At 44.6% G+C, this 288,358-nt stretch overlaps 4 protein-coding genes and 1 long non-coding RNA gene across 10 annotated transcripts; 4 read left to right on the top strand and 1 right to left on the bottom strand.

The window, feature by feature from the left end:
- The first annotated feature begins 5,418 nt into the window (after positions 1–5,418).
- On the top strand, positions 5,419–7,364 carry LOC141075843 (uncharacterized). The gene is made up of 2 exons (XM_073562991.1): positions 5,419–5,655; positions 5,766–7,364. The coding sequence occupies exon 2, from the start codon at positions 6,001–6,003 to the stop codon at positions 7,183–7,185; it is 1,185 nt and encodes a 394-aa protein (XP_073419092.1). The 5' UTR covers positions 5,419–5,655; positions 5,766–6,000; the 3' UTR covers positions 7,186–7,364.
- A 93,390-nt stretch (positions 7,365–100,754) lies between these two features.
- On the top strand, positions 100,755–139,811 carry TMEM156 (transmembrane protein 156). The gene is made up of 5 exons (XM_073562988.1): positions 100,755–100,850; positions 113,051–113,293; positions 113,931–114,167; positions 121,859–121,977; positions 138,429–139,811. Exons 1-4 carry the CDS (start codon positions 100,763–100,765, stop codon positions 121,969–121,971), a joined length of 681 nt encoding a protein of 226 aa, XP_073419089.1. The 5' UTR covers positions 100,755–100,762; the 3' UTR covers positions 121,972–121,977; positions 138,429–139,811.
- A 13,823-nt stretch (positions 139,812–153,634) lies between these two features.
- Positions 153,635–214,864, bottom strand: FAM114A1 (family with sequence similarity 114 member A1). Of its 5 annotated transcripts, none has more exons than XM_073563003.1 (14): positions 214,530–214,864; positions 203,603–203,886; positions 199,694–199,781; positions 186,297–186,404; positions 184,528–184,619; positions 181,315–181,449; positions 179,207–179,359; positions 178,964–179,087; positions 177,075–177,160; positions 176,525–176,695; positions 174,905–175,044; positions 169,490–169,562; positions 161,138–161,191; positions 153,635–157,172 (listed from the first exon to the last, which is right to left on the bottom strand). In XM_073563003.1, exons 2-14 carry the CDS (start codon positions 203,879–203,881, stop codon positions 157,077–157,079), a joined length of 1,599 nt encoding a protein of 532 aa, XP_073419104.1. In that variant the 5' UTR covers positions 203,882–203,886; positions 214,530–214,864; the 3' UTR covers positions 153,635–157,076. The 5 variants fall into 5 exon arrangements, with proteins under 5 accessions (XP_073419104.1, XP_073419102.1, XP_073419103.1 ...); XM_073563001.1 differs by having other exon boundaries at positions 203,603–203,889; positions 214,530–214,862; XM_073563002.1 differs by lacking the exon at positions 214,530–214,864 and adding an exon at positions 207,754–207,940 and having other exon boundaries at positions 203,603–203,889.
- Positions 172,797–182,669, top strand: LOC141075849 (uncharacterized). Its single transcript, XR_012227348.1, has 4 exons — positions 172,797–173,690; positions 181,177–181,278; positions 181,708–181,759; positions 182,478–182,669. It is a non-coding gene; the product is annotated as an uncharacterized lncRNA (long non-coding RNA).
- On the top strand, positions 214,254–285,075 carry LOC141075847 (toll-like receptor 1). Of its 2 annotated transcripts, none has more exons than XM_073563000.1 (2): positions 214,254–214,397; positions 282,497–285,075. In XM_073563000.1, exon 2 carries the CDS (start codon positions 282,540–282,542, stop codon positions 284,922–284,924), a length of 2,385 nt encoding a protein of 794 aa, XP_073419101.1. In that variant the 5' UTR covers positions 214,254–214,397; positions 282,497–282,539; the 3' UTR covers positions 284,925–285,075. The 2 variants fall into 2 exon arrangements, with proteins under 2 accessions (XP_073419101.1, XP_073419100.1); XM_073562999.1 differs by lacking the exon at positions 214,254–214,397 and adding an exon at positions 268,939–269,062.
- Positions 285,076–288,358: the final 3,283 nt, after the last annotated feature.

Genomic DNA, 288,358 nt, shown 5'->3' with positions numbered 1-288,358 from the left:
GATCTTTCTGTATGAAAGCTCACTAGCGATCATTTAGCGATGCACCAGCGATCCTGACCGGGTCGGATCGCTGGTTGGATCGCTGGTGCATCGCTAAATGTAAAAGGGCCTTTAGGCCGAATACGACTGCACAAATGGTAAGGCCACAAGATCTTGAAAAGGTGTTACATTGGATGGCTGAGAATGGCTCCAGTTCCTTTGCATTATATTCCACCCGATCCACTGCAGAAAGTGCAGCGTTGGCACCTGAGAACCCAGGTCATCTGTCTTCCACCTCACCCCCTTGCAAATCAGCCAAGCAGTCTGAACCCAAGTCATGCAACTGTCTCTTCTGCTTTTTGATGACTCTGCTGGCTGTGGTTCTGTGGCCCATCTGTTGGAGGGTGGACTGACATGTGGACCTGTCTGGTGAAGAAGGAAATGTAAGATGTGCTGTGTACAATGCTTTATTGTAATTTGTATAACGATATGGGGGAAAACAGCAGGAATTAGTTGGAGACGGCGCAGTACTGAGTTTTAGCCACTAGATGGAGACATAGGACAGTGAGTAAAGGCCTTAACAGCAGCTGAAGCTGGGAAACGCAGTCATGGTGGACGGAGTTACAGGACTGAGCAGGGGATTTCCAGATGAAGGATATAAAAGGAAGGAGAGTCCCAGGGTCAGAGAGAACCCAGGAGGAGACAGAGGAGAGAAGAGCTCAGGAGAAGATGGAGGAAGGAAGAGCTCAGGAAGAGACGGAGGAGAGAGAGATGGATAGTTGGGGGGTGGCTCTGACAGGACAGCTGCAAAACGAAGGACGCAGGATAAAGGAGGCCTGAGGTACTGGACGGCTGGATACCGAAGGGGTAGTAAGTGTCGCAGCGGGCAGACTCAGTCGGGGAAAGCGCTGTGGCCGTGGGCCTTACAGCAGCCACGGTGAAAGAACCCAGAGGGTCATCGCTAACAGGAGTAGGAGGAGGTGATAGGTACCTGGGCCAATGTGCAGAAGCTGTCGTATTGCTGCGGATGTCAAGGAAGACACCCAATAAAGTGGACCTGATTGAACGATTCTTGCGTCTGACTCCAGTCTGTTCCGCAGCTGAAAGGGACCACCCCCCAGTCGGCACACGTACTACACATCCATCTGGCCCTGCCCCAGAAGTGGAAGAGACTGAGTGTACTGATGCTTAACCACTTGTTAGATTGGAGGATGAATACTTGAGAGGGCTAGTGTACAAGGTCAGTGGACCACCAATGCACGTCAGAAAATAATAAATTAATTATAATATGGTAATTTTATTTTCATAGTGCCAACATATTTCACAGCACTTTACATTTTAGAGGGACTTCTACAGACAATAGACATTACAGCATAACAATCATCACATAAATCAACAAGTACCAAAAGGAGTGAGGGCCCTGCTCGCAATCTTACAATCTGTGTAGGAAATGGGAGACACACCAAGGGTGGATAGTAACAATTACTTGCACTGTACAGGCCAAAAATCAATGTGACAAATAGGGCATTCCTGTAATTCTGCATGAACCGGTAACCAACCAGTATGTGTAAAAGTACAGACACAGAGAGCAATTAATTGCATGAAGGGTGTGAGAACAGGTAATACAAGGGTCCAGGTTTTGAAGAATTTTTTTATGGGAAAAACAGGGATAGTTAGATAAGTATGTTGAGGCGATAGGCCAGACTGAAGAAATGTATTTTTAGGCCACGCTTAACCCCTTTACCCCCAAGGGTGGTTTGCTTGTTTATGACCAGGCCAATTTTTACAATTCTGACCACTGTCCATTTATGAGGTAATAACTCTGGAACGCTTTAATGGATCCTGGTGATTCTGAGAATATTTTTTCGTGACATATTGTACTTCATGATAGTGGTAAAATTTATTTGATATGACTGGCATTTATTAATGAAAAAAATGGAAATTTGGGGAAAATTTTGAAAATTTTGCAATTTTCCAACTTTGAATTTTCATGCCCTTAAATCACAGAGATTTGCCACCCAAAATAGTTAATAAATAACATTTCCCACAAGTCTACTTTACATCAGCACAATTTTTTAAATAATTTTTTTTGTTAGGAAATTATAAGTGTTAAAAGTTGACCAGTGATATCTCATTTTTCCTACAAAATTTACAAAACCATTTTTTAGGGACCACATCACATTTGAAGTGACTTTGAGAGGTCTATATAATAGAAAATAATCAACAGTGACACTATTCTAAAAGTTGCACCCCTCAAGGTGCTCAAAACTACATTTAGGAAGTTTATTAACTCTTCAGGTGCTTCACAGTAATTTTTGGAATGTGGAAAAAAAACAACATTTAAGGTAACTTTTTCACAAAAAATTGACTTGAGACCCAATTTCTTTTATTTCCACAAGGGTAACAGAAAAAAATTTGTTGTGCCATCTCTCCTAAGCATGCTGATACCCCATATGTGGGGGAAAACAACTGTTTGGCCACACGACAAAGCTCAGAAAGGAAGTAGAGCCATTTGACTTTTTGAATGCAAAATTTGCTGGCACAATTAGCGGACACCATGGTGAAAATCCACCACAAGTGACCCCATTTTGGAAACTAGATCCCTCAAGGCATGTATTTAGATGTGTGGTGAGCACTTTGAACCCCCCAGGTGCTTCACAGAAGTTTATGACGTTGAGGCGTGAAAATAAAAAAATCACATTTTCCCCACAAAAATGTTTTTAGCCCCAAATTTTGCAGTTTCATAAAGGTAACAGGAGAATTTACACCATACAATTTGCTGTGCAATTTCTCATGAGTACGCCAATACCTCATGTGGGAGAAAACTACTGTTTGGGCGCACGGCAGGGTTCAGAAAGGAAGAAGCGTCATTTGACTTTTTGAACCCAAAATTTGCTGGAATAATTATTGGACGCCATGTCCTGTTTGGAATCCCCTGATGTGCCTAATTAGTGGAAACCCCCCACAAATGACCTTATTTTGGAAACTAAACCCCTCAAGGAATGTATTTAGATGTGTAGTGAGCACCTTTAACCCCCAGGTGCTTCACAGAAGTTTATAAGGTTAAGCCTTGAAAATAACAAAAAACACAGTTATCCCCAGAAAAATGTTTTTTAAGCCCCAAATTTTGCATTTTCAAAAGGGTAACAGGATAAATTGCACCATAATTGTTGCTCAATTTCTCCTTAGTACGCCTATACCCCACATATGGGGGAATACTACTTTTGAGGCAAAGTGCGAAGCTTAGGCTGGTTTCACATTTGCGTTTTTTAGCGCTGGAAAAAAACGCATACGTGCGCATGCGATTTTTCCCCTATATTTAACATGGGTGCGCATACATGCGCGCTTGTAAGCGCATGTATGCGATTTTCATGCGCTGCATTTTTTTGGGGTGTGCGTTGGTATTTTCCAGACGCTGCATGTTGCATTTTTTGGCCCTGGAAAAAAGCGCATGCGCACGTATGCGCACGTTTTGCGCTAAAAATGGCCATTATAGCCTATGGATGCGCATACGTGCGCACTGGCATGCGCAGGTATGCGATTTTTTAGCGCTGCGTTTTTTGGGTGGTGTCCACTTTTTATCCTAGTTAGAATCTTCTAAAGTCAAAAAAAAAAAGTCTATATAAAGGAGGTGCCTGCCAAAACTCTGCCACTACTACACTGAGAGATTGAAGAGCAGACAGTCAACCAAGAACCCATTATATCAGCGAAGAATGTGAGTATATTACATTATATGCCTGTCCTTTTAAATTATGTATGTACTAATGATTTTTATTATTTTTACATGCAGTATGTCTTCAGAATCCGAGTATTCCCCATCGCGGCAGGAATTGGCGCAAGCAGACCGTGAGGTGATTATTTTCGTGCATCTGGTAAGTATATCTGCTGCTTCTCCAAATCTCTTACGTTTTTTTCAACTTTCTTAAGACATCGTCATCATCATCTGCGGACGGCACTAGTGAGGGCGAAGAGCAGGAGCAGCGAAGCCAAGTCCCGGTGGTGATACGGAATGTAAGTATCAAATGATTTGTAATGTTCTTTATTTTTTATCTTCTATTTTTACTCATTTTTTTGTTTCTTTTTTTGTAACTTTTTATTCAATTTAAATTTGATTATTCTAATGAATGTGTTTTGTCTAGGTTCCACAACGGGATGAAGACGTCTACCTGGATAATGAGCAGCTCATCAGCCTGGTCCAGGAGCGTTCGCCGTTGTGGGACAGCCGTGACCGGCTGTACAAGGACAATGTGGTGACCCGGCGGCTATGGAATGAGGTGGCCGCAGCGTTGATGGATGGCTGGGACAGCGCCACAGCATCCTCCAAAAAGGCGTTTAGTGAGTATTTCCCTGCTCTGTATTGTGCCGCAGTGACTGTTGTCCTTGACGGCACTGTTGGGTTTCGTGCTAGGCGTATTCTAGCAGGAAACCCAACAGTGTCATCGGGGTCTACAGTGACTGCTTTGAGTATTGTATTGCTACATTGTGCCGCAGTGACTGTTGTCCTTGACGGCACTGTTGGGTTTCGTGCTAGGCGTATTCTAGCAGGAAACCCAACAGTGTCATCGGTGTCTACAGTGACTGCTTTGAGTATTGTATTGCTACATTGTGCCGCAGTGACTGTTGTCCTTGACGGCACTGTTGGGTTTCGTGCTAGGCGTATTCTAGCAGGAAACCCAACAGTTTCATCGGGGTCTACAGTGACTGCTTTGAGTATTGTATTGCTACATTGTGCCGCAGTGACTGTTGTCCTTGACGGCACTGTTGGGTTTCGTGCTAGGCGTATTCTAGCAGGAAACCCAACATTTTCATCGGGGTCTACAGTGACTGCTTTGAGTATTGTATTGCTACATTGTGCCGCAGTGACTGTTGTCCTTGACGGCACTGTTGGGTTTCGTGCTAGGCGTATTCTAGCAGGAAACCCAACAGTGTCATCGGTGTCTACAGTGACTGCTTTGAGTATTGTATTGCTACATTGTGCCGCAGTGACTGTTGTCCTTGACGGCACTGTTGGGTTTCGTGCTAGGCGTATTCTAGCAGGAAACCCAACAGTTTCATCGGGGTCTACAGTGACTGCTTTGAGTATTGTATTGCTACATTGTGCCGCAGTGACTGTTGTCCTTGACGGCACTGTTGGGTTTCGTGCTAGGCGTATTCTAGCAGGAAACCCAACATTTTCATCGGGGTCTACAGTGACTGCTTTGAGTATTGTATTGCTACATTGTGCCGCAGTGACTGTTGTCCTTGACGGCACTGTTGGGTTTTGTGCTAGGCGTATTCTAGCAGGAAACCCAACAGTGTCATCGGTGTCTACAGTGACTGCTTTGAGTATTGTATTGCTACATTGTGCCGCAGTGACTGTTGTCCTTGACGGCACTGTTGGGTTTCGTGCTAGGCGTATTCTAGCAGGAAACCCAACATTTTCATCGGGGTCTACAGTGACTGCTTTGAGTATTGTATTGCTACATTGTGCCGCAGTGACTCTTGTCCTTGACGGCACTGTTTTTTTTTATCAACAGTGGACAAAGTCCGAACACGTTGGCGTTCGATCAAGGACCGCTTCAACAGTGATGTTCGTGCTGAGGGCCAGGTTCGCAGTGGATCTGCGTCAAGGACCAGAACTAGATACCGTCACTATCATGCGTTGCAGTTCCTAAGACCGGTCCTTGCCACAAGATCGTAAGTATTATACATTTTGGGTTTTTATTTTTATTAATCTGTGTTTTTCTAATCCACAGCTGATGCTTCTTGTAAAGGCATGGTAGTAAAGATTTTCCTTTCTTCCACAGCACCTGGAGCAGCACCCTGCAACCTGGCCCTGGAGCGGTCCTTCCTCGGACGTCCTCTGACCCGTCCCAGCCATCCGACAGCCAGGAAGCACCTTGCAGGTCAACCACACACACAGCTGGTGACCAGGAAGCTGGGCCATCAGGTGTTCCCCTGTCCCAGGTCTCTGCCACTGGTTATGCGGGCACTACCCGCCAGCGGCAGAGGGCCTTGGACAGGAATGTCTTGCCCGAGTTTATGCATTTGAGCGAGACATTTAATTCCAGCCTCAAGTCACTGTCCGACAGAGTTGAAAGCGGTTTTGCCCTCATGGAACGTGGTTTTAACCACTTTGAACACCGCTTCAATTCTGTAGAACAGCGCCTTGACCGTCTGGAGGCCGACCTCAACAGACCAGCACACCATTTTTTTAGTAAGATTGAAAAGGGCATGGCGGAACACCTTAGTCCTGATCAACAGCTGAATGTGCTGCAGGCCTGCAACAATGCTTTCTTGCAGGCTATGCAGCATAATCGGTACGGTCAGCAGTCAGTGGTGTCCTTTCCACCTGTGCCACCATTGACTCGCTTCACCTCACTACCGACTTGTGCTGCATACCACTGCACGGACACCTCTATTCAAAGCCAGGACACCCACCGTTACACCACCACAAGTCTGAGTGCAGCTGGTCACTTCACCGACACCACCATGGCAAGCGCTGCTCCTGTCTGGAGCACCACCGCCAATCCCATGCATGCGTGGAGCTCAGCCACCACTAGGCAAACATGGAACAGCCCTGCCGCTACAACAACATGTAGTAGCCCTGCCACCACCACTCTGCAAACCTGGGCCATCACTGCCGCCACCAGTCCTCCTGCAAGGACGAGCACTGACAACGAAGAGCAGCAGCAGCCACCTCAGCAGCAGCAGCCACCTCAGCAGCAGCAGCCACCTCAGCATCAGCCGCCACCTCAGCAGCAGCAGCCACCTCAGCAGCAGCCGCCACCTCAGCAGCAGCAGCAACCACCTCAGCAGCAGCAGCCACCTCAGCAGCAGCCGCCACCTCAGCAGCAGCCACCACCTCAGCAGCAGCCGCCACCTCTGCAGCAGCAGCCGCCACCTCAGCAGCAGCAGCCATACCAGCAGACGGGGGACCTACATTCCATATTTGCCCCTACTTCAAGGCGAAATCAATCAAGGCGGGCATTGGGCCAAAGTCGGTCCAGGCACACAAGCCTACGGCGACATGCCTTTACAACTAATGTAACTGAACAGATTTCCTCTCCTACAAGTGTTCCAAGTTTAATTCCCTTAACTGGACTACCTTCCCCCACAAGTTTTGTTGCCCCTTCCCCTCAAACACCGTCTTCAACTGCAAGTGTTGCATATTCCCTGCACACCCCCAAATTGAAACCATCTGCCCCCAAACGCCGTAAAAAATAATTTTTAGTTTTTTTTTTGTGATAAAAAATAAATTTACATTTGTGGTTCACCATTAATAAGTTTCATTAATGTTGTTTGCGCCGCTCACACACACTAATGGGTAAATACATGTTAAAAACCAACCCAAGGGCTAGTATAGTCATATGTGAAATAACATGGACTAGTATAGTCATTCCAAGGCCTAGTGTAATAACTCTAGTTTTACCAAATAGAATCTGGTTTCATGAAAAACAAACTGTTGAAACTTGTCTAAAAAATAAGTTTCTTTCTAGTTTCACCAGTTTGTTTTTTGTGAAACAAGATGCTAGTTGTTAAAAATCGAGTTATTACAGTAGGCCTTGGTATGACTATACTAGGCCGTGGTATTTCACATATTACTATACTACTAGCCCCAAGGCCTACTATACTCATATTTGAAATACCACGGCCTAGTATAGTCATTCCAAGGCCTAGTGTAATAACTCTAGTTTTACCAAATAGAATCTGGTTTCATGAAAAACAAACTGTTGAAACTTGTCTAAAAAATAAGTTTCTTTCTAGTTTCACCAGTTTGTTTTTTGTGAAACAAGATGCTAGTTGTTAAAAATCGAGTTATTACAGTAGGCCTTGGTATGACTATACTAGGCCGTGGTATTTCACATATTACTATACTACTAGCCCCAAGGCCTACTATACTCATATTTGAAATACCACGGCCTAGTATAGTCATTCCAAGGCCTAGTGTAATAACTCTAGTTTTACCAAATAGAATCTGGTTTCATGAAAAACAAACTGTTGAAACTTGTCTAAAAAATAAGTTTCTTTCTAGTTTCACCAGTTTGTTTTTTGTGAAACAAGATGCTAGTTGTTAAAAATCGAGTTATTACAGTAGGCCTTGGTATGACTATACTAGGCCGTGGTATTTCACATATTACTATACTACTAGCCCCAAGGCCTACTATACTCATATTTGAAATACCACGGCCTAGTATAGTCATTCCAAGGCCTAGTGTAATAACTCTAGTTTTACCAAATAGAATCTGGTTTCATGAAAAACAAACTGTTGAAACTTGTCTAAAAAATAAGTTTCTTTCTAGTTTCACCAGTTTGTTTTTTGTGAAACAAGATGCTAGTTGTTAAAAATCGAGTTATTACAGTAGGCCTTGGTATGACTATACTAGGCCGTGGTATTTCACATATTACTATACTACTAGCCCCAAGGCCTACTATACTCATATTTGAAATACCACGGCCTAGTATAGTCATTCCAAGGCCTAGTGTAATAACTCTAGTTTTAACAAATAGAATCTGGTTTCATGAAAAACAAATTGTTGAAACTTGTCTAAAAAATAAGTTTCTTTCTAGTTTCACCACTTTGTTTTTAGTGAAACAAGATGCTAGTTGTTAAAAATCTAGTTATTACAGTAGGCCTTGGTATGACTATACTAGGCCGTGGTATTTCACATATTACTATACTACTAGCCCCAAGGCCTACTGTACTCATATTTGAAATACCACGGCCTAGTATAGTCATTCCAAGGCCTAGTGTAATAACTCTAGTTTTACCAACTAGAATCTATTTTCAAACTGTTGAAACTTGTCAAGTTTCACAAAAAGATACTAGTTGGCCAAAATCGAGTAGGCCTTGTTATGACTATACTAGGCCGTGGTATTTCACATATTACTATACTACTAGCCCCAAGGCCTACTATACTCATATTTGAAATACCACGGCCTAGTATAGTCATTCCAAGGCCTAGTGTAATAACTTGTAATGGAGCAGATTACATGAGCAGATTACATTCATCCACTCAATGCTGACTTGTATTCCCCATGGACTTTCATTGGGGTTGGGTTTTGAGGGTTGTGTTTTGAGAAAATCACATACTTTGTTTTAAACTAGTTGCACAATTTTCTCTTGAAAAAAAATGGTTTCCTGATTCATGGCCTGCAGCTTTGCTCATTCCAATATATTTCACGCAGACTAGCAATGCTGCATTTTAACTCGTATGTGTATTTACCTGCCCAGGTGTGTGAACATAACAAAATTCAGTTATACATGGGAAGTTTTTTAATTAATTGGAGTTTAAAAAATATAGTGCACTCAGTAATGGTATCAAATAAGGATTTTTATTACCATAAACAACAACATTACACCATTTCATCTTGCCAGTGCACCCGTCCTACATCAGAAATAAAGTAGGCCGCAAATTTGTCCCTCATTTGGCCAACTTCAACGGATGACCTGAGAGTGTGCTGAGTGAATTCAGGCAATGGGTTAGGAGCATCATCGTCCAGTTCAAAGGTCGGGTGCTCTTTAGCCATCACAAAGTTATGTAGAACCACACAGGCCTTCACCACCTCATCGACTGTTTCAAGTTTAAGATTAATGGCCGTGCCCAGAATTCGCCATCTGGAAACAAGAATCCCAAAAGCACACTCGACAGTTCTTCTGGCCCTGGTCAGCCTGTAATTAAAAATTTTTTTGGTGTGGTCCAAGTCCCGGCTGGAGTAGGGTTTCAGTAAGTTTCCGCACATTTGAAAAGCCTCATCGCCAACCATTACAAAGGGCAGTGGCGGAGCTTCGGTGTGAGGAAGAGGCCGTGGCATAGGGAAATTAAATTGGTTGCCATACAACCTCCGGCCCATGTCTGAGTTTTTAAAAGCCTGCGAGTCATTACCACGGCCAAATGCTCCAATGTCCACTGCTACAAACATACATCCGGCATCCGCAATTGCAATGAGTACTATTGAAAAGTACTTTTTGTAATTATAGTACTCAGATCCCGTTCTTTGGGGTTTGATGATCCGTATGTGTTTCCCATCAACAGCTCCCAAACAGTTGGGAAAATTGCATACTGTCCAGAATTTGTCAGCAATTTCCATCCACTTTTCAGCGGTGGGCAGGGGCATAAATTCTGGGCAAAGAACATTCCAGAGAGCCCGGCAGGTGTCAGCAACAATTCCAGACAAGGTAGAGATTCCAATACGGTACTGGAAGTGTAGTGAGGATAGGGTTTCTCCAGTCGCCAGGAATCTGTGAACAGACAAAGAAGTAAAATTAATATTTATGTATATTATTTTTAAAAACTATAAAAAAAAATATTAGTACATTCACGAAAACTAATTACCCAAGGTTTTGAATACTAAATTTACAAAAAAAAACATCAGACCACACCCCTTTGTTTTTAAAACATACCGTAATGTCACCAGTAGCCGTTCCTCAGGAGGAATCGCACGACGGAGCTGTGTGTCCTGTCTCCGGATGGATTGTTGGACACGAGCAAGCAAATCCATGAAACTTTCGTGGGACATCCGGATATAATCAGTAAATTTCTCCGGGTTTGCACGTAGCTCGCTGTAGAGGGTGTGGTATGCCCCACGGCTCTCCCGGAGTTCAACAATCGGATGTATCCACATACGCCGCCGTCTTCGCTGCCTCTCTCTCTTCCTTTGTTCATGGCAAGCAACTGCATACGCCTGAGCCATCGCGATGTCCAAATCCAAGTTGAAGTGAAAACTCTTCCAGCGCAGATCCATGGTCACGAGAAGAATCAAGCAAATGTGAAGAATACTGTAGACAGGGTCTATATATATTAACATACCACACCCACAATGAAGTCCCATTGGTCTTGTGTGTTGTTGAATGGTTGTTTTTTCTTTTTTGTGGGGTTTTTCAAAAATCTGTAAAAAAACGCAAACGCACAAAAAACGCATACAAACGCGCAAAAACGCTGCGTTTTTTTCCTGCATGCGCATTAAAATGCTGGAAAAAAACGCAGCGTTTGTATGCATTTGTATGCGTTTTTTTAATGCGTTTTTTTGCGGGAAAAACGCGCTGCAAAAAAAAGCAAGTGTGAAACTAGCCTTAGAAGGGAAAAAGCGCCATATTGGAGTTCAAATTTTGCTGGAATGGTTTGAGGGTGCCATGTCACAATGGCAAAGCCCCTGAGGTGCCAGAACAACAGAAACCCCCCATATGTGAACTCATTTTACAAACTACACTTCCCAATGAATTAATCTAGTGGTACAGTGATCACATTGACACCACCTGTGCCTCACAGAATTTTATGCCATTGAGCAGTGAAGTGTTGTTTTAGCCCCAAGTTTTTAATTTTTCTAAGGGCTAATAGGAAAATTTTCTGCAAGAAACTTAGGTCCATTTTTTTCTGAGTACATGCAATCGGGAAATATTTTTCAGGCACAGTGCAAAGCTCAGAATAGAAGGTGCGCCATTCTATAGTGCAGATTTTACTGCTATAGAGTGCCGGTGCCATGACTCACTGGGAGAGCCCCTGAGTTGCCAGAACAGCAGAAACCCCAATAAATCACCCCATTTAACAAACTACACCTCTCAATGAATTCATCTAGGGTGCAGTCATCATATTGACAACACAGATATTTTGTTTTAGCCCCAGATTTTCCATTTTAACATAAGGAGTGAGTAAAAAGGCACCAAAATTTGTCCCACAATTGTTACTGAACGTGGCAATACCCTATATGTGGCTGTACAATTCTACTTAGCCATACGGAGAGACTAGGGAGGAACTAAGAGCTATTTGCCTCCTGCAGCGCAGATTTTCCTCAAATAGTTTGCGGACTCCATATGCAGAGCCCCTAATTACTAGAAGAGCAAATTCCCTCCCTCTGGTGACCACATTTTGGAAATTCTGCATGATTGCAGCTGGATATGCTTTCCTCTAGAATACTGCAGTACTTCAGAGAACACAAAGTTGAACAGCCGGCTGGGAACTATACTGACAGAGGAGTCTTGGGCATGCGTCATAGGAGGAATCATCACTTAGGGATGAGCTGACGATTTCTCCTATGACGCTGCACAGTAGGAAAGAGGCGGAGGGATTTGAGGGAGAGCCACAGAGAACTACTGCGCATGCCCACGATTCCCAGCCCCGCAGTGTGAATAAATGAGAAGAGACTACGGGGCGGGATCTCTGGCCGCGCGTCCACGCAGGCGCGATAGCTCAGACATCATGTAATGTCAGAGGACGGGCAGCGATAACTGCGCATGCCCAAGAAAAGATATTACAGCACAGGCCCAAGGAATTGAAATGAACGCTGAGGAGGCGGCGCCAAATTCAAAAGGAGGACATGACTGATGGATGTGAAACGTCTGTGTCCGAGGGGGAAAGACCTGCCCCACCGGTCAAACTTCTGGTATGTCAGACAAATTTTAAAACGCTTATTTATGCGGTGGAAGGGACGCCAAAAAAAAGAGCCACCTTGACAGAATGCAGCATTAGTGCTGCACAAGGTGGCTCTTTGACTTAAAAACGCCTGGGGGGGTGGGGGTGACAGGTTCCCTTTAAACGTCCAAGTTACGCAAACAGTTTACAATTTTTTAAGGTGTTTTACGCTGGAATTCTGCAGTAATCATACGAATCAGACCCATAGTTCTCCAAGAGCTTTTGTAACATTACAGATTTATAAATATTTACAATATCCTGTTTGGTTAGTAGGAGAGAAAAAATCAATATGCTAACTAAAGAGATATGGTTATGCCAGGAAATGAACAATTACATGACTTACTCCCCCGCAGATTTTATTGCTATTTAAGTTTTTTACACGACTTCCTTCTATGCCCTTAAAGCGTGGTTGCTATGATCCCATCAGAATGTAAACTGTATCTTACCTGACCTGCTGCTCACCTGGCCATTTCAGTATGTTACAAGCTAATCCCCATTCCATGGAAACAGGATATGTGATCAAAATGTGTAATGGAAAAAGCTGAACATAGTATTTGTGAAACAAAAAATGCTTTTAAAGGGAATCTGTCTCCTCATTTTTCGCATATAAGATGCAGCCACCGCCATCAGAGGCTTATCTACAGCATTCTGTAATGCTGTAGATAAGCCCCTGATGTAACCTGAAAGATAAGAAAAACGAGTTAGATTATACTCACCCGGGGGGCAGTCCGGTCTGATGGGTGTCGCGGTCCGGGTCCGGTGTGTTAGGCGTCGGATTTCTGCGCTTGCTCCGCAGGGATCCAGACCCTCACATTCTGCAGTCTCCTGCTGTTTACCCTCTGCAGAGGAGATTGCAGAGGAGATTGCCTTGCAGCAGATCTCTCCTGAGGCTAAAGGCCCCGTCACACATAGCAATCTTGCTAGCGACATCGCTGCTGAGTCACAAGTTTTGTGACACAACAGCGATCTCACCAGCGAGATCGCTGTGTGTGACAGCGATCAGCGATACCGGCAGGGGGGGCGGTCGCTGATCGCTGTCACACCTCTGGATATTTCTTTTGTCGCTGATCTCCCGCTGGCCAGCACGCATCGCTGCGTGTGACAGGCGGGAGACCAGCGATCAGCTGGCAACTAACGTACACATCGGGTATCCAAGGGACGCGCGTCCCTTAGATACCCGATGTGTACGTTAGTTACCAGCTCCCTGCAGCAGCACGCTGGTAACTAACGAACACAGCGACGCCGCGCGCTCGGCGTCGCTGTGCTGATCGCTGGTGAAGCTGTCTGTGTGACAGCCCACCAGCGATCACATAGAGACTTACCAGCGATCCTGACACATTGATATCTTTGTAGGGATCACTGGTAAGTCGCTATGTGTGACTCCAGTTTAAGTCCTTCTGTCCTCCTACTGAGCATGCTCATGGGACGATCTCCCATTGGAGATCAGGAGTCATGTGCTCAGGTCCTGCTCCAAATCTCATTTGTCCATCTCAGAGATCTGGAGGCGTGCGGAAGGTCCCGGCTGCTATAAAAGGCGCGCATGGCTGTTCCGCCATGCGCTAGTATAGACTTACTTGCTGCTGTGTGTGTGAGGACGGATGCATGATTCTGGTGACTGACTCATTTGAAACCCCCTCCCTCTGATATTACGCATGTGGACAGGGACTGAGTTAGAAACAGCGCCAGTGCTCCTCTGCTTCCACAGCTGCTAGCGTCCGACATTGCGCTTGTGCCTTGCCTTTGTCGTTTAGCGGCTGTGTCCATGCCGCGCTGCAGTAGCAGCCTCCTTTGTGTTCGCAGTTGCAATGCCGCGCACACGGTAGGTCTAGACGGACGTAGTGCCGCCGTCTTGTGCTACGCCTGTGACCTTATACCGTGTGTGCATTTTTTACTGAGTACTGTGACTACAACAGGCTTAGTCTTTTGTGTTTGTACTTATTTGGCACCTCTGTGAATTAACTGAGATTGCTCTGCGCACCTGGGTGAAGTTTAACCCTGTGCGCATTTCCGCCATATTGCTCCTGCCACCACTTAGCAGCGGTTATATCACCTACTGCCCGGTGGACCCCGAGCGGCGAACGCACTTTATTATCATTTTTATTTAGAGCGTTCCGCCGTTCCTAACATTGTGCCTCCCATCTTCTAGCGATGACATCCTCTTCCTTGCTTCTCCCTTGGCTCCTGCGCAGGCGTAATTCTCTGCCCTGTTGAGGGCAGAGCTGAGTACTGCAGTGAGCAGGCGCCAGGAAGGTCATATTAATCCTGCACAGACCTTATACTCAGTAAACCTAAGAAACAGATCTTAGAATTGGAAAAGTTATTCTTGCAGCGTAATAATAATAATAAATTTTATTTCTATACCGCCAACATATTCCGCAGCACTTTACATTGCAGATGTATAGTGCAGGTTTACATTGTATGTGTTAGAGTTTGTACCAAGTATGCAAGCTTTTCCGAAGCCATCGCCACGATACCCACTGAGTGTTAATGAATATTAAATAAAAGGATATTTTTAATTCACACTGGATTTTGCAGCCAAATTTTCTTTTTTTAATACTTTGACTGGGCAAGCCAATAGGCCAGCCGAGATACCAGTACTATACGGTTGTGACAAAAACTGAAGTGGGTAGCTAATATTCCCTTTTTTCACATGCTGGTTAACATTCTTAATCATGGTGCATTGTTTGTTAAAGGGTCAATTGCAGACTTAGTGCTCTTTCACACGTCCTGATAACACCGGTACTGGAAAAAACAGTTCCAGAGATATCCATGTCCATGTGTGTGTTTAATATGTGTGGCATACATGTGGTAATCATGTGTCACCCGTGTGCTGCATCAGTATCGCATGTACCGCCTGGGAATCAGTGGTACTGTTTGTGCTGTACCCCACATCCGGGTGCAGAAGACAACTCTCATCATTCTCCCTTGCTTGCACTGCGATCAGCGCTAGCAGGGGAGAATGTTGAGAGTTGTATTCAACTGATAACAGAGAGAGCAGCGACTGATCGGAGTATTCATCAGCCACCTATGCTATAAATAAATGAATAAATAAAAAAACTGGCTTGGATTCCCCTGTATTTTTGATTACCAGCCAGGCAAAACTGACAGTTGGTTAGCAAAGTTGGGTAGCAAGAATAGAGGGGTCCTCACAGCTATTTATAGGCTAGGAGACAATATTCATGATCCTTTATCAGGCTGAGAATACAAGCCCCCAGCTGTCTGCTTTAACAAGGCTGGTTGTCAAAAATGGGGGGGGACAACCACAGCGTTTTTTAAAATTATTTATTTAAATAATTTAAAAAACCCACGAGGACTCCTCTATTCTTGTTAACCAGCCTTGCTGATGCTGACAGCTGAGGGTTGGAGCCCGTAGCTGTCAGTTTTGACTGGCTGGTTATCTAAAATACAGGGAAGCCCACGTAATTTAAAAAAAATGTATTTATTTATAGCGCAAGTGGCGTCTGATGAATACCACCTGTTAACAGTTGAATATAACTCTCAACATTCTTCCCTACTGGTGCTGATAGCAACACAAACAGGGGAAAATGTTGAGAGCTGTCTTCAGCACTTGGCACCAGGAAACAGCGCAAACAGTACCGCTGCTTCCCAGGTGTCGGTACGTGTCACACTGATGACACACGGATGCCATACTTGTGTCATCAGTGTGAACGTGTGCGGGACATTTTGCAGCCCATGCTGCTGTTAAAAAATGGACATGTCAGCGTGTTTTGCCCACGGACACACGGTCCCTGGTAAACACACTGACGTGCACAGTGGCGTGTGTAAGTGTCACCACACGCACTGGACACACAGACGTCTGAACGTCTGAAAAAGACCTTTTAGAGTGAATAATTACAGTAGGTGGCACTATAAAAAGTTTACTTCCTTCTACAGGAGAACTAATATGCATGTTTTTTTTTGCTTTAGAGCATTGCTTCTGAGACTCTTTATTTAAAACTCTGTATTTTAGCTGTATCTTCTTAATAAGAACTAGTATCCCCCAAAATATATTTATTTTAGGTGTTGTATTCCTGCTGCATGAACTATGTTGCATTGTTAAACTGCATTTACACCAAAAGAAAATCATGAATTGCAATATGTTATCTGCATCATTCATCGTTCTCTGCAGCACATCATCCTATATAAACAGGACTCGCATTGATAAGAACAATGGCAGCCTATGTGCACTGAGCAAGCTATCTATGATAAATCGCTCTGTGTGCACTGCTTACTGCAGACTGCCTGTGTAAACAGGCGATTTAACGACCAGTGGTCATTTAGTGCGCTCCAACTGGTCAATGTAAAAAGACCCCAAAGGTCCCATACACATCAAACTAATGTTGGCCAAACCCACTTGATACTGACAGATACGACTGACGATCCAATGGGTATGGGGGCACCGGCGACTGATGGTTGGGAAGATATCGGTTATGCATGTCCGATTTTGGACTGATCGCAAAGTTCTCCCAGAGATATGCCTCTGGCTGACATGTCAATCTGCGACTTTCTCATAAAGAGCACAGGCACATTCAACTGAGTGAGCCCTCTGTTTGGGAGAGTGGGCTAAGATGGCTGTCGTCCAAACGATCAGTCAAAGTTCGGCCGACATCCATCTAGTGGGTATAGCAGGGTTTACTGCGTGGGGCTTTTGTAAATCAACCATTTATTTCACATTCATAGCTAGTCATCTTATGCCAATCATCCCAGGATAGCCTGAGCCAAGAGAGGAGATGATGAAGGAAGGACACCTGTACATGTTCAGTAAATATTACGAGTCTTCAGTCTGTTATCGATCTTTCGAACAGCGTCATCAGTGTTATATAAAATAGCCTTTGTTAATCCCTGCAGGGAATGTTTTCTGCAGTACAGAAAAGCTGAGAACATTGTGTTTACAAAGCAATTTAAGATTACAGCTCCTTGGTACCAAATGTTCAGTAACACTTCAGGTGATTAGATTAAGGGCCCCGTCACACATAGCGACTCACCAGCGATCCCGACAACGATATGAACTTGCTAGGATCGCTGGTGTGTCGCTTCATGATCGCTGGTGAGCTGCCAAACAGGCAGATCTCAGCAGTGATCAGGACAGCGACGTCGCTTAGTTACCCACTGTGTACCTTAGATACCAGCATACCACGGCGCTTAGAAACCCGATGTTTACCTTGGTTACCAGCTCCAGCTCCCTGATTGCTCGTCTCCCGCCTGCCACACGCAGCGATGTGTGCTGGCCAGCGGGAGACCAGCGATCAAAAAAATGTCCTGGCCATTCCAGGACGATCAGCGATAGCTGGCAGGGGGGCCGGTCGCTGGTAAGTGTCACACACAGCGATCTTGCTGGCGAGATCGCTGTTGCGTCACAAAACTTGTGACTCAGCAGCGATCCCGCTAGCGAGATCGCTATGTGTGACGGGGCCCTAACACATTAATATTCAATTAATTGGGAAAAACAAAAGCATAAAACTAAGCCTGATTGGCAGAACAGATGTATCGTAATTACATTTGAGATACTGAATATGATCATATCCTTTTTCAACGGGTTACTTGCTGTAAGTGGATGAAGGTGGTTGTGCAACTGACCATGCTCAAATAATATCCAAAAATGGAGCAAAGAACTTTTCTAATGCTGAAATAAGAGCTGAGTGTCTACATATGAATTTAAGAGAGGTCTTGCTGACAGGACAAGGGGGGGGGGGGGCACTAATAGGAAATGTTCCCATATCTGTGTCCTGAGAATTCCTGGAATGGTGGAGACATTGAGACAGGTAGTAGAAAGTGACCATCTCATAGGCATACATTGTTCTCCAGCGAAGTGTGAGATCAGCTACACTACAGTTTAAAGTGGTACTCCTGGGAGATAAAAATGTATTCCTATCTATATATCTTTATAAACTATGAAGGCTTAAAGCGAACCTGTCAGACACTGTCAGGTTGACAATGTTAAACTGACTCAAATAATACCTGTGGTGTAGAAATCCATCTTGTGGTTCTTGTTTAATCAGTGTTAGAAGTTTTCAGGTAATGAGATGCCCGTGCTCTGGGGCAGGACTGTAGGCAGAGTCTTATCTTCCTGCTCTAGGACACAGGAACAACAAGGAAAGACCTATCCATGGGCCACCCCGAAGCAAACACATGTTCCTCATCATAGAGACAGACTTTTGTTGTTCCAGCGCTGTGCGCCCCCCAGCCCCGGGATACTTACCTCACTCAGTGTGCCACTGACCAGGCTCCTCTGGGGGTTTCTCCTCAGCTTCCGGCTTGGCAGGCACGTCTGGGATCCCATCCACCGGGCACATGCACCCGGCTGCTTAGGCCGCGGCCACGCAGTTCCTCCGATCATTATGCTGCCTGACCTGGAAGTACCTCAGTGGCAACAGGCAACAGATATTTCAGGCTGCTAGAGGAAGCAATAATAAAAAAAGAAGTGATCCAGCTGAGTGCTCTGGTGATTTATTGAGTGCTGTTCAGACAATAGAACGTTGTTTACGCGTTTCTGGCTAGACGCCCTTAATCATGGTTATGGTTCTATTGTCTGAACAGCACTCAATAAATCACCAGAGCACTCAGCTGGATCACTTCTTTTTTTATTATTGCTGTGCGGCCAGGGCAGGGCCGGATCCGAGTCTGAGGTGTGGTGAGGTCAGACGGTGGTGAGCTGGACTTTCAAACAAATTGCTAGAGGAAGCGCCTGATTATTACTTCGGCATCTGTGCTGGTCTCAGTGCAGGTGCTTCTCTATGTTCAGGTCCCACAGCGTGCTTCCCAGTGTGCGCTCTGTACTCTCTGTATCTCAGCATGCTCCCCAGTGCGCGCTCTGTACTCTCTGTATCTCAGCGTGCTCCCCAGTACGCGCTCTGCACTCTCTGTATCTCAGCGTGCTTCCCAGTGCGCACTCTACACTCTCTGTATCTCAGTGTGCTTCCCAATGCGCGCTCTGCACTCTCTGTATCTCAGCTTGCTTCCCAGTGCGCATTCTGCCCTCTCCTGTATCTCTGCGTGCTTCCCAGTGTGTGCTCTTCACTTTCCTGTATCTCAGCATGTCCTCAGTGTGCACTCGGTGCTCTCCTAGACCCCGCGTGCACCCCAATTTCTTGTAGCCCTCTTTGTCTTTTTCGAACCGGCCTCCTGGTACCAGCAGTCGCGGTACTTTACCCCCCTGGGTCTGCCCCTGATGCTCCCTGTATAGGGGGTGGTTCTATTAGGTCAGCTTGCTCATGGTGGGTTGGTATGATGGCCCAGAGGGTCCACTCCAGCAGTCGTAACAGAATAATCAGGCCATAGATCCCGCTGGTGCCTCTGCTTCTGCTCAAAAAGAGTTGGTATATTTGCGGGAGAATCAGAGTCACATTATGTCCTTCATGAAATCCATGGATTCTCGTTTGTCGGCCTTACAGGCCGCTGATCCAGGGAATGCTACTCAGCTTGCCAGTCTCCAGCAGGAGCTTGTTCATCAGTGCGACACTCAGGCCCATATATTGAGATATATCATATATGACCTCAGTGGATGACCGTCTGCTCTCCCTACAGTCTGCTGCCTCGGCTTCGGTGCAGGTGCTTTCCCGGGCTCCTGATTCTACTCCTCACCCCCACATCGCCTTGGTAAACTGCATCAGCGAGCCCAAACTTTGCAGGGGCTTTTTAAATCAGTGTCGCCTACATTTTGAGTTGTCGCCACAGCAATACCCCACCTATCGGGCTAAGGTGGCGTTTGTAGTTTCGCATCTGGAGAGTGAGGCGTTGGCGTGGGTAAATTCCTTGTGGGAACTTGACGACCCAATAGTCTCACAGTTGCAAATTTTTTTGGACACCTTCCATAAGGTGTTTGATGAACGGGGTCGCCTGGCTTCTACTACTGAGTCCCTCTTTAATCTCCGCCAGGGTTCACTTACTGTTGGGCAATATGCCGTTAATTTTCGCACTCTGGCCTCAGAGTTAGGGTGGAATAACAAAGTGCTGGTCAGTGCCTTCTGGCGTGGGTTGTCGGGTCGGATTAAGGATGAGCTCGCTGGTTGAGATGCTCCCACCTCTCTCTCTCGAGGACTTAATTTCTCTCGCTATGCATATTGATCTTTGATTCCAGGAGCGTACCAGTGAAGCTGCTTAAGATAGGAGATCTAATCGCTCATCTCCCACCGTCCACAGGCCCCTTAGTCCACGTTCTGCGGTGTCTTCTTCTGCAGCAGCTTCTGAACCGATGCAAGTGGACCGACTCAAATTGGCGGAACAACGTTGTTGTGAGAGGTTCGCACAAGGTCTTTGCCTATACTGTGGATATGCTTCCCATTTGCTCCGTTCCTGCCCAGTGCGGCTGGGAAACTCTTCCTCCTAGGACAGGTAAGAGAGGCCTCCCTAGGTGTATGTGATTTCTCTCAACCTATAACCCTAACTGTTCAGATATCTTTAGGTTCTGAACACTTTTTTAGGTGGCTTATGTGGATTCGGGCGTGGCAGGTAACTTCATTAGGCTTGAGAGGTGGAGAAGTACCAGATCCCGGTTAAGACTCAGGAGAATCCTCGGTGGATTGCTTCTGTGGACGGCAAACCTTTACCGGAGGCTGTCACTAAGGTTCCTGAGGAACTAGACTTGCAAGTTGGGGTTCTGCATCGAGAGAAGATCGCCTTCTACGTTCTCTCAGAAATGTCCCACGCTCTTCTTCTTGGTCTTTCCTGGTTAAGGACACATGAGCCAACTCTCGATTGGCGTTCTGGTAACATACTTCGTTGGGGCCAGGGTGGCCAGGAGAGGTGCCTGCTGCCAGTTTGACCCATTGGGACTTCTGTTCCTATTGGGTTACCCGCTGCCTACTGGTCTTTCACGGACGTCTTCAACGAGAAGGAGGCAGAGAGTCTTCCTCCGCATCGGCCATATGACTGCCCAAATGAACTCATTCCCGGTTCGACCCCTCCTAGGGGCAGGATTTACCCGGGCTCACCAGTGGAGATCCAGTCCATGTCTGACTATATCCAGGAAAATCTGGCAAGGGACTTTATTCAATAGTCCTCCTCTCCCGCAGGAGCAGGATTCTTCTTTGTGAAAAAGAAGGACTGCTCCCTCCGTCCCTGTATTGACTATAGAGGCTTGAACAACATTACGGTCAAAAACAGGTATCCTCTACCACTAACTCCGGAGCTGTTTGATCATTTAAGGGGAGCACGGATCTTCACCAAACTAGACCTTCGTGGTGCCTACAACCTGATTCGTATCCGCGCTTGGGGACGAGTGGAAGACCGCGTTTAATACAAGGGACGGACATTACGAGTACCTAGTCATGCCCTTTGGCCTCTGCAATGCACCTGCAGTATTTCATAAGGTCGTTAACGACATTTTTCGAGACCTCCTGTATTCTTGTGTTGCTGTATACCTGGACGATATTCTCATTTTCTCTCCGGATCTGTAATCTCATTTGCTTGACGTTCGCCAAGTACTGCTACGTTTAAGTGAGAACCGTCTCTATGCCAAGTTTGAGAAGTGTGTTTTGAGCGGACCTCTCTACTGTTCTTGGGATACGTTATCTCGGATTTTGGTCCGAAGATGGATCCAGAGAAGGTATCAGCCATCCTCAACTGGCCACTGCCTCTCGGCATGAAAGCCATCCAACGGTTCCTTGGATTCGTGAATTATTACAGGCAGTTCATCCCACATTTCTCCTCGCTATCTAAGTCTATCTCGGCTCTTGTCCGTAAGGGAGCCAACTCCTACGTCTGGTCTCCAGAGGCTAAAGACGCCTTCTTGTCTCTGAAGCAAGCCTTTCATTCTCGAGGTGGATGCCTCCTTCACAGGTGCTGGAGTAGTGCTTCTCCAAAAGTCCTCTTCCGGTCGCTTAGTTACCTGTTGTTTCTTCTCCAAAGCATTTTCTTCTGCTGAGCGCAATTATTCAATGTTAGACAGAAAGTCGCTGGCCATCAAACTGGCTCTCATGGAATGATGGTACCTTCTTGAGGGGGCGGTCCATCCTTTTATAATTTTCTTGAACCACAAGAATTTGTCCTATATCAGGTTGGCTCATAGACTTAATCCCCGGCAAGCCAGATGGTCCCTGTTTTTTGCCCGCTTCGATTTTGATCTTGACTTCCTACTAGGCCATAAGAATATCAAAGCCGATGCCCTGTACAGGTCATTCCAGCCTGCTGATGGTGACGAGTATCCTTCTCACATCTTCGATCCCTCCATGAGTATTATGGTGACTCCCCTGGGTTTTGCTAATTTACCCCCAGGGAGGACATTTGATGCCGAGAATGACAGAAAGATGGTATTACTTTGGCGCCATTCATCCAAGATTGCCGGTCATGCGGGGATTAAGAAGACTCTCTCATATCTCGCCACTATTGGTGGCCCTCTCTACGCCAAGACATCGAAAATTTTATAGCTTCCTGTCCCTCCTGCGCCAAGAACAAGATTCCAATGCAACTTCCCACTGGTACTCTGCAGCCTCTCCTGATACTTTCGGTCCCATGGCAACATATAGCCATGTATTTCATCACTGATCTCCCTCAGTCCTCTGGTTGTACGGTAATCTTGGTGGTCGTGGATCGGTTTTCTAAGATGGCCCACTTTATCCCTCTGCTGGGTTTGCTCTCTGCCTCTGAGTTGGCTAAGATGTTTATCGCTCATATCTTCAGGATACATGGATTCCCGCAAGGCATTGTGTCCAACAGAGGAGTACAGTTTACCTCCCGATATTGGAGCGCTCTCTGCAAGCTTATGAACGTGACTTTGGATTTTACTTCGACCTATCATCCCCAGACCAACTGTCAAGTAGAACATACCAACCAGATCCTGACTTCGTATCTTCGCCATTTTTCCAATGCTCACCAGGACAATTGGGTCTGTCTTTTTCCTTGGGCCGAGTTTGCCTATAAAAATCATCCTAGTGAGACTCCTCCAACAAGTCTCCTTTTTTCATTGTCTCTGGACAACATCCAAATATGCCTCTGCCGGTTCTTCCACTCTCGGGTGTACCAGCAGCTGATTCTTTGACTGTAGAGTTTTCTAAGATTTGGGAGGAGACCAAGGGATCTCTCCTCAAAGCCAGTGACAGGATGAAGAGGCATGCCAACAAAAGACAGTTGTGTTCTGCCCATTTATGTGCAGCAAGTAATTTCATAAGTGCTGTACCAGCTATGATCATTAGAAGTCATAGTTGTTCTTTGTTCCTGTTCCTGGATTTAGGAGCCTTTCCCTTTAATATCTTGTTCTGATGAGAATCGCCCCTTCAGTTTTCCCGGGCTAGGGAACTTGTAGCCATTTTCTCTCCGGATCTCTGAGTTACACACACACTTGTTCTTGGCTCTCCCTACAAATCACTGCTTCTGTCAAGCGGATTCCGGTAGGGTTAATACAGTTATGTGTTTGTGCAATGTATCTGTGCTAGCTAGCCATTATGCAGTGTGAGAAGCATGGGGGAATAGTGGATGAGGGCAGGTATATCTCGCCCAGATACCTTTCCTATGTGGCCTAGTCTGGTCAGTATCTCACCTGGTGACTAATGAGTAATGGGAGGCGGATATAAAAGGATGCCATGTGGTGTGTTAGTTGCTCAGCCTGGGGAACACAGAGAACATGTCTGTGTGAGCGACACTTGTGAGTGAAAGCTGTGCTTACGGTAACGCTGGTTTGGCTGGCTGGGAGAAGCCCTCCAGTTGGTAGTTAGTACGGACCCTGTTTAGTTAGTGCCGGACAGGCAAGGATTTGTTTTATGTTTTATTTCCTATATATTTTGCTTTCACCTGAAATAAACCTAACGCAGCGTCAGTTATGTCGGAATCCCGGCTGTGCACCTGAGTTTCATGCTAAATCCACGTGACCTTTGACCCCAGCAAAGGTGATCCCAGATTCTTTTATCACAAATTGGTGGAGAATGCAGGCACCACGTTGAAAGCATGAACATGGAGGAAGTGGTGAAAGCGCTAGTACAGTCCACCGCTGTCCAGCAAGAAGCTAATCGGGTGATGATGGCCCAGCTGAAGGAGTTGGTGAACATGACAGCTACAGATCTTTCGCTTCTCCAGCAGGTGGCGCAGCGCCTGGTGACCTTACCTGAGATTAACCCGGAGGCCGATTCGAGAGTGATTCAAGTGAGTCAGTACTGGCAGTAGATGACGACAGAAGATGACGTCGAGGCATACCTGACTACGTTTGAACGGACGGCGGTGCGTGAAAAAAGGCCGAAGGACCGCTGGGCCGGCCTGATTGCCCCGTTTCGTTCCAGTGAGGCCCAAAAAGCCTATTATGACTTAGAACCTGAAGCCGCGCAGGACTTTGACAAACTGAAAGCCGAGATCTTGGCCCAGCTGGGAGTGACAACCGCTGTCCATGCACAAAGAGTGCAACGATGGACTTATCAGTCGGATAAACCACCGCGGTCACAGATGTTCGAACTGATCGACCTGACAAAGAAGTGGCTACAACCCGAGGTGCTGCCGGCGCCAGAGATCATCGAGAGAGTCGTCCTGGACAAGTACCTGAGAGCTCTACCGCCGGCCCTGAGGAAGTGGGTAAGCCATGGAAATCCGACGACGGCAGATCAACTGGTGGATATGGTTGAGCGTTACTCCGTGGCGGAAGGACTCAGAGATGACGCTACCCCACCTCCATCTTCATCATCTCCACGTGGAACCGGTAAGACTGTTCCCGGGAGTAGGGGAGAAGGAAAAATCCCTAAGACAGTGGGGGAGGAAAACGGGACTGCTCGCATGGTGACGCCAAGAGTTACGAACTTTGGTCTAGGCAAGGGGCCCATTAGGTGTTTTCGCTGCCAAGAGATGGGCCACATCGCTGCGAACTGTCCGGTTACTACTGAACCCATGCAGTGCGACGTCACAGACTCTAAAAAACGCATGTCTATGGTTGCCCAGATAGTGAGTGTGAATGCCGGTCAAAGTAAGGTGGAAAAACACCTGTGTGATGGGAAGAAGATGGTGGCATTGGTAGACTCGGGAAGTGTGGTGACTCTGGTGAAGGCCAGTCTGCTGGACCATTAGACAGATTTTCTGTAACATGTGTGCATGGAGACACCTGTTCGTACCTCACTGCGGTCGTATGAATTTCTACTTCCTATGGGACGGTGCAACATAAAGTGGGACTCGTCCCCGCGTTGTTGCATGATGTGATCTTGGGCCGGGATTTACCCCACTTCTGGCAATTGTGGGAGAATCAATTGATACCCCGGGGTAACAGTGTACGTGATTCCTCTCCCAGGGCGCGGGTGGGTCCCGAACCCCTGGAGGAAGTTCCCCAGGAAGACTCTAGTGACGAGTCTACTGGAAATGACCTTCAGTTACCGTTTTCGGTCATGGCGGGGGATACTGAGGAGACCAGGGAGAAGGAGGCGGCAGGCAGCCGTCCACCTCCCTGTTTGCCGGATTTGGAAGTCCAGAAAGATGACTTCCAAAGCGAGCAAATAAAGGATCCTACCCTTTCTCAGGCTAGGACAAATGTAAAAGTGATAAATGGGGTGCCCGTAGAACCTGGCACTAGGCTGGCATATCCTTACATGGTCGTGGAGAATGATTTATTATATCAAATAGAGAAAAAGGGGGAAGACACGGTGCAATGATTAGTCGTGCCAAAACCCTACCGGCGGAAATTGCTGGACCTGGCCCACGGACATGTGATGGGAGGTCACTTGGGAGTCCAGAAAACTACCGAAAGGATATTACACTGTTTTGTTTTGCCAGGCATGCATCATGATGTTCGTATATATTGTGAGTCTTGTCCTGACTGCCAAGCCTCTGCGCCTAAACCCCGGTTCTGTAGCCCTTTGGTACCCCTGCCTATTATTGAAGTCCCGTTTGAGAGGATTGGGATGGATTTAGTGGGGCCCCTTCCACGGTCTGCACGTGGACACCAACATATCCTGGTCATCGTGGATTATGCCACTAGTTACCCGGAGGCCATCCCTTTGCGTAACACAGCCACCAAAACGATTGCCAAGGAACTGGTGCATGTGTTTAGTCGGGTCGGTATTCTAAAACAGATACTTACCGACCAGGGGACTTCCTTTATGTCAAGGGTAATGAGGGAGCTCTGCAGGTTGCTACAAATCGAACCGTTATGCACGTCCGTGTATCACCCTCAAACAGACGGGCTGGTCGAACGGTTCAATAAAACTTTGAAGCAGATGCTGAGAAAGGCGATAGACAAGGATGGGAAAAACTGGGACTATGTACTTCCGTATTTGCTTTTTGCCATTAGTGAAGTGCCCCAGTTTTCCACTGGGTTCACGCCTTTCGAGTTATTGTACGCCCAACATCACCGCGGACTGTTAGACGTCGCAAAAGAAACCTGGGAGGGTCAGGTCACTCCGTTTAAAACGGTGATAGATCATGTAACACAAATGCAGGACCGTATTGCGGCCATTATGCCCATCATCAAAGAGCACATGATGCAGGCTCAGGGAACCCAGAAAAGAATCTATGACAGGGGCGCCAAGATTCGTACGTTTGCCCCACGGCCGACAGTAAATTCCTTGCAAAGTGGCAGGGCCCCTTTGAGATTAAGGAAAGAGTTGGTGAGGTAAACTACAAAGTGTATCAGGCAGGTAAATCTGATAAAACACTGGAAGGATCGGTCTGCCTTGTCAGCGGATCTGGCCCGGCCCGTCTGCTCGCATACCATACCGGAGGTACGGATTGCAGAGACTCTCTCAGAATGGCAAAAGACTGAGGTCAGGCAGTTTCTACTTCACAACCAAAAGTTTTTCTCTGAAAAACCCGGGCAGACTACGCTAATGAAACATGACATCATAACGGAACCTGGGGTCACCCTCCATTTGAAACCCTAAAGAATCCCGGAAGCGCCGTGAAGCCGTTTCCCGAGAAGTCAAAGCAATGTTAGAGTTAGGGGTCATTGAGGAGTCGCACAGTGCTTGGTCCAGCCCAATTGTGTTAATTCCTAAACCGGACGGCACCATCCGGTTCTGCAATGACTTCAGGAAACTGAATGCGGTCTCTAAATTTGATGCTTACCCTATGCCTCGGGTCGACGAGTTAATAGATTGGTTAGGGAAGGCCCGGTATATTACGACCCTAGAGCTAACAAACGGATATTGGCAGATCCCTCTGGCAGAGGCTGCAAGAGAGAAGATGGCGTTTGCTACACCGGAAGGTTTATTCCAGTATGTGTATATGCCGTTTGGACTGCACGGAGCGCCGGCGACATTCCAGAGACTGATGGATCGAGTCCTGAGTCCACTTAGGCAGTACGCTTCTGCCTATTTGGATGACATTGTCATTTACAGCTTGGACTGGGAGACTCACCTCCGGAAAGTGCAAGCTGTGATTGAGGACCTGTGGGGGGGCAGGTCTAACCGCGAACCCAAAGAAATGTCACATCGGGATAGAAGAAGCCCATTATTTGGGTTACGTAATTGGGAGGGGTATTGTTAAACCCCAGGTCGATAAAATTCAAGCAGTTCAGGACTGGCCGCAACCAGTTAACAAAAAGCAGGTGCAAGCCTTTCTGGGGATCGCCGGCTATTATCGCAGGTTCATCCCCAATTTTGCAGCCATCGCTACACCCCTGACGGATCTTACCAAAGGGAAAGATTCCGTCATGGTTAAATGGAATTTAGCAGCTGAAGACGCCTTCCATAGCCTAAAACGGGCCCTTTGCTCTCAACCCGTACTGGTGACTCCAGATTTCTGCAGCGAGTTTGTGGTACAAACTGATGCCTCTGAGACCGGTATCGGAGCCGTACTGTCACAAGCGAGGGACGGAGTGGAACACCCGGTCCTCTATCTCAGCAGGAAGCTGTATAAACATGAGCAAAAGTATGCGGTAGTGGAAAAAGAGTGCCTAGCCATTAAGTGGGCTATAGACTCCCTCAAATATTACCTGGTGGGCAGAAAGTTCAGGTTGATCACTGACCATGCCCCTCTCAAGTGGATGCACTTGCACAAGGAACGGAATAGTTGGGTGACCCGGTGGTTCCTTGCCCTGCAGGCCTACACTTCTACGGTGGAGCACCGCCCAGGGGTACAGATGGGGAATGCAGATGCCCTATCCCGAGTGCACAGTTTGGCGGGTGTCATTGCTCGACTGGAGTGGTCTGAGCAGAGGGGGGGATATGTGAGAAGCATGGGGGAATAGTGGATGAGGGCAGGTATATCTCGCCCAGATACCTTTCCTATGTGGCCTAGTCTGGTCAGTATCTCACCTGGTGACTAATGAGTAATGGGAGGCGGATATAAAAGGATGCCATGTGGTGTGTTAGTTGCTCAGCCTGGGGAACACAGAGAGCATGTCTGTGTGAGCGACACTTGTGAGTGAAAGCTGTGCTTACGGTAACGCTGGTTTGGCTGGCTGGGAGAAGCCCTCCAGTTGGTAGTTAGTACGGACCCTGTATAATTAGTGCCGGACAGACAAGGATTTGTTTTCTGTTTTATTTCCTATGTTTTGCTTTCACCTGAAATAAACCTGACGCAGCGTCAGTTTTGTCGGAATCCTGGCTGTGCACCTGAGTTTCATGCTAAACCCACGTGACCTTTGACCCCAGCAAAGGTGATCCCGGAGTGTTTTATCACAGCAGCCATAGTGCAGTGTCTTATGAGAGAGGTATATGATGCAATGTATTTTCCAGCTAGTTGTAATGCTCTTTGCACTGCATGTAGATGGATGCATTTCTGTTTAGGGTAGTGCAATGCTGGCAGCCTAAGTTTGCTTTAGTTATCCCTCTTAACTGCCTTATGTGTTGTATTGCGCAACCTCTGTAATACTCCTGTTACTGATGTAATAGCACCCTGTATTATTGCCTGTTACTGATGTAATAGCACCCTGTATTATTGCTGTTGTTCTGTTATCTGCCAGTACTCATATACTGTCTATTTCTTTGTAGTTTTTACCCGTTATCATCCACCATTGTTGTTCACTGTAGCAAGTTCACATCATCATCTCAATAAACATAGACTTAAGCACCCATACAGTCTTTTTACTGGGAGTGGATGAAGGGTTTAGCTGTATGCTGGAATCCACACAGCGTCATACGTGGAGGAAGGCAGAAAAGTTTGGATCCCCCTCAGTACCTTCCCGGTGAAAAGTGTGGCTTTCTTCCAAATCTATCCGGCTTAAGGTCCCCTCCTACAAGTTGGGCCCTCGGTATATCAGTCCCTTCGAGATCTTGAGTCAAATCAATGACGTGGCCTACAAGTTGAAGTTACCTGCTTTGCTCCGTATTCCCAACACCTTCCATGTCTCCCTCCTCAAGCCCATGGTGTTTAATCACTATCATTCCTCTAGCCATCGTACTCCTAGTCCTCTTAGCCATGGGGACATTTTTGAGGTGAGGGATATACTCGCTATGAAAAGGTTGAGGGGAAAAACCTTCTTTTTGATTGATTGGAAGGGGTTTGGTCCTGAGGAGAGGTTGTGGGAACCTCGGGAGAACATCACTGCACCTCGTATCTTAGAGAGGTTTCTTTCCAGCCTCAAGAGGAGGGAATGTAAAGGGGGAGGTACTATTACAGCGCCGTGCACCCCCCAGCCCTGGGATACTTACCGCTGACCGGGCTCCTCTGGGGGTCTCTCCTCTGCTTCCGGCTTGGCGGGCACATCAGGGATCCTATCTGCCGGGCACATGCACCTGGCTGCTTAGGCCGCGGCCGTGCGCTTCATTATGCTGCCTGACCCGGAAGTACCTCATTCTGGCATTCTAGAATGTAAGTCCGCAAAGACAGGGTCCTCTCCCCTCTGTACCAGTCTGTCATTGTAAATTTGTTTACTGTAAACGATATCGATCACTTTGTATGTAACCCCTTCTCATGTACAGCACCATGGAATTAATGGCGCTATATAAATAAATAGTGCTTCCACTAGACAATCCATCCAACATGTTATTGAATAAAAAACTTACTTTTCTGACAACTCTGTTCAGCTGTGCACAAACTATGTCAAATTGGTAGCTAGACCCCAGTGGGCCTTGTCGCAGTGTCATGTTAACTACAAGCCACAGATGTTATCTAGATCCCTAATTTCACCTCTACTTTACCAGCATGATGAATTAATAGGAAAAGCACGTGGTATTGAAGGAGATGTTGTTTTCTTGCCAAAGAAATTCAGTAAGATCAATGAGGTGGTTAGCCGTACACGGAATGGAGAAATAGTAAAGATGACAATTACTTTCAAATTTCAGTTAAAACACACTTCACAACTTGCTTTCACTTTTACAACATTATATTCTGAAGCCTTGAAGAAAAAGATGAATATATTGTGAAGCAAATAGGTATGAATAATTATCACCCAAATGATGTTACATAAAGGCCCTTTTACATTTAGCAATGCACCAGCGATCCGACCAGCGATCCGACCCGGTCAGGATCGCTGGTGCATCGCTAAATGATCGCTAGTGAGCTTTCACACAGAAAGATCTCACAGCGATGCAGCAGCGACGCAGCGCACGATACTCACCTTTCACACACAGCGATCCTGACGTCCTCCCGCCCGCCTCCACGCGTCGCTCGTCTCACACAGCAGGAAGTCTCAGCAGGAAGCTGATGACGACAAATGGAGCCGGACATTCTCGCGCGATCAGCGATAACCAGCGGGGGAGCCGGTCGGAGGTAAGTATCACACATAGCGATATCGCTAGCAATATCGCTATAACGTCACAAAACCCCCTTAAGTCAGAACATGCACAACCTATCTGTGGGGAAATGATTTACCACCAAAATTTTGAAGCATGAGACTAGTGTCATTTTGTGGATTGATATGAGTCACAAAGATATATGAGACCTGTTACGGAGATACCACACTGGCAAATATGTGGCCTGTATTTTTTATTTTTTTTTAATGCAAAATAGTGCTGTATATAACTAGAGTAACAGACAGGAAAAACACTGGAATACCGGCCTAAAATGCCTAAACTTGGAGCACGCAGATTTATGATGCCTGACACGGAGATACCACACTGCCAAATATGTAGCCTGTATTTTTATTTTTTTAATGCAAAATAGTGCTGTACATAACTAGAATAATAGACAGGAAAAACACTGGAATACCGGTCTAAAATGCCCAAATTTGGAGCACGCAGATATATGAGGCCTGTCATGGAGATACCACACTGCCAAATATATGGCCTGTATTTTTGGGGGGTCTGCAAAATAGTGCTGCATATAACTACAGTAACAGACAGCAAAAAAATGGAATTTAGGCCTAAAATACCCCAATTTTTAGCACACGGATATATGAGGCGTGTCACAGATATATTGTAGTAGGGGCCCAGATTAGGGGGGGGGTCCACTGCTTACGGCGCACAGACAGCACAGAGACGAGACAGAGTCAGATTTTCGGGTACAACAGGTCCGAGTTTATTGGCTGTCCTCCTGACAACCATAGCCATACAACGCAGCACCTTCACAGCTCTCCGTATCCAGGCCCGGGTACCTGCACCATTCTTCTGTCATAGTGACGTTCCTCGAGGCTCTTTCGCTGGGGCTGCCCTAGGCCTATCTACTGCCAGCGCTTCATCAGTCCGAGGTCGTCGTCAGTTTGATACCCCCGGGGCCTTGTCTGTTCTGCGGTTCTTCGTGTCGGGGCCACCCCCCTGACTGTCTCTTCTTCTCAGTCCCTTGGTCAAGCTCTCCACCGCTGTCCGTTCTCTTGACTGTCTCTTCTCCTCCTGAGCTCTTACCGGGACAGGAACCCTCTGGAACCCTCACCTGTCCTATTTATCTCCCTCCTCGTGAAATCCCCTCCTGGGTTCGTATCTCCCCGCCCCCCATGACTAAGCATTTTCGTAGCCCTAAGCTGCTGTCAAGTCCTGTCCTCACGCTCCCCCCCTGCGATCTTGTGGTCAAACTTAGGTACTGCACTCCTATTCCATTCTCCCCCAGCTGTTTCCCTTCTGTCATTACAAACATCCGTCTACAGTGCACAAACCGTCCCTTCTCCCTACAGAAAAGTCCGTCCATCAGGTCACCTTCCCTACACTATCACACTGTAAAATATGTGGCCTGTATGTATTTTTTGGGGGTTCAGCAAAATGGTGTCAAGAAATTGTGTAAGACACTCAAAAAAAATTCTACCGTACCACAAAAAAATGACAGATTTTTCTGTGCACTCAAATGAGATATTTGGAACTCCTATAAAATTGCTGGATTTTCACGCTGTGCTAGTAAAAGGATCTGGCTATATTGCGCAGTGTCAAAAAGCAAATGGAGGAAAAAAAACAGCTCTGGAAGCTTTGGAATAAAATAATCTCTATTAACCTGGCAAAAAAAAATTTTCCTGGCCAATTATACCTGGGGCTAGGTATATACGGTCAATATATGCTATAGGTAGCAGCAGCAGACAGTAATAGAGTGGACCCTCTTGATGTATGCAATGATATCTATATACACACATACAGTGCCTGCAGGCCTTGAACTGATATGTGTAGAGCGACATACACTCCCCTCCGTACGTAACACTGCAACCTATATACTCCGGAATTAGTCCTTAGAAGGGCTGTTGGTTTAGCTGGATTTAATTAACCCCTTCACCCCCAAGGGTGGTTTGCACGTTCATGACCGGGCCACTTTTTACAATTCTGACCACTGTCCCTTTATGAGGTCATAACTCTGGAATGCGTCCATGGATCCCGGTGATTCTGACATTGTTTTCTCGTGACATATTGTACTTCATGATAGTGGTAAAATTTAATTCAAATAACTTGCGTTTATTTGTGAAAAAAATGGAAATTTGGCAAAAATTTTGAAAATTTCGCAATTTTCCAACTTTGAATTTTTATGCCCTTAAATCACAGAGATACGGCACACAAAAAACTTGATAACTAACATTTCCCACATGTTTACTTTATATCAGCACAATTCTGGAACCAAAATTTTTTTGTTAGGAAGTTATAAGGGTTAAAAATTGACCAGCGATTTCTCATTTTTGCAACACCATTTTATTTTTACAGACCACATCACATTTTAAGCCACTTTGAGAGGTCTATATGATAGAAAATACCCAAAAGTCACACCATTCTAAAAACTGCACCCCTTAAGGTGCTCAAAACCACATTCAAGAAGTTTATTAACCCTTTAGGTGTGTCACAGGAATTTTTTGAATATTTAAAAAAAAAAAATGAACATTAACTTTTTTCACAAAAAAAATACTTCAGTTTCAATTTTTTTTATTTTACCTAGGGTAAAAGGAGAAATTGGACTGCAAAAGTTATTGTGCAATTTGTCCTGAGTATGCTGATATCAGATATGTGGGGGGCAACCACTGTTTCGGCGCATGGCAGAGCTCAGAAGGGAAGGAGCGCCGTTTGACTTTTTCAATGCAAAATTGGTTGGAATTCAGATCGGACGCCATGTCACGTTTGGAGAGCCCCTGATGTACCTAAACAGTGGAAACCCCCCACAAGTGACCCCATTTTGGAAACTACACCCCCCAAGGAACTTATCTAGATATGTGGTGAGAACTTTGAACCCACAAGGGCTTCACAGAAGTTTATAACGTACTGTGGTACAATTAAAAAATCATATTTTTTCCACAAAAATGATCTTTTCACCCCCAATTTTTAATTTCCCAAGGGTAACAGGACCCTAAAAGTTATTGTGCAATTTGTCCTGAGTATGCTGATACCCCACATGTGGGGGTAAACCACTATTTGGGCGCATGGCAGAGCTCGGAAGGGAAGCAGCGACATTTGACGTTTTTGGCTGGAATTGAGATCGGACACCATGTCGCGATTGGAAAACCCCTAATGTACTAAAACAGTGGAATCCCCCACAAATGACACCATTTTGGAAACTAGACCCCCTAAGGAACTTATCTAGATATGTGGTGAGAACTTTGAACCCACAAGGGCTTCACAGAAGTTTATAACGTACAGCGGTACAATTAAAAAATCATATTTTTTCCACAAAAATGATCTTTTCACCCCCAATTTTTATTTTCCCAAGGGTAACAGGACCCTAAAAGTTATTGTGCAATTTGTCCTGAGTACGCTGATACCCCACATGTGGGGGTAAACCACTATTTGGGCGCATGGCAGAGCTCGGAAGGGAAGCAGCGCCATTTGACGTTTTTGGCTGGAATTGAGATCGGACACCATGTCGCGATTGGAAAGCCCCTGATGTACCAAAACAGTGGAAACCCCTCAAAAATGACCCCATTTTGGAAACTAGACCCCCCAAAGAACTTATCTAGATGTGTGGTGAGAACTTTGAACCCCCAAGGGCTTCACAGAAGTTTATAACATACAGCCGTACCATTAAAAAATCATATTTTTTCCACAAAAATGATATTTTCACCCACAATTCTTATTGTTCCAAGGGTAACAGGACCCTAAAAGTTATTGTGCAATTTGTCCTGAGTACGCTGATACCCCACATGTGGGGGTAAACCACTATTTGGGCGCATGGCAGAGCTCGGAAGGGAAGCAGCGCCATTTGACGCTTTTGGCTGGAATTGAGATCGGACACCATGTCGCGATTGGAAAACCCCTGATGTACCAAAACAGTGGAAACCCCACACAAATGACACCATTTTGGAAACTAGACCCCCCAAGGAACTTACCTAGGTGTGTGGTGAGCACTTTGAACCCCTCAGTGCTTCACAGAAGTTTATAACGCCCAGGCGTGAAAATAAAAAATTCATATTTTTTCCACAAACATGATCTTTTAGTCACCAATTTTTTTTATTTTCCCAAGGGCACCAGGAGAAATTGGACCCCAAAAGTTGTTGTCCAATTTGTCCTGAGTATGCTGACACCCCATATGTGGGAGAAAACTACTGTATGGGCACATGTCGGGGCTCGGAAGGGAAGTAGTGACGTTTTGGAATGCAGACTTTGATGGAATGGTCTGCGGGTGTCATGTTGCCTTTGGAGAGCCCCTAATGTAGCTAAACAGTGGAAACCCCCCACAAATGACCCCATTTTGGAAACTAGACCCCTAAGGAACTTATCTAGATGTGTGGTGAGCACTTTGAACCCCCAAGGGCTTCACAGAAGTTTATAATGCCCGGGCATGAAAAAGGGCGGGAGCGGTCCGGGTGGGAAGACCGGCGGGGTGGCTTGTCGGAGGCCGTGGCACCGGGGAAGGTGAGAGTTCCCCGGCTCTGCCGGTGGCTCTGCAGGCGGCCCCCACCACTCGGCCTTCCCGCGCGGCCTCCCGTTTTCCAAAGGCCCCGATTGCGGAGGGCTTTGCGGCCTCCGCTGGGCCGACCGACACTCTCATACACCGCCCTGAGCCACCCCGCCCGGTGGCGCATCGGCCCGCGTCGCCGGTGCGGAACCAGCACGCGACTCCGGTTGCGGCCTGCCCTGCGGCCGCATCTGCGTCACCCCCGGAGTTGGCTGCAGCCTGCTTGTCGGGCTCTGCAGCCTACCCATCGGGAACCACGGCTTCCCCTGCCCGTCGTCCAGCCCCAGCGGCTGCTGGGCCGCCAGAATCCGCGGCCGCTTCTGCCCCGCTCTCAACCACGGCCGCGTCCCGCCTACCGGACTCCGCGGCCTACACCGGACCCTCCGTTTGGGTCATGGAGGTCATACAGAAGAAGAAGGCCAGAGAGCGGGAGGTCTGGAGCCTGCTCCACGAGAGAGGGGAAGCTGGCATGGCAGCTTCCCGATCCACGGGGCTCGTGTATACCTGACGGCGGGATGAAGAACAGCAGCGGACCTCCAATGACGGGACCGGGAGCTGCGGAGGAGCAGCGGAAATCAGCGACTCCCCACACCGACCCCTGGGAGAACGGTGGAATGGCCTGGAAGGAGCTGCGGCACCGGGGAAGGTGAGCTGTTGTGAGTTCATTTTCCCCTTCATCTTTGATGTCTGATGAACTCCCTCTGCTGGTGAAGAGAGGTAGTGAAATTGATTGGGATGGGAAGAACCTGTTATCTGAACAGGCAGAGTGTGATTGGACATCTGGAATTTAGTCTGTTATGAATGAGTCACCGGAGGAGGAGAAAACAAAAAATACAAGCTAAGTCCAGAAAACCGGAGAGGTTGGTAGCTATCGGATAGCAGACCCCTGATCCTATTCACCACAACTAACAGTAGCCGTGCGGGGTTCCTACGGTGCCCTAGACCCCTCGTCACAGCCAGAGAACTACATAAGCCTAAAGAAGGAAAGGGGAAATCTAAACTGCCCCAGAGCAGACCCCAAAGCAATAGACAGTCCCCAACAAGTATTGTCGGTGAAATACAGATGAAAACACAAACACAGACAGAAAGACAGGCTGAACAAACGATGGGGCCCAACTAACTAGATAGGACAGGACAGAAAAGGTGCTGGCTGAAATCCGCAAAAAACCCTACAAAAATGTCCCAACCGTCTGATAGGAAAAAAGGCCCTGAAGTCGCTAGACTTCAGAACCACTATATCAGCACTCAGGTATATTCTGAAAACAGAGCAAAGAGATCAACTGATCAGAGACAAAAATGGAATTCAGCCAGTCCCAACCAGGACTGGCTGAACACAAACACTAAGGAAACAGACAAAATCTCATGGAACAACAGCAGGGAAAAAACTTTTAGCAGACAGGAACTAAAACTGGATGCCAGAGCTCAGAGCAGAAAGGATCACCAGCAAACCCTGCAGGGCGTCGGCTGCCTTATATCCACTCAGAAATTCCAGATGTCCAATCACACTCCGCCTGTTCAGATAACAGGTTCTTCCCATCCCAATCAATTTCACTATCTCTCTTCACCAGCAGAGGGAGTTCATCAGGCATCAAAGGTGAAGGGGAAAATGAACTCACAACAGTGAGCGTTCCCCCAGCTTGGCCGGCGGCCCCGCAGGCAGGTCCCATTCCCACACCCCATGCTCCTGAAGACTCTGTGGCCCCCGCAGGGCCAACCAACACCCTCGTCGATGACCCTGAGCCACCGCGTCCGGCGGCGCCCCGTCCCGCATCGCCGGCGCGGAGCAGACCAGCGGCCACCCCTGCCGCACTTCACACCCTGGTGGCGGCCTACCTGTCTTAGCCTGCCACTGCCGCGACCTTACTCCAGGCCTGCCCATCAAGGTCCGCAGCTGCTCTGGCTCCACTCCGGATTGCGGCTTCAGCCGGGTCATTGGGCTCCGCCGCCTCTGCAGAGCCGTCTGCCATCCACACTAGCAGGCCCCAGCTTCGCCGCTCCGCTCCTCATCGGTCAACGACCCCAGTCCCTCACCTACGGTTGGAGCTGCAGGAGCTGGGGGCCGGATGGAGCAACGCCACCACGTCGACAGAGATAAGCACGTCCACACCACCACCGGTGGTGGACTGCTGGTTCCCAAGCAGAGAACTGGCGCGGAACGCGCGCCGTGGAACCACCTTCGGTCCCTTCTACCCCTTTTGACGCATCTCTCAGGAGGGAGATGACCCCTGAGCCCTGGGCAAAGAGAACAGTCGGGCCCAGAACAGTTGAGACACCCCAGGAGTTCCACGGCTGTGGAGTTCCCTGCTGAATTGGCGTAACATCGGCCGTCAGGAGACTACCGGGATATCGCTGCACTGTTGTGCAGGTCTAAAAGGACAGTTATGCGTCCAAGTTAAGGAAAATGTTTTATTGGTTGTTGTTTTCTCCTGATAGCGGGGGTTCGAAGGAGGAAGTACTAATGCTAAAGGAAGGGGGAGTAGTTATATTCTGCTTTAAAGATGCTGTGAGAAAATGTTATGTTGAAAGAAAAGATAAAAAAAAACGAAAAAAACAAACAAATAAAAGGGGGGTTTACTCCGGTTGAGTAACTCCTATTGTTATATTATAGGCTCCCCGCATCATGTTCCCACATGCTTTATGCATCCCTTAGCCCTCTGTGTCTGTACTGTTACACACTTAACATTATGGCTGGTCCATACAATCAGGGCAACTGTTACCACCCACCTTTCGTGTCTACCTTTCGTGTCATAGACTGTAAGCTTGCGAGCAGGGCCCTCATTCCTCTTGGCATTTGTTATAATCTATGCTGTATGTAATTATTCTTATGCTGTAATGTCTATTGTCTGTACAAATCCCCTCTGAAATGTAAAGTGCTGCGGAATATGTCGGCGCTATAGAAATAAAATTTATTATTATTATTATATTGTTATTGAAATAGTGGTAATCATATATACGGTATGTTAAAAGTTGATTTAATGAGTAGTGTGTGTAACCAAAAAAAAAATGTGTGTAACAGGTCCCGGGTACGAGGTAGATGTAACGAAGACGCCGACCATGACTCTTTTAAGTGAAGGACGAAGAGAGGAGAGGTATCGAACCAGACAGTGGTCCGTCAGTCAGGTCCCTGACACCACGGACACCCTAAAGGACGGGCGGGCGCCAATGATGACCCGGTAGGCAAAAGGCCTCGGTCATGGCATTCCGGACAGGGGAAGGGGAGAGCAGTGGGAGGTACACGCCGTAGAGTAGTCCGGGTGGACCTCGCCAACCTGAAAGAAGTTGTCACGTGGCGTGCGTGCTGGCGCGTAGCAGTAGGCTGCTCGGAGCATGGTGCTCCCGGTTTAATTCGGCCCCCGTGGGCAGCGGGTTTGGGTAGGGAGTACGATTGTCGGGAAGACAATGGACAAAGGGAGGAGGAGTGTGGGGAAGGTGACTTGATGGACAGACGTGACTGGTAGGGGGAGGGGATGGTTTGTGCACTAGAGACGGAGATTGACAGGATAGAAGGGTGACAGCTGGGAAAGGTGGATAGGAGAGTGCAGTACCTAGAAATGACCTCAAGATGGCAGGGGGGAGTAGCTTAGGACTTAACATCAGCTTACAGCTTGAGAAACACTTTGTCATGGGGGGCGGGGAGATAGGATCCCAGGAGGGGAATTCCTGGTGAGAGAGGGGATAAATAGGACTGGTTAGGGTTCCAGAGAGGTTAGTCCCGGGAGGAGCTTGGTAGAAGACGGTGAAGAGAGAAGAGCTCGACCAGGGGACAGACAACAAAGAGACAGTCAGGGGGGTGGCCCTGACCCGATGGACCGCAGGACAGCCGAGGCCCCGGGGGTACCGATTGGACGACGACCTCGGGCAGGTGAAGCGCTGGCGGTAGATTGGTCTAGGACAGCCCCAGCGAAAGATCCGTGAGGGACGTTACTTCGACTGGAGCAAAGGTGCAGGTACCCGAGCCTGAAGGCAGAGATCTGTAAAGAGGTTGCGGTGCGTGGTTGTGGTCGTCAGGAGGACGACGAATAAATCCGGAACTGTTACAACTGAAATCTGTCTCCGCCTCGTCCTTGCATCGCCTGGTGTCTGTGTCATCTGGACAGGGTAAGCAGTGGTCCACCCCCCAATCCGGCCCCATACCACATCATCACAGACACAAGAGGGGATTAATTAGAAGACAGAGGCAAAAATGCAAGCAGGAAAGTAATATAACCCCCTAAATAGCTTCCATATAGTATAACGCAGTCCCATAGTCCTCTATGTAGTATAATGCACCCCACAGTCCTTCATATACTAAAATGCACTTCCTATAATCCATATAGTATAATGCACCCCATAGTTCTTCATATAGTATAATGCAATCCCTTTTGCCCTCCATATAGTATAATGCACAAAACAGTATCCTCCATATTTTATAATGCACTTCCCATAGTCCTCAATATAGGATAATGCACTCCCCCCACACTTTTAACCCCTTAAGCCCCAAGGGTGGTTTGCACGTTCATGACCGGGCCAATTTTTACAATTCTGACCACTGTCCCTTTATGAGGTAATAAGTCTGAAACGCTTCCATGGATCCCGGTGATTCTGACATTGTTTTCTCGTGACATATTGTACTTCATGTTAGTGGTAAAATTTCATTCAAATAACTTGCGTTTATTTGTGAAAAAAACTGAAATTTGGCGAAAATTTAGAAAATTTTGCAATTTTCCAACTTTGAATTTTTATGCCCTTAAATCACAGAGATATGGCACACAAAAAACTTGATAAGTAACATTTCCCACATGTTTCCTTTACATCAGCACAATTTTGGAACCAAAAATTTTTTGTTAGGAAGTTTTATGGGTTAAAAATTGACCAGCGATTCCTCATTTTTGCAACACCATTTTATTTTTACTGACAACATCACATTTGAAGTCACTTTGTGGGGTCTATACGAAAGAAATGACCCAATACCCCTTAAGGTGCTCAAAACCACATTCAAGAAGTTTATTAACCCTTTAGGTGCGTCACAGGAATTTTTTGAATATTTAAAAAAAAATGAACATTTAACTTTTTTCACAAAAAAAATACTTCAGGTTCAATTTTGGCAGAGCTCAGAAGGGAAGGAGTGCCGTTTGACTTTTTCAATGCAAAATTGGCTGGAATTCAGATCGGACGCCATGTCGCGTTTGGAGAGCCCCTGATGGACCTAAACAATGGAAACCCCCCACAAGTGACCCAATTTTGGAAAATAGACCCCCCAATGAACTTATCTATGTGGTGAGAACTTTGAACCAATTAAAAAATTAAAAAATTTTTTCCACAAAAATGATCTTTTCACCCCCAATTTTTATTTTCCCAAGGGTAACAGGACCCTAAAAGTTATTGTGCAATTTGTCCTAAGTACGCTGATACCCCACATGTGGGGGTAAACCACTATTTGGGCGCATGGCAGAGCTCGGAAGGGAAGCAGCGCCATTTGACGCTTTTGGCTGGAATTGAGATCGGACACCATGTCGCGATTGGAAAACCCCTGATGTACCAAAACAGTGGAAACCCCCCACAAATGACACCATTTTGGAAACTAGACCCCCCAAGGAACTTATCTAGATGTGTGGTGAGAACTTTGAACCCCCAAGGGTTTCACAGAAGTTTATAACATGCAGCCGTACATAACATGCAGCCGTACAATTAAAAAAATCATATTTTTTCACAAAAATGATCTTTTCACCCTCAATTCTTATTTTCCAAGGGTAACAGGACCCTAAAAGTTATTGTGCAATTTGTCCTGAACTTATCTAGATGTGTGGTGAGAGCTTTGAACCCCTCAGTGCTTCACAGAAGTTTATAATGCCTGTTCGTGAAAATAAAAAGATCGTATTTTTTCCACAAACAAGATCTTTTAGTCACCAATTTTTTTTATTTTCCCAAGGGTACCAGGAGAAAATGGACCCCAAAAGTTGTTGTCCAGCTTGTCCTGAGTATGCTGGTACCTCATATGTGGGAGAAAACTACTGTATGGGCACACGTCGGGGCTCGGAAGGGAAGTAGTGACGTTTTGGAATGCAGATTTTGATGGAATGGTCTGCGGGTGTCATGTTGCATTTGGAGAGCCCCTGATGTACCTAATCAGTGGAAACCCCCCACAAGTGACCCCATTTTGGAAACTAGACCCCCTAAGGAACTTATCTAGATGTGTCGTGAGCACTTTGAACCCCCAAGGGCTTCACAGAAGTTTATAATGCCCGGGCATGAAAATAAAAAAATCGTATTTTTTTCCACAAACATGATCGATTAGTCCCCAATTTTTTTATTTTCCCAAGGGTAACAGGAGAAATTTGACCCCAAAAGTTGTTGTCCAATTTGTCCTGAGTACGCTGATACCTCATATGTGGGAGAAAACTACTGTATGGGCACACGTCGGGGCTCGGAAGGGAAGTAGTGACGTTTTGGAATGCAGACTTTGATGGAATGGTCTGCAGGTGTCATGTGCGTTTGGAGAGCCCCTGATGTACCTAAACTATTGAAACTCCCCACAAGTGACCCCATTTTGGAAACTAGACCCCCCAAGGAACTTATCTAGATGTGTGATGAGCACTTTGAACCCCCAAGTGATTCACAGAAGTTTATAATGCCCGGGCGTGAAAATAAAAAAATCATTTTTTTCCACAAAAATTATATTTTTGCCCCCAATTTTTTATTTTCCTAAGGGTAACAGGAGAAATTGGATGCCAAAAGTTGTTTTGCAATTTGTCCTGAGTAGGCTGATACCCTATATGTGGGGGTAAAACACTGTTTGGTCGCATGGCAGAGCTTGGAAGGGAAGGAGCACCATTTGACTTTTTCAACACAGAATTGGCTGGAATTGAGATCCGACGGGGAAGAGTCTTGAGGAGATCATTTGCATATTCCCAGTGCCTTCTGGGATAAGTGAAGAGTCTCCGCGAGCTCAACGATCACTGGGTTTTGGCCGTTGCAGCTGAAAAGAGGAAATCGGAAAAACCGCGCACCTATCGGCGCGCGAATTTGGGCTCATCTTTCATCGTTTTTAAGAAATCTCAAGATGGAAGAGGCCAGGAGCCATTTGGTGAGCTGCATTTCTTGCTACATGTTCACAGACTTACCAGTGGAAAAGCCAAACTTCACATGCCACAAATGCAAGCTTGTGTCCCTGTTGGAGGAAAAGTTGCAAAATCTCGAAGAGAGGTTGGCTACGTTGAAGATCATTAAGGAAGGTGAAGAGTTCTTGGACAGAGCAGAATTATCTCTTCATGTTACAGAAAGAGAAGAAATTCGAAGTGCACCTGAAGAAACAGAGGAATGGAGACATGTGACCCAGAGAAGCAGGAGGATCAGGAGGCAGTCAGCACCCATACTGCTCAGAAACCATACCAGGCTCTCACGCAGGAAAACAATGAAGAAATACATCAGGATAAGACTTTGCCAACAAGCAGCAACCTTGTACGCCTTCAGAGTCCTCCTGGATGGAGAAAGAAAAATGTTGTGAAGAAGAAACGGAGAGTGGTGGTCATGGGGGATTCCCTGTTGAGAGGAACTGAGGCCGCTATCTGCAGACCGGATATAACTTCAAGAGAAATGTGTTGTCTTCCAGGTGCAAAAATTAAAGATGTGTCTGATAGGATATCAGGACTCTTCAGACCTACAGATGACTACCCATTCCTGCTACTACATGTGGGGACAAATGACACTGCAAGAAACGACCTGGAAACCATCTGCAGAGACTTTGAAGACTTAGGCAAGAAAGTGAAAGAACTGGGAGCGCAGGTGGTCTTCTCTTCCATCCTCCCAATGGATGGCCATGGAACAAGGAGGTGGAATAAGATTCTGCAGGTGAACAACTGGCTACGTCGATGGTGCCGTCAGCAACGATTTGGATTTCTGGATCACGGAGTGAACTACTTATACGATGGACTACTTGCTAGAGATGGGGTGCACCTTACGAAGACTGGTAAGCATGTATTTGGAAGTCGCCTTGCTACACTTGTAAGGAGAGCTTTAAACTAGAACAACATGGGAAGGGAAGCAAAAGACCAGAAAAAGCCATACACCTGACAAATGCTATTGAGAACTCTGCTATTAGAAGTGGAAAGGAAGAACAAAGACGAAAGAATCTAATTAATAAAAATATTGGAGAAAGAGAAACCAATCACAAACTAAAATGTTTCTATACTAATGCACAAAGCATGGGCAACAAACAAGGAGAATTGGAACTACTAACACAGGAAAAGAAATATGATGTCATTGGAATCACTGAAACTTGGTGGGACAATACACATGATTGGAATACAAGACTAGAAGGATACAACTTATTTGCAAGAAACAGACTTGATAAACGAGGAGGGGGTGTCGCATTGTATGTTAGAAACGCGTATATCTGCACAGAGATTGAAGCTTCAGAGACTGGGAGTTCTGTGGAAACTGTTTGGGTAAGAATACAAGGACAGAACAAAGGAAAGGACACCATTGTAGGCATTTACTACAGGCCGCCTGTGCAAGCTGAAGCTATGGATGAACTCTTTATGCATCAAATGGCCAAGTTCTCCAAAAATTATGACATAGTTGTCATGGGAGATTTCAACTATCCAGACATTTGTTGGGAATCTCTCTCAGGCAAAACTAACAGGTCAAGGAAATTCTTATCCTCTCTTGCTGACAACTTTATCTTCCAAAAGGTAAGGGAGAAAACAAGGGGAACTGCTACCTTGGATCTAATCCTTATAAACAGGGAGGAAATGGTTGAGGAGGTAAAAGTGGCTGGGACCCTAGGAGGTAGCGACCATGCTATTTTAGAATTTTGGATAACTAGAGGCGGAAGACCTGTGAAGACTCAGACGTCAAGGTTAGATTTCAGAAAGGCAGATTTTAAGGGATTCAGAAAGAGAATTGGAGGGATCCAATGGCTGGATATCCTTAAAGACAAAAATGTCCAGGAAGGATGGGAAATCTTGAAAAATGAAATTCTCAAAGCACAGTTGTTAACAATTCCGAAAAGAGGGAAGAATAGGAAGCAGTTAAGGAAACCAGGATGGATGAACACAGAACTTAAGCACATGCTAAAAAGGAAGAAAAAAATGTTTATAAAATGGAAAGAGGGAGGCATATCTAAAGAAGAATATAATGCTGTCTGCAGAACCTGCAGGGCACAAATCAGATTAGCTAAAGCTGAAAATGAATTGAGGCTTGCAAGAGATGTCAAAAGCAATAATAAAGGATTTTGGGGATATGTCAAAAGTAAAAGAAAAGTCAAAGATGCTATAGGATTTTTACAGGATGAAAATGATGAAATGGTAAGACAGGATGTTGAGAAGGCTGAACTTTTAAATTCCTATTTTGCATCTGTTTTCTCTCAGAAAGGAAATGTAACATCAACTGTTATTCACTGTCCTATTAAGGGAATAGAAGAATCCAGGATATCTATAAACAGAAAGATAGTGAGGAAACACTTAGCTAGCCTAAATGAATTCAAGTCTCCAGGTCCAGATGAATTACACCCCAGAGTACTGAAGGAGATAGCAGAAGAAATTTTTGAACCCCTCTCTATAATCTTTGAAAATTCTTGGAGAACAGGAGAAGTGCCAGAAGACTGGAGAAGAGCAAATGTTGTTCCTATCTTCAAAAAGGGGAAGAAGGTGGACCCAGGTAACTATAGGCCGGTGAGTCTGACTTCTATACCAGGAAAGATCTTTGAACAAATTATTAAACAACATGTATGTCAATACCTGGATAAGAATGAAGTGATTAAACAGAGTCAGCATGGGTTTGTAACTAATAAGTCATGTCAGACTAACTTAATTTCCTTCTATGACGGTATCACTGATTGGGTGGATCAAGGAAATGCTGTAGATATAGTATATCTTGACTTCAGCAAAGCATTTGACAAAGTCTCTCATACAATCCTTATTGAAAAAATGATTAAGTATGGAATGGACAAGGCAACTGTTAGGTGGATTCATAACTGGCTTAGTGATCGGACCCAAAGAGTGGTCGTAAATGGCTGCACATCCAGTTGGAAGAATGTCTCAAGTGGGGTACCACAGGGCTCTGTCCTGGGCCCTGTATTGTTCAACATCTTTATCAATGATTTAGATGAAGGAATTGAGGGTAAACTGATTAAATTTGCTGATGACACAAAGCTAGGAGGGATAGCTAATACTAGAGAAGAGAGAGAGAGGATTCAAAAAGATTTAAATAAACTGGAGAAGTGGGCAGCAACTAACAGAATGGTTTTTAACAGGGAGAAATGCAAAGTACTACATCTGGGCAATAAAAATGGAAAAAGCATATATAGAATGGGAGGAATATGGCTAAGTGACAGCACATGTGAAAAAGACTTGGGTATACTAATAGATCACAGACTGAATATGAGTCAACAGTGTGATGCAGCAGCAAAAAAGGCAAATGCAATTCTAGGATGTATTAACAGAAGCATACAGTCTAGATCACGTGAAGTCATTATTTCCCTCTACTCCTCTTTGGTCAGACCTCATCTGGAATATTGTGTCCAGTTTTGGGCACCACATTTTAAAAAAGACATCAACAAACTGGAGCAAGTTCAGAAAAGAGCGACCAGAATGGTGACCGGTCTGCAAACCCTGTCTTATGAGGAAAGGTTGCAGGATTTGGGAATGTTTAGTTTGCAAAAGAGAAGACTGAGAGGAGACTTAATAGCTGTCTACAAATATCTAAAGGGCTGTCACATTGTAGAAGGATCAACTTTATTCTCATTTGCACAAGGAAAGACTAGAAGCAATGGGATGAAACTGAATGGGAGGAGACACAGATTAGATATTAGAAAAAACTTTTTGACAGTTAGAGTGATCAATGAGTGGAACAGGCTGCCACGAGAAGTGGTGAGTTCTCCTTCAATGGAAGTCTTCAAACAGAGGCTGGACAGACATCTGACTAGGATGATTTAGCGAATCCTGCTTTGAGCAGGGGGTTGGACCAGATGGCCCAGGAGGTCCCATCCAACTCTACGATTCTATGATTCTATGACGCCATGTTGCATTTGGAGAGCACCTGATGTGCCCAAACAGTTGAAACCCCCAATTCTAACTCCAACCCTAACCCCAACACACCCCTAACCCTAATCTCAGCCTTAACCCTAGCCCTAACCCTAGCCCTAACCCTAGCCCTAGACCTAACCCTAACATACATAGTAACATAGTTTGGAAGGCTGAAGGAAGACCTTATGTCCATCTAGTTCAGCCTATTTTTTGGTGCAGCTGTTCTGGATTGTTGATCCTGGGGAAGGCAAAAAAACCCACAGAGTAGAAGCCAATTTTCTCCTTAGGGAAAAAAATTCCTTCCCCTAAGCTGGGTCAACCATCTACCTATAATATTCTGTTATTCGTAACCTTCTATACTGTTACTCACAAGAAAAGCATCCATTCCTTTCTTAAATTCATTCAGTGAGTTGGCCATCACCACTTCCTCAGGAAGAGAATTCCAGAGCCTCAATGCTCTTACCGTGAAGAACCCTCTTCTATGCTGGTGCAGAAATTGTCTTTCCTCCAAACGAAGAGAATGCCCCCTTGTTCTTGTCACAGTCCTTGGTACAACAGTTCATTGGAGAGATCTCTGTATTGCCCTCTGATATACTTGTACATATATATTAAGTCTCCCCTAAGTCTTCTCTTTTCTAGAGTAAATAGACCTAATTTTAATAACCTTTCTGGGTATTGTAGTGAACCAACTCCATTTATCATTTTAGTAGCCCGCCTTTGAACCCTTGCAAGTTCAGTAATGTCTTTCTGGAGCACCGGCGTCCAAAATTGCACACAATTCTTCAAGTGTTGTCTGACGAGTGATTTGTACAGAGGGAGAATTATGTTTTCATCTTGTGTCCCCAGACCTCTTCTAATGCATCCCATGACCCTATTTGCTTTGGTGGCAGCTGCCTGACACTGGGCACTCCAATTTAGCTTCTTATTGACTAAGATGCCTAATTCTTTTTCCATGTCTGATTTCCCCGCAGTTTCCCATTTAGGTTTCCCATTTAGTAAGTAATTGTAGCATCTGTTTCTCCTTCCCATGTGCATAACCTTACACTTATCTGTGTTAAACCTGATTTGCCATTTTTCAGCCCAATTCTCCAATTTACTCAAATCTGTCTGTAGTTGCAAACTGTCCTCCTTTGTGTTAACTACCTTACATAGTTTTGTATCATCTGCAAATACTGATATTTTACTGTGTAAGCCATCCACTAGATCATTAATAAATATATTAAATAGTAGGGGGCCCAATACAGAACCCTGTGGTACCCCACTAGTAACCCTGGCCCAATCTGAGTATGCCCCATTAATAAACACTCTTTGTTTTCTATCACTAAGCCAGCTACCTACCCATCTACACACATTTTCCCCTAGCCCAAGCTTTCTCATCTTACTTACCAATCTTTTATGTGGGACAGTGTCAAATGCTTTAGAGAAGTCGAGATAAATGACATCCAATGATTCTCCTTGGTCCATTTGAGAGCTTACATCCTCATAGAAGCGGATCAGGTTAGTTTGACAGGAGCGATCCTTCATAAATACATGTTGATATGGAGTTAAACATTTATTAACATTAAAATCAAACCCTAGCCCTAACCCTAACCCTAATGGGAAAATGGAAATAAATACATTTTCTTTTAATTTTATTATTTTTCCCTAACTAAGGGGGTGATAACGGGGGGGTCTGATTTACTATTTATGGCGGTTTTTATGTTTGGCAGCTGTCACACGCTGAAAGACGCTTTTTATTGTAAAAATAGTTTTTGCATCATCACATATCGAGAGCTATAATTTTTCCATATTTTGACCCACCGAGTCATGTGAGGTCTTATTTTTTGCGGGACTAGTTGACGTTTTTATTGGTATCATGTTCAGGCACGTGACATTTTTTGATCGCTTTTTATTCCGATTTTTGGGACGCAGAATGAACAAAAACCAGCGTTTCATGAATTTCTTTTGGGGGTGCGTTTACACCGTTCCGCGTGCGGTAAAATTGATAAAGCGCTTTTATTCTTCGGGTCAGTATGGTTACAGCGATACCTCTTTTTGGTCTTTTTTTTATGTTTTGGCGCTTTTATGCAATGAAAACTATTTTATTTAAAAAATAATTATTTTTGCATCGCTTTATTCTGCGAGCTATAACTTATTTTTTCGCTGATGATGCTGTATGGTGGCTGTTTTTTTGCGGGACACGATGATGTTTTCAGCGGTACCATGGATATTTATATACGTCTTTTTGATCGCGCGTTATTGCACTTTTTGTTCGGTGATATGATAATAAATCATTATTTTTTGCTTCGTTTTTTATTTTTATTTTTTAAGGGGTTCGCTAAAGGGGTTAACCAATGGGACAGTTTTATAGGGCAGGTTGTTACGGACGCGGCGATGCCAAACATGTGTACTTCTATTGTTTTTTTCTTTTTTTATTTCCAAAAAATGAATTTATTGGGGAATTTTTTTTTTTTTTCCTAATTTATTTAGCGATTTTTTAAAAATTATTTTTACACTTTTGTTTTTTTTTTAACTTTATTAGGTTGTCCCAGGGGGGACATCACTGTCCTGTGACAGATCGCTGATCTGTCTCATCACAGATCACTGTGACAGATCAGCAATCTGTCACAGGCATAGACGCAGGCTTCCTCATGCCTGCGCTTTGCAGGCACTGAGGAAGTCAGCTCCCTACAGGCCCCCGAAGGTCACCATCGCCATCTTGGAGTCGGGGACCTGTAGGGAAAGAGACCCCGCAGCAGCGCTGCACATTGCGCTGCTGTGGGGGGCTCAGGGATGCACGGAGGGAGTCCCCTCCCTGCCGATGCTTCCCTTTAACCCCCGGTACACCGCGATCGTGCTTGATCGCGGTGTGCAAGGGGTTAACGTGTCGGGGCGGTCCGTGACCGCCCCTGACACATTGTGCCGGGTGTCAGCTGTGATAATTAGCTGACACCTGGCCGCGATCAGCGGCGCTCACCATGTGGGCGCCGCTGATTGCTGTGACGTACTATCCCGTCCCTGGGGATTAAGTCCCAGGGCACATGGATGGGATAGTACGTCACATGAGATTAAGGGGTTAACCTGCAAATTAACCCCATATCTTCCGGTTAATAGCGTTGTTTCACGTAACAGGTTCCCTTTAACCCCTTTCTGCCATCTGACGTACTAGCCCGTCCATGTGACCTGGGCCTTACTTCCCATGGACGGGATAGTATGTCATAGCGATCGGCCGCGCACACAGGTGGTGTGCGGTCGATCATGGCTGGGTGTCAGCTGATTCCCACAGCTGACACCCGGCACTAAGTGCCAGGAGCGGTCACAGACTGCTTCCGGCACTTTAATCTCCGAAATGCTGCGATCAAATACGATCGCAGCATTCCAGAGCCGGCACAGGGGCTGACAGCAACTCTGCCTTTGGATCTGAGATCCCGCAGCTTGATTGGGGCCCCAATCGCTACCATGGAGACCCGATGTCGTCATAACGACATCCGGGTCTCCAGAGCTGAGAGACTTCCTGTCATGTGCAGTGATGATCAGGAAGTCTCTCAGGTCAGTGTAAAATACATGCAGCGCTGAGAGCTTCTATAGCACGCAGATCTGCATGCTATAGAAGCCATCAGCCTGCACAAAATGAGTGTCCCGTAGTGGGACTAAGTGTAAAACATAGAATGAAATAAAAAAATAAATAAATAATTGGAAAAATATTCTAAAAAAAAATTAAAAAATCAATATTTAGTCTATTAATAAATAAATATTTGAATGAAAAAAATATAAACAATAAAAGTATAAAAATACACGTATTTGGTATCCGTGGGTCTGTAATGACCCGCCCTATAAAACTGTTCCAATAGTTAACCCCTTTAGTGAACACCGTAAAAAAACAAGGCAAAAAACAATGAATAAACAGGGTACAGCTGAAAGCATCATCTTGTCCCACAAAAAACAAGCCCCCATATAGCTCCATCACCGGAAAAATAAAAAAGCTATAGCTCTCAGAATAAAGCGATTCAAAAATAATTATTTTTACTGTAACGCTTCTTCCCCGGCGCCAATGAGTGTCACATGGATGACATCCAAGTGTTATGCGTATGCACGTGTGCTGGATGTTTTGTGGCCCGTGATGGTCTGTGGAAACACACTGACGTACACAGACCCATTCACTTGAATAGGCAAATAGTGCTCCCTTCCTCCCAATTCACTAAACAAGGCTGCCCAATGGTATAAAATTCTGACACACCCATGGTGTCAATATGATCACTGCACCCCTAGATTAATTTATTGAGGTGTAATTCATAAAGTGGGGTTACTTATGGGGGGTTCTGCTGTTTTGGCACCTCATGGGTTCTCCCAGTGGGTCATGGCACCTGCAAACCATAACAGTAAAATCTGGCACTCCTTCCCTTCTGAACTCTGCCATGTGCCCAAACAGTGCTTTACCCACACATATGGGGTATCAACTTACTCAGGACAAATTGCACAATAACTCTTGGGGTCCAATTTCTTTTGTTAACTTTGGGAAAATAAAAAATTTGGGACTAAAAGATCATGTTTGTGGAAAAAATATGATTTTTTTTATTTTCACACCCAGGCGTTATAAACTTTAGTGAAATACCTGGTGGGTTCAAAGTTCTCACCACACATCTAGATAATTTCCTTGGGGGGTCTAGTTTCCAAAATGGGGGGTTTCCACTGTTTAGACAGATCAGGGGCTCTCCAAACGCGACATGGCGTCCGAATTCAATTCCAGCCAATTTTGCGTTGAAAAAGTCAAACGGCGCTCCTTCCCTTCCGAGCTCTGCCATGCGCCCAAACAGTGGTTCCTCCCCCCACATATGGTATCAGCGTACTCAGGACAAATTGCACAATAACGTTTGGGGTCCAATTTCTCCTGTTACCCTTGGGAAAATAAAAAAAAACTCGACCTGAAGTAATTTTTTTGTGAAAAAAAGTTAAATGTTCATTTTTTTAAGCATTTCAAAAATTCCTGTGAAGCACCAGAAGGGTTAGTAAACTTCTTGAATGTGGTTTTTAGCACCTAGAGGGGTGCAGCTTTTAAAATGGTGTCACTTTTGGGTATTTTCTATCATACAGACCCCTCAAAGTGACTTCAAATGTGATGTGGTCCCTAAAAAAAAATGGTGTTGTAAAAATGAAAAATCGCGGTTTAAATTTTAACGCTTATAACTTCCTAAGAAAAAAAATGCTAGTTCCAAAATTGTGCTGATGTAAAGTAAACATGTGGGAAATGTTACACATTAAGTATTTTATGTGACAAAGCTCTGTGATTTAAGGGCATGAAAATTCAAAGATGGAAAATTGCAAAATTTCCAAAATTTTCACCAAATTTCCATTTTTTTCACCAATAAACACAAGTCATATCCAAGAAATGTTATAACTAACATGAAGTACAATATGTCATGAGAAAACTTTGTCAGAATCACCAGGATACATGGAAGCGTTCCAGAGTTATTACCTCATAAAGGGATAGTGGTCAGAATTGTAAAAATTGGCCTGGTGCAAACCACCCTTGAGGGTAAAGGGGTTAACAATACTGTGTATGGAGATGTTAGGGTATAGAGACACAGAGGTCCCGATTTATCAAAGTGTTTTCAGCCAGAAATCTGGAATAAAACACTTTGACAAATCGCAAAATGTTTGCACAACTCGAGGTTGTGCAAAATAAATTGCAACTTTTGACATTTTCATGCCAGTTTCATCCTGTTCTGCCAAAGTGGACAGAGTTGAATTGGAACAGGGGTAAGACGTCGCAGCTCTCATAATTCATGATGAGCTGCAGAGTATGTAATGCCAGAAATCTTACTCCAGTCCACACATAGCATTTGTCACACGCACTAGGATACAATAAGAGGCATATACCTCTTAATGACTCCAGCACGTGTGACTCCAGCACACCCCTCATCAAGCTCTGCATGAACAACCCTGGTCTTGATGAATCAAGGCCATAGTAGCTGCTGTCTGGCTTTGTGGGGGTTGTCCACAATTAGTACAGGTCCTTCTGATCCCTATGTTTGCCCTACAGTAAAATAATAACACTTATACTCACCTCAGGTGCCGTTCCACATTATGTCACAAGATCCCTGCAGACAAATCAGCGTTGGCTTCACTTTTCGCTCTGGAATTAATTGACATTCGGAGGAAATGAGAGAGCTGCAGCTTTCGCTTCCTCCGGATGTTTGTTATGTCCGAATGAGGGAAAAGTGAAGCCAGCGCTGATTGTCTTCAGACATCCTGTGACATAATGTGGAATGGCACCAGAAGTGAGTGTGTTATTATTTAACTATGGGGGAAATAAGGATTGAGAAGGGCTGTCCGAGTAGTGGACAGTCCCAGTAAAGGGAACCTGTCATGTCAAAAATGCAATTAACCTACTAGATATGGTGTTAATCTGCATTATAATAGCATTCTAAAGCTCCCCGGCCACCACACTGACTGTCCGGCTACCAGGAGGAAATGGACTTTATACCTCCTGGTGGCCTCCAGCTTTTAGTCATAGAGTTGTGTGGCGCCCCTGAGGGTTCATTCACCACAGAGGTACTGCACCTCAACCAGAGGTGTAGTGTCCCACTTCCCAGGTAAGGTGGAGGCTTCTCACAGAACTCCAAGACCTGCATCCAACACTCACTTATAGCAGCAGGGCACCCTGGATGGCCCCTAAAGGAGGATGATCTCATCCCTGCTGGGTAAGGAAAGGGTGTTGGGAGGTGGGTGGAGCTAGGAGGTTCAGAGCAGGAGAAGAGAGCTAGAGCAGTCTTCCCTGAGGTGAGGAAGTGAGAGGACGTGTGCAGCAGCTCCCTGTCAGCAGGAGCTGCTGGAAGGAGTGGATACCGAAGGAAGCTCCCTGGAGAGGGAAGAGGATCCCAGAGGCACGGGCTGGGCAGAGGCCACCCGTGGGGCTCATTCCATGCTGACTGCCGTCAGGTGGAGGGATCAGGTCGCAGAAGGGTCTCGGCCCCTAGTGGAGTGGACAACAGGACTCAGCTAGATGTTGATCTCCATGAGTTCATTCATCCTCATTTTTCACAGTCTTCTACTAGGCATTGCTCCTACTGGCCAGTTTCCTACTCCACACTGATGAGGGGCAATACCCCGAAACAGCTGTCTGTGGATGGATACCATGTTTTGGCATAGGTGGTTTCCTTCATTGGAGACTGCCCTTCCTGTTGTGAGTTCATTTTCCCCTTCATTACTGAGGCCCGAGGAACTCCCTCTTCTGGTAAAGAAAGGTAGTGAGCCTGATTGTCAAACACCTGAGTCTGATGATTGTGACTGGCTGAGTGGAGTTACGGACTGGATATAATGCTGCTGACACCCTTCTGCTCTGCGAGTGATTTCTCTGTGGGATCCTAGGAGACCAGTCTGAATTCCTGCTCCTCCAAAGCTAAGTTTGCTGCTCGGCCTTTTGCTTTTTTGCTTTGACTTTGTTTTTGCTTTGTTTTTCTGGATTTCTGCCTTTCCCTGCTGGGGTGTGCTGAATTCATTTAGCTCTGTCTTCTGAAAATACCTGAGTGCTGATTCAGTTTTTGAAGCCTAGCTGCTTCAGGGCCTTTTTTCATATCAGCTGGTTGGCTTATGTCTTTTATAGGGTTTTTGCAGATTGCAGACAGCAGCCTTCCTTTCCTTTCCTATCTAGGTAGTTTTGGGGCCCCGTCTTTGCTCAGTCTATCTTTCTGTCTGTGTTAGTATTTTCATCTTGCTTCACCGTCATTATATGTTGGGGGCTGCCTATTGTTTTGGGTCTGCTCTGGGGCAGTTTAGATTTCCCCTTTCTTTCTTTAGGCCTATGTATTTCTCCGGCTGTGATCGAGGGGTCTAGGGCATCGTAGGAACCCCCCACGGCTACTGCTAGTTGTGTTGATAGGTTCAGGGGTCTGCAATCTGATAGTTGCCAACTTCTCTGGTTTTCTGGACTTAGCTTGTATAAGTGCTTTTGCCTCCTACGGTGACTCATTCATAACAGAATCACCCGCCATACCGCAGATTCTAAAGTACTCAATAGCAGGAAAGAATTGTAAAAAAAAAAAAAAAGGGTGTGTATAATTTTTCCTCTATATCTCTGAGGCCGTAGGGGGAATTTTTGTTTTTCTCTCAATGGAGATAAAGCAATTGTCTGATCGTGTGGAGCAGCTCGCTGCGGAAGTGCAGGGAATTTCCGCCTACCTTGCTCATTCACATGCTGCTGAACCAAAGATTCCTACACCTGATGTATTTTTTGGGGATCGGTCTAAATTTTTGAATTTCAAAAATAATTGTAAATTATTTCTTGCCTTGAAGCCTAACTCGTCAGGGAGCTCCGCGCAGCAGGTTAAAATTGTCATCTCTTTGCTGCGTGGCGATCCCCAGGATTGGGCGTTTTCTTTGAAACCAGATGATCCTATTCTGACTTATGTGAACGCATTCTTTCAAGCTTTGGGGTTGTTGTATGACGAACCTAATGCCATTGATCAGGCTGAAAAGACCCTGCTGGCATTGAGCCAGGGTCGTGATTCTGCAGAATTGTACTGTCAAAAATTCCAAAAGTGGGCAGTACTTACTACCTGGAATGATAATGCCTTGGCTGCTCTGTTTCGGAAGGGGTTGTCAGAAGCCGTAAAAGATACTATGGTGGGATTTCCTGTTCCCTCTGGTCTTGACGATTCTATGTCATTAGCCATTCAGGTTGATCGGCGTTTGCGCGAACGCAAAGCTGAACGAGAGGTGTTGCCACCTGTTACAAATGTCTGAACCTATGCAATTTTTCCAGAGAGCAGCGTCAGGAGTTCAGAAGGCGTAATAAGTTGTGTTTTTTCTGTGGAGATGCCTCGCATATTATTTCTGTCTGTCCCAAACGAGAGAAATGCTTTGCACACACGTTTTCTTTTGGGGGTGTTCAACCTAAGTTTCTTCTGGCTATTACTCTGATCTGCTCCCTGTCCACATTTTCCGCCAAGGCGTTTGTGGATTCGGGAGCAGCCCTAAACCTAATGGACTTGGATTTTGCTAAACGTTGTGGATTTCCGATGACACCTCTGCAGACGCCTATCCCTTTGCGGGCAATTGATGCTACTCCTTTGGCTAAAAATAAACCCCAGTTTTGGACCCAGGTGGTAATGCGGGTCGCCCCAGACCATCAAGAAAATTGCAGATTTCTGGTGTTGCATAATCTGCATGATACTGTTGTTCTGGGGTTTCCCTGGTTACAGATTCATAATCCAGTTTTGGATTGGAAATCTGTGTATGTGGTGAGTTGGGGTTGTCGGTGTGCCTTTAGTGAGGCTCCGGTGTTTTCCACCTCTCCTCAGTTGCATGATGTTCCTGATTATTTGGCGGACTTTTATGATGTATTTAGTGAGAATGAGTCTGCGTCTCTGCCTCCTCATAGGAGTTATGACTGTGCAATTGAACTGAGCCCGGGGTGTAAATTTCCCAAGGGTCGGCTCTTCAATTTATCTGTACCCGAGCACGAGGCTATGCGATCCTATATTAAGGAGGCGTTGGAGAAGGGTCATATTAGACCATCCTCGTCACCCTTGGGTGCCGGGTTTTTTTTTGTAGCCAAAAAGGATGGATCATTAAGACCGTGTATTGATTATCGTTCCCTCAACAAAATTACTGTTAAATATCAGTATCCCTTACCCCTGATTTCTGATCTATTCTCCAGAGGTAAAGGTGCTTGCTGGTTTACCAAGCTTGACCTCAGGGGGGCGTATAATCTTATTCGCATTAAGCATGGGGATGAATGGAAGACGGCGTTTAATACTCCGGAGGGACATTTTGAGTACCTGGTGATGCCTTTTGGGCTCACTATTGCCCCTTCTGTCTTCCAGTGCTTCATGAACGATATTTTCCGAGATTTTGTCGATAAATTTTTGATTATCTATCTGGATGATATTTTGATCTTCTCCAAGGATTGGGATTCTCATGTGGAACATATTCGGACTGTGTTCCGGATCTTGAGGGAGAATTCCCTGTATGTCAAGGGATCTAAATGCCTTTTTGGAGTACAGAGGATTTCTTTTTTGGGATTTATTTTGTCCCCGTCAACTATTGAAATGGACCCGGCCAAGGTACAGGCCATTCACGATTGGGTTCAGCCCACTTCTTTGAAGGCCCTCCAGAAGTTTTTGGGTTTTGCTAATTTTTATCGGAAATTTATAGCAAAATTTTCTAGTATTGCCAAGCCATTGACTGATTTGACTAAAAAGGGTGCTGATGTGTTAAATTGGTCTCCGGAGGCTGTTTCTTCCTTTCAGGAGTTGAAGCGAAGATTCACCTCCGCCCCGGTTTTGCGGCAACCTGATGTCTCACTTCCATTCCAGGTAGAGGTGGATGCTTCTGAGATTGGTGCAAGAGCTGTTTTGTCCCAAAAGGATCCTGTAACATCTAAAATGAATCCCTGTGCTTTCTTTTCCCGAAAGTTCTCTCCATCTGAACATAACTATGATGTGGGGAATAGGGAACTGTTGGCCATGAAATGGGCATTTGAGGAGTGGAGACATTGGTTGGAGGGTGCTAAGCATCAAGTCGTGGTCCTCACTGACCACAAGAATTTGATTTACCTAGAGTCGGCTAAGCGCTTGAACCCTAGACAGGCTAGGTGGGCCTTGTTTTTTACACGTTTTGATTTTGTGGTTTCTTTTCTTCCTGGAACAAAGAATGTCAAGGCAGACGCCCTCTCTAGGAGCTTCCTTGCTGATTCTCCTGTGGTGACCAAGCCTGCTACCATCTTAGGCGAAGGGGTAGTTCTTTCTGCCATCTCGCCCGATTTGAGACGTGCTCTGGAAGAGTTCCAGGAGGACAAACCTGAGCGTTGTCCCAGTGGAAAGTTGTATGTTCCTGACCAGTGGAAGAAGAGAGTGATGTCTGAAGTTCATTGCTCTGCTTTGGCTGGTCATCCAGGTATTTTTGGTACTAGAGATCTGGTGAGTCAGTTTTTTTGGTGGCCCTCCTTGTCTCGTGATGTCAGGAATTTTGTGCAGTCCTGTGGGACGTGCTCCCGGTCTAAATCGTGTTCTCGCTCTAGTGGGTTGTTGATGCCTTTGCCTGTCCCCAAGAGGCCATGGACCCATATTTCAATGGATTTCATCTCTGATATGCCTGTTTCTCAGAGGATGACTGTTATTTGGGTGATTTGTGATAGGTTCTCTAAGATGGTTCATCTTGTACCACTCCCTAAGTTGCCGTCTTCCTCTGAGTTGGTGCCCCTGTTTTTACAACAGGTGGTTCGTTTGCACGGGATTCCTGAGAACATTGTATCTGACAGAGGAGTGCAGTTTGTGTCTAGATTTTGGAGAACTTTCTGTTCCAGGCTGGGAATTCAGTTGTCCTTCTCCTCTGCTTTTCACCCTCAGACCAATGGGAAGACAGAGAGAACAAACCAGACCTTGGAGTCATATTTGAGATGTTTTATTTCTGCTGATCAGGATGATTGGGTTTAATTTTTGCCCTTGGCCGAATTTGCTTTGAATAATAGAGCTAGTTCTGCCACTTTGATGTCACCTTTTTTTTGTAACTTTGGGTTTCATCCTCGATTTTCTTCAGGGCAGGAGGAGCCCTCTGCCTGCCCAGGTGTTGACACTGTGGTGGAGAGAATGCACCAGATCTGGGACCAAGTGGTGGATAAGTTATCTCTCTCCCAGGAGAAGGCCCAGCGGTTTTCCAACCGACATAGGACCATCAGTCCCCAGTTTAAGGTTGGTGATATGGTGTGGTTATCATCAAAAAATATTGCTAAGAAGGTGGCTTCTCCTAAGTTTAAGCCTAGATTTATTGGACCTTACAAGATTGTGGAGATTATTAATCCGGTCTCTTTTCGTTTGGCTCTTCCTGTCACATTTAAAATCCATAATGTGTTCCTTAAATCTTTGTTGAAGAGGTTTGTTGAACCTGTTGTTCCGGGGGTGGCACCTCCAGACCCTGTATTGGTTGAAGGTAACATGGAGTATGAGGTAATGAAAGTACTGGATTCCCGTCTGGCTAGACGGAGACTCCAGTATTTGGTTAAGTGGAAGGGTTATGGTCAGGAAGATAATTCCTGGGTCTCCGCCTCTGATATTCATGCCAAACGATTGGTGCGTGCCTTTCATCGGGCTCACCCTGATCGCCCTGGTGGCATAGTTGAGGGTTCGGTGACCCCTCCTCAAGTGGGAGGTACTGTTGTGAGTTAATTTTCCCCTTCTTTACTGAGGCCCGAGGAACTCCCTCTTCTGGTAAAGAAAGGTAGTGAGCCTGATTGTCAAACACCTGAGGCTGATGATTGTGACTGGCTGAGTGGAGTTACGGACTGGATATAATGCTGCCGACGCCCTTCTGCCCTGCGGGTGATTTCTCTGTGGGATCCTTGGAGACCAGTCTGAATTCCTGCTCCTCCAAAGCTAAGTTTGCTGCTCGGCCTTTTGCTTTTTTGCTTTGACTTTGTTTTTGCTTTGTTTTTCTGGATTTCTGCCTTTCCCTGCTGGGGTGTGCTGAATTCATTTAGCTCTGTCTTCTGAAAATACCTGAGTGCTGATTCAGTTTTTGAAGCCTAGCTGCTTCAGGGCCTTTTTTCATATCAGCTGGTTGGCTTATGTCTTTTATAGGGTTTTTGCAGATTGCAGACAGCAGCCTTCCTTTCCTTTCCTATCTAGGTAGTTTTGGGGCCCTGTCTTTGCTCAGTCTATCTTTCTGTCTGCGTTAGTATTTTCATCTTGCTTCACCGTCATTATATGTTGGGGGCTGCCTATTGCTTTGGGGTCTGCTCTGGGGCAGTTTAGATTTCCCCTTTCTTTCTTTAGGCCTATGTATTTCTCCGGCTGTGATCGAGGGGTCTAGGGCATCGTAGGAACCCCCACGGCTACTGCTAGTTGTGTTGATAGGTTCAGGGGTCTGCAATCTGATAGTTGCCAACTTCTCTGGTTTTCTGGACTTAGCTTGTATAAGTGCTTTTGCCTCCTACGGTGACTCATTCATAACACCTTCCCGTGGTTGTTCCTTCTCGGGGAAAGACCTGGCTAGTCATTGCTTGCGCTGAGAAACATGTGATGGTGTCTCCGCGGCTTGTGTTTTGCATGTTTTTACATATTTCCCATAAGGGATGGGGGCATTGCTCTAGAATCACTGCGTTGAGAAACATGTGATGGTGTCTCCGCAGTGTTGGATGTTGATCTCCATGAGTTCATTCATCCTCATTTTTCACAGTCTTCTACTAGGCATTGCTCCTACTGGCCAGTTTCCTACTCCACACTGATGAGGGGCAATACCCCGAAACAGCTGTCTGTGGATGGATACCATGTTTTGGCATAGGTAGTTTCCTTAATTGAAGACTGCCCTTCCCGTGGTCATTCCTTCCCGGGGAAAGACATGGCTAGTCATTGCTTGCATTGAGAAACATGTGATGGTGTCTCTGCGGCTTGTGTTTTGCATGTTTTTACATATTTCCCATAAGGGATGGGGGCATTGCTCTAGAATCACTGCACTGAGAAACATTTGATGGTGTCTCCGCAGTGTTGGATGTTGATCTCCATGAGTTCATTCATCCTCATATTTCTCAGCTAGAAAGCCGACAGCTGTGGCAACTTTAGGGACCACGGCCACTAACCACAGTTATCTTCGCCAGAAAGGCAGCCAAAAAGGAGCAAGGAAATGCAGTGGGCACATTATCCAATAACGTCAGCGGCTGCTGGCCTGGGACACTGACTGTGAGGTGCTGGGAAGGAAAAGGAGTAGTAATCAGCACAAAGAGACGGCTAGGAAAGGAACACACTGAAGAGAGTTCTGGAAGGGTGTTCTCCATCTGCCTGGAAGTTTGCTGGACCCCTCACCTGAAGGACGCAGCACCAAGCGGGCACCTGTGTACATGAGAACTGTGAGTAAAGCTTTGCTTTGGAACTGCACTCATCTGTGTCCTCTGAATTCTTGCCTCAACACTCACTTAGCACTGCTACATCTATCATCAGCAAACATAACATCTTTAATAATAACTACTGCCCTGAGACAACAGCTCTGCCTGTGGAGAGCTATTCCAACTCTGCTGCATCACCCCAGCAGTCCCAGAGGATTTGCAGTGCAGCGCTGCTCACTTCTGACCAGAAACCACAAGTGGCGTCACAAACACTTATTACACAAACTATTAACTATTAAACAAAGTAGCGGCCCAGTACCAAGTACCCCACGGTCCTGGCAGGAGCTCCAGTTGCGGCTGCAGCAGCTTCAGTCAACACTCAATATATAGTGAGTGGCCGCTATAACAGTGCTTTGGTACTGACAGCAGGCTCTGTACTGATGCACTGCTGAGCATGCTGTTCGTCAGTGCATCAGTGCCGGAGCATGGTCACAGCAGCCGCTCACTATGTACTGAGTGGTATTGAAGCTGTACCTCTAAGGTTGAAGGCCACCAGAAGGAATAAAGTTCATTTCCACCTGGTAGCTGGACTGTCAGCTGCACAGTTTTAGTTTGCTATTAACCTACAGGATAACCCCATAACTGCAGTTTAATCGCGTGAAAAACTTCAACTACTTCTCAATGGTTAAAATTAGTATGCAACACTTATAAAGCTGTAGGCTAGACCTAAGTGACAACTGGGAATTGCTATTCTCCTTTTGATTTGGGTTTTGTCATGGTCACCGCCTCCAGTTGGGCGAATTTAAATAATAAAACGTGCAGCTGGATACGCCGCCTCCAACAGGCGAATTTCGGAAATACACGTATATCTGTAAACCCCGCCTCCAGTAAGGCGAATTTAAACAATAAGGGGAAAACCTGGGTAACAATAGCAATGGTTGCCCTGCGATAGGGAACGGGGAAGTGGAGACCTCCTGCACTCCCCTGAGTCAGTGTCGTTACACTCCTAACGTTCCCTAGGCCGGTTCCGCACCGGGCGACGATCAGGAACCTAAAAACCCTGACTCGCCCTGCACCTAAACCCTCACTAGTGAAGTGGACGGTGCGGAAACTAATCCCACCACTGCGCTAATACACACATAAGGAAAAGAGACAGAACAGGGAAACACCACTTAGCTCTGCTCTATTGCTTATGCTCCCAGCAACAGAGCCCACCACCTGCCCGCATCTTTTCCTCCAACCGGATCCAACACCATAGTGCAGCCTTGGAGCAAACAGAGTCCACCACCTGCGTGCAGCTGTCCAGAAACAGAGTCCAGCATATGAGTCCAGCTTTCCAGCAACCGAGTCCAGCATCATGAGTGCAGCTCTACACCATACCTGCCACTCCACCAAGACATGCAAGAACTCCTTGCTGACACCATAGCTGCAACTCCACCAAGCCATGCCAGCCCTCCTTGCAGACACCATAGCTGCCACAACAGGACTCTCACTGAGCTGCCTGGGACTCTCCTTCAGCTCCATCCTTCACCCAGGCTTGCTTGTAACTGAGGACTATCACCAACAGTGATTACCACACCTGACACTCTTTTTTAGAGCAATCACACCTGTTTTATAATTACGTGCACAAAACTAAAGTAACCAAAGTGCAATGACCCTAACGGCCACATGGGGGAAACTAGAACTGAAACCACCACAGCTAAAGGAAAAAAAAGGTTACCTGTGCATTTTCAATGTCATATCCAACCTGGATCATGACAGGTTTCTTTTTATTGTGAAGCAATCAACAAATAGTACAAAATAACTGAAAACTTTAGTTTGCATAACTATTCACCCCCCTAAAGTCAGTGCTTTGTAGAGCCTCCTTTTGTGGCAACTACAGCTGCAAGTCGCTTTGGATAAGCCTCTATGAGCTTTCTACATCTTGCCATTGGGATTTTTGTCTATTCCTCAAGGCAAAACTGCTCCAGCTCCTTGAAATTGGATGGTTTCCTCTGGTGAACAGCAACATTCAAGTCTGACCACATATTCTTAATTGGATTAAGGTCTGGGCTTTGACTAGGCCACCCCAAAACATTTACAAGTTTTCCATTAAACCACTCGACTGTTGTTTTAGCAGTATGCTTTGGGTCGTTATCTTGTTGGAAGGTAAACCTCCGTCACAGTCTGAAATCACTGACAGACTGAAATATGTTTTGCAAAAAAAATATGTATTTTTCACCATCCGTCTTCCCCTTGACTCGGACCATTCTTCCTGTCCCTGTTGCTGCTGTGAGTATGTTGTTCTTTTGGTGATGAGCTGTGTTGGTTTGGCACAAGATATAGTGTTTACCTTAATGGCCAAAAAGTTAAATTTTGGTCTCATCTTACCACTGCACCTCCCTCCATACATTTGGGGAGTCTCCCACATGTCTCTTGGCAAACTCAAAACAAGCCTTACAATTTTTGTAAGTACATTTTTTTTCTGGCCACTCTTCAATAAAGGCCACTTCTATGGACTGTAGGACTTATTGTGGTCACATGGACATGTGGCACCCCAGGAGTTCGGTTGCCACAATGGCCTTGCCTCCCTCCAGTGGGGAGTGATGTCTTCCCTGGAAGCAAAGAAGGATTCCCCTTATCAGGTAGTTCCAGCATACTGCGCAGTTCCTTCTCCAGGCCAGCAGGGGAGCTCTAAACCCGACTTCTGGGGAGCTGCTCTCTGGTCAGAAGCAGGAAGTTAGTAGTGAGTTAGAGCCTGAACGAGGTTGAGAGAGGACATGTGGAGAGGAGCTGGGGGACAGGAGCTATAGCTGAGCTCACCCTCAGGCTTGAGCGCCAGAGACCGGGCCCCAGAGCCTGAGACTGTGTGGGTATTAAAGCCCCAGCAGCAGAATCCAGAGGGCAGAAGACCACAAATCCTCTATCCCCAACTGATACTCGATGACACAGCAGCACGTTTGAGCCAGAGATGCCAGATAGGAGTGATCCCTGAAGCAGACTATAGTTGCCTGTCATGCGAGTGGGTTCTACCTAAATAGCAGACAGAGAGAGGAAGTTGAATAGAGTCTACAGCAGCAATTACCTCAGAGAATAGCGCTAGAAAGGAGGCCTCACAACCCACCTGAATAAGGAGATTCCCAAATTGCTTACAGGCTGACTGACTCCAGAACCATCTGAACCCTGGACTGTACCTGCACAGCTCAGTAAAAGGTAAAGGAAACTCCACTCTGTTGTGTCTTCTGAATCTTTCCTGCATCACCTTCCCTGCACCACATTCACCTCCAACATTATCTTTAATATCCTAACTGCCCTGGGACATAGCTCTGCCTGTGGAGAGCTGAACCAACTCTGCTGCATCAACAACTGTCCCAGAGGACAGAATCTGCAGCGTAGGCTAACATCTTTATTGCTGAGTACCACAGGTGGCGTCACAAACACTTTATTACAAACACTTTATTTTTCCCTTTTTCACTATTCTCCTTTTCCCGGGTCACCTCTGCCGTGACACTGCCCCTTTAAGAAGCGGCCCAGTACCGACTATCCCCACTGCCCTGGTGGGTGCTCCAGACAGACACTCCATTGTCTTCTTGGGAACTCTTCAGCTCCTTGATAGTTACGTTTTGTCTCTGTGCTGCCTCTCTAATTAATGCCCTCCTTGCCAAGGCTGATAGTTTTGGTGGGTGGCCCTCTCTTGGCAGGTTTGTTCTGGTATCATGTCCTTTCCATTTGATGGTAATGGATTTGATGGTGCTCCGGGAGATCATCAGAGATTGTTTTTTTATTATTACCCAACCCTGGCTGTTCGGGGCACATTTCAGCTGATCAAATCAGCTGTCATGTGCCGTAACAGGTGCTGGCTCATCACCGGAACCCAAACAAAACAGGGGGAGGCGTCCAATGACGGACTCTGCCCGTCATTGGATGTTAAGGGGTTAATGATGTTGCTGCCTTTGTGGCCTTTCAGAAAAGGTGTGTATATACTGACAGACCATGTGACAGATTGCCCACAGGTGGTCTTTCTTTCCATAAGCATGTGAGTTATGAAGGTAATTGCTTGCACCAGATATTATTGGTTGCTTCATCGCAAAAGGGGTGAATACATATGCACATGCCAATTTTTAGTTATTTGGTTCTATAAATGTAATTTATGTCTATATTTTTCTCACTTCATTGCAATTTAGACTATTTTGTGCTGATCCATCACACACAAATCAGGTTACAAAAATATTTAAACCCAGGCTGTGGTGTAAAAACATAAGTGAAAAGCCAAGGGAGGGTGAATACTTTCACAAGCCACTGTAGGTGTGCTGTTGCTTTCTTTCATCCTCTGGATGTATGTGATACATCCAAAGGTCGGTAGTGTGAACCCAGCGCTGTGTCACGCCACCCGCTGCCACGCTCCTCGCTGCTCCCACTGTGCCGCTCGCAGCCGCATCCTCTGCCCCGCCTCACGAACACTGGCTCACCCACCTCACCCGGCGCGCTCCCGGAAGGCGCACGCATCATCCTGCGTCTTCTCCACCGCCTCCGCAGCCGGCCTTCCGTGCCCATCGGGTGCGCCTGCGCACTGCGCGCCAGTAGTCCTGTTCCCACTGCTCCACCCCCTGGCCCCTCCTGACCCGGAAGCGCTGCCTGCAGCTCTATATCTGGTAGTCTCGCCTCCTGCCCGGTGCCTGACTATCAATTGTGTCTAGCACGGCTGATTCAGGTCCACTCTGCCCTGCACTCCTCCAGCCTAGCTCTCTGTCCTATTCTCTCTGTGTCCCAGTGTCTTCTTGTGATTGCTCCCTCTGTTCTCTCCTAGTGTCTGCCTCGTCCCCGGTCTCCAGCCCGTCGCCGCAGTGTCTACCTCTGTCTGCCTGGATCCGTTCCTGCCTAGCATAACCCTCTGCTGTCCTCCCGCAACCCTTGTGGCTATCTCTGGTCTCTCTCTACTGTGTCCCCGGGTATCAGCTTCCGCGGCGATAGTCTCTCTGAGGCTTGCCCCAGACGCTCCCTGTATAGGGGGTGGTCCACTTGGCCAGCTCGCCTCGAGGAGGTTCCTCGTCGCGGTCCTGCGGGTTCACTTCCGGTTCCCCTCAGTCCTACAGTATAACAGTATAGTCAGGCCATGGACCCCGCTGGTACCCCGACCCCAACCCAAAAGGAGCTCCTATTCCTAAGGGAGAATCAAGCAAGGATAATGTCTTTCCTTAAGTCCATGGAGTCCCGCTTGTCGTCTCTACAGGCCTCTGATCCTGGGACCGCCTCCCAGCTGGGCAGTCTCCAACAGGAGCTGGCTCAGCAGCGAGACACCCAGGCCCATATATTGAATTATATGGCTTCCATAGATAATCGTCTCCTTGCCCTGCAATCTGTGGCCTCGACCCCGGCCCAGGCGGCGGTATCCCATCCGCCGCCCCGTTTGGCAAAACCCCCGCGTTATGGTGGCGATTCTAAGTCGTGCAGGGGTTTTTTAAATCAGTGTCAGCTCCATTTTGAGCTATTGCCTCAACAGTACCCCACCGACAGAGCCAAGGTGGCCTTTGTCGTGTCCCATTTGGAGGGTGAGGCTTTAGCCTGGGTAAACCCCCTCTGGGAGCGTGATGACCCCTTGGTCTCCCAACTCTCCACCTTCCTCGACTCTTTTCGCAAGGTGTTCGACGAGCCGGGTCGCGTAGCCTCTGCCACCGAGTCACTTTTTAACCTGCAACAGGGCACGCTCTCCGTGGGTCAATACGCCATTCGCTTCCGTACCCTGGCCTCCGAGGTTGGATGGAACAATGAGGCCTTGGTAGGAGCTTTTTTGGCTGGGCCTCTCAGGTCGAATTAAAGACGAATTGGCGGGACGGGACACTCCAACCTCGTTGGAGGATCTAATTTCCCTGGCTATCCGCATCGACTTGCGCTTCCAGGAGCGTTCTCGAGAGGCCGCCAGGGATAGGAGGTTTCCTCGTGTCCAATCTGCTGCCCGCAGTCCACCTCGCTCACGCCCTGCTCTGGCGTCGGCATCTCCCGCACCTGAGCCCATGCAAGTAGATCGCCTCAAGCCGGTGGAGCAACGCCGACAGGAGAGGTTCACTCAGGGTCTTTGTCTGTATTGTGGGAGTGCATCACACTTCTTGCGTTCCTGCCCTGTGCGTCCGGGAAACGCCTCCGCCTAGGACAGGTAAGAGAGGCCTCCCTAGGTACCAATGACTCCTCTCTAACCTTGACTCTTTCTGTTCTCTTGCATCTAGGTCCCAAGCGTTCCTCCGAGTGGGCTTACATAGATTCAGGTGCGGCTGGAAATTTTATTCAGCTAGAGGCAGTCAGGAGGCTTCGTATTCCGGTCAGATCCCTGGAGACTCCTCGGCAGATTGCGTCGGTTGACGGTCAACCCCTGCGGGTGTCCGTTACGCAGGTCACCGAAGAATTGGACCTTCAGGTCGGAGCCTTGCATCTAGAGAAGATTGCCTTCTATGTGCTGCCGACCCTATCACACACTATCCTGTTGGGTCTTCCTTGGCTAAGAAAACACGAGCCAACCTTGGACTGGCGGTCTGGTGGCGTCATGCGGTGGGGACAGTTCTGTCACAGAGGGTGTTTGCTTTCCGTCCAGCCAAGTAACTCCCCTCGTTCAACATCGGTATCTCCAGATTTACCTTCGGCCTATTGGGCCTATGCGGATGTCTTCAGTAAGAAAGAAGCAGAGACTCTGCCCCCTCACCGTCCCTACGACTGTCCTATCGATCTCGTTCCCGACTCTACTCCACCCTGTCGCCGTCAGAGACCCAAGCCATGTCCGAATATGTTCAAGAAAACTTGGCCAAAGGCTTCATTCGCCCGTCTTCTTCGCCGCGGGTGCGGGTTTCTTCTTCGTCAAGAAGAAGGACGGGACCCTTCGTCCCTGCATTGACTATCGGGGACTCAACGATATTACAATTAAAAACAAATATCCGCTCCCTCTCATCCCGGAGCTATTTGACCATCTCCGAGGGGCGCAAATCTTTACCAAATTGGATTTGCGTGGAGCCTACCACCTAATCCGCATCCGTCCTGGAGATGAGTGGAAAACGGCTTTCAACACTCGCGATGGCCACTATGAATATCTGGTTATGCCTTTTGGCTTATGCAACGCACCCGCCGTGTTTCAAGAATTTGTCAATGATGTCTTCCGAGACCTTCTCTATTCTTGTGTGGTGGTGTACCTGGATGATATTCTGGTATTTTCCTCGGACCTGTCTACTCACAGAAAGGACGTCCGTCAAGTCTTGTCGCGCCTGAGAGAGCATCGTCTCTATGCCAAACTTGAAAAATGCGCCTTTGAACAGTCTTCTCTACCGTTTTTGGGCTACATCATTTCTAATACTGGTCTACGGATGGATCCGGGAAAATTGTCGGCCGTACTAAACTGGCCGCGTCCCCAGGGAGTGAAGGCCATCCAACGATTCCTGGGGTTCGCCAATTATTACCGGCAGTTTATTCCACACTTTTCCTCCCTGACCAGCCCTATCTCCACTCTGATCCGTAAGGGGGCTAACCCCCACTTCTGGTCACCTGAGGCCGAAGACGCATTCCGCTCCCTGAAACAAGCTTTTGCAGCGGCTCCCGTACTCCATCGCCCAGAGGCCAACAAACCCTTCACCCTGGAAGTAGATGCCTCTGCCATCGGAGCCGGTGCAGTACTTTCCCAGACGGCACCCTCTGGACGACTGGTCACCTGTGGCTTCTTTTCAAAGTCGTTCTCCACCCCGGAGAGAAACTATACCATTGGTGATAGAGAACTGCTCGCCATCAAGTTGGCCTTGGAGGAATGGCGGTACCTCCTCGAGGGAGCGGTCCACCCCGTCAGGATCTACACTGACCACAAGAACCTGGCGTACATCCGGACAGCGCAGAGACTCAATCCCCGACAAGCCAGGTGGTCTCTGTTCTTCGCTCGGTTCGATTTCGAACTCCATTTTCGCCCCGGCGATAAGAACCTCAAGGCAGATGCCCTATCCAGATCCTTTTTGGTTACCGACTGTGAGGAAGAGCCTTCGCACATCGTGGATCCTAGCAAGGTCATGGTGGTTGCTCCTGTAAACCTGACTTCATTGCCCCCGGGTAAGACGTTTGTTCAAGAGGACAATAGGAGGCGAGTCTTACAGTGGGGTCATGCCTCCAAGCTAGCTGGCCACGGCGGTCTCAAGAAAACCCTCTCCTTCATCTCTCGTTATTATTGGTGGCCCTCTCTTGCTCAAGATGTTCGAAGTTTTGTCGCCTCTTGTCCGTCTTGTGCCAAGAATAAAGTTCCCCGACACCTACCCGCTGGTCTTCTTCACCCACTCCCGGTTCCTTCGGCTCCCTGGCAGCACATTGCGTTGGATTTTATTACCGATCTACCTCGGTCTTCGGGTCACACAGTCATACTCGTGGTTGTAGATCGATTTTCCAAATTGGCCCATTTCATCTCCCTGCCTGGGTTACCCTCCGCTCCTGAACTGGCGAGAATTTTCATTACCCATGTTTTCCGGATTCACGGTTTTCCTCAGCATATCGTTTCGGATAGAGGAGTTCAGTTCACCTCACACTTCTGGCGAGCTCTGTGTAAACGCATTGGATGTCACTTTGGACTTCTCCTCAGCCTACCACCCCCAAACTAATGGTCAGGCTGAGCACACGAATCAAATTTTGATAACCTATCTTCGCCACTTCTCCAACGCTCACCACAACGACTGGTCCCACCTGCTCCCGTGGGCCGAATTTGCCTACAACAACCACACCAACGAGTCTTCGTCTAAGTCACCTTTCTTCATCGTCTACGGGCAACATCCCAGTGTATCTCTGCCGGTACCCCCTGTCTCGGGTGTGCCGGCAGCCGACCTTCTGATCGAGAAGTTCTCCAGGGTCTGGCAGGAAACCAAGTCTGCACTTGAACTAGCGCGGGATAGAATAAAGAGGCACGCAGACAAAAGGCGTCTGGATTCTCCGTTGTACCATCCCGGAGATAAAGTGTGGCTGTCCTCCAAGTTTGTTCGTCTCAAAGTCCCCTCATATAAGCTAGGCCCTCGGTATATCGGGCCTTTTGAGGTCATAGCCCACATCAATAACGTTGCCTACAAGCTAAAACTCCCCGCCTCGCTACGAATCCCCAATTCTTTCCACGTGTCCCTCCTGAAACCTGTCATTTTTAACCAGTTTCATGCCACTGTTGGTCACTCTCCCCAGCCAGTCTCTGGCCAGGATGTCTTTGAGGTCCAGGACATCCTGGCCGTAAAGAGATCTAGAGGGAAGACCCTCTTCTTAGTTGATTGGAAGGGTTTTGGTCCCGAGGAGAGGTCTTGGGAGCCCCGGCAGAACATCCAGGCCCCCCGCATTCTAGCTAGGTTCCTTGCCAGTCTCAAGAAGAGGGAGCGTAAGGAGGGGGGTACTGTCACGCCACCCGCTGCCACGCTCCTCGCTGCTCCCACTGTGCCGCTCGCAGCCGCATCCTCTGCCCCGCCTCCCGAACACCGGCTCGCCCACCTCACCCGGCGCGCTCCCGGAAGGCGCACGCATTATCCTGCGTCTTCTCCACCGCCGCCGCAGCCGGCCTTCCGTGCCCGTCGGGTGCGCCTGCGCACTGCGCGCCAGTAGTCCTGTTCCCACTGCTCCACCCCCTGGCCCCTCCTGACCTGGAAGCGCTGCCTGCAGCTCTATATCTGGAAGTCTCGCCTCCTGCCCGGTGCCTGACTATCAATTGTGTCTAGCACGGCTGATTCAGGTCCACTCTGCCCTGCACTCCTCCAGCCTAGCGCTCTGTCCTGTTCTCTCTGTGTCCCAGTGTCTTCTTGTGATTGCTCCCTCTGTTCTCTCCTAGTGTCTGCCTCGTCCCCAGTCTCCAGCCCGTCGCCGCAGTGTCTACCTCTGTCTGCCTGGATCCGTTCCTGCCTAGCATAACCCTCTGCTGTCCTCCCGCAACCCTTGTGGCTATCTCTGGTCTCTCTCTACTGTGTCCCCGGGTATCAGCTTCCGCGGCGATAGTCTCTCTGAGGCTTGCCCCAGACGCTCCCTGTATAGGGGGTGGTCCACTTGGCCAGCTCGCCTCGAGGAGGTTCCACGTCGCGGTCCTGCGGGTTCACTTCCGGTTCCCCTCAGTCCTACAGTATAACACGCTGATTGGCTACAGGGATCATATGATGTAACACTAGTACCCGATCCAAGAGTCGACACCCCTGCAATGGCGCTGAAACCGGAGGTGAGCATAAGTTTTTGGATGTTTAAAGGGAAAAATATTCAGATTGAGAAGGGGTTGTCAGAATAGTAGACAACTGTTTAAAGTGGTTATCCAATACTTTTAAGCAAGGGGTGTTTCAAGTAAAGCAAAATTCAGCCTGTCTGTTCTATGATTTGCGTTGAGGACACATATTGTATGTGGGCTGGTGAATTTTGTGTGCCAGGGCTGCTTTTTGGTCTCAGTCCAGTCCTGAATCTCCCCATATTATCTGAATGCAAGGAAGTGTGCGAACTTGTGATAATTGTTCAGTAACACTTTGTCATCTCTGCTCCATCCTGTCTTCCAGCGCAGGGTTAAATTGCTCCGACTCCATATCTGGCTTCATGGCTTGATCATAGATGCTGGATCCAGATTTCCAAGAAAATCCCACCAACCCAAGATTGTGAAAGAAACGCACAAAACACTTTTATTGGATGTAAAATTGAGTGAATTTTATTTCAAATCTCATTATTATTATTTCTTTCAGTGTCTGAAATTTAGAATCATCCAATTACTATGAAAAAGACACTGAAAATGGCACAACCCCCGACTCACGAAGAATCATCCTCCAGCACTCAGGAGAGGAAAAACCCCCTGTGGTGGAAACCTCTAGGGAACCATGGCTGGAGGACTGCCCTTCCCTTGGGCTTAGAAGGTTAATGCCGACACATAACAGCAAATTGTACCAGAATTTGTACATTTTGTCATATTTGTTATGGAGAAGCCTAATGCGACCTCTCCAGGCCGTATACATAAAGGTGAAGGCGGCGAGTACCGGACGTGAGGGAGATCTGGCTGCAACATCTGTCACCCCATTGATCTGGCTGGCTAGGCGCTATGGCTGATCTGGCTGGCTAGGCGGTGTCCCCTTCCTCCCATTGTGGAGTGATGAAGCTCCACGTCTCCAGACACAACAAGTACGGCTCCTCCTATGGCTGAATGATCTGTGGTTCTGGAATCTTCTCCTGTATCATAGATGTACTGTATGTGTTTGTGACATCAGCACAGTTGCCATAGTAACCACAGGTGTGTATTACTGATGTTTCATTGGCTAGAAAGTCCCTTTCAGTGTTCCAAAGAATTAACCCTTGAATGACTGGCATGGTGCCTTTCTCCAGAAGCCTGTAAAATAAACTTCTCACTAAACATTACCATTATCATTATTATATTTTAAAGTTGCCCTAACCAAAGTCTAATTACCGTAGTGATTGCATCTACAGATTTGCTGTGTAACAAGCACAATAATTATATTCAGCCCTACTAAGTGCATAAATGCACAATATGAGTACAGAGCAGTCCCATAGAGAAATAAAGTAACCCCTTTACCCCCAAGGGTGGTTTGCACGTTCATGACCGGGCCAATTTTTATAATTCTGACCACTGTCCCTTTATGAGGTAATAACTCTGGAATGCTTCCATGGATCCTGGTGATTCTGACACTGTTTTCTCATGACATATTGTACTTCATGTTAGTGGTAAAATTTCATTGATATAACTTGCGTTTATTTGTGAAAAAAATGAAAATTTGGCGAAAATTTTGAACATTTCAATTTTGCAACTTTGAATTTTTATGCCCTTAAATCACAGAGATATGACACACAAAAAACTTAATAAATAATATTTCCCATATGTTTACTTTACATCAGCACAATTTTAGAACCAAAATTTTTTTGTTAGGAAGTTATAAGGGTTAAAAGTTGACCAGCGATTTCTCATTTTTGCAACACCATTTTATTTTTAGGGACATCACATTTGAAGTCTCTTTGAGGGGTCTATATGATAGAAAATACCCAAAAGTGATACCATTCTAAAAACTGCATCCCTCAAGATGCCCAAAACCAGAATTCAAGAAGTTTATTAACCCTTCAGGTGGTTCACAGGAATGTTATGAATGTTTAAAAAAAAAATGAACATTTAACTTTTTTTTCACAAAAAAATTACTTCAGGTCCAATTTTTTTTATTTTACCAAGGGTAACAGGAGAAATTGGACTGCAAAAGTTATTGTGCAATTTGTCCTGAGTACGCTGATACATGATATGTGGGGGGGAACCACTGTTTCGGCGCATGGCAGAGCTCAGAAGGGAAGGAGCACCATTTGACTTTTTCAATGCAAAATTGGCTGGAATTCAAATTGGACACCATGTCACGTTTGGAGAGCCCCTGATGTGCCTAAACAGTGGAAACCCCCCACAAATGCCCAAATTTTGGAAACTAGACCCCCCAAGGAACTTATCTAGATATATGGTGAGAACTTTGAACCCACAAGGGCTTCACAGAAGTTTATAACGTACAGCCATACAATTAAAAAATCATATTTTTTTCCACAAAAATGATCTTTTCACCCCCAATTTTTATTTTCCCAAAGGTAACAGGACCCCAAAAGTTATTGTGCAATTTGTCATGAGTATGCTGATACCCCATATGTGGGTGTAAACGACTATTTGGGCGCATGGCAGAGCTCGGAAGGGAAGCAGCGCCATTTGACTTTTATGGCTGGAATTGAGATTGGATGCTATGTCGCGATTGGAAAGCCCCTGATGTGCCAAAACAGTGGAAACCCCCCACAAATGACATCATTTTGGAAACTAGACCCCCCCAAGGAACTTATCTAGATGTGTGGTGAGAACTTTGAACCTCCCAGGGCTTCACAGAAGTTTATACCATACAGCCGTAAAATTAAAAAAATCATGTTTTTTCCACAAAAATGATCGTTTCACCCCCAATTTTTATTTTCCCAAGGGGAACAGGACCCCAAAAGTTATTGTGCAATTTGTCATGAGTATGCTGATACCCCATATGTGGGTGTAAACGACTATTTGAGCGCATGGCAGAGCTCGGAAGGGAAGCAGCTCCATTTGACTTTTTTGGCTGGAATTGGGATTGGACACCATGCCGCGTTTGAAAAGCCCCTGATGTGCCTAAACAGTGGAAACCCCCCACAAATGACACCATTTTGGAAACTAGACCCCCCAAGGCACTTATCTAGATGTGTGGTGATCATTTTGAACCCCCAAGGGCTTCACAGAAGTTTATAACGTACATCCATACAATTATTTATAACGCCCAGGCATGAAAATTAAAAAATCATATTTTTTCCACAAACATGATCTTTTAGTCCCCAATTTTTTTATTTTTCCAAGGGTAACAGGAGAAATTGGACTCCAAAAGTTGTTGTCCAATTTGTCCTGAGTACACTGATACCCCATATGTGGGAGAAAACTACTGCATGGGCACACGTCGGGGCTCGGAAGGGAAGTAGTGACGTTTTGGAATGCAGACTTTGATGGAATGGTCTGCGGGTGTCATGTCACATTTGGAGAGCTTCTGATGTGCCTAAACTGTTGAAACCCCCCACAGGTGACCCCATTTTGGAAACTAGACCCCCCCAAGGAACTTATCTAGATGTGTGGTGAGCACTTTGAACCCCAAGTGCTTCACAGAAGTTTATAACGCCCGGGCATGAAAATAAAAAAATCATATTTTTTCCCCAAACATGAGCTTTTTGCCCCCAATGTTTTATTTTCCTAAGGGTAACAGGAGATATTGGACCCCAAAAGTTGTTTTGCAATTTGTCATGAGTAGGCTGAGACCCCATATGTTGGGGTAAAATACTGTTTGGGCGCATGTCTGAGCCTGGAAGGGAAGCAGCACCGTTTGACTTTTTCAATGCAGAATTGGCTGGAATTGAGATCAGACGCCATGTTGCATTTGGAGAGCACCTTATGTGCCTAAACAGTGGAAACCTCCCAATTCTAACTTCAACCCTAACCCCAACACACCCCTAACCCTAATCTCAGCCCTAACCCTAGCCCTAATCTTAGCCCCAACTCTAGCCCTAACCCTAGCCCTAACTCTCACCCTAGCCCTAGCCTTAACCCTAACCCTAATGGGAAAATGGAAAGAAATACTTTTTTTAATTTTATTATTTTTCCCTAAGGGGGTGATAAAGGAGGGTTTGATTTACTATTTATAGTGGGTTTTTATGTTTGGCATCTGTCACACGCTAAAAGACGCTTTTTATTGTAAAAATAGTTTTTGCATCACCACATTGGAGAGCTATAATTTTTCTATATTTTGACCCACTGAGTCATGTGAGGTCTTATTTTTTGCGAGACGAGTTGACGTTTTTATTGGTACCATTTTCGGGCACGTGACATTTTTTGATCGCTTCTTATTCCGATTTTTGTGACGCAGAATGAACAAAAACCAGCATTTCATGAATTTCTTTTGGGGGGAGCGTTTACACCGTTCCGCGTGCGGTAAAGTTGATAAAATGTTTTTATTCTTCGGGTCAGTACGGTTACAGCGATACCTCATTTATGTCTGCACTTTTACGCAATGAAAACAATTTTATATAAAAAATAATTATTTTTTTCATCGCTTTATTCTGTGAGTTATAACTTTTTTATTTTTTCACTGATGACGCTGTTTGGTGGCTCGTTTTTTGCGGGACAAGATGACATTTTCAGTGGTACCATGGTTATTTATATCTGTCTTTTTGATTGCGCGTTATTGCACTTCGGCTGTATGATAATAAAGCATTGTTTTTGCTTTGTTTTTTATTTTTATTTTTTAAGGGGTTCGCTAAAGGGGTTAACTAATGGGGTAGTTTTATAGGGCTGGTCGTTATGGACGCGGCGATACTAAATATGTGTACTTTTATTGTTTTGTTTTTTTATTTCCAAAAAATGAATTTATTAGGGAATATTTTTTTTTTTAATTTATTTAGCGCCGCTGATCGTGATGACGTACTATCCGGTCCCCGGTCATAGGGGCCCAGGTACCGTGAACGGGATAGTGCGTCAGATGTCAGAAAGGGGTTAAGGGGCTGGAGGTAAATGAAAATTAGAAGAAAGCCCCTCATGACTGGGATTGAATGAGAGTTTCAATTTGAAAGGCTTAAGGGTTTACTGGGTGGTTAATGGTGGAGTGGAAAAGGGGGCAGAGAATTTAGAGGATTTAGTGGGAAAGTTCGGGAATGAGGGGCCATTTTGCGTCAGAATATTCAGACAGTGACCCACCCTCCCTCAGGTTAAGTATAGATTGACAGGAGCGGAGTGATGTTTTTAATTTAAAAAAAACAATTCATCACAGTGGTAGTTCGCGAGGAGTTGAGAGTCCTTGGAGTTAGGAATATTATTGGTGGTGGAAGCAATTATATGGATAGTTCCCTATAAAATGGAATAAGAGTTGATCTGACGTTTGTTGAGCTCTGGAGGGGGTTTGATCCTGGAAGCTTGTGGTGTAGTAAGTTATTAAGTACTGTGGTAGTATGGTGCCCTCGAGCTGGGGTTTTACAGCTAAGGGAAAAATGGTTGGTTAGTAATTATTTTTATTAGGTGGTGCCAGGTCTTTTAGCTCCAAGAACCCCCTCCACCTCTTCATTTTCATAGTAACATAGTAACATAGTTATTAAAGTTGAAGGAAGACTAAGTCCATCTAGTTCAACCTATGTCCCATCCTAACCTGCCCTAACATGTTGATCCAGTGGAAGGCAAAAAAAACCCCATGTGGCAAACAGTAAGCTTCACATTGGGGAAAAAAATTCCTTCCCGACTCCACATACGGCAATCAGACGAGCTCCCTGGATCAACGCAATATTAAGGAAACTAGTGTATATACCCTTTAATATTATACTTTTCAAGAAAGGCATCCAGTCCCTTCTTAAATTTCAGTAGGGAATCACTCATTACAACATCATATGGCAGAGAGTTCCATAGTCTCACTGCTCTTACAGTAAAGAATCCGCGTCTGTGATTATGCTTAAACCTTCTTTCCTCCAAACGTAGAGGATGCCCCCATGTCCCCGTCACAGGCACAGGTCTAAGAGTAAAAAGATCATTAGAAATGTCTTTGTACTGTCCCCTCATATATTTATACATTGTAATATGATCACCCCTAAGCCTTCGATTTTCCAAACTAAATAGCCCCAAGTGTAATAACTGGTCTTGGTATTGCAGACCTCCTAGTTCCCTAATAACCTTGGTTGCTCTTCTCTGCACCCGCTCCAGTTCAGCTATGTCTTTCTTATTCACTGGACACCAGAACTGTACACAGTATTCTAAGTGTGGTCGCACTAGTGACTTATATAGAGGTAAAATTATGTTCTCCTCATGAGCATCTATGCCTCTTTTAATGCATCCCATTATTTTATTTGCCTTTGCAGCAGCTGACCCTGGCCACTAAATGTGAGTTTGTCTTCCACCCATACACCCAGGTCTTTTTCAGTGACAGTTTTGCCCAGTGTTTTACAATTAAGCTCATAATTGTACATCTTGTTTGTTATACCCAAGTGCATGACCTTACATTTATCCCCATTAAAGCTCATTTGCCATTTATCAGCCCAAGCTTCTAGTTTACATAAATCCTCCTGTAATATAAAATTGTCCTCCTCTGTATTGATTACCCTGCAGAGTTTAGTGTCATCTGCAAATATTGAAATTCTACTCTTTATGCCCTCTACAAGGTCATTAATAAATATGTTAAAAAGAAGCGGGACCAATACTGACCCCTGTGGTACCCCACTGCTAACCGTGACCCAGTCCGAGTGTGCTCCACTAATAACCACCCTTTGTTTCCTATCCCTGAGCCAGCTCTTAACCCACCTACACATATTTTTCCCTATCCCCATTGTTCTCATTTTATGTATCAACCTTTTGTGTGGCACCGTATCAAAAGCTTTTGAAAAGTCCTTGAACACCACGTCCACTGTGTTCCCTTGGTCCAGTCCAGAACTTACCTCTTCATAAAAGCTTATCAGATTAGTCTGACAGGAACGGTCCCTTGTAAACCCATGTTGATATTCGATCATGAGGTTATTCTTCTTCAGATACTCCAGTATAGCATCTCTTAGAATTCCCTCCAGGATTTTACCCACAGTAGAGGTTAAGCTCACTGGCTTATAATTTGCAAGTTCAGTTTTTGTCCCCTTTTTGAATATTGACACCACATTTGCTATACGCCTGTCCTGTGGTACAGACCCTGTTATTATGGAATCTTTAAAGATTAAAAATAATGGTCTATCAATGACTGTACTGAATTCCTGCAGTACTCTGGGGTGTATCCCATCTGGGCCCGGGGATTTGTCAATTTTAGTGAGTTTTAGATGCAGCCGTAGTTCCTGCTGGGTTAAGCTGATGACATTTAATGGAGAATTTTTGTTATCACTGATCATGTTATCCGTCAAGGGTTTTTCTTGTGTAAATACTGTTGAAAAAAAGTCAGTTAGCATATTGGCTTTTTCCTCATCCTCTTCCATCATTTCACCCAGGGGATCGACACTATCTTTTTCAGTATCTTACTATTTATGTAGTTAAAGAATATTTTGGGATTATTTCTACTTTCTCTGTCAATGACTCTCTCTGTCTCAATCTTTGCTGCCTTGATTTGCTTTTTACAGAATTTATTTAATTTTCTGTATTTATTTAATGCTTCATCACTACCTACTTACTTTAATTCTTTAAATGCTTTATTTTGTCACTTATTGCTCCCCTTACAGCTCTATTTAACCATGGTATTGTTTTTAATTTATTATTGTAAGGTTAAATAAATGGCCTCTGTGTCCCAAATTATCCAAAGGATTAAAGATTCAATGTCTAAATTCGTGGATGGAAGATGGTGTTAATCTGGGAGTGGAGGTTAAAAGGGGTAATTTTGATCTTAGTCAGCCGTACCCTGTCATGATACTGAGGTCAATGTAGTTAGATAAAAATGTAGAAAGCCAAACCCTGGTGAATGTTTCCCATGACACATTACAGCGTACACTGCAGAGGAATGGCATTCATGCAGTGGCACTTCAGTGGCAATGGCGGCACACTATGTGGCCACTATTGAGCCCGTGAGTTGGGGGGGTCTGGTGTCAACGCTGGCACCACCCCCACCCCACAATGTACTTTCAACTGTTTCGACAGTTACAGTTGTGGCCAAAAGTATTGACACCCCTGCAATTTTGTCAGATAATACTCAGTTTCTTCCTGAAAATGATTGCAAACACAAATTCTTTGGTATTATTATCTTCATTTAATTTGTCTTAAATGAAAAAACACAAAAGAGAATGAAGTAAAAAACAAAACATTGATCATTTCACACAAAACTTCAAAAATGGGCCAGACAAAAGTATTAGCACCCTCAGCCTAATACTTGGTTGCACAACCTTTAGCCAAAATAACTGCGACCAACCGCTTACGGTAACCATCAATGAGTTTCTTACAATGCTCTGCTGGAATTTTAGACCATTCTTCTTTGGCAAACTGCTTCAGGTCCCTGATATTAGAAAGGTGCCTTCTCCAAACTGCCAATTTTAGATCTCTCCACAGGTGTTCTATGGGATTCAGGTCTGGACTCATTGCTGGCCACCTTAGAAGTCTCCAGTGCTTTCTCTCAAACCATTTTCTAGTGCTTTTTGAAATGTGTTTTGGGTCATTGTCCTGCTGGAAGACCCATGACCTCTGAGGGAGACCCAGCTTTTTCACACTGGGCCCTACATTATGCTGCAAAATTTGTTGGTAGTCTTCAGACTTCATAATGCCATGCACACAGTCAAGCAGTCCAGTGCCAGAGGCAGCAAAGCAACCCCAAAACATCAGGGAACCTCCGCCATGTTTCACTGTAGGTACCGTGTTTTTTTTCTTTGAATGTCTCTTTTTGTCTCCTCTAAACTCTATGTTGATGCCTTTGCCCAAAAAACTCTACTTTTGTCTCATCTGACCAGAGAACATTCTTCCAAAACGTTTCAGGCTTTTTCAGGTAAGTTTTGACAAACTCTAGCCTGGCTTTTTTATGTCTCGGGGTAAGAAGTGGGGTCTTCCTGGGTCTCCTACCATACAGTCCCTTTTCATTCAGACGCCGACGGATAGTACGGGTTGACACTGTTGTACCCTCGGACTGCAGGGCAGCTTGAACTTGTTTGGATGTTAGTTGAGGTTCTTTATCCAACATCCGCACAATCTTGCGTTGAAATCTCTTGTCAATTTTTCTTTTCCATCCACATCTAAGGAGGTTAGCCACAGTGCCATGGGTTTTAAACTTCTTGATGACACTGCGCACGGTAGACACAGGAACATTCAGGTCTTTGGAGATGGACTTGTAGCCTTGAGATTGCTCATGCTTCCTCACAATTTGGTTTCTCAAGTCCTCAGACAGTTCTTGGTCTTCTTTCTTTTCTCCATGCTCAATGTGGTACACACAAGGACACAGTACGGAGGTTGAGTCAACTTTAATCCATGTCAACTGGCTGCAAGTGTGATTTAGTTATTGCCAACACCTGTTAGGTGCCACAGGTAAGTTACAGGTGCTGTTAATTACACAAATTAGAGAAGCATCACATGATTTTTCGAACAGTGCCAATACTTTTGTCCACCCTCTTTTTTATATTTGGTGTGGAATTATATCCAATTTGGCTTTAGGACAATTCTTTTTGTGTTGTTTCATTTAAGACAAATTAAATGAAGATAATAATACCAAAGAATTTGTGTTTGCAATAATTTTCAGGAAGAAACTGAGTATTATCTGATAAAATTGCAGGGGTGTCAATACTTTTGGCCACAACTGTACAGTTGAAAACAATGATGGGAGAAAGAGCTGTCAGCTGATACTCAATACACACACAGGCTTTTTGGCAGAGTGCTCCCACAAACACGCATGCAGACTACACACACAGAGGCTTTTTGGCAGAGTTCTCACACAGAGACGCATGTAGACTACACACACAGAGGCTTTTTGGCAGAGTATTCACACAGAGACGCATGCAGACTATAGTACACACACAGAGGCTTTTTGGCAGAGTAATCCCACCGAGATGCATCCAGAGAAAACACATGCACAGATGCTTTTTGGCAGAGTACTCCCACAGAGATGCAGGCAGAGTACACACAGAGGCTTTTTGGGGGAGGCATCCCACATATATGAATGCAGTATGCACACAGACGTTTTTTGACAAAGTACTCCCACAGAGATGGGTGCAGAATACTCCCACAGAGGCTTTTTTCAGAGTACTTCCACAGAGACAGGTGCAGAGTACACACACAGGCTTTTTGGCAGAACACTCCCACAGAGACAGTTGCAGAGTACACACAAAAAAAGAGAAGAAACGTCCAGCTCTACTGATTCCGTGAAGATCAAATTTTATTCACACAAATTATTACATAGAGGATAAAATCTTCAGCACGATGAATAACAGATGTTGATATCGACGTGTTTCTGGTGACTTATCTCCCTTAATCAGCTAAATGTATTCGGCATCCGAACCCGGACAATGCAACAATACAACAGACTTCCGGAAAAAAATTGTATTCAGAGTTCAGCTCCGTGTCCAGTACAACCTCCGAACTTTACAATTGGTGTTCACTCATCCCTATTGCACTAGATCATTATATTAAAACATTTCATTACCTAACAACTATTGACATGAAATTCTCGCCAGATGTCATTAACAACCCATTCAACACACACACAGGAAGGTATCTCCATTCGCAGAACCTCTCTTAAAACAATACTATTATTGTTAATAGGTAGTTCTCATGAAACCCTCCCACTAATAATGTACTTAATTAAATAATATGGCCTAATTTTGTATTTTAGGATCAACTTCTCTAAAAACGAAGGTGTTGACAATTTTTATATCTTCTAGCATTGGTTTGGGCTGCTCCTTTTTTTCTCTCATAGAGGTTCACTTCTCTGAAATACAAGCTGGTACTATAAAATGCAGCTGAAAATTTGCATAAAGAAGCACTAAAAAAAACACCTAGTGTGAACTTACCCTAAATATTAAATATGCTTGAGACTTTGTCAGGAAAAGATGACTCATTTTTCATGATTTCGATTACACATACCGTGCTTTCTGCTGTATCTCCTTGGTTTGTAAGAGGACATGCTGCCCTTCTCCCCTTTCGTTTATCCAGGCACATAGCTGTACTGTGTAATTCTACCCCACTCTTCCCCTCTCCCCCTCTCTCTCCCTGTTGCAATGTCCACTCACCCCTCCCTTCCGCTCCAGCAGCTGGGCACGTTTATTGCCCTAACCAGGTAAATCCGGTCTGCCTGTAGCACATGTTTTTCTGTCTAATCAAGCTAGAATATAATAACACAGATTAGGCATAAAGGCAGGAAACTTATACTTTTGGAATCTCCATCATTAAAGCTATTCTCCACAGCGTTTGGTGTCTTCTGCAACCACCAGAATCAGAGAAACGGATTTCTACCCGACTGCGCCAGACAGACACGGCCTGTTTGGACTTAAATGAAAGATAATTTGGTAAGAAAACACATGATACTTCTGTCTACCCACTGTGAGCCTTGCAGCAAGAGCTATGGCTCTCATAAGATTTTAGTAACTTTCAAAAGGGGAGTGCATTTCATAGCTCCACCCACCCAGTGGAGGTCACCCATGGCAAAGTATAAGGCTAGGATGCCTAATTAATAATTTGTCATTTGCCCGGGGTGCCAGCTAGGAAGCTGTGCGGATAGACCTTTTTCCCTTGGGGAAGGTGCCCCTCCCCCCTCCTCCACATAGCATGCCATTGACTGAGATATGCAAGTTTCATATTTTAATACTTTTTATTTTGTAACTATCTGTATATAATACTGTATGTGGTCTTGATTGTAAAATTTTTTATATTTTTTTAAACACTGCCTATATTTTCTGGAGTAACTCTATAAAAATTTACTAGTTTCGTTTTCCTTTCTTTATAACGTACCATCACATCCTCCGTGCTAAATTTACGCTACCGTGTGGGTTGGCTCCTGACCCGATATTGATTTTTATGTGGAACGAGTAGCTGGTGGCAGCACAGTGTTCTGGGGATTTGTGGGGGACTCTGGCAGTGATGAAACAGAGGTTTTATGTGTGTATTACCCACCCTGGGTCTGGGAACATACTGTACATACCACTCTCACTGCAGAGTGCCCAACAGCCAGTACACGGCAAAACAGCCTTTCTGGCGACTACTTATCCTAGGTGTAGTTCCCTGACTGATCTGAGGTTAAGTTCCAAAACGGGAACTGAAGGTGGAAACAAAAGTTGTGGGTGGTTATATGGCCTACGTCCACTAATAAATAGTAACTTTGTGACAATTGGTGGGATATAATTAATCCCTGACAACTGGGTGCAACCTCACACCCCCAGTTCATGACACTTTAAATACAATAAGAGGGAGTAGTATTATCGTGTGAAGAAGCATCTCTAAAATTTCCAGTATTAACAAACCAAGTATTGACATTCATGGAGATTTGTACCTTTGCTTCTCAGGATGAAGGCCTTATTAAGACAGATAGGGTCATATTTAGAGTTCATGCTGCTCTTGGCACCTGTAGGGCTTCCGCCACCTGTTGGTGGGTTGGGATAATGCTGACAATGCAGTTTTGGTTGCTGTTGTCCAAAAACTTGTTAAGCTCATTCACCCCATATTTTTCCACCTAATATGCTGTACTGATGCCGGCGGATTCTTAGGTGTGGCGCCAACAGTTTTTTTTGGGGGGTATTTTAATAGGGGCTATGTTCCTTATATGAATATGCGGCTGCTCTGTAAGCTCGTTCAGTCCCACCAGTGTCTATGCAGAGTGCAGCTGTCAGGATGAGTTTGTCATCAGCTTCTACACCCTGTTTAAGCAACAACTGGGATGACAAAACTTGTAGTATAACGAATTCAGCCTTATCCTCCAGGTCGCAGTAGCTGATGACCAACTCATCACGGCTGCTCCTCTCCGCATTGGCAGCCATTAAGGTGAAAGACACTAAGCAGGCTTGGGCTAAGGTTAGGGTTAAATATACATTTAGGGTTAGAACTAGGGTGAAGGTAATGAAATATACAAACAAAAACCAACACAAAAATGAAGAGTAAAAATAAATAAAAAGTAAGCAAAATGTAAATTTATAACTTTATTTTTTTAAATTTTACGTCAAAGGGAAAAGTATAATTACATGGGTATTTTCTTATAATACAATAAATATTCTTTGGGAATAGAGGGTTCCATACTGGACTGGTGGAAGGACCTCAGGGAATGCTAATGGAATGGTCCATGGTTTAGCAGGCGCACGACACTTGTCTTGACCCGTTGCAGTATTCAGACACTGTCTTCAGTATTATACTATACATTGATATATTATGTAAAATAATAAAAGTAAAATACTGTAATGGCACCTCAGTATAGGGTAACTGGCCCTGTGGTCATAGAGAACCTTGGAGAAATTAACATCACCGTGCCTCCACATTGAATAATGGGCTTTAACATGTACTGTATTTGGTCTCTGCGTGCTACAGGTGAATGCATAACATATAGATTTTTTGGAAATGGCAAAAAAATAAATAAATCACAAGTGCAGATATCCATTGTAAGTGGGCCAGCTTCTAGATTAGAAGTATCCACTAATGCGAGTGTTTCCATTCTACGTACAGCGATGTGGAATAGGCTGGCGGAATGGGACATAATTAAAAGCTATCACCATTACCAAGAAATAAGTGTTCTCACCCAGGCATGATCTGAAATCCATGTTTCTGGCAGGGAATAACTTGCTTGTATGTTACATAGACTGTAAGATCAGGAATCATTGACCTGTAAAAATGCAAGAAAACAACCTCTAGACTATATGGAGTTCGGCTAGAAATGATTAGTGAGCCATCCTTGGCACCTAGTGGTATAATACCAATATTACATGTGTCAACTTTTTTATATATATAATTTATTATTATTATTATTTATTTTTAGAGCACCATTAATTTTATGGTGTTGTACATGTGTTACAAGGGGTTACATATAAAATATAAATATAAATTAAAATGAACAAACTGAGGCCGGTTTCACATTTGCGTTAAAGGCCGCAGCGTCGGCCTGCGCACGGCCACCGTTAAGCCCCGCCCCAGCCACGCCTCCGCCGGTAGCTCCGCCTCCGGGGCGCATGACGCTGTATGCGTCATGCATCCCCTATCTATCACTGAGGACGCAGGCCGTGCGCAGTATGCGTTTGGCGGCGCCTGCGTTCTTTTGACGGTGCGCCGAGCGCAACCAAATTGCAACAGGGGGCAGGGCTTAGCGGCGGCCATGCGCAGGCCTACGCTGCGGCCTTTAACGCAAATGTGAAACCGGCCTAACAGTTACAGACGGGTACAGTGGGGAGAAGACCCGACCCTCACAGACTTCTACAAAAATGAAAAGTGAAAAAAACAACAATCAAGGAAGTCCAAAATAATGAAAAAATACAAAAAAATATTTATTAATACAAAAGATTAGGGAGACAACCATGTGACGGTAGAGTAAAACTGGCACACAGGAATGAGCACAGAATGTATACAATACATAGTAGCATACAAAAAAACTAAAGAAATTAACTGGGATACAAACTGGTGTGCCTGCAGCATGTAAGCGCACGTTCACACTGGCCACTGAACAGAAAAAAAGCAAAGACTGAAACATAATAAAAAAAATACTGTGCAGTAATTAAATAAACAGCAGTAGTGCATGAAAATAATATAAGGTACTTAGTTAACATAATTTTGATTTAAAAAAATCCAAAACCCATCCCACCACTTCATGGTGACCTTTATTGGGACAGTCTTAACTCTAATATTAAAAACCTTACTGCTACTGCAAAAATTTACTGCAGGGTATTTATTTATTATGTTTCAGTCTTTGTTTTTTTCTGTATAGTAGTATTCAAGTAGATGATATATAGATATAATGTAATATATAAATATATATGTATATATATATATATATATATATATGAACAACGACAAAGCAAAGTCCAGCAATAACGTGAGCAATCAAGGATGCTGTTAAAAAATTTTTTCTTTTTATTCATAAATCCATTAAAATGCAATGGTCCAAGCAGTTCAAAACAGCAATAACGCAGGAAAGTCGTGCAGATAGGACTACGCGTTTCAGCGGTAGAACCCGCCTTCTTCACGGTCCAGAATGTGGATTTATGAATAAAAAGAAAAAATTTTTTAACAGCATCCTGGATTGCTCACGTTATTGCTGGACTTTGCTTTGTCGTTGTTCACATTTGTATGGATGGACTCCTACATCCAGATCCTGGCACAACGGAGTTAACCAGGTCAGCTGAGGTTCCAGGTGGTTCACAGGAGTGAGCTGGTCTACATTGTTGGATTTATAGAATATATATATATATAATTTGCTCATATACCCTGCGGTACCAAAGAAATAAGTATCAAGTCATATAGTTGACACTAGTAATGACATAGGCAATGTGCGCATAGTTTTATCAAAGGTAAACAATATATTACCCAATAATGTCAGCGGTACACAGGGGAGCTCAGGAGTGCACGTGCGACCGCCTCGACGAGCGTTTCGGACCAGCCGTCATCAGGGAGCCTATAGTTTACTTTGGAAGGAGACAGTTGGTAGGGGGGATTGCAGCAGCTCCAGTGGTAGAGAGGTGACACCAGGGTCATTGCAGACTGTAAGCTTCCTTTAAATAAATTCTGTAAAAAGCAAATCAAGACAGCAAAGATTGAGACAGAGAGACTCATTGCCAGAGAAAGTAAAAATAATCCCAAAATATTCTTTAACTACATAAATAGTAAAAAATTATATTGTTGGTCCCATTAAAAATAGTCTGGGTGAAATGGTGGATGAGGATGAGGATGAGGAAAAAGCCAATATGCTAAATGACTTTTTTTCAACAGTATTTACACAAGAAAATCCCATGACGGATAACATGATCAGCGATAAAAATTCTCCATTAAATGTCACCTGTTTAACCCAGCAGGAAGTACGGCGGCGTCTAAAAATCACTAAAATTGACAAATCCCCAGGCCCGGATGGGATACACCCCAGAGTACTGCAGGAATTAAGCACAGTCATAGATAGACCATTATCTTTAATCGGTAAAGATTCCATAATAACAGGGTCTGTACCACAGGACTGGCGTATAGCAAATGTGGTGCCAATATTCAAAATGGGGACAAAAACTGAACTTGGAAATTATAGGCCAGTAAGTTTAACCTCAACTGTAGGTAAAATCCTGGAAGGTTTTCTAAGAGATACTATACTGGAGTATCTGGAGAAGAATAACCTCATGACCCAATATCAACATGGGTTTACAAGGGACCGTTCCTGTTAGACTAATCTGATAAGCTTTTATGAAGAGGTCAGTTCCGGACTGGACCAAGGGAATGCAGTGGATGTGGTGTACATGGACTTTTCAAAAGCTTTTGATACGGTGCCACACAAAAGGTTGATACATAAAATGAGAACAATGGGGATAGGGGAAAATATGTGTAGGTGGGTTAAGAGCTGGCTCAGGGATAGGAAACAAAGGGTGGTTATTAATGGAGCATACTCGGACTGGGTCACGGTTAGCAGTGGGGTACCACAGGGGTCAGTTTTGGGCCCGCTTCTTTTTAACATATTTATTAATGACCTTGTGGGGGGCATAGAGAGTAGAATTTCAATATTTGCAGATGACACTAAACTCCGCAGGGTAATCAATACAGAGAAGGACATTTTTATATTACAGGAGGATTTATGTAAACTAGAAGCTTGGGCTGATAAATGGCAAATGAGCTTTAATGGGGATAAATGTAAGGTCATGCACTTGGGTAGAACGAACAAGATGTATAATTATGTGCTTAATTGTAAAACACTGGGCAAAACTGTCACTGAAAAAGACCTGGGTGTATGGGTGGACGACAAACTCACATTTAGTGGCCAGTGTCAGGCAGCTGCTGCAAAGGTAAATAAAATAATGGGATGCATTAAAAGTTGCATAGATGCTCATGAGGAGAACATAATTTTACCTCTAAATAAGTCACTAGTGCGACCACACTTAGAATACTGTGTACAGTTCTGGTCTCCGGTGTATGTGAAAGACATAGCTGAACTGGAGCGGGTGCAGAGAAGAGCGACCAAGGTTATTTGGGAACTAGGCGGTCTGCAATACCAAGACAGGTTATTACACTTGGGGTTATTTAGCTTGGAGAATCAAAGGCTTAGGGGTGATCTTATTGCAATGTATAAATATATGCGGGGACAGTACAAAGACCTTTCTAATGATCTTTTTACTCTTAGACCTGTGACGGGGACAAGGGGGCATCCTCTACATCTGGAGGAAAGAAGGTTTAAGCATAATCACAGACGCGGATTCTTTACTGTAAGAGCAGTGAGACTATGGAACTCTCTGCCATATGATGTTGTAATGAGTGATTCCCTACTAAAATTTAAGAAGGGCCTGGATGCCTTTATTGAAAAGTATAATATTACAGGGTATAATCACTAGTTTCCTTAATATTGCGTTGATCCAGGGAGCTAGTCTGATTGCCGTATGTGGAGTCGGGAAGGAATTTGTTTCCCCAATGTGAAGCTTACTGTTTACCACATGGGTTTCTTTTGCCTTCCTCTGGATCAACATGTTAGGGCAAGTTAGGATAGGATATGGGTTGAACTAGATGGACTTAAAGTTTCCCTTCAACCTTAATAACTATGTTACTATGTTACTATGTTAAGAGAGGGGTTTTCAAATTATGTCTGAAATTTCCAAATGAGGTGGCTAATCGGACGTGTTGGGTCACAAAATTCCAAAGGATGGGGGATACTCGGGAGAAGTCTTGGAGGCCGCAGATTATGTGTGAGATGGTATTGTGTGGGATAGTTCATAGTGTTAGTATACAGTACAGAGATTGTGCACTGCTGGACAACTCCTTATGAATGCCTCCAATGTGCTAAATAAAATTTTTTTAAAACGCTTACTTCCCTTGCCAGTGTCACTGCTCCGCCCCGAGTGTTGTGCCCTGCAATGATCTTGCAACATTGTTAATGTTACTTGAGCACTGCAGCCTATCAGCGACAACTGATTGGCTGCAGCCTTCATAGTTCAGTCAAAGATGTCTGCTGGAGGTCGACAGGGAAAACAGCACTCAAAATGGAGGGACACTCCCTTAAATGTAAGTACCCACCTAGACCACTGCCTCCTGCCTCCCAAAGAAAAAAAAAGTCACATGGTTGAATGACTGTCTGTGGCCACCTGGCCCCTTCCTCTGGCCTCAGGTATTCAGCACAGTGATGGCCGGGGCTCGGGCACACAGGGGAGCCTTGTCAGTCACTGACACCGCTCACTCATCTCTGTCCTGCGCCCCGGATGTTGCACCTTTCCCGCACTTGATTGTATTCGCAGCTGTCTGATCTGAATACAATTGCTCTGATCCGCATCGCCCAGGAAACGAGCAGAGGAGCTGTTGGAGATGTTGCATGCAGGAGACATAGGATGGTGAGATATGGTGACATCAGGGGGATGTATTGGGGGCTATGGGGGACATCATACTGTATATTGGGGGGCTGTAGTGGACATCATAGTGTATATTGGGGGGATGTTGTGGATATCACTCTCTATGGACGACTGTGGTTACCATCATACCATGTAGGTAGGTTAACAGTGTGAGAAGGGGATGTAGTTTGGAGAGTGTAACATTGTGGGCAGTATGAGGGCATAGTGTGAAAAGGGGCACATAATGGATATGGAGAAAGGGCAGCGTGAAATGGGGGCATGGAATGGAGAGAGGTTAGCATGGCGGGGGGACATTGTGGAGATATAGTGTAAGGGAAAACTAGAGAGGGGACAAACATGTTATAGGCCGTAGCTCATAAGGGAGGATGGTAAAGCAGTTATAGATGATAATTGTAGACAGTGTGGTGGGGCTAGGTCATTAAGGAGGACAATGTAGAGGTCATATACTACAGAAGGCTTATTTAGGTCTTAATATGGACAGATATTTTCATGCAGAGGGCATTTTTTAAAGGGCTCTGTGTAGGGATGGGCTGCAGAAGACCGGAGAAGAAGGAATATGGAGAGACGAGCTGTGGTTGTGAAGGGTAACAGCAGGTGCGTGGATGCAGTGGAGAACAGGAGGCAGAGCAAGGGTTAACAATAGCTTTATGTAGCAGTAAAAGTAACAGACAATGTCCCACACAGGGGCACAGAGGTTAACAAAACCAGCAAAAATCACAGTATGAAGGCAACAGGCAATAAACACTTTGGCAAAAGAGTAAGCGTAATAACAAATGGGCAGACTTATTGGTTTGACGTTCGCCTGACGGGGAAGGTTGCAATAGTCCTGGAAGATGACGTAAGTGGCGTGTAGCGGTGCTCCTTGGCTCTTCCTGGCGACGAATCCAGGTTCTGACATGCGGAGAGTCTCGGCTACAGCCCTTGGGTTCTGAGGGCGAAATGCAGGAGGCCAGGACCGAAGTAACAGATGTGCCCTTGTGGCGCCCCTGAGGCTCAGTTGCCACAGAGGTACTGCACCTTCTTCTAAGTGCCCCACCGCCTAGGTAAGTTTGGAACTCCTTTCCACATTCCAACACCTGCATCCCACACACAGGATAGTTCAGTAGGTCCACCTAGCAGCTTCAGGCTGGGGGTAGCAGAGCACCCTTTGTGGAACCCTGCTTCGTAACACGAGATGTGCTGGGAGGTGGGTGGAGTTAGTATAAAAGAGGGGGAAAGTGGAGAATTGTAGGTCAGTCTGACAGAAGGTCAGTCTGGGGTGAGTCCCAGAGAAGTTCAGTTCTGAAGTTAGTTTTGAGTTCAGTTTAGAAAGAGTGCTGCAGCTGCCTCAGTGATCTGAGCCAGCTGGCACGGGAAAGAGAAGAGAAAGAGAAGGACGTAGACCTGCAACCTAAGCTTCCATAAGAGAGAGAAGGAACAGCGCGGAACGAAGGAGTAGGAGAACAGAGAGGAGTTGTGGGTTGGAAGAGGAACCCTGCCTATAGGTTCTCAGCGCAAGGCCGGGGCCCGGTCCCCGAGGTTGTATGGACACTTATGGTTCTGCAGCAGACACCAGTGGAGTAGTTGGCTGTAAATGCACTACTCCCATCAAAGACTTGGGACACAACAGAAACTGGATAGAGAGCCAGGACTTCTGAGAAGGAAGTCCCCGATAGAGGCTACAGCTGTCTGTCATACAAGTAAGGTTCTAGGAACATCTGATAGGAGGGATTCCAGGGAACTATGGTACTGGAGTTCTTCACACTAAAAGGCGCAATAGAGGAGTCGTTCAGGAAAGGCACATGTTGGCGGAATGCTGAAGAGGAGAACCCTGACTTGCCCGGGAGGTTGATTGAGTCTCTACCCCGGAGGACACGGCACGGAGGCAGGCACCAGTGGGTACCACGAACTGTGAGTAAAGCTTTGAAACTGCAAGCCCTGGTGTCCTCCATTCATTCACCGTTAACACCTTCAGCACCGCTACATCTGGGTACCAGCATCTATACCATTCTGCGCCTCTCCTCATCCATTGCACCTACACTGCCCTGGGACTACAGCTCCACCTGTGGGGAGCTATACCATCTTTGCTGCACCACACCATCAGTCCCAGCGGATCTGCATGCAGCGTTGGCTTACCATCTCCCTTGCCAAACACCACGGGTGGTGTCACAAACTATTCTAATAAACTTTAACACCATTAACATCACCGCCATTGATATTGGGCGCCCAGGGCCACGGATCGGGTCACCGCTGCTGTGACACATCCCCCTGACACCGGCCTGGTACAGAGTACCCCGCTGCCCTGGGTGTGAGGGCGACCCACCCTTAAGTAACGCGTGGTGAAGTGGCTCTGCGTTGCGACGCGCACAGGGACCAGCCGGGGACGCCAGCAAACCAGTCTCCACGAGAACCAGCAGCAGGCACACAGGTGAAGGAGGTGCCCTGGAGGAAAGCACTGTCCGGCGGTGTCGGGGGTGCTGGGAAGGAGTAATCCTTCTCCCTGTCAGTCAGCTCAGCTCCCGCCAAAAACTGGGAAGGAGTAATCCTTCTCCCTGTCAGTCAGCTCAGCTCCCGCCAAAAACCCCCCAAACCTGCGCTCCCTTGCTCTTATAACCGGTCTGCCCCCCTCTAGTCAAGTGCTCCTGTCTGTCCATGTCACAAAGGTTTCCCCCCTGCAATGTCGGTGACAGTCCCGACAGTTCCGGCCCAGGAACGCAAGAAATCGCCCTGGCCCGGTCCATCCTCCTACAGATGTGAAAAGTCATCATGGCGTCTGGACAAAATGGAGGCGAAAGGAAAGAACAGACTACGTTAGAGAAGAGGTCACCTATAAGGAACCTGGGTGTAAATGTTTACTTGTTGATACTGACTACATCTCATCAGTACTGTGGTTCCTGTATGGTCCACAGTCTGATAAAGACTGATAACTCCCAGCATCTCCATACCATTGTTAAGGATATACTGGGAGTTGTAGGTTCATGAGATGCAAATGTAGCTGGACCTGACTTACGAGGATTTAGCTTGTCAGTTATTAATCAAGTGATGGCATAGACATGGAAAAGGGAAAAATTAGATGGGTAGAAGGGTAAAATGAGCAATTGTAAGTACACAGTGCTGTATAATATGATGGCTGCAATGTATTAAGAGGATAGAAACTTTTGATGGGATGAAGAAGACAAGGAGGAGGCGCACGAGGAGGAGTGCTTCTTTAAAAACAATTATCCATATCTGTATCCCATATCTATAAGGGGGTGTGTTTAGTTTCCATTAGCGTGTCTGACAAATGAAGGACACTTTAATTGAAACCAAGTGGCCCCCATTATAGTTAAGTTATATTAGTTTCCATTTCTGTCCTTGGGTCTGACATATAGGACGTCAGGGATGAATATCTTGTCCTTCACATGGGGTTAGTGAGGAAGCCAGTATGTCGGCAATATTGGAGTGTTGATGTTTGAGGCAATCCACAAATTTTTGCATTACAGTGATAATGCACAATGTCCTCCTCCTTGAGATGACCCCAACTTTGACCGACTTTTCAAAGTGTGGTATAAGTGATACAAAATTTATAAAGTTAATATATCTCAATAACCATTCCTCAAAAAACAAAGCTTCATTATGTTTTGCACAGTAAAAATACTTTGTAGCAAATAAAAATATTTTTGTATTACCACATTCTCGAAGATTACCTTTTTATTTTTTGTTGATGGAGATGTATAAAGGCTTATTTTATGCAGGGTGACTTGCAATGGTTTTTGGTAGCATTTTAAGGTATATGTGACTTTCATAAAATTAGAATTCAGCAACTGCATTTTTTATGTTGATCACTGGTCGGTAAAAACAGCATGCTTGTCTTATTGTCTGGGTCATCAAAGACACGGTGATACCGAATATGTATAATTTATTTACATTTTATTACTCTTTTAAAACAAAATTTAACCTTTCAAAAAAATCTATATTTTTATGTAACTTTTTTATCTTTTCAATAACAGCTGTATGAGAGATTAGTTTTTTGAAAATGACCATAAACCTGCAATTTTTGCATTTTTTATTGTGTTTCCTGGGTGGGATAAATAGCATGCTTTTTTTTTACTTTTACGACATCCTGATTTGTCCTTGGCAATACCTAGCATCCCATTGATTGAGCATAGGTGCCCGAATGACAATCCTGGTGAGGTCCAAGGCGCTGTTCCATGGCATTTCTGTCTTGTCCATGGTGGAGCCAGACCTCTCACAAATCTAGTCTAATTTATGAAAATTGACAGTGTAACACAAGAGTGTAGAATACAAGCAAGAGTAAAAGAGTCCATTTAAATGTGTAAGAAATAGTCAAAAGGCTTTCAAGGTATGTCAAAAGCAATAATAAAGGATTTTTAGGATATGTCAAAAGTAAAAGAAAAGTCAAAGATGCTATAGGATTTTTACAGCATGAAAATGATGAAATGGTACGACAGGGTGTTGAGAAGGCCAAACTTTTAAATTCCTATTTTGCATCTGCTTTCTCTCAGAAAGGAAATGTGACATCAACTGTTCTTCACTGTCCTATTAAGGGAATAGAAGAATCCAGGATATCTATATACAGAAAGATAGTGAGGAAACACTTAGCTAACCTAAATGAATTCAAGTCTCCAGATCCAGATGAATTACACCCCAGAGTACTGAAGGAGATTGCAGAAGAAATTTTTGAACCCCTCTCCATAATCTTTGAAAATTCTTGGAGAACAGGAGAAGTCCCAGTAGACTGGAGAAGAGCAAATGTTGGTCCTATCTTCAAAAAGGGGAAGAAGGTGGACCCAGGCAACTTTAGGCCAGTGAGTCTGACTTCTATACCAGGAAAGATCTTTGAACAAATTATTAAACAACATGTATGTCAGTACCTGGATAAGAATGAAGTGATTAAACAGAGTCAGCATGGGTTTGCAACTAATAAGTCATATCAGACTAACTTAATTTCCTTCTATGACGGAATCACTGATTGGGTGGATCAAGGAAATGCTGTAGATATAGTATATCTTGACTTCAGCAAAGCATTTGACAAAGTATCTCATACAATCCTTATTGAAAAAATGACTAAGTATGGAATGGACAAGGCAACTGTAAGGTGGATTCATAACTTCCTTAGTGATCGGACCCAAAGAGTGGTCGTAAATGGCTGCACATTCAGTTGGAAGAATGTCTCAAGTGGGGTACTACAGGGCTCTGTCCTGGGCCCTGTATTGTTCAACATCTTTATCAACGATTTAGATGAAGGAATTGAGGGTAAACTGATTAAATTTGCTGATGACACAAAGCTAGGAGGGATAGCTAATACTAGAGAAGAGAGAGAGAGGATTCAAAAAGATATAAATAAACTGGAGCAGTGGGCAGCAACTAAGGCTACTTTCACACATCAGGTTTTCGGCGTCAGGCGCGTTCTGGCGTCGTGCCGGAGCGCCGGATCCGGCAAATATTTAGTAAAACCGGATGTGACGGATCCGGTTTTCTGCCGGATCCGTCTTGCGCTTGACAGCCAAAACCGGATCCGTTTCATCCGGTTCATCCGGTTTTCGATCCGTTTTTCGATGGATTACGCCGGATCCGGTTTTTAAAATCGCCCCTTGTGGCCTTCTGAAAGGGATTGGCTACTGAAAAACTATATATAGCGTGTTCCTACAGCCCTTCTTTGACAGGTTGTAGAGGAGAAAGTGCAGGTTGGAGAGAAGAGCAAGTTACTGGCGAAGATGGATGTTGTGATTGGAAATATTTTGAAGAATTTGGCGGATTTTACAGCGGAGGCGAATCGTTTGAGGGTGATTGTTCTGGAGAAGGAGAGAGCGAGACAGCAGCGCATCAGGCATCGTAGACGACGTTTGTGGATCCACCCCATCACAGCCAAGAGAATGCCGCGTGGGGTCTATTCTACACTCTGCATGGACCTTAGACGAAACCCGGATAAATTTTTTGGATATGTTCGGATGAAAATGGAGAATTTTGATTTTTTGGTGGAGCGCATTGCACACCTCATAAGAAAATCGGACACCTATTGCCGCTTCTCTGTTTCACCCGCAGAGCGTCTGATGGTGACTTTAAGGTAAGCCACATTTATTGGATATGCTCGCATCAGAGCACACTTTCACTGCAATCTTGTTGGTGGTAGTTTGCAGCTCCAAGTGTTATAGCTGAGTTTTGGTATGTAATGCTGTGATTTTAAACTAATTGATTGTTTTTTAATTCCCCACAGATTTCTTGCAACTGGAGAATCCCTTTCGTCACTGCATTTCCAGTACAGACTCGGGATTTCCACCATATCTGGAATAGTGAAGTACACATGCCGTGCACTGTGGGACTCCTTAGCTGAAGAGTTTTTACCAGAGCCCACAACAGAGAGGTGGATTGAAATTTCAGAAAAGTTTCAACAGATATGTCAGTTTCCGAACTGCTTGGGCGCTGTGGACGGGAAACATATCAGCATTGTAAAGCCAGCCGGATCGGGATCGGAATATTTCAATTACAAGAAATATTTTTCAATTGTCCTCCTGGCCATCGCTGACGCGGAATACAAATTTATTGCTGTTGATATTGGGGCCTATGGCCGCTCCAATGACTCTCAAGTTTTCAAACTGTCTGCCATGGGGCGTAAACTGTATGGAAACACCTTCCAGTTCCCACCCCCTAGACCGCTGCCGCAAACATCTGGTCCACCTATGCCATTTGTCTGTGTAGGGGATGAAGCCTTCCAGCTGTCAGAACACTTTTTGAAACCGTACGGTAGCAGAGGATTGTCAAGAACAAAACGCATTTTTAATTACCGCTTCACAAGAGCAAGAAGAATGGTTGAATGTACCTTTGGTATTCTGACAGCCAAATGGCGGGTCCTATTGACTGCGATCAACCTCAAGACAGAAACTGTGGACGAGGTGATCAAAGCTTGCGTGGTACTCCACAATTTTGTTATCTGCAAGGAACCCATTTCCATTGAGGACACCTCTGAAGAAACCACCTTGCAAGATTACCATGACATTACCACTAGAAGTTCTGTGACGGTTTCAGTAATGAGGGACAATTTTGCACTATACTTTATGTCACCTCAAGGCAGAGTACACTGGCAGGATGACAGAGTGTGAAAGATTTGTGCCCTTAACCAAACTTGTGTACCTTCTGTACCAACAGTATATACCTTTGCCAACCAAAGTTGTCATGGTCTTACTATTTTTACCTTTAGGCTACAGCTGTGTACCTGGTTGTGTTTTATGCAAAGTATTTCACCTTTTAAAAAAAGTTGTGTACATTGTTAGGAAATCACCAACAATAAACACAACTTTTTAGGTGAAATACTTTGCTTCAAACACAACCAGGAACACAACTGTGGCAAAAAGCTAAAATTTACCCACAGTTATATACCTGGTTTTGAATACCTTTTTACCTTTGAAATACCCTGTATTTAACCTTTTTTTAAAAACATAGTTCGACGCAGAAAGAAATGACAGACAACCATTTTGAAACGATAATTTAACTTTTATTTAAAATATTTTTTTTTTGTAAAATGTTTTTAAAGTGCAAAAAACTTTTTTAATAAAGGTTTTAAACCCAATAGGCATTTTTATTAAAAAACACACATTACAAATCTGTGTAGTGTGGGGTGGAAATACTGCTGGAGGGGCTGCGGGACACTTCGACACTGGGTGTGTGGAGAGAGGACTGGGATCGTGGTGGGGAAGGAACAGTTAGAGGTGAAGGTGTGGAAAAAGCTACAGAATGGGTGGACATGTGGGAGGCAGAAGAGGTGGTGGGCGGTGGAGTGGAGGGATGGGCAGGGACTGTAGGAGCAGATGATGTTGATGGAAAGTTGTATGGGGAAGGAGTTTGGTACGGGGCAGGTTGCTGGAAGTGGGGAGGTTGCTGGTACTGGGGAGGTTGCTGGTACTAGGGAGGTTGCTGGTACTGGGGAGGTTGCTGGTACTGGGGAGGTGGCTGGTATGTAATAGGAGGGGGAGGATGGAAAGTGGCTGGAGGGGGTGCAGGTGGAGGAACTACTGGGGTGGGAGGAGGAGGTTGGGAGGTAACGTGCTGTAGAGCACCATGGCACGAATGCATTACATGCATCTGCTGGGTAGGAGAGAGCGTTGCCATGCGCTCCACAACAGACCTGAAAAAAGGTGTGGTTTGGCGAAGATCTTGCTTCTGAATGCATGGTTTGCAGAAGTGTCTTCACCTCCAGAATGCTGGAGTTGATCTGCTGAAAGCCTGCGGAGATTTGCTCTGACAAGACTTTTAGACAGTTCTGGAAAGATGCATTCAGATGCAAGAACTCTGGCGCATAAGTCTTTTCCTGACCCCTCTGCCACTGCCGCCCAGTACCCGCAGGTGTACTAGAGGTGGCAGGGGCAGAAGGGTGAGGTAAAGGGAAAGCGATCTCCTCACCAGCAGCTTCATGTAATGTAGGCGGCCACAATGCTCCTGTGCTGGTGGATGGGACAGATGGGTCGAATGTGTGGGAAGGCTGGGAAGGTGCAGATGTACCGGGGCGGTCAAAGTGTCCCTCGGTGCCGGTCTCCTCAGGGATCGCCTCAGAAGGGTCCAATCGTGCAGGCTCCAGAGTGCTGCTCACCGTGCTGTGGAATAAAGAGAAAAAAAAACTATTAAAATAGTGACATGGCATGGCCCTGGCTGAAAAAAAATTGTTACATCTAAACATTTTTTTTTCACATGTGGTGTGTAATATTTACCTTCTGGTGACCATTGTATCCTGGAGGAACGACAGGGCTCGTGCGTACTTGTACTTGCTCCTGCGTCCTCCAGATCCACTCGGGGCCCGCATCTCTTTATTGAACTCCTTCTTGAAACGATCCCTCACAGACCGCCACCGCTTCACAATTCTGGCCCCTGAAACGAGAAAGGACAAAGTGGTTGGTATACAATATTCGGGTCATGTTTTCAGGATTTCCATAGTAAATAGAAATCCTGAACACATGATCTGTGGGGACCACGAGGACTGGAGTTCGGGAAACACTGGTTTACATCAAGCAACCGATACAGTATATACTTACGCTCTTTAATCTGGGCCCGAGCATCGAGGTCCTCTCAGCGGGCCACAAGGAGCGAACAGATTTCCTCCCAGAGCCGTCGGGTAACGATCAGGTCAGCATGGCGGCGGTCAGCCATATTCCATAGCAGCTCCCTTTCTCTGACAAGATCGATGAGGTGGTCCACATCTGTTCCTCCATCCTCACCGTCTGAGTCGGGAGCACGCTGTGAAGGCTGTTAAAGTAAAAGAGAAAAATAGCAAAATGAGTCACCACACTTAAGACATGAAATAAAAAGTGTACCAAAATTTCACTTAAATATTATACTTACACGCTGGTGACCGCCGCGTTGCTGTCGCCGACGACCCTGGGAGGCACTGCGAGGACCTCTTGGCCGAGCACCAGATTGGGAAGACTAGAGAAGAAAAGAAAAAAATTTATGTGTTTGGATGTAGGCATTTGTTTGCTGTGTGTGGTCTGCAGAACATTGTTTTCTATGTGTTGTGTGTAGTGTGATGTTGTGTTTCTGCATTTGATGCAAAAAACTTACCAATTGTGAGCCCACTACAGGTGTCTGTCCACCCCTTCCTTCTTCTTCTGGGAGCTCCTCTTCAGCTTGTGAATCCTGTTTTGAAATAAAAGGCAATGAATAGACATATATTCCAGAGATGATGGATTTTGGAAATAAAAACTTACCGTCAAACGCTGACGATGCGAGGGAGGGCTCCCAGAAGAAGATGTGCTGTCCTCTTGCTGGCCAGACTCCATGGCTGTGGGTGGTGCTGTTGCTGCTGCCAGTGCTGCCACTGCTGCTGCTGCTGAATCTCTTGGGCGGCTGTTGAATAAAGAGAAACAAAGGGCCAATGAATATCTTGATATTCCATGGCCCTAGTTTTGAGGAATGGGGGATTTGATAATTACCTTCTCTCATCTGCTGCTGGACTCCCCTCCCGTTGTTCAGCATGCTGCTCTATTTGGGGTGGTGGTGGTGCTGATGGTGCTGCAGTGGTCTCCTGCCTTCTCCTGCGCCTGGTTGCTGTCTTGGGTGGCATGTTGGGTGTGGCTGAGGGTCCCACTGTCATGCTTTTATATATGTGGCTTGTGGGCAGAGCTACTGAGCATGCTCAGACCCAAAAAACCGGATCCGGCGCATTGCGGCGCTCATAGGCTTTCATTGTGTGAAAAAGCCGGACACGCCGGAGACAAAAAACGTTACAGTAGCCGTTTTTTCCAGACGCCGGATTGCGATACATTGCCGGATCCGGCGAAAACCGGATGAAACGCATGGCCATCCGGCCCCATCCGGCGCTAATGCAATTTAATGGGGGGGAAACCGGATCCGGCATTGCATTTCGCCGGATCCGGTTTTTGTCAAAAGCGCCGGATCGCGCCTGACGGCGAAAACCTGATGTGTGAAAGAGGCCTAACAGAATGGTTTTTAACAGGGAAAAATGCAAAGTACTTCATCTGGGCAATAAAAATGAAAAAAGCATATACAGAATGGGAGGAATAGGGCTAAGCAACAGCGCATGCGAAAAAGACTTGGGTATATTAATAGATCACAGACTGAATATGAGTCAACAGTGTGATGCAGCAGCAAAAAAGGCAAATGCAATTCTAGGATGTATTAACAGAAGCATACAGTCTAGATCACGTGAAGTCAATATTTCCCTCTACTCCTCTTTGGTCAGACCTCATTTGGAATATTGTGTCCAGTTTTGTGCACCACATTTTACAAAAGACATCAACAAACTGGAGCAAGTTCAGAAAAAAGCGACCAGAATGTGACCGGTCTGCAAACCCTGTCTTATGAGGAAAGGTTGCAGGATTTGGGAATGTTTAGTTTGCAAAAGAGAAGACTGAGAGGAGACTTAATAGCTGTCTACAAATATCTAAAGGGCTGTCACATTGTAGAAGGATCATCTTTATTCTCATTTGCACAAGGAAAGACTAGAAGCAATGGGATGAAACTGAATGGGAGGAGACACAGATTAGATATTAGAAAAAACTTTTTGACAGTTAGAGTGATCAATGAGTGGAACAGGCTGCCACGAGAAGTGGTGAGTTCTCCTTCAATGGAAGTCTTCAAACATAGGCTGGACAGACATCTGACTGGGATGATTTAGCGAATCCTGCTTTGAGCAGGGGGTTGGACCAGATGGCCCAGGAAGTCCCTTCAAACTCTACGATTCTACGATTCTATGATTCTATGATTCAAAAAAGAGAAAAGGATATTAAAGAAGCACTCTCATCAAAGTTTTTATCTTAATATATTGCAGTCATCATATAGCACTGTGTACTAACAATTGCTCATTTTGCCGTTCTACGCTCTATGTAGAAACAGGAAGTCTCTTGTCCCTGCGTTTATCATTCCCCTCATCAGCTCCTGACCGAGCTGCTCCCTCCTCCCCCAATGGCTCATGCAGGGAAAATTGACCTCCTGTTTCTACATAGCGCTTAGAAGGATTCAGCTAGCCTGTTTTTAATCATGTGATGACATAGACCTAATGGAAAAGAGAAGAATCAGCTGGGCAGAAAGGCAAAATGAGCAATTGCAAGTACACAGTGCTATATAATATGATGATTACAATATATTAAGAGGATGAAAATTTTGATGGGGGGAGGGTTGCTTCTTTAAATAGGGACTATGTGGCAAATTTATAAAACCAAAACAGACCAACACCCATTGTACTTACTGAAATATTTAATTTTAAGCATGCCATGTTATCGCTGCTTTGTGTAATCATTTGCTCAATGACTAAGCTTTCACAAATATATTTTAATATGTAGAATTCACAAAATAAATTTTTGAGATAAAAAAAAATACAGTCTTTTTGTCACCGAAAAAATAAAAGCAAATACAAATCTTTTTTTTTCCTTATTAAATATGTCAGCCAAGGTGCTCAAACGTTTTTGGTGTGTTTCATCAGCTGCAGATAACTGAGCAGTGTGAATTCTAAGCATTTGATCTACACTTCCCTTTTAAACACATGTGACTTCGATGATGAAGAAGTATGATGAGAACAGAAAGCGAGTGCTGGAACTCACTGAGGAAATGACTAGTAACTACATATGTGGGGGGATGGCAGCCTATGGTTTAGTTAGTTCTGGCTGTGACACGTGTCTGCAATGACAGTGTCTCTGTTGCTTAAACTCTTTGTTGGAATAACAGTCGTACTTATTATCTGCATCCCAGAATGGTTCAAGACTAAGGAAGGTAAGTTGTGTCTATTTTTATACAAGCGCTATTAGCATTTAATATGACACTTGATATGGCATAATAGTGAAGATATAATCGGCCAAATGGGATCACTACAAGCCTACTACAAGCCTACTTTTCATTTCTTTTCAGTTTCCTATTATCAATTACAATATATACTCGACCCAAGTATAAGCTGAGGCACCTAATTTTGCTACGAAAAACTGGTAAAACTTATTGACTCAAGTATAAGCCGGGTATGCATTGTCTCCTCATCCCTATCCTGGTATGCATGTTTCCTCATCTCCATCCTTGTCTGCATGGCTCCCTATTCCCATCCTTGTCTGCATGGCTCCTTATTCCCATCCTTGTCTGCATGGCTCCTTTTTCCCATCCTTGCATGCATGACTCCTCATCCTTTCCTTGCATGCATGGCTCCCCATCCCTTCCTTGCATGCATGGCTCCTCATCCCTATCCTTGTATGCATGACTCCTTATTTCCATCCTTGTATGCATGGCTCCTCATCCCTATTCTTGCATGCATGGCTCCTCATCCCTATCTTTGTATGCATAGGTCCTTATTCCCATCCTTGCCTGCATGGCTACTTATTCCCATCCTTGTATGCATGGGTCCTTATTCCCATCCTTGCCTGCATGGCTACTTATTCCCATCCTTGTATACATGGGTCCTTATTCCCATCCTTGCCTGCATGGCTTCTTATTCCCAGCCTTGTCTGCATGGCTCCTCATCCTTGTATGCCTGGCTCCTTATTCCCATCCTTGTCTGCATGGCTCCTTATAACCATCCTTGTCTGCATGGCTCCTTATTCCCATCCTTGTCTGCATGGCTCCTTATTCCCATTCTTGCCTGCATGGCTCCTTATTCCCATCCTTGTCTCCATGGCTCCTCATCCTTATCCTTGTATGCATGGCTCCTTATCCCTATACTTGCATACATGGCTCCTCATCCCTATCTTTGTATGTGTGGCCCACATGAGAAAAGCATTAAAAAAAATTCCTACTTACCGTCCCTGCATGCCCTCGCAGCATTTTTTTCCGGTCCCAGCAGCTCCTGCGGCAGGGTGATCACGTGTCCCCGCTCATTAAGGGAATGAATATTCACCTCTGTCCATGCCTATAGGAGTGGAGAGAGGTGAATATTCATTACCTTAATGAGCGGACACCTGTGAGAGCCCGGAAGCTGCTGGAAGCTGGCGGCTGCAGCTGTAACTGTGTGCGCTGTAAGTGAAATGAATATTCATTGCCAGTGCATTGAATATTCATTTCTCTTTAGCAGCGGGCACAGTTATAACCGCAGCCGCTGGCTTCTGCCTCCAGTGACCCGCTGCTCTGCCGCTTCCCCTCATCCGCCATCTTCCTTTACAATGACTCGTGTATAAGCTGAGGGGGATGTTTTCAGGACAAAAAAAGTGCTGAAAAACTCATCTTATATACGAGTATATATGGTATATCTGTATCTCGATAGATAAAGAGACAATTTCCAAACAGTACGGAGAATACAACCGCTCATATGGGCTCTTATTCCTTATGAAGCCATGTGACATAGGAAGTTTATCACGCTATATTGTCTTTGGAATGTGGGAAGAAACTTTATTCTGGAAAATAAAAACAATACAAGAATGGGATTGGAACTAGTAGGTCTGTGGGAAAGAGGATTAGCCTCAGTATGGTTGAGGAGTGACACCATTTGGACACAGCAAGATTCAGGCCAAGACTTCACAGTTGGCTATGTGACTGTGATATCTGCTGTCTATCTGAAGTGAGAGTATTAGAGGTATGTCGGGGGGGGGGTAGAAGGATATAAAGAAATTGCTGCAATTTAAGAAAAGAGTAAATCATACTGTAGTTCACTGTTTATTAGGACGGTGAGTTAGTCTGTCAAAAAATGTACACTGCTGTGCAAAAGTTTTAGGTAGGTGTAGAAAAAATGCTGCAAGGTAAGAATGCTTTCAAACATACAAGTGTTAATAGTTTATTTTATCAATTAACAAAATGCAAAGTGAAAGAATAGTAGAGAAATCTAAATCAAATCAATATTTGGCGTGAGCATCCTTTGCCTTCAAAACAGCATCAATTCTTCTAGGTACACTTACACATAGGTTTTGTAGGAAGGTAGATTGCTCCAAACATCTTGGAGAATTAATCACAGATCATCTGTGGATGTTGTGAATCGCCCACTAGGGCCGTGGGGTACTCGGTTATTAAGAGGACGTGTCAAGGCAGTGGTGACCCGGTCCGTGGCCCTGCATGTCCAATTAAAGGGATATTCACAAGAAGATAAAGTTTATTAAGTTTATAATAAAGAGTTTGTGACGCCACCTGTGGTATTCGGTCAGGGGGACCGACGTTGCTATGCAGATCCTCTGGTATGGTGACAGGTCAGCAGAGATGGTTAAGCTCTCCACAGGTAGAGCTGTATCCCAGGGCAGTTTGAATATAGATGTTAAAGGTGAGGTTGGTGAATGTGGTGCAGGGCAGGTGATGCAGGAATGATTGGAGGACATATCTGGGTGCAGTTTCCAAAGCTATACTCACAGTTCTTGTGCACACAGGTGCCCGCTTGGTGCCGTGTCCCCCAGGTGAGGGGTCCAGCAAACTCCCAGGTAGATCAGGATACACCTTTCCAGGACTCGTGTCTGTATATGCCTCTCCTGGCCGTCTCACTGTGCTGGCTTTCTGCCCCTCCTGCCCAACACCTCACAGTCAGTGTCCCGAGCCAGCAGCCATGGACCTTGTTGGGTGACGTCCTCGCTGCATCCCCTTGCTCCTATATGGCTGCCTTTTCATTGAAGATAACTGTGGCTGTGGCTGAAGCACCTAGAGGTTCCCCTGCCTCCGACTTTCTGGCTGAGTCTGGTGATTTCTCCACTAGTCTTGGGGGCTGGTACCCCACTGCGACCTGGTCCCTCCACTCTTGGATCGGGCCCCACGGATGGAATGCTCACTATCTGTGGCCCTAGGACCCCTTATCTCTTCTGGGAGCTTCCTTCTGTCTCTCCCTTTGAGCTTTCTCTCTGCAGCTCCTTCTGACAGGGAGCTGCCTCACAGCTGTCTGCTTACTCTCACTTTCTCCTGACGTCTCACTCACTCTCTCTGCACTGTTCTTTCCCGCTCTGTTAGCTCCTCCCCCTTTTCCTACCTTCTCCACCCACTCCCCCAACACCCTTTACTACCCAGCCTGAAATGAGACCATCCGCCCTTAGGGTATGTCCAGGATGCCCTGCTGCAATAGTCTGTGTTGGGTGCAGGTGTTCGAGTCCTGGGTGGTGCTCCCTCCTTACCTGAGAATGGGGTACCACACCTCTCGATGACGTGCAGTACTGCAGTGGTGACTGAACCATCAGGGGCGCCACATGTTGCTTGTGCATATACCAATGTCTCCATGTAGTCCCAGTCAGAATTGATGATTTTGAGATCAAGGCTCTGTGTAGGGGGCTATATCATCACTTCCAGGACAAGGACTCCTTCTTAAGCTGAAGAGAGATCTTACTAAGATTGGTTGTATCTTTGGTGTCCTTGTACAGCTGCAGAATGAATTTTGAGCTAATTAGATCCTGATGGTATTGTATGATAAACAAGTATCCTCCTGTATATCACAGTATTGATGACACCATTAATCCTATAATAATAATAATAATAATAATTTTTATTTATATAGCGCCAACATATTCCGCAGCACTTTACAATTAAGCGGGGACATGTACAGACAATAAATTCAATACAAGTTAAGACAATTCAAACAGTGACATTAGGAGTGAGGTCCCTGCTCGCAAGCTTACAATCTACAAGGAAATGGGGGGACACAGTAGGTGAAAAATGCTTGTTAATTCAGGTCTGGCAATTATAATAGGGATTTTCATATAAAGCTGCATGATCCGGTCATCAGCCCGTGTGTTTAAGTGCAATAGACAAGTATCAAGTGCAGTTATCATGTGCATGAAGGGTGTGGAGACAGATGAATAGTAGGGTGCAGATTCAAAATAATATTTGGAAGGAGGGAACAGGGCAAAGTTAGCTTGCTGGGTAGTTGATGTGGTAGGCTTGTTTGAAGAGATGGGTTTTCAAAGCGCGCTTGAATAGGTCAGGGCTAGGTATCAGTCTGATCGCCTGGGGAAGTGCATTCCAGAGAGCTGGAGCAGCACGAGAGAAGTCTTGGAGGCGGAGGTGCGAGGTTCGGATTACGGGGGATGTTAGTCTTAGGTCATTTGTAGAACGGAGGGCATGTGTAGGGCGATAGACAGAGATGAGAGAGGAGATATAAGGCGGTGCAGAACAGTGGAGAGCTTTGTGGGTGAGAGAGATGAGTTTATACTGGACCCTGTAGCGAATAGGTAGCCAGTGTAATGACTGGCACAAGATGGAGGCATCGGTGAAGCGGCTGGACAGAAATATGACCCTGGCTGCCGCATTCAAGATGGATTGGAGAGGAGAAAGTTTGGTAAGAGGGAGACCGATCAGAAGAGAGTTGCAGTAGTCCAGGCGAGAATGAATAAGAGCGACAGTAAGAGTCTTAGCAGTTTCAAAGGTGAGAAAAGGTCGGATTCTGGAGATGTTTTTAAGATGCAGGTGACAAGAGCGACTGAGTGATCGGATGTACGGAGTAAAGGAAAGTTCAGTGTCGAATATGACCCCAAGACAGCGGGCATGCTGCTTGGGAGTTATGGTTGAACCCTCCAGGGTTATTTCGATGTTAGGTAGAGTGAGGTTAGTAGAGGGGAGAAACACAAGAAGTTCAGTTTTAGAGAGATTTAGTTTCAGATAGAGGGAGGACATGATGCTAGAGACAGCAGACAGACAATCCTTGGTATTTTGAATTAGGGTAGGGGTGATGTCAGGGGAAGAAGTGTATAATTGGGTGTCATCAGCATAGAGATGATACTGGAACCCAAATCTGCTGATTGTTTGTCCAATAGGGGCAGTGTACAAGGAGAAGAGGAGGGGGCCTAGGACTGAGCCCTGCGGGACCCCGATAGCAAGGGGACGAGAAGAGGAAGAGGAGCCGGAAAAAGATACAGTGAAGGAGCGGTCAGAGAGGTAGGAGGAGAACCAGGAGAGGGCTGTGTCCTTGAGGCCTATAGAGCGGAGCATAGTGAGGAGGAGCTGGTGATCCACAGTGTCAAATGCGGCAGAGAGATCCAGGAGAATCAGCAGGGAGCAATGACCTTTCGATTTAGCTGTTATTAAATCATTAGAGACTTTAGTGAGGGCAGTTTCAGTAGAGTGTAAAGAGCGGAAACCAGATTGTAAGGGGTCGAGAAGAGAGTTATCCGAGAGATAGCGGATTAGACGGGAGTGGACCAGGCGTTCCAGGAGTTTAGAGATGAAGGGAAGGTTAGAGACAGGTCTGTAGTTAGCAGTGCAGTTCTGGTCCAGGGATGGCTTTTTAAGTAAAGGGGTTATGATGGCATGTTTAAATGAGGAGGGAAATATACCTGAAGAAAGAGAGAGGTTAAATATTTTAGTCAGGTGAGTGGTGACCACTGGTGAGAGAGACTGCAGGAGCTGTGAAGGAATAGGGTCACTGTTGCAGGTTGTAGGCCGAGCAGAAGCGAGGAGCTTGGAAACTTCTTCTTCTGAAACAGGCTCAAAGATGTCTAGTGAGCTTGAGGTGCGGCAGGGAAGGGGATCCAGGCACTGAGGAGATAGGGCTGAGATATCCTGATGGATGTGGTTGATTTTTTCTAGGAAATAAGTGGCCAGATCCTCACCGCTGAGGTTGGTGATGGGGGCCTGTACTTTAGGTTTCAGGAGGGAGTTTAAGGTTTCAAAAAGTCATGACAAAATCCTGACTAAATCCCCATGTTTATTTGCTGAAAAGCATCTCTAAACTTGTAAGGAACCTGGGGCTAATTTCAGGTGTGGCATTTGCATTTGGAAGCTGTTGCTGTGAACCCACAACATGCAGTCAAAGGAAGTCTCAATGGAAGAGGAACAGACCGCCATTTATCTGAAAAAAAAGAAATTCATCATATAGATAGCAGAAATGATAGGAGTGACCATATCAACAGTTTGGAAAATTCTGCAAGAAAAAAAAAGAGCGCACTGGTGAGCTTTGGAACTCAAAAACTCCTTGACATCCTTGGAAGGCAACAATGGTGGATGATCGCAGAATCCTTCCCATGGTGAAGAAAAACCCCTTCACAACATCCACCCAAGTCAAGAACATTCAACCAATTGCAACCAGGTTGGTTGGAAGGTGCTTCACAGTACAGATGACAATGACTTAAAACATACTGCAAAAGCAAGTTTTTTTAAAGGCAGAGAAGTAAAATATTCATCAATCACCAGATCTCAACCCCATCGAGCATGGTGCATTTCACATGCTTAAAGCCCCCGTTACACACTGCGATATCGCTAGCAATATCGCTGCAAAGTCACCGATTTTGTGACGTTGCAGCGATATTGCTAGCGATATCGCTGCATGTGATACTTACCTCCGACCGGCTCCCCCGCTGGTTATCGCTGATCGCGCGAGAAGCTGCTGGATCATTTCTCGTCGGTCACTTCCTGCGGCGCTTCCTGCTGTGACGACCAGCGACGCGTGGAGCCGGGCGGGAGGACGCAGGATCGCCGCGTCTGACAGGTAAGTAGCGACCCCCGTCCCCAGCGATGACGCTGGTGAGATCTGCCTGAGTGGCAGCTCACTAGCGACCACCCAGCGATGCACCAGCGATCCTGACTGCATCATATCGCTAGTGCTAGGTGTAACGGTACCCTAAGACAAAACTTAAGGCAGAAAGACCCACAAACAAGCAACAAATGAAGTCAGCTGAATTAGTAAATACCTGGCAAAGCACAAAGGAAGAAGCCCAGCATTTAGTGATGCCAATGGCATCCAGACTTCAGGCTGTCACTGCCTGCCAATGATTCTCTACAAAGTATTAAAAATGAACATTTTATTTATGACAAAGTTAATTTCTCTAATTACTTTTGAGCCCCTGAAATTATGGGGCATGTAGAATAATGATTGCAATTTCTAAATGTTTCACAGGATATTTTTATTCAACCCCTTTAATTAAACCTGAAAGTCTACGTTTCAATTGCATCTCAATTGTTTCATTTTAAACAAAAATAAAAAAAAATTGTGGTATTCAGAGTCCAAATCATGAAGATTAGGTCACTGTCCAAAGATTTCTGGACCTACTGTAACTGTATTTCAAGTATTGACTCATCAGTTCAGAGCACTTGCTGCCATTTACATAAGGTATGGCTTTTGAGCAGGAATTCTTTCATGAAGATCACGTCTGACCAGACTTCACGAACAATAGATCAATGTAGCTGGGTCACACTGGTTGATGCCAGTTCCAAGCTGATGGCACTGCTGGACATCTTCAAATTTTGAAGGGAATCTGAGTTCCTAACCCAGTTTTCTCAGATATTGACTGTGTTTCAAGCTACACCAAATACTGAAGTGATTTAGATTTTTAGATTTCTCTTTTGTGCACCATTTTGCATTATGTTAAAAATAAACTATGAACAGTTCTATTTTTGAAAGCATCTGTAGCTTGCAGCATTTTTCTACACTCACCTAAACCTTTTGCACAGAACTGTATATAGAAAATGATGTGTTATCTATTTATGAATTGTGCTCACTCATACAGTACCAATATATTCTGCAGCAATATACAGATATTGTCATAACTGTAAGCTTTGAAGCTCACAATCTGAAAACTCTATAAGTATGTATTTGGAGAGTGGAAGCAGGGTGAACATCTTAATTCCATGCTCATGTGGTCCTCGGTGGGATTTGGACTCTAGACCCCGGCACTGCAAGAGAAACGTGGTAACTATATTATATTTCCCTCTTGCTCTGTTCATACATACTTTTTCCAGTCACAGGGGAAGTATTAGAGGGAGATGAGCAGGATTTGCATCTGAGCTGAGAGGAACACAAAGCGCATGCTGTAACTTATAATGTTATATTGGTTAGCAGTAGTACTAGTTATGCTGCTGGTGGTGTTCTGATAATAGCTATAAAAAGAATCAAGGAAACTGATAAGGTAAGCTGGAACAAATGGAAAAAAGTCACAAGTGTATAATCAAAACCACAAATCAGTAATGTGAAAGACAACTAGAAAAACCCCGGTTGTGCTATCCCTATGCACTAATACAAAATATGCATGCTAGGGCTGAGCGAGTAGTGAAATACTTGGACTCGCTGTACTCATTACCAGTAGCTCCAAATACTCCGGTATTCGTAACGAGTAGCGAGTTCAATGTAAGTCTATGGGAAATGTGAGTAATGGGCAGAGAATGTGTGTGGGCTGAGACTTTGTGTGCGTGGAGAATGTGTGTGGGGGTCTGTAGGGCTGTGCGTGTGTGTGCGTGGCTGTGCGGGGCCTGTGCGGGCTGATTTGTTTGGTAAATCAATAGGTGAGACATTTATAGTTAGGAAAAGGGGTGAAAAAAATGTCCCCAAAAATAATGTATTATGCATTTTTATTATATAAGTAAACATGATGTGTTTTCATTTATACAGTCATCAATTCCACCGCTCAGTGTGTCTGGGATGCAGTTACTGATGGCTCAGCAATCCAATCTGGTACAGAGGATTGCTGAAGCTGTCAATACTTTGACAGCTCAGTCATCCAGTCCAGTGCAGGGGCATGCTGAGCTTTTGGTGTTTTGATTGACAGCTCAGCCATCCAGTCTGATGCAGGGGTGTACTGAGCTGCCAGTACTTTGACAGCTCAGTCATCCAGTCTGGTTCAGGGGTGCGCTGAGATGTCGGTGTTTTCATTGAAAGCTCAGCTGTCCAGTCTGAGACTAGGAGGTGATAGCTGTCTCCAGGTGTTTATTGTTCCAGGCTACCTAACTGGGGTGCTAAGGTACCGTCACACTTAGCGATGCACCAGCGATCCTGACAACGATATGATCCGGTCAGGATCGCTGGTGCATCGCTAAGCGGTCGCTAGTGAGCTGCCACACAGGCAGATCTCACCAGCGACATAGCAGCGGTCGGCGGTCGCTACTTACCTGTCAGACGAGGCGATGAAGATGTCCTCCCGCCCGCGTCCACGCATCGCTCGTCTCCACAGCAGGAAGCCCAGCAGGAAGCTGACGACTAGAAACGGCCCAGGCCGTTCGCGCGCGATCAGCGATAATCAGCGGGGGAGCAAGTCGGAGGTAAGTATCACACATAGCGATATCGCTGCTGCGTCACACACAAAACCAATCACGTTATAGCGATATTGCTAGCGATATTGCTTAGTGTGACGGGGCCTTTAGTCCCAGATCTCTGCCAGACACACATTCAGATTTTGTGTGGTTTATCTCTCTGTGCCTTAGGTTTTGTTTGTTGATCTTTCTTTGCCTGACATTGGACCTCTTTCTGACAATCTGTCTATTTAACCCCTTAAAGGCCCCGTTACATATAGCGATGCACCAGCGATCCCGACCACGATATGACCCGGTCAGGATCGCTGGTGCATCGCTAAATGGTCGCTAGTGAGCTGCCAATCAGGCAGATCTCACTAGCGATGCAGCAGCGGTCGGCGGTCGATACTTAACGTCAGACGCAGCGATGATGTCTTCTTCCGCCCGTGTCCATGGCTCACTTGTCGGCGCCAGCAGGAAGCAGATGACGAGAAATGGACCAGGCCGATCTCACGCGATCAGCGATAACCAGCGGGGGGAGCCGGTCGGAGGTGAGTATCACATGTAGTGATATCGCTAGTGATATCGCTGCTGCATCACAAAATCGGTGACGCTTTAGCGATATCGCTATGTGTAAAGGGCACTTTACTCTGATCTGCTATCCTCCTGGCATTTTGACCTCGGACCGTTACCTGTCTACGCCTTTGTCTCTTCCTTCCGTTTATGATGTACCTTACTAGGTTTTGACCTTGGACTTCTTGACCTCCCAACTCACGGCTTGTCTGTGAGAAGTGACTCAGTGTCACACCTTGGTGTGTCTTAAAAAGAGTTTAAACAGAATGTCTTGAAACCTCAGTCTACTTTGAAATCTCTTGATGGCTAAAGCTGCATATGAAGACTAAACATAATATACTGAAAAAAAAAATTAAAACAATCTTAAAGACCAACCAGCAATACAAATTAAACTTAAAAATTATTCCTTAAAGAACTAGATAACAAGCAATCCATATAAATGAATGAATATTAGGGTGTGTGCACACGTTGTGGATTTGTTGCGGATCCGCAGCAGATTTTCCACGTGGAATCGCTGCAGATCCACAATTGTGAGAGCAAATAATGTTATTCAATGGAAAAAAAAATTGCTGTGCACATGCTGCAGAAAATTCCGCACGGAATCCGCAGCGGTTTCATTTCTGCAGCATGTCAATTCTTTTTGCGGATCCGTATGTGTTTACACCCTTTGAATTAATGAAATCCGCAGGGGTAAAAATGCATGCCAATCCGCAACAAATTAGCACTAAATCAGCACTAAATCCGCATAAAAAATGCACGGATGTAGACCTGCTGATTCTGCCAAGAGATGCTGAATCTGTTCAGGAATTTCCTGAGCCCAATCCGCAACGTGTGCACATACCCTTAGTTTTTAGTTATCACAAAAAGTAAAATACACATACTGTAATTAATTGAAGAAAAAATTATATTAAAAAGACCCCATAAAACCCAAAAAGGGCAGTGTGATCAAAAATAATCCAACAATTGCACAGTATAAACAATATCATGAATGGTATAGTAATCTAATGGTGAGTTAGCAGCACATGTACAAGTATATACAAAAAGTTACCATTAAGGAGACCAAAAACATGATTATCAATATTATAAAACAACCCCTCTATCCAGATATTTCTGGACAAAGTAAAGTATGGTGGTGCAAAAAGATCCACATATATTAGCAATATGATTATATGTTAATAAAGTAAGAAGCTCAATTCATAAAAGAGTCCCCCTAATTGACAAAAATACTAATAAAGTGCAAAAAGAAAAGGGCACCCATACACACCAAAAGCCATAATCAGTAAACAGTGACAGACCACACTGCCCAGTACCCCTTATTATTTGTCTTCAATGAAGAGTAATATCCAATTATTTATATGGATTGTCTGTTATCTACAGTCATATGTTAAAGTTTGGGCACCCCTATTAATGTTAACTTTTTTCTTTATAACAATTTTGGTTTTTGCAACAGCAAGACAATGATCCAAAATACCGCTCCAAATCTACTCAGGCATTCATGCAGAGGAACAATTACAATGTTCTGGAATTGCCATCCCAGTCCCCAGACCTGAATATCATTGAACATCTGTGGGATGATTTGAAGTGGGCTGTCCATGCTCGGCGACCATCAAACTTAACTGAACTGGAATTGTTTTGTAAACAGGAATGGTCACAAATACCTTCATCCAGGATCCAGGAACTCATTAATAGCTACAGGAAGCGACTAGGGGCTGTTATTTTTGCAAAAGGAGGATCTACAAAATATTAATGTCACTTTTATGTTGAGGTGCCCATACTTTGCACCGGTCAAATTTTGTTTAAATGCAGATTGCACATTTTCTGTTAGTACAATAAACCTCATTTGAATCCAGAAATATAACTGAGTCCATCAGTTATTAGATATATGAAACTGAAATAGCTGTTGCAAAAACCAAAATTGTTATAAAGAAAAAAGGTTAACATTAATAGGGGTGCCCAAACTTTAATATATGACTGTAATTCTATAGGGAGTAATTTATAGGTTTGCTTTGAAATCTCTGCTTGGGAGAGACCTTGCTGGTGCAGTATAACTACCTTGTGTTTTGCTGCTTAGCATAGTCTTTCCATGATGTATGACCTGTGACATTAAACTGTCTTCAACAACCTCACCTTTTGTAGCAGTGTTTGTCTGTTCCTCACCCAGTTTTAAGCCTTTCACATAGTTGTTTTTGATTCAGTTAATGACTGTGTTTCAACCTACATATGGAAATGATGATTATTGGAGATATTTGGTTAGTCATACTACTGGCTAAAATGCTACAAAATCCCTGATTAGAAAAATGTATGTTGTTTTGAAGGCAAAGTATGGTCACAAAAATTTTGATTTGATTTGGATTTCTGTCTTCTTCCTTCACTTTGCAGTTTAATTGATGAAATAAAACTATTAACACTTGTTTGTTTGAAATAACTTTTTACTTTACATCATTTTTTCCACCCCTGCCTAAAACTTTTGCACAGTACTGTTACATTAGAATATTTTATCCATAATTATGTCAAAATCATTTTTCTAGGTGTCTCCGTGGATTTATCATGTATTGATCCTTGTATGATGGATAAGTCCTACATCTCTAGGGTGACTGTCACACCATTAGTAAGCCTTTTGCAAGAAAATGAAAATGAGGAATTTATAGAGATTGCACAAAATGCTGTATTGTCTTCCATCACTTTTGGCTTCAATATGAATAATTCTGCTATTTTTATCTGTGATCCGCAAAGAAGTAAACATCCGATGTCTCAAGAAATCAGGGTACAAGGTATGAATGTAATCTAATATATAATTGCCTTAAATTGTCCGTCATCCACTTCCGTCTGGATGTCCTCGAATCCCTCAATCCACCGCGCCGCACCGGAAGTACGCCGACCTCCATATTGAAATACCCAAGTGATGGGTATTCCAATATGGCACCCGCTGGTGGTACCAGGCCCTTGCACAGTACCACCAGCAGGACACCATCGGGACCCGCGCCGATGGACCCCCACCGCTTGGACACCCGCCGCATCCCGCAGCTACCTGCCCACCCACCTCTGTGCAGTCACAGCCGGCAGGAAAGACCACGGCTTGCCGCCTGTGCTGGAGATGGGGTGCGGGCACCCTCTGGTACACACACACACATGTACACACACACACATGTACACACATGTACTCACACACATGTACACACACACACATATACTAACAGTGACTATCTCATATAGTCAAAACGGGATTTTGACACTTATGGGTAATTATTCACCACTTTGATTACCTTTTAATCATCCTGTAACACTTTTTGCATGGAGCGGTACAGTGTCTAATTGATATGAGATAGTCAAAACTTAATAAGCAATTTATACAGTTTAATCTCATCAAGCGTCACCAAAATGAACTAATTTGCACATTTTCTAATTCAGGACAGCCATTAAATGTCTCCGTGAACATAAGAGGACAATATTTTCATTACTCAGAAGTGGAGCCTCATTTTATCATGATGGATTCGCAAGATTATGAGGATCTCTCTGTTCCTTTGTCACTTGAGATCCACATTCGTAATCTTGCAGGACATAATGGAACAATGGATCCGTTGCGTGACTTGACGTTTGTTCATGACTTTATCAATGTGTCCTTACACTTCGAAAGTCTAGTTCCATGTGAGTAGCACATTTTGCATGGAAAATTCTTCGACCTTCTTTGTTCTATATTTTCCCAGCGATCATTGTAGGTACTGTGTACAAGCTGCTATTGACAGTCTAGTTACTTTTATTACCTGAACTTATCAAGTACTAGAGTGCATGTTGTGAGTCAGCTAAGGATCGGAATGGTTGGTAAAGTTAAAGGGTTGATCCACTACAATATTTAATTAAACATTTTGGGCCTAGGTGGCTTATAAATAAAAAGCACAAATAATCACCTAACAAACCCCTGCCGTTCCTCCATACTACCTCTTGTGTCAACTGCCAATCTACTCACTTCCTCTTCTGGTGGATGGCATTGCTTGGCAGCTGCATAAAATCAGTCACCATTGATTGGCTGCCACCAAAATGTTCTGTTCGAGGCGGAACCTGTCATGTTGAAAATGGTACCTAGTCTGCAAACAGAATGTTATAGAGCAGGAGAAGCTGATCAGAATGATACACTTCTTTGTGGGAAAAGTGTAGGTAAACCTTGAATATTATTAGTTGAAATATGAGTGACTGTATGCACATGAGACCAGTGGTTGGTCCTGCTCAGTGATTGACAGTCTTCCCAATATGACTATGCATGCAGAGATAGCTGTCAATCACTGAAGAGAACCACCCACTAGTCATGAGCTAGTATACTCGTTGCTCGGGTTTTCCCAAGCAGGCTCGGGTGTCCTCCGAGTGTTTTAGCCTGCTCGGAGATTTCATCTTACCTGCATGATTTGCGACTTGCAGACCAGCTGAATACATGTGTGGAATGCCTGTTTGTTAGGGAATTCCCACATGTATTCAGCCTGTCTGCAAGTCGCAAATCATGCAGATAAGACAACGAAAACTAAATCTCCAAGCACGCTAAAATACTCGGAGGACACCCGAGCCCTGTTTGGGAAAACCCGAGCAACGAGTGTACTCGCTCATCACTACCGCTCAGTTGACTCGTATACATGCAAACACCATGGATTTATATGAATAAATGACAAGTTTTACTGAATCCCACAAGTCTGTATATAATTTTGTACAGCTTCTCCTCCAGTATACCATGCTGTCCACAGGTTGGACTGCATGTACAACATGACAGGTTTCCTTTAACAGAATCTTTTGTCGGGCTCATATAGAATGGCAAGACGACTGCAGAAAATGCTGACGGGCTACAGCTGTCACATAAACTCTCCTGCTGGAAGAGGAAGTGATGAGACCGCCAGGGAACACAAGCAGAAGTGAAGAGAAGGATTGTGGGGGTTCGGTAGGTGAATATTGTTTGTTGTCCAATCCTTCGTGGCTGCTGCCCTTCAATTCTACACCAGGCATCTTCAGTCTGGCATTCCAGTAACATTTGTACTTTCTAGGCCTCGCAATATCAGAGGCATGATTATGACACAATTACGACAGGTAACACCTCTATATACAGCTGTTAACACGGGATCCGTCAAACACAACAGGTGATGTCACAGCTGACCCCGCTTCCCCTCCCATCAGAATGGTCTTTGAACTGGCTTATTAGATGCTTCAACACAAAATATAGAGTTGGTGTCTGTACATGGATGCCAATGTACATGTAGATTTTTTGAAACAATAGGAAGTTAGAGTCTAAAAAAAATTGTTAATAAAGATTTTGATATGAAAAATAATCCCCCCTCAAAAAAAAAAAACATCTAACACAAAAAAAAAATCTGATTTAAAAATGTTCCTATCACCAATCTGGGACTGCCCTTCTCATTTAGAATAGAGTGGGCAGCCTGAGACTAGTGATTTTTCTAGATATCCCCTATTAACAAACATTCCCAGGAGAGACACTAATGTCCCAACCTAAAGGACAAGATATTCCAGCAAGAGTTGAGTCCAAATTTCCGGGCACACGAAGCAGGAACCCACAGCCATTCCGTGGCACTCCTCACTGAAAAAAAAGTGACATACAGGTGCTTCTCACAAAATTAGAATATCATCAAAAAGTTAAAGTATTCCAGTTCTTCAATACAAAAAAATGAAACTCGTATATTATATAGAGTCATTACAAACAGAGTGATTTATTACATGTTTTATTTCTATAAAGGTTGATAATTATGGCTTACAGCCAATGAAAACCCAAAAGTAATAATCTAAGTAAATTAGAATAATTAACAAAAAACACCTGCAAAGTGTTTAAAAAGGTCCCTTAAGGCCCCATCACACTAAGCGATATCGCTAGCGATATCGCTATAACATCACTGGTTTTTGTGACGTTATAGCGATATCGCTATGTCTGATACTTACCTCCGACCGGCTCCCCCGCTGGTTATCGCTGATCGCGCGAGAACGTCCTGGGCCGTTTCTCGTCGTCAGCTTCCTGCTGGGCTTCCTGTGGCGCCGACAAGCGACGCATGGACGCGGGCAGGAGGACGTCAGGATCGCCGCGTCTGACAGGTAAGTAGCGACCCCCAACCGCTGCTATGTCGCTGGTGAGATCTGCCTGTGTGGCAGCTCACTAGCGACCACTTAGCGATGCACCAGCGATCCTGACCGCATCATATCGCTGGTCAGGATCGCTGGTGCATCGCTGAGTGTGAGAGCACCTTTAGTTTGTTTCAGAAGGCTCCACAATCATGGGGAAGACTGCTGACTTGATAGATTTTATTTATTTATTTTACTCATTTATATAGCGCCATTAATTTCACAGCGCTTTACAGACAATATCTGTCCAGAAGGCAGTCATTGACACACTCCACAAGGAGGGTAAGCCACAAAAGGTAATTGCTAAAGCAGCTGGCTGTTCACAGAGTGCTGTATCCAAGCATGTTAATGGGAAGTTGAGTGGAAGGAAAAAGTGTGGTAGAAATAGGTGCACAAGCAACCGGGATAACCACAGCCTTGAAAGGATTGTTAAGAAAAGGCCATTCAAAATTTGGGGAGATTGACAAGGAGTGGACTGCTGCTGGAGTCATTGTTTCAAGAGCCACCACACACAGACGTATCCAGTACATGGGCTGCAAGTGCCGCATTTCTTGTGTCAAGCCGCTCATAACCAATAGACAACGGCAGAAGCGTCTTACCTGGGCTAAGGCGAAAAATAACTGGACTGTTGCACAGTGGTCCAAGGTGTTGTTTTCAGATGAAAGTAAATTTTGTATTTCATTTAGAAATTAAGATCCCAAAGTCTGGAGGAAGAGTGGAGAGGCCACAAGCCAAGTTGTCTGAGGTCAATTGTGAAGTTTCCACAATCAGTGATGGATGGGGAAGCCATGTCATCTGCTGGTGTAGGTCCACTGTGTTTTATCAAGACCAAAGTCAGCGCAGGCATCTACCAAGAAACTTTACAGCACTCCATGCTTCCCTCTGCCGACAAGCTTTTTGGAGATGCAAATTTTATTCTCCAGCAGGACTTGGCCCCTGTCCACAATGCCAAAAGTACCAATACCTGGTTTATAAACTACAGTATCACTGTGCTTTATTGGCCAGCAAACTCACCTGACCTTAACCCCATAGAGAATCTATGGGGCATTGTCAACAGGAAGATGAGAGACACCAGACCCAACAATGCAGACAAGCTGATTTCGGATTTTAAAATCATTTTTCAAGTTGGTGTTATAAAGTATTCTAATTTACTGAGATAATGACTTTTGGGTTTTCATTGGCTGTAAGCCATAATCATAGAATCATAGAATCGTAGAGTTGGAAGGGACCTCCTGGGCCATCTGGTCCAACCCCCTGCTCAAAGCAGGATTCGCTAAATCATCCCAGTTAGATGTCTGTCCAGCCTCTGTTTGAAGACTTCCATTGAAGGAGAACTCACCACTTCTCGTGGCAGCCTGTTCCACTCATTGATCACTCTAACTGTCAAAAAGTTTTTTCTAATATCTAATCTGTGTCTCCTCCCATTCAGCTTCATCCCATTGCTTCTAGTCTTTCCTTGTGCAAATGAGAATAAAGTTGATCCTTCTACAATGTGACAGCCCTTTAGATATTTGTAGACAGCTATTAAGTCTCCTCTCAGTCAATCATCAACATTAACATAAATAAACACTTGCACTAGATCACTCTGTTTGTAATGACTCTATGTAATATATGAGATTCACTTTTTGTGTTGAAGAACTGAAATAAATTAACTCTTTTATGATATTCTAATTTTGTGAAAAGCACCTGTATCACTGTTTCAATTAGCCCACCACTATTGCTTACCTTACTTAAAATGGTTACAGAACGATAACAATTAGTAAAGTACGCAACAGTGCTGGGTCAGTGCAAAGATTAACATATTGCTATGACGTGCAAGATAACGCTTTTCACAGCAAAGATGGCTGTGGTGGGTTGTGGGCTGCCACTCTGCATGCCAGGATTCTACAATCCGAATGTTCAGACCGAACTTTTCCTAGAGAGCCACGTTCTTTTCGAGGCATCATGGATGCTTCTGTTAACAGGTATTATTTTTTTTAAAAATCACCATTCTGTGGAAGCTTAGTCTTTTCTTAAATTAAAAGCACAGCCCTAGTCTGGCGATAGGCCATTTTCTGATGACGCTGTACCTACTGGGTAATAGCTTTGTACATAAAGTGGCTTGCGAAAGTATTCAACCCCTTGGCTCTTTGCCTGTTTTGTTACATTAAAACCTGCATTTAAATATTTTAAATATTTTTTTAATCCGACTTGTGTGTGATATATCAGCACTAAATAGTCTAAGATGGTGAAGTGAAATGAGAAAACTAAAGGCATAAACTAAATTTATTGGAACAAATAACTAAAAATTGATATGTGCATAGGCATTCACACCTTTTGTGATGAATCCCCTAAACATTTCTGGTGCAAGCAATTACCCGCATAATTCACATGCTTGTTCAAAAGAAGTCTCCCTGTGTGCAATCTAAATGTCACATGGCCTGTCAGTATAGTGACATGTAAAAGCTGAACTCCGATGAAGGAGTAGAACCATCTCAAAGAGGATCACATGGAAATGGACAGCATGTAACTTAAATATGAGTGTCTGAGCAAAGGGTCTAAACTCTGAATACTTATGACAATGTTATATTTCAGTTTTTCATTTTTAAATAAATTTACAAAAATTTCAGCATTGCTGTTTTTTTCAGTCAAGATGGGGTGCAGAGTATACATTAGAGAAAAAAATGAACTTTTTTGAATTTTCCAAATGGCTGCAATGAAACAAAAAGTGAAAAATTTAAAGGGGTCTGAATACTTTCCTCACCCACTGTATACACCTTTTGTGAAAGGCCACAGAGGCTGTAACACCATTAAAGGGAATCTGTCACCCTTTTTTTTCCATTATTAGCTGCCGGCATAGACATCGGGAGCTTATCTACAGCATTCTGTAATGCTGTAGATAAGCCTTCGATGTAACCTGAAAGAGAAGAAAAACACATTATATTATACTCACGGAGGTGGGCGGTCTGGTCCGATGGGTGTTGTGGTCCCGTCCGGCGCCTCCCTTCTTCATGCGATGACGTCCTCTTCTCCCATCCTGAAATGGCTCCGGCGCAGGCGCATTGCTCTGCCCTGTTGAGGGCAGAGCAGAATTCTGCAGTGCGCAGGCGCCAGACCTCTCCTGACGCCTGCGCACTGCAGGACTCTGCTCTGCCCTCAACAGGGCAGAGCAGTGTGCCTGCGCCGGAGCCATTACAGGACGGGAGAAGAGGACGTCATCGCATGAAGAAGGGAGGCGACGGACGGGACGGCGACACCCATCGAACCGGACCGCCCACCTCGGTGAGCATAATATAATGTGTTTTTCTTCTCATTCAGGTTTCATCGGAGGCTTATCTACAGCATTACAGAATGCTGTAGATAAGCCCCTGATGTCTATGCCGGCAGGTGAAAGGCCAAAAAAAGAGTGACAGATTCCCTTTAAGCAAGAATCACAACAAACCAAACACCACCATGAAGACCAAAGAGATTTTCAAACAAGTCAGGGACAAAGTTGTTGAGAGGTACAAGTCAGGGTTGGGTTATAAAAAAAAATATCCCAATATCTGATGATCCCCCGGAGCAACATCACATCCATTATAATCAAAAGGAAAGAACATGGTAACACAATAAACCTGCCAAGAAAGGGCCACTCACCAAGTCTCTCAGCCCAGGCAAAGATTGCATTAATCTGAGAGGCAGCACAGAGACCACAAGTAAACCTGAAGGAGCTGCAGAGTTCCCAAGCAGAGACTGGAGTATCTGTCCATATGACCATAATAAGCCATACACTCCATAGACTTTGTCTTTATGGAAGTGTGGGCAGTAAAAAGATTTTAAATTACAGCCAAAAATTGTAAGGCTCGCTTTGAGTTCACCAAAAGACATGTAGGAGACTCCCCAAATGTATGGAGGAAGGTGCTGTGGTCAGATGAGACCAAACTTGTACTTTTTGGCCAGCAAGGTAAACGCTATGTCTGGAGCCAAACTAACACAGCTCATCACTGCAAGATCACCACCCCCACAGTGAAACATGGTGATGACAGCATCATGTTGGAGGAATGTTTTTGGCAACAGGGACAGGAAGAATGGTCCGATTTTTGGGGCAGAAGATGTATAGTGCGAAATACAGGGATATTCATGAGCAAAATCTATTTCAGTCTGTCAGTGATTTCAGACTGTGATGGAGGTTCACCTTCAAACAAGACAATGACTCAAAGCATACTGATAAAGCAACACTCAAGTGATTTAAAGGGAATCTGTCACCCCTTTTTTGAGATATCATATAATGATATCATTCAATTGTGTGTCATATAAGGATTCTCTTAATACTTTTGCTTCCCCCTGACCCCGCACCTTTCATGCATAAATACCTTTTTTTATATCGGTTCAGATGTATGTAAACTGCCACTGTCCGGTCCACTGGGCGGGGCTTATTCAACTGCTCCCCCCCTCCTTGTCTTGCTCTACGCATTTCTTCTTGTGTAGAGCAAGACAGGGAGGGGGGGAGCAGTTGAATAAGCCCCGCCCATCGGACCGGATCGTGGCAGTTTACATACATCTGAACCGATATAAAAAAGGTATTTATGCATGAAAGGTGCGGGGTCAGGGGGAAGCAAAAGTACTAAGAGAATCCTTATGTGACACACAATTGAATGATATCATTATATGATATCTCAAAAAAGGGGTGACAGATTCCCTTTAAGGGCAAATGTGTAAATGCTTTGGAGTGGAATAGTCAACACACAGACCTAAATGCAATTGAGAATCTGTTGTCAGACTTTGATTGCTGTTCCTTACAGGAAACCATCTAACTTGAAGGAGCTGGAGCAGTTTTGCCTTGAAGAATAGGCAAAAATCCCAGTGGCAAGATGTGGAAAGCTCATGGAGACTTAGCCAAAGCAAATTTCAGCTGTAATTGCCACATAAGGAGGTTCTACAAAATACTGACTTTAGAAGGATGAATAATTATGCACACTGAAGTTTTCAGTAATGTTGTCCTATTTATTGTTTGCATCACAAAAAAACTAAAACCAAATGTTCACAGTTGTAAGCGTGTTCTTTACGTGAACTGATGCAAATCCTTAAAAAAAATAAATAAAAAAAACAGTGAAGTTCCATGATGAGAGTTAGCAAACAACGGAAAATGCGAAGGGGGATGAATACTTCAGCAAGCCATTGTATGTTAGTCAGTATTTATATGCTCACTGAATATGATACAGTATATTTTATTCATACCTTTCATCTCTTTCTTGTCTGTTCCTTTCCAAAAACAGTTTATACAAGACCACTCGGTATCATCTGGCTGATTCTGATCTCCCTGGTATTTGTATGTGGGCTAATTTTTATAGTTTACAAAGTCAAGCAAGCGAGAAAACTGCTTCAATAATAGACTGTAAGTATACACGTATATAATATCAATGGGTTTATTTTTTGGGTAAGAGTTACACTTTACGGCAACAAAATTATCAAAGCTGAAAAAAGTTGGAAGACACAATATCCTAGAGCTCACACATTTTTCTAAATGTAGGGTCAAATTGTCAGATTCTACTATTCCCAAGCGCTGCATTAAATTTTAATAGGCTATTCTTATCAGACATTTATAGCATATAAACATGTCATTTATCTACGATTAGTGCAGATTCCACTTCTGAGGCTCGCAGATCCCCAGCGAACTCGGGGTGAAAACTACAGAGTGTTGGAGCAGACAATTTTGTTTTTTTATTTATTTGTCCAAGGAAAAATTTCAGTAGTTTAAATTGTATTTTTTATCATAATCCATGGCAGTGCATTTTCTTTCCAATGTATTTGTAAAATTAGACGATCTGTACTTTCCTCTGAATGCAGCAGTTGCAGTAAGATGGCATCCACCAATTGAAGATGCAATGTTGGGGATTTCTGCACGGGAGCAACTGCTTTTCTCTTTCGTCTCATTGGGGGACACAGAAACCGTGGGTGTGTGCTGCTGTCATTAGGAGGTTGACACTATGCATGAAAAAAATGTTAACTCCGCCTCCGCAGTATACACCCCTCCGACCGGCTGTAGGACAATCAGTTTTTGCTTAGTGTCAGCAGGAGGTGGACAGGGGTCTCTCGCAGACCCATGCCTATCTCAATGTGCGTCGTTCCTTTTCAAGTAACCATGGAGGGATACAGAGTAGATTTGCTACATCTGTATTCCCACACCGGGATCACGAGTACAGCGTGTACTGCCACCCCGTATCCTCATGAATCCCACGGGCAGGACCCTATCCCCTAACACAGGACTCATGTTCAGGCTTCCTCTTCCTGAACCAGCGACATCTTGTTGCTCCAGGAGGCCGGAGCAGGGCCCCGGCCACCACTTCCGGGCAGGGATTTCATAAGGCTTCAAGGCAGCGGCAGGGCTGTTCACCTCGCTCTCTCTCTCTCCCTCATCAGCCTTCGGGTGGCAGCTGCGGGGGGGACACAGGTCCTGGGTATGTGAGTACTGCACTACAGGTTGCTCCCTCACTCCGCTTTCCACCCCCGATGATCGGCACCAGGTAAAACCTGTCAGTATGCACAAGGGAGAGCAGTCCCGCTCCTCCTCCTCATCTGCTTCAGTGACCTTGGTCAAATATTTTGTATGTACCAAATGCAATGTCAGGCTTCCTTCAGGGCAGTCCTTGCCACTCTGCTCAGATTGCAGCAGACCTACGGTATCACCTACGCTAGAGAGCAGGTGCAGCCCCCCCCGTTTTGCCTGTTGGAGCTCACACATTACCCCTGGAGCAGGAGGAAGCCACCTTGCCTGCCACCCAGCGGCCATCCATCGCCATGGGAGACAGTGAGTGTCCAGGATGGGCCTCTTCCTTATGTAAGTCCGTGGTCGACCTTACCATGGTATCACAGACCTTGGTAACGGTGCTTAACAGATTGCCACTTCAGACTCCAGTAGACACAGGAACACCAAAGGAGCCGTAAAAGGTTTAGACAGGACCACCAACACAGGTCCCCTTCTCACTCCATCTCTCCGCCAGAATTCCTCTGGCCATCTGCCTCCTCCCGATCCTCATCCCCGGAATCAGGCGAGGCATTATCAGAGACACACTCAGAGGAGGGTTCTGAGTATGGGCCAGAACAGTCCCAAGTCAAGGATATGGTTCAGGGCTTCATTGCCGCAGTCAACGAGACCTTTAACATTGGGGACGCCACATCAAAACCTAATGATCAGGTTTTCTCATTTAAGCATCATAAGTCCCCCTCTAGGGTCTTCGCCTCCCACAAGGATTTTGAGGAAGTATTGGCCAGGTAAAGGGAGAACCCAACCAGGCGGCTTCAGAGAGGAAGTCGTTTTGGGATTCTATATCCCTTCCCTCCAGATCTCACCGCCAACTGGACCCCCTCCCCTTCGGTGGACCCACCAGTGTCCAGACTCACTACCAATACAGCCCTCCCACTCACCAGTCGGGCAGTCCTAAAAGATCCCAATGATAGGATAGAATCCCTGACAAAATCCGCCTTTGAGGCAGCAGCCGCTACATTGTCTCCAGCCTTCGCCTCAGCCTGGGTAGCTAAGTCTGTTACAGAATGGGCCAAACAGCTTAGACAGGGCATATTGGCCAGGGCCCCACCAGCAGAACTAGCGGAGTTCGCAGATCAAATTTCTCATGCTGGGAGGTATATGGTATCAGCAGCCCTGGATGATGCGTCTTGCACAGCTCAAGCATCCAGTAACATGGTAGCCATCTGGCGGACGGTCTGGCTAAAGGCTTGGCAGGCTGATTTGTCCTCAAAGAAATCACTGACCAATCTGCCGTTTCACGGCACCCGGCTCTTTGGGTTAATGTTAGATCAACTCATTAAGGATACAATGGGGGTACAAGCTCCCTTCTCCCTCAGGCCAAGCCTCGTCGATATGTTTTCAAACGTAGGGCTCAGCCCTTTCAGTCCTTTCGCCGTACCCTAGCGACAGGCACTTATGCTCAGAGCCCGCAGAGGTCGCAAGCACCGAGAGATAGGAGGAAGGTATCATTTCGGGCCACCCCATCATGGCATTCCCGCAGTTCCAACAGCAGAGCTACCAGGTCAGGGTCGGGCAGAGCCACTTCAGCCTGACGCCAGCAGGGAGTCCAACTCCCTTCCCAGTACCTCTCCCAGACTAGGATTCCGCCTTCTCTTCAGAGATGTCTGGCAGAATTCAGTAGAGGATATCTGGGTAAAGGAGATAGTATCAACAGGATGCAAGATAGACTTCAACGCGCTTCTACGAGATCGCTTCTTTCTATCGCAGCCACCAAAAGACACTGCTATGGCTCTAGGTTTTTTTGCGGCAATCGACTCTCTCCTCAACGCAGGAGTAATCGTCCCCGTTCCCGAGCAGGAACGTTTCACCGGCTTTTACTCAAACCTGTTTGTGATACCGAAAAAGGATGGCTCAGTTCGTCCCATACCAGACCTCAAAAGGCTAAACAGATGTGTCCACTTATGCCATTTCAGGATGGGATCGGTCAGTAATTACGTCTATGGAGAATCAGGAATTCCTATGTTCCATAGATATCCGGGACGCCTACCTACACGTCCCCATTTTTCAGGGACATCAGAGGTTTCTACGTTTTGCTGTCCAAAAACAGTATTTCCAGTTTGTGGCCCTGCCATTTCGGCAGGCAACAGCCCCCAGAATTTTTACAAATATTATGGCAGCGATGGTTGCTATATTAAGGGTCAGAGGCATAATATTGGTACCAAATTTCGCCGATATTCTCGTCAAGGCGCCCTCCTTCGCTCAGGCCCAGGAAAATCTAGCGGTAGTTTTAAACACGCTGTCCTGGTTTGGTTGGAACAGGGAGAAATCCCACCTAACGTCAACACAACGCCTAGAATTCTTAGGGATGATAATCGACACCCGCCGCTCGAGGGTCTTTCTCCCAGAATGAAAGTAGATTACCCTCCAGCAGGGAATTCGCTCTCTGTTGAAATTCCGGCTTCTATCTTTTCGCACTGCCATGAGAGTCCTGGGAAGGATGGTGGCAGCTTCAGAGGCAATACCCTTTGCCCTGTTCCGTTCTAGGACACTGCAGAGGAACATCCTTCTTCAGTGGGACAGGTCCATCTCTTCGCTGGATCGCCCCTTCCTCCCTTCCGTTCAGACCAGGGAGTCCCTCAAGTGGTGGCTGACCTCCCCCTTGTTCATCTGGGCCGGCCTTTTCCCCCTGTCCACTGGCAGGTAGTAACTACAGATGCCAGTCTCCTGGGCTTGGGTGCGGTATTCCACCACCTGACGGTCTAGGGACAATGGTCGAGGCAAGAATCCTCACTATCAATCAACATTCTAGAACTGAGGGCGGTCTTTCTAGCACTTCTACATTGGGAAAGATACCTCAACAACCAGCCAGTCCGGATTCAAACAGACAATGCCACGGCGGTGGCATACATCAATCACCAAGAAGTCCCAGAAGTCCCCGGGCACTGGCCGAGGTATCCAGAATCTTCAACTGGGCAGAAACCGCAATTCCGGCAATTTCGGCAGTTTACATTCCCGGCACAGACAACACGGCTGCCGACCTCCTCAGTCGGGAGGGTCTCGATGCAGGAGAATGGTCCTTACACCAGGACGTGTTCCGTCAGATATGACAGCTATGGGGGGACTCCAGATGTGGACCTCTTGGCATTGCGACAGAACAGGTGGGTCCATCAGTTTTTCTCAAGATACCGCAATCCTCTAGCAATAGGGGTCGACGCACTGGTCATACCCTGGACACAGTGGAAACTCCCTTACCTGTTCCCTCCCCTTCCTCTCCTGCCCACACTGCTAAAGAAGATCAAGGCGGAAGGGGTGCCGGTCATATTGATCGCCCCTTACTGGCCCAGGAGACCCTGGTTCGCAGAAATTATCAATCTTCTCACAGGCACCCCCTGGAGACTCCCTGACAGACCAGATCTCCTGGCTCAGGGGCCGTTTTACCACCCGAATTCTCGGTTGCTCAATTTGACGGTATGGCCGTTGAAACCACAATGCTGAGAGCAGCGGGTTTTTCGGACTGAGTCATTAACACAATGATTCAGGCTAGGAAGCCTTCCTCTTCCAGGGTCTATTATCGAGCCTGGAAGGCCTATTTTGGCTGGTGTGAGTCTAATCTCATCACACCTATGCCTTGTTCCCTGCCATCTGTCCTAGCCTTTCTCCAGGCAGGGTTAGATGGCGGTTTGGCCCTAAGTTCCTTGAAAGTCCAGGTATCTGCTCTCTATTCTTTTTCAAAGAAATTTGGCCTCCCATTTACAGGTTAAGACCTTTCTGCAAGGATTGGCACATGCGGCCCCTCCTTACAGATCCCCTGTGGCTCCATGGGATCTTATCTTGGTCTTGGAAGCCTTGACAGGTTCACCCTTCGAACCCCTCCAAGAAGCTCCCATGTCTTTGTTGTCCTGGAAGGTGGTATTTCTCGTAGCCATCGCCTCTATTTGGCGGGCTTCAGAATTGGCGGCATTGTCCTATCGCCCTCCATTCCTAATTATGCACCAGGACAAGGTTGTTTTGCGGTCTCCTCCTAACTTTCTTCCCAAGGTGGTATTGGCCTTCCACCTGAACGAGGATATAATCCTTCCGTCATTTTGTCCCGCTCCAACCCATCCTCTGGAGCGTTCTTTAAATAAGCTAGACTTGGTCAGGGCGATAAGGATCTATCTGGCCAGGACCACTCCCTTCAGGAAGACGGACTCGCTGTTTGTTATCACCAATGGGGTGAGAAGAGGCCTGCCGGCCTCTAAGGCAACAATTGCCCACTGGATCAGAATGGCAATTCTGGAAGTCTACCGGGTGAAGGACAGGGTGTCCCCTGGGCGGTACACAACAGGTCATCAGCCATGCAGTTGTGCAAGGCTGCCACAGGGTCGTCCGTGCATACCTTTTCAAGGTTCTATAAGGTCCATACCTATGCTTCAGCGGACGCCAGCCTAGGCAGAAGAATCTTGCAGGCGGCAGTGGTGAGTTCTCCAGCCTGAAGGAAGTTTCTGTCTTTTCCCACCCCAGTGACTGCTTTTGGACGTCCCACGGTTTCTGTGTCCCCCAATGAGATGAAAGAGAAAACAGGATTTTGGTTGCTTACCGTAAAATCTGTTTCTCAGAGTCTTCATTGGGGGACACAGCGCCCTCCCATGATTTTATTACGTGTAATGAATATAAGATGAATTACATAATAATGTCTCCTCCTACTGCTTTTCCACTAACTGATTGTCCTACAGCTGGTCAGAGGGGTGTTTACTGCGGAGGCGGAGTTAACATTTTTTTCATGCATAGTGTCAACCTCCTAGTGACAGCAGCACACACCCACGGTTTCTGTGTCCCCCAATGAAGACTCTGAGAAACAGATTTTACGGTAAGCAACCAAAATCCTGTTTTCTGGAGGAATCAAATATACAGCAGTGGGAGTTTACAGAGTAAAATGGGAAATAATTAAGTTTTTTATATTCTAAATGCCCAAACTATCAGGCGTCAGGCGCGATCCGGCGTCGTGCCGGAACACCGGATCCGGCAAATGTTTCGTAAAACCGGATGTGACGGATCCGGTTTTCTGCTGGATCCGTCTTTTTCTTGACAGACAAAACCGGATCCGTCTCATCCGGTACATCTGTTTTTCTATCCGTTTTTCGACGGATTACGCCGGATCCGGTTTTTAAAATTGACCCTTGTGGCCTTCCGAACGGGATTGGCTACTGGAAAACTATATATAGCATGTTCCTACAGCCCTTCTTTGACAGGTTGTAGAGGAGAAGGTGCAGGTTGGAGAGAAGAGCAAGTTACTGGCGAAGATGGATGTTGTCATTGGAAATATTTTGAAGAATTTGGCGGATTTTTTAGCGGAGGCAAATGGTTTGAGGGTGATTGTTCTGGAGAAGGAGAGAGCGAGACAGCAGCGCATCAGGCATCGTAGACGACGTTTGTGGATCCACCCCATCACAGCCAAGAGAATGACGCGTGGGGTCTATTCTACACTCTGCATGGACCTTCGACGAAACCCGGATAAATTTTTTGGATATGTTAGGATGAAAATGGAGAATTTTGATTACTTGGTGGAGCGCATTGCACACCTCATAAGAAAAGCGGACACCTATTGCCGCTTCTCTGTTTCACCCGCAGAGCGTCTGATGGTGACTTTAAGGTAAGCCACATTTATTGGATGTGATCGCATCAGAGCACACTTTCACTGCAATCTTGTTGGTGGTAGTTTGTATCTCCAAGTGTTATAGCTCAGTTTTGGTATGTAATGCTGTGATTTAAAACTAATTTATTGTTTTTTAATTCCCCACAGATTTCTTGCAACTGAAGAATCCCTTTCGTCACTGCATTTCCAGTACAGACTCGGGATTTCCACCATATCTGGAATTGTGAAGTACACATGCCGTGCACTGTGGGACTCCTTAGCTGAAGAGTTTTTACCAGAGCCCACAACAGAGAGGTGGATTGAAATTGCTGACAAGTTTCAACAGATATGTCAGTTTCCCAACTGCTTGGGCGCTGTGGACGGGAAACATATCCGCATTGTAAAGCCAGCTGGTTCGGGATCGGAATATTTCAATTACAAGAAATATTTTTCAATTGTCCTCATGGCCATCGCTGACGCGGAATACAAATTTATTGCGGTTGATATTGGGGCCTATGGCCGCTCCAATGACTCTCAAGTTTTCAAACTGTCTGCCATGGGGCGTAAACTGTATGGAAACACCTTCGAGTTCCCACCACCTAGACCGCTGCCGCAAACATCTGGTCCACCTATGCCATTTGTCTGTGTAGGGGATGAAGCCTTCCAGCTGTCAGAACACCTTTTGAAACCGTACTCTAGCAGAGGATTGACAAGACCAAAACGCATTTTTAATTACCGCCTCACAAGAGCAAGAAGAATGGTTGAATGTACCTTTGGTATTCTGACAGCCAAATGGCGGGTCCTATTGACTGCGATCAACCTCAAGACAGAAACTGTGGACGAGGTGATCAAAGCGTGCGTGGTACTCCACAATTTTGTTATCTGCAAGGAACCCATTTCCATTGAGGACACCTCTGAAGAAACCACCTTGCAAGATTACCATGACATTACCACTAGAAGTTCTGTGACGGTTTCAGTAATGAGGGACAATTTTGCACTATACTTTATGTCACCTCAAGGCAGAGTACACTGGCAGGATGACAGAGTGTGAAAGATTTGTGCCCAACCAAACTTGTGTACCTTCTGTACCAACAGTATATACCTTTGCCAACCAAAGTTGGCTATCTTGTCATGGTCTCTATTTTTAGCTTTAGGCCACAGGTGTGTACCTGGTTGTGTTTTATGCAAAGTATTTCACCTTTTAACAAAAGTTGTGTACATTGTTAGGAAATCACCAACAATAAACACAACTTTTTAGGTGAAATACTTTGCTTCAAACACAACCAGGAACACAACTGTGGCAAAAAGCTAAAATTTACCCACAGTTATATACCTAGTTTTGAATACCATTTCACCTTTTAAATACCCTGTATTTAACCTTTTTCGCCGCAGAAAGAAATGACAGACAACCAGTGTAAAATAATTTAACTTTTATTGAAAAATATTTTTTTTAGTAAACTTTTTTAAAATTTTAATAAACTTGTTTGAAACTATAAAACTGAAACCTTGAAACTGGTCATTTTTATTTAAATACACACATTATAAATCTGTGTAGTGTGTGGTGGAAATACTGCTGTAGGGGCTGCGGGACACTTCGACACTGGGAGTGTGGAGAGAGGACTGGGATCGTGGTGGGGAAGGAACAGTTAGAGGTGAAGGTGTGGAAAAAACTACAGAATGGGTGGACATGTGGGAAGCAGAAAAGGTGGTGGGTGGTGGAGTGGAGGGTTGGGCAGGGACTGTAGGAGCAGATGATGTTGATGGCAAGTTGTATGGGGAAGGAGTTTGGTACGGGGCAGGTTGCTGGAAGTGGGGAGATGTCTGGTACGGGGCAGGTTGCTGGAAGTGGGGAGATGTCTGGTACGGGGCAGGTTGCTGGAAGTGGGGAGATGTCTGGTACGGGGCAGGTTGCTGGAAGTGGGGAGATGTCTGGTACTGGGGAGGTTGCTGGTACTGGGGAGTTTGCAGGTACTGGGGAGTTTGCTGGTACTGGGGAGGTTGCTGGTACTGGGGAGGTTGCTGGTACTGGGGAGGTTGCTGGTGCTGGGGAGGTTGCTGGTGCTGGGGAGGTTGCTGGTGCTGGGGAGGTGGATGGTGCTGGGGAGGTGGATGGTGCTGGGGAGGTGGATGGTATGTAATAGGAGGGGGAGGATGGAAAGTGGCTGGAGGGGGTGTAGATGTAATAGGAGGGGGAGGATGGAAAGTGGCTGGAGGGGGTGCAGGTGGAGGAACTACTGTGGTGGGAGGAGGAGGTTGGGAGGTAACTTGCTGGAGAGCAGCTTGGCATGAATGCATTACATGCATCTGCTGGGCAGGAGAGAGCGTTTCCATGCGCTCCACAACAGACCTGAAAAAGGTGTGGTTTGGCGAAGATCTTGCTTCTGAATGCATGGTTTGCAGAAGTGTCTTCACCTCCAGAATGCTGGAGTTGATCTGCTGATAGCCTGCGGAGATTTGCTCTGACAAGACTTTTAGACAGTTCTGGAAAGATGCATTCAGATGCAAGAACTCTGGCGCATAAGTCTTTTCCTGACCCCTCTGCCGCTGCCGCCCAGTACCCGCAGGTGTACTAGAGGTGGCAGGGGCAGAAGGGTGGGGTAAAGGGAAAGCGATCTCCTCACCAGCAGCTTCATGTAATGTAGGCGGCCACGATGCTCCTGTGCTGGTGGATGGGACAGATGGGTCGAATGTGTGGGAAGGCTGGGAAGGTGCAGATGTACCGGGGCGGTCGAAGTGTCCCTCGGTGCCGGTCTCCTTAGGGATCGCCTCAGAAGGGTCCAATCGTGCAGGCTCCCGAGTGCTGCTCACCGTGCTGTGGAATAAAGAGAAAAAAAAAAAACAATTAAAATACTGACATGGTATGGCCCTGGCTGAAAAAAAAAATTTACATCTAACATTTTTTTTCACATGTGGTGTGTAATATTTACCTTCTAGTGACCATTGTTTCCCGGAGGAACGACAGGGCTTCTGCGTACTTGTACTTGCTCCTGCGTCCTCCAGAGCCACTCGGGGCCCGCATCTCTTTATTGAACTCCTTCTTGAAACGATCCCTCACAGACCGCCACCGATTCACAATTCTGTTCCCTGAAACGAGAAAGGACAAAGTGGTTAGTATACAACATCAGTGTTTCCCAAACTCCAGTCCTCATGGTCCCCAGGGGTCATGTTTTCAGGATTTCCATAGTAAATAGAAATCCTGAACACATGATCCGTGGGGACCACGAGGACTGGAGTTCGGGAAACACTGGTTTACATCAAGCAACCGGTACTGTATATACTTACGCTCTTTAATCTGGTCCCGAACATCGAGGTCCTCCCAGCGGCCCACAAGGAGCGAACAGATTTCCTCCCAGAGTCGTCGGGTAACGATAAGGTCAGCGTGGCGGCGGTCAGCCATATTCCAGAGCGGCTCCCTTTCTCTGACGAGATCGATGAGGTGGTCCACATCGAGTCCTCCATCCTCACCGTCAGAGTCGGGAGCACGCTGTGAAGGCTGTTAAAGAAAAAGACAAAAATAACATAATTAGCCTCCACAAAAGAAATGAAATAAAAAGTGCAAAAAAACAAAGCAAAAATATTTATACTTACATGCTGGTGACCGCCGCGTTGGTGTCGCCGACGACCCGGGGAGGCACTGCTAGGACCTCTTGGCCGAGAACCAGATTGGGAAGACTAGAGAAGAAAACAAAAAATGTTATGTCTTTGGATGTAGGCATTTGTTTGCTGTGTGTGGTCTGCAGAACATTGTTTTCTATGTGTTGTGTGTAGTGTGATGTTGTGTTTCTGCGTTTGATGCAAAAAACTTACCAATTGTGAGCCCACTCCAGGTGTCTGTCCACCCCTTCCTTCTTCTTCTGGGAGCTCCTCTTCATCTTGGGAATCCTGTTTTGAAATAAAAGGCAATGAATAGACATATATTACAGAGATGATGGATTTTGGAAATAAAAACTTACCGTCAAACGCTGACGATGCGAGGGAGGGCTCCCAGAAGATGATGTGCTGTCTTCCTGGTGGCCACACTCCATGCCTGTGGGTGGTGTTCCAGCTGCTGCCATTGCTGCTGCTGCTGCTGCATCTATTGGGCGGCTGTTGAATAAAGAGAAACAAAGGGCCAATGAATATCTTGATATTCAATAGCCCTAGTTTGGAGGAATGGGGGATTTGATAATTACCGTCTCTCATCTGCTGCTGGCCTCCCCTCCTCAGCATGTTCCATTTGCTGCTCCATTTGGGGTGGTGGTGGTGCTGATGGTGCTGCAGTGGTCTCCTGCCTTCTCCTGCTTCGCTTGGTTGCTTTCTTGGGTGGCATGTTGGGTGTGGCTGTGGGTCCCACTGTCTTGCTTTTATATATGTCTTGTGGGCAGAGCTACTGAGCATGCTCAGACCAAAGAAACCGGATCCGGCGCATTGCGGCGCTCATAGGCTTTCATTGTATGAAAAAGCCGGACACGCCGGATCCGGCGTGTCCGGCTTTTTCGCCGGAGACAAAAAACGTTACAGTAGCCGTTTTTTCCAGACGCCGGATTGCGACACATTGCCGGATCCGGCGAAAACCGGATGAAACGCATGGCCATACGGCGCGATCCGGCGCAAATGCAAGTCAATGGGGGGGAACCGGATCCGGCATTGCATTTCGCCGGATCCGGTTTCTGTCGAAAGCGCCGGATCGCGCCTGACGGCGAAAACCTGATGTGTGAAAGAGGCCTAACTGATATGCTTAGCCAATTCGCCACAACCATTACCCCTTAAGGAAACTACATTTTTTTGATCATCATTTTCTATGGACCATAACTTTGTCATTTTTCTGTGTACAGAGCTGTATGTGGCTTTGTTTTTACGTAACAATATATACTTTTTACTATTAGAATTTTGTTACAGATACATCTTTTTGATTACTGCATCAACATTGTTTTTTTTGCATTTGTGTCTCTTTTTGGGTGACATTTGTTTTTTCTTCCATATTAAGCCACTTTTTATGGGGTAAACTGCCCATCAGTATTTTCCCATCAGGTCGTACCTTAGGCGCTTTCAGAATATATAATTGTTTGTAATATATTACACAAACGGTCAAACGATCAATAGTTTAAGAAGCTTCAAGTAAAAGACAATGCAATAATTTTTCCCCATTTTCTAATTATTTTTTTTTTTAAATATTAACATATGTAGTACCACCTCAACATATATCAAACATAAATTTTTGCTTAAATGCATTTAAAAAAATATTTTGGTCTTACACTAACTTTGATCTAATTAATCAAAATTGATCAAAGCTGACGATGGAAAATTAATTACTGACGAGTTTTGTAACCTCTTTCCTACATGCCATTTTTTGCCTTTCCATAATGTTGTAATGTCTCTGTCTGTACAACGAGAATCTGGCTTGCACCTGGTTGTATGTTGCCTACACAACAACCTGCAGTCAGTTCCTTCAAGCCTCCAGTATCTATTTACCACCACAAGCCTTACGTTCCATCCCTTTGTCCTTAGCGTCTCTACCGCTTGTTACTTTGCCACAATTCACAAGCCTTTCCTATTCTCATAATAAGGTCACACTTTTCACACATAGTTCATTAAAGGTTGTGGTAATTGCTAAATTCTTTTATATGCTCCTACTCATTTCAGCCGTATTTGAGTAATAATTCTCTAAACTGCTTGAAATATTCTACTGCTCATCAAAACCTGGCCACTAAGTCTATGACTTCCTTAGCATATAACCAAGAAAAAAAGAAAAAACAAGAATTCAAAGGCTGAAAAATGAACACAACTTATCATGAAAACACTCTAATGAGAGGAATGATCATATGCGTGAGCAGGGTATGCCCAATTCAAGCAAACAGAGTACGTATAGTAAAAGCCAATGTGGCAACGGAGACTCGCATTTTACAGAAAACATCAAGATAAGGCTGAATTCAGACGTCCGTGGCACACAGTCCACTGTGATTTCCAGACTCACTGTGGATTTCTTGTCCTAAACTCAACAGCCTCACAGGCATATATGAGACTGATGAGGTCAGGTCTGTAGACCACTGGTCAGTCCTGAAGTTGCGGTCCATGCTTGGCTGTAATGGGTCCATGTATTCTCAAAGTGCCGTCTGTGGCACACAAAAATAGATCATACGTTTGTCTGAATGAGCAGTGAAACAGACTTTTTTTTGCATAGCAGCCATAATCACTTGGAGCTGTGGCAATGAATTATATCATCTACTGTATGTTTAGCAATATCTGTCCTCCAGTCCTCCAGGAAGGGCAGAGATCTCTTCCTACACGCTGTCCTTCGTGAGTGAAAGAGCAGACGACGAGGCTTAGAGGTGTGTGTGTTTGTGTTTACGTAGTATGTATCTGGATACCTGTGTCTAATGTACATGTGTATATGACAGTGTGACTGTATTCTATATTATATAAATATACACACAGTGGCTTGTGAAAGTATTCAGCCCCTTGGCATTTTGCCTATTTTCTGACATTACAACCCGTGTTTAAATATTTTTATAATCCAATTTGTGTGTGATGCATCAGCACCAAATAGTTAAGTTGGTGAAGTGAGAAAAATAAAGGCATAAATTAAATTTATGGGATCAAATACCTAAAAATTGGCATGTGCATATGTATTCACTCATTTTGCTATGAAGCCCCTAAAAATTCTGAGCCAAGTAAATACCTTCATAAGTCACATGCTTAGTGAGAGAAGACCACCTGTGTGCAATCTAAGTGTCACATGGTCTGCCTGTATATACACACCTTTTCTGAAAGGCCACAGAGGCTGTAACAATATTAGGCAAGAGGCATCACTAACCAAACACCACAATGAAGGCCAAGGAGATCTCCAAACATTAGTCAGACAGGCAGCAGAGACTAAATGTAACCATGAAGGAGCTGCAGAGTTCCCAAGCAGAGACTGGAGTATCTGTCCATACAACCACAATAAGCCGTATACTCCATAGAGGTGGTCTTTATTGAAGAGTAGACATGTGGGAGACTCCCCAAATGTATGGAGGAAGGTGCAGTAGTCAGATGAGACTAAAATTGAACTTTTTGGTCACCAAGGTGAACGCTATGTCTGGAGTTAAGCCAACACGGCTCGTCATCACCCCAAGAACACCATCCCCACAGCATCATGCTGTGGGGATGTCTTTCGGCAGCAGGGACAGAGAAAATGGTCTGAGTTGAGGGGAAGAGTAATGGTGCAAAATACAGGAATATTCTTGAGCAAAACCTGTTTCAGTCTGTCAGTGATATGAGAATGGGGCAGAAGTTCACCTTCCAACAAGGCAAAAACCCAAAGCATACTGCTAAAGCAACATTCAAGTGGTTTAAGGGGAAATGTGTAAATGTATTGGAGTGGCCTAGTCAAAGCCCGGACCTTAATCCAATTGAGAATCTGTGGTCAGACTTGAAGGTTGCTGTTCACCAGAGGAAACCATCCAATTTGAAGGAACTGGAGCAGTTTTGCCTTGAGGAATGGGAAAAAATCCCAGTGGCAAGATGTGTAAAGTTCATAGAGACTTATCCAAAGCTACTTATAGCTGTACCGCAAAAGGAGACTCTACAGAGTACTGACTTTAGAGGTTGAATAGTTATGTAAACTGAAGTTTTCAGTTATTTTGCCCTATTTGTTAGTTTCAAAAAAACCCAAAACAATCAAATGTTCACTGTTGTAGGCGTGAAATTCCAGGTTGTGAAGTAGCAAAACAAGAGGGGTGAATACTTTTGCAAGCCACTGTGTACAGTATATGAGTAAATATGTGTGGGAAAATATCAATCTGTTAACTCCGTGTCTGTATGTAACAACCATATTAGGCTACTTACACATTATCGTTATTTTGTGCAGCGCATCGTGCGCAATAGAAACACATTCAAAAAACGCATCATGTGTTTTTGCATGCGTTTGCGTTTTTTAGGCGCATTCGTTCTCTAGAGGTTAAAACCAGTATCTACACATTTTTATGCCAAAAACGCATTCGCACTAAAACGCAGACGAACGCATGTCCATGTGCACGCCTGCATTCCCATAGACTGTAATGCGTTATTTTGTCGCATTCCGTGTGCAAGCATGCGCATGTGTTTTTTGCCGCATTTTGGCAGACCCAAAAATGAAACAGGTCGCGTCTGGCGCGCCTAGGTGCACACGCCGAAAAAACGCATGCGCATGAAAACGCATATGAACGCGTGCAAACGCAAGCCCATGCGCCCCCATGTTAAACATGGCGCATGTGACCGATAGCGCACGATGCGCTGCGCTAAAAAACGCTAATGTGAAACCAGCCTTAGTGGTGCATTTATACTTTGCCATTTTCTGATCCAAACTGGATCTGTCAGATAAGTAATATATGTAGACCTTTTCAGCTCTAACATTCTATGATATAGTATTATGCATCCCCATAGTCCTCCATATAGTATAATGTGCCCCTCACAGTCTTCCATGGAGTATATTTCACCCCATAGTCCTGCATACAGTATACCACATTATTATGGCCACTATAATGTATTCACTGATTAAAAAAAGACAATATTCACATCTCATCCTCGTTTCCCTGCTGCTATGGTCCCTGCAGTGACCGTTCTGAAGCGCCGCAATGTCAGAGCAGCAGGCACCATGTAGTGACGGCATTGCGTCCATTACGCAGAGATGTCAGACACCAAGGAAGAATGATGGAGGAGCTGAGGTGTCCTCTTTCATCATTGCTTTCAACTATATCGGTAATTCAATCCCCGGCCCATGGGCCCCATAGCAGCTGCGTGGCATGCCGCCCTTGAGGTTACGCCACTGTTGCTGTCCCCATCAGGACTCCCAATCTAAATTTCCTTTCAGTATGTCTTTGGAGTGTGGGAGGAAACCCATGCAAACATAGGGAGAACATACAAATTCCTTTCAGATGTTACCCGTGGTAGAATTTGGACCCAGGACCCCAGCACTAGAAAGAAACAGTGCTAACCACTGAGCCTCTGTGTTGCCAATAATTAATATATAACACTGATCAGAAACATACGATAGCTGCTGGCCAGTTTTGTGTCTAATAGTGGTCACCCAAATCTTTCACATAGATTGATTCAACCTGTATTTTGGTCCAAATGGGTAAGGGTTCATAAGTGCGGGGCATCCAGTTTTTATTCAAAGAATATAATAAAAGCTTTCTTGCGGTAAACTAATTTCCACAGAGGACTTGTCCCCCTTCTATTTCATTTTGCAATATGCGAGGCATCTGAAACAAGGTGGTGGATGCGACTAATGAATTGACTTGCTTTGTTTCTACACTTGAGTGGAGGTGTGAATTAGACCACACCAGTCCCATCTACTCAGAAACAGAGAAGTCCGAATTTGTGTGCATTGCATTATTTTTATTAGATAGCTCAAACTTCCATTTTCTCCAAAGTTTAATACCCGACACTGCCGCCGGCACTTGGATTGGAGCGTGCGGTCACATAGCAATACATGCAGTTGAATGCTCCGCTCATGAGTCCCGGCGGCAGTGCCAGGTATTAACATGCGAGACTCAGCTATATTCCTCGAATGTATGATCACGGCCAAAGAAAGGTGTCAGGAAACAGCAGGGGTGCCCTCTTACTCATTGTATTGTTGCTGGAGCATGTTGAGGTAATTGTCAGTGGTCCATGCCTATAACGTTAAAGGACTCATCCTGTTGATTTAGTAGTGGGATCCATAAATCAACCATGTAAGATAGCTCTTCTAGCTTCTGATTTACTAATATATGGCTATTTTGACATAATCATTTATACTTTGTTTCAGAGGGACAGAAGAATCAGAACTTTTACTGCATCCTCCATGTAATAGATGACCAGGAAGATACAGTTCTCAAGTAATTCTGGATGGACTACCTCACACGGAAGCTGCTCACATCAATAGACATTTATATGTGAACATGGCCTTATAGTGCAACCTGGAACTCGAAGTCGATGCACACATTTATTTATTTACGGAAACTTTCTATGTGGAAATGGACTTGTGGTGCGGATTTTAAAGTTTCGCTGAAGAAAACATATGCACCAAATATGCAGAGTGTGAACAAAACCAAACGCTTCATCTGCCTGCAACGTAAACAAGAACCTCGGCCTCTGTTCCATTCACTGCCCCTTTAAACTGCTGCTGGTGGGAGTGCCGGGAGACAGATCCGGATCGATAGTAATACTAAGGATAGACCATTAATACTGTGATCCCAAAAAATAATTTTATACTCCCTGTGAATGAGTATAGATTAATTTTTGGGTGGTTAACTGAAGTCTTTGCAGTAACCACAAGTTCATAGCTATCAGAAAAAAGGAAACTCTAAGAAAGAATTTTGATATATATATATATATATATATATATACACACACATACATACTGTACATGCACACACACTATATATTATATATATTTTCTTTTTTAATATTTTTATTAATTTTTAGATTAATACGGGAAGAGGGGGAAACAAGGGAAAAAAGGGAAACATAAAATATAGAGAACTCCGCTGTAATACACAGACATTTACACGTGATAACATTTCAGTCCAGACTTAGTACCTAAGAATAACATTAAACATAGCCCCTGGGTAGTAACAGGATTTACATAAATTTGGAGTTCCATACTCCCCACTTAAGATAGTATTTAGGTAATGAATTATTGTTAATTGCTATTCTTTCCTCCATCAGGTTGTGTGAACGCAGAATCTCAAGGATATCTACGAACACAGGCACATTTGGTTGTTTCCACCGGAAAGTGATGAAATTCTTAACAACTAGAAAAATGTGGATTATTATATGGGACAAGATTGCCATCCTGGGAGTAACATCTATTTTAATTGAAGATAAAAAATTTATGTGGTTTTTCACCTCTGTCCATAGAGTTCTCAGACTCGGACAACCCCAGAACATATGATAGAGGTTTCCCCGTGAATTACAGTTCCTCCAGCATAAAGGAGACATGTCCTTGTCAATATGAGAAAGCCTAGATGGTGTATAATACCACCGTGTCATAACTTTGAAGAAAGCCATAGATGTAGTGGGGCCATAAGATTTTTTTATAGCCAATTCCCATTCATCATCTTGAAATGTCGTTTTTAGGTCTGCTTCCCATCTAGCCATGTAACAACTTTTAGTAAATATAGTATCGTCATTAATTTGTAAGTAAATACTCCATTTATTCTTATGTGTAGGATTGCTCACTAAAGAAGAAATATTCTCCAAATTTAAAGATCTACTATTTAGAAATAGTTGAAGGTGGTCTTTCAAGATCATGTATGACATAAACTCCGTTAATTCTCTCTGATCCCGGAAAAGGAAGTAATACAAGTACCGTCCCATATATCCCCAACCCTTTTAATATTAGACTCAAACCATACATGAGGTAGAAAAAAAAGTTATATATTACTGTAAGTAATTTCAGAGGAATGTTTTGCATAATAGAGAGTTTATCTTTCTTTTTCTTTAGCTTGGCAAATTTTTTCCAAGCCTCAAGAATAGCATGAAAAATTGGGTTTGTATGGTTTTTTAATGATGGTTTTAAGATATGAGAAAAAAATAAATCTTGTAACGAAGCCAATTCTAGGTAGATCCACGCTGGGGGGTCCCCCTCCTTAAACTAACACTGGCTGTGTTTCACTAAAGTTGCCTGATAATACGCCCAGATGTTTGGTAAGGCTAGGCCCCCATTTCTTTTCCTTTTATATAAGATATTAGTTGCAACCCTCGGTTTTTTATTACCCCATATGAATAAGTTTATCAGATTTTGAATTTTGGTTATTAATTTTGCATTAAGTTGTAGGGAAATGGTTCGGAAAATATATAGGATCTTCGGTAGTATAAAAGACTTTACCGCTAGGACTTTACCAAATAAAGATCCGGTAGATTAAAGTGCGCAAAGTCTTTGGCGATAGTGTCAACAAGAGAAGCAATGTTAGTAGACACAATCGATTGGAAGTTACCAGAGATTTGAATGCCCAGATATACCAGGTTTTCCTTTGCTAGTTGAAATTTAGTACTGTCCAAAATTTCCCCAATATCCCTATGTGCCATATTAAAGGGCAGAATTTTAGATTTATGTGTATTGATTTTAAAAAAGGAGATTTTAAAAAATTGCTCCAAGATCGTCATCAGGGCCTCAATTGATTTAGTCGGGTCTGTGATAGAAATGAAAAGGTCATCCGCAAATAACGCGAGTTTATGGGAACGTAATTTGGTGTTTATACCTGTAATAATGGTATTCGTCCTGATTGCTTCTGCAAGGGGTTCGATTGCCAATGCAAACAGCAGGGGAGAAAGGGGACACCCCTACCTGGTGCCATTGGAAATGGTAAAGGGTTTAGAAAAATGATTATTTATGTAAATTTTAGCATTTGGTTCAGCGTATAGGGAAAAAATGGAAAAAATGGTAGATACAAATTTTTTATCAAATCCGAATTTAGTCAAAACGTTTTTAAGGTACAACCAATTTAATCTGTCGAATGCCTTCTCCGCATCCAGTGACATGAACAGAGAAGGCACATTTGAAGTCTTGACCAAGTGGAGTAGGTTTAGTATTCGCCTGGTTCCGTCAGGTGCTTGTCGGCCAGCAATAAACCCGACTTGATCGTTTGTTATCAATTGCGGCAATATATCTTTGAGGCAATCTGCCATAATTTTAGAGTAAATTTTTACGTCCCCATTAATAAGGGAAATGGGCCTGTAATTACGAACGTTTTCTGACTCATTCTTTTTTTTTGGGTAGCATTACTATGGTGGCCTCCAACATGTCTTTAGCGAAGGAACCAGAAGTGGACACATGATCGAATAATTTTTTTAATTGCGGGGAAATGAGTTTAGAGAATGTTTTGAAATATTCATTAGTGAAACCGTCAGGTTCCGGGGATTTTAGCAGTTTCAGCTTATTGATTGCATTGATGATTTCCTCAGTACTAATAGGATTGTTTAATAGTTCTAAATGTGACTGATCTATTTGCGGAAGATTTAAACCAGACAAAAAGGAATCAATCACTGATTGGTCTGGAATTGGAGTTGAGGAGTCTTTTTTTAAGTTATACAACTCGCTAAAATATGTCGCAAAAGCATCCGCGATATCTTGCGGGTGAGACTTGATAATCCCTGAAGGGGATTTGATCTTATTTATTCCTCTGATTGCGCATTCACGTTTTAATTTGTCCATCATGTGTCTCGTTGGTTTATTTGCCGACGAATACGAAACAAATTTAGAAGCTCTAATAGCGGAGTCATATTCAGTCAATCTGTGAGCTAAGCTCCTGACGTAATTTTAATATTTCTAGACGTAGGGCATGTGAAGGGGTAGTTGATTTGCTCTGCTGCTCCTCTTTTGATTTTATTTATAGTTGTAGCGTGGTTATCTTCTCTCGCCTTTCCTTTTTATATCTGGAGGAGAGCTGCATAAAACATCCCCTAACAACAGCCTTGTGAGCCTGCCATAACGTAAATGGATTTGTGCCTTCTAAAGAGTTTTCAGTAAAATGGTTACTGATAGTTTTTTCAATAATTTGATTATATTTGGGAATTTTGAGCAAAGTCTGATTTACTTTCCAGAGGAAAGTGCTCTGAGTTGAGGGACCTACATTGAATTTTGCCATAAGCGGGGTATGATCTGAAAAGGACTTGTTCAGGATCTCAACTTTCCTGAATCTGGGCAGAGAAAAAATATTTGTAAGAAAAAGATCGATTCTTGATGCCGAACTATGGACGTCAGAATAATGCGTATACTATCGAGATGACGAATTGAGGCATCTGAAGACGTCGAACAGTTCATGTTTAATTAGCCAATCACTCAAAAAGGAGGAAGAGAGTCGCGCCGGGGAGGATGAGTCCATACATCTATCAGGCACAATATTAAAGTCACCAACCAGCACCAGTTCCCCTTTCTTAACTTTATCAATTTTTTTAATTAATTTATTAAAGAATGGGAATTGTTTTTTGTTAGGGGCTTAAATGTTAACGATTGTAAACAGCTTGCCATTAATTGTACAAATAAGAATGTGGTATCGACCACTGATATCGGCTTCTTCACTAATCAATTGAAATGATACTTTGTTGCTGATAATGGTTATGACACTAGCTCTTTTTTGTCAATTAGTGCTTTGAAGATATGAGAATATTGTTTATGCCTGAAAACGGGGTGGTTGTCTCTCGCCAACCTCGCTTCTTGTAGACAAGCGACGTCGGCTTGATACAACTTGATTTCTTTCCATGTTGTGTATCTTTTATAAGGGCTATTAAGGCCTCTGACATTATAAGAGAGGATATTGATATCCATCTTTCCCTACCCTAGGGCTCGAACAAAAGGTACGTAGTCTGGAGGAAATCTATGAAAAAGAAAACAATAAAGAAAGACAAAAAGTAACAAAGGAATGCCAATAAATGGAGATCTGAAGGAAACCAAACTATGGTTTCTCTTCTGAGTTCGGGGGTAAAACAAATGTGGCAAAGGTCCCACATGACCAGCGAATGTCTATATAAAATATGCTGTAAAATTACAATAAATTAGAACTATTAATTCCAAAGAAGGAACCTCAAAAGGTAACACTAGGTTGTACGTTTCAACCTTTGTCTCTAAGGTCTTTGTGAAGGAAGGCAATGAAATCCCGACCTTAAGTAGGGGGATGTTTTTACCCTTATACCATACAATTAATTTGGTCAGAAAACCCCACCTATATGATACCTCCATGTCTCTCAACTTAGTAGTCACTTCTCGGAAAGACTTCCTCGCCTCCATTGTGTTTTTGGAGAAGTCTGAAAACACTTTAATGTGCTCATAAGGAGCCGAAAGGCACCACGTTCTCTTATAAATCTTAGAACCCTATTATCCTTGGTTTCAAAAAAGAGCAAACGTAAGATCGTGTCCCTCGGTTTACCTAGCGGTATACCTCGTGGACGGGGCAGCCTATGTACCCTGTGAACTGTTAGCTGCAAGTCTGATAAGGTGGGGACTGCCTTCTTTAAAGAGGGCTTTTGTGTAATTACACAGATCATCCTGCAGGACTGTCTCCGGGATTCCTCTTATTTTCAGATCATTGCGTCGACTCCTGTCCTCCAGATCTGTAAGTTTGGATCTCATAGATACGATTTCCTCCCTCAGATCTGAGTTTTGTTTTAGGAGTGACCGTCTTGTTTTCCACCTTTTCAATTCTGTTTTCATTTATTTCGAATCGGTTTGTGAATCTATCACAGATCTGCATGAAATCTCTCTGTGACTCGAAACCCATTGTAATGGAGTCTTTTAAGGATTTGCAGAAGTTGGCCAGGACTCCGAGACTTGTTTATCTGAGGCCAAGAAGACCTCGTGATTGACCATATCAAGTGAGGGAACAGTCTGGTGAAAAGATTCCGGACAACCCTTTTTGGGAGGGGCTTGATCGGGCTACCATTAATTGGAGATTCCTCTGAAGTGCAATCAGAATCAGAAGCTGTAATCCCTGTCCCTTGAGCCCCCTTTCCCAAGTTTTTCCTCTTACTAGAGTGAGACATGTCCATAGTGAGTTCATCTGTGTTAACTGTCTCGGTAATTGTACCCGCCTTTGTATTAGATTTTTGTGTATTGCTCTGAAAATCGGGGAGCAAGTCCCTATTTGTCGATTTCTCCTTTGACCCTTTGGCCTTTAAATTTCAAGCCTCCAGTCGCTATATCTTCAAACAATGAACATGTACGGCAAGACATTTAATATAACCAGGGGAAGAGTCTTGAGGAGATCATTTGCATATTCCCAGTGCCTTCTGGGATAAGTGAAGAGTCTCCGCAAGCTCAACGATCACTGGGTTTTGGCCGTTGCAGCTGAAAAGCTGAATTTTGGCTCATCTTTCATCGTTTTTAAGAAATCTCAAGATGGAAGAGGCCAGGAGCCATTTGGTGAGCTGCATTTCTTGCTACATGTTCACAGACTTACCAGTGGAAAAGCCAAACTTCACATGCCACAAATGCAAGCTTGTGTCCCTGTTGGAGGAAAAGTTGCAAAATCTCGAAGAGAGGTTAGCTACGTTGAAGAGCATTAAGGAAGGTGAAGAGTTCTTGGACAGAGCAGAATTATCTCTTCATGTTACAGAAAGAGAAGAAATTCCAAGTGCACCTGAAGAAACAGAGGAATGGAGACATGTGACCCAGAGAAGCAGGAGGATCAGGAGGCAGTCAGCACCCATACTGCTCAGAAACCAGTACCAGGCTCTCACGCAGGAAAACGATGAAGAAATACATCAGGATAAGACTTTGCCAACAAACAGCAACCTTGTACGCCTTCAGAGTCCTCCTGGATGGAGAAAGAAAAATGTTGTGAAGAAGAAACGGAGAGTGGTGGTCATGGGGGCTTCCCTGTTGAGAGGAACATAGGCCGCTATCTGCAGACCGGATATAACTTCAAGAGAAATGTGCTGTCTTCCAGGTGCAAAAATTAAAGATGTGTCTGACAGGATATCAGGACTCTTCAGACCTACAGATGACTACCCACTCCTGCTACTACATGTGGGGACAAATGACACCGCAAGAAATGACCTGGAAACCATCTGAAGAGACTTTGAAGACTTAGGCAAGAAAGTGAAAGAACTGGGAGCGCAGGTGGTCTTCTCTTCCATCCTCCCAGTGGATGGCCATGGAACAAGGAGGTGGAATAAGATTCTGCAGGTGAACAACTGGCTATGTCGATGGTGCCGTCAGCAACGATTTGGATTTCTGGATCACGGAGTGAATTACTTATACGATGGACTACTTGCTAGAGATGGGGTGCACCTTACGAAGACTGGAAAGCATGTATTCGGAAGTCGCCTCGCTACACTTGTAAGGAGAGCTTTAAACTAGAACAACATGGGAAGGGAAGCAAAAGACCAGAAAAAGCCATACACCTGACAAATGCTATTGAGAACTCTGCTATTAGAAGTGGAAAGGAAGAACAAAGACAAAAGAATCTAATTAATAAAAATATTGGAGAAAGAGAAACAAATCACAAACTAAAATGTTTCTATACTAATGCACAAAGCATGGGCAACAAACAAGGAGAATTGGAACAACTAACACAGGAAAAGAAATATGATGTCATTGGAATCACTGAAACTTGGTGGGACAATACACATGATTGGAATACAAGACAAGAAGGATACAACTTATTTGCAAGAAACAGACTTGATAAACGAGGAGGGGGTGTCGCATTGTATGTTAGAAACGCGAATATCTGCACAGAGATTGAAGCTTCAGAGACTGGGAGTTCTGTGGAAACTGTTTGGGTAATAATACAAGGACAGAACAATGGAAAGGACACCATTGTAGGCATTTACTACAGGCCGCCTGTGCAAGCTGAAGATATGGATGAACTCTTTATGCATCAAATGGCCAACTTCTCCAAAAAATATGACATAGTTGTCATGGGAGATTTCAACTATCCAGACATTTGTTGGGAATCTCTCTCAGGCAAAACTAACAGGTCAAGGAAATTCTTATCCTCTCTTGCTGACAACTTTATCTTCCAAAAGGTAGGGGAGAAAACAAGGGGAACTGCTACCTTGGATCTAATCCTTATAAACAGGGAGGAAATGGTTGAGGAGGTAAAAGTGGCTGGGACCCTAGGAGGTAGCGACCATGCTATATTAGAATTTTGGATAACTAGAGGCGGAAGACCTGTGAAGACTCAGACGTCAAGGTTAGATTTCAGAAAGGCAGATTTTCAGGGATTCAGAAAGAGAATTGGAGGGATCCAATGGCTGGATATCCTTAAAGACAAAAATGTCCAGGAAGGATGGGAAATCTTGAAAAATGAAATTCTCAAAGCACAGTTGTTAACAATTCGGAAAAGAGGGAAGAATAGGAAGCATTTAAGGAAACCAGGATGGATGAACACAGAACTTAAGCACATGCTAAAAAGGAAGAAAAAAATGTTTATAAAATGGAAAGAGGGAGGCATATCTAAAGAAGAATATCATGATGTCTGCAGAACCTGCAGGGCACAAATCAGATTATCTAAAGCTGAAAATGAATTGAGGCTTGCAAGAGATGTCAAAAGCAATAATAAAGGATTTTGGGGATATGTCAAAAGTAAAAGAAAAGTCAAAGATGCTATAGGATTTTTACAGGATGAAAATGATGAAATGGTAAGACAGGATGTTGAGAAGGCTGAACTTTTAAATTCCTATTTTGCATCTGTTTTCTCTCAGAAAGGAAATGTAACATCAACTGTTATTCACTGTCCTATTAAGGGAATAGAAGAATCCAGGATATCTATAAACAGATAGTGAGGAAACACTTAGCTAACCTAAATGAATTCAAGTCTCCAGGTCCAGATGAATTACACCCCAGAGTACTGAAGGAGATAGCAGAAGAAATTTTTGAACCCCTCTCCATAATCTTTGAAAATTCTTGGAGAACAGGAGAAGTGCCAGAAGACTGGAGAAGAGCAAATGTTGTTCCTATCTTCAAAAAGGGGAAGAAGGTGGACCCAGGCAACTATAGGCCGGTGAGTCTGTCTTCTATACCAGGAAAGATCTTTGAACAAATTATTAAACAACATGTATGTCAATACCTGGATAAGAATGAAGTGATTAAACAGAGTCAGCATGGGTTTGTAACTAATAAGTCATGTCAGACTAACTTAATTTCCTTCTATGACGGTATCACTGATTGGGTGGATCAAGGAAATGCTGTAGATATAGTATATCTTGACTTCAGCAAAGCATTTGACAAAGTCTCTCATACAATCCTTATTGAAAAAATGACTAAGTATGGAATGGACAAGGCAACTGTTAGGTGGATTCATAACTGGCTTAGTGATCGGACCCAAAGAGTGGTCGTAAATGTCTGCACATCCAGTTGGAAGAATGTTTCAAGTGGGGTACCACAGGGCTCTGTCCTGGGCCCTGTATTGTTCAACATCTTTATCAACGATTTAGATGAAGGAATTGAGGGTAAACTAATTAAATTTGCTGATGACACAAAGCTAGGAGGGATAGCTAATACTAGAGAAGAGAGAGAGAGGATTCAAATAGATTTAAATAAACTGGAGGAGTGGGCAGCAACTAACAGAATGGTTTTTAACAGGGAGAAATGCAAAGTACTACATCTGGGCAATAAAAATGAAAAAAGCATATACAGAATGGGAGGAATAGGGCTAAGTGACAGCACATGTGAAAAAGACTTGGGTATACTAATAGATCACAGACTGAATATGAGTCAACAGTGTGATGCAGCAGCAAAAAAGGCAAATGCAATTCTAGGATGTATTAACAGAAGCATACAGTCTAGATCACGTGAAGTCATTATTTCCCTCTACTCCTCTTTGGTCAGACCTCATCTGGAATATTGTGTCCAGTTTTGGGCACCACATTTTAAAAAAGACATCAACAAACTGGAGCAAGTTCAGAAAAGAGCGACCAGAATGGTGACCGGTCTGCAAACCCTGTCTTATGAGGAAAGGTTGCAGGATTTGGGAATGTTTAGTTTGCAAAAGAGAAGACTGAGAGGAGACTTAATAGCTGTCTACAAATATCTAAAGGGCTGTCACATTGTAGAAGGATCAACTTTATTCTCATTTGCACAAGGAAAGACTAGAAGCAATGGGAAGAAACTGAATGGGAGGAGACACAGATTAGATATTAGAAAAAACTTTTTGACAGTTAGAGTGATCAATGAGTGGAACAGGCTGCCACGAGAAGTGGTGAATTCTCCTTCAATGGAAGTCTTCAAACAGAGGCTGGACAGACATCTGACTGGGATGATTTAGGGAATCCTGCTTTGAGCAGGGGGTTGGACCAGATGGCCCAGGAGGTCCCTTCCAACTCTACAATTCTATGATTCTATATTTTATAAATGTAAATTGTCTATAAAGTCTCTGTGAAATGGTGGGCAGAGCAAGGAAGCACTCCCAAACTTTATTTCAGGAGTCAGAACCCTAAGAAGCAAAGTTATTTTGCCTCACAATAGGTTTTAGAAAGATAAAGTAAGAACCCTTTATTTGGCGGCAGCCTCCACTCTAGCGTTTACAGCGGGGTCTTATTATAATGAATGTAATCCAGACCACTATAATTATGGATCCAAAAGGTATCCTCAACTGTAGGACCTGTCAATGGTCTGTTACCCTCTCCCCGTTTCACTCAGTGTAGACACCAGGCTTGCACAGCGGATTCCCAAAACTATAATTCTATTTTATAAACCATATATAATGGAATAGTTAGGCAATATATAAATATCCTTCAGAGAAGATAAGGAATGCACGTTAAAAACCTTTTAAGCAGCAGCCTCCACACTAGCGTTTATAGCGGGGTTTTATTATAGTAAATGTGATCCTGACCACTATATTTATCAGGTCCAAGAGGTACCCTAAGTATAGGACCTATTAAAATTCTTTTTAGTTTTTACCCATTCCACTCAGTGTGGACAGCAGATTTGCACAACAGTTTCTCAATACGATAACTCTATATGTTATTATATATAATATTGAAAGGCATGTACAGCAAGTAGTATTGTTTGAAGATTCAGAGATAATCTATGATCTATTAGTGGAACTATGCTAAATAGCAAGGCAATATAAATATACCATGCAAAGGTGTCCCGCAGATATAACAAACGCTGTTTTAGAAGCCGGCAATCAGGATTTCCACTTCACTGTAGGATGTGCAAATGTGCGTTGGCCTTTCAGTTTACAAGAAATGTACAGGGGGGCTCCCACAGTAAAGTAAATAGGCAGCAGTTTATTTATTTTCCTCACCACAAGGAGTTTTCCTAAGTCTGCACTCCCCTTATTACCAATTTGTATGTCAGAATGCACCACCTCCGGATACTCTTTATACTCCAATACTCTCCCGCACTTCTCTTAATATCATACACTATTGAATGGGTAACTGAAGAATATGCAACACTCTTAATATATATTTATTAACTCCTACAAGGAATGTCCCATAAAAATGTTACGATGCTTCAATAATGCGTCAGCAGAGTTCCTTGGCTTTGCGAAGATATAATAGGAAGGAATTGACTCCAATTACTATGTGCTGCTAGATGGGAGGGAAAAAATCTGCCTTCCCCAAAAAAAGGTAGTATCCAAAATAAGCTCCAGTAGTGAAAATGTACACCCCCTTAATATAAAAGAGTGTAAAGAGGCACAAAAAAGAATAAATGTCACCTGCAGCGCCAAAAGGTTTAAGCCACTAGGGCCAAATTATTATGTGCTGCCGGATGGTAGAGAAAACTGCCCCTCTAAAAAAAAGATAGAACACAAAGTAAGGTCCAGTAGCGAAAATGTACACCCCCTTAATATAAGACAGAGTGTAAAGAGGCACAAGAAAGGGATAAATGTCACCTGCAGCGTGAATAGGATGAAGCTTTTAGGGCCAAGTTATTATGTGCTGCCAGACGGTAGAGAAAATTGCCCCCCCCCCAAAAAAAAGAGATTAATCCTTTAGGGCCAAGTTACGTGCTGTCGGATGGTAGGGAAAACTGCCCCCCCCGAATAAAGGGTAGTACACAAGTTAAGCTCCAATACCAAAAATGTACACCCCCTTAATATAAAACAGAGTATAAGGAGACACAAAAAAAATGATGTCACCTGCAGCTTGAGGAGGTTGAATCTTTTGCTCCCCACAGCCCTAGCAGGGCTTTTGGGTAGAAGAAAAATAGCTGCTTTTGCTTCTTTCACTCAGCCGCAATGTGAATCATAAATCCAGCGGCTAGTGTTGATGCCTCCGGTCCCTTTGCTTCAGTTCCGGTATCTTCCTGCTTTCTCTGTATCTTCTGTGTCCTCACCGCTTCTTCCCTCTATCTTCCTCTTCTTCTAGCTTCCGCCTTGTCAGCTGTTTTCGTTCTCCAGCTCTGTTGCGGCTCCTTCTTCACTCTGCCTCTTAATGACCTCAGAGCAGCGGTGGTGTTCTCGCCTTTTTTCTTCACAACAGCGCCTCTTGTTCCCGGTCTTCTGATGGCCGCGATGACTCCTCTTCACAGGCCTTCGGGCAGGCCTGCGTTACCTCACAGAGGAGGGAATTCCGGACTCCCAATGCCAGCTTCCCGCCAAAAGCGCAGCTCCTCTCACCGCTCCTTTCAGTCAGCTGCGACAGGGAAAATATCAGTCCCGCTTTTTAGAATATAGCACCAAACGACTCCAGAAGGGTTGTGGATAGTCTCAGGTAGTTTTTTTTAATCCAGGTTCCTCTTTGCGTTGACATTTTTCGTCGCTTCACTGGCTGGTCACGCAGGAGCTCAGACGACTGCCACCTTGCTGAGCTCAAGCCACGCCCCTATTATATATATTTTCAATATTTTCTCTTATGTCAATAAATTCTGGAATCCTTTATTAGTGTCTGTTGTGTGTAATGAGTGGGGTACATGATAAGAACTTGTATCCAAATCTGACATTAGCTATAAAAAAAACCCAACAACCCAAAACCTTGTTCTCCACTACGAATGTGTGTCCTTGTCCTTGTTCATTCAACCGCTCACACACAAATTTATTAGGGGAGCAGCTATTTATCGTAAAAACACAGTTCAATTAATTGTGCATGTTTATTTCAAAGGGGAGAGGGGTTTTTTTTGGTACACAGCATCTAAGATATATACCAAAGGGGAATAAAGTGGTGCCAGAAACCCTGCCTAAGACTAAAGTTCTACTGGACCAAAGTAAATTGCTGCCTGCCTATGAAATGCCTTCATGCCTGAGATGAACGATAAATCACAATCCCAAAATTAGTTGGTTTAACCAAATTTTATGTCTCGCATATGGCCAAGCTTTATCCCCTGCAGAATGCTCACAATTAAAAAATGAACAAGACCAGCACCGGTGTCAATGGTTCAAAATTCAACCTTAACTTCAATAATATCACACAGTACAGCACTTCATTTAGTAATATTGATTGTAACCATTAGGCTTGTTTAAAGGGGTTATCCAGGACTAGTTCTTTTTTACCTCGAGCCTAAAAACTAACAGGCAGGTAGTTGCCAACTACCTACCTGTTGTGTCCCGGGTCACAGACCTCTCAGGCTGGAGGTTTAGTAGCTGCCGCTGATGACACGTCGTCAAAGCAGCGGCTTCTCTTCCGCTCTGTTGATGCCATACTGATTGACAGCGGGGTCTAACTGCAGGGAGACGGCTGTCCATCACCATTGCGTCTACAGTCAGGCCCCGTCGACAGAGCAGCCCGGACGTAGAAGGCTCTGTTGTGATATGTGAGAAAGTAGTGATCACAGAGGTAGAGATTTTCCAGGACTTCCTGTCAGTCATACCATGGAAGAACACTAAGCTTCATTCAGTCTGTAATAGGTAACTTATACCTGAAGAACCTCTTTATTGATGACCTATCTGGCACCCCGACCGATCAGACCTCATTAGTTCCGGTGTCAAGTAGATGTAAATAAACATTGAACAGAGTTACACTGCGCAGCTCCATCAACCACTGCCAGGTGCTGCAGATCAGCTCCTATGTTCTGCAGCACTTGGCAGCAGCTCCTACTCATTGAATGGAGCTGCTAGCAGCCCATCAGTGGGCGTGCCGGGGGTAGAAAAGGCCAGAGGTACATTGTGACTTTAGTGACAGCATGAAGATTGCAGTGTTGTGCAATGACATTACATCTGATTGCCACGTTGAGGCTTTATGCGGGTGCAAATAATCAAAACCAGTTGAATTTTCTATCACAAAAGGCGCACGACTTCCTAGACCCCAATGATTGTGCAACTGTAACCTGTCTGAAATTTCATTTTTTTTTTTTCAGGGAATCTGTGAGCAGGTTTTGCTATGTAATTACACTGCATCAAGAAGCAGAGACAAAGACCCTGATTCCAGCTTTGTATCACTTAGTTTATTGCGTGCAGCAGTTATGCTAGAGTCAGTTTTTTCTGCTGCAGATTTAGCAAAGCTCAGATGATAAGCTCTGTGTAAAGCCGCCCAATCCACTGATTAGCAGATTTCTGTCACTATACATTGAAAACAAAAAGTCGCTAATCAGTGGTAAGGGTGTGGTTGGACTAGGAGGCATGAGACACCTAGTCCTGTTGTGACAGTCTGCTCATACAACACTAATTGCATTGAAAAAGCAACACACAGCTTAGTAAGGGACACATCATGGTTCTCTCCGAATACATAGCAAAAATCTGCTGACAGATTCCCTTTAAACAGCCTAGGTAGTTGCTTCACCAAGAACACTGTATAGTCCTAAACTTTCTTCTTCATTCACTTTATTTTGTGAAATTTGACTTCCAGAAAAAACAATGCAATGACAGGTCCAAATTTGAAGGCCTGAACTCCCAGCCCAACCACACGACTTCCATATAAGAAGCTTGGAATTGTGCCCCCAATGCGGACTGTAAAATACGAACATGTAAATGGACCTCAACCTAATTTCTGAGCAATCTAATTGGGGAACGTGAGCATTTTGCTGCATCTACAACTATCCCCAATGCTGTTCATGATCCCTTGGTAGCTATGTGTTCTTAGACAGTCATCTAGGCCAGAAGTCAAATTACTGCTAACCAGAAAATACTGTGACAAATACACTACTTATATTTTGGGGAAAAAAGTGGTTCATTGATTAAAACAACCGATTCTCAAAATACAGATAATAAATTGTTATGCCCCCCCAAAAAACAAGTTGCCCCCTCTCCACTCACTATCAGACTGTCGGAAACAGCTGAGCGATGTACTCGTCAGTCCCATATTCAATAAATGGAGCCGAGGCCGGACATGCAAACCTCTGCTACATTCAGGACAGGGCGGTGGAGCCCCATTCTTGAGATTGATGAGGGTCCTAGTGATCAAGTTATCTTTTGTCCGAACGATAAAGGATACCGCCTCCTTTATAGGATAACCCTTTAATTGAAAAACATTTTGTCATTCTGTTGTCTACTTAAAATAGTGAGATCTACATTAAATATAAATATCCGAATCTCCAGCTGTGACTGTTTCCTCTCCGACAATCAGACACACATACTGTACATATATAGATCTATTTTTTTTCTCCTTTTTTAAACCCATGAACCCCAAATGAGAACTGATTGTAAGAAAAAGTAGAAGAGAATGCATGCCATTTACTACTAGTCACATAAAAGACATAGAATAACTACAATTCAGAGGTAACAGACGATCTACAGTAAGATGTATTGATGCAGATAAAAAAGGGATCTGAAAAGAAATATCTTCATATACATTTCATTCATTATGAGAACAGCCATGTAAATTGGGTCTACAATTTCTGGAATCCAAGAAAACATCCAAGGGCATCTAGAGCTTCCAATTGTCCTTTTTTTCAGCTTCCTTGCTGTAATCCCGTGTATGATCTATTCTGTTCATGGTAAGTCTGCAATTATTTATAACATGTATTAAGAAACAAAAATCCATTTCCAAGAATCACCATACCACCTGAACCGTAATTTTACCATGAATGTAAATAGCATCCAGTATTGGGGATGATTTGTATCCACCCGACAGCGGATTTGTTCTGTAATCTCATGAAGATATATAAATATCTAAGTAATGCAAAGATTTGGTTTTATAAGTAAGGCATTGAAATTGGCGTTATAATATGGTCTCAGAAACATAATAGTATAATTACCCGCAAAACTCAATTTAAGTGTTATCCAAAATATTATATTGATGGCTTATCCTTAGGGCACAGTGAGAATGCCATATAAATGGGACCGAGATCAGACCGCAATGCACGGACCAGCCAGTCCATGCATTGTGGTCTGATCTCGGTCTGATTTACATAGCCGTCAGACTGTGCTCTTAGGAAACGATATCAATGCAGGTTTCTGGCCTCATCCTTGAGGAGGCACAGCCGCACAAAAAGAAAACTCAGATTTTCAGCTTTTGCCCGGTCACATTTACTATTTTAAAATGTGTTATATGATTGATAAAGATGCTCTTTAGGCTCTGATCACATCTCGCTTTTTAGGCGCATTGTAAATAAAAAGGAACACAGGTGTATTCCCCATCGGATTCTCCATACAGCAATGTACATCATAGAATACTTATGGTGTTTACCGCCAACATGCCTGAAATGCAGGTGTGAACAGCGCCGTATGAATAAACTTCACATTTCTGTTACTTATCCTATGACACCATATCTCCTATGCTGAAAGCAATGTTAGTAGACAACTCATTATGTTAGATCAGCTTTTTACGCAGAAAAAAAAACTTTTAAATAATTATTGAGAATTAACTCTAAAAACCTCTACTCTAATGGGACGTTCACATAGTGTTTTTGACAAGGTTATTGTGTGGGACTTTTTTTTTGCTGAAAAATGAAAGTACATGGAGAGAACAGCAGTGTTCATTCTTGATATTTTCTCATCAAAATCAATAGGAAACTCATTGAAAGAATATTTAATGATTTTTATTACATGGAATTCGGAATAGACTCGGCTTTGAAATTTAAGGCACTAACTGTGTGAACATACTCTCGGTTTAAGTTTCCATGATGATGATTTGGCGCTGCGTCAGTTCTGTGCAAAAAATGCAGCATCTTACAGTTCCAACAAAGTGCATGGGATTTATAGAAATCTCCTGTCCGCTGACATACCAAAAAGACAAAAATTGCAGCGTCAAAAACACGATAAAAATGCAAATTACCCAATTAACAGATAAATGTAGAAATGCTGCAGAAAATCTCCAATATCAAAATCTCACCAAATATTAATTGTGGGAACATAGCGTGCAAATAATTTTAGACTAAGGGTAAATTCACACGGTGCTTTTTTGCTGTTTTTTTTTCCTGCAGCAAAACCTGATTTCTTGGCAGGAAAGAAGTTGCGCTTTTAGGAGCGTTTTTTTGGTGCGTTGTTTTCAACACCCATTCAAGCCAATGGGTGAAAAACGCAGCAAAAACGCTGAAAGAATTGACATGCTCTATGTCCAAAAAACGCAGCAAAGCACAAAATCCTAATTGAAAGAACAGAGGACCCAAGTCTATGCAAATTTAGAAAAATGTAACAAACTTTATGCAATATTTAAAAACTCATAACAGATCATATGCATATGATCTGTTATGGGTTTTTAAATATTGAATAAAGATTGCTACAATTTTTCTAAATTTGCATAGACTCCGGTCCTTTGTTCTTTCAATTAGCTATGTATGAGTCGCTGCTGTAATAAAGGTGGAATGTGCTCCACAATAAGGTGTTAATATGATTTGGATACATTTTATATTAAAGCACAAAATCCTGATGACACAAAAAAAAAAAAACAAACAAACTGTGTGTGCATTAGATTTCTTTTCAGAGCAGAAACTCCACATTTTTTTTTGAGGACGGAATCTGCCTGAAAGAGATGTCATATGCACATAGCCAGTTTCCACTCTCAAAAGTCACCAAAAAACCTCAATGTGAACACACCCTAATGATTTCTTTATGTTGATTTTAATGTGGATATCGGAATAGAATCTGCGGTTACAAAACTGTGTCAACATACTCCAAGTGTTTTTGATTTGGATTTTCACGTGGATTTGGGAGTGAATTCTGCCCAAAATCCACATCAAAAACCATAAAACAATGTTTAGCTTCCTATTAATCTCAATGGGAAAACATAACAATAGTGCACATGGTGCAGTTTTTTTTTTTCTTTTTTTTTTCAACAAAGAAGCAGTGTATCAATTTTCTAGGCATTTCTACTTGAATAAATGCTCCAAATTTCACCACTGAATCAATATCAGGGAGAAAAAGTTGTACATAATCCTATAAAAAAAAGCCATAAATGGCAAAAAAAAAAAGGGTTTGTTTTTTTTTTTATTGAAAGATTCATTTCTCCAGCTCTATGTGAAAATGCTATTACACATAATAGTTTAGTAGTTTTCTTATTGAGGGTTTTGGAGCAGTTTCTGCTCCAAAATCCATATAGTAAAACCGATTCTAACATCCTTTCAAAAAGCTTCCAATTCATTTCAAAGGGAAACCATGTCTGTACGAAAATACTCTGATTTTGAAGCAGATCCAAGTTCAAAATACAAAATCTACGTTTTAACATCCTATAAAACATGTGGTTTGTTTTTATACAATGTGCAAATCTACAAGTACCAGACAGCGCCCGTCCCCAGCGGTCAGGTCGCCTAGTTGGATGTTTGTTCATGTAAAACGGACTTGTCAAAAGGAATTGTCAGCAGGGAAGATTCCTACTGGATTACGTCATCTGTCCAATACCCCATTAAAGATTAGCTGTTGAGCATATCTGAATGCATTAATCTTCCAAAGTGCTACTCATAAATTGTGAAAACTGAACTTATATTTGGTTCTTGGGGAAACTACGCAAACATTCTGCAGGATGACGCCAAAGTGGGTAATGTGACCTCTTCTAACTCCGATTATAGGTGTCCGGATTCTAAAGAGTCAGGTGGGCAGTTCTCAGTTTCTTGATAGCACTTCAGAGCATCATTTATTTTGTTTGATAGGGCTTCGAACAAACACGTACAATAATCTGGCTGTGCTGGGTGTAATCTGAGATTGGATAAGGAAATCGGTTATGTTTTAGAAGAGGTGGACTGAATGTGGGAGAACTGCAGTATAGGGAGAAGGAGCCGGAAAGCATCCTGGATGTAGGTTCTGCTGTTATTTCCCTGTGGAATAAAAAATAATTACTGATATTGTATCTTTCTAATGAAGACAAAATTTATAATCTGTTTTATCTCCTAAAACAAACATTTACAGTGTTCCATAAACTCATACATAAATTTACAATCCAATTACAATTTTTGGTGTACCCAGCTGGAGTATGTGTGCACGGATCATAAGACCATGATGCTTCCATTATGCATGGAGAGTTGCACACACTGTACTTTGTCATGTACCAGTCCAATAAATGAGTTGCAAAATTTGCACTAGCTTTCTGATCAAACCAAAAATGCAAACTTAAGAGAATGTCCACGACTCGGACAACTCCTTCTCAATCCTCAGTTTCCCCCATGTAAAAAATAACCCTTACGCCGGGGTCACGCGGACGTCGATTCTCTCACACGAGAGAACTGGGCCGATTATACAAGTGAAACTCAGCTCACACTGTCAGATCCTCTGTGCTCCGATAAGCTAGCATAAGAGAATTGTAGCACAGGTACAGAGGAGATGGAGAAAGTAATTTCTCCATCTCCTCCATTCCCGGTAATCGGACTAAACTAGGATGACATCCGAGCACAGTCCAATGTTTCACACGTCCTCATAGACTTGTATGGGTGCGGGTGATCCATTTATCGGATGCACTTGCAGCTTGCTGCGTTTTCTTTCGACATGAGAAAACAATCACTGGTCTACACTGCCCCATAGTATAACAATGGATAGTCAGCCATGTTATACGGCATTGTCAGCTAGCCCCTATACTCACTCTTCCAGTGCCATTCCAGCAGTGTCAGCACTGGGTCTCCTGGGGATCGCGTAACATTGTTACGTTATGCAATCTCTGTGGCCAATCAGTGTTGGCATCACTCTCCCCTTCGGATGCATCACATACACCTGAAGGAAATGAGGCAGCAGTAGCTCGCACTTCTTCCAGATATATGTAATCTGGAACAGTGCTGGCACCAGAGGGGAGTATAAGGGCTCGCTCCTACTTGCGATTAAATCAGACAAAACTGGATTGCATTAGTACCAATTTAATCCTATGCTTGTGTTCTGAATGGCGTTTTTTTTTTCCCCTACTCCAATCGGATCGCAGTTGGATGGAAAAAAATGCAACATGCTGCGATTGCATGTGAAATTTGGATCGCACACACTCATATAAGTCTATGGGTATACGTGAAACATCGCACTGCACTTGGATATCACCCTCGAACACCGGCAGCAAAGGGGATGGAGAAATAAATTTCTCCATCTCCTCCGCATCGGTTCTGTGATTCTCGCAAGCAAGAGGATAGGAGCACTGAGTACTGATACTTGGCTCCCTCTCACAGCAGAGCAGGAGCTCTCGCCTCGGATAAGATACGACAATGTGACTCTGGCCTAAGTGATAGAATTTTACAAGGCAGCAACATGAGGATTAAGAAGGGCGTTGTCCGCGTTATGTACAGCCCTTTAGGGAGAGGACAGAGAGAGAGAAAAAAAAAAAAAAAAAAAAAAAAAAAAAAAAAAAATCGCTAATATCTAATCCAGAGAAAGAAAACGGATAATTTTTCATCCATATTTTCATCCGTATGACATCTGTTAGTAAAGTTCACAAGACCAAAAACAGTTTCCTATGGTAATAATTCCAATGTAATTTATCTGTAAACATTGCATGTAATATAGATGATCCACATAAAATCCAATTTTCTGGGAATACCCCAAGACTTGAATATTTGAGTTTCATCAGAAATATGAAAGTTCAGCGCGTGCTGTAGTTTTTTTCCCATGGACATTTGGTCCTCATGAAAATTTTTCATCTGAACAACCCAACTATTGGCCAGAATTCTGTCTGTGTGAGGCCAGTTTTTAACACGGACAGCACTCAGGATATATTCACACAAACGGATTTTCAGTCCAAGGTAAATGTGTAACTTGTCCAGGATCGTGCACATTACTGTAACTTTCAGTTGCATCTTCAGATTTGGGTGCGCATAGTACACAGTGTGGAGATGAACCACGTGGCTAAGTGCGTGCTCCAGAGACTTATTATCTGACATAACGTGCAATGCTGTAGTCACTTAAAGGGAACTTTACGGGAGGTTTTTAGACCCCACAGTATTATCATCACAAGTAAAGTACCTGTAATGAAGACTACTTCTATACTTTTTTTTTTATTTATTACAAATCCATGTCCCCACTATCTTGAAATCCATTGGTGGATTCTTATGGAAATGAGCTGACAAGTGCACGGACTTGGTTTGCACTTTCAGCTCTCTAGCCTCTTTCTACTGCCGGCTATTGACAGGTCACTTGTCTCTGTGACCTGCTTCCCACAGCAGACATCTCCTGCAGGTGGTGCCATTCTAAGGGCAGTGCATGTGCAGTACCATGCTGATGATGTTGGGACTCGCCGCTATTCCCGGGTGCGGTGCATGTGCAGATGGACATTCCATTTGATTCAGACTAGGTGCTAAATATTAGACAATTGGGGACCCCAATTCCCCCTCCTTCTTGTTCAACAAGACCAGAATCCTCCTCAGTAGTAATTGATGGGGTCTTAGTGGTAAGGATCCCAACTTTAACAGTAAGCACCCTGTTCTGGAAAGCTGATAAATGCTATATGTGAAAAAACACCTTGATATAATTGCCCCGATTCCTCATTTGTTTATTTCGTTGTAATAAAGCAAATTACAAAAAGTGGTTCGGGTGTAAAGATACATGATAGACAGGACATTTTAGGTGCCGAACTACCACTTTAAGTCAATTTTTAAACTGGTCTTTCGTTTTGAGCCAAATTGATAAAAATGGGCATACACTGCTTAATAAATTTGGTACAAATTCAAAGAAATTATTTTTTTTTTTTTAATAAAAAGTTACACAATCTTTTTAATAAGATTTAAAATGTTGCACGTTAGTCATCAAGTGCACAAAAAAAAAATAGATTTTGTACTCCACTAATAAAAGTATCATAGTGAAAAAAAATCTGTAACACTTCGAAGTCACAAATAATAAATTAGGATAAAATATCTGTATAACCAAAACAAAGTCCAAAATTATGAAAAAAAAAAAAAAAAACAACAAAAGAAAAAAAAAAACTAAAACCAAGTAAATTAAAGAGGTTGTACACTACACAGACAACTCCTTTTTAAAATGAAGTCTCCCTTGTAAAATATAAAAACCATATGCTCACACCTCCAGCACTGGTGACGTTTGCTATTGTTCTCCCAGAGAACAATGTAATGACACTTGAGCCCAGCAGCCAAATAAGTGGCAGCTATTCGGCTGCACCCTGACTTCTTCTGTTTGTCTGAGGTTCACACCTTCAGGTGAATCTCAGACAAGAGGAAGTAGTAATTAACTGATTAGCTGCAGTGCTCACATGGCATAACAATGTCACGCTAGCTCTAATCACCGCAGCAGCACTGGTGCTGGAGGTGAGCGAGTATATGATGTTTTTATTTTACAACGGAGACTGCTTCATGTAAAAAGTAGAAGCACTAACACCAAAGTTTTTATCCGCTTAATATATTGCAGTCGTCATATTATATAGCCTGTCCCAGCATTTTTTATTCCCCTCTTCAACTTCTGACCCAGCTGCTCCACTCCTCCTCCCCATGCCAGGGACTTTTGCAGTGACTCATGACTCATACAGGGAAAATTGACCTGCTGTTTCTACATAGAGCTTAGAACGTTTCAGCTAGTCAGTTATTAATCATGTGATGCCATAGACCTAATGGAAGAGAAGAATTACCTGTGTAGAAAGGGAAAATGAGCAATTTTAAGTATACAGTGCTATATAATATGATTATTTCAAAATATTAAGAGAATAAAAAAAGTTTGATGGGAGTGCTTCTTTAATAAGGTACAAATAAAGTCACTATTAAAACCACTTTTATTACAGAAAAAAGGTGAAAAAGCAATGATGAATCAGTCTGTGTTTTAACCTTTTTCTTTTAATATTCATTATTGGAATAAAGGAAGAGCATGTTACCTCCAGCTGTATACTGCTGACCATGGGGTTCAATACTTCTGCCTTCAGCTTGCTCTATGAAATAAATAAAAATGGTTAGTTTCCAGCGCAGGTACAATATTATACACAAATTAACAAATAATTTATGGAAAGTGTAATGTGGTTTACAATTCCAGGGAATTACATTACACTTACATCCCACGGCATATTGTATACAAACAGTATCTAATATATATATTAGCAAATTGCTCATAATGTAGTTCAAAGCCAGAGTATAGATGCATGTTACGTACATACACACATGGACACAGCGTCGGACTGGCCCACCGGAGAACCGGTGGATTCTCCGGTGGGCCCTGGCATCTGGTGGGCCCTGGCACCTGCTGGCATACAGGGCCAGCAGTTGCCTAGGGCCCCGCTGCTCCAGGGGCCCCCAGCCAGTGGTGTGTCGCACACCATGCAGCTGCTATGGGGGCCCCTGCCAGCGGAGCAGCAGCGGGTGTCAGGAGGCAGGAGCCCCTGTCCCTGCTGCTAAAGAGAAGCAGTGAATATCATTTCAGGTCTCCACACCCCCAGAGGCCCCGCCCCCAGCCCAGTAAGCTGCTCTGCATCAGGGCCGGCGCCGCCCTCAGTCCTCTCTGCTCCTGGCTCACAGCCAGTGCGCGATGACGTCACTACATCGCGCACCCGCTGTGTGTCTGGCAGAGGGGGCAGCTCCTGACACTGAAGCCGGGATCAGCGTGGGAGCGAGGAGGAGAGGTGAGTATCGTGTTTTTTTTTTTTTTTATATCTCTCTCGCTCTCTCTATCTCTATATCTCTCTCTCTATCTTATATCTATCTATCTTTCTATCTCTATCTATCTATCTATCTCTATATCTATCTATCTCTACATCTATCTATCCATCTCTATATCTATCTATCTTACTCTATCTATCTCTATATCTATTATCTCTATATTTATTATCTATCTAGCTACCATCTATATCTATCTATCTATCTTTATCTATATATATATATCTATCTATCTATCTATCTCTATACCTATCTATTTATCTATCCGTTATCTATCTCTATATCTTTTCTCTGTATCTATCTATCTCTATATCTATTTCTCTCGCTATCTATCGCTCTATCTCTATATCTATCTCTATATCTATCTTTATATATCTATCTCTATATCTCTCTCTATAGCTATCTATATATCTCTATCTATCTCTATATATCTATCTATCGCTCTATCTCTATATATCTATCTTTCTCTATCTATTTATCTCTATATCTTTTCTCTGTATCTCTCTCTCTCTATATCTATATCTATCTATCTATCTATATCTATTATCTCTATATCTATTTCTCTCTATATCTATTTATCTCTATCTCTATATCTATCTCTCTGTATATCTATCTATCTATCTCTATATCTATCTTTCTCTATCTATTTATCTCTATCTATTATCTATATCTATCGCTCTATCTCTACATCTATCTCTATATCTGTCTTTCTATCTATCTCTATATCTATTATGTCTATCTATCTAGCTATCTCTATTATCTATATCTACCTATCTCTATATCTATTTGTTATCTCTATATTTATTATCTATCTATCTCTATCTATTATCTATATCTATCTCTCTTTATCGATCTCTGTATCTATCTCTCTCTATATCTATCTCTCTCTATATCTACCGCTCTCTCTATCTCTATATCTATCTATCTCTATATCTATCTATTATCTCTATATCTATCTACCTATCTATCTCTATATCTATCTCTATATCTATTTCTCTCTATATCTATCTCTATATCTCTCTCTCTCTATAGCTATCTATATATTATCTCTATATCTATCTATATATTATCTCTATATCTATCTATCTCTATATCTATCTGTTATCTCTATATCCATATCTATCTATCTCTATATCTATCTTTCTATCTAACACCATATCTCTATATCTATCTATCGCTATCTCTTTATCTATCTATTGATCTATCCATCTATCTCTATATCTATCTATTATATCTATCTATCCATCTATCTCTATATCTATCTATCTTTCTAACTATATCTATCTCTATACATATCTCTATATCTAGCTATTATCTCTATATATATATATATATATATATATATATATATATATATCTCTATATCTATCTGTCTCTATATCTATTTATCTCTATATCTATTTATCTCTATATCTATTATCTCTATATCTATTATCTCTATATCTATTATCTCTATATCTATTATCTCTATATCTATTATCTCTATATCTATTATCTCTATATCTATTATCTCTATATCTATTATCTCTATATCTATTATCTCTATATCTATTATCTCTATATCTATTATCTCTATATCTATTATCTCTATATCTATTATCTCTATATCTATTATCTCTATATCTATTATCTCTATATCTATTATCTCTATATCTATCTCTATATATCTCTATATCTATTTTTATTTATAGCCATCTATCTATATATATTTATCTCTATATCTATCTATATACACTCACTGGCCACTTTATTAGGTACACCTGTCCAACTGTGTGTTAAGACTTAATTTCTAATCAGCCAATCACATGGCGGCAACTCAGTGCATTTAGGCATGTAGACATGGTCAAGACAATCTCCTGCAGTTCAAACCGAGCATCAGTATGGGGAAGAAAGGTGATTTGAGTGCCTTTGAACGTGGCATGATTGTTGGTGCCAGAAGGGCTGGTCTGAGTATTTCAGAAACTGCTGATCTACTGGGATTTTCACGCACAACCATCTCTAGGGTTTACAGAGAATGGTCCGAAAAAGAAAAAAAATCCAGTGAGCGGCAGTTCTGTGGCCGGAAATGCCTTGTTGATGCCAGAGGTCAGAGGAGAATGGGCAGACTGGTTCGAGCTGATAGAAAGGCAACAGTGACTCAAATTGCCACCCGTTACAACCAAGGTAGGCAGAAGAGCATCTCTGAACGCACAGTGCGTCGAACTTTGAGGCAGATGGGCTACAGCAGCAGAAGACCACACTGGGTACCACTCCTCTCAGCTAAGAACAGGAAACTGAGGCTACAATTTGCACAAGCTCATCGAAATTGGACAGTAGAAGATTGGAAAAACGTTGCCTGGTCTGATGAGTCTCGATTTCTGCTGCGACATTCGGATGGTAGGGTCAGAATTTGGCGTAAACAACATGAAAGCATGGATCCATCCTGCCTTGTATCAACGGTTCAGGCTGGTGGTGGTGGTGTCATGGTGTGGGGAATTTTTTCTTGGCACTCTTTGGGCCCCTTGGTACCAATTGAGCATCGTTGCAACGCCACAGCCTACCTGAGTATTGTTGCTGACCATGTCCATCCCTTTATGACCACAATGTACCCAACATCTGATGGCTACTTTCAGCAGGATAATGCGCCATGTCATAAAGCTCGAATCATCTCAGATTGGTTTCTTGACCATGACAATGAGTTCACTGTACTCAAATGGCCTCCTCAGTCACCAGATCTCAATCCAATAGAGCATCTTTGGGATGTGGTGGAACGGGAGATTCGCATCAGGGATGTGCAGCCGACAAATCTGCGCCAACTGTGTGATGCCATCATGTCAATATGGTCCAAAATCTCTGAGGAATGCTTCCAGCACCTTGTTGAATCTCTGCCACGAAGAATTGAGGCAGTTCTGAAGGCAAAAGGGGGTCCAACCCGTTACTAGCATGGTGTACCTAATAAAGTGGCCAGTGAGTGTATGTCTATATTATTATTATTATTATATCTGTATATCTCTGTCTATTATCTATCTCTATCTATTATCTATATCTTTCTATCTATAGCTATCTATCTATTATCTATTTTCTATCTATCTCTATATCTATCTACCTATATTTCTTTCTATATCTATCTTTATATCTATCTCTATCTCTATGAATCTTTCTATCTATATCTATCCATTATCTACTTTCTATCCATTATCTACTATCTATCTCTATATCTATCTATTTCTACATCTATCTTTCTATCTATATCTATCTAACTCTATATATCTATATAGCATTATACCCTATGAGGGGGTGCATTATTCCCTATGAGGGGGGCAGTATTATACCCTATGAGGAGGCAGCATTATACCCTATGAGGAGGGCAGCATTATTCCCTATGACGGGGTGCATTATTCCCTATGAGGGGGGCAGTATTATACCCTATGAGGGGGGCAGCATTATACCCTATGAGGGGGTGCATTATTCCCTATGAGGGGGGCAGTATTATACCCTATGAGGGGGGCAGTATTATACCCTATGAGGGGGGCAGTATTATACCCTATGAGGGGGGCAGTATTATACCCTATGAGGGGGGCAGTATTATACCCTATGAGGGGGTGCATTATACCCTATGAGGGGGGCAGTATTATACCCTATGAGGGGGGCAGTATTATACCCTATGAGGGGGGCAGTATTATACCCTATGAGGGGGTGCATTATACCCTATGAGGGGGGCAGTATTATACCCTATGAGGGGGGCAGTATTATACCCTATGAGGGGGTGCATTATACCCTATGAGGGGGTGCATTATACCCTATCATTATACCCTATGAGGGGGGCAGTATTATACCCTATGAGGGGGGCAGTATTATACCCTATGAGGGGGTGCATTATACCCTATGAGGGGGTGCATTATACACTATCATTATACCCTATGAGGGGGGCAGTATTATATTCTATGAGATGGCTGCATTATATTCTATGAGATGGCTGCATTATATTCTATGAGGAGTCTACATTATATTCTATGAGGGGGCTGCTTTATAGTCAATGAGGGGGCTACCCCAACTCCTGCTACATAATTAAGACATGTACAACCTTATATTATACCCGGATATTAGTGTGTTTTACCGCACAATTGGTGGTCTGGTATTTAACTCTATGCAGCTACATAGTGGGCCCCAAGAATGATTTTCTCTGGTGGGCCCAAGGTGTTCCAGTCCGACGCTGCATGGACAATATTGCTGGCACCCTTCTGGTAAAATAAGAAAAACCCTCAATGATCATTGATATAACTTGAAACTGACAAAACTAACGATGGATAAAAATGATGGTTCCATTAAGTTAATATTTTTTGCATAACCTTTTGACGCAATGACTGCAAACAAATAATTTCTGTAACTCTCAATGAGACTTCTGCCCTCGTCCGCAGGTATTTTGTCCCCCTTCTCATGAGCAAACTGCTGCATCTGTCTCAGGTGTGATGGTTTTCTCTCCAGACTGCAGGTTTCGGCTACTTCCACAGATGTTCAATAGGATTTAGATCTGGGTTCATAGAATTCACTTCAGAAGAGTCCAATGCTTTGCTATTAGTCATTCTTAAATGTTTTTAGTTGTGTGTTTTGAATCATTATCCTGATGCAGGACCCATGACGTGTGACTCAGACCAAGATTTCTGACATTGGGCAGCACAATTGGCTCCAGAATGCATTCATAATCTTGAGATTTCTTTGTACCCTGCACAGATTCAAGACACACTGTGCCAGATGCAGAAAAGCAGACCAAAACATAAATGAGTCACCTCCACGTTTTACAGTAGGTCCAATGTTAGAATCATAGAATGTTAGAGTCAGAAGGGATCTCCAGGGTCATTGTGTCCAGCCCCCTGTTCAATGCAGGATTCACTAAACCATCTCAGACAAATGTCTGTCCTGTCTCTGTTTGAAGACTTCTTTTGAAGGAGAACTCATCAACTCTTGTGGAAGCCTGTTCCATTCATTGATTACCCACACTGCCCAAAAGTTTTTTCTAATATCTAATCTGTATCTTCTCTCTTTCACCTTCATTCCATTGCTTCTCGTGTTTCCATGCACAAATGGGGATAAGGATGATCCCTCTACAATGTGACATCCCTTCAGAGATTTGTAGACAGCTATTAAGTCTCCTCTTAGCCTGATTTTTTCCAAGCTAAACATTCACAGATAATTCAACCGTTCCTCGTAGTACATAGTTTACTGTCCGCTCACCATCCTGGAAGATTTCTCTGAACTTGCTTCAATTTTTCAATGTCTTTTTTAAAAATGTGATGCCCAGAACTGGACACAGTATTCCAGATGAGAATCCTAGAACTGTGTTTGCCATATTTTTGCAGCTGCATCACACTTTTTACTCATGTGCAGTCTGTGATCTATTATTATACCCAAGATTTTTTCACACTTGCTATTGTTTAGTTCTATTCCTCTCATCCTGCATCCTTTCTCTGTCTTCTCTAATGTTAGCTATCCCGCCTAGCTTTGCATCGTTTTAAAATTTGATTAGTTTACCTTCAGTTTCCTTATCTAGATAATTTATAAAAATGTTGAACACCACTAGGGCCAGGACAGAGCCTTGTGGTACCCCACTTGAAACACTTTTCCATTTGGATGTGCAATCATTTATTACCACTCTCTGAGTACAATCACTGAGCCAGTTAAGAATGTACCTAACCGTTAGCTTTGTCAATCCCATACTTTTCAATAAGGATAGTATAAGGTAATTTATCAAATGTTTTGATGAAATTGAGAAACATTATATCTACCAAATTTTCATGATTTTCTAGGATGTAATTCATCTGGGCCAGGAGATTTAAAATTAATTTACATTAGCTAAGTGTTTCCTCACCATCTGTCTATTTATAGATAGTGAGGATTCTTTTATTCCTTCAATAGATCAGGTGATGTTACATTTGCTTTCTTAGAGAACACAGATGCAAAATAGGAATTTAAAAGTTTGCCCTTTCATCATTTTTAACCACTGTAAAAATTTGATGTCTTTCTTAGTTTTTATGCTTCAATTTTGCGCCTGTGAACATACAGCTGATGTGACATGCCAAAAAACTCCAGTTTTGTCACATCTGTCCAAAGGACATTCTAGCACAAGCATTGAGTCTTTTCAATATTCATTTTGGCAAATTCAAGTCTCACTTTTTTATGATTTGCTTTTAACAGTGGTTTCGTCCTCGGTTGTTTTCCAAGAAGTTCACTTTGGCCAAGACAGCCGAATGGTGTGATCTGACAGTGATGTCCCTTGACCTTGGAGTTCACCTCTGATCTCTATTGGAAGTTGTTCTGGGCCCTTTGGTTGCTATTAATATTATCAGTGTCTTCAATTTTATTCTTGCGGCCACATCCAGGTAGATTGCCCACAGTCCCATAGACCTTAAACTTCTGAATAATATGTGCAACAGTAGTAACAGGAACATCAAGCAGTTTGGAGATGGTTTTATAGCCTTTCCCTTTATCATGTTTGTCTATAATGTCGGACAACACAGTGGCTCAGTGGTTAGCACCAAGGACAACATCTGCAAGGAGTTTGTATGTTCTCCCCGTGTTTATGTGGATTTCCTCCGGATACTTCGGTTTCCTCCCAAATTCCAAAGACATACTGATAGGGAATTTAAATTGTGAGCCCCATCGGGGACAGTGCCAATAATGTGTGTAAAGTGCTGTGGAATTAATGGCACTATGTAAATGAGTAAAATAAATAAATTAAATAATGGTCTAACTCTTTTTTTTTAGCTTTCTTTGGTCTATGTTCAGTGTGGTACACACCATGATACAGCATAGTGACTACTTTTCACTCTTTAAATAGGAAGATTGACTGATTACAAGTTTGCAGACTTGGGGCCCCGTCACACATAGCGACGCACCAGCGATCCCGACAACGATATGACCTTGTCAGGATGGCTGGTGTGTCGCTACATGATCGCTGGTGAGCTGCCAAACGTCGCTTAGTTACCCACTGTGTACCTTAGTTACCAGTGCGCTGGTGCAGGGAGTTGGTAACCAAGGTACACATCGGGTTTCTAAGCGGCGCGTGGCACTTAGTTACCAGCGCCAGCTCGCTGATCGCTGGTCTCCCGCCTGTCACATGCAGCGATTCGTGCTGGCCAGCGGGAGACCAGCGATCAAAAAAATGTCCTGGCCATTCCAGGACGATCAGCGATACCCGGCAGGGGGGGCCGGTTGCTGGTCAGTGTCACACACAGCGATCTCGCTGGTGAGATCGCTGTTGCGTCACAAAACTTGTGACTCAGCAGCGATCTCGCTAGCGAGATCGCTGTGTGTGACGGGGGCATTACAGCACACACATTTCCCCATGGTCAAATTATTTTCAATCTTTTCTAGCGATAACATAATTTTGTCCAGACCATTTTCGTTAGTTTGTTTTTTAAAGGTTTGTTTAAACCAAAGATCAAAATGAATGTCTCACTTTCATTAGTTGACATTCAGTGATCATTGTGGGGTTTTCTAACTTTACCAGACAGGCATCAACAATTTTGTCCATGTGTGTTATAGGTTACCCACAAAGTATTTGACTTAAATGTTTGAGATAAATTACTAGATAAAATACTTACTCCAGTAGAAGTTAAAGAGACAGAAAAGCTTTTTGATAGGGAGGATACTTCCTTGCACATAGCACTGGTTAGCCTAATGTATTAAAAGAGAAACAAACAATATAAAAAGATTTGTGGTGTAATTTATTACCCTTATAAATAAAACAATAGAAAGATGTATTTAATTGTATGAATGTATACCAGTAATCAAGCGATAGCACAGGGTGCACAATGTGCTCATATACATATGGTATATCTAGATTGTTTCCCTCTCGCTAAGCATGGGATGTGTTAAACCCCCCGTTACACACTGCGATATCGCTAGCAATATCGTTGTAAAGTCACCGATTTTGTGACGTTGCAGCGATATTGCTAGCGATATTGCTGCATGTGATACTTACCTCCGACCGGCTCCCCCGCTGTCTGTCGCTGATCGCGCAAGAAGCTCCTGGACCATTCCTCGTCGGCCACTTCCTTCTGCGCTTCCTGTGGCGCCGACGAGCGACGCGTGGAGCCGGGCGGGAGGACACAGGATCGCCGCGTCTGACAGGTAAGTAGCGATCCCCGTCCCCAGCGATGTCGCTGGTGAGATCTGCCTGTTTGGCAGCTCACTAGCGACCACCTAGCGATGCACCAGCGATCCTGACTGCGTCATATCGCTGGTCGGGATCGCTGGTGCATCGCTAGGTGTAACGGTACCCTAAGTTTGGGACTCTACAGATCATTATGTAAACACTGTGGCTGAGGAAGCCCATTGCCACCGAGTCATTAAGCAATCTTATCCAGTTCTTTGGCATAAACCTGCTTAAATGTTGCAACATTTTATGCAACTCACAGTTGCACAAAGATTTTTTTTTTTTACTTTTTATGGTTTTACATCAATCCTGATCGGTTCCACTGACCTTTAAAAAAAAAAGTGGTGTAAATTACACGAAAAATGTATGCCAGCCCCTGACTGGAGTGTATTTCTGTCTCTGGAGCAGCTAAATTCATTAAGAGGTGCACATCTTCATTAGTTTGGCGCATCTCGCTCCAGCAAATTGTTCATGACTGGCCCACAAAATGCTAATCTTGATGAACTGAGCCCATATCTACACTATGTGTGCGATGGTATTCACGGTGTGTCATGGAGTGGTTGCACAGACTGTGTTGCACACGATAAAAGCGCGGCCCCCAAGATCACGGATAATGGTCAGAATTCCCACCAAACCTAATTTGAAAGGTTGAAGTTTTTTTTTTGCCTGATCTTGTGATTTCCAGGGAGGCAAGTGACAACACCTGTAACATATTAACCACTTATTTTACCCTGAAAACCACCAAACTAGAAATGATTATTGCTAGTCTTAAATGTCTTTCTCGGAGCATAGAAAGCAACAAACAATTTACAATCTACTGAAGAATTAAAAGTATAAACATTATCCCCTTCCGGACGGGCCTATTTTTAGTCTGTAGGACATTTTTGTTTAAGTTTTTATCTCTGCACTCGAAAAGTCAAAAATTTTTATTTATTTTTTCTGTTGCATCATCTTATCTTCTTTATTACTGTTGTACTATAATTACAGTTTGTGTTTGATAACTAATATATATATATATATATATATATATATATATATATATATATATATATATATATATATATATATATCTCTATCTATCTATCTTGAGAGTCATATTCAACTGCGCTATTTTTTTTTTTTTAAAAACTAGCTGTGGTTTTCATTTATACCAGTTTTTGCGGTACATACAAGCTTTTGATCACTTGATAAATTTATTGGGAAGTGGAATGAGCAAAAAAAAAAAAAAAAAATTCTGGATTTTCTTTTATTTCATCATTTTGTTATTAACCATCATTGACCAATTCGTATAATTGTCATGTTGATGTTTATTCTGAAAGTATAATGATACAAAATGTATTTACAGTAGTTCGTTTTACTATTTTTGCACACACACAAAAAAAATATATATTTTTTTGGACACAAAAATAATAAAAAAAATATCAAATTTTAATGTATATAGAGTAATATAAGGATCAGTGATGAGGGAATATGCTGGGATAAAGTGTTATCTGAGCATGCTCGTGTGCTAAAAGAGTGACTTAGGCCAGTGTTCCCCAACTCCAGTCCTCAAGGCCCACCAACAGGTCATGTTTTCAGGATTTCCTTTGGATTGCACAGGTGATGGAATTATTGCCTGTGCAGGTGATGCAATGATCATCATGGCAATACTAAGGAAATCCTGAAAACATGACCTGTTGGTGGGCCTTGAGGACCGGAGTTGGGGAACACTGTCTTAGGCGTGCTCAAATAATATGTTTGAGTCCCCGCGGCTGCATGTCTCGCGGCTTTTCCACAGTCGCAACACATTCAGGGATTGTCTAACAAACAGGAAATCTCTGCATATGTTGTGTCGGTAGAACAGCCACGAGACATGCAGCCGTGGGGAGTCGAACATATTATTTCAGCACGCCGAAGTCACTCTTTTAGAAAAAAGAGGGGGAGAAGCCAGCGCTGCTTGTGGTCAGAACGTAATACAAGAAGTGTGAAAACACACATAGGTTTCAATCTGTATTCAAAAATGAGACATTTAGCAAAAAATTGATCAATTGTTTGAGCTACCCCGCCACGTCAAGGCAGTCTCGTATGGGGAGTCCTACTCTACGTTTTTTATATTCGCTGTGCCATTACGGCCTCCTAAATGTATAAAAGCAAGACCTCATTACATGCACACTGTACCTCAAGCATTTCAGAATCGCTCCTATGGCACCAGAGAGGACAAGCGCAGATAAAGATTAGCCAGGTCCATGCAGACATTTCAGGTCCAACCTCCACACTGCCTGTCCAGCACCACATGATAAAGGACGATCCAGGCCCAGATACAGGTGCGTAATCAAATAAAGCCTAGGGCAGGGCAGGGCTGCCGTTTAATGTGAACAGCAGCCTAGATCAATCACTGAGAAAACAGAAAGAATGGCGTACATGACCCAGCGCGCACGGCTACAGTGGTGGTCAGCCACAAAACCAATATCAAGAAAAAAGAGGGGGAGAAGCCAGCGCTGCTTGTGGTCAGAACGTAATACAAGAAGTGTGAAAACACACATTGGTTTCAATCTGTATTCAAAAATGAGACATTTAGCAAAAAATTGATCAATTGTTTGAGCTACCCCGCCACGTCAAGGCAGTCTCGTATGGGGAGTCCTACTCTACGTTTTTTATATTCGCTGTGCCATTACGGCCTCCTAAATGTATAAAAGCAAGACCTCATTACAAACAATTGATCAATTTTTTGCTAAATGTCTCATTTTTGAATACAGATAGAAACCAATGTGTGTTTTCACACTTTATGTATTACGTTCTGACCACAAGCAGCGCTGGCTTCTCCCCCTCTTTTTTCTTGATATTGGTTTTGTGGCTGACCACCACTGTAGCCGTGCGCGCTGGGTCATGTACGCTATTCTTTCTGTTTTCTTAGTGATTGATCTAGGCTGCTGTTCACATTAACAGCGGCCCTGCCCTGCCCTAGGCTTTATTTGATTACGCACCTGTATCTGGGCCTGGATCGTCCTTTATCTGTGGTGCTGGTCAGGCAGTGTGGAGGTTGGACCTGAAATGTCTGCATGGACCTGGCTAACCTTTATCTGCGCTTGTCCTCTGGTGCCATAGGAACGATTTTGAAATGCTTGAGGTACAGTGTGCATGTAATGAGGTCTTGCTTTTATACATTTAGGAGGCCGCAATGGCACAGCGAACATAAAAAACGTAGAGTAGGACTCCCCATACGAGACTGCCTTGACGTGGCGGGGTAGCTCAAACAATTGATCAATTTTTTGCTAAATGTCTCATTTTTGAATACAGATAGAAACCAATGTGTGTTTTCACACTTTATGTATTACGTTCTGACCACAAGCAGCGCTGGCTTCTCCCCCTCTTTTTTCTTGATATTGGTTTTGTGGCTGACCACCACTGTAGCCGTGCGCGCTGGGTCATGTACGCTATTCTTTCTGTTTTCTTAGTGATTGATCTAGGCTGCTGTTCACATTAACAGCGGCCCTGCCCTGCCCTAGGCTTTATTTGATTACGCACCTGTATCTGGGCCTGGATCGTCCTTTATCTGTGGTGCTGGTCAGGCAGTGTGGAGGTTGGACCTGAAATGTCTGCATGGACCTGGCTAACCTTTATCTGCGCTTGTCCTCTGGTGCCATAGGAACGATTTTGAAATGCTTGAGGTACAGTGTGCATGTAATGAGGTCTTGCTTTTATACATTTAGGAGGCCGCAATGGCACAGCGAACATAAAAAACGTAGAGTAGGACTCCCCATACGAGACTGCCTTGACGTGGCGGGGTAGCTCAAACAATTGATCAATTTTTTGCTAAATGTCTCATTTTTGAATACAGATAGAAACCAATGTGTGTTTTCACACTTTATGTATTACGTTCTGACCACAAGCAGCGCTGGCTTCTCCCCCTCTTTTTTCTTGAAGTCACTCTTTTAGCACACGGGCATGCTCAGATAACACTTTATCCCAGCACGTTCACTCATCATTAAAAAAGGATAATTTTTTCGTGGGATAAGCTGCATTTTTCACTTGTGCCACTTTTGGAAACAAGATTTTTTTTTCACATTTTATTCTCTTTATTAGCAGGAGGGATGAACGTAAAAAATCTGATTTTTTTTTTTCACCTTTGATTGTGCTAGCTATATATAAAAACTTTTTTTGCTACTTTGTATCAATAAAAACATTTTTTGGGGATTGCATTATTCTAAGGGTATGTGCACACATAGTTTTTTGTCTCTGCGGATTTTGTAGAGAAAACCGCAGGTAAATCCGCAGGACAAAGACCTGCGGTTTATCTGCGGTTTACACCTCATAATGGATGAGGTGTAAAACTGCAGCGTTTCTGCACCAAACAATTGACATGCTGCGTTTTGAAAACCGAAGCAAAACCGCGTGGAAAAAAACGCAGCATGTGCACAGCTTTTTTTTATTTCCATAGGAAATAAAGGTACTGTACTGTGGTTTGAAAACTGTAGTTTTAATTTGAGTACATAACACTTTTTGAAGATAGTGAAGCAGAAATATGAAACAGATTTATCAAAACCGTCCTAAAAAGGTCTCTGTTGCTCATGGCAACCAATAAAAGTGGAGCTCTTGTTTTTCCAGAGCTGTTTAAGAGATGAAAGCTGAGCGCTGATTGGTTGCTATGGACAACAAGATAGTTTTTCCTTTAGTCAGTTTTGATTAATTATGGTCTAAGGACTATGGGCCTCATTCGATTATAGTGATATAGTCTTGGCCCGGATACAACCCTTAGTGAATGTGTAGCTCCATCATTGGCATCCAAGGCGGCAGGAAGATACCCATTAGTGATCTGACTGAATGCCATGCTACAATGCCAGATACAGAATAACGGTTGCCGCAGAGCATTTCTAATACTCACTTGGCTAACACAACTGCTTGGTCTTTCACTGGTTTTTCTACATCTTGTCCATGCAGTATGAGTTCTGCCACTTTATGCAGTTGCTCAATGCAGCGAGCTGTAATTTCTGCCAAGTTTTCCACAGACCTCATGTATATATCCTGAATGTAAAGAGGAACAAACCAGTATTAGTTTTAGATTATTTTGATATAAAAATTATTTCTCAATTGTAAGATTATTTTGTAATAAGCATTTCGTCATCAGCGACACTAGGACTCCCTTGATTCAACACAACCAAATTTAGGTCATCAATGGGTTATATAGTAATAACAGGATAATACTGTATAAAATGCAGTACGCTGTGTCTATTAAAGACATTGATGCTATTCATCAAGACCATCGATTCTCTCGCCAGTCTTGATAAGAGGACATTTTGGAGCAAGTGCTCTTGATACATTAAGAGGCCGTGCACCTCTGTGTACCTCGTCACAAATCTTACACCTGCACCTTTTGGAGTAAGATTTGTGGCATAGCAATCACCGCCACTTGTCACGAATTTGACGAATGGGGTTCGCCATGAGTTACCCCCATTCCACCCCAGCGTCTGCCACATAGGCAGATCTCACCAGCGACATCGCTGGGGACGGGGGTCGCTACTTTCCTGTCAGACGAGGCGATCCTGCGTCCTCCCGCCCGCGTCCACGCTCGTCACTCGTCTCTCCACAGGAAGCTGACGACGAGAAACGGTCCAGGACGTTCTCGCGCGATCAGCGATAACCAGCGGGGGAGCGGGTCGTAGGTAAGTATCAGACACAGCGATGTCGCTAGCAATATCGCTATAACGTCACAAGTTATAGCGATAATGCTAGTGATATCGCTTAGTGTGACAGTACCTTTAGAGAGGGATGCATCACTCAAGATTGCTAAGAAATTGGGTCATGATCACAGAACCTTCAAGCAGTGGTTCAGGAATAAGTCTGCATCTTCCAAGAAAACCAAAATTTTCATGCAGGACAATGCTGCGCCGTGTGCAGCCACTGCTCGGCTGCCAGTAAAGGCCATAAACATGAAAGAATGACATGACCCCTTTTCTCACCTCATCCAAACATCCAAAATATAAATTGCCTAATAATTGTGCAGTGTTGTAGGCCCTGAATTGAAGGGATTATCCAAACTTGGGAATAGAGTCAACAGTTGCTTAATGAGACTACAGACTGTCAAATTATGACAGCATGTGATGTGCACAATGCCATGATTCCCTGGTATTCTCTGTCCGAGCAAACTTGCAGTCACCTGCCAAATAAACTTGTTTGATTTCTCTCAATAACTGTAAGTGAAGGGAAGCCAGGGAAGTCTAGTTGGAATGTACAGACACGTATACATAATGGGACCACCGAATAATACAGGGATTCATGACAGTGTGCACACTGCACGCTGCCATGATTCAGCAGCCAAGTCACAGAGTGACAGCAGACTTTTATCACAAGCCTAGATAATGGTTGAATGCTAGGTAGTTTATAATGCCTTTTCCTGCATTCATAATGATATTTGCACATTGTAAACCAGAAAATGATAGATATTCTCATTAGATTGCTTCTATTCCAATGACAAAAATTAGACCAGTATATATAACAAACTTACTTCAGAGCAAAGTTGTTTCTTAACTTCAGATTTGCCATCTTCTTCCCTCACCTCAGTTGGATTATCCTGCACAATTTCTGGCACATCCTGAACATTCATGGCCAAATTGTTGGGTTGTTCCTCCGAGTACAGACCATCTGCTAACAGCCAGTTATGAGCTTTCTTCATAGCCTAAATATGTTATATGTACAGAGGACGGCAATGACAATCTTTCTCACAATTTAATGAAACATACAGGTGCTTCTCACAAAATTATAATATCATAAAAAAAAAGTTAAATTTATTTCAGTTCTTCAATACAAAAAGTGAAACTCATATTATATAGAGTCATTACAAACCGAGTGATCTATTTGAAGTGTTTATTTCTGGTAATGTTGATGATTATGGCTTATAGCAGCTGCAGTGCTAACCACTGAGCCACCGTTAAATGCAGAGGATTTTATGATGCCGCATTTTCACTACATGGATATGTTCCCTTACAATTTGACTTCAAAAACAGGACACAAAAAGGTGCGAGAGAAAAGGTCATTAAAATTCGGGTAGGTAATACCTTATTGAGCTTGTCAGGGGTAGCAGCAACATGAAGTTCAAACAGTAACTCAGTAAGCATGCGAGTGAACTCTCCAGTCTCTTCTCCTGCACAGAACGACAGAGGGAATGCACTACTGTAAATAATTGTTAAAATATCACGGTACTTTATTGCATATCACAAAGAGCAGCAGCAAGCTCAGATTTTTTTTTAACAAAAGTAAACCTCATAGAACTATTATAACAAGCTATCCTCCTCCTATACGATGGGATTGGATCCTATTCACAGCACTATATCTGCTTTCCTGGTATGGAGTCATAATACAGATGTTTGCTAGAAAGTCAACAACTGTGCACATGTGAACGGGTTGCGGGATGCAGTGACAGGCAGGAGACAGAGCAAGGGTAAACTGGGTTTTAATCAATAGTGGGATACTCCACGCAGGGAGGTAACGGGGTAAACGGGGAATAAAACAGTTCAATGGTGACATTGTGGGTAGCGTTAAAGAACAGTGAAGACAGTAGGGTCAGTTCTTGTGGGGTTAACTTATCCTATCCGCTGATCCTCAGGCTGTGGGTGTTGTGAAGCGTTGATGGCGCCAACAGTGGCTGACGCGATGCTGATCCGATGAAGTCCTATGGGTAACGAGAATCCGTCTTCTGGCGGCAGCGGTTGGCTTCTGGTACCTTCCGCTGAGCCTTTAGTCCATCTACTGATGCAGCCAAAAGGGTATAGGTCTCGACACTCTCCGGGTTCAACATAGACCAGTAGACATATATGGGGGAATCAGGGCACAGCTTACGGTCCCACACTGAGTCTCTCTGAGGTGAAGCGTGCATGGTACTCACAAGCCTGAACCATTTGGCACCTCGCCTCAGAGTGACCAACTGGCGTCCTGCACGTCTCTCCTGGCTGATAGTCGCCGTGGGGATCTGTGGGCACAGGTCTGCTCCGTCACAGGGCTCGAGTGCCAGAACACTCACTTCTAACTGCTGCGCGCTGTCTGTTGCCGCCACAACTAAGTACTTCCATGGGCGCTGTGTCTGCAGCCGCTTAGCCACGCCCCCTACTCCCGGATGTGTAGGTTGGACTCATGTGCTTTCCCCTGACAACAGAAGAGACAGCCCTGACAGTTCCAGACCCGGCACAGAACAGGTACCCGTGGTCCTTTCCTTCTTCTTAGACACACATGGAACTTGTAATGGTAGGCAATATTATTCACATAGTACAGTGACTTTTCTTTTTGCTCTGCGAATAGCAGCAAAGCATGATGTGACTGCACTATGTGAAGAAACCCAGTGATGTTTTCAGATGCGCAGCATGTCCGGTTTCGTGGGTGTGTCACCCTCGTCTTTTTTGTACGCATAGTGGAGATGGGATTTCATAAAATCCCCTCCACTATGCTGTAACATCTGGACGCTGCGGCAGTACGCAGCGTTCAATCCACAGCAAATCCTGATGTATTAAGCTACGTGGAAACATACCCTAAATCACTTTTTCAATATGAAATACAAAGCTTAAAATCACAGACTTTGCCACTAAAAAAGTCAATTGTCATCTTTTGTGATATTTAGTTTACAAACTATACTCGGCAACTAAACACTGCGATTTGGAAAATATGATTGGAAAGTGCATGTAATGATACAAGTGCTAGAAACAACTCAGCAAGTAAAATGTTTTTATCAATGTGTTTGAATTTAATAAAAATTGTTGGATTTTATTTGTTTTGGGAGACCCTTTCTTTATGGATGCCTACAACGAAGCATACATTGAGGCCAACGGGAAATCCTACCTCTGCCGAAATGCCCAAATGCAATGTGCACAGTTTCCACCTGTCCAATTCCTAGATCTGAATAATTTAGTGATGGAGACACGGAAGTGTCTCCAGAATGACATTTCCATAAAAGTACCTTTACTGCTGATGTCTTCTTCATTGTCAAAATCTTTCTGAAGGAAAATATCCTTAATTGCAATAAGATCTGCTTTTAAGGTTTGTAATGTTTCATCTTCCAAGGAGGATAAATAAGCTTGGACCTGCAGTGACAGACACAGTAAAGAATATCATATCAAAATTATATATATATATATATATATATTATATAAAAAAAGTAGTGACTGCAGCGATAAACAGTCCAATCTCCCCTATTTATCACCTTTGTTTCACTTTCATTGGAGAGTATTTCCAAAGCTTCCAGATGAGACAGTCCCTGGTACTCGTCAAACAACATGCCATAATGTGCCGTCCTCTCATCTGACACTTGTTCAGCAAGTCTCCGCTTCTCTTTTTCTTTGGCTTCCCTCAACATCTGCACAAAAAAAAAAAAAAAAAAAAAAAATGTTTTTGAGCTCCCTCTACACATGGGAAATGGTGCTTAAAAATTAAGAACAAATAGAAGTTTTTACAAATATACGGTATATTAAAAGACAAATCACACTCCTTGCTCCCCCTTTTAAAATAAATTAAACAAATATAGAAAACAAACATTTGGAAAAGATGAATATATAAAAGTTCAGCCTATCAAAATAGAAAATTAATTAACCTATACAATATGCGCCTTAAAGAGAAAAAAAAAAAAGACAAAAAAAAAAAAATTGTGGAGGTTTGGTCACCATACCTCCTTAAAAAAAAAAAAGAAAAATTGCATTATATATCAAATGTAGCAAAAAATTACTATAAATAAAACTGTTATCTCAGGGTGCAAAAAAAAAAAACAAAAAACCAAGGCCCTTAGGGTATGTGCACACGCTGTGGATTCTGCTGCGGATCCGCAGCAGTTCATTATAATCAATGAAAAACAAAACGCTGTGCACATGCTGCAGATTTTTCCGTGCGGATTTGCTGTGGTTTCTAATCCGCAGCATGTCAATTCTTTGTGCGGATTCCGCAGCGGTTTTACACCTGCTCCATTGTACAGGTGTCAAACCGCAGGTCTTTTGACCTGCGGATTTAGCTGCCGATTCTGCAAAATCCGCGGGGAAAAATCCGCAGCACAATCCGCAACGTGTGCACTTACCCTTATACTGCTCCATAGAGAGAAAAAAAAAAATGTTACAAGCCTTGGAAAATGGCAGCACAAACCAGCATTTATATATTTTTAAATTCTGAATATTTTTGCACTGCTTAGATCAATAAATCAAAATCTATGCACGTTTGTATCATAGTAATCGTACTGACATGGAAGAATTAGGTTTCCAGGTAATTCTGACCACACAACGAACACCATAAAAACAAAAAACAATAGTGGAATAGCATTTTAAACTTTTTTTTTTCCCCCCCGTTTTCATCACATTGTCTGGTAAAATGGATGGCGCAAGTCAAAACGACAACTGAATCCACATAAACCAAGGCCTCATACAGATATATCGATGGAAAAATAAAAAGGAGAAAAAAAAATAAATAAAAAAGAGCTATGGCTCTTGTAAGAGGGTGATGAAAAAAAAAAAAGAAAGCACAAAAGTGAGAAAAAAAAATTTAAAAAATTGCCTGGTCCTTAAGGGGTTAAAATGAATGCCCATTTGGACAGTGATAGGGGTACTGCTCCTGGACCCACCGTATGAACTATTATCTCTATAGGAAGCACTCTACCAGTGATTGGACAACGTAATCGTTTTTTATTGTGTTAAATAAATGCGGATTCCGCACAAATCAAAAGGTATGTAACTTAGGCTGGTTTCACACTTGCGTTTTTTTGCGCTGAGTTTTTGCGCACACATGCGCTTTTTTCCTATACTTAACATGGGTGCGCATAGTCATGCGTTTGTACGCGTTTGTATGCGCATGCGTTTTTTTTTAGTGTGCGCCCGGGCGCACAAAATGCATCCTGTTGCATTTTTTGTGCGTCCGACCTTTCTCAAAAAAACGCATGCGCACGAAATTCACCCAAAACCCATTAAAGTCTATGGGAGCGCTGACTTGGGCATGGTCATGCGCACGTCAGCGCAAAAAAACGCATGCGGTTTTTTGCAAAAACCATGCGCAAAAAACAAGAAAACGCATTAAAAAACGCATGATGTGTTTTTATGCGCGTTTGCACTGCGCACGCAGCGCAAAAAAACGCAAGTGTGAAAGTAGCCTTAGCGGTCAACGAAACTGGAGCAACAGATGAGGACTTTTTCCCTACAGGATCACCACGGTGTAATAAAGGCATATGGTGGAGGTTTGTCTAAAGCAAAGACCCCTTTATACAAGCAGATACAGAACATTCTCAATCAATGATGAAAGACGGTAAGACATCATCACTTTTCGTCATCACGTCATTACCTGAGATAGAGACGCCGTCTTCTGCATAAGAGTCTTGGTTTTCTTAAATCCTGGGTCGCTTTCGGCCAGTACATTCATTGTCTTTTTTCCGATAAACTCCAAGGCATCCAGGCCGCCACTCAATACAGATTTACCCTACAATGCATGCACAATTAATGGTACCTAGGATGTAATGTAATTAAAGGAATAGTAGCATCAGAAAATTGCCTATTGTTTAAATCAAGTTTGTCGCAGGTATTTTTTTTAATATTATGAGGTTTATTAAAAAAAAAAAAAAAAAAAAAAAAATATAAATATATATATATATATATATATATATAAAAAATTAGTAATCATGTAATTTACAACAAGGTCACTGGGGCTTTTTTAGACTCATACCTACTGTCATTTCAGGAAAAGGTTTTCAGCAGACGTCTTATCAGCAGAGGCAGGATTACAATGACAGGTAACAACCTCATGCACAGCTGACAACACTGGGTCCACCAATCATAACAGGTGATGTCACAGCTCACCTCAAGCACTTCCCCCTTTCACAATGACCTTTGCACATGCTAAATGATACTTAGGGTCAGGGTACAAGCATTGTGGCTATCCACACGTGTTGTTTCCTGAAACAGCAGGAAGTCCATATCGATCTCAGCATTTAGAACGCAAGGAAAAACGAGGGGGCTCAAGACGACGGCCGGGTAACTAGAGCTAGCAATTTAGTTCGATCATGCGTGTGTGATCTAACTAACTTGTGTCAGTGCAGCAATGACAGTTACAAAGTATAGCAATGCAAAAAAAATAAAAAATAATTGTAAAAATATATATTTTTAATAAAAAAAAGTAAATTAAATCACAAAATTATAATTAACACCTTCAGCCCGGGCCATTTTTCGCTTTTTGGGTTTCCGTTTTTTTTTTTGCCCGTCTTTTAAGAGCCATATCTTTTTTTACTTTTCCGTCAATATGACCATGCAAGGGCTTGTTTTTTTACGGAACGAGTTGTAATTTTGAACGACATCATAGGTTTTACCATATAGTGTACTGGAAAACGGGAACAAAAAAAAAAAATGCTCACCAAATGCTAAATCTGACCTGCCATTATGATTCTCTAGGTACATGAGCCGGAAGTACGTGTGTGGGCACATGACACTTCTATTTTTCGTCTTTGCCCGCAGTTGGTCAAAGTGTATTGCGCAGGTGCGAAACGCAATAATTCTGAGCAGGCGCGAGAAGTCGCATGGCGCAAGAGGCGTTATCCATGAAGTAGGACGGCGAGCAACAGCCGATGGGAGTGACAGAGGCCTGAAGCCACGTCCATTAGACCGGACTGAGAAGATTACCATATGGCACGGGATACATTAAAAAATGTTTGCGTGAGTATACAAGGGGAGTCAGGGGGTTCTATAAGGACGTAGGGAATGCAGTGCAGATGCTGAATAAGGCGATATTTTTAGTTGTTGTGCCACAAAACTGGTGACAGGTTCCCTTTAAAATGAATGGAAATGAGCTGCAGTACCAGGCACTAATAAAAGTACAGAGCTGCGTCCCGTAAACCATTAAAGGGCTAAGACGGCGCATTCAAACATATGACTAGTGGCAGTACTGAGAATCGGACACTAACTGATCTAATATTGATGACCTGTACAATGTTAAGTCTTGGATAAGGTATGAACCCTGATTGTGATGAATCAGAAATATCTGAATAGAAGAAATGACCGAAGCACTGAAGTCCTCTATAGAAAAAGTATGTATAATAACAGTATAATAGACCAGTTGTCTACAGCCGTATTTACTAGACTTCAACAGGAGGATTATCACCAAATATCATAAAAACTGATTTTTCCATGCCTATCAATTCATAAGATACTAAAAGATACTAGTAGCTGTCACTAGACATCTGTAATAATGAATCATACAAATGCTTCATTATAAATCGAAAAAAATATTCAGAATTGAGAGTCCTCAGTGGTTGATACCTTTTAATGGCTAACTGAAAAGATGGCAAGACATTGCAAGCTTTCAAGACTACTCAGGTCTCTTCCTCATGCATTGACTAATACAAAATCTGAAGCGTCACATATTTATGCACAACACAGCACAGAAAAAATACAATAGATAAGACAAGTGACGTGAAGCAGAACTATCATTATGGGAGAGGGAAAAACATAAGTATTGGACCAGTTCATAGAAAAGGAGTCTGGATGTTTTATTGTCCTCTGATTGGGGTCTCCTAATGTGTTGTGATGCCCCCACAAGGTCTTAGGAGCAAATTCCTTAATTGATGTAAAAAGATGTAAATCCATGCGACACATTCATTCCAGCATTGAGAGTGTCAAAGGTCATCATGATAAAGATCCCCAACTCACATCAGGACTACAAGATCCCAGGTACTTTCAGCTGCATCACATCTGATGTGGTGTACTTAATTATTTGTACTGAATGTCCAACTGGGGGTCTGTATGATGGGGGAGACCGGGCAAAAACTGAGGACAAGGATGAATTCTCATCGCCACACAATAAGAGAAAAAAGAATGGATCTACCTGTATGCCTGATCAAAACACCATGGATATGAAATTACTGGTATTGAAAAGTAACTTTACATCTCAGAGAGACAGAAGAGTCTGTGAGTACAAGCTCATGATGACCTTTGACACTCTCAATGCAGTAATGAATGTGTCGCATGGATTTATGTCTTTTTACATCAATTAAGGAATTTGCTCCTAAGACCTTGTGGGGGCATCACAACACATTACCAGACGCCAATCAGAGGACAATAAAATATCCAGACTCCTCATCTATGAACTGGTCCAATATTTATGTTTTTCCCTCTCCCATAATAGTAGTTCTGCTTCACGTCACTTGTCTTATCTATTACATTTTTTCTGTGCGGTGTTGTGCATAAATATGTGATGCTTCAGATTTTGTATTAGTCAATGCCTGATGAAGAGACCTGAGTAGTCTCGAAAGCTTGCAATGTTTTACCATGTTTTCAGTGAGCCATTAAAAAGGTATCAACCACTGATGACTCTCAATTCTGAATATTTTTCTATCTACTGGCTAACACGGTGCAAAGATATACATCTTTCCTGTATCATTATAATCAGCCATCAATACACAATAGAAGCAAAGTGCAAGAACATGTCCCATATTCCTTGTTATCGTCAGAGTGCAGGATGCCTCAGCTGTAACTTATAGAATTATCTGTCCAAGGAATAATAACTCACCGTGTTCTGTACAGCATTAGTTAAAGCTGAAAATACACCACGACTGGCAGTAGGTGAAGTGGGTTCAGTTGAGTCACTTTTTTCTGTCAACGCTATAAGTGAATGGAGAAAGAGTATATTGTAATATAGTAGTAACACAGCAACATAAAATAAGATGTACATGAGCCAATTACTTATGTCTGACTTTCTTTTATTAAAGTCTCAAGACTTTTTGAATCCTGACATACTGCAAGACAATTGTGCAATCAAGTCTGGGACTTTAGAAAAGAATATATTGAACCTATGGCCACACTGGTACAATAGGCAGCAGTGATCCACATGGTAGGGTTGACAAATGTTGGATCTGATTGACTTATTTTGGCAACCTCCATAGTTATCCTTCTATTAGTTTTTAAAAGTATTAAGCTAGACCCATGGCAAACAAGTGAATAAAAGAGAACACACTGCCAAGAAATATAGGTGACCCTGTAATGGTCAAATCTGGATTTGGTGACTAACTGGAGAATGCTTCTATCTGGAATACATAGTATGTACAATTTGATGGAGGAGGGATAACAATTTTGGTTCTCAAGTCCTCAGACCGTTCTTTTCTCCTCTTTCTGTTCTCCATGCTTAGTGTGACACACACACACACACAATGCTGAGAATAAGTCTACGAACGAGTATTACATGCTTGAAACAAAGTTGTTTTCCCACAATTTTGGAAAGGTGTCAATTTTGTCCAGCCCATTTTTGGGGTTTTGTGTGAAATTAAGTCCAATTTGTCTTTTTTTCCTACTATGCCATGGTCCTAGGAGAGCCTGGAGGGGTGGGACCATGTGAGCACCTGACTTTTCACTAGAGCCCCTGATGGTGGGTTTAGGCTTGGCTTTCGATGAACATCAGGTACTACTCCAGGACAGACCATAGAAAAATGGCAGCTGACCCCCAAGGGACTGGCAGCTGGAATTGCCTGGAGACAAAGAACAGTTGATGCAGGCAGGCGGGATGTGGTACGGCTGGCTGATATACAGACTGGCAAGGCTGGTGCTGGCGGGTCTGGCTGATAAACAGCTTGGTAAGGCTGGTACAGGCAGGTCCAGCTGATACACAGGTTGGTATGGCAAGTGTAGGAGGGTCCAGCTAATATACAGACTGGCACGGCAGGTGCTGGCAGATCCAGCTGTAATACAGACTGACAAGATGAGTACTAGCAAGAATGACAGACAGACACTAACGGGAACTAGCAGACTGGGCCCTGAGAACTAGCAAGTGTGTTTATGAACAGACTAACAATGTCGCACAGGCACCTCCCAATAGGTAGAGGTGCCTTAAATAATAAGTGTCTCCCAGCCATTCCCTGGGGACACTTTAGGATGGCACGCGCTGTCCCTTTAAGAAGGCGGGACAATGCATGTGCCCCAAGCACAGTGCCTGGCGATCTGTGAGCTGTGCGCAGACCCTGGGGAACAGCAGGAGAGGGAGCAGGGAGTGCGGGGCGGCGAGCAAGTTGGCGTCTTTGATGGGTAAAGAGGGGGAAACGTGCAGGGACGCCGGCGCTACACGTTAGAATAGTTTTGTTCCTGAAGCCTTTTCTGCAACCTTTTGATTGGACATTGCATAGTTTGGACCAAATTCTGTCAGGAGGAAATCAAATGACTTAACACATGAACATCAAAGTGTTGTGACAGTAATGGTAGTGGATGATTGAGTTGTTCTTATTTTCCACAGGATAAATCCTCTACCTGGTAACATATTGTTTTACTGAACAAATTATGAGCTATATTCACCTTCTTCTCCAGCTTCACATGCCCCGATCTCGCCACTCTCCTCAGACTCAGAAGTTCTGACTCTCAATGTGACTCCAGCTTTTTCTTTCACTGCAGATATTCCATGTCCTAATGAAATATAAATCACATTTCTTAATTGCTCCATTGTTTTTTTTTTTGTTTTTTTTTTTTACACACAAAATGGAACCTCTTCATAAAACAATAGTACACATGAAAATAACCAACTTTATAATATCTCTTATAAAAGAAATCTTCTTTCTCCTCCTGGATTGATCTTGTATTCTAAATTTCTGAGTAAAATCTATATTCAGCCAAGACAGCTTTTCCCATTACTTAAGGTGGTGCTTTTAAAATTCTATGGAGAGGAGAGGGGGAGAGGCAGACACAGACATTCTGCTGTAAGTTCTACAGAAAGGACAGATAACGTTCTATAGAGAACGTTATGAGCACCAACTACCATCTCCTATATTAGTGATGGGAAAGTCTGTGCAATGAAGACACAGTTTACCGATGAACTGAGTATTTTTGAAAAACAGGATTTTGGTTGCTTACCGTAAAATCTGTTTCTCAGAGTCTTCCTTGGGGGGGGGGGGGCACAGGAACCGTGGGTGTGTGCTGCTGTCACTAGGAGGTCGACACTATGCCATGAAAAAAATGTTAACTCCGCCTCCGCAGTATACACCCCTCCGACCGGCTGAGTTATTGAAAAAGCAGTAGGAGGAGACATTATCATGTAAGTCATCATATATTCATTACAAGTAACAAAATCATGGCAGGACGCTGTGTCCCCCAATGAAGACTCTGAGAAACAGATTTTATGGTAAGCAACTAAAATCCTGTTTTCTCTTTCGTCTCATTGGGGGACACAGGAACCGTGGGACGTCCAAAAGCAGTCCCTGGGGTGGGAGAAGACAGAAACTTCCTTCAGGTCGGAGAACTCACCACTGCCGCCTTCAGGATTCTTCTGCCTAGGCTGGCGTCCACTGAAGCATAGGTATGGACCTTATAGAACTTTGAAAAGGTATGCACAGACACCATGTGGCTGCCTTGCACAACTGCATGGCTGATGCCCTATTGTGTACCGCCCAGGAGGCGCCCACTGCCCGGGTTGAATGGGCCTTGACCCCAGCAGGTGACACCCTGTCCTTCACCTGGTAGGCTTCCAGAATTGCCATTCTGATCCAGCGGGCAATTGTTGCCTTAGAGGCCGGCAGGCCTCTTCTCACCCCATTGGGGATAACAAAGAGCGAGTCTGCCTTCCTGTAGGGAGTGGTCCTGGCCAGATAGACCCTTATCGTCCTGACCAGGTCTAGCTTATTCAAAGAACGCTCCAGAGGATGGGTTGGAGCGGGGCAAAATGACGGAAGGATTATATCCTCGTTCAGGTGGATACCACCTTGGGAAGAAAGTTAGGAGGAGGCCGCAAAACAACCTTGTCCTGGTGCATAATTAAGAATGGAGGGTGACCGGACAATGCCGCTAATTCTGAAACCCCCCTAATAGAGGTGATGGCTACGAGAAATACCACCTCTCAGGACAACAAAGACATGGGAGCTTCCTGGAGAGGTTCAAAGGGTGAATCTGTCAAGGCTTCCAGGACCAAGTTAAGATCCCATGGAGCCATGGATGAATCTATTATTAGTCAGAGTCAGTGAAATCACACACCTGTTGAATAATTGTAATGCTGCTGAGCTCCTCCTGATTTGCAAGTGCAGGGTTTAAATGTTTTTGGATGTCAGTAAGTGCAGAGCTTTGAGAAAGATCTGTAATAGATCGAAACATGTCGCTTGCACTCATATTTGCACACTGTCTGTGGAGTTTTTAATCATGTGAAAACTTTTTTGGAATCATTAAAGGATTACATTTTTTAAAGGAGCTGGAACAAACTTTTTTTTTTCTCTTATTAGAAGATGACATCGCATCAGGATGGAATTCCGTGCACCTGATGGTCTGGTTGGTGAGCTGGCTTTGGTTTTATACCATTTTCTTTTTATATAAGTATACTCTGATAGCCGTGGCCTCTTAACATAACTCCACTTATATGCTATATGCAGCACAAAATATAATATAATATATAACAGTGTGCAAAAAGTAAGACTAGAAACATAAAAAAAAACAAACTGTCTTTATATACAGCAATGGCTTCAGCAAATGTCAAAGACAGACTGAAAAAAGCCGCGCAGGTGTTCTCAGATGATCCTGGAGAAACCGCTGATATGCTGGATTTTCCAACAAATATAAACACATTTGGAAAAACTCCTCCTGCAAGAGACAAGAATCTGGTGGGATCATACCACATTATCCAACTATGTGGACAAATGTATGAGTCCCAGAGGCTTGAGGATCAAAAAAAATTCCCACCAGTGCACTTACAGCTGAACTTAGAGAGGGGTGGAATGAAATTTTGAGCAAATGCTCTTTAGACCTCATGAGGCTGATAATCAAACATGAGGAGGCAAAGCTGCAATGACTACTCCACAAATAAAATATATTAGTGGGGACAATGGGAAAAAAAAAAGCTTCAAAAAAACCCAGATCTATTCTAAAACGCAGCCAGTCTCACAACAGATCACAAAATAAAATGCACGTGTCTTTTACTTCCTCAGAATTGGACTTATCTGATATCAACTCTAGCACGTCTGAAACATCTTTTAATGAGGATGGTTCGGGACAAAAAAATAAAAAAGTTTCCGACAGACAAAAAACGGAAGAGGAGAGGAGGCAGGAAACACCAACACAAATCCAGGTGTGACGACACGCTACAAGATGAAAGGGATAAAATAATCCCGAATAGCGTATTGAATCTCTCCTCACAAGAATTAACGCAAGATCAAATAGATGTGCTCTCTTTGGTACTCAATTTTGTGCCAACCCAAAAATTCAATATTTTTAATACCATCTTGGACATTAATAAATTCATCATAAACCTGACCATAAAAAAAAAAAAAAAAAACACTTCTGGAATGAACAAAAGGAACACAGGTTGAAAATGGAATTATCTCCCAATGAATATTGTCATATGGACTTTAAGGAACAAGTGGCTCTTCTAACACTAAAAGACCTATGCAAAGATGAAAACATCAACCTAGAGAAAATTGAACAAGCAGAGAACTTTGATATAAAAAATCCATACTTTTACCCGGTGAACACCAGATCTGAATGCATGGACAGATTTCAGGAGGTCATGGAAAGAGAACTGAAAATTTTGGATAATAACATTAATGAGAAATACTGTAAAAATAAAGAAAATTATCTAACACTCAGAAAAAGTGCTACTAGAACTAGAAAAAAATGGAAAATATAATCATAAAAATGTCAGATAAAGGGGGAGTAATAGTGGTGTTAAACTCAGAGGATTATAAAATGAAAATCATGGAAATGTTATCTGACAAAAAAAAAAAAAAAAATATGAAAAATTAAGTGTAAATCCCACATCCAGACTAATTAAAGAGATTAATTAAATTATTGAGAATGGGTTCAATCTGGGTGTGATTACCAAAAACAAGCAGATTTTCTGAGTGTTACTGATCCTGTGCTCCCCATAATTTATGATAAACCAAAAATACATAAGGGAACAGGTATACCGGCAATGAGACCAATCGTCTCAGGTATAGGCTCAGCAAATGAGCACCTAGGAGAGTGGATCGATTCTCTTCTACAACCTCTAGTTGTAAAAATTCCGGGTTACATCAAAGACTAGAGATATACTATATGACTTCTCTAAAAAAAAAAGCGGACAGCAAATTACTCATGGTTAAGCTGTGATGTAATTTCTCTTTACACCAACATTCCCCATAAATTATAAGCGTAGAAGCGAGTAATCGCGAAACGGCCGTTGTCCGGCACCTCCCTCCCCTAGCATTCCTGTAACATCCTGCATGTCCCCATATCTATTGATGGAATTCATGTGAAATAAAGACGCACAGTTTTTCAGCTATATTGGTGAGTGCTGCATATTTCTCATTTTTTCGCTTCACATTGAAATATTCATGTTTTTTCATGCAAGCACCTCCGTTTTTTGACTGAAATATATACCGCAATACTTCAGATAAATAGCTCCGTCTGTTAATGTGGTGATTTGTGTGCCCTAGTATGCCGTTCATCTGTTTGCTCTTTGCTGGGAGAGTTCATTAGACATAAAAGAAATTGTAGCGATGAAATTTATGTGCAGTCTGAGTTCAATATGGTTATTGAAAAATTAAAAAAAAAACGTAAATATCCCACCTGGATGCTAAATAGAGCAAAACACATAGCAGATACAAGAATAAGAGAGGAACTAATAACCTCCACAACCACGAAAAAAAACGAAAACAAGAGAAGAAAAAAAAATAAAAACAATAATAAATCCTATGTGTCCTTGCAATATAGTGCACAATTTGAACAAATCAAACACATCACAAATAAATTTTTGCCAATCCTATAAGAGGATAAAATCTTGGCAGATATATTAAATGAAGGATTAAGTCTAGTTTCACACTAGCGTTTATGAGCGCAGCGACGGCCTGCGCACGGCCGCAGCTAAGCCCCGCCCCCTGACGCGCCTCCGCCGGTAGCTCCGCCAACCGGCGCATGACGCTGCATGCGCCCCCTATCTTTATCACAGGGGGCGCAGGCCGTGCGCAGTATGCGTTTGGCGGCGCATTCGCCTTTTTGACTGTGCGCCGACGCAACCAAACTGCAGCAGGTTGCGTTTGGCGCAGGTCGGCGCACCGTCAAAAGGACGCATGCGCCGCCAAACGCATACTGCGCACGGCATGCACCCCCAGTGATAAAGATAGGGGACGCAGGGCGCATGCAGCGTCATGCGCTGGTGGGCGGAGCAACCGGCGAAGGCGCGGCAGGGGGCGGGGCTTAGCTGCGGCCGTGCGCAGGCCGTCGCTGCGCTCATAAACGCTAGTGTGAAACTAGCCTAAATGTGGTGGCCAGAAGAGGTAAAACTACAGGAAATTATGTATCAAATAGTGTGTATAGTTCTAGAAAAAAACGAACTTGGCTGGAAACTCAAGGCTTTTACAAATGTGGTAGCAAAAACTGTACCACATGTAAATATGCGCTAGTAACAAAAACCTTCACAAATCAGGAAAAAACAAAAGAATTTAACATAAAAAATACATCAATTGTAATTCAAAAAATGTAGTATACAAAATAAATTGCTCCATATGGAACCTATCATATATAGGCTGCACCACGAGAAAGATAAAAACGCGTATTACAGAGCATCTTAGAGATATCAATAAAAACACTCTAAACCGCAACATATCAGGAGCGGAAAGGCACTTTATCTCAACACATGGAGGCAATCTGGCATCATTCCAAATCAGTGGCATAGAACAGATCCAGAGGTCTGAATGTGGAGGAGATGACAAAAGACGTCTCCTCACACATGAAGCCTTCTGGATCTACTACCTGAACACCAGAGTGCCCAGCGGCATGAACAAACACAACGAAATAATGTTCCACTGTTAAAGCTAATAGGGGATATTTTATTATGTATATATTGTTATTATATATTTTGTCTGTCTTAAAACACTACTGCCAAAGCAGATCAGGAATCAATTATTAGTCAGTCAGTGAAATCACACACCTGTAGAATAATTGTAATGCTGTTGAGCTCCTCCTGATTTGCAAGTGCAGGGTTTAAATGTTTCTGTATGTCAGTAAGTGCAGAGCTTTGAGAAAGATCTGTAATAGATCGAAACATGTCGCTTGCACTCATATTTGCACACTGTCTGTGGAGTTTTTAATCATGTGAAAACTTTTTTGGAATCATTAAAGGATTAAATTTTTTAAAGGAGCTGGAACATATTTTTTTTTTTTCTTATTAGTTGGATTCCCTGCCGGCGTCAGGCTGAAGTGGCTCTGCTCGGCCCTGACCTGGTAGCTCTGCTGTTGTAACTGCGGGAATGCTATGAAGGGGTGGCCCGAAAGGATACCCTCCTCCTATCTCTAGGTGCTGCGACCTCTGTGGGCCCTGAGCATAAGTGCCTGTCGCTGGGGTACAGCGAAAGGGCTGAAAAGGCTGAGCCCTACATTTGAAAACATATCGACGAGGTTTGGCCTGAGGGAGAAAGGAGCTTGTACCCCCCGTTGCATCCTTAATGATTTGATCTAACATTGACCCAAAGAGTCGGGCACCCTGAAACGGCAGATTGGTCAGTGATTTCTTTGAGGACAAATCAGCCTGCCAAGCCTTTAGCCAGACCGTCCGTTACTGGATGCTTGAGCTGCGTAAGACGCGGCATCCAGGGCTGCTGATACCATATACCTCCCGGCATGAGAGATTTGATGTGCAAACTCCGCCAGTTCCGCTGGTGGTGCCCCGGCCCATATGCCCTAAGCTGTTTGGCCCATTCTGTAACAGACTTAGCTACCCAGGCTGAGGCGAAGGCTGGACACAATGTAGCGGCTGCTGCCTCATAGGCGGATTTTGCCAGGAATTCTATCCTCCTATCATTGGGATCTTTTAGGTCTGCCCCACTGGCGAGTGGAAGGACTGTGTTGTTAGAGAGTCTGGACACTGGTGGATCCACCGAAGGCGAGGCGGTCCAGTTGGCGGTGAGATGTGGAGGGAAAGGATATAGAATCCCAAAACAACTTCCCCTCTGAAACCGCCTGGTTGGGTTTTCCCTTTCTCTGGCCAATACTACCTCAAAATCCTTGCGGGAGGCGAGGACCCTAGAGGGGGACTTATGACGCTTAAATGAAAAAGCCTGATCATTAGGTTTTGATGTGGCGTCCCCAATGTTAAAGGTCTCATTGACTGCAGCAATGAGGCCCTGAACCATATCCTTGACACCCTGGGACTGTTCTGGCCCGTACTCAAAACCCTCCTTTGAGTGTATCTCTGATAATGCCTCACCTGATTCCGGGGATGAGGACCGGGAGGAGGCAGACGGCAAGAGGAATTCTGGCGGTGAGATGGAGTGAGAAGGGGACCTGGGTTGGTGGTCCTGTCTAAACCTTTTACGGCCTTTAGAAGACCCAAAAGGAGGCTCCTTTGATGCTCCTGTGTCCACTGGAGTCTGAAGTGGCAATCTGTTAAGCACCGTTACCAAGGTCTGTGATACCTTGGTAAGGTCGGCCACGGACTTAGATAAGGAAGAGGCCCATCCTGCACACTCACTGTCTCCTGTGGCGATGGATGGCCCCTGGGCGGCAGGCAGGGTGGCTTCCTCCTGCTCCAGGGATAATGCGGGGGCTCTGACAGGCAAGGCGGGGGGCTGCACCTGCTCTCTAGCGTAGGTGACACCGTGGTTCTGCTGCAATCTGAGCAGAGTGGCGAGGACTGACCCGAAGGAAGCCTGACATTGCATTTGGTACCTACAAAATATTTGACCAAGGTCGTTGAAGTGGATGAGGAGGAGCGGGACTGCTCTCCCTTGGGCAAACTGACAGGCTTTACCTGGTGCCATAGAAAGCGGAGTGAGGGAGCAACCTGTAGTGCAGTACTCACATACCCACGACCTGTGTCCCCGCCGCAGCAGCCGCCCGGAGGCTGATAAGGGAGAGAGAGACAGTGAGGTGAACAGCCCCTGCTGCCTAGAAGCTTTATGAAATCCCTGCCTGGAAGCGGTGGGCGGGGCCCTGCTCCGGCCTCCTGGAGCACCAAGATGGCGCTGGTACAGGAAGAGGACGCCGAGGGGCGGAGCCTGCCAGAAGCCGGAATCTAGCGTTGGCCGTGCTGGGCTACTGCTGGAGCCCAGGGCCATAACGCTGCCACAGGAGGAGGCTGGAACCGCGCTGCACCACGTGCTTGAAAGTAAGTGTTGGCTCTCAAAAAAAGTATAGAGCCATGGGCTGCAAGCCCGAGTGCTGATTAGAGCGGTCACATTCAGCCCAGGGCGGCTGGTGAACAGAATATAAAACGCTGCAGCCTCTTACCTCCAGTTCACCCTGTAACGGGGTCAGTTATCTGCATGAAAAGATTTCTGTCCCAAACCTTTTCTGCAGTGCGTCTCTCTTGATCATCAGGCTCTGGTGGGCGAGTGATGGGAGACGAAGGTCAGGACCAGGAGCGGCCACCTGAACACGAGTCCTGTGTTAGGGGCTATGGGCCTGCCAGTGTGATTTATGAGGATACGGGGTGGCAGTACATGCCGTACTCATAATCCCGGTGTGGGAATACAGATGTAGCAGATCTACTCTGTATCCCTCCATGGTTATCTGAAAAGGAATGACGCATATTGAGGTAGGTATGGGTCTGCGAGAGATCCCTGTCCACCTCCTGCTGACACTAAGCAAAACTGAATGTCCAACAGCCGGTCGGAGGGGTGTATACTTCAGAGGCGAAGTTACATAGTAACATAGTTAGGCCGAAAAAAGACATAAGTCCATCCAGTTCAGCCTATAAAATTCTGTCAGAATAAATCCCCAGATCTATGTCCTTCTAAAAAATCTAACAATAACTGTAAGATACAATATTGTTACGCTCCAGGAAGACATCCAGGCCTCTCTTGAACCCTTCGACTGAGTTCACCATCACCACCTCCTCAGGCAAGGAATTCCAGATTCTCACTGCCCTAACAGTAATGAATCCTCTTCTATGTTGGTGGAAAGACCTTCTCTCCTCCAGACGCAGAGAATGCCCCCTTGTGACCGTCACCTTCCTTGGTATAAACAGATCCTCGGAGAGATATTTGTATTGTCCCCTTATATACTTATACATGGTTATTAGATCGCCCCTCAGTCGTCTATTTTCTAGACTAAATGATCCTAGTTTTGCTAATCTCTCTGTGTATTGTAGTTCCCCCATCCCCTTTATTAATTTTATTGCCCTCCTTTGTACCCGCTCTAGTTCCATTATATCCTTCCTGAGCACTGGTGCCCAAAACTGTACACAGTACTCCATGTGCGGTCTAACCAGAGATTTGTACAGAGGCAGTATAAAGTTAACATTTTTTTCATGGCATAGTGTCAACCTCCTAGAGGCAGCAGCACACACCCACAGTTCCTGTGTCCCCCAATGAGACGAAAGAGAAATGAATGATTAGTCCAGGAGGAGAAAGATGCAGATTTCTCTGATAAGATATATTACGGTATATTATTTTCATGTGTACTATTAATTTATGAAAGAAACAAAAATAAAACAAGGTTACTCTTCAAATATTATTGAGTTATAAAGAATGTCATTGCGGCTAAAAGTGATACAGATATATACAAATTGAGAATAATATGGTATTTCAATCAAGTTCTAGAGTGTAATCTAAGGTTACATTCACACGTCCTTTATAGTGTTGAGCATTCCGATACCGCAAGTATCGGGTATCGGCCGATACTTGCTGTATCGGAATTCCGATACCGACTTCCGATATTTTTTCAATATCGGAATTCGGCATCGGAATCGGAAGTTCAGTTGATTGACGGCCTGACGTCATCATGATGCGCGGTGTGTGCGCATCATGATGCGCCGTCATTTCGGGCCTTCCGGGGGTCTCTGCCGGCCTGCCGGGGGGCTGTGCCGGCCTGCCGGGGGGCTGTGTGGACTGCCCGGGGTCTGTACCGGCCTGCCGGGGGGCTGTGCCGGCCTGCCGGTGGTCTGTGCACCCTGTGGGGGTCTGTACCGGCCTGCCGGGGGGCTGTGCCGGCCTGCCGGGGGGCTGTGCTGATGTCCGGGGGTCTGTGCAAGCATCGTCCGATGGGACTACAAGTCCCATCTGGCGATGCCTGCTACCATGACAGTGATTGACACATTAGCCAATGATGGGACAGTAGTAGTCCCATCATCCGGCTAATGTGTTAAATGTTAAAAAAAAAAAAAAAAAAAAAAAAAATACTACATACATACTACATACATACTACATGCTACATACATACTACATATATACTACATACATACTACATACATGCTACATATATACTACATACATACTACATGCTACATACATACTACATACATGCTACATACATACTACATGCTACATACATACATACTACATACATACTACATACATACTACATATATACTACATGCATGCTACATACTACATACATACTACATACATACTACATACATACTACATGCTACATACATACCACATACATACTACATGCTACATACATACTACATATATACTACATGCATGCTACATACATACTACATGCTACATACATACCACATATATACTACATGCATACTACATACATACTACATGCTACATATATACTACATGCATGCTACATACATGCTACATACATACCACATACATACTACATACATACTACATACATACTACATGCATGCTACATACATACTACATGCTACATACATACCACATATATACTACATACATACAATACATTCATACAATACATACAGTACATATAACATAGAGTAACATACTTACCAATACTTGTCACATTGTTCCCCGAAGCCATTGTCGTCTACGGAATAAATATTAACATAACAAACCACAAAAATACTCACCCACGATCCGAAGCAGTCCACGAGTGTGTCCCACGACGATCTTGGGTAGAGAACTGCAGCATCAGATGATGCTGCCGTTCTCTACGGGCTGCAGGAATCCAATGACGGAAGGTAGGTATCCTTCCGCACTGTATTCCTCCGCCACTTAAAAAAAAAAAAAGTCCCTAGTCTCACTTTATGCCATTGCTGCGTGGGAATTTCCCACACAGCAATGGCATAAAGTGAGACTAGGGACTTTTTTTTTTTTTTTAAGTGGCGGAGGAATACAGTGCGGAAGGATACCTACCTTCCGTCATTGGATTCCTGCAGCCCGTAGAGAACGGCAGCAACAGCTGATGCTGCAGTTCTCTACCCAAGATCGTCGTGGGACACACTCGTGGACTGCTTCGGATCGTGGGTGAGTATTTTTGTGGTTTGTTATGTTAATATTTATTCCGTAGACGACAATGGCTTCGGGGAACAATGTGACAAGTATTGGTAAGTATGTTACTCTATGTTATATGTACTGTATGTCTATGTATGTATTGTATGTATGTAGTATATATGTGGTATGTATGTAGTATATATGTAGTATGTATGTAGCATGCATGTAGTATATATGTAGCATGTATGTGGTATGTATGTAGCATGTAGTATGTATGTAGCATGCATGTAGTATGTATGTAGCATGCATGTAGTATGTATGTAGCATGCATGTAGTATATATGTAGTATGTATGTGGTATGTATGTAGCATGTAGTATGTATGTGGTATGTATGTAGCATGTAGTATGTATGTAGCATATATGTAGTATGTATGTAGCATGTAGTATGTAGCATGCATGTAGTATATATGTAGTATGTATGTAGCATGTAGTATGTATGTAGCATGCATGTAGTATATATGTAGTATGTATGTTGCATGTAGTATTTATGTAGTATGAATGTAGCATGTATGTAGTATGCATGTTGTATGTATGTAGCATGTAATTTTTTTTTTTTTTTTTTTTACATTTAACACATTAGCCGGATGATGGGACTACTACTGTCCCATCATTGGCTAATGTGTCAATCACTGTCATGGTAGCAGGCATCGCCCGATGGGACTTGTAGTCCCATCGGACGATGCCTGCACAGACCCCCGGAGCCTGCACAGACCACCGGCAGGCCGGCACAGCCCCCCGGCAGGCCGGCACAGCCCCCCGGCAGGCCGGCACAGCCCCCCGGAGCCTGCACAGCCCCCCGGCAGGCCGGCACAGCCCCCCGGCAGGCCGGCACAGCCCCCCGGAGCCTGCACAGACCACCGGCAGGCCGGCACAGACCACCGGAGCCTGCACAGACCCCCTGGCAGGCCGGCACAGCCCCCCGAAAGGCCCGTACAGACCCCAGAGAGGCTGTACAAGGGCAGGAAAGGGTTTTTCTTATTCCGATACCGGAAGTCCCATAGACTTGAATGGGACTTCCGGTATCGGAATCGGCGATACCGATACTTTTTTTAAAGATCGGCCGATACCATCCGATACGATACTTTGAAGTATCGGACGGTATCGCTCAACTCTAGTCCTTTACCATTTCTACAGCCATAAAAAAACATGACCGTTTTTCTACCATGTATCTTCCACATTTTTCTCACCTGTTTTTTTAAAAATTGAAGGATGTGGAATATCTGAACGTTTTTCCATTGACACCAAGCAATGGATTGGTTAACTATGGATTTAAAATAAATAACTTCCATTTTTCATCTGATTTTTACAGATCAACACAAACTGATCTTCAAAATCTGATAAGACATGCACTAAGTTTAAGGACAGGTTCACACGAGCTTATAAACGGATAAAAGAATCATCAGTTTCATATAAAAATCTCGGATGATTTTTTTCACACTTATCATCCGTGTGCAATCTGTTTTTTTATTTTTATTAAAGCAGTTACTAATCTACAATACCATTTGCAGCTTCCTATGTTACAGAACTGCAATGTAAAAAACGTTTGCTGTATGGATTTTCCGTAGGGATCTGTTTCTTTCTGCACACCCATAGATTGGTCTGACCTGACATATGGAAGACTCTAGTGCATGCTTTTCTTACATACAGATTCGGTCACCAACAAACCAGATCCACTAAATGAAGGGAAAAAAAAAAAAAAAAAAAATCAGCTTACCGCTACACCGTCAGCAATATCGCCATACGGTTGGTGCCTGAAATCCACCAGGTCGGCACGCCTGGTAGTACAATGCAAAGAAATTTGGAATCCAGCACTAGAAAAATGAGTTCATGTAAATATAAAAGTTAAATTTATTGAAGTAACTCCATTAAAAAGGTATAAAAAAAAAATCCATGCAGGTATGTAGGTACATAGGAAATTCTAATTTATTGGTACGCTTATATGTCCACATGTAATTTCTTTTCTTCATTTATGTTTATTGAATTTCCTTAATGATATGTGTATATATTTGTTGTTACTTTCATTAAGTCATGTAGGAGTTCCCTTCTATTTGGTTTCCGGGAACTCGGGTGCCTATTTATACACCAGTTTGAGTCATATGTATTACCTATGAATAAAGACTAAGTTGTTAAGAAACAGATAACGTTCATATGAACCTATACATGGATTTTTTTTTTCTTAATGGTGTTACTCCAATAAATTTGACTTTTATGTTTACATGAATTCATTTTTCCGGTGCTGGTTTCCAAATTTCTTCTTCCCCATACCTTACCTCTTTGCATCAGAGCCTTTAAAAATGAATTTGTGAATGGTTCCATTAAACTCTACAGGTCAGTGTGCTATTTAAACATGGAAAGCAGACAGATGAGATATTGCAGCTTAAGTTTCAGACCCACACCGTTGACTAGAGGCTTCTTGAAGGCTGATTCAAAATCCCAGTCTGTATGTTCTAGGCTTATATTCCGGAATTCTGAAGAAATTCCGAGCCTTAACATGGCATTGGTGGGAGAGTCGGGTAACATAGCTGTGTGACCAGCTTTAGGTGAACTTACCTACGGTTGCACTGGCTGATGACAGAAGAGACTTGCCCCATGTTCCCCAGGTGCTCCAAGTGCTTTCCTTAGGAGACATCTCTGGATCCTAAAACATAGAGGAGAGATTTTTCTGAATAACCTGTACATTTTGTTATAGAAAATAAGTATTAGGAACTTGTGTTATCCTGTGCTGTAAAGGCTCTAGGTCCTCATTCACACATCAGTGTTCCAGGTACATTTTCCAATCTGTGTTTTTCACAGATACAACACGTACGCATTATAGTCTATGGGGCTTTTCACATGTCCATGGTTTTTCATGGATCACGAGTCCATGCAAAACTCATAGAGACATGCCATTTTTTCCTCCGATAGCATGGATGAAAAAGTCCAATACAAGTCTATGGGTCCATGAAAAATAGATATAGCACACGGATGGCATCAATAACCAGTCCGTATTTAATTGCAGATTTATCGATTTATTTATCCATCCATGAAAAACACTGACGACACACTGATAGTAAAAACATACACACGCAAAACAGTTCTACCAAGTAGGGATTTGTTAATGAGCCCTAAATAAAGATTTTTGGCACTCAAAATGAAATCTGTTTCTTGATAGTCTTCATTCTGGGTCAAGAGAACCATGGGACAGTCTGCTGCCACCTGGAGGCTGACACTGTTATTACATTCTAAATGGAAAACTGGCTCCTCCTCACCAGACTCTAGTTTGCCTCATGCTCCCTCCTCAGTTTAGTGATAAAGTAGTAGGAAAAGAAAAAAACAAAAAACAACATAATAATAAATAATTCAAATTACACAGAAAGCAGCAATATAAATGCACGCCCAACCGGGATGTTAATGGTGGGTGGTGCTGTGAGTGTGTGAAGACTATTGAGAATCAGATTTTAAGGCGAGTACCTAAAATCTTTATTTCTCGGTCACTTCATTGAGGGATACAGAGCCACAGGATGTCCTAAAGCTGTCCCTGGAAAATAAATAAATTTTATCGTTACCATTAAATTCTTGACTCTTGCTCAGGCCGAAGCCTGAGCAACTGCCACCTTCAGAATCTTCTTGCCAAGGCTTGCATCCGAAGAAGCAAAGGCGTGGACCATGTAAAATATAGACTGTACTGATGACCAAGTAGCTGCTTTACAGAGTTGCAGGACCGATGCTTGGTGCCGAACTGCCCAGGAGGCCCTCACTGCGTATAGTGTGCCTTGCATCGCTTGGAAAACTGATTGACAGGTTGGTCACACTCGTCAAATATAGTGTTTGACAAGTGTGACCAACATTTTACTATAGGCATAGGCAGCATCAATAGTAAAAGTTAGGATGTAACAAATAATAAAAAAAAAAAAAAAAAATATTGTTATTCTCACCTTCCGACGGACCCCGATCTGCTCTGCGGCGCTCCCGGCATCTTCCGGTCCCAGTAATGCTTTGCGCAAAGGACCTGAGATGACGTCACACTCGCGAGAGCACGACGTCATCGCGGACATTCGTGCAAAGCATTAGGCTGGGTTCACACGTAGCGAAACTCTCGCGGAAATTACCGCGAGAATTTCGGAATTCCATTCCGCGGGAAAATCGCATTTTAAATTCCCACGATTTTCCCGTGGAAAAACTAGCATTTTGCAAGCGTAATTAGCTTGCAGAATTGCTAGCATTTTCCAAGCGATCTGTAGCATCGCTTGGAGAACTGATTGACAGGTTGGTCACACTGGTCAAACATAGTGTTTGACCAGTGTGACCAACTTTTTACTATTGAGGCTGCCTATGCAACATCAATAGTAAAAGATAGAATGTAAGGCTGCATATCCGCATTGTGATGTACAGTAGCCTTAAAATCAATGGAAAAAAAAAAAAAAACCGCTGTGCAGCCGCTGCGGATTTTTCAAAATCCGCAGCATGTTACTTCTTTTGTGCGGTTTTCCATCTCCCCTGTCACCAAATCCGCATGGGGAAAACCGCAGTGGAAAACTGCACAAAAACCGCATGAAAAATGGAAGAAATCCGCCGGAAAAATGCAGGTCATTTGACCTGCGGATTCCTTCCATTCTGCGCGGAAAGATCCGCAGGGCAAAAAAGTACATCTACGCTCAGCCTAAATAATAATAATTAAAAAAAATATATATATTCTTATTCTCAACTTCCGACGTCCCGCACAGCCTTCCCGCCTCTCTACACGCTCCCGGTCCCAGTAATCCTTTGCGCGAATTACCGCGATGACGTCCGTTCTCGCGGGATCGCAACATCTCGCGGTCATTCGCGATGGCGTCGCGCGAATGACCGTGAGACTTGGCGATCCCGCGAGAACGGACGTCATCGCTCGCAAAGGCTTACTGGGACCGGGAGCGTGGAGAGAGGCGGGAAGGCTGCGCGGGACGTCGGAAGGTGAGAACAACAATATTTTTTATTTTAATTCTATTTTTTACAGGGATATGGTACCCACAGCCCGGAGGACAGTCTCCTCTCCTCCGGACCGTGGGTACCATCCGCAAATGTTCTGCTTACTTTTCGCATGATGTGAACAGCCACATGCGGAAAGTAAGCAGAACAATGCATTCCTATGGGTGTGGGATCACCGCGATTCCGCAAAATTAATGAGCATGCTGCGTTTTTTACCGCGAAGCAATTCCGCCGCGGTAAAAACCGCAGCATTAGCACAGCATTGAGGAATCCCATAGGAATGCATGGGATGCTTAATTTTCGCGGCAAAATCCGCAGCGGAAACGTGAAAAAAACGCCACGTGTGAACTCAGCCTTACTGGGACCGGAAGATGCCGGAAGCATGGAGAGAGGCGGCAAGGACTCCAGTGGCCGTCGGAAGGTGAGAATAACAATTTGTTATTTTTACTATAATTTTTACAGGAATATGGTACCCAGGGCCTGGAGGACAATCTCCCCTCCTACAGACCCTGGGTACCATCCGCACATGAAGCGCTCACTTCACGCATGGTGGGCATAGCCACATGCGAAAAATGAGCGTTTCAATGCAATCCTATGGGTGCGGAATCCCCGCGATTCCGCAAAAAGAATCAGCATGCTGTGGATTTTTCCGCTATGCGATTCCTCAGCAGAAAAATCTGCAGCATTAGCATAGCACTGCGGAATCCCATAGGATTTCATGGGATGCGTTCTCGTGGTGATTCCGTGCGTAAAAAACGCAAAAAAAACGCTACATGTGAACACAGCCTAACCCTAAAATGAGGTGCTTTGGCCTTCACTTTACAGGCCGGAATGATGGCTGTTCTAATCCAATGAACAACTGCTGCCTGCAAGGGCCGTTTGGTATGACAAACAAGGAATCAGACTCTCTAAATGGGGCGATGGCTGATAAATAGCAACACATGGCCCTGACAACATCTAATTTGTGCAGAGCCTTCTCGACTGGATGAGATGGCGCAGGACAAAAGGAAGGCAAGACAATGTCTTCGTTACGGTGGAAAGCGGAAATTTCCTTGGGGAGGAAAGACTGAACAGGTCTTAACACTACCTTATCGTGTTGCAGGTTGAGGAACTGAGCTTGACAAGACATGGTGGCAAGCTCCGATGCTCTGTTAATAGGAGGTGATGGCTACAGGAAGAGCTACTCTACAGGCAAAATGAAGCTCAGAAATCTCTCCGAGAGTCTCTAATGGTGAAGACTTAAGAGCATCCAAGACTAGATTAAGGTCCCATGGATCAAGAGGAGGCCGAAAGGGTTGGCTAGCGGACTATACACAACTCAGCATTTAGAGAACTGGAAGATCTGCAATAGATAATTCAGGGATTTTAGCAAGCAGCCTAATAAGTAATACATGACTGGAATCAGCGTCTCTGCCCCTACATCATGCTGTACTCAAAATGTAGTAGCAAAACCTGATGAAAGACACCCTTTAAGCCATATGAATATATCCTAAAAGACTTCAAATGGAGACATACTAGATGTTTATGCTCCTCATGATCAGCCTTGGAGTCAGACGTTGGGTCTAAGTTCACAGTGTCACAACATTCCTCTGGATTCGGTTGGGAGTGTTTCTCTTGAGATGCTTGCTCTTCATAGTTCTGCGCTGGTTCAGCCTCTGGGATGTTGTGTGGTTCCACATTTTGAGAACTATTTTGGGAGACCGATTCCTCATTACTGCTTAGAACAAGAATGTCAATCTTCTCTGGCTCAGGTCCAGTGCTCGTATCTTCTACTTTGACACCTTCATTTGACATTTTGCCTACTGAGCATACAAAAAAAAAAAAAATAAAAAAAAAATAAAGAAAGACTGTAAAAATACTAATTGGACTTAACGGCTAAGTAATTAACAGGAAGTCAGAACTGTGGCTGCCGCTCACTTCCTGTTAATCGTCCGAAGGCGGGGAAAGAAGTCTGCGCTGACTGAGCGCAGGGCTTACGTGACATAAACATGTCACAGTGCCGGTACGGGAGGCAAGAAAACTCAGATTGAGAAGAAAAGGTTGTCCTAGTAGTGGACAACCCCTTCAGCATCCACAATTTAATTTAGCAATACCTTACATACCAATCATGTAGGCTCAGACAAGTGAGCCTTTGTCAGGTACAACAGTGAAATGACACAAAGCAATTCATACACACTTGTAAGTGGGTGAAGATACAGTCAAAGTTACCAGTCATACAACTAAAATACACAAATAGTTAAAACTTGCATCAATTACAATATAGAACTAATGCCACCAAGAATGCAATCAGGTAATGTCCTCAAAAATCTATTTTTTCATTTTACTTCAGTGATGAAAAAAATTCTGAAATTAATACACATGCTGTCTATAGGAGGCATGGACCTGTCTTTAGGGTTGTCAAGTTTGGTCTGAAAATTGGACATCTCTCCATCACTGCTTTTGAGGAGCATTGGTCAACAAAACAAAAGTGGATATGTAAAAAGACTCAAACTATTAGGTTTGGCAAAAAAATTAAAAGAATATGTAAGCAAGGGTCTAAAGCCCTCCCTGCATGTTAGATACGATCGTTCAGCCAATAGTTGTCTCTTACAACAAGTAGGCCCACAAACACATTAAACAGCTGGTCAATCCCGCAGATAACCAGCCTGATCAACCCAAGTTAGTCTAATAAATATGTGAGATTTAACTCGGCCACGGTTCAGTAGAAATATACCGCATCTTGTCAGACTAGGTTAGTACCTGTGCTTGTAACCTATCACCAGATGAATCATATATTGTAGTAGCACTGTGTCAAGGTGGAGTTATAAATTCTGTTATCCTCGTGACAGTGCTGAATACAACAAAATGGCACTAGTGTTTGCTGTATCCCATGGTTATGCCAAAAACAAAAAGGAAGGGGATTGACAAACTTATGTAATAATTGCAGAGTGCAAACTAGACCATCTTAAAGTGCACCAGACTTCTCATCTCAGTGGCTCATGCTGGATTATACAGTGGGTGAAATAAGCATTGAACATGTGACCAATTTTATACGCAAATAGGTTTATAAAAGGTGCTAATGACATAAAATTCTCAACAGATGAAGGTAACAACCCATACAATCCACACAGGAAAATAAACCAAACTATAGATTTCCATAAATTAAGTTATAAGTAATAATGAGAAATGACATAGGGAAAAAGTATTTAACACACGAAGAAACAGAGGTGCAAAAAGCCATGAAAAGTCATGACACCAGCTAAAATCCATCAGTACTTAGAAAGCAATCCTGCCACTTAGTGAAAATAATATCAGCTGGTTCAACTGATGGCCTATAAAAAGGTATCTCATAACCAAGGTGCCGAACAAGAAACATCTCATGATGAGTAAAACCAGTGAGCTGTCTCAAGACCTTTGCAACCTTATTATTACAAAACATACTGATGGAATTGGTTACTTAAGACTTTCAATAGAAGTGGGAAATGGTTGTTCAACCAAATGGCATACGGTGCTCAGGAGTAAATGAGTACAATATAATAAAATTTAAAAATACGGCACTCGAAAGTATGTTGCCAAAAAAGAGTTTATTTAAAAAAAAACGTAAAGTGACTCGATGAATTCCAGATAAACAAATCAATGTTTGGGGCCTTTATCAAGATATATCTGTGGTTAATGGGGTCTCGCAAATTTGCAACATAGAACGCCAATTGGTAGCTCAAGAATGAAAGAAGAGACCAGGTATTGGTGCAGCAGGGTGATGGCGCTGTTGAAGACTTTAACTAAAACTACTGAAGGTTCCGGGGAGCACTGTTGAGGCCATAATCCAAAAGTGGAAAGAACATCAGCTCACCATAAATTGTCCATGACCAGGAATCCCTGCAAGATGTCAGACAGAGGAGTGAAACTAATTATTAGAAGAGTTGCCCATGAGCCAATGACCACTTGTGGAGAGCTACAGAAAGACCTGGAATCAGCAGGGGTATGCACTCTCACCATAAAAGGTTCCATTGCTGAACAAAAAGCATGTTAAAGCACCACTCCAGCTTTTTTTTGTGTTGCGCTGCTGGAGTGGTGCGTTAAAGGTCTCTGCGGTTGGCTTTGCAGACAACTTCCTAGTGCTTCTGACTCTTGGACCCAGTGGCAACCTCCCCCAACTCTAATTGGCACACCTAGACCTGGGGTGTTTATAGACTTCCTGTCTGCTTCTGAGAATCGCCGGTGATATTTCCATTTTCCCCTGTTGAGGCTTGGAGCTATAGCAGTTTGCTATCTTCCTCTTTGGTTCTGCTGGAGGACGTCTGTGTTACCTCTGTGGGTCTACCCTAGATAAGTATTCCCCTTGTTTGTCTATCCCAGCTGTTGTTAGTTGTAGTGGGGATTGATTAGTGCCTACCCCGTCCTTCCCTAAGCAGGGCTTATTGCCAGGATCAAGCAGGGATTAGGTTCCTGCTTGGCGATAGGTGCAGAACCTATATAGAGGCGTTTAGGGCAGATAGAATGATGTTAGATCTGCCTAGGGGTCCCCACTTCCCCCTTCCTTAGTGTTGGGTTCCCTTCCCCTCATCCCTTCGTGTTGCACTTAGTCTTTCCTACACTGTGCGTGACAGGTTAGCACGGCAGCCTTGCAGTGCTGGGGTCCTGGGTTCAAATCCCACCAAGAACAACATCTGCAAGGAGTTTTTATGTTCCCGTGTTGGAGTGGGTTTCCTCTGGTTTCTTACCACACTACAAAGACAATACTGATAGGGAATGTAGATTGTGAGCCCCAATGGGGACAGCGATGAAGATTACGTGAATCGCTGCGGAATTAATGGCGCCATGTAAGTGAGTAAATTAATAATACAGGATTAATGAATCTGTATGGGTCAGCGAATCGTCTATTTAAAATGACGGCACAAAACCTGTCAAATAAAACTCTAAATAAATATGGAACATAGCATTTACTCCAGAATTTCGTCTCAGGTTTACAATTCTGTTAGTAAGTCTTACCCAAAGAATTAGGAAAATCTCCATGTATAATTACACCTTCCAAAAGCTGAGAAATCTTTCCTATTTGTTTTCCTTTGCTAGGATCAGCAAGTCACGTCTGCACCCAGGACAGCGGGAGCGAAGTTTACAGGATAAACACAAGGATTAGTGAGCACTGAACGCTCGGACTTCATAAAGGAAACATTATAGGGCACTGATAGTCTAGGCACGTGTGTACACTCAGGTACAATAATATGTATTCACCCCCCATCACTTCATCTTGTTTCTGGACTCTTATTTATTTAGACATTTCTTAAATGCCAATTTTCAGAAAATAAGGCTCCACAATGATCTAAATATTTAACAATACTGAATGTATCATTAAGCTGAATGCTATTTTGCAGGGAGTTAAGAGTATACTTGCAGTCCTATGTAAAGTCACCGACGTGATATCAAAATAAGAGGAGCCAAACGGTAAACTGGGCTCTGCTCCATCTGCATCTAAGTAAATATTTATCTATGTACATTGGCAATATAGGATTAGCTGTATGATGCCCACTGCAAATATCGCCGCTGTACGTCGGTCCGGCAGAATAAAACTTCTTTAAAACTTTTAAAACTTTCATATCCCCTAAAAAAAGTTATATCAATTTCCTCTTTTTAACGTGAATCCTCTGTATTTGTGCTGGTGAGAGCAGCGTAACCCTACAGCCACCTACCTCTCAGCGGCCAGATGTGATCACCAGCAGCCACACACTGCCACGCCGCATGCTCTGCGCTTAACCCTCCCCATGCTGGACACAATCAGCTGACAGGAGGCTTCAGGCCAGATCCTCGCCCTCACACACCAGCGATGGCTAAACTCTATGCACAGCAGGAGGGGCTCAATAACTGCAGTGGGAAAAAGTCTCAATTTTGTTCCACTGTGTAAGGGTTAATGGCCAAGCTCTCCGCCCTGAAGCCCTACAATGGTGACTGATAAAGTTATTGAGAGAGGAAAAAAAAATAAGTAGACCCATCCCCAGACAGCAGAGGAATTGCCTGGCTGTAACTGTGGACAGCCACATTTTAACTGGACTCTGGATATGCTGTGACTTGTAGTTCTACTAGAATTAGACGTTGCCTTGGAATGAATTACTCATTATTTCTATTCACAGAACTGTTAATAAATAGGACAATGAATTAAAAAAATATGAAAAGGACTTTGAGACAAATGTGAACAGTTTGTTTTGTTTCGGAACATATAACAAGAATTTAGATAGCGTATTCTACCGCAGCTTTCCTGGACTACAACTCCCAGCATGCAGTGACAGAAAAAAGGATGTGATCAAAACTGCTACAATCAGAGCACTAAAACATCTTACATTCCACTGACAGTTATGACCGAAGCATGTAAAAGGGAACCTGTCATGGGAACCTGCAGATATGGGGTTAATCTGCAGGTAAATAGTTTCCTGATCCTACCATTGAGACCCCCGCTACTGGGAGAAAATTAATTTTCAGGAGAAGGCGGCGCTGGTTCAGTCACCGCTCTGTTCAGAGCGGCAGCTGTAACTTCTCCCCCCAGCACTGACTGACAGCAGCTCAACGTCAAGGCCGGCTGTCAGTCAGAGCCGGGGGCACATATACAGCCGCTCAGTGTCGGACTGGGGTGTGAAAGGTCCACCAGTAACATTGGCATTGGGGGGCCCCACTTTTCACCTGCATACACATATTCCATGACCCTCGTTCACAAATGTACCTATATCTCTATATAATAACCTGGGCAGTTTGGTTAATGAATGATGAGATGCTGCTTTTTTCTGTACAGAGTGAATCAGGTGAATTATGACAAGTACTGTCCATACAGTGGGGTTGGGGGCCCAGATCTGCACAGGGGCCCACCGGGGGATTCCGCTGTTCCCCTATGGGCCAGTCCGAGCTCTTTATAGAGAGCGGTGACTGTGCTGGTGCTGCCCCCGTGACTGAACGCTGAACTCTGCTGGTGGACAAATAAAAATCACATCCTCCCGGCACTGGGGGTCTCAGGGCAGGCGCCAGGAATATCCCATATGTGGCTGTACAGTACTGCTTCATCACACGGCGCAGCACAGCGCTATTTGCCTCCTGGAACACAGATTTTCCTAGAACGGTTTGTGGACTCCATATACAGAGCCCCTAAGTGCTAGAAAAGCAGAATCCCCCCTCAAGTGACCCCATTTTGGAAATGATATTCCCTTGGGAATTTATCTACTGATGTAATGATGATTTGACTCCATAGGTGTTTTCCAGAAAGAAGCAGCCGTGGATGTTGAAAATGCAAATCTGCTACTGTAGTGCGCAGTGCACTGCAGAGACCAGTACGTTGTGCCCAGCTCATGCTCATCCTTCTGGAGAAACGCACCCGTCAGTTGGCAGGCTCTGCTAGCTACAGAAAGGCCAAATGCAGTTTAGACTCACTATGGAGCTAGGGAGGGGGGCACGTGGAAGCGTAGAAGTCGCTGGATTTCTTTTGGAGGGTGAGGAGCCATTCCAGAGCATTTGTACTACCAGTATTTCCACTGACAGGTGACGGACCTGAGTGAAGACATGCTTTTTTTGTGGAGTTGAAGCTTTCATTGGGAACATTTTACCTAACATTTGGGATCACAGTTATCTGGCGCTCTACGCTGACGACTTATATTGGGGTTTACATCTAAATCTCCGAGTGACGTGATTCAGATGAAACCCCTGAGGGATTGATTCACTATAATAAGGCAGAAGAGCTACTCTGGACTCAGTCTGACCTCTGTTCACTGGTGTCCTCCGTTTAGGAGGGGCACAAAACTGTGGCCGACTGCACTTTTATGCATACCTAAAAAGACTGACACCACTAGATCATAGGCAAAGCGGAGTCCACAGTGCCTCATTATAGAGAATCTCCCGCCAGAGGTTCCCTCTGAATTGCGAATTTCAGAGATGTACATGCAAAGCCTGGTGTTAGCGCTCAGCGCAGAATAAGTGTGTGCCAAGCCTTACTGCAATCTTTGGGAGGCAGAATGAACAAATCAACAGCAGCTGAATTGGTTTTATTTATTACAACGATCTTCATGCGGTATAAGTGATTAGGGTACTTTATTCTGGTCAGTGCAATTACAGATTTTTATATTTTTTTTCTGTTTTGCTGCTGTCACACACTAAAAGATTTTTTGGGGCAAAAACTAGTTTTTGCATTGCCATATTTTGAGAACTATAATTTTTCCATATTTCTGCCTACAGTCACGTGAGGACTTGTTTTTTCTACAGAATGAATTGATGTTTTTATTGGTACCATTCTGGGCACATGACATTTTTGATCACTTTCTATTCCAATTTTTGGGAGGTAGAATGAACAAAAACCAGCAGTTCAGGATTTTTTTTATGCCATTTTGTGTGTGGTAAAATTGATAAGGCAGATTTTTTCTTCGGGTCAGTATGATTACAGCCCCCATTTATATATTTTTTTATGTTTTGGCGCTTTTACACAATAAAAACTAATTTCTGACAGCGGGCATTTAAATAGCATTTCCGGCCGCCGGGCCGGAAATGACCTCATCGCCGACCCCCGTCACGTGATCGTGGGTCGGCGTCATGTTGCCTGGACAACCAGAGGTCTCTATGAGACCTCTATGGTTGTTCCAGGCATATGGCTTTCAGCGCCACCCGGTGGTCGGCACTGAAAGCACAGCAGTAAATCTGCTACATATGGGCGATCTGCTCATCGCCCATATGTAGCAGAGCCGATCGGGTTGCGCAAGCTTCTAGCCTCCTATGGAGGCTATTGAAGCATGCCAAAAGTAAAAAAAAAAAATGTTTAAAAATAAAAAAAAATTAAAAAAACCTAAAAGTTCAAATCACCCCCCTTTCGCCCCAATCAAAATAAAACAGTAAAAAAAAAAATCCCACATACACATATTAGGTATCGCCGCGTTCAGAATCGCCCGATCAATAAAAAAAAAGCATTAACCCGATCGCTAAACGGCGTAGCGAGAAAAAAATTAAAAACGCCAGAATTACGTTTTTTTGGTCACCAAGACATTGCATTAAAATGCAATAACGGGCGATCAAAAGAACGTATCTGCACAAAAGTGGTATCATTAAAAACGTCAGTCCGGCACGGAAAAAATAAGCCCTCACCCGACCCCAGGTCATGAAAAATGGAGACGCTACGGGTCTCGGAAAATTGCGCAAATTTTTTTTTTTTTTTTAGCAAACTTTGGAATTTTTTTTCACCACTTAGATAAAAGAGGACATAGACATGTTTGGTGTCTATGAACTCGTAATGACCTGGAGAATCATAATGGCAGGTCAGATTTAGCATCTAGTGAACCTAACAAAAAAGCCAAGCAAAAATCAAGTGTGGGATTCCACTTTTTTTTGCAATTTCACCGCACTTGGAATTTTTTTCCCGTTTTCGAGTACACGATATGGTAAAACCAATGATGTAATTTAATAGTACAACTCGTCCCGCAAAAAATAAGCCCTCACATGGCCATATAGACGGAAAAATAAAAAAGTTATGGCTCTGGAAAAAAGGGGAGGGAAAAATGAAAATGTAAAACCAAAAATACCCCTGGTCGTTAAGGGGTTAAGAGCTATAACTTTTTTAATTTCTCTGCTGATGGAGCTATATGGTTTTTTGATGAACAAGATCATGTTTTCAGAGGCAGCATTTTTATTTACATTCATCCTTTTGATTGTGTTTTATTCCACTTTTTTCCAGCGGTATGATTAAAAACCAGTTTGTCATGATTTTTATGGCGTCCACGTAAAAGCTCCTGTTGTGATTGGGCCGGAGGTGCTGATATTTTAGCACCTCTTGCGCGATCACAGTGTGGGGACCGACGGCATGGATCCCCGCTCCTTTCAGCTGTCAGCATTGAATTGTCACTGTGTGTTTACACGCAGTGACAGTTTACAGGGAATCTGTCACCCCTTTTTGAGATATCATATAATGATATCATTCAATTGTGTGTCACATAAGGAATCTCTTAGTATTTTTGCTTCCCCCTGACCCCGCACCTTTCATGCTCCCCCCCCTCCCTGTCTTGCTCAACACAAGAAGAGCAAGAAAGGGGGGGAGCAGGTGAATAAGCCCCGCCCATCGGACCGGACAGCGGCAGTTTCCATACATCTGAACCGATATAAGAAAAGTATTTATGCATGAAAGGTGCGGGGTCAGGGGGAAGCAAAAGTACTAAGAGAATCCTCATGTGACACACAATTGAATGATACCATTATATGATATCTCAAAAAAGGGGTGACAGATTCCCTTTAAATGCATGACGGACATAGCCTGTCCTGGTGCGGGAACTGACACCCGCTCATGACGTGCTATGCCCGCCATTGGTCGTTAAGGGGTTAAAAGGGAACCTGTCACCAGGTATACCCAATATAAAGTACAGCCGCCACCTTTACCGCCTGTTTAACAGTATTCTAGGAAGATGTATACAAGTCTCCAGCGCCCTCTGCATAGATCCCAAAATATCTTTTATTATGCCCCCAGAAGACAATGGTTGTGTTTGGTCTTGATCAGGCACGTCCTCTCTTCTCGTGATTGACGTCCTCCTTCATGTGGTGGACACGTCCTACATCATTTACACAGTGTCCTGATCTCGCTCCTGCGCTGGCGCACTTCTTCCTGTCCATAAGGGGGGATAATAAAAGCTATATTTCGGGCTATGCAGAGGGGGATGGAGACTCCTATACACCTTTCCTAGAATACTGTAAAACAGGCAGTAAAGGTGGCGGCTGTACTTTATACTGGGAGAACCTGATGACAGGACCCCTTTAAGAACGCGGCTGCATTCATACATGGGCCTTTTCTGACTCCTTATAGAAGCCTACAAAGAAAGATGTACAAAAAAATACAGAAAATACATTTTTTTTGCTGCAAATTATTTGTGTGATTTGTCTACGGTACATGTTTAGAATAAATGCTATCACCCCATACTGTCAGGGTGAATCTGCAGATTAATATCATTACTAACCTGCCCGGCGCCAGCATTTAGCTGAACGCTGCAGGGAGAAAACGATCTTTATTCCACCCGGCAGTGTTCAGGTTTCAATCATAGGAAGCAGCGCCGGAGCGGGGTCAGTCACCACACCACGGGCCCTCACTGACAGCCGGCCCCCATACAGAGCGAGGGTCGGGTTATTCTCAGAGCGTGACTAACCATGCGCGATGTTCACACAAACACGGAAAGTGTGAACATGGCCTTAGACACAGCAGACTTTCTGGACACTGTAATGTTCACTCTATGTAGGAACATGAAGGAAAAAGAAACAAGAAACCCTCATATGAGCCAAAAAGTAGATGAAGACTGAAATTAATAAGGCGCCGTTCACACCATGAGCTTTTGAGCTGTTTTTTCTCACTGCTCCATTTAGATTACTTGCTTTCATTTAACATTCATTTTATCACGTTCTTGACGCTGCGCTTTTCGTTTCTTACGGATGTCAGCCATTAAATAAATCTGCTTTGCTTTTGATACTTCCTGGTATTAATGACAGATTACATGGGTTTCCACCGCAGAAATGCACCAAAAAATGAATGCGCATATTTTATCTGCGTAAGTTCTGCATCTAAATCAAGTCTATGAGGGAAATCCGCAGACAATGGAGAGACGCACACGATGTGGATTTGGAACGTGCACCGCAGGGCAGTTTACGCTGAGCAAAAAAAAAAAAAAGCTGGGAGCTGCTTCAAAACTGCACCAAAAGCTCATCGTGGGAATGTAGCCGAAGGCTGAGTGCACACGTACTTTTTGGCCCTGCGGAGTTTTCCACGCAGAATGGAAGAAATCTGCAGGTCAAATGACCGGCATTTTTCCTGCGGATCTCTTCCATTTTTCCTGCGGTTTCCTTGCGGTTTTTGTGCAGTTTTCCCCCTGCGGATTTGGTGACAGGTGAGATGGAAAACTGCACAAAAGAAGTGACATACTGCGGATTTTGTACCGCGGAAAAATCCGCAGCGTCTGCACAGCGTTTTTTTTTTCATTGATTTTAAGACTACTGTACATTACAATGCGGATATGCAACGTTTCTGCGCGGTAAAATCCGCTGCGGATCCGCTGAAAATTGTGCATCGTGTGCACACAGCCGAAGAGTATTCACGCGGTTTTGAGGCGACACAGCCCCCACTGCACTAAGGAATGAAGCCGATAGCCGCATTCATGGTGCTGCAGCGACACCTGCTGGCGGATCTTGTGTACTGCTGCGAGATCCTATTTAAATAATCAAGTTTATCAACTATTGCAACTAGTTACGACTGACCAAGAAAACCGCAGTGCTAATCCGCCCCGTCTGCCCCAGGCCAGTCATTATCTAAAAAGCAGAAAATTCTGCTGCAATATTGATGGAAACCGTAAGTACTCTCAACTGTGACAGGAGACATGGCGCGATATCTACATTGTGCTGCACTAATGTCACGACATGAACATAGAAGGCAGCACCGTGCTGGCTGCAGCTTATGTGTGAGGGACTGTGAGCGCCTTACCGCACGGCTCTTCCTCCTTCCAGGGATGTGCTGCGCTCACTCCTCCCTCATTGCCACGTACACGGGTTCCCACATACAGCCGGGCAATGTCCGCACGCTGCACCCACGGTATATACGTCCCAGCACAGCAGGGTGGGCGGTGCACGGCTTCTCACTGTCTCTCTGTGGGGGGTTTCCTTGTTTTCTGGACTTAGAATATTTCAACCTCTATAGATTATAGTTTGTTGAGGAGAGGGCTGCATACTGAATGTCCACCAGAGGGCGCAGATGGATGCTTTCCTCCAATGTCTGGTTTCTCGGGAGGATGCAGTAATTCCTGTAACCACCAGAGGGCGCAGATGGATGCTTTCCTCCAATGTCTGGTTTTTCGGGAGGATGCAGTAATTCCTGTAACCACCAGAGGGCGCAGATGGATACTTTCCTCCAATGTCTGGTTTGTCGGGAGGATGCAGTAATTTATGTAACCACCAGAGGGTGGAGATGTAATGTTTCCTTCAGTGTGGTCTGGTTTATCGGTAAGCCCAGCTGTGATTCCTATGACCTCCAGAGGGCGCTGATGTAGTCTTTCCTCCAGTGTTGGTCTACAGGGAAGCTGTGACTGCTGTGACCTCCAGAGGGCGCTGATGTAAGCTTTCCTGCAATGTCTGATTTGTCGGGAAGGCAGTAGTCATTTTTGTAACCACCAGAGGGCGCAGATGTAATCTTTTCTCCAGCGTCCATAAGTCAGTTAAAAGTCTTCTGACCAGCAGAGGGCGCTGCTGCGCTTTTCAATATTTCTGGCTTTGGAATGTGCAGGTTTTTATTCTGTGATAATTGGGGAATTTCTCTGGTTTTTTATTGCTCTTTTTTTTGTAAATGTAAACGTGGCTCCTGCAACCCGAAAACTATACCTTAAAATGGTGCAGCTGCAAATGTGACTATCTGCTATATAAAAGGCTCAAAATGCCCCAAATTTTATTCATTAACGTGTGCCGTCCATCTGTACAACAGACCTCCACCTACGCAATTTTCCACTTACATCTCAGATCCAAGAGGAAAAAATATCGCAGCATGCGGACAAGACCAGGGCATGCAAATAACATGTAATGTAATCGTACTGCACTCTGATGACGTCCGAGTGCAGTCCAATGTGTCTCTCACACACTTATAGACTTGTATGGGTGATTATCAGATGTACTTACAGGGTGTCTGAAACCCCCCAAAACACTCAGCACTGACGCCATCTGAATTGTATCTGTGTGATGTCCAATTATTTTATTGTCCGTTTGCCAGATGACGATTAAGAAATCTACAAGAAAACCAGACACGTGTGGTAATAACAACTACAAGAGCTCAAAGCGGGTGAAACGTGGAGGATCCAGAAGAAGGCGCTGGTATATAGCTGGGATTAGGATGGAGCTGCTTCTAGTAGGTGCTGGCACATAGACACGTGGTCAAAATTGTTGGTACCCCGCGTTTAATGACAGAAAAACCCACAGTGGAGACAGAAAAAACTTGAATCTGACAAAAGTAATAATAAATAAAATATCTATGAAAATGAACAAATGAAAGTCAGACATTGCTTTCCACCATGCTTCCACAGAATTAAGAAAAAAATGAAATAGGTCTGGACTGAAATGATGGCACACTTAACTTAATATTTTGTTGCACAACCTTTTGAGGCAATCACTGCAATCAAATGATTCCTATAACTGTCAATGAGATTTCTGCACCTCTCGACAGGTATTTTGGGCCACTCCTCAAGAGCAAACTGCCCCAGTTGTCTCGTGTTTGAAGGTTGCCTTTTCCAGACGGCATGTTTCAGCTCTTTCCACATTCAGACCCCTTTAACTTTTTCACCCTTTATTTCATTGCAGCCATTTGGTAAATTCAAAAAAGTTCATTTTTTTTCCTCATTAATGTACACTCTGCACCCCATCTTCACTGAAAAAAAAACAAATGTAGAAATTTTTGCAAATTTATTAAAAAAGAAAAACTGAAATATCACAAGGTCATAAGTATTCAGACCCCTTGCTCAGTATTGAGTAGAAGCACCCTTTTAAGAGAGTACACCCACTTCTTGGGAATGATGCAACATGTTTTTCACACTTATATTTGTGGATCCTCGGCCATTCTTCCTTGCAGATCCTCTCCAGTTCCGTCAGGTTGGATGGTGAACCTTGGTGGACAGCCATTTTCGGGTCTCTCCAGAGATGCTCAATTGGGTTTAGGTCAGGCCTCTGGCTGGGCCAGTCAAGAGTGGTCAGAGTTGTTCTGAAGCCACTCCTTTGTTATTTTAGCTGTGTGCTTATGGTCATTGTCTTGTTGGAAGGTGAACCTTCAGCCAAGTCTGAGGTCCAAAACACTCTGGAAGAGGTTTTCATCCAGGATATCTCTGTACTTGGCCGCATTCATGTTTCCTTCAATGGCAACCAGTCATCCTGTGCCTGCAGCTGAAAAACACCCCCATAGCATGATGCCGCCACCACCATGTTTCACTGTTGGGATTGTATTGGGCAGGTGATAAGCAGTGCCTGGTTTTCTCCACACATACCACTTACATTTTGTGACGACTCCTGGAGTGGACCCTCTGGGTCGTGGCACCAACCCATCTAGGGCGAGCTGACCTAGTGAGGACCACCCCTATACAGGGAATGTTAGGGGCAAGCCCAAGGGGGTGAATCACCATGACTGTGCAGGGTCCGTGGGCCGAGCTGGGGGGTGGTCCTTCACTTACCGCGCAGAGATGTAACAAAGACACGATGGAGGCAAATGCCAGGTACAACAGGTCCAAGTTTATTCTCTTGCCGTCCACCTGACTGCCTCCGAAGTACACCGCACTTCAATTCACAGCACTTTACTTCACTAATCGGCCCTCCGTTTCCAAGGCCGCTTCACGCACACCGTACTTTACACCGGGGACGTACATATTCGCACCATCCCCTCTTCACTCTTCGACGCTCCTGTCAGATCCGTCACTGTGGCCGCCTTAGGCCCATAAACCAACAGTACTTTTACCGAACAGTCGTCTCTCTCAGTACGGTATGCTTTACCTCGGTGCCTCGTCTATGCTGCGGTACTTTCCTGTCAGGACCACCCCCCTGACGTTCTCTCTCCTCAGTCCCCCTGGTCTGGTTTTCCTCAGAGTGCACAAACTGTCGTAGTCCTCCTGTCACTTGAGCTCCCCCTGGGGACTGGAACTTTCTGGAACCTTACCTCAGCATTTATATCTTTCCTGGTTCCCTGTAACTCCGCCCCCCATGACCAACGGTTTCCTAAGCCCTAAGCTGATGTCAAGTCCTTTGCTCTCATTTTCTTTTGCTTTTATAAGCAACATGTTACAACAAAACCTTGTATGCCTCCTTCTTCCCTTCCTTGGACATGGACACTCTTTTTTTTTTTTCCGTATCTCCGCTCTGTCAGACTTTTCAATTAAACTCAAACCATCCTGTAAGAGGAATATCATAATACCAACAATACTCAACACATTTTTTTTTTAAACTCAAACTGTTCTTTGTAACTTGCACTACGGTGCGACGAACTCTCAACAGTCTTTTCCACTATTTAGTGGTCAGTGGCAAGGACTCCACAGCCGTGGAACTCCTGAGGGGAACCGAGAGTGTCCATACAAGTCCTTTTCACGGGGGTTTGCTTTCCTCGGGCTCCGCCAGTACTGCCATCGCATAATATCCGCGGGGGCAGTATTCTTTATAGTAGGAGACGTAGTCCCCTTCTTTCAGGGCCCGGCCGTGACGTATGGAGGCTACATTCACATACACCTTCTGACCAGTCTTGTCACAGATAAAACCGTACCCCCTGTCAACGTTGGTGTACACCAGCCGTCCACGAGATCTCTCCACCGCCATGCCAGCCTCCCCCTTTGAGTGAAGCAGGCTCCATACCTCCTGCTTCCGGATCTTCTGCTTTATCACCACCGCGACCCAAACGGAGGGTGCCGAGCCAGTCCCATAGTCTGGTGGGCAGGACCTTGCCGAGAAAGGGCGTGGGGCAGAGGCGGCCGCATCCAAAACCTCTGACAGGGCCGGAGTGGCGGCCGGTTCTGATGATGAAGCTGTTACTGGCCGGGGGAGCACAGCTGCGTCTCCTGTAGCCAAGCTCCACGCTGGTGACTCCGGCCGGGATGACTCAAGGACGGGGGCAGGGGCCTCGCTCAACTCTGCGTACACCATAGGGCCCTCTGCGGTCAGACTTTCAGGTACGCTGGAGGCTGCATGCCGCGGAAGAATGGTAGGGGCCGCTTGTGAAGCCGCCGGCAGGGCCGGGGGAACTCTCACCTTCCCCGGCGCTGCGGCCTCCGTCATGTCACCACGCGGCTCGTCCCGCAGTCTCCGCTCTCCAACTTGTTCAGCGGGCCTACCCTTCAGGCTCAGGGACTCCGCGAGGAAGTTCTCCGCCGGTATCAATGGCGGCCGCTCCTTCTGGCTCTGCACGGGCTCCGCACAGGCTCCGCTTCTTGACCATGGACCTGAGGATGACGTCTTGTGGCGCAGCTCAGTCTCCCGCCGCCATTGCCACTCCAGGCGGCCGATGCCCCGACACCCGCAGCGTCTCATACCGACCGGTGAGCAGCAATCGAATGGCGCCAAGCAGCCGCACCCAAGCTTTTCTTCGGTGTCACTTCCCCTGTGGGGTGGGGCGTCGGTAGGCCTCTCCACCCACCTGTCAGGGTCCAGTACATGGAAGCGTCGGTCTCCGGGTACATATCGCTGGCCCCAGGGGTACGTAGGAGGGGGCCCCAGTCCATTGGGATCAGCAGCAAACACCTGGATCTCTCTTCTGCGTCGAAGTAATACCGCCATCCTGCACAGCTCCTGGTACCGCCACGGATCCTCTGTCAGCAACGTGGATCCGCCACAGCATTCCTAATTTGTAATCCACAGGTGGGTAATTTGTATTCCACAGGTATTTGTAATCCAAGCAGTATAGTCCAAGTCTTTCTCCATTCCTTAGGGCAGGCCTGCCGCAGAAGATGACGTATTAGCGGCGGGGATCCTGCCGACTACGCCAAGTGTAGGGTTCGTGGGCCGAGCTGGGGGGTGGTCCTTCACTTACCGCGCAGAGATGTAACAGAGACACGATGGAGGCAAATGTCAGGTACAACAGGTCCAAGTTTATTCTCTTGCTGTTCGCCTGACGGCCTCCGAAGTACACCGCACTTCAATTCACAGCACTTCACTTCACTAATCGGCCCTCTGTTTCCAAGGCCGCTTCACGCACACCGTACTTTACACCGGGGACGTACATATACGCACCTTCCCCTCTTCACTCTTCAACGCTCCTGTCAGATCCGTCACTGTGGCCGCCTTAGGCCCGTAAACCAACAGTACTTTTCCTGAACAGTCGTCTCTCTCAATGCGGTATGCTTTACCTCGGTGCCTCGTCCATGCTGCGGTACTTTCCTGTCAGGACCACCCCCCTGACATTCTCTCTCCTCAGTCCCCTTGGCTTGGTTTTCCTCAGAGTGCACAAACTGTCGTAGTCCTTCTGTCACTTGAGCTCCCCCTGGGGACTGGAACTTTCTGTAACCTTACCTCAGCATTTATATCATTCCTGGTTCCCTGTAACTCCGCCCCCCATGACCAATGGTTTCCTAAGCCCTAAGCGGATGTCAAGTCCTTTGCTCACACTCCTCCCTGCCCTCTGATGGTCAACCCAAGGTACTGCATGTCCACTACACTTTCCTAGCTGTTTCCCCACTGTAGTAACTGACACCTGTCTAAACTGTGCAAACCTATCTTTCTCTATTCTGACATGTCCGTCCGTCCGACAGGTCACCTTCCCTACAACTGCTGGAACCAGGTGGCCGGCTCACAGGAGACACGAGTGAGTGTGTCTAGTAACAGGGAATGTGCAGAGTACAAGAGTGTGCAAAGCGTGGACACAGGGACACTGTAAAATAATGCGTATTCTTGTAAAATACTTAGGACTAGTTACCAGATAAAAATATAGTGGTTTATTTGGATTCTTCCCTCAAAGAAAAGATTATTACAGAAAAACATAAAAATAGGAGAAAGAGAGATTGTCCATTAGTTCATAGCTAAGCTTGTAACCTTTTTTCCTGGAACTCTGAAAAGACCTGTGTCCTGTAGTGCGTAGCTTCTCTGGATGTGAGTTGGATTAACATACCAGCTGTCTGTAGCGTCATGGCCCCGCACAGATGACTCCTCGAACGTGTTTCATGGTGATCGGGAAGGAGCCCCCAGCTCTAGAGTAGCCCCCACCTTAAATATACGTCTTTCAAAGCATGTAAAAATGGAGTTTGACATTTACCTCAAGCTAAACTTAAAAATAACACATACAGTATCAGCGAAAGGCAAAGTTCAGTACAGAACGAAGTATAATAAAAATACAACCCCGTAACTAATAAATCCATAACTAATAATATTTAACAGACACGCAGGGTATAGGACAATACAGGATAGTGCAAGGCTAGGCAGAAGGTGTGCCAGGAGGCACAATAGAGTATAGAGCAGAGCGTGTGCCGAGAGGCATGACTGAACACAGTGCAGGAGCAGAGCACTAGGCTGAGTACAGGAACTGAGCACAAGGCAGAATACAGGAACAGGGCATGTGCCAGGAGGCACGACAGAGCACAAGGCAGAATACAGGAACAGAGCATGTGCCAGGAGGCACAACAGAGCACAAGACAGAGGACCCGAATACAGCGCACAGCCAGGCAAGGACAAAGCAGACCAAGCCAGGAAGCACAACAATAATCAGGCACCTCCCAAGGGAAGAGGTAGCCTGATATAGCACATGATCACTTGGACTTCTGGGTCAGGTCCTCCAGGACCATAGAGAGGACAAGACTGCAGACAGAACTGAGAAGAGCGCGCATGCTCACTAAGAACATTGTGCAGCTGTGGAACTAGGTATGAGAGGTACGCGTGCGTACCCGATGGGATGCCCGGAGCGGCTGTGGCACCGGAAGTGGTGAGAGTGGCGCGACAGGCTGCATGACAGATTTATCACAAAAAAGGTCTATCTTCATCTCATCAGACCAGAGAATCATATTTATCATAGTTTGGGAGTTAGGCCGGGGTCACACTAACCGACGCAAAATACAGTCAGTATTTTACATGCGTAATATGGATGACAGACCCCTAAACAGTGCTCCGTATGTCATCCGTAATCAAGGTGTGGTCGCGTATTTTGCGCATGTCAGCATCCGTATGTAATCCGTGTGGCATCCGTATGGCGAGATTTTCTCGCAGGCTTGCAAAATGAACATATAATGGAGCCCTATGACAGGGTTTCTAACAGAAACCAAAGAATAGATATAGACACATAGAATGCATATACAGTCATGGCCAAAGTATTGACACCCCTGCAATTCTGTCAGATAATGCTCAGTTTCTTCCTGAAAATGATTGCAAACACAAATTCTTTGGTATTATTATCTTCATTTAATTTGTCTTAAATGAAAAAACACAAAAGAGAATGAAGCAAAAAGCAAAACATTGATCATTTCACACAAAACTCCAAAAATGGGCCGGACAAAAGTATTGGCACCCTCAGCCTAATACTTGGTTGCACAACCTTTAGCCAAAATAACTGCGACCAACTGCTTCCGGTAATGTCATGTCGGACGCTGTTCACACCACAGCATCCGGCAGGCAGAGGTAGTTCCACCTCCAGCCACTATAGCCTCAGTGGCGCCGGTTTGATCTTCAGGCTCTCGGGGGTTAATCCTGCTGGAGACCAGGTTGGAAGGTTAGTCACGCCCACGGTCTTTAAATAGTCATACTGGCATATGGGCGTCGCCGATTATAGCTTGTGTTTCATACCAAGTGGTTCCGGTCTGGAGTGGAGGTGTTCAAGAGAGAGAGATTCATATCTGGTGTCGTATGATCCGTCGTTATCCTTTCTCCTTCCCATATTTGTGTTTAGTTGTGCCCTGTTCACATTACTGTTTATTCCTGTGTGTGTGCGGCGCAGTGCAGTTTAAGTTCTCCCTGTCTGTCATTATTTGTGTGGGAGCTTTGGTGGTGTGACTCCTCACTGGGTGGAGGGTTAAGTGCAGGGCTGAGCAGGAGATAAGGAAAGGTCGGAGGCTCAGGCATTTGCACCTTCAGCAAAAACCCTGGGTTGAGGGTCAGACAGGGTTTCCCCTAGTAAAGGGACACCACAGGGGCACCGGGTATTTCAGCCTTAGTTGAACTAAGCCCCCGTAACATTATAATCGGCCCACATTTTTTCAGGAGTCCATGGATCCATTAGATTCCATAACCCGCCAGTTGGCGGCGCTGTCCATACAGGTCTCCGAGTTGAAAGGGGCAGTTCAGCAGCAGGGCCTGGTAGTAGCAAAGGTGCAAACGGCATCTGCAGGTATCGGTGCAGAGCCGAAGTTTCCGCTGCCAGAACGATTTTCAGGCGATCGCAGCAAATTTGTCGTATTTCGGGAGGCCTGCAAATTATACTTCCGCATGCGGCCAATATCCTCAGGTAATGAGGCCCAGCGAGTAGGGCTGGTGTTGTCATTACTGAGTGGTGACCCCCAAGCATGGGCATTTTCCTTACCAGCTGACTCTGCTACATTTCATTCGGTCGATAATGTTTTTTCTGCCCCCGGGCTCATTTACGATGACCCTGACCGACTGGCTCTAGCGGAATCTAAAATCCGCGCCCTCCGCCAGGGGGAGCGCTTGGCAGAAGACTATGGTTCGGAATTTCACCGCTGGGCTGTAGACACACAGTGGAATGACCCAGCACTGCGGAGCCAGTTTATTCATGGGGTATCAGGGAGGGTGAAACAAGCCCTCCTGATGTATGAGACTCCGGCATCATTGGAGTCTGCCATGAGTTTGGTGATACGTATTGATCGCCGTTTTCGTCAGGGGGCACAGGAGACGCTACCTCTGGGGGAAAACAGAGGTGCAGGTGTGGTTGAAGTAGATGAGTCCCCTGAACCTATGCAGATTGCTGGCGTGGCACAGGTTCAGCCTCGCGCTCCGGGATTCCGGAAGCCCGGAGCATGTTTCTACTGTGGTAAAGGAGGTCATTATGTTAACGTTTGCCCGGTACTACCTAAGAGGGTCACACCGGCGGAAAACTGTTAAGCTCAGAGGGTATGGAGGAGACCCAACTAAGCGTATGCATATCCTCCATGATGGTATCTCAATGTATGCTCCCTGCCAAGGTTATTATCGCCGGCAGAGAGCTACCTATATCAGTGTTTGTGGATAGCGGTTCCGCCACCAATCTCATAGATGAGGAGTTTGCACACACCGCCGGGTTTAAGATCGAAAAACTTCCTCACCCCATACAGGTGGTGACCATTAATGCTGTTCCCCTCCCTCAAGGGGAGATTACTGAGTTTGTGGCAGAGGTGAAACTCCACATTGGGGTCCTACATTCTGAGTCGGTTACATGTAGGGTCCTCCGTAATCTCCCAGCTCAAATGGTCCTGGGTTTTCCATGGCTGTCCAGGCACAACCCGGTAATTGATTGGAAAACTCAGGACATAGTACAATGGAGTGGTTTCTGCCAAGACAATTGCTTGGCCACATGTGTGTCCGCCGTGACGCCCAGCCTGCCGGAGGCTTTGCAGGATTTCGCGGATGTTTTCTCTGTGAAGGGTTGCTCAGAACTGCCTCCACATAGAGCCTATGACTGTGCTATTAGGTTAAAACCCGGGGCCAAATTACCTAAGGCCAGGATGTTTAATATTTCTGGTCCTGAGAGACAAGCTCTGAAAGACTACATCGCGGAGAGTCTGAGCAAAGGTCACATCCGGCCTTCGTCCTCGCCTGTAGCCGCGGGGTTTTTCTTCATTAAGAAGAAAGATGGGGGGGTTACGCCCGTGTCTGGATTTCCGAGAGTTAAACCAGATTACTATCCGTGATCCCTACCCAATGCCGTTGATCCCGGATTTGTTCAACCAGGTAGCGGGGGCGAAATGGTTTTCCAAGCTGGACCTCAGGGGGGCGTATAACCTCATAAGGGTCCGTCAGGGGGATGAGTGGAAGACGGCGTTTAACACTCCTGAGGGTCATTTTGAGAGTCTGGTTATGCCGTTTGGGTTGACCACCGCGCCTGCCGTTTTCCAACATTTTATTAATGATTTATTTGCTCATGTCCTGGGGAGATTTGTGATTGTATACCTGGATGATATCCTCATTTATTCTAGCGATCGGGACACTCATTTGGAGCATGTTAGGCAGGTGTTACAGTTGCTCCGGGAGAACCAGCTCTATGCTAAGCTGGAAAAATGTTTATTTTTTGTCCAGGAGTTGCCCTTTTTGGGATATATTGTGTCCGCAGCCGGTTTTAAAATGGACACCGCTAAGGTGCAAGTGGTGTTGCAATGGGAGAGGCCGGAGAGTCTGAAAGCACTCCAGCGGTTCCTTGGGTTTGCGAATTATTATAGGAAATTTATAAAACACTTTTCGACTGTCGCCAAACCGCTCACGGACATGACAAAGAAGGGTGCCGATCTGGCGAACTGGCCTGAGGTGGCTATACGTGCATTTGAGCGTCTGAAGAATAGTTTTGCTTCAGCCCCCATTCTGGTGCAACCAGACGTGTCTAAACCTTTTGTGGTAGAGGTTGATGCGTCGGAGGTGGGAGTGGGGGCAGTACTGTCTCAAGGCTCGTCCTTGAGCGAGATGCATCCATGCGCCTACTTCTCCAAGAAGCTGTCGCCGCCCGAACGGAATTATGATATCGGCAACAGGGAGTTGTTGGCCATCAAACTGGCTTTTGAGGAATGGCGACACTTCTTGGAGGGGGCGGCTCACCAGGTCACAGTTATCACCGACCATAAGAATCTGCTCTACCTGGAGTCGGCCAAGCGTCTGTCTCCTAGGCAGGCTCGCTGGGCATTGTTTTTTACTCGTTTCAATTTTCTTGTGACGTACCGTCCCGGGGCTAAAAACACCAAGGCGGATGCTTTGTCTAGGTGTTTTCCAGGGGGAGAACCTCGGGAAGAGCCGGTACCCATCCTCCAGAAAGGGGTAGTGGTCTCGGCTCTCACGACTGAGGTAGAGGCGGAGATTGCCGAGGCCCAAGAGGAGGTACCACCAGGACTTCCCGCCAACAAATCATTTGTACCCCTGCATCTTCGGCCTAAGGTGTTGAAGGAACACCACGATTCGGTACTGGCTGGTCACCCAGGGGTGAAGGGCACCTTAGAGCTGGTATCGCGTCGTTTCTGGTGGCCCAAAATCCGGCAGGACGTGGTCTCGTACGTGGCAGCTTGCATCACGTGCGCTAGGGCTAAGTCACCCCGAACCCATCCTGCTGGCACGCTACAGCCTCTGGGGGTACCCAATAGGCCATGGACAGAAATCTCCATGGATGTTATCACTGACTTGCCAGCCTCGGCAGGGAACACGGTCATCCTGGTGGTGGTTGACCGTTTTTCAAAGATGGCGCATTTTGTGGCGTTGTCCTCTTTGCCCAATGCTAAGACGTTGGCTCAGGTATTTGTGAAGGAGGTGGTCAGACTCCACGGAGTACCGTCTGACATAGTATCTGATAGGGGTACGCAATTTGTGGCGAGGTTTTGGAAAGCTTTTTGCTCTAGGTTGGGGATCAAGTTGTCACATTCATCGGCGTTTCATCCACAGTCTAATGGACAAACTGAGCGCATGAACCAAAATCTAGAACAGTATTTACGATGCTTTGTGTCCGACAACCAGGAGGAGTGGTCTACTTTCCTTCCTCTGGCCGAATTCGCATTAAATAATCACCGCCAAGAGTCATCAGGAGAGTCTCCATTCTTTTGTGTGTACGGTCAACATCCTCAGTTTTGTACCTTACGTCAGGGTGACTCCGGGGGTGTCCCGGAGGAGGATCAGCTAGGAGCCCAATTGTCATCAGTCTGGAGGCGGGTGAAACAGCGTTTGTTGAGCATGATTGCCAGGTACAAACGGGTGGCTGACAGTAGACGCGTGCCAGGTCCGGACCTGTGTGTGGGTGAATGGGTGTGGTTAGCTACGAAGAACATAAAATTCAAAATCCCATCTTTAAAACTGGGTCCAAGGTTTATTGGGCCTTTTAGGATTTCTGCCATCATTAACCCAGTGGCTTATCGGTTGGAACTTCCTGCGGTGTACAGAATACATAACGTTTTTCACAGGGCTTTATTGAAAAAGGTGGTAGGCTTGGTGGACACGACGCCGATGCCACCTCCAGTCATGGTGGATGGCGAGTTAGAGTTCGAGGTCGCCAAGGTGGTGGACTCTCGAGTAGTACGCCGTACTCTTCAGTATTTGGTGCACTGGCGGGGGTATGGTCCAGAGGAGAGGTCTTGGGTTCCAGCCTCAGACATACATGCGGATCGGCTGGTCAGTTCTTTTCACCGTCGTCATCCGGACAAGCCGGGTCCTATGAGTCTTGAGGGCCCTGGGGTCCCTCGTAGAAGACGGGGTACTGTCATGTCGGACGCTGTTCACACCACAGCATCCGGCAGGCAGAGGTAGTTCCACCTCCAGCCACTATAGCCTCAGTGGCGCCGGTTTGATCTTCAGGCTCTCGGGGGTTAATCCTGCTGGAGACCAGGTTGGAAGGTTAGTCACGCCCACGGTCTTTAAATAGTCATACTGGCATATGGGCGTCGCCGATTATAGCTTGTGTTTCATACCAAGTGGTTCCGGTCTGGAGTGGAGGTGTTCAAGAGAGAGAGATTCATATCTGGTGTCGTATGATCCGTCGTTATCCTTTCTCCTTCCCATATTTGTGTTTAGTTGTGCCCTGTTCACATTACTGTTTATTCCTGTGTGTGTGCGGCGCAGTGCAGTTTAAGTTCTCCCTGTCTGTCATTATTTGTGTGGGAGCTTTGGTGGTGTGACTCCTCACTGGGTGGAGGGTTAAGTGCAGGGCTGAGCAGGAGATAAGGAAAGGTCGGAGGCTCAGGCATTTGCACCTTCAGCAAAAACCCTGGGTTGAGGGTCAGACAGGGTTTCCCCTAGTAAAAGGGACACCACAGGGGCCCCGGGTATTTCAGCCTTAGTTGAACTAAGCCCCCGTGACAGGTAACCATCAATGAGTTTCTTACAATGCTCTGCTGGAATTTTAGACCATTCCTCTTTGGCAAACTACTCCAGGTCCCTGATATTTGAAGGGTGCCTTCTCCAAACTGCCATTTTTAGATCTCTCCACAAGTGTTCTATGGGATTCAGGTCTGGACTCATTGCTGGCCACCTTAGAAGTCTCCAGTGCTTTCTCTCAAACCATTTTCTAGTGCTCTTTGAAGTGTGTTTTGGGTTATTGTCCTGCTGGAAGACCCATGACCTCTGAGGGAGACCCAGCTTTCTCACACTGGGCCCTATATTATGCTGCAAAATTTGTTGGTAGTCTTCTGACTTCATAATGCCAAGCACACGGTCAAGCAGTCCAGTGCCAGAGGCAGCAAAGCAACCCCAAAACATCAGGGAACCTCTGCCATGTTTGACTGTAGGGACCGTGTACTTTTCTTTGAATGCCTCTTTTTTCTCCTGTAAACGCTATGTTGATGCTTTTGCCCTAAAAGCTCTACTTTTGTCTCATCTGACCAGAGAACATTCTTCCAAAATGTTTTAGGCTTTTTCAGGTAAGTTTTGGCAAACTCCAGCCTGGCTTTTTTATGTCTCGGGGTAAGAAGTGGAGTCTTCCTGGTTCTCCTACCATACAGTCCCTTTTCATTCAGATGCCGACGGATAGTACGGGTTGACACCGTTGTACCCTTGGACTGCAGGGCAGCTTGAACTTGTTTGGATGTTAGTGGAGGTTCTTTATCCAACATCCGCACAATCTTGCATTGAATTCTCTTGTCAATTTTTCTTTTCCGGCCACATCTAGAGAGGTTAGCCACAGTGCCATGGGCTTTAAACTTCTTGATGACACTGCGCACGGTAGACACAGGAACATTCAGGTCTTTGGAGATGGACTTGTAGCCTTGATATTGCTCATGCTTCCTCACAATTTGGTTTCTCAAGTCCTCAGACAGTTCTTTGGTCTTCTTTCTTTTCTCCATGCTCAATGTGGTACACACAAGGACACAGGACAGAGGTTGAGTCAACTTTAATCCATGTCAACTGGCTGCAAGTGTGATTTAGTTATTGCCAACACCTGTTAGGTGCCACAGGTAAGTTATAGGTGCTGTTAATTACACAAATTAGAGAAGCATCACATGATTTTTCGAACAGTGCCAATACTTTTGTCCACCCTCTTTGTTATGTTTGGTGTGGAATTATATCCAATTTGGCTTTAGGACAATTCTTTTTGTGTTTTTTCATTTAAGACAAATTAAATGAAGATAATAATACCAAAGAATTTGTGTTTGCAATCATTTTCAGGAAGAAACTGAGTATTATCTGACAGAATTGCAGGGGTGTCAATACTTTTGGCCATGACTGTATATATATATATATATATATATATATATTTCTACGTGTATATATCTATTCTTTCGTTTCTTTATTAAACCTGTCAGTGTGAGTTTACTGTATCGTGCACTGAATTGCCGGCTTTGCTAAAAGACACCTGGTGCGTATTTCTCGCCAGTCACATGTGTGGTCCATGTGTAATCCGTATTTTTTGCGCACCCATAGACTTGCATTGGCGTACTACGGCCGTAGTACTCTGACAATCGCAGCATGCTGCGATTGGCACGGAGCGTTGAATACGGATGAGAAATATACGGCTGGTGCGAGGGACCCCATAGAGAATCATTGGTCCGTGTCTAATGCGTGCTTTTAGCGCCTCTCACTCGGCCGTATTCCTCGCCAGTGTGACCCCGGCCTTATTCTTCCTCTTCCTGATGGCTGCAAATACCAAGCGTTCTAATTATCAGCTTCCTAGATAATTGTATCACTCGTACTCAAACCACCAGGCGTCCGCAGATAGTTTTAACTCAACCGCCACTGCAAACTGTAGAAAGACCAGGAGAAACGATGCGGTTTTCTTCCAAAATCTTATATTAGTTACAATGATCAGTAACATAGTAGCATAGTTATTAAGGTTGAAGGGAGACTTTAAGTCCATCTAGTTCAACCCATATCGTATCCTAACTTGCCCTAACATGTTGATCCAGAGGAAGGCAAAAAAAACCCATGTGGCAAACAGTAAGCTTGACATTGGGGAAAAAAATTCCTTCCCGACTACACATACGGCAATCAGACTAGCTCCCTGGATCAACGCAATATTAAGGAAACTAGTGTATATACCCTGTAATATTATTCTTTTCAAGAAAGGCATCCAGTCCCTTCATAAATTTTAGTAGGGAATCACTCATTACAACATCATATGGCAGAGAGTTCCATAGTCTCACTGCTCTTACAGTAAAGAATCCACGTCTGTGAGTATGCTTAAACCTTCTTTCCTCCAGACGTAGCGGATGCCCCCTTGTCCCCGTCACAGGTCTAAGAGTAAAAAGATCATTTGAAAGGTCTTTGTACTGTCCCCTCATATATTTATACATTGTAATATGATCACCCCTAAGCCTTCAATTTTCCAAACTAAATAACCCAAAGTGTAATAACCTGTCTTGGTATTGCAGACCCCCCAGTTCTCTAACAACCTTGGTCGCTCTTCTCTGCACCCGCTCCATTTCAGCTATGTCTTTCTTATACACTGGAGGCCAGAACTGTACACAGTATTCTAGGTGTGGTCGCACTAGTGACTTATATAGATGTAAAATTATGTTCTTCTCATGAGCTTCTATGCCTCTTTTAATGCATCCCATTATTTTATTTGCCTTTGCAGCAGCTGCCTGACACTGGCCACTAAATGTGAGTTTGTCATCCACCCATACACCCAGGTCTTTTTCAGTGACAGTTTTGCCCAGTGTTTTACAATTAAGCACATAATTACACATCTTGTTCGTTCTACCCAAGTGCATGACCTTACATTTATCCCCATTAAAGCTCATTTGCCATTTATCAGCCCAAGCTTCTAGTTTACATAAATCCTCCTGTAACATAAAATTGTCCTCCTCTATATTGATTACCCTGCAGAGTTTAGTGTCATCTGCAAATATTGAAATTCTACTCTCTATGCCCCCTACAAGGTCATTAATAAATATGTTAAAAAGAAGCGGGCCCAAAACTGACCCCTGTGGTACCCCACTGCTAACCGTGACCCAGGCCGAGTGTGCTCCATTAATAACCACCCTTTGTTTCCTATCCCTGAGCCAGCTGTTAACCCACTTACACATATTTTCCCCTATCCCCATTGTTTTCATTTTATGTATCAACCTTTTGTGTGGCACCGTATTAAAAGCTTTTGAAAAGTCCATGTACACCACGTCCACTGCATTTCCTTGGTCCAGTCCTGAACTTACCTCTTCATAAAAGCTTATCAGATTAGTCTGACAGGAACGGTCCCTTGTAAACCCATGCTGATATTGGGTCATGAGGTTATTCTTCTTCAAATACTCCAGTATAGCATCTCTTAGAAAACCCTCCAGGATTTTACCCACAGGTGAGGATAAACTTACTGGCCTATAATTTCCAAGTTCAGTTTTTGTCCCCTTTTTGAATATTGGCACCACATTTGCTATACGCCAGTCCTGTGGTACAGACCCTGTTATTATGGAATCTTTAAAGATTAAAAATAATGGTCTATCTATGACTGTGCTTAATTCCTGCAGTACTCGGGGGTGTATCCCATCCGGGCCCGGGGATTTGTCAATTTTAGTGATTTTTAGACGCCGCCGTACTTCCTGCTGGGTTAAGCAGGTGACATTTAATGGAGAATTTATATCCCTGATCATGTTATCCGTCATGGGATTTTCTTGTATAAATACTGTTGAAAAAAAGTCATTTAGCATATTGGCTTTTTCCTCATCCTCATCCACCATTTCACCCAGACTATTTTAAGGGAGCCAACACTATCATTTTTTTTTGTTCTTACTATTTATGTAGTTAAAGAATATTTTGGGATTATTTTTACTTTCTCTGGCAATGAGTCTCTCTGTCTCAATCTTTGCTGTCTTGATTTGCTTTTTACAGAATTTATTTAATTTTCTGCATTTATTTAATGCCTCATCACTACCTACTTGCTTTAATTCTATAAATGCTTTTTTTTTGTCACTTACTGCGCCCCTTACTGCTCTATTTAGCCATAGTGGTTTCCTCCTATTTCTAGCATGTTTATTCCCATACGGTATATATTGTGCACAGGTCCTATTCAGGATGCTAATAAACGTCTCCCATTTTCTTTGTGTATTTTTATGTCTCAGGATATCGTCCCAGTTAATTGCACCAAGATCATCTCTCATCCGTTGGAAATTTGCTTTCCTGAAGTTTAGTGTCCTTGTAACCCCTCTACTACACATCTTATTAAAGGATACATGAAAACTTATTAATTTGTGATCACTATTACCCAAGTGACCCTCAACCCTTACATTTGATATGCGGTCTGGCCTGTTGGTTAATATTAGGTCTAGCAGTGCCCCCCCTCTTGCTGGGTGCTGAACCAGTTGTGAAAGGTAATTGTCTCTCATAGTTGTCAAAAACCTATTACCTTTGCTGGAACTGCAGGTTTCGGTTCCCCAATGTACAGTGGGGCAAAAAAGTATTTAGTCAGTCAGCAATAGTGCAAGTTCCACCACTTAAAAAGATGAGAGGCGTCTGTAATTTACATCATAGGTAGACCTCAACTATGGGAGACAAACTGAGAAAAAAAAATCCAGAAAATCACATTGTCTGTTTTTTTTTTCATTTTATTTGCATATTATGGTGGAAAATAAGTATTTGGTCAGAAACAAGCAATCAAGATTTCTGGCTCTCACAGACCTGTAACTTCTTCTTTAAGAGTCTCCTCTTTCCTCCACTCATTACCTGTAGTAATGGCACCTGTTTAAACTTGTTATCAGTATAAAAAGACACCTGTGCACACCCTCAAACAGTCTGACTCCAAACTCCACTATGGTGAAGACCAAAGAGCTGTCAAAGGACACCAGAAACAAAATTGTAGCCCTGCACCAGGCTGGGAAGACTGAATCTGCAATAGCCAACCAGCTTGGAGTGAAGAAATCAACTGTGGGAGCAATAATTAGAAAATGGAAGACATACAAGACCACTGATAATCTCCCTCGATCTGGTGCTCCACGCAAAATCCCACCCCATGGGGTCAGAATGATCACAAGAACGGTGAGCAAAAATCTCAGAACCACGCGGGGGGACCTAGTGAATGAACTGCAGAGAGCTGGGACCAATGTAACAAGGCCTACCATAAGTAACACACTACGCCACCATGGACTCAGATCCTGCAGTGCCAGACGTGTCCCACTGCTTAAGCCTGTACATGTCCGGGCCCGTCTGAAGTTTGCTAGAGAGCATTTGGATGATCCAGAGGAGTTTTGGGAGAATGTCCTATGGTCTGATGAAACCAAACTGGAACTGTTTGGTAGAAACACAACTTGTCGTGTTTGGAGGAAAAAGAATACTGAGTTGCATCCATCAAACACCATACCTACTGTAAAGCATGGTGGTGGAAACATCATGCTTTGGGGCTGTTTCTCTGCAAAGGGGCCAGGACGACTGATCCGGGTACATGAAAGAATGAATGGGGCCATGTATCGTGAGATTTTGAGTGCAAACCTCCTTCCATCAGCAAGGGCATTGAAGATGAAACGTGGCTGGGTCTTTCAACATGACAATGATCCAAAGCACACCGCCAGGGCAACGAAGGAGTGGCTTCGTAAGAAGCATTTCAATGTCCTGGAGTGGCCTAGCCAGTCTCCAGATCTCAACCCTATAGAAAACCTTTGGAGGGAGTTGAAAGTCCGTGTTGCCAAGCGAAAAGCCAAAAACATCACTGCTCTAGAGGAGATCTGCATGGAGGAATGGGCCAACATACCAACAACAGTGTGTGGCAATCTTGTGAAGACTTACAGAAAACGTTTGACCTCTGTCATTGCCAACAAAGGATATATCACAAAGTATTGAGATGAAATTTTGTTTCTGACCAAATACTTATTTTCCACCATAATATGCAAATAAAATGAAAAAAAAACAGACAATGTGATTTTCTGGATTTTTTTTCTCAGTTTGTCTCCCATAGTTGAGGTCTACCTATGATGTAAATTACAGACGCCTCTCATCTTTTTAAGTGGTGGAACTTGCACTATTGCTGACTGACTAAATACTTTTTTGCCCCACTGTATTTCAGGGTAGTTGAAGTCCCCTAATAATGACTTCTCCTTGAGTCGCAGCTTCATCTATTTGCTTTATGAGGATATTCTCTGTTGCTTCCATTATTTTTGGAGACTTATAACAAACCCCTATCAGTAATTTATTATTTTTCCCCCCCTCCCCTTATCTCCACCAACAGGTGTCGAGGTAGCTATTTTGGGAGGGCTAAATTAACCCTTCACGGTTGAGCCAGTGATTTCCAAATTATTCCAGTGTTGCTAGCAACTCAAATGACCACACGGAGACTGGGGTCTCTGTACGGGAGGATCGAGGCAGATCACTAAGCCCCTTTATTTTGGTCACATCTTTTATAATCTTTTGCTTAATTATGCAAGGTTCTCAAGTACCAATAGCATCATTTCACTTTATAAGCCAATAATATTGCAAGAAACCCGGAAACTACATATATGTCCGTACCTAGATAGCGTAGAAAGTAGTATAATGGCATTACACCCCCGCCTCCCTTATCTTATACAGATGGGAACAGTCTGGTTTCATGACAGCCCATGCCAATTATAAAAATGTATCTTACATCTACAAAAACGGAGAAACGAAACCTTACAGAGAATGGATAAAACGAAACTTCAACTCTGATTTTAGTATTAACCCTTCACAATCCCCCCAGATAAATTTTTTTTAACACATATGCAGCATCAGAGGTGCTATCCCAAGCTAATAGCTTGAGGGGTACTGGTCTTCACATGACTGATGCCGTGTTACCAGTCATGGCTGTCGCGGCGCACCCGTCCCCCCTGTATACTGCAGTTCACGAATAACAATTTTTGATGACGGTGGTGGGGATCTTTTGTAGGTAGGCATGTGCTTGGCTTCAACATCTTCATCAAGTAGCCTTTTGAGATTGGTGCAGAGAAGAGCAGGGGCAACGACACCTTTGGTATCATCATTAGCTGTCTTAGTGCAGAATTTCCTAACACATACAGAAATACACCAAAGAACAAGTTTTAGTATCACATATACAACAAGGATACAGGCAGCAATGTGTAACAAGCTCTGTAAGATCCCAGCTATCCAGCCCCCAATTCCCTTAAATCAATTGGCTGGATTGAGAAAGGAGAAGGTGTCTGACCACCAACTGTCCTTAGTACGATCATTGTCTTTATTGTATTGATCTGAGTCTTTGGATATCTTCTAACTTTAACTTTTAACTTCTACCAATAATAATATGAAAAATGCGGAAAACCAAAACATTATGTCCCTTCATTTGCTATTGGCTTGTTGGGTGATGAGGAGAACTTGATAGAGACCGTCATACAAGGGTTCTAGTCCGTGCTTCCTGACATGCCTCTTCACGACTACCAAATCACCAGGCTTCAGGTTATGACAAGTGCCGGTTTCTGCTGAATCTGGAAAAGAAAAGGAAACTAGAACATAGGTGTTAGCAAGATTTTTACTAAGCAGAATAACATATTGAACAACACGGTCAGTCTCTTCTGATAACTGCTGAGGCTGGAAATTTGCAACTGGGGGCCTAGTACCAAACAATATCTCATATGGGGACAGGCCATGTTTTGCAATAGGGGTAGTACGAATGTGGTATAACACAATGGGTAGGAGCTCTGGCCATGGAGCCGTAGTCTCCTGCATCATTTTGGTCAATTGTCCCCTCAGTGTGCCGTTCAGCCTCTCAACTTTCCCACTGAATTGTGGGTGGTACGGAGTATGGAGGGCTACAGTGGATCCAAGCATTGTCAGAACTTCTTGGTACACATGAGAAGAAAAGGCCGGGCCTTGATCACTTTCAACAACTTCTGGAACCCCATATTTGCATATAACTTCCATCACCAGTTTCTTCGCTGTGGTCTTTGCAGTCATGTTGGTAACAGGGAATGCTTCCGGCCAACTGGAGAACCGGAGCCCAGTAGAATTTTTGCACCAGTGCAAGGGCCTGATTCTTTCCTCGAAGTGTAGGCCCGTCTGGCAATAGCAGGGTACATCCGCTTAGGGAGACACACAAGTCGCTCCTTTTTCCAGAGACCTTTATCCATACGTGCCCCATCAGTCTTCCATTGCTTCACCTCTTCCTTTGGAGACATTCTCTGCGTTGTCATTAAGGGATCTTGCAGGGTCCGACAGAAAACTTCAGTCTGTTGTAGATCATCAGGTTCTTGTAGGGTCAATGCTTCTTGTAACTGTTTACGCTGAGAGCGTGTGGTCACCATAGTTGGTATGGTTGGTTCTACGGGTAAGAGAGCGGCGGCTTTTGCTTGCATATCCGCAAATGTGTTGCCAACAGTTTGTGGACTGTTCCTAGGACCGTGCGCCTTAACTTTGATAATAGCCACCTGAGTAGGTAATTTGATTGAGTCCATGAGGGTTTTAACAGCTTCAGCATTTTTCACTGGGGTTCCGGCAGTAGTAATAAACCCTCGATTCGCCCATAGAGCCCCAAAATCATGAGCAATACCAAATGCATACCGTGAGTCCCTGTATATATTAGCCCGTCTGTTCTTGGCCAAAGTACATGCAGTAGACAGAGCCTGGAGTTCTGCTTCTTGTGCTGACTGTGAAGGCGGGAGCGCAGCTGCGTGCACTACAGTGTCCTCTGTGGTAACAGCATATCCCGAGTGGAATCTACCAAACTCGTCAGCATATCTTGAACCATCCGTGTATAACACCAGATCAGGATTTGGGAGTGGATTCTCACTGACATTTGGTGGACTAGCTGTTTCTTCTATCAGAAATTGGGAACAATCATGTTGGAGGTAATCCTCATCACTGCCATCTTTCCTTATAGTTCATTATACCGTCTTTCAAGGCGTTGTAAAGGGGTTGCATTATGCGGGATGCATCCGGTATCCACTGACAAAAATAAGTGCGTAGTCCAAGAAAACGCTGGAGTTCAGTTTCATCTTTTGGGAAAGGAAGGGAGCTGACAGCTATTATTCTTCTGCGAGGTGTCTGGCACCCTGAAGGAGACAGTGACCCAAGAATATCACTTGACCAAGGCAGAACTGAAGTTTCGAGGCCGAAACCCGACAGTTCAGTGCTGCCAGATGCTTTAAGGAGGCTAACAATGGCAACAATGGCAAAAGACACCTGCTCATATTTTTTGTAAACTGGTTGGGACTGTTTTGTGCCCCTTGTGGCATAACTGTCCATATTGACTGTCGTCCCTGCTAAGTGAATGCAAATAGAAACTGGCAGTCTGGGTGTAACGGAATGCTAAAGAAGGCATTGGTAAGATCAATAACTGTAAACCAAGCAGCATCCTGGGGTATTTGGGACAAAAGAGTATGTGGATTAGGCACCAGGTTTGAGAAACACTTACTGGTTCTACTGGCATTTTCCCTATATCATTTGACCCTTTTGACCAGAGTTTAGATAGTATCTCTGAGAGGTATGGGGTGAGTCACTGATCCTCAGGCAATATTGGGGGTGGATCTGGGCCTATCAGGGCCATCATAACTGTAAGAAGGGCATGCAAAATACAGATTTCCTCACTGTCTTCATCTACATAGGGATTATGTAACAAAAAAAAAAACCATCTGACCATCATCTTGGAATTGTATTCTGGAGCGGAACTGTGATAATAAATCTACCCCTAGTAAATTTACTGGTCATTTGAGTGAGATTACAAACTGAGCAGTAACGAGAATTAGCAGGGAGGGGCTGAGGAGCAGGGTTCCCACTAGCTGAAGTCGAGGAAGGGGGGGCGAGAGTTTGCTGTGTGGGCTGAAGGGCACACTTTGTGCTCGCAGCTGCGGTGGGGGCTAGAGGCTGCTGTTTGCTCTTTTTTTTTTTTTTTTTTTTTTTTTCTCTCTCTCTCCTGAACAGAGCAGGTTAAAGTCTGAAAACTTTTTTTTTTTCCTCTGGAGCTGGTAAATGGAAGGGATGGCTACTCATAACCACTAGCAATAACGGGGACTAAGGCTAGCGGTGGATGATAATAGGTGCTGTTAGCAGAGGTGGGGGCTGCAACTCTCGGTCTTCTTGTGCCACAATTATAACAGACCTCTCTCCACTGAGGATTAGTAACTACACATACAGCACAGATCCACCCGGCAGGATCATAGGGTGGGGGCATACTGAGTTTCGGTAGTCCAGGATACATTGGTGCCTTAGGGTTAAGGGATTTCCTGGGGAGGGACCTTATCATCTAGCAGGGAAACTTCTTGTTTCAAATCATCACTTTTAACTATCCGACTGCCTGACACATTGTCTGGATCTTAGTTCCTTCTTTAATCAATCACATTCTCATACCGCAGTCACTTTCTTGAACCACAAATCATCCTGTCCCTGTCATAATAGACAATTTTTCCTTCAACATAACAGTAACAGAAACAATCAGAATTCACTTGCTGTTCAAAGTCCACATAACCTTCATTATACAATTCATGTGCCAAGCCACGGAATACCTCAGCGCCTTCAAGTAATCCATCATCAGTCAATCTCCCTTTATTTTTTTTTATTTTTTTTTTTAATTACTTCATCCCATAGCGTAGGCTACAACCTCCCGCCCTTAGGAAATCCCAGAATCGAAAATATTTTTCCTGCATTCCTGACAGATTTCTTTCCTCGTCTTTGAATCATAAGACTAACAGTATCTGATCCTTCACACAATTCCAAACTTTTCTTTTTCTTCCACAGAAACATAATTCTCTCCTTTAGAGCTAAATATCCTGACAAATTGTGCACAATACTGGAGCAGCCGTCTCCGTTTGTTCCACAGGGTCAACCCCCTCTGGGAAGCCCAAAATTCGCGGTACTCAGTGAAAGGAGGAGGGCGTCTCAGACTATCCCTCCGGACACCTCTGGTTATATATATCTTTTTATATATACCTGCGTTACGTATCCTACCCAGTCTTCGATCACATGACCACACCTGATAACTAACAATGACCAGGAATTCAGGATATTTTGACTATAAAGAGAGTCACAATCACTGGTCAATCCGGGGTGTCCGTCCCTTATGAGGTACGGTTCGAGCACTGGGCCCCCAACGGGACTACACCTCTATATGATTCCACCCATGAATCACCCCACCAGGGGACAAACCTCAGATCCTCTTTGCAGCAACAAGCACAGGAAAACCACACCAACGGTCAGTCTGAACAGTATAACTGCCAACTTACCGTGGTCGTGGGGGGTGATCAGTCCCAATTTTCCAGCACCTGTGTCCGCTCCGAGGGTCCTTTGTCTTGTTGTCCTCCGGGGGCAGAGGCGTCCCTGTCCGTGGGCCCCACGTTGCGTGCCACTGTCGAGGTAGCTATTTTGGGAGGGCTAAATTAACCCTTCACGGTTGAGCCAGTGATTTCCAAATTATTCCAGTGTTGCTAGCAACTCAAATGAGACTGGGGTCTCTGTACGGGAGGATCGAGGCAGATCACTAAGCCCCTTTATTTTAGTCACATCTTTTATAATCTTTTGCTTAATTATGCAAGGTTCTCAAGTACCAATAGCATCATTTCACTTTATAAGCCAATAATATTGCAAGAAAACCGGAAACTACATATATGTCCGTACCTAGATAGCGTAGAAAGTAGTATAATGGCATATTCTTCAGAGTTTTACACCCCCGCCTCCCTTATCTTATACAGATGGGAACAGTCTGTTTTCATGACAGCCCATGCCAATTATAAAAATTTATCTTACAGCTACAAAAACGGAGAAACGAAACCTTACAGAGAATGGATAAAACGAAACTTCAACTCTGATTTTAGTATTAACCCTTCACACAGGGATGCTACATTTTCATTAGATTCATATATATTATCACGTAGGATGGGTTTTAAGGATGATTTTACATATAAACACACGCCTCCCCCTCGCTTATTTGTACGGTCATTTCTGAACAGACTATAGCCCTGTAAATTAACCACCCAGTCATGGCTCTCGTCCAGCCATGTCTCTGATATCCCCACCATGTCATAATTATGTTCCAACAACATTAACTCCAATTCCTCCATATTGTTGGCGAGGCTTCTGGCATTAGTATACATGCACTTTATGTATTTCTGTGTACCTCTACTCTTTCTTAAATTATTATCTGTTCTAACCCCACTCCCCATGGTGGTAAAAAGGAAAACTTGTACAGGGGAGTACACATGTGTCTTGAGTAATGGCTGCTGTAGGCTAAACTGAAGAAGAAGGGAGGAGCAACCTAATACAAAGCCCAACTACGGGAGGGACATATGGACAATCTTCACACAGTATAATTCTACCTAGCAACAACAGGGAATTTTGCTGATTGGAGGAAAAAACTCAACACAGGGAATATACATTACATGTTGTTCCCATTCGTGGGACATAACACTCCCCATCTGAAATTGTCAGATTTCATAAGTCCTTATACGACATAAGGAGTCGACTCTGTCCCTCGACGTCATGAAACCTGCAATGAGAGGAAAGAAGAAAACAATGCAGCATAATGCAGAATTCAAGTCCATACTTGCAGTAAACATAGTCCTTATTAAAAAATGAAAAAATAGAAAAATAAGTCCAATAGAAAAACCCATCTTTGGATTGGGGAAGCCACAACATGCAACTCTTCCACCAACCCAACACTTGAAGTTCTAATCCACAAGGGGAAGTTTAAAGTTCAGTTGGACAACGATAGTCCTGTGTCCTAGCACGACAGTAGCATGCCAAGGTATGCTCCCCGCCGTATCAGAGTCCAGCGACAAAGTTTCGTTCACGTGACTCCTGTTCGAGGGAGCCAGCAAACTGAAGCACTTGGAGAGGTTCCTGCAGCTGTAGTCTTCATAGATGCATTGTAAGAAACGTAGACTTGTCTCTTGATGACTTTTGAAAGAATCTTTAAAGAACTACGGTGCAGGACTTGGAGTTGCTGTAAGGCCTTAGCTGTTGATGCCCTGAGTAGCAAGCTGTCTCTGTGGTACCCTGCCTTGAACTGCGATGGGTGTTTTGAACCCAAGAGGACCGTGGATGCTGTTTCCAAAAGGCGAGGCTCCTCATTCGATAGCAAGTTCATAACTGCGTGATGCTTGGGAAGTGAATGTGTCTTGTTTGACATCCGGCAGAATGCTGAGGCTGCATTGCATAGGGAGAACGCTAGCATCATCGGTAAGAGGTAGGCTATTGAGAGAGGGGCTCTCACTCTGAACACTGAAGTCTAGCATGGCTTTGGCTTGACCAGGCTTGTGATGGAGATGGGTATCAAAGGTTGGGAACTTAGCAGTTACTTGCTGTGGATACCTTGGCACCTTAGTCTTTGCTGGAAGAGATGGTGAGGGAGCTATTACCCAGCTGTTACAGTTGCCTTCGGTGGGTGTGATGCTCGTGACCCTGATGATCACCTTGTCTTCCTCTGTAGGTGGTGAGTTGTCCTTGGTGGATATTTTAGGGAAATTCTGTAGTCATTGAACAATGCATTCTCTATGGCTTCAGGACTGCTAAAGCTACGTTTTAGTCTTTCCCTGCAGCCATGAGACGAGCTGCTGGATTACTGATGTGGATGGATCTGAGCCTCTTGACCCACTCTGTGGATTGAGGTTTCGCGCCACCTGATTAGCAGATCCAGCTCTTCAGCAGCAGTGATGCCAAGTTCACTAATTGCGGCTTTAAAGGCACATTTCCAACCTCTATAGTTTTCTGTTTGATCATCGAACCTTGTGAGACCAGTCTTAGTAAGTTCACGAACCATGAACCTTGCAAAGTCAGACTTTTCAGTTTTTCTGACTTTGGGAAGAAAATTGCTAACTGAGTAGCGCTATTCATATGGTCTGTAGCTTCTTGACTTAGAAACGTAGGATAGTACGGTGTGGCATAAGCATTTAGTAACCGGTTTACTCAGAATAGTTTCTGCCATAGATGAGACTGGAGCTGTATGGCTTTGCTGGGGTGTAGGATCTGGCTGTATATTGAAGCATGACGGAGGTTTGGGTTTGAATGTTTGTGGCACATTGGACTGACCTTGAAAGTTGGGAGCTGTAGGAGGATCGACGTCTTGATGCTTTGGAGAGGGGTCGGTACTGACGGGAATGTTGTTGGTGGTCAGGGGTTCATTGGTTTGGCTCAGCACGTAGTTTCTTGTGTGCTTAAGTGAGTCTTCCGTGTTGAATTCGCACAAATTGTGGCTGGCTCTTTGGCTCCCACCTAGGGCTTGCTGGTAGACCTTTAGTTATGCCATGGCTGCTGCATGCTCACATTCCTTCTGCAGGACTTCTATTTCTGCCTTCTCGCATGCAGATTCAGCTTCCATCTCTGCTTTTTTGTGTGCAGAAGTTTTGTGGTGTAGCAATTCACTTTTGTTGGATTCTAGGTTCTCTTTGACCTTCCATGTAGGATTGGTTGATTGTTTGGATCTTTCACTGCAAACTGTGAGAAGTTGTGTTTTCATTTCTTGTTGTTGCAGGACTGGCAGTGAAAGGGTTATTTTAGTCTTGGACATAGCAGCAGGAGTGCAAGGTGGGGGCTGTTCTGCTCCTGGTTGTCAAGGAGACCAATACAAAGTTGCAAAAAGCTGAGCTGAAGAGCACAGAATGTGATACAAGTCTATGAAAACTGCAGCTTCTCAATAACTTATAGATAATCCTTTCTCTGGATTACAGGCTGTGAACTGTTCTTCCTAACAGGTTAAATCTTTCACTGTGCAATTTTCTGAAGTAAAGAGCACAGAGAATGTCTGCAACCATGTAAGCTGCTGTTGTTGTGGCTTTACGTTAGCCTTATTAACAATCCTCTTCTTGGATTACAGCTGTATACCATTCCTGGTGACAGCTACTCCTTTTTACTATTCTGCTTGTTCCTGATTGCTGCAAATCCCAAGCATTCTAATTATCAGCTTCTTAGATAATTATATAACTCATACTCACACCACCAGGTGTCCGCAGATAGGTTAACTCCACTGGCAATTCCTGCTCTCTGCCCTTGTCCTGGTGTTTGACATAGTGGATGCAAAGATGTCATGAGTATTGCATGAGACTGCTGCAGCCAATCACTGGGCTCAGTGGTCTCGTGCTTTCTATGGCAGCATGACCGCTGTGGTCTAAATTGCTATATTACTTTTTTACTCTTCTGCAATTTGGATAGGAAGACCTGTCTCTAGTTCTTTGGTACTGTTGTCAGCAGATTTTATTATTACTTCTTAATAAGTAAAGGTATACACCTCACTGTAAGATATGTGTCACAGTTTATAGCTAGTGACAGTCTATTTTTGCATAATATAATTGTTTTTCCACCAGTGTTGCAATGATGGGGGCTGGCACACAGCTGGAATTGTGTTAGGCCTCGTTCAGATGTCCATTTTTTACATACATTTTCTATCCATAGTTTTTACAATTTCCTTTCTAATCTGGACCTCCCACAATACTTGCAGTGGATTTTTTTTGCACACATCTTGCATTGTTTCCTTACATTTTCCTCGCTGCGCTGCAAATGGCGAAATCCAAGGTAAAATCAGCAGAATAAATTGACTCGTTACGGATTTTAATAATGCAGTGCTGCTCAGTCTCATTCACAGTTACTACTGTAATACACAGCAGATTTTTTTTTCCGCAGTCGTTTCCATATCTGAAGATTTGCTTTGTATACAGCTTATGGGAATGTATCCTAAAAAACATTGTGCACATGTTCCTGTCCACCCTTTGTAATTACCATTACATAACGCTCTACCAGACTTCCTTGTTTCAGCTGTGAAGAATTTAATAACAAAACTATCACCTGGGCACGCTTCCTATGCAGGCATGGTTCCAGCACTTTAACCCCATAAATCTGTATTTCAAAATTCCTGTAGAATTCCTACATTTAAAAAAAAAAAGTCAGTATTTGAGGGTATCCCATAGAAATTTTTACTAGTTCCATGATCAATGATCTAAATTCATCATTATATTGTAAGGGTTAATTTAATACTTCTGTAGTTTTCTTCCACTGTAATATTCTTGTTTGATTTAGTTTTTACAGAAGTAGAGAACAGGCACTGCTAGGCACTAGGGTACATTCCTAACTAGTTACTTTACTGCAGGCGTGGGGAACATGTTTTCTGCCAAGCTCCATCTAGATATATATTACATAATTCACAGCCCTAACTAAAAATGTATTCTGCTATATTGGCCAAACATTTAATTCTCACCCCTAATGTGATATCTGGAGCTGCTTCTTTTTAGAGAGGCTGTGATTTTAGGTGGTATTGATGATATCACGTATCGAAGATGTGGAGACTGCTGTATACACATCACATAGGAGATGCTAAAACTGTTGTATACATCACACAATAGACAACATGACTTCTGTATATACATCACTTAGGACACACTGAGACTGCTTTATATACATTACATAGGAGACTCTGAAGTTGTTGTATACATCACATAGGAGACGCTGAGGTTCATACTGAGGCTGTGTTTTATACACATCACATAGGATACACCAAAACTCTGCCGTAAACACATAAAACTGTATACATTGAGACTCTTCTGTACATATAGGGTGAGAGTGCTACATTGTGTGTGCTGCAGCAGCATTCAGTACTGTGCACAATGGCAGTGTTAAGTACTGATTCTTCACCAAAAATTTACATTTGGTATCTTTATGTTTGAAGCATGATATGTGGGAAAAGGTTGAAAAGTTCCAGGGGGCCGAATACTTTCGCAAGGCACTGTAGCAGGTTACTATGGGGGCCTCCATCTTCCCTACTTGTGAGGGTCGCATGAGTTGAGGTGGGTAGCTACTCACCCTTACAACTACGTCATCAAAGGTCATTGTCGCAAGGCATCGCTGGGAACGGGGCTTGGCGGGAGCATCGCTGAGGCCAGGGGACGCTGCGAAGGATGCCGGAAGGTGAAAATATCACCATTTTTTATTTTAATTCTTTTTTTTTACAGGGCTATGGTACCCAGAGCCTGGAGGAGAATCTCCTCTCCTCCAGAGCCCGGGTGCCATCCGCACATTTTCCGCTTACTTTGCGCATGGTGGGCATAGCCACATGCAGAAAGTAAGCGGAACAATGCATTCCTATGTGTGCGGAATTCCCACGATTCCGCACAAAGAATGAGCATGCTGCGTATTTTTTCACGATGCGATTGTGCCGCGGAAAAATACGCAGCATTAGCACAGCATGTGCGGAATGCCATTGAATACAATGGCTTGCTTATTTTATGCATCTCTGCAGCGTTTACGCCACGTTTTCGCAGCGAAAAAATGCGGCAAAAATGCATAAAATACGCGGGAATTCCGGACTTGTGCACACAGCCTGACAGTTACATGTGGCAGCACATTTCTGATAATACTTGTTAGGCCGGGGTCACACTAACCGACGCAAAATACGGTCAGTATTTTACATGCGTAATACGGAAGAATGGCCCCTAAACAGTGCTCCGTATGTCATCCGTAATCAAGGTGTGGTCGCGTATTTTGCGCATGTCAGCATCCGTATGTAATCCGTATGGCATCCGTATGGCGAGATTTTCTCGCAGGCTTGCAAAATGGACATATAATGGAGCCCTATGACAGGGTTTCTAACAGAAACCAAAGAATAGATATAGACACATAGAATGCATATATATATATATATATATATATATATATATATATGTATTCTATGTGTCTATAGCTATTCTTTCGTTTCTTTATTAAACCTGTCAGTGTGAGTTTACTGTATAGCGCACTGAATTGCCGGCTTTGCTAAAAGACACCTGGTGCGTATTTCTCGCAAGTCACATGTGTGGTCCGTGTGTAATCCGTATTTTTTGCGCACCCATAGACTTGCATTGGCGTACTACGGCCGTAGTACGCTGACAATCGCAGCATGCTGCGATTGGCACGGACCGTAGAATACAGACGAGAAATATACGGCTGGTGCGAGGGACCCCAGAGAGAATCATTGGTCCGTGTCTAATGCGTGCTTTTAGCGCCTCTCACTCGGCCGTATTCCTCGCCAGTGTGACCCCGGCCTTACACTGAAATACAATGCCTTGCAAAAGTATTCGGCCCCCTGGAACTTTTCAACCTTTTCCCACATATCATGCTTCAAACAGAAAGATACCAAATGTTAATTTTTGGTGAAGAATCAACAACAAGTGGAACACAATTGTGAAGTTGAACGAAATTTATTAGTTATTTTAAATTTTTGTGGAAATTCAAAAACTGAAAAGTGGGGCGTGCAATATTATTCGGCCCCTTTAACTTAATACTTTGTTGCACCACCTTTTGCTGCGATTACAGCTGCAAGTCGCTTGGGGTATGTCTCTATCAGTTTTGCCTATTCTTCCTTGGCAAACAGCTCGAGCTCAGTGAGGTTTGATGGAGATCGTTTGTGAACAGCAGTTTTCAGCTCTTTCCACAGATTCTCAATTTTATTCAGGTCTGGACTTTGACTTGGCCATTCTAACACCTGGATACGTTTATTTGTGAACCATTCAATTGTAGATTTTGCTTTATGTTTGGGATCATTGTCTTGTTAGAATACAAATATCTGTCCTAGTCTCAGGTCTTTTGCAGACTCCAACAGGTTTTTTTCAAGAATGGTCCTGTATTTGGCTCCATCCATGTTCCCATCAAATTTAACCATTTTCCCTGTCCCTGCTGAAGAAAAGCAGCCCCAAACCATGATGCTGCCACCACCATATTTGACAGTGGGGATGGTGTGTTCAGGGTGATGAGCTGTGTTGCCTTTACGCCAAACTTATCGTTTAGCATTGAGGCCAAAATGTTCGATTTTGGTTTCATCTGACCAGAGCACCTTCTTCCACTTGTTTGGTGTGTCTCCCAGGTGGCTTGTTGCAAGCTTTAAACAACACTTTTTATGGATAGCTTTGAGAAGTGGCTTTCTTCTTGCCACTCTTCCATAAAGGCCAGAATTGTGCAGCGTACAACTGATTGTTGTCCTATGGACAGACTGTCCCACCTCAGCTGTAGATCTCTGCAGTTCATCCAGAGTGATCATGGGCCTCTTGGCTGCATCTCTGATCAGTCTTCTCCTTGTTTGAGATGAAAGTTTAGAGGGACGGCCAGGTCTTGGTAGATTTGCAGTGGTATGATACTCCTTCCATTTCAATATGATCGCTTGCACAGTGCTCCTTGGGATGTTTAAAGTTTTGGAAATCATTTTGTATCCAAATCCGGCTTTAAACTTCTCCACAACAGTATCTCGGACCTGCCTGTTGTGTTCTTTGGTCTTCATGATGCTCTCTGTGCTTCAAACAGAACTCTGAGACTATCACAGAGCAGGTGCATTTATACGGAGACTTGATTAAACACAGGTGGATTATATTTATTATCATTAGTCATTTAGGACAACATTGGATCATTCAGAGATCCACAATGAACTTCTGGAGTGAGTTTGCTACACTGAAAGTAAAGGGGATGAATAATATTGCACGCCCCATTTTTCAGTTTTTGAATTTCCCCAAAAATTTAAAATAACCAATACATTTCATTCAACTTCACAATTATGTTCCACTTGTTGTTGATTCTTCACCAAAAATTTACATTTGGTATCTTTATGTTTGAAGAATGATATGTGGGAAAAGGTTGAAAAGTTCCAGGGGGCCGAATACTTTCGCAAGGCACTGTAGCAGGTTACTATGGGGGCCTCCATCTACCCTACTTGTGAGGGTCGCATGAGTTGAGGTGGGTAGCTACTCACCCTTACAACTATACTTGATTTCGGATTCATGTGAGCTACCCGCATCGGGTGCGTGGCTACATCTTAGTATCTGTTTACACTTGCTGCAACTCCTTAGGGGATAACATATCCCAGCCTTGGTCAGTCTTTGCTTTGTCCCTCAGGTCTGAATACACTCAAGCTTTCCTATCTAGTATAAATATAGCTTTCTATAGGCACCTCACTTGCTTGCTATGAAGGCCTTTTTCTGCCATGTGTTACTTCAGAACTTGTTACCTGGGTATAGTCTTCTCTCTTCTCCACACACAACACCCTTAATCAGTGCTGGTCTGGAAAACGTTCCTTCTCGTTTGAGTACTCTCCAACAACTAACTAACAGGAAATGAGTTGCTATCTCCAGTTCACTCCTCCCAACATGGGCAGATCTAAGAGTGCCTTCACACAGTGTTTTCTCCTACGTTCGGTGTCCCTTTCAAGACTTATGTCCAAACACCCTGCAAAATGGGATTGGGGCATATGTGCGGACAGGGCCATAAACTATAGTGGTGCAGATGGAGTCATTGTGTGCTCTGTTATGCATTATTTTTGTCCTTATACACATATTGGAGGAGGACAGCAAGACATACCGTAGTTTTTTTCAAATGAAATATATAAATGTCCCACTTTGACCTTCTGATCTGTGTTCTATGTTCTGTTAATAAAATATGTGTAAGAGATTTCCAAATCATGGCATCCTTGTTACTTTACATTTTACAAATCAACCCAACCTTTCTTTCATTGGGGTTATACAGTATATATATATATATTATATGTTGGTTATTGGTCCAACGTTTCAGTTGACCAGTTAGATTATTCCAGTCTACATAAGTTATCATCTCTCCTCTGCATAGGTGATATTGTTAGATTGGTGTGGTAGACCTGAAGTTGGCGAATAGAGGTTGAGCGAAGTGACTGGTTAGTCATAACCTCTGTTGCTCAATTTTATTTCTGTGACACTGAAGGCATGTAGATAGCTGAGCCATGCAATGAAATAGCCTAAGAGTGTCATAGTCTATTACCTTCTCATAGATTCTTCAAATAAAGGAACAGATATTATCACTACTTGGCTCATACTATAACTACCCTGACTTGTAGAACCGGTTTTCTTTTATATTAACTGAAATGGGATATTTCTTAATAGGGTTATTAATAGTGCAAACATGCCGTAAGGAAGCTCATAAAAATCATTAATGTCAGACTAAGGCTATATTATAAACTATATATACATCGGTGTGGTATAGATTCGTATTATTGCCCCCTGTAAACCATTCTGAAGTATATTCGCTCTCTGTCATTAGAGCCATTAAATTAACATAACATGCTAGCTGTTGTGACTTACACTTGGGGAATCATAGGAACTTATGTAATAATGTTGTATTTTGAGGCCTCTTTCACATGTCCATGAAACCCAGACCATGCTCGGATCAGAACATCGGAACCGACCAGGTCTAAAAACCTGAGCAAATTGCCTCGTAAGGCAGTTGGCTCAGATCAGGAGACCCGTTTCTCGGGCCGAGTATTTCGATCCAGGCACGGTATATGTTTCATGGCCGTGTGAAGCCGACCTTAGAGTATAATGACATCTGTATAAAGCCACCCTTGAGACAATTCTACCTGCTGAGCATTGCAAGCAGCCAGAAATTTACCTTTATAGCTTTGCGAACAGAATATTTAGAGATTTGGAGTTCTGTATACTGTAGTTATATACTCCTCAATACTGATATTGCAACAGCAAGAAGAGAAAGTCTTGGAATTATGGAAATTACAGGATCGATAAACATGTTGACTATATGGAAATGAGACAACATTTTCAAATTATATTAATTTATCCATTATCGAGTCTGGGCACCATGCTTAGGAATACATGCCCTCACATGCATTGGTGTGTTATCAATCAGGTCATTCATTATTGTCTGAGTAATGTTCTGCCACACTGAATGCACTTAGTCAAATCATCAAGATTTACCCATCAAAAATGCCACAAATGTGCTTGATGGAAGTCATAGAATCATAGAGTTGGAAGGGACCTCCTGGGCCATCTGGTCCAACCCCCTGCTCAAAGCAGGATTCGCTAAATCATCCCAGTCAGATGTCTGTCCAGCCTCTGAAGACTTCTATTGAAGGAGAACTCACCACCTCTCGTGGCAGCCTGTTCCACTCATTGATCACTCTAACTGTCAAAAAGTTTTTTCAATCTGTGTCTCCTCCCATTCAATTTCATCCCATTGCTTCTAGTCTTTCCTTGTGCAAATGAGAATAAAGTTGATAATTCTTCAATGTGACAGCCCTTGAGATATTTGTAGACAGCTATTAAGTCTCCTCTCAGTCTTCTTTTCTGCAAGCTAAACATTCCCAAATCCTGCAACCTTTCCTCATAAGACAGTGTTTGCAGGCCGGTCACCATTCTGGTCGCTCTTTTCTGAACTTGCTACAGTTTGTTGATGTCTTTTTTAAAATGTGGCGCCCAAAACTGGACACAGTATTCCAGATGAGGTCTGACCAAAGAGGAGTAGAGGGCTATAATGACTTCACGTGATCTAGACTGTATGCTTCTGTTAATACATCCTAGAATTGCATTTACCTTTTTTGCTGCTGCATCACACTGTTGAAGTCAAGTCTGGAGATACTGCAGGCTATGGTAGCCAGGTCTGTGGCCTATTTCCCTGGTGCTTTCATGTTGAAAAACAGCTCTTGGGAAACTTTAGATCAATTTGGATGTACCATGGACTCCATGATTAATCCATTCTGTACTGAAAGTGAATTTAGATATCACATACCAAGCCTAAGGCATCACAAGGCTTTTGTACGACATTAGTGTGGCACCCCGAGGGTTCAGTCACCACAGAGGTACTGCACCTCCTCCTGAGGTGTGGTACCCCACTATCCAGGTAAGGTGGAGACACCTGACCACACTTCAACACCTACAACCCCACACCACAAAGTAGTGTAGCAAAGCACCTTCGGCGGCTCCCTGCCTGGAGTATAGCAAAGCACCCATTGGTGGCTCCCTGCTTGGAACACGAAACGTGCTGGGAGGTGGGTGGAGTTAGTTCACATAAAAGAGCGGGAAGAGTTGAGTCAGTCAGTCAGTCTTTCATTCAGTCAGTGAATGAGGATGTAGAAGGACAGAGTGTGAGACAGAAAAGATCTCCGGGAGAGGGATGGAAGAAGGAAGTGCTGCAGCAGGCCACAGTGACCTGGGTCTGCTGGCACAGGAAAGGGACAGAGAAAGGAAGCTTGATTCTCCATTGGGAAGAAGGATTAGCACGGAACGTGAGGAGAATAAGAGAATAAGGACCAGGGTTAGAGGAGAACCCTTTTCAAGTTCTAAGCACAAGTCCGGGGTCCGGTCCCCGAGGTTGTACGGATACTAATGGTCCTGCAGCAGACACCGGAGGAATTGAAGTAGTGACCACTTTATTCCCACACAAGACTTGGGGGCACAACAGCAACATATTAGTGAGCTGTTGTAGTAGCAAAGAGTCCCTGAAGCAGGCTACAGCTGTCTGCCGTACAAGTAGAGTTCATAGGAACATCTGACAGGAGGAACTCCAGTGTAATTCAGTACTAGGAGTACTTCATTCAAAGGTGCTATAAGAGGAGACGTTCAGAAAAGGCACATATGTTGGCGGAGTGTTAGAAAGGAGTACTTCATCTTGCCTGGAAGTTGGCCGAGCTCCTGACCTGGAGGACACGGCACGGATGCGGGCACCTGTACCTGCAACAGACTGTGAGTAAAGCTTTGGAACTACATGCCCTGGTGTCCTCCACATATTCCTGCACCAACCTGCCCAGCACTGCTGCATCCCTTGCGCCTGACACTACACCATCTAAGTGTCACTTCATCTACACTGCCCTGGGACTACAGCCCTGCCTGTGGAGGGCTATAACATCACTGCTGCACCACACCATCTGTCCCAGAGGATCTGTCTGCAGCGTCGGCTTACATCTACATTGCCGAACACCACAGGTGGCGTCATGAATCACTTATAAACTTTCCCTTTTTTACAATGGTCCACGGGCTGGATCCCAGCTGCGGTGACATCTCCCATTGAAGCTCATCGGGCCCGGTACCGAGTACCCCACAGCCCTGGGAGGGCGACCCATTAGGTTATGAGCTAAACGTCCAGCTATATGGGTTTAATGGACCTCAAGCTGATCACAGGAAGACAAGGCGACAATGATGACAGTTGTAGTTATCGCTAGACACAGACGGTGGCCGCTGACTACAACTGTCATCAGACTCGCTGATTGCATGGAGACCAGGCGACAATGATGACAGTAGGATTACACAGGGAATCCACCCTCACTATATAAACTGCCCAGCGCTATCCGCAAAATAAACATTCATTATCATCAAAGGTGCTTAACAGTGCTTACCCATAGATAATATTGCTGTAGTGCCCGGGAGTCAAGTATCACCCCTTGACGCGCGTTTCGCGTTAGCGTTATCAAAGCGCGAAACGCGCATCAAGGGGTGATACTTGACTCCCGGGCACTGCAGCAATATTATCTATGGATAAGCACTGTTAAGCACTTTTGATGATAATGAATGTTTATTTTGCGGATAGCGCTGGGCAGTTTATATAGTGAGGGTGGATTCCCTATGTATTTAACTACTTGCCTGCGGTTTTACGAAAGACGCATTTTTTTGATAGTTTATATATCATTTGCATTGGTGACTTATATGCTTTGACATAATTAATTACTCTTATACGCCCTGGAATTTTGTGATTTTTTAAAAGGATCTTTTTAGGGTTTTTTACTTGTTCATTACATGTGTTAAATATTGCATATAATAAAAAATATTTTATTATTATGATTTATTGTATGGAACTCCATTTTTTTGTTTAAATGTACCCAACTACAGTCAGCATGGATGCTGGCCCAACTGGTGGATTTCTCACTACCCGTGCCCCTAGGACCCCTTCTTTCTCTCTTCACTGAAGCTTATCTTTCTGTTCTTCTCTCTGTCCTTTCTCTCTTTCAGCTGTCTGCTGGTCCAGGGCTGAGCTCCTCACTGCTCAAGTCCCCACTCCAACTGAACTCTTTCCCTCTAACTGTCACTTCCTACAGCTCCCTCTGCTGCTTTCTCCACCCACACCCTCTGCCTAATCCTTCCCTGCTCCTGAGAGGTCTGGTGTTGGCTGCAAGTGTCTGGGCTCTGGGAAGTGCCCCCTCCTTACCTGAGAGTGGAGCACCACACCTCTGGTTGTGGTGCAGTACCTCTGTGGCGACCAAGCCCTCAGGGGCACCGCATAGGCCCTGAAAAGCAGTGGCCGCAGCTTATAGCGGCAAAAAGAGGTGACAGGTTCGCTTTAAATTCTACCCCGGCTACTTTGCACTATGCACTTTATGATACGATTGCTTTCCTGAGCTTGGACATGGAGGCCATTTTCTACCTTATCTTCCTTGCATTTGATCGTTTGCATTGTATTGTATATGTTTATCTAATTATGATTCATTGAATAAATTTATACCTTTTTAATTATAAAGTTGGACTCAATTGTTCAATTTTTTCTCTCGTATGTGTGGTACTCACAGGTACACAGGATGCAGTGACGAGCCCGAGATGGAGCAAGCTCAAACTCAACCTTTATATATGGATTATATGGATAAACGGTAAAGCTGACAATAGTTTTTCACGCAGGGAAGCTAGACTCTACTACACCAATAACACGATATTAGACTACTCGGCAAGTGCCGGCAACTGTATGGCCACGATATGGCCAACTACAAGTCCTGGAAGTATAATTAACGATCAATGGAGTGTCACTTTCCTTCCTTGACGTCCTGCACAGTTGTTGTCCGGGAGATGTCTGTTTGGCGTTTCAGCCGCTGGGCCCAGCCGACAAGGAGTTGTCGCAGGCTTTGGGTGTTCTTACGCCCAGGTGCAGTAGGGGCGCAGTAGGCCCCAGGAGAGTTCCCCAGTGTCAGGACTGCCCCTCTAGGAGGCGAGGTAGTGGCAGCCGCGGATCTTGGCGAACAGGCCGCAGCCGTGGTCTGAAGTGGGGCAGTGGCGGCCGTGGGTCTCAGCGTATAGGCCGCAGCCGCGGTATGGAGCGGCACAGAGACGGCCGCGGGTCCCAGCGTATAGGTCGCAGCTGCAGTATGGAGCAAGGCAGAGGCGGCCGCGGGTCTCAGCGTATAGGCCACAGCCGTAGAATGGAGCGGGGCAGAGGCGGCCGCTGGTGTCAGCGTACAGGTCACAGCTGTGGTATGGAGCGGGGCAGAGGCGGCCGAGGGTCTCAGTGTATAGGCCACAGCCGCGGTATGAAGCAGGGCAGAGGCGGCCGTGGGTCTCAGTGTATAGGCCGCAGCCGTAGTATGGAGCAGGGCAGAGGCGGACGCTGGTCTCAGCGTATAGGCCGCAGCCGCGGTACTGAGCGGGGCAGTGGTTGCCGCGGGTGTCAGCGTACAGGTCGCGGGTTGCGCTGTGTCTCTTCTTCACGTCGCCTGGTACCGTCCTCTCACTGGGTTAGGCGAGCCCCAGTCCTGTCTCTCTGGAAGGCGCTGGCTCCCTCTTGATCTCCAGCACCAGCTAGACTCCTTCCTGCCTCTCGTCTCTCTACCCGTCGAGTGGTGCTTACTGGTCTCCTATGCTTCTTTTATAGTTGCCCCGCCCCCACACTTTCTAGAAGAGTCTCTGTTCCGTCCTGTAACTACTTCCCCTGGGAACATACCTGCTGGGAACCTAGGTGACAGCCCCCTTAGTTCCGGCCCGGTTATACAGCGGGCCCTTATCCCAGGGCTCTCTCTCCTACACTCCCCCATCCTGTTTGCTCGCCAGTCCTCGGGCGAGGGTTTGGGAGGGTTTGTGATCTCGTTTTGGTGCTGAAGTCATTTTTCCCACATGAACTGATCTTGTATTTATATTTCGGGTGGTTTTCCTGCGGTAGACCGCTCTGAGCATCGCGATTCGGTTGGCGTGGTGGAGTCATCTGAGGTGGTGGAAGGTGGTTGGATAGCTGGGGCCATAGGGGCAATAGCCATGGGAGTGTTGGCCCTTATTGCCGGGTAGTCCTCTTCGTCTTCGTTGGTTCTGCGCGTAGTTCCTCCTTTTGGTACAATAGTCTGTTTTTGATCACTAGCTTCTCCCATTGGCATAGCATTAGTAACGTGTCCCTAGAAAGCGTCTTTCTTTGAGCGTCATTGGGCAGTTGTTTCGTGACCACCTATCGACGTAGGTAGATGATTTCCTCATCTTCCTGTTGCTAACGTATCCATTCGTCTCGGGACTGTTCTCTGATGCCCCTAGTGGGTCCCGCACGGGACTGTTCTCTTGTCACCGTCGTTGTTTCGGTGGTGCCTGAGGAAAACAGTATTTCTTCTCCTTCTAAGTCTTCATCTCGGCTCCGTCCTGGGGCTGTCTGTCAGATTCTGGACAAGGCGTCGGCGTGGACGTTCTCTGCCCCTTGTTTGTAAATGCTTTTGTACTTTTGGCCATTCTGGCCCCCCAACATTGCTCCAGGGTCCCCAATTTGGCATTTTCAAGGTGGGCTAGTGGGTTGTTGTCTGTTCATACCACCACCTTGGAACCCGCTAAGTACTCTGTGAATCGCTCCGTCATGGCCCACATCACCGCAAGGAGCTCGAGCTTAAAAGAGCTGTAGTTATCGGGATTGGGTTCGAAGTCGTGAAGCGACCGGCTGCCATAAGCGATCACCTTCTCTCGGCCGTCCTTCATCTGGGACAACACAGCCCCCAGCCTGTGCAAACTCCCTTCGGTGTGCAGAATAAATGGTTGCGAGAAATCCACGTAGGCCAACACCGGGGCTTCCGAGAGTACGGTTTTGAGGTCTCGGAAAGCTTCCTCCTGTGGTTCATGCCATTGTACCTTCCAGCTGTTGGCATCGGCTGGGGTTTCTTTTAGTAGGTCCTGCAGGGCTCGGGCTCAGCGGGTGAAGTTTTTCACGAAGCGACAGTATTATCCAGCCAGCCCCAGAAAGGCCCACACATCCTTCACCATCTTGGGGGAAGGCCACTCCCATATCACAGTGACCTTCTCCATAGACTGTTTCACGCCCTCAGCGGAGACGACATGCCCCAGATACTCGATCTGTGTGCGGAGCAGATGGCATTACTTTTGTAACCGGCCGAGCATCTGGCCCAGACGGTGTAAGTGGTCCTCAAACGTGGTGGCGTAGATGATGATGTTGTCCAGGTATATTAGGGTGACCTCGAAGTTTAGGTCACCCAGACACCGCTCCATCAATCGCTGGAAGGTTTTGGGGGCGTTGGCCAGTGCGAAAGGCATCCCATTAAATTTGAACAGTCCCATGGGCAAGATGAAGGTGGTTTTTGCACGATCTTCCGACATCGGTACCTGCCAGTATCCACTGGCCAAGTCCAAGGTAGAAAAATATTTTGCCTTTCCCAGGGCCGACAGGGACTCCTCTATATAGGGAAGCGGATATGAGTCTTTGATGGTGCAGGCGTTCAGCTTCCGGTAGTCCACACAGAAAAGCAGCGTGCCGTCCTTTTTCTGCACCAGCACGATGGGGGGCTGCCCAGGGACTTTGGCTTTCCCGGATAACCCCCTTTCGCAGCATTTGGCCCAGTAGTGTCTTTACTTCTTGGTATAATTGTGGAGGAATCTGCCGATATCATTCCCTGATGGGGGCTGTTCCTTCAGTGGGGATTCCTTCGTAATTGTTATAATAATTGTAATAAAGTTCTTTTATGTGCGTGTATATATATATATCTATATACGTATGTGTGTGAGTAGATATATATACACAGTATATACATGATTGCATATGACATTCATTATTATGCTTAGACTGAAACTCTTTTCAGCTGATGTAATACATGGGTGTAGTGCTTAGGTTGCAAACCTTATCTAACGTACAAAAATAAAAGTCATACCTTTACTTCTCTGGCAACGTAGATAAGGATTGCTAACAGCTCATAATGTATGAACTATTTTGCAAATGTAGTGTTTTCAACGCCTTCTTTTCCTGCTATTTAAACTCTAAGAATATGTATTGAGTTAGACAGAGGACGGCCCACACCTGGTGTGGCCGTCATTCTCTCTCCATGCCGGCATGTCCAATAAAGAAACATCTTACTTATTCAGGTCTGGAAGATTTCTAATTGGAAGACAAAAATCCCTGACATTTATGGCTGTGGTGCAACCGAAGTCTTCTTCATGGCTAGCGAATACCTCTTTGTAATGGCCCAGGAGGGCTTCTATCTGCTGTATTTGGGCTTGCCCTAGTCCGGAGAGTTCCGCTCGCATTTGCTCCAAGATTGCTCGCCCTTCCTGCTCAGGCAGGGACCCCGCAGTCTGGATGGAATTCACGGTTACGGCCCAGGGGTCCCTTACACTCACCCCCAGCCGCAACGCCGGGGCGGAAGCACCTCTTCCAGGGGTTTTACCAGTTTTGCCATTTTGGTGCGAGGTTTTAGGACGATGTCTTGGTCCTCCAGATTGACACAGCGTACCAGAGCTGTCCCCTTTCTTACGGCGGCCAGGGTGTGAGCCACCAGGAGCCTGGGGGATAAGTGCTCGGAGAAGCATGGCTCCACCTGCACCTCCACTCCTTCCAGAGGTACATGGGCCCGGACGGACAGAACGATAACTGTCTGTCCTGGTGGCAGCACAAGCTGGGGAGCCACAGGCGCTATCACTCTACCCAGCACCTCCCCCTCCTGGCAGGCCCCTTGGACTCGCGCCCCCCGCTCCAGCTGTTGAAAGACTTGCCCTTGGGGGGTGCGGGGGCTCCATTGTTTCAGAATCTCTTGGGCTGGTTCACCGAGGCGAAGACTGCCGAACTCCTTCAATATATTCATGCCCAGGGTGACAACGTGTCTATCGCCTGCGTCTCCCCGAGTCAGGACCACGCCTGTCGGCCCAATTCCTTGCCGCACATCGAGATCTGCATCCATGCTACTCCGACGATGGGGATTGGTAGCTGGTTGGTGGCCAGTAGCTTTATCACGGACGCCCACTGGAGCCTTGTGGCTTCGGGAAAGTGCTGCCGGAAGTAGGTCTCTGGCATGGTTGTAACTTGTGACCCCGTATCCACTAGGCAGTGCACCGCGCGGCCTTCAAACTATGCCCAAATCAGCGGACACTTGGCAACTAGATCTTCGGGACTTCCAACACCCCGTGTTGTGGGTTCTGGCTCCGAGTGGTGTCTACCCAGCTCAGAGCCCTCTAGTTTAATGGCCGCCGGGGCGGGTACCTCCTTTGCCGAGGGCACTCTCGGGTGAAGTGGCGCACTTCACCACAATCAAAGCAAGTGAGTAGTCGCGAAGGCCGGCTGCCCCGGGGGTTACGGGGGCTCAAGGTTGCCGCGCTCGGCCCCAGACGGTTACACGCAGCTTCAGCCCTTTTCTTCACCTCAGCCAATTCGCCTCTAATATTCTTCAGCTCTTGTCGCATTTCCTCCACCCACTGGGGTTCACTAATGGCTTTCACGGAGGTTTCAGTGCTCCGGGCCTTCCCTATGGGGACTGTCAACCCTTGCTCCCGTTCTCGTGTGCGTGCCTCACTCCCTATCTCGGAGAAGGTCAGACGCAGGTTCACTCGTACCCGCTCCTGCAAGACTTGCTTTGTCAGGGGGTCCTGCAGTCCGGTCACCAAGAGGTCGCGTAGGGTTATGTTGATGGGTCCCTCGCCTACCCCGCCCTTCCGCTCAATGGCCGCATATAGCTCCTGCAAGACATTCATTTATTGGTTGACCATCTCCCCCTCCCCCTGCATGCGACTAAACAGCCGGGTTCTCAGTTCTCACACGTCAGTCGGGGCCCCATGGGTCTCCTCCAGGATCTGCAATACCCTGGCAAAAGCATTTAGTTGTCCTGGGGGTCTTAACATCACTCAATCCTGGGCTTCCCCGTCCAATGCCATTAGGGCTACCTCAGCCTCCAGATCAGGGGACATCGGGTGCATCCTCAACAACCCCCGCATTCGTTCTGTCCAGTTCCACAGCATTGTATTACTGCCTGTGAACCTGGGCAGGTTATTCAGCATGGCCTCTAAGGATATGCTGGACAGGGGGCCACCCTCGCCCCCTTGGTCTGCAGCTTCCTCGCTCGCACTCGGAGACTGCATCCTGCCGACTACGTCAAATGTGGTACTCGCAGGTACGCAGGATGCAGTGACGAGCCAGAGACGGAGCAAGCTCAAATTCAACCTTTATATATGGATTATAGGGATAAATGGTAAAGCTGGCAAGAGTTTTCCATGCAGGGACGTTAAACACTACTACACCAATAACACGATATTAGACCACTCAGCAAGTGCCGGCAACTGTATGGCCACGATATGGCCGACTACGAGTCCTGGAACTATAATTAACGCACAACGGAGTGTTACTTATCCTTCTCTGACATCCTGCAGAGTTATTGTCCGGGAGATGTTTGTTCGGTGTGTCAGCCGCTGGGCCCAGCCAACGAGGAGTTGTCGCAGGCTTCGGGCGTTCCAAAGCCCAGGTGCAGTAGGGGCGCAGCAGGCCCCAGGAAAGATCCCCAGCGTCGGGACTGCCCCTCTAAGAGGCGAGATAGTGGCAGCCGCGGATCTTGACAAACAGGCCGCAGCCGTGGTCTGAAGTGGGGCAGAGGCGGCCTTGGGTCTCAGCGCATAGGCCGCAGCTGCGGTATGGAGCGGGGCAGAGGTGGCCGCCGATGTCAGCGTACAGGCCGCAGCCCCGGTATGGAGCGGGGCAGAGGCGGCCGCGGGTCTCAGCGTATAGGCTGCAGCTGCAGTATGGAGTGAGGCAGAGGCGTACAGGCCGCAGGTTGCGCTATGTCTCTTGGCGTCGCCTGGTACCGTCCTCTCCCTGGGTTAGGCGAGCCACCGTCCTGTCTCTCTGGAAGGCACTGGCTCCCTCTTGATCTCCAGCGCCAGCTAGACTCCTCCTTCCTGCCTCTCGTCTCTCTCCCCGTCGAGTGCCTCTTACTGGTCTCCTGTGCTTCTTTTATAGTCGCCCCACCCTCACACTTTCAAGAAGAGTCTCTGTTCCGTCCTGTAACTACTTCCCCCGGGAACATGCCCGCTGGGAACCTAGGTGACAGCCCCCTTAATTCTGACCTGGTTATACAGCGGGCCCTTATCCCGGGGCTCTCTCTCCTACATATGCATTATTCATAAGACAGTAGATTGTACCTATTGGAACCATCAAACGGACCACCAGCGATCCCTTTTCTTGTTTTATATAGCAGTCTCATAGATGATGAATAGAATGGAGGCTGAGAGTTGGCACTTCTGCTCCTTTCGAGATGTGGCTCTGCATGTTCCCAGGTTCCAGAACCCCATTTTTCAAATTGCCGGGGATCGGACTGGTCAGTGTTAAATTATCTTTGGAAGACTCTCCATGGGGTTGGACATTACTGAAAAATATTAAAAATGACCATGGCATGCTAAAATAAAATAAAAAATTTGTTACGTACCATTGCCCTTCCTTTCCTCCAAACTGCTGCTGGGGTCCCCCACCAATATCTTCCTGCAGCCAATCAGCAACACCTGTGCCAGAAACAAAAAACAAGAGAGGAACAAACACCATGGTCATACAACTTTTTTTTATTAACCAATATTTGCAGGTCAAGGCTGTGTTCACATGAGGCGTTTTTGCTGCTTTTTTTAATGCAAATTTTAAGCTGCAGTTTACAGTACCAGCCTATGAGATTTCAGAAATCTCACACCCATATAGGAGGATGAGTCCCCGCTGTGTAGCCGGGCCGGAACCAAGGGGACTGTCACCAAGGTTCCTAAGGGGACTGTTTCCGGGGGACCTAATTAGAGGACGGACCAGAGAGAGTTCTAGAAGGGATGGGGCTGAGCAAGTATAAAAGGGGCTGAGGACGCCAGCAGGGGGCACTCAACCGAGCAGGAGAGAAGGAGCAGGAAGACAAGAGGACGCCAGAGAGACAGAGCCAGAGCAAGAAGAAGAAAGCAGCGACTGGAGGGACTGGAGAAAGACTCACCGCAGACAGGGGAGAGACGGCACCGAGCTATCCAGCAGAGAGACACCGACCGCCCGACCGCGCTCCTCGCGGCCGCCACCGCCCGACTCCAGCTTGCGGCTGCGGCCTACCGCCGCTCTACTCCAGCCTGCCCACTGCCGCTTTCGGCCGCCACAGCCCGGCTTCGGACCGCGGCTGCGGCCTGCCCGCTGCCACCTGTGGCCCCTGCGGCTCGACTCCGGCCCGCGGCTGCGGCTTGTTCGCCACCACCCGCGGCCGCCGCTGCCCGTCCCCAACTTGTGGCTGCGGCCTACACCCCCGGTCCCTGGGCAATGCCGTCCCGCCTCCTCCGGGAGGCGCAACGCAGAGGAACTCTTCAGGGGCCTGCTGTGCCCCTGCTTCGCCTGGGCGTAGGAACGCCCGAAGTCTCCGCCAGATCCTCATCGGCTGGGCCCAGCGGCTAAAACACCGAAGCAGCACCGACCACCACTCTGCTGGACATCCAAGAGGATAAGTGACACGTTGTAGCTAATATCCAAGAACCGTAGTCGACCATACCGCGACCCTATAGTGACCGGTCTTGACCGGGTAGTCGTGTTCGTGTTACCAGTGTATTCTTGTTTTGATCCCTGCGAGGATAACTGTTGTTAGTTTGTTGGTTACTCAAGATAGCCCGTAGGTATACATATACTGTATATAAAGGTTACATCTTAAGTTCATCCTGTCTCCCATCTCGTCACTGCATCCCGCGTACCTGCGATAACTACATTTGGTGGAGTCGGCAGGATGCAGTCTCCGAGCGCGAGCGAAGATGCCGCAGACCAAGGAGGGGCCGTGGACTTGGGGGGGCAACGGTGGCCCCCGGTCCAGTATATCCTTGGGGGCTATGCTGAGCAACCTGCCTAGGTTCTCCGGCACCAATACCATGCTATGGAGCTGGACAGAATGGATGCATCCGATGACCCACGACTTAGAAGCAGAGGTAGACCTTATGGCATTGGACGGGGAGGCCCGGGATTCTGTAATGTTGAGACCCCCAGGACATCCCAACACCTTTGTTAGGGTCTTACAGATATTGGAGGAGACTCATGGGGACCCGACGAATGTGGGGGAGCTGAGAACCCTGTTGTTCTGTCGTATGCAAGGGGAAGGGGAGATGGTAACCCAGTACATGAACGTCCTTCAGTAATTATACACGGCTATCGAGCGGAAGGACGGCGTAGGTGAGGGACCCATCGACATCACCCTACATGACCTTTTAGTGACCAGACTCCTAGACCCTCTGACTAAGCAGGCATTACGGGAGCAAGTCCGGATAAACCCATGTATGGCTTTCTCTGAGGTGGGGAGCCAGGCGCGTACGCGGGGGAGCAGGGACAGGGGCTGACAGTCCCCGTCGGAAAGGTCCGGAGCACGGAGGTCTCCGTGAATGCCATTGGAGAGCCCCAATGGGTGGAAGAAAGGAAACGGGAGCTGAAGAACATCAGGGGCGAACTGGCCGAGGTGAAGAGAAGGGCCGAGGCCACGAGTGAATGGCCTGGTGCAGGCCCTGGGCCCTGGGGTCCTCGCAATCCCAGGTGCGGTCGGCCCCCGCGGCATCGGGAATGTTATGAATGTGTAGAACCTGACCACCTTGCCCGAGAATGCCCACCCCGGCGGCCATTAAACTAGAGGGCACTGAGCTGTGGGGAAGCCGCTTGGAGCCAGAAACCATGACATGGGGTGGTGGAAGTCCCGAAGATCTGATTGCGAAGTGTCCAGTGATATGGTCAGAGTTCAAAGGCCGTGCTGTACGATGCCTAGTAGATACAGGGTCACAAGTGACGACCATGCCAGAGACTTATTTTTGGCGGCACTTTCCCGAAGCAGTGAGACCTCAGGGAGGGTCCGTGATAAAGTTGTTAGCCGCCAACCAGCTACCAGTCCCTGTTGTAGGAGTAGCCTGGATACTGATTTCGTTATACGGCAAACAACTTTGGCGCTGAGGAGTGATTCTAACCCAGGGAGACGCAAACATCCGGTTATCCTGGGTATGACCATATTGCGAGAGTTCAGCAGCCTACTCCTCAATGAGCCCACACAAGAGACTCTGAGCCAGTGGAGCTCCGGCACGCCCCAAGGACAGGTCTTCCAACAGTTGGTGCGGGGAGCGCGAGTCCAACCTGACTGCCAGGAGGACGAGGTGCTGGGGAAAGTGATCGCGCCGGCGGCCCCTCCACTCTTGCTGCCGCCAGGGCAGACAGTAGTGGCCTTGCCTATCCGGGCCCCTGTGTCCCTGGAAGGAGTGGAGATGCAGGTGGAGCCGTGCTTCTCGGAGTGCCTACCGCCTGGAGTCCTGGTAAGACCTGTAGAGGAGGTGCTTCCGACTCCGGCGTTCCAGTTAAGAGTGCAGGCAGGGGACCCATGGGCGGTATCTATCCGATCTGATCAGACCACCGGGTCCTCGGCCGAAGAAAAAGGCCGAACCATCCTGGAAAAGATGCGAGCAGAACTCTCTGGCCTTATCCCGGCCCAAATACTCCAAGTAGAAGCGCTTTTGGGCCAGTACCAGGAGGTATTCGCCAACCACGAGGATGATTTTGGATGTACCACGGCCATCACGCACGGCATTCCCACTGCAGGAACGGCTCCTATCAGAGAATGATATCGACAGATTCCCCCACAACTATACCAGGAGGTAAAAACACTACTGGGCCAAATGCTGCGGAAAGGAGTTATCCGAGAAAGCCAGAGTCCTTGGGTGGCCCCCATCATGTTTGTCCACAAGAAGGATGGCATCTTGCGGCTCTGTGTGGACTATCGAAAGTTGAACGCCTGTACCATCAAAGACTGCCCTGCCCTGGATAAAGGAGTCCCTATCCGCCCTGGGAAAGGCCACATACTTCTCGACCCTAGATCTGGCCAGCGGATACTGGCAGGTGCCAATGTCAGAGGAAGACCACGCCTAGACCACGTTCATCCTACCCATGGGACTGTTTCAATTTAATCTTATGCCGTTCGGGCTGGCCAATGCCCCTGGGACCTTCCAGCAGCTAATGGAGTGGTGTCTGGGAGATCTCAACTTCGAGGCCACATTGATATACCTGGACAACCTTATTACTTATGCCGCCACATTTGCGGACCACCTGCGGCGGTTGGGGCAGGTGCTCAGTTGGCTGCAAAAGTACGGGTTGAAGGTAAAACCCCAGAAATGCCACCTGTTCCATACGCAAATCGAATACCTTGGACATACCGTCTCTGCTGAATGCGTTAGACCGTCCATGGAAAAGGTCGCCGCTATCCAAGGGTGGCCTACTCCCGAGACGGTAAAAGACGTACGAGCCTTTCTGAGGTTGGCCGGATATTACGTCACTTTGTAAAGAATTTCACCGCCCGAGCCCTGCAAGACCTGCTGAAGGGGGTCCTGCCGGAGCAAATGGTTGGAAGATTCAGTGGCGAGAACCGCAGGAGGAGGCCTTCCGAGATCTCAAAACCGCACTCTCGGACGCCCCAGTGCTAGCTTATGCAGATTTCTCACAGCCGTTCATACTGTACACCAACGGGAGCCTACATCGGCTAGGAGCTGTATTGTCACAAGTCCAAGACGGCCGAGAAAGAGTGATCGCTTACAGCAGTCGATCACTCCACGACTCCGAACTTAATCCCGACAATTACAGCTCCTTTAAACTCGAGCTCCTCGCGGTGGTGTGGGCCATGACGGAGCGGTTCGCAGAGTACATGGCAGGCTCTAAGTTGGTGGTACGAACTGACAACAACCCGCTGGCCCACCTCGATAATGCCAATCTGGGGGCCCTGGAGCAACGATGGGTGGCCCAAATGGCCAAGTTCAAATCCAAAATCATCTATAAACGGGGAGCGGAGAATGTGCGGGCGAAGCCGAGATGACGAGCTAGAAGGAGAAGAGATGCCGTTCGCTCTGGCCCCCGCCGGACTCACAGCTGCAACCCGAGAACAATCCCACATAGGACCCATTAGGGGCATGTTAGAACAATCCTGGGATAAATGGATCCAGCAGCAACAAGAAGATGGAGAGATTGGGCCTCTGCGTCAATGGGTGGCCACGGGTAAAATGCCTAGCGACACTCAGAGGCAGACTTTGACTCAGGACACTTTGCTAATGCTACGGCAATGGGAGAAATTGGTAATCAAAGGAGGACTATTGTACCGAAAAGCAGTGTCGGGGGCAACATCAGCGATAGCTTGGCAGGTAGTAATACCGGGAGCCCAACTCAGTGAACTTGCCCGCGAGGCCCATGAAAAGGGGGCTCATTTTGGGGCTCAAAAGACTTTTCATTGGTTGCAGCAAATGGCCTACCAGCCTCGCTTGCAGACCGCAGTGGAAGAAGTTTGCCGTGCGTGCCACTTGTGTGAGCTAACTAAACCATCCGCACAACGGGCCCCAGTACAGACAATAGTAACCGCAGCACCTCTCGAACTCTTGATGACAGACTATTTGACCATTGGCCTCACGTACCAGGGGTATGAACACTGTGGTGACCCAGAGATCAAACCGCGGAGTCGGCCACCTACCCGATTTGTAAAAACTTTATCCAAATATACAGCTGACCCAACGAATCCATTCAGACCAGGGTGCGTGCTTCCTGGGAAAAGTAATGGAAGAACTACACCGTCTATATGGTATCGATAAATCCCGAACCACTCTGTACCACCCTCAAGGGAATGGGGCCTGCGAACGATTTAATCGGGCATTGATCCAAATGTTACGCACCCTGGAAAGCGACTGAAAGGCCCACTGGCCCAAATACATCCCTGAACTGGTGTGGGTTTATAACAACCGGGTACATCGAGTCACCGGCTACACTCCAAACTCGCTGCTATTTGGCCGGGAAGACAAGGGAATCATGGAGGTGGAGTTAAATCCAGAGGATGAACAATCATGGACAACCATAGACGGGGGTCTCCTCGTGGGTCCGAAATCACCAGTATCGGCTGCAAACCCTGCACCGAGTCATCCACACAAAACTTCAGGACCTGGAACACCCAGGGGGGACCCAGGGGATCCATCGACCTCCAGGCCGGAGATCGGGTACTCGTACGAGATCAGCGCCCCCAAAGCAAGTTGGAACCCCGCTGGGAAGAAAGTCCCTATCGGGTGTTGCACTGAGTAAGCCCTGATGGACCAGTGTACGAAATACAATCTGAAAAAGACGGGGACCACCCTACCCGTACGTACACCGTAATATGTTATGAGTTGACCCTGTACTTCCACCGACCCCGCACGACCCGATGCCCCTCCTCAGGTCTCAGAACCTCCACCAGCAGTATGGGATGAGGACGACGAGGAAGACCCTCCAACGGTCCAGACGGACACTTCGAGAAATAATATTTCAGCGGACCTGGTCGACCCACCACCTTCCACCACCCCAGAGGACTCCACCACAGTCGAACCACGACGCTCCGATTGGTCAACAGCTGGCAAACTCCCCCCGAACGCTACGAACAGGATCAGTTCGTGTGGCAGAAAAAACTTTAATTTCAAGAAACCAGCCCAGGACTCTCCAAGCCTTCGCCCGAGGACTGGCGAGCATACAGGATGGAGGAGTGTAGGAGGAGGAGTCCCCGCTGTGTAGCCGGGCTGGATCCAAGGGGACTGTTGCCAAGGTTCCTAGGGGAACTGTTTCTGGGGGACCTAATAAGAGGACGGACCAGAGAGAGTTCTAGAAGGAATGGGGGTGGAGCAAGTATAAAAGGGGCTGAGGAAGCCAACAGGGGGCACTCGACCAAGCAGGAGAGAAGGAGCAGAAAGAGTAGAGGGTGCCAGAGAGCCAGAGCAAGAAGAGAGCCGCAACTGGAGGGACTGAAGAGAGACTCACCACAGACAGGGGAGAGACGGCACTGAGCCGTCCAGCAGAGAGACACCGACCACCCGACCGCGCTCCTCGCGGCCGCCACCGCCCGACTCCAGCCTGTGGCTGCAGCCTGTCCGCTGCTGCCCGCGGCCGCCCGCTGCCGCCCGTGACCACCACCGCCCGACTCCAGCCCGCGGCTGCGGCCTGCCCACAGCTGCCTCCGCTCCACTCCTGCCCGCGACCACCGCAGCTCCATTCCGGCCTGCAGCTGTGACCTGCCCGCCACAGCCTGACTCCGGCCCGCGGCAGCGGCCTGGCCGCTGCTGCTCGCCGCCCCCGTGGCTCGGCTCAGGCTCACTGCTGCGGCTTGTTCGCCACCACCCGCGGCCGCCGCTGCCCGTCCCCAACTTGTGGCTGCGGCCTACACCCCTTGGTCCCCGGGCAATGCCGTGCCGCCTCCGCCGGGAGGCACAACGCAGAGGAACTCTTCAGAGGCCTGCTGTGCCCCCGCTTCGCCTGGGTGTAGATACGGACGAAGTCTCCGCCAGATCCTCGTCGGCTGGGCGCAGCGGCTAAAACGCCGAAGCAGCACCGACCACCACTCTGTCTGACGTCCGAGAGGATAAGTGACACGTTGTAGTTAATACCCAGGCCCTATAGTAACCGGTCTTGATCGAGTAGTCTTGTTCGTGTTACAATTGTATTCTTGTTTTGATCTCTGCAATGATAACTGTTGTTAGCTTGTTGGTTACTCAAGATAGCCCCTAGATATACATATATAAAAAGGTTACATCTTAAGTTCATCCCGTCTCCCGTCTCGTCACTGCATCCCGCATACCTGCGATTACTACACCCACACATTGGTTTTATTTTCCTGACTTGATTTGGAGATCTGATGTGTTTTTGGAAACTGCAGCATGCCACGTCTATCAGCGTTTTTCAACAATAGGGGTAAGTGCAGAAACGCAGCAAAAAAAGCAGGTATCAGATTTTGCTGTGTTTTTGGTGCAAAAACCAAGTTGCATCATGATATTTTTGGTGGCACTAAACTTCATCTGCATGCACAAGAGACAACAAAAAGGTAGCAAAAACGCAACAAAATTTGCTTTTTTTTGTAGCAGGTTTTGCCTGCAGAAAAAAAAACCGCAGTAAAAAACGCACCATGTGAACATAGCCTAAGGGTGTGTGCACACGCTGTGGATTCACCTGCAGAATTTTCGGCACGGATTTGTGTAAATCCGCAGGTAAAACCGCAGGTCAAAAGACCTGCAGATTTTCTGCGTTTTAGCCTGCGGGTTTCCCCTGCGGTTTGACACCCGCCATAGAGCAGGTGCCAAACTGCAGCAGAATCCGCACAAAGAATTGACATGCTGCGGTTTTGAAACCGCAGTAAATCCGCTCGGAAAATTCCGCACAGTGTGCACTGCAGATTTCTATTTCCATTGATCATAATGGTACTGTACACCGCAGCAGAAACGGCTGCGGATCCGCAGGACCAAAACCGCTGTGGAATCCGCAGCGTGGGCACACACCCTAAGACTTTTCTATGTCCTTCTGTAGCAGTTGCATAAGCTTAACATGTCATCGAATTCTATCATTGAACTTAGTTTCTTACAAATTCTAAAAGTTTCCATTAGTATGCATATACACACAACTGTACACATCATCCCCTGACCTTACCCCCTCTGTACTACAGAACGCCACTGACTGTCTGTCTGCAGTCTCCAACATCATGTCTGCTCTCTATCTGAAACTCAACCTCTCCAAAACTGAACTTCTTCTGCTCCCGCCATCTACTAACCTCCCTAAATCTGACATTTCCCTCTCTGTGGGTGGCACCATAATAACACCCCGACAGCAGGCGCGCTGTCTGGGTGTTATGTTTGACTCCGATCTCTCCTTCACCTCCCATATACAATCTCTTGCCCGCTCGTGACGCTTACACCTAAAGAACATCTCTAGAATCCGCCCTTTTCTCACCATGGAAACAACAAAAACTCTCACTGTCGCCCTGATCCACTCCCGCCTGGACTACTGTAATGCTCTATTAATTGGCATCCCCCTCACTCGACTCTCCCCTCTCCAGTCTATCCTTAATGTAGCAGCCAGGGTTGTCCATCTGGCTAATCGTTACTCAGACGCGTCCGCTCTTCGCCAGTCGTTACACTGGCTGCCAATTCATTACAGGGTACAATTCAAAGTACTTGTTCTCACCCACAAAGCTCTCCACAGTGCGGCACCCCCTTACATCTCCTCCCTCATTTCTGTCTATCGGCCTAACCGACCGCTGCGCTCTGCAAATGACTTTCGACTAACCTCTGCCCTAATCCGTACCTCCCACTCCCGACTCCAAGACTTCTCCCGTGCTGCGCCAATCCTCTGGAATGCTCTACCCCAAGATATTAGGACCATCCACAATTTGCATAATTTTAGGCGCTCGCTCAAAACACATTTGTTCAGAGCGGCGTATCACATTCAGTAATCAAAGTCATTTTATGTTTGTGTGTGTGTAGCCCATTCACTATCTCCATCTAACCCCCACCCCCTGAAGATGGCTGGACCATAATTGTAAATACATCATTGTAAATACAAACCTGTGCTTTGTATCTCCCCCACCTCATTGTAGATTGTAAGCTCCCACGAGCAGGGTCGTCTTATTTCGCTTTAATTATTGTATTGTTAACATTGTTACTTATGACTGTTGTGTTTGAAACTGTTCAACTGTAAAGCGCTGCGGAATATGTTGGCGCTATATAAATAAAGATTATTATTATTATTACTATTCAGAATTGAGAGTCCTCAGTGGCTGATACCTTTTAATGGCTAACTGAAAAGATGGTAACACCATTAAAAGGTATCAACCACTGAGGACTCTCAATTCTGAATATTTTTCTATCTACTGGCTAACACGGTACAAAGATATACATCTTTCCTGTATCATTAGTATGCAGTGAGGCAATGATCTCGCTTTGTACAGTGCTTTGTACACAAGAGCCTGTGCTTCCTGTTCTGCCAGACCTCTGCCGAATCAGTCACGGCTCGCGTCTCTGCTGCACAACACAACGCCACCGGTCAGCCGTGCTGTGATCATGGCAGCGTCAGACCTCGGTGAGTACAGGGAGGCACCGGCCATCATTCACTGGCTGTTTTGCCCTGAATGTATTTCTTTGTATTTGTGTCTTTAATTAGCTTATTAGATGGGATGTGCTGTGAGCATAGTACTCGCTGGTGCCACACTTGATCTATACCATGGGGTTGCCTTACCCATTTACTTTCAGTTCTACCCATGGGATCGGACTGTTCTTGTTTTTCCAGCTCACTTTCAATATACAATAAGCAGTACAATACCTGATACTCAGTAACGTTCTGTTCCACTGACAAGATTTGCACAAAGTGGATTATGAAGACAAACATTAGCAGAAAGCTGCAGCTTAGAAGAGAATTTATCACTACGTTTTTGCCTAATCTGAAGGCAGAATAATGTAGAGACAGGGACCCTGATTCCAGCAATGTGCCATTTACTGGGCCGCTTGATGTTGTTTTCATAAAAACATTGTTTTATCAGCAGGAGATTATCACTAGTAAACCTGCTGACATATGGCTTTCCTTATTCTTGAGCTCTGTGTATCCCCCCCACTTTCACCAGTAATTGGCTGCTTTCTGCGTATGCACAGTGTACACAAATAGCTACTAATAAGTGGTGTGGGTTGGGTTATACAGCGCTCAGCATTCAGAGAACTGGTAGATCTTCGCAGATAAAACTGTGATTTTATCATTGCGACAATCAACTTAGCAAGTGACCCATCACTGGAATCAGGGTCTCTGCCCCTACATCAGGCTGATCTTAGACAGGGTAACAAAAACTTGGTGACAGATTCCCATTAAACTTGTATTCTATGAGTTTAGTGGAGATAATCTATGGCTTTGCAGCATGTGGCGTTAGTACCAAGAACAATACAGATGGTTTTCCACCAGGTTTATTCTGGAGTATCCTATATAATAATCATCTAATTCTGTCTATCTCTCTGTTTGTAACGGAAATCTCGCGACAGGCGCAGTCTGGCTGCGAATTGGCGTAGAATTCGAACGACGCACGCCACCGCTACCGTCGGGAGATCTGCGGCGCTAGCCGCTGATCTCCTGACAGTTGCCGCAGGTCATCTCCTGCCGCACAGAGGTCAGTGGTGACACAGCCGGGAGATGACCAGAGCAGCGCTCAATGTGCCGATGGTAGCCAGGGTCCAGAGGAGAGGAGACTCTCCTCCAGGCCCTGGGTACCATAAACCTGTAAAAAATAGAATTAAAATAAAAAAATAGTGATATACTCACCTTCCGACGGCCCCCGGACTCTTTCCCTCCTCTCACCACGCGCCTGGCATCTTCCGGTCCCAGTAATGCTTTGCACGAAAGACCGCTGATGATGTCGCAAAGCATTACTGGGACCGGAAGAGGCCGGGAGCTCGGAGAGGAGATCTGGGGCTGTTGGAAGGTGAGAATAACCTTTTTTTTTTTTCTTTTTTTTATTATTTTTTACATTCTATCTTGTACTATTGATGCTGCATAGGCAGAATCATTAGTAAAAAGTTGATCACAATTGTCAAACACTGACAAGTGTGACCAACCTGTCAATCACATTCCAAGCGATGCTTCAAATCGCTTGGAATGCGCTTGAATTCCGCACGCGAAAATCGCGTGAAAAACGCATGTTTTCCACGGGAGTTGCGGAAATGCTGCGGAAATTTCGGCAACGTGGGTACATACCCTCAGTGTGACACGCAGCAGCAACAAGACCCCCCGCTGAGAGATCGCGGATCATGGTGGATCGTCCTGGACCATCTTTTGAACGTTGGGTCTCCCGCTGGCCATATTCTAGAATACCACCACCATCTAGTAAGACTATATCAATCTAATCCGATTCTGTCCTGTATGTTCTTTTCCTTTGTATTGGATGACTTTTAACAGCAGATGGCTCTTAGGAGACATTTTCTTTCATAAATACATTTGGTGGGGACAATATTGAGATATATCTTTGGTTTATGTTACATTTGCCAGATTTAAAATTCTGCCCTCTGATGCCATCAGTTCCTCTTTTTATTTTAATCAGGAACAAGTTAGAGAAATGAAATATGGGGAAGTAATTACTGGAAATGAAAAGGCTTAGAATGATGGATGCGACCAAGTGGAAAAAATGATCTAATATATAGTTTATGAAGCATATGTGTTGGTTTCTAATTGTTTATACTGTGTAAAGGATACAGTCAGTTAATGCCCACATCAGGGTTGCCAACCCTCCGTATAATTATGAAAAGTCCGTAAAAATCCGGTGCTTTTCTCTGCCGTCTGTAGCGTCCAGCAGAAAAAAGCACCATCCGTGATTTTTAAAAATTTTGCCGATGTTTGTACTGCGCATGCGTGAAAAACACTGACATGCATAGTACAAATAGAAGAGTGACCACAGCGCACTGTGGACCCTGCAGAGAGCGGGAATCATGGACACACCCCGACTTCTCAGCGTTCAGGAACAGGCAGGATGACAGGCCTGATAAGTATGGCTGATCTCAGCCAATCCTGTCTCCTGCTTCTGACTGCTGATCGGAACAGCCTCCGAGCAGTCAGAACATCTGACAACTCTTCTTCCTTCTAAGCCGTTCTGATAATTGAACGGCCTGACTGATGTTTGTATGTATCACACAAATCCCCCCCTACACCCTGTAGTTTCCTCCACCCCCTGTACTGAAGGGTCTTTACTGGAAAACCACCACACTGGCCATTCAGAAGCAGTAGCTGCAGGGTGAATGCTGCCGGAGTGGCCAGTGCAGCCAGGAGACAGGAGTGGCTGACAGCTGGAGATCTGGCCAGTAGTGCTGATGGATGGACGGACTGAAGACCACTAGGATGGAGCTACTGAAGATGGAAGAATGCACCTGCCAGAGGGACATCATATGTAAGTAATAAAGTTTGTACAGACTTACTATCATCTATGTGTAATAGTATACTTTTTTGCACCTGTTCGTAAAAGTGAATACCGTATTTTCCGGCATATAAGATGACTTTGAAAATCTGCTTAAAAGTCGGGGGTCGTCTTATACGCCGGGTGCATATGGCGGGGGAGTGGTCCTGATGAAGAAGGGAGGGTGTAGGTGGTGTTTTCATCCCCTTTTACCTCATTGGTGGCAGCGGTGCGGCGGCTCCTCCTTCAGCAGTGTGGCGGCTCTGTGCTGGGGGTCGTCGTAGTCGGCTCCTGTTTGTCCAGCGTGGGGGCGCTGTGCTGGGGGGCGGCTGCGGCGGCTCTCTGTCCAGCGTCGGGGCTCCTCCAGCATTTCCCCATAGCCCAGAGGCCCAGGCAGCTCCATTGCTGCGATGGGGTGGCCTCCGGGAAAATGGCCGCCGGAACCCGCGCGAGCTCAGATTCAGATCTCGTCCGGCTATGGGGAAATGCCGGAGCCCCAACGCTGGACAGAGAGCCGCCGCAGCCGCCACCCAGCACAGCGCCCTCACGCTGGACAGAGAGGAGCCGCCGACACCCAGCACAGAGCCGCCACACTGCAGATGGAGGAGCCGCCGATCCCCACAGCACAGAGACCCGCAGCACCGCTACCAGCAATGAGGTAAAAGGGGGATGATAACTCCACTTACACCCTCCCTTCTTCATCGGGACCACTCCCCCGCCATATGAAGATTGCTCCGCACCCGGCATATAAGATGACACAATCGTAAAATCGAAGATTTACTATTTTAACTGGAAAAGTTGGGGGGTCGTCTTATACGCCTGGTCGTCTTATACGCCGGAAAATACGGTATATATAATATACACACACGCACATACAGATAGCCACAGTATACACCGATACATATAAACACTTTTGGCTATCTGTGTATGTATGTGTGTACACATACACTGATAACCACAGTACTCTTTAAATATACATCACAAAAAAAAACAAAGAAAAAATTGGACATCATTTCACACAAAACCCCAAAAATTGTTGTCACCTTTCTAAAAATTGTGGGTAAACCACTTTATTCCAAGCATGGGATGCTCATTCAAACTCCCCTGTGGCAAGTAACCAGTGTGGGCAATATGAAAATCATACCCTAAACAAGATAAATAGGGGAGAAGTTGACTCAATCTGTCTGTGTCTGTGTGTGCAACACTAAACATTGAGAACAGAAAGAAGAAAAGAGAACTGTCTGAGGACTTAAGAACCAAAATTGTTGAACAATATCAACAATCACAAGGTTACAAGTCACTCTCCAGAGATTTTGATGTCCCTTTTCCCATACTGCGTAACATAGTCAAGAAATTTACAACCCATGGCACTGTAGCTACAGTTGTGCTCAAAAGTTTACATACCCGGGCAGAATTTTTGCCTTCATGGCCTTTTTTCAGAGAATATGTATGATGGGCGGCAAGATGACACAGTGGTCAGCATTGCAGCACTGGGGTCCTTGGTGCAAATCCCACCAAGGACAACGTCTGCAAGGAGTTTGTATATTCTCAATGTGTATGCGTGGGTTTCTCCGGGTTCTCCGGTTTCCTCCCACATTCCAAAGACATACTGATAGGGAATTTAGATTGTGAGCCCCATTGGGGACAGTGCCAATATTGTCTGTAAGGCACTGTGCAATTCATGGTGCTATATACATTAGTAAAATAAATAACACCAAAACTTTTTCTCCACTCATGGTTAGTGGTTGGGTGAAGCCATTTATTGTCAAACTACTGTGTTTTCTCTTTTTAAATCATAATGACAACCCAAAACATCCAAATGGCCCTGATCAAAAGTTTACATACCCTGGTGATTTTGGCCTGATAACTTGCACAGAAGTTGACACAAATGGGTTTGAATGGCTACTAAAGGTAACTTCCTCCCCTGTGACTTGTTTGCTTGTAATCAGTGTGTGTGTGTGCATAAAAGCTGAGAGAGTATCTGGGATCCAGACAGACTCTTGCATCTTTCATCCTGCTATTGACGTTTTTGGATTGTGAGTCATGGAGAAAGCAAAAGAATTATCAACGGATCTATGGGAAAAGGTAGTTGAACTGTATAAAACAGGAAAGGGATACAAAAAGATGTTCAAAGAATTGTTAATGCCAGTCAGCAGCGTTCAAATTGTGATTAACAAATGGAAAATCAGGGGCTCTGTAAAAACAAATCCACGGTCAGGTAGACCAACAAAAATTGTTTGGGAGAAAAACTCATAAATAACATCAGCTGAAATACTAGACTCTCTGAAAACTAGTGGGGTGGCTGTTTCAAGATGCACAATAAGGAGGCGTTTGAAGAAAAATGGGCTGCATGGTCGAGTCACCAGAAGAAAGCCATTACTGCGCAAATGCCACAAAGTATCTCACCTACAATATGCAAAACGGCACAGAGACAAGCCTCAAACCTTCTGGAGCAAGGTAATTTGGAGTGATGAGACCAAAATTGAACTTTTTGGCCACAACCATAAAGGTTACATTTGGAGAGAGGTCAGCAAGGCCTATGATGAAGGGAACACCATACCTACTGTAAAGCACAAAGGTGAATCGCCGATGTTTTGGGGATGTGTGAGCTACAAAGGCACAGGAAACTTGACCAAAGTTGAAGGAAAGATGAATGCAGCATGTTATCATCAAATACTGGAGGCAAATTTGCAATCATCAGCCCAAAAGCTGCGCATGGGACGTACTTGGACGTTCCAACATGACAACGATCGAAAACACAAGACCAAATCGACCTATCATTGGCTACAGCAGAACAAAGTAAAGGTTCTGGAGTGGCCATCTCAGTCTCCTAACCTCAATATCATTGAGCCACTCTTGGGAGATCTCAAGCGCGCAGTTCATGCTAGACAGCACAGGAATTTATAGGAACTGGAGGCTCTTTTTGCCAAGAAGAGTGGGAAGCTGTACATTCTGAGAAAATAAAGAACCTCATCCACAACTACCACAAAAGACTTCAAGCTGTCATTGATGTTAAAGGGGGCAATACATGGTAATAAGAAATGGGGTATGTGAACTTTTGTTCAGGGTTATTTGGATGTTTTGGGTTGTCATTATGATTTAAAAAGAGAAAACATAGTAGTTTGATAATAAATGGCTTAACCCAACAACTAACCATGAGTGGAGAAAAAGTTTTGATGTTATCATTCATATTCTCTGAAAAAAGGCCAAGTAAGCAAAAATTCTGCCTGGGTATGTAAACTTTTGAGCACAACTGTAATCTTCCTGGATCTTGATGGCAGAGAAAAATTGATGAAAGGTTGCAACCAGCATATTCCAGATGGTGGATAAGCAGCCCCAATCAAGTTCCAAAGAAATTCAAGCTGTCCTGCAGAAACTATCTTGTGGACAAATGACAAAGATAGAGCTTTTTAATAAAGCACATCATTCTACTGTTTACTGAAAATGGAAAGAGGCCTACAAAGAATAGAACGCAGTACGTACAGTTAAATATGGAGTAGGTTCAAAGATGTTTTGAGGTTGTTTTGCTGCCTCTGGCACTGGGTGCCTTGACTGTGTGCAAGGCATCATAGAATCATAGAATGTTAGAGTAGGAAGGGACCTCAAGGGTCATCGTGTCCAATCCCCTGCTCAATGCAGCGCAGAATTCACTAAACTGTCTGAGATGTCTGTCCAGTTTCTGTTTGAAAGCTTCCATTGAAGGAGAACTCGCCACCTCTAGTGGCAGCCTGTTCCACTCATTGTCACCCCCACTGTCAGAATGTTTTTCTAATATCTAATCTTTGTCTTCTCCCTTTGTTTCACTCCATTGCTTCGTGTTTCCCTGTGCAAATGAGAATAATGATGATGCCTCTACATTGTGACATCCCTTCTGATATTTGTAGACTGCTATTAAGTCTCCTTTTAGCCTTCTTTTTTTGCAAGCTAAACATTCCCAGATCCTTTAACAGTTCTTCTTACCACATACTTTGCAGTCCGCTTACCATCCTGGTAGCTGTACTCTGAACTTGCTCCAGTTTTTCAATGTCTTTTTTAAAATGTGCTGCCCATAACTGAACACAGTATTCCAGGTGATTCCTGACCAAGGAAGAGTAGAGTGGGATAATTACTTTATGTGATCTAGACTCTATGCTTCTTTTAATACATCCCAGAACTGTGTTTGCCTTTTTTGCTGATGTGTCACACTGCTGACTTATGTGTAGTCTGTGATCTATTAGTATACCCAACTCTTTTTTCACACATACTGTTGGTTAGTTCAATTCCTTGTATTCTATAGATGTAATTTTTGTTTTTCTTGCCCAGATGTAGAATCTTGTATTCCTCTGTTAAATACCATTCTATTAGTCACTGCCCTTTGTTCAAGCTTATCTAGATACTTATAATAATTTTCTTTATTTTTATATAGCGCTAACATATTCCGCAGCGCTTTACAGTTTGCACACATATTCATCACTGTCCCCGATGGGGCTCACAATCTAAATTCCATGTCAGTATGTCTTTGGAGTGTGGAAGGAAACCGGAATACCCGGAGGAAACCCACGCAAACACGGGGAGAACATACAAACTCCTTGCAGATGTCCTTGGTGGGATTCGAAGCCACCATGCTTCTGAATCCTTTCTCTGTCTTCTCTAGTGTTAGCTATCCCTCCTAGATTTGCATCATCTGCAAATTTGATTAGTTTACCTTCAGTTCCCTTATCTCGATCATTTATATGAATATTGAACAATACTGGGGCCAGGACAGAGCCTTGTGGTACCCCACTTGAAACACTTTTCCAATTGGATGTACAACCATTTATTACCACTTTTTGAGTACGATCACTGAGCCAGTCATGAATCCATCTAACCGTAGCTTTGTCAATCCCATACTTGGTCATTTTTTCAATAAGGATAGTATGAGATACTTTATCAAATGCTTTGATGATGTTGAGATATACTATTCTACTGCATTTCCCTGATCCACCTAGTAAGTGATTACATAATAGAAGGAAATTAGATTAGTCTGGCATGACTTGTTTGCTACAAACCCATGCTGGCTCATGTTAATTACTTTATTCTTATCCAAGATCTTACATACATGCTGTTTATTAATTTGTTCAAATATCTTTCCTAGTATAGAAGTAAAGGCCCCTTTACATTTAGCGACGCACCAGCGATCCCGACAACGATACGACCCGGTCAGGATCGCTGGTGCATCGCTAAATGGTCGCTAGTGAGCTGCCACACAGGCAGATCTCACAGAGATACAGCAGTCATTACTTACCTTTCAGATGCGGCGATCCTGACCTCCCGTCCGCGTCCACGCGTCACTCGTCGGCGCCAGCAGGAAGCCCAGCAGGAAGCGCCCGACGAGAAATGGAGCTGCGCGATCAACGACAGACAGCGGGGGAGCCAGTCGGAGGTAAGTATCACACATAGTGATATCGCTACTGATATCGCTGCTGCGTCACCAAATCGGTGATGCTTTAGCGATATTGCTAGCGATGTCTCTATGTGTAAAACCCCCTTAAGGCTCACTGGCCTGTAATTTCCTGGCTCCGTCTTATCTTTTTTGAAGATAGGGAAAACATTTGCCCTTCTCCAAATTTTTGGGACTTCTCCTGTTTTCCAGGATTTTTCAAGGATTCTGACTAGTGGTTCTGCAATTTCCTATACTAGCTCTTTCAGTACCCTAATGTAGTTCATCTGGCCCAGGAGATTTAAATTAGCTAAGTGTTGCCTCACCATCTCTCTGTTTATGGATAGTGTGGATTCTTTTGTTCCTTCAGTGGCACTGTGAAGATCAGTTGATTTTACACTTGCTTTCTTAGAGAACACAGATGCAAACTAGGAATTTAAAAGTTTGGCCTTCTCAACATCATTTTTGACCGCTTTTCCCTTTTCATCCTGTAAAAATCTTATTGCATCTTTGACTTTTCTTTTCCTTTTGACCTACCCCCATAAGCCTTTTTTACTGCTTTTGGTATCCCTTGCAAGCCTTACTTCATTATTGGCTTTAGCTTTTCTAACGATTGCCCTGCATTCCCTGCAAAGAGCATTATATTCTTCTTTAGCTATGCCTCCCTCTTTCCATTTGATATACATTTCTTTTTTCCTTTTTAACAAGTCATTAAGTTCTATGTTCATCCATCCTGGTCTTTTTAAATGCGTCCAATTCTTCCTTCTTTTCGGGATTTTTACCGATTTTGCGGTGAGAATTTAATTTAGCAAAATCTTCCATTCTTCTTGGACATTTCTGACCTTTAGAGCATCCAGCCATTGGACCTTTCCTACCCTCTTTCTAAGTTCATTAGAATCTGCCTTTCTGAAGTCCAACTTTAAAGTCTGAGTCATCGCAGGTCATCCTCTTGTAATCCAAAATTCGAGGATATCATGATTGCTGCCTCCTAAATTTCCAGCCACCTTTACTTCCTCAACCATTTCCTCCTTGTTGTTAAGAATTAAGTCCAAGTTTGCAGATCCTCTTGTTCTCTCTTCTACCTTTTTAAAGATAACGCTTTTAGCATGAGTAGATAAGAATTTTCGGAACACAGTACTTTTGCCTAAGAGAAATTCCCAACAAATATCTGGGTAAATAAAATCTCCCATGATCACTATGTCATACTTTTTTTTAGAACAGAGACATCAGATGGCATCAAGAAATCTGAAGACTGCCAAATGATTTTGGGTTGCAATGCAGTGTCCAATGTCAAAAAGCTGGGTTTGCATCCTAGTTCATGGGTCTTCCAGAAGGACTATGTCCCCAAACATACTTCAAAAAGCACCCAGAAATGGATGGAAACAATGCACTGGAGAGTTTTGAAGTGGCAGCAATGAACCAAGATCTAAATCCAATTGAACACCTGTGGAGAGATCTTAAAATTGCTGTTGGGAGAAGGTACCCTTCAAATATGAGAGACCTGGAGCAGTTTGCAAAAGAAGAGTGCTCCAAAATTCCAGTTGAGAGGTGCAAGAAGCTTGTTGGTGGTTTCTGGAAGGAAGACTTCATTTTCTGAAACAATTAAAATTTCATATCTTTGTGTTAGTATATTTGTTTTGTTCTCTTTTCATGCTGTCCAACTGCCAGGCTACAATGCACTTGCAGCGATGCCATGACTAGCTGCTGTGATGTGTTGAAAGAGGTCGCCGAGGCGCACTCTGCCTGAGGGAAGGGGAGCAAGTATAGGTTTGTAGCAGTAATGGGCTGAAGATGGGAGACGTGATGGAATGCTTCAGATTGTTCTGCATGTCGGGTGCCTAGTACGACGGGATGCATTGGCTGTACCACTGAGCAGGTCATTAAAGGAGACTCCAGAAACCCCAGTGTTCAAGCCCACAGCAGCTGTCAGATCATGCTGAAAATTGTAGTTTCACAACAGCTGGAAGTTCACATAGTGAGTAAGCAGAAGTGAGAAAAACTGCATGTCTGGCTTTACAATTATTGAAATTTAATATAGTGAGTGAATTCTAGTCTGCATCTCTGCAGGATAGTAATACACTTGTCAGGATACAACTTTGAGTTTTACTTACATCCAAGTGTTTGTATTTAGGGAAGCTTTTGTTATTTTATCTATATATTTATGAATTGAGAAAAAGAATAAAAGGTTTAATATTATTTCATTCTCATCTACACCCTCTGCTCGCTGACCTGCAGTAAGTAGGAAAGGGGCAGGTAGAATGTACAAGCCCCCCTTTAGAGCAAATAACATGGGGGCTTCATGGGATAGCGGCACCAGCTCCCCCATGTTTTCTATTGGCTAATTGGATTAGAGTTCAGTTTTGGTATTGTATGTTCCCTTAGTTCTCTCAATGTTTAAGGTTTATTCATACCTTTCCCCTCTTTGATTTGTTATGTCAATGGTACTTGATGGTACTTGCCTTTTGGTGGATTGGTTCTTCTAGTCCTCAGGTGACAGGCAGAAATGAGCAACAGGAGTCTGAATGGTTAACAGATTTCGGCACCAAGGAGAAGAACTTCTTAAACACTGCATTCCTGTCAGAAGAATTACAGCAGTCGGGATCTTAATTACAGCTGCCCGCCCGCCCGCCCTCCCTATTAACGTCGTGGTATTTATTGGATGGTGCTCGCCCAGCTTTCTGGGTGGAGACTGGATGGTTTTATTGTCTATGGAGTAATGAATTTTATTGTTATTTATTGGTTTATAATATTTAATATTTGGGTAACCATTATTTATTGGTTGAATATATTTAATTTTGAGTAACCATTAATAAATACCGCGGCCTTTTATCTTCACACCATGTGTTTAGTGTCATTTATTTGGTAAGTGGGGAAGGTGGTTAGAGGCGGGGGAGTTTTGGTGCCTGCTATCCCATGGTCAGTACTGGTATAAAAGCTGCACATTGCAAACCTAGTCCAGATATTTATAGAGGACCTGTCAAGTGGCATATACAGAGTGGTCCAAAAGTAGGTGGACAGTATGTGTAATAGGGTAATGAAACATTTCCTAATAAATGGATTGGCCAAAGAGGCCCACTTGATTGGCCGGCACGTTCACCAGACTTGACGCCAATGGATTTTTTTCTTTTGGGGTGTACTCAAGGACAAAGTTTATAGTCGAAAACCAAAAAGTCAGTGATTTGAAAAATTACATAAGAGATGCATTTCAAGAAATTAATACCCAAAGAGACTTGTGCAAAAATGTTTGTCGAAGCCTAAAAGGCAGACTTCAAAGCTGTGCAAATTGTGATGGAAAACAGTTTGAGCACCTGCGCTGATAAAATTTAAGGACTTTTGTATTATTGTTCAGAATAAAATTTAATTGCCAATGTTATGCTTGTGTTAGTAAATATAATTTTATATATGAATCAAAGTAAATGTTATTATTTGCTGTCCACCTACTTTTGGACCACCCCGTATATGTTATTTTTTCCTGGTGTAAATATTGCTCTTTTCCTGAATGTGTATAGTTTATTTTTTAACCTCTTTAACCTGAGAAATGTCCCTCTCTTCTTTGTATATAAGTCTATTATTTTTAGATAACTGGGTATGGTTCTCAAGATGTCTGTCTTAGTAAGGAGCTGAGCACTACACCCACTTGGCTAAGAAGACTAGATTTTCATACAGGGAAGAGGGCCCAATATCTCAGGAACAGAGAGGTTTAGGAACACTAATAAATAATGCCAGGGTCCAGGAAACCAAGACATTTACAAACTGTAATTTTTTTTCTTTAATAATTTTGTCCCCTATGGAAAGTTCTAAAACTTTTGCAAATCAATTTTAATTATTTTTATTCCAGTAAAAAAATGCAAGTAAGTGTCTTCCAAACGGCTACTTTTCCCCAGATATTTGCTTGCCTAAAGCTGTATCGATGAAAGAACATACTCAATTGGTGTACAGATGATGGCAGTGAAATACTCAACACTTGTGTCTCACTAAAGTCCCCGTTACACACTGCGATATCGCTAGCAATATCGCTGTAAAGTCACCGATTTTGTGACGTTGCAGCGATATTGTTAGCGATATCGCTGCATGTGATACTTACCTCCGACCGGCTCCCCCGCTGATTATCGCTGGTCGCGCGAGAACGTCCTGGATCATTTCTCGTCGGTCACTTCCTGCTGGGCTTCCTGTGGCGCTGACGAGCGACGCGTGGAGCCGGGCGGGAGGACGCAGGATCGCCGCGTCTGACAGGTAAGTAGCGATCCCCGTCCCCAGCGATGTCGCTGGTGAGATCTGCCTGTGTGGCAGCTCACTAGCGACCACCTAGCGATGCACCAGCGATCCTGACTGCGTCATATCGCTGGTCGGGATCGCTGGTGCATCGCTAGGTGTAACGGTACCCTTACTCCGGGGATAACTAACTCTGCAGGGGATTGTTCTAATATGTACAACACTCAAAGGAGGACACAGGTACTGACTCTCACTGCCATCATTTGCACTCCAAATTAGTACATGCTGATATCGGTGAAGTTGTAGGCAGCCAAATTAACTGGGGGAAAAGAGAGGTTTGGAAGCCACTCGCATGCAGTTTTCTTTAAGCACCACTCCAACTTTTCTTTCTTATTGCAGCTCTGAAGCTGTGCTTCTAATCTAATATCCCTGACCCTAATCTATACCGTTGTCTTCACCTTCTATCAGCGCTGCTTCAATCGGTCTTCTGCAGGTTGTGACCTGCGGGATCGCTCCGATGTTTGCTGGGCAAGGCAGAGGTTACTTTTCAATGTAAGTCTATGCTTTGGCTCTTGTATACTTACATTGAGAGGTTTTGACCATTACATCTGACTTCCTATGAATGAGGAATTGCGGTCACAAGATCGTGGATCGGGGCTCGGAGATACAAAATGAAGATGGCGACGGTTAAGTAGAAGACTACTGTCAGGGATATTAGATTAGTAGCACCACTTCAGCACTGAAAAAAACAAACACTGGAGTGGTGCTTTAAAGGTATAAAGCTAAATCCCCTAATAAAGTGATTTACAAAGTTTCCTAAAGTAAATACTGGACAAAATTGTTAATAAAGAAACTGAAAATGTTGTTACACTTTAAAGCACAATCAAAGCTTTTTAGCTTTCTGAGAAAACCTAAAAGATGTATTGTTGCTACTTCTTTGTTCTTTCTGCCTTCTAACTAGTTATATTTCTATAATTTACAGTGTAAAAACAAACTCAAGGTAGAAAAGAAAACCCTGCAGCGCTATGGCTATGACCTTCTTTCTCACCCTGGCTACTGTCTTCATGCCTGCCTTATGTGATAATTACCCAGTGATTCAGAATAATGACGTTGTTTATAACTACTCCTACAAGTCACTGACCAGTGTGCCAACCAATGTGCCCGCAAATACTACTGTACTGGATCTATCGCACAATTACATCCAAAAACTGGAAACAAGAGACTTCAGCTACTTGTCGGATCTCAGAGTCCTCATCGTATCTTACAACCACATCACTGAGATGGACTCCAATGTTTTTGACTCAAACCTTTGTCTGGAATACTTGGATTTATCCAACAACCATCTTGAAAACATATCCAACACCTTTCCAGTTCTTCTTCGTCATCTGGACATTTCATCCAACAATTTTCCCACGTTGTCTGTTTGTAGAGGCCTCACAAATCTCCTGCATCTGGAATATTTAGGTCTTGGAGCAGCTAGTATTCTTAAATCTGATTTAGAATCAGTTTCTCACTTACGTTTGCGGCAGGTATTCATTGACTTGAATGGTTTATATAAATATGAAAATTCTAGCCTCTTGGTTTTGAATACAAACCTCTTACATCTTTCTTCACTTTTTGATCAAAAAGACCTTTTGAATCTACTTTTTGATGCAGTCAACGCATCAAAGTTTTTGGAACTAGACAATTTTGGTAAATGGGAAGCAGTAAAAGTTCCAGATGAATATATTTCAGAAATAATCAATAATTCACGGGTTTCTCATTTAACCATGAGGAACCTTGGCATACCATGGAATAAGATGGTCATGATTCTTCAGAAAATGTGGCACTCCTCTGTGGAGAGCTTACACTTGCATAATCTCACAATTCAGGGACTTATTTATCACATTGAATTTGACTATTTTAACACTTCCATGAAAGAACTTTTATTTGAACATGTTGCAATTCAATTTTTTCTCTTCGATCAGAGCAATTTATACCATCTTTTTTCAGAAATGAACATTAAGAATCTCACAATCAAACATTCCAATTTGCTTTTCATGACATGTCCATCGAAGCCTAGCACCTTTGAATACATTGACTTTTCCAATAACGCAGTCACGGATGATATCTTTCAGAACTGCTTGACGTTGACAAAGCTAAAAACGTTAAAACTGGCAGGAAATAAGTTACAAAAGTTGTCTAAAGTAAGCCTCATGACGGAGAGGATGTCATCCTTGAAATATCTAGACGTTCAGAACAATCCTCTGGATTACAGTGAAGAAGACTGTTACTGGTCACCAAGCGTAAGAAGGTTAAATATGGCGTCTTGTTCATTGCCCAACTCTGTATTTCGGTGCTTACCAAAAAATGTCACAATGGTTAATTTGTGCAAGAATGATATATCAAATGTCCCATTGAAGAACACTTATTTGATAAACTTAGAACACCTTGATCTTGGATATAATCGACTCTCTGATCTGCCAGATTGCACGTTATTCCCCCGTCTTATGACAATAAATGTTGAGTACAACCAGTTCCCATATCCTTCTCCTGAGTCTCTCCAAAACTGCTCAGGACTGAAACAAATTAACATCGGTAACAACCCGTTCCATTGTTTCTGCGAGATAAAAAAATTCCTAAATGAGAGAAGAAAGTCCCCAGGGAAATTTATTGATTGGCCGGATGCCTATGTGTGTGAAAGACCTGATGATGTAAGAGGCATGAGGTTAAGTGATTTCTACCTGCCTGACATGTACTGTAATGTCTTCATAATGGTCCCAGTCATTGTTGTTCCTATTATCATTGGCCTTTTTCTAATTTTTGGCCTGTGTAAGTATTTTGATGTACCTTGGTTTTTCAAGATGATCTGTCAATTATTAAGAACAAAGCAAAGGACTAGGAGATCCAAGAAAGGCTATCAGGAGCTCAAGAAGGATTTTTCATTCCATGCTTTCATCTCCTATAGTGAAAATGATGCCTCTTGGGTGAAGAACGTTTTGTTGCCCAGTGTTCAGAGCATGAATGATATACGTATCTGTCAGCATGAGAGAAATTTTACTCCGGGAAAAAGCATAGTGGAAAACATAATAACCTGTATTGATAATAGCTATAAGTCGGTCTTTGTGTTGTCCCCACATTTTGTTCAGAGCGAATGGTGTCATTACGAACTGTATTTTGCTCAACACAAGCTATATTCTGAAAACACAGACAATCTAATCCTTATCCTACTGGAACCGATCCCACAATACCTTATTCCTTCACGATATTTCAAATTAAAGGCTCTCATGAAACAAAGAACCTATCTGGAATGGCCACAAGAGAAAAGTAAGCATGCTCTATTCTGGGCCAACTTAAGGGCAGCTATCAGCATCAATTTGTCCGATTTTGAACAGGAAAGCTCTGTTTCTGTCCCAAGTGTAAGTGCATAAAGGGCTGGATTCATTTAAATGGAGAAGGGTGGCACTATTTCTATTCAGAAAGTGTTTGGCATGTTGATTTGTGCACTTCGGACTTGGAACACAAAGTAGTGAAGTGAATCTTGTAGACTACAATAAAAGCGTGTGATAAATGCCATATAAAGATTCAAGCCATTTATTTAATAACTAGATGGAGGTGGTAATGTCACGATGGGGGCAGGCTATGCAGAGTTGAGAATCTCTCCCCCATGTGCTCACCCACCTATCCACTCTCTCTTTCCCCATGTGCTGACTTTTCCCTTCTGTGCTCTCTTCTTTGACCTGTCTACCCCATGTGCTATCCCCCTTGTCTGCTGTCTCTCACCTTCCTGTGCAGTGTTCTCCCCCTCATGTGCTGTCCCGTTTGAGCTGTCTCCCCCCTGTGCTCTGTCTCTCTCACCCCTCAGTCTGACCGTGTATAGAACATACCACAGCTCCTGGGCAGGGGAGTAAGCAAAAGACACTACTGACATTACGGCTGGAGATCACAGAGAATACATTTTGTGAGGTAAAATATTGTTTAAAAACAGTCAGTGAAATATTTTACCACACAAAATGATTCCTCTGTGATACCCTGCTGTAATGTCCGTATTGTCTTTTGCTTCCTCCCCTGCCCAGGAGATGTGGTATGCTCCGTACACGGTCAGTCACAATTTTTAAAATGAACTTTCGTTCGTGGGGAAAACCCCTTTAATGTGACTGGCTTCCTCTGCCTGTAGACACGTCACACATCTGCCACCGGGATCAGCTGAATGATTCACTGCACCTGCGTGGAATTCGCACAGGCGCAGTGCGAAGGTGTTCCACTGGTGGTGCCGCACAAGAGACTGCGTGACAGTGTGATCATGAGTGTGAGTGTGACTGAGTGTGAGTGTGTGTGACTGAGTGTGAGTGTGACTGAGTGTGAATATGAGAGTGAGTGTGAGACTGTGAGTGTGTGTGGTGCGCACGGCGTATAGAGTGTGTGTGTGTGTGTGCGCGTGGTGCGACGGTGTTCGGCTGGTGGTAGTGCGCAATAGGTTGGTACCAGCAGCAGTTTCCATATTGAGACACCCATCACTTGGGTGTCCCAATATGGCGGTCGGTGAACTTCCTCCGCTTGGAATTCTGGGATATGGTGACATCTGGACAGAACAGGAAATTAAAACATTACAAGGCAATTATATAAATAGATAATGGTTCTTTTATTTGACCCCATAACTGAAAATGAGGCTATATCAGATACCTTTCGCAAATCTAATTTTTTACATATTGACCCTCATAGCCAGGGATACTTATACACTATGTGATAATTGTTTATGTTGCAATTCTATAATGCAATATTAACATTGATGTAAAAACTAAATGTGTATTGCATCAGGAATAACTAATGTGAAGGGTTAAAACTAAAATCAGAGCTGAAGTTTCGTTTTATCCATTCTCTGAAGGTTTCATTTCTTCATTTTTGTTGCTGTAAGATAAATTTTTGTAATTGGCTAGGGCTGTCATGAAACCAGACTGTTTCCATCAGGTGCAAAGATAAGGGAGGCAGGGGTGTAACACTCTGAAGAATATGCCATTATACTACTTTCTACGCTATTTTGGTATGGACATATATGCAGTTCCGGTTTTCTTGCAATATTATTGGCTTACAAAGTGAAGCATTACCATGATGTTATTGGTACTTGAGAACCTTGCATAATTAAGCAAAAGATTATAAAGGAAGTGACTAAAATAAAGGGGCTTAGTGATCTGCCTCGATCCTCCCGTACAGAGACGCCAGTCTCCATGTGGTCATTTGAGTTGCTAGCAACACTGTGGAATAATTTGGAAATCACTGGTTCAACCGTGAAGGGTTAATTTAGCCCTTCTTTTTTAAAGGGAACCTGCAGGTCACCTGTGCTCCCAGAACCACCAGCAGTAGTGTCTGTACATCTATATACCCTGCCTAAGGGCCCCGTCACACATAGCGATCTCGCTAGCGAGATCGCTGCTGAGTCACAAGTTTTGTGACACAACAGCGATCTCACCAGCAAGATCGCTGTGTGTGACAGCGATCAGCGACCGGCCCCCCAGGCGGTATCGCTGGTCGCTCTTGGAAAGCCCTGGTCTTTTCTTTCATCGCTGGTCTCCCGCTGGCCCTCACGCATCGCTGCGTGTGACAGGTGGGAGACCAGCGATCAGCTGGTAACTAAGGTACACATCGGGTATCTAAGTGACGTATGTCCCTTAGATACCCGATGTGTACCTTAGTTACCAGCTCCGTGCATCAGCGCGCTGGTTACTAAGGTACACAGCGACGCCGGGCGCTCGGCGTCGCTGTGCTGATCGCTGGTGAAGCTGTCTGTTTGATAGCTCACCAGCGATCACATAGCGACTCACCAGCGATCCTGACACGTTGATATCGTTGTCGGGATCGCTGGTGAGTCGCTATGGGTGACGGTACCTTAACAGTCCCTCTATTACATCACACACAAAGATATCTTTAGAAAAGTATTTCTAAAGTCCTTTTATGAAACGTAAATGAGGTCTTTGACTAGTCCATGGGGCTTTAGTGTCCCCAGACTAGTCGGCTTACTTAGCATGTTATCACGCCTCTGTGCGCATGTGCGAGGTTTGTATACCACTTGCAATGACACCAACACTTGTAAGTCATGTTATCACTCTCAGAGGAGCGTGATAACATGCTTAGTGGGCCGATTAGTCTGGGGACACTAATGCCCCATTGACTAGTCAAAGCCCTCATTTATATATCATAAATTGACTTTATGTGAATAAAGAAGTTTCAGGGCGCTTCCTTCAGAGGATCCTTAACCCAATTGTAATAAGAGGGTTATATAGCCAAAGGACCAAGTATCTCTGATGTTGACTCAGATGATATTTTATTGGCTATGTTCAGCAAATAAAAACTTTATAAAAAGACAAATAGGCAATAAAAAACTTATTAAAAAACACAACGCGTTTCGGCCTCGTAGGCCTTCATCAGGTGTATAATAAAATGATTTTATTAGAAGCTATTTATCTCATTTTCATTACTAATGGGTGTGGTTATACTAAGTGAGTAACCAATCACTATCTATCAAACTGTTTAGCAATTAGAATACATATATTATAACCTCATCCCCCAAAAAAGAATATTGTACACACATACTATATAACATCACCTTTCCATCACCTAGCCTAGGGTTAAAACAATATGTCTATAAAATGTAGGCAATCACATATGTCATTTTACAAGTTCACAAAAAAACCTGCACCATTATAATATATCTATTCTAATTGCTAAACAGTTTGATAGATAGCGATTGGTTCCGCAGTTAGTTTTTCTGAGGAAAATTCCCTTCATGTTACCACAGACGAGCAGCACACCAGTGGGAGGATCACCCTTGTCTGTATCTTTTCCTACTATTGTGCCTCCTTGCACCATC

Source organism: Dendrobates tinctorius, unplaced genomic scaffold (assembly GCF_039654945.1).
Source record: "Dendrobates tinctorius isolate UK_male_01 unplaced genomic scaffold, ASM3965494v1 ptg000376l, whole genome shotgun sequence".
NCBI classification, from domain to species: Eukaryota; Metazoa; Chordata; class Amphibia; order Anura; family Dendrobatidae; genus Dendrobates; species Dendrobates tinctorius.
This window is presented reverse-complemented; position numbering and strand designations above follow the sequence as displayed.

Bases quoted from the DNA above. Each gene is read 5' to 3' on its own strand.
- LOC141075843 (XM_073562991.1), top strand. From the start codon at position 6,001: ATGCATTTGAGCGAGACATTTAATTCCAGCCTCAAGTCACTGTCCGAC.
- TMEM156 (XM_073562988.1), top strand. From the start codon at position 100,763: ATGACAGTGTCTCTGTTGCTTAAACTCTTTGTTGGAATAACAGTCGTA. The intron at 100,851-113,050 runs GTAAGTTGTGTC...TCATTTTTCTAG, and splicing joins ATGGTTCAAGACTAAGGAAG to GTGTCTCCGTGGATTTATCA. The intron at 113,294-113,930 runs GTATGAATGTAA...TTTCTAATTCAG, and splicing joins TCAAGAAATCAGGGTACAAG to GACAGCCATTAAATGTCTCC.
- FAM114A1 (XM_073563003.1), bottom strand. From the start codon at position 203,881: ATGTCAAATGAAGGTGTCAAAGTAGAAGATACGAGCACTGGACCTGAG. The intron at 175,045-176,524 runs GTAAGTTTGTTA...CTTTACATTCAG, and splicing joins AGAAACAACTTTGCTCTGAA to GATATATACATGAGGTCTGT. The intron at 157,173-161,137 runs GTAACATGCTCT...TTTATTCCACAG, and splicing joins TCAGCAGTATACAGCTGGAG to GGAAATAACAGCAGAACCTA.
- LOC141075847 (XM_073563000.1), top strand. From the start codon at position 282,540: ATGGCTATGACCTTCTTTCTCACCCTGGCTACTGTCTTCATGCCTGCC.